At 38.1% G+C, this 288,358-nt stretch overlaps 1 protein-coding gene across 1 annotated transcript; it reads left to right on the top strand.

Annotated features, from left to right (window-relative positions):
- Window positions 1–102,584: 102,584 nt before the first annotated feature.
- Window positions 102,585–228,751, top strand: PLPPR5 (phospholipid phosphatase related 5). Its single transcript, XM_065884367.1, has 6 exons — window positions 102,585–102,912; window positions 143,508–143,640; window positions 149,456–149,706; window positions 199,848–200,024; window positions 209,054–209,173; window positions 228,008–228,751. The coding sequence occupies exons 1-6, from the start codon at window positions 102,676–102,678 to the stop codon at window positions 228,038–228,040; spliced, it is 951 nt and encodes a 316-aa protein (XP_065740439.1). The 5' UTR covers window positions 102,585–102,675; the 3' UTR covers window positions 228,041–228,751.
- The last annotated feature ends 59,607 nt before the right edge of the window (window positions 228,752–288,358 follow it).

Raw genomic sequence — 288,358 nt, 5'->3', positions numbered from 1 at the left:
TTTTTCTCTCTCTCTCCCAGAGGAGACATTTTTATCATCTCGTTTTATCCCTTCAGTCAAAGTAAACTTGGACAATAATTATGGGTGTGCTTTTTGAAGGATAAGCATTTTCTAATCTTTCTACTCTTGTCACAGCAGGAAATTGCTTATTGGTATCATGTATTTCTTTTAAAAGCGGATGATCTATTCAATAAGATAAATCTCGGCCATATGTTGGTAGCCTGAAAAAAATGCCATAAGCAGAAAATATATTGTGAAAATAAAGTGCTTACAAAATTGTCCAGGCTGTCATTATTTTATGCGTTTAGTAGAAGGTAAACATAAGATGCATATATGTTGTTCTTCTGGATCTTGAAGCGCACAATAATTTTACTTCTTACAACAATTTCTCTTTTCAACTACTGGAGAGTTTTCTCAGTGTGTTTTCTTAGACTATGAAAGAGGGAAGATTATCTTTTTGTTCCAAAGAGATACCTTAGATTGAATAATTCCTGGAAAGGAGGCATAGGGCCTTTATGGAGTGTGGGAGGGAGCTAGTGTTACAAGTCCCCAGTCACAGTGTGGGGTCCCCGGGTGAGTCCAGGGTAGGAAACGGCATCACACACACGCAGTCAATGCTTTGAGGCCACATGGACAACGGGACCGCCCCACAGTTACACTCTACCCGCATTTACTCATTCATTCTTTCAGCACCTGTGTATTGAGCACCTGCACCATTCTAGGTGCTGTTCTAGGCATTCACGACAAAGCACAGAGCAAGATAAAATTGTCTTCAAGAAGCTGTCATTCTAGTGGAAGAATACAAACACAAATAAATTGACAGTCACAAAATATATGGAATATTAGATAATGAGTATTATGGGACAAAAAGTAAAGCAGGAAAGGAGTATGGGCAGTATTAGGAGGGGTCTCTCTAGATATGGCGGTGTGTTGCATTTCAAAAATCAGTTTGACACTGAGTCTCAGAGTTCCTCTCTATTTTGTTATAGGATGCTGACAAAATGAGAGACACAGAGACCTGTGTTTCAAGACTAACTTCTTTTTCAATTTTTTGTTCACTTATCCTTCATTCAGCTTTTTAAATATATATATATATACATATATTCTTGATTGTGTAATGCTTCTCTTCACAACCCATTTAGAGTTTACTATCTTTCTTAGTGTGAAATCCAAAATTCTTACCACGGCCTACAAGATCACTACCTGATCTGGTCTGACCCTCCCTGTCTGGCATCATCACCTACCATTCCCCTTGTTCTCTCAGTTCCAGCCACCATGGCCTCTCTGCTACTCCTCAGACACACGAACTCTTATCTGAGGGCTTTTGCAGGGCTGCTCACTTTACCTTGGCAGTTCATCCTCCAGGTATCTAAATGCCTTGTTTTCTTAGTGTTGGTTTATAAAAATAAACAAAAAAAATTCTCAAATAAAAATGGAGAAACCTCAATTGCAATAGAGTCGAGAGGCCAGAAGGGGGAGCTCTCATACCTTACAACGATAGCAGAGCCCAAGAGCGAGAAGGAAGACTTCCTCTTTTGCCTGGCAAGAGCTCACCCAATGAGAGACTGTCACAACTCAGCCAATGAAAAGTCACTGTACTTTGAACTCTCAATTCTTACAATGGACTCCTCATTTACTGTACCTCTCCCAACTTCCTTTTCCCCTCTGGAAAATAGTTCTCCTCTCCTTGTCATGTAGGATTTGCTCATGGTTCACCATGGCTGCAGACCCCAAATTGCAGTTCTTTCCTGATCCCAAATAAACCCAGTGTTGCTGGCAATCTATTTGTTTAAGGTCAACAGGTTTTTCTTCAATATGACATCTTCAGAGAAGTCCTCCTTAAACCCCCTAACTAAAAAAAGCACCCCAACCCCCATCAATCTGTCCTCTTGCTGAACCTCAACTTTATTAATAAATAGAGACTGAGTATTTTCATCCTTAGATTGGATGGTCCATGTAGGACCTCTCAGTGTAGGTGACACTTAGGCTGAGAATCAAATGACAAAGCTAGATTCAGTCATGTGAAAATTAGGAGGAATGCCTTCTAGGCAAATTGATGTAAAAACTCTAAAGCGTGAGAAGTTTGAATTACTAAAAACATTAATGTGGCTGGAGCAAGGAGGATGAAGGGGAACAAGTTTTTAGATGAAGTTATGTGATACTGTGTTTTATAAGAATGACCAAAATATATTTCTCATATGTATTTGTTCTCTATCCATGGTTCCTGGTTCATACCTCCCCAAACCCTTGGAATTTCCTGAGTGATAAGAGCAACGTGAGCATCTTTTGTTAGAATATTTGGTCTTGTCCCCAGTTCCTGAAATCTGTCTCAGAGCCATAAATGTAAAATGGGTGTCTTGTTACTCATAACAATCCCCTGTTCACCACAACTGGGTTTAAGTTAATGAGGTGAATTTTGGAAAGCACCTAAGGAGCGGGGCTGGTTGCCAGGGGAACCAACCTAGAATAGAGGTGTGGAACTTTCAGTTCTAACCCCAGATTTCCTGCAGTGGGGAGGGGCTGGAGGCTGAATCAATTGCCAATGGCCAATGATTTAATCAATCATGCCTACGTAATGAAGTCTCCATAAAAACCCAAAGGACTGGGTTCGGGGAGCTTCTGGGTTGGTAAAAACATGGAGGTGCTGGGAAAATTGTCCTCCTGAAGAGGACATTGAAGCTCCATGGCCTTTCCCCATACCTTGCCCTATGCATCTCTTCCATCTGACTGTTCCTGAGTTGTATCTTTTTTTAATAAACTGGTGATCTAATAAGTAAAATGTTTCTCTGAGTTGTGTAAGAGCCACTCTAGCAAATTAACTGAACCCAAGGTAGGGGTCTTGGGAACCTCTGATTTATAGCCAGTTGGTCAGAAGTAAAAGTAACAATCCGGACTTGCAACTGGCATCTGAAGTTGGGGGCAGTCTTGTAGGACTGAACCCTTAACCTGTGGAATTGATGCATCTCCAGATAGTGTCAGAATTCAGTTGAATTTAGTTAAATTCTTGGACACCCTACTGGTGTTCTGTGGGAAACACGCCCCCCCCCCACCCCACACACACACTGAGGGTCCAGGAACCCAATTTAGGTTAGAAACATGGGCAAAAACCAAATCAAGTGAGAATTCTGGTTTACAATAAAGAGTTTAGGTGTTTTGTACATCTGATGGGAAGACATCATAGAATTTTAAGCAGGATAGTAGTATTTTAAAAAGATTACTTTGGTCACCACGTAGTGCCTTTTACAGAGATGACTTAAAACTGTAATGATTGTTATCAATGAACACTCCTGAGTACCATGAAGACCTTTGAGGGCCCTAATCTAATCTGTGTCATCAGGTAAAATTTCTGTTCTCAAGTGTCAGTTGAAGGAAGAGAATCTGAATAAAGAGCAGGAAGAGAAGATGGGTTTGGGGTGGAGAGAAGGTCATTGCATGCAAAGAAATGTGTGTGCAGCCCCTGAACAGGTGGAAGCTTGGTGCACTTGAGGATTGAGAGAAAGCCATCATAATTGGAGGGCAGAGATGCCTCACTAGAGGAGGAGAGTCAGGTAAAAGTCAGCCTAACAGGGGCTTATAAGCCATGTTAAGAGCACTGGAAAATCAATGAAGAATTTTAAACAGGGAATTTCATGATCAGATTCTCATGTCTTTTAAGGTCCTTCTGGCTCTTATGTATACAATAGGTTTAGGTGAGTGAGAATAGGGCAGTTTGGGTGGGTGTTGGAGGTTCTTATATTGCCAGAACCTATGGCCCTGTCTTATATGGATATTTTATATACACTAGGAGGCCAGAGGATAGAATGGAGTGGAATGCTGGTGGTGGGGATGTAGAGAAGTACATAAGTTCAAGATTACAGATGTATTCGATAGATAGATGGATACATTTTAAATAATCCAGACTTGGTGGTACATTACACGAAAGCTTGAGAAGATGGGAACATCAAAGAGGACTGCTAGGCCCCTGGTTTGTGCAATCAGAGGATGACGATGCCCTTCACTAAGATAGGGCATTTAGTCATATCATGATGTTTTCAATATGATATGTTGTCCTAGTCAGTTGTAAAGTGACCTGGTAAAGTCAAATAAAGGCTTAAAGACCATACTATATTAGCGGTATTACCTCATTTTTGAGGACTTTACGTTTTAGATACAGTTTTTGCATTTAAGCCAGGAGTATTCTCTATAAACTGAAACTTTTTTAAATACTGGTTGATTTTACATACTTATATGATATGTTTAGCAAGTTAATCTTGTAAATTTTTCTCACAAAGACATATTTAGCAATACATTCTTACCATGAAAATCTTCCTAGCTAATAATTATGATTGATGAAGACTAATTCTGTTTGCCTCAGTTCTAATCTTCTGTTTTCCCACTCTGTAAGTCATTTTTGTCCCTTGGAGAGCAAAGGGGGAATTTTATTCAATGGGTGGCACACATTTCCAGGTTTCTTACATTAATCTCCAGATAATGAAAATTTAAGCATGCCAAGATTGTTTCTTCCATCTCACTTTTTCACATTATTTCCTGATAGCAAGTCTTTTTTTTTTGAAAAGTAAAATTAACATAACACAAGACTAACCATTTTAAAGTGTAAAATTCAGTGGCATTTAGTATATTCACAATGTTGTGCAAACATCACCTCTATCAAGTTCAAAATCATTTCATCACCCCAAAAGAAATCCCCATAGGGATTAAGCAGTTACCCCTTGTTTCTTCTTCCTCCCAGCCTCTGGCATCCACTAATCTGCTTTCTTTCAATAACATGTTATTATTATTTTCTTAATTTACAAAGAAAAGATATTTATTATTATCTGTAAATTGTACACTACATATCTTTTATATCAGGAAAATATACATTATATATGCGTGTGTATCTATGTGTGTGTGTCTAGACACACACACATTTTTCTTTTCAGAGTGCCAACTGTTAAACACTTACAGGCACACCACTGGACATACAGCTTTTGCTCCGGAATGAGTAAGGAACAAGGAAATCTGACTAGAGAAATTTAGGCAAAACGATCCCTCAGAAGCCTGCATTCTTAGAATGACTTCTACCGTCACCTCTGCTCTTTTTTTTTCTAATAATAATAGTAATAATAACTTTTATAATAAAGACAATACAATTCTGAGCACTTAGTATGTGCAAAGCCCTTAGAATTATGACTAATTAATTCAATCCTTACAACTACCTGGAATTTTGGTATTATTATTATTAACTTATTTTTTAACATCTTTATTGGAGTATAATTGCTTTACAATGGTGTGTTAGTTTCGACTTTATAACAAAGTGAATCAGCTATACATATACACATGTCCCCATATCTCCTCCCTCTTGCGTCTCCCTCCCACCCTCCCTATCCCACCCCTCTAGGTGGTCGCAAAGCAACCAAGCTGATCTCCCTGTGCTGTGCGAATGCTTCCCACTAGCTATCTATTTTACATTTGGTAGTGTATATATGTTCATGCCACTCTCTCACTTCGTCCCAGCTTATCCTTCCCCTTCTCCGTCTCCTCAAGCCCATACTCTTACATCTGCGTCTTTATTCCTATCATGCCCCTAGGTTCTTCAGAACCTTTTTTTTTTTAGATTCCATATATATGAGTTAGCATACGGTATTTGTTTTTCTGTTTCTGACTTACTTCACTCTGTATGACAGACTCTAGGTCCATCCACCTCACTACAGATAACTCAATTTTGTTTCTTTTTATGGCTGAGTAATATTCCATTGTATATACGTGCCACATCTTCTTTATCCATTCATATGTTGATGGACACTTAGGCTGCTTCCATGTCCTGGCTATTGTAAATAGAGCTGCAATGAACATTGTGGTACATGACACTTTTTGAATTATGGTTTTCTCAGGGTATATGCCCAGTAGTGGGATTGCTGGGTCGTATGGTAGTTCTATTTTTAGTTTTTGAAGGAATCTCCATACTGTTCTCCATAGTGGCTGTATCAGTTTACATTCCCACCAAGAGTGCAAGAGGGTTCCCTTTTCTCCACACCCTCTCCAGCATTTATTGTTTGTAGATTCTTTGATGACTTCTGACTGGTGTGAAGTGCTACCTCATTGCAGTTTTGATTTACATTTCTCTAATGATTAGTGACGTTGAGCATCCTTTCATGTGTTTGTTGGCAATCTGTATATCTTCTTTGGAGAAATGTCTATTTAGGTCTTCTGCACATTTTTGGATTGGATTGCTTGTTTGTTTGTTTTGATATTGAGCTTCAGGAGCTGCTTGTAAATTTTGGAGATTAATCCTTTGTCAGTTGCTTCATTTGCAAATATTTTCTCCCATTCTGAGGGTTGTCTTTAGGTCTTGTTTATGGTTTCCTTTGCTGTGCAAAAGCTTTTGTTTCATCAGGTCCCATTTGTTTATTTTTGTTTTTATTTCTGTTTCTCTAGGAGGTGGGTCAAAAAGGATCTTGCTGTGATTTATGTCATAGAGTGTTCTGCCTATGTTTTCCTCTAAGAGTTTTATAGTGTCTGGCCTTACATTTAGGTCTCTAATCCATTTTGAGTTTATTTTTGTTTATGGTGTTAGGGAGTGTTCTAATTTCATTCTTTTACATGTAGCTGTCCAGTTTTCCCAGCACTACTTATTGAAGAGACTGTCCTTTCTCCATTGTATATCCTTGCCTCCTATGTCATAAATTAGTTGACCATAGGTGCATGGGTTTATCTCTGGGCTTTCTATCCTGTTCCATTGATCTATATGTCTGTTTTTGAGCCAGTACTATAGTGTCTTGATTACTGTAGCTTTGTAGTATAGTCTGAAGTCTGGGAGCCTGATTCCTCCTGCTCTGTGTTTCTTTCTCAAGATTGCTTTGGCTATTTTGGGTCTTTTGTGTTTCCATACAAATTGCGAAATTTTTTGTTCTATTTCTGTGAAAAATGCCATTGGTAGTTTGATAGGGATTGCATTGAATCTGTAGATTGCTTTGGGTAGTAGAGTCATTTTCACAATGTTGATTCTTCCAATCCAAGAACATCTATTTGTATCATTTTTAATTTCTTTCATCAGTGTCTTATAGTTTTCTGCATACAGGTCTTTTGTCTCCTTAAGTAGGTTTATTCCTAGGTATTTTATTCTTTTTGTTGCAGTGGTAAATGGGAGTGTTTCCTTAATTTCCCTTTCAGATTTTTCATCATTAGTGTATAGGAATGCCAGAGATTTCTGTGCATTAATTTTGTATCCTGCTACTTTACCACATTCATTGATTAGCTCTAGGAGTTTTCTGGTGGCATCATTAGGATTCTCTATGTATAGTATCATGTCATCTGCATACAGTAACAGCTTTACTTCTTCTCTTCTGATTTGGATTCCTTTTATTTCTTTTTCTTCTCTGATTGCTGTGGCTAAAACTTCCAAAACTATGTTGAATAGTATTGGTGACAGTGGACCACCTTGTCTTGTTCCTGATCTTAGAGAAAATGGTTTTAGTTTTTCACCATTGAGAGTGATGTTGGCTGTGGGTTAGTCATATATGGCCTTTATTATGTTGAGGTAAGTTCCCTCTATGCCTACTTTATGGAGGGTTATTATCATAAATTGGTGTTGAATTTTTTCAAAAGTTTTTTCTGCATCTATTGAGATGATCATACGGTTTTTCCCCTTCAGTTTGTAAATATGGTTTATTACATTGATTGATTTATGTATATTGAAGAATCCTTGCACTCCTGGGATAAACTCCACTTGATCATGGTGTATGATTCTTTTAATGTGCTGTTGGATTCTGTTTGCTAGTATTTTGTTGAGGATTTTTGCATCTGTGTTCATCAGTGATATTGGCCTGTAATTTTCTTTCTTTGTGACAACTTTGTCTGGTTTTGGTTTTCAGGTTGATGGTGGCCTTGTAGAATGTGTTTGGGAGTGTTCCCCCCTCTGCTACATTTTAGAAGAGTTTGAGAAGTATAGGTGTTAGCTCTTCTCTAAATGTTTGCTAGAATTCGCCTGTGAAGCCATCTGCTGCTGGGCTTTTGTTTGTTGGAAGATTTTTAATCACAGTCTCAATTTCAGTGCTTGTGATTGGTCTGTTTATATTTTCTATTTCTTCCTGGTTCAGTCTCAGAAGGTTGTGCATTTATAAGAATTTTTCTGTTTCTTTCAGGTTGCCCATTTTATCGGCATATAGTTGCTTGTAGTAATCTCTCATGATCCTTTGTATTTCTGCAGTGTCAGTTTTTTTAATTGTTCTCATTAACACAACTTTTAAATATAAAAATAGTATGTTTCTTCAGAATATACCTAACATTTCTTAATATGTTAATTTTGCTATATCAAATGTGAAAACCTCACCAGCATAAAATTAGTGTTAAGATCTAAGCTGAAATTTGTAATTGAATACACAAATTTATCTCCCAATTGTTTTAAATATTCAAAGTAATTCAATAAATATTAACTGATACCTTGTATATATTCATGATTGTAAGGATTAAAAATATATATAATATGTGATCCTTCCATTCAGGGAATTAATTTTAGTAAGTTTACTTTGAGTCATCATTCATCAGTATGATCAGTAGATCATAAGGAAAAGAAAAGTTGTAGAAGTTTCCATGATGGGAAAAGAGATTGAGATAGACCTTTAAAACACAGGGATTCAAATCGATGGCAAAAGAGGAAATACAACTCCAGACAAAGTGAAGAGTATGAGCAAAAATTAATCAGGGTGATGTAGAACACAGAGATATAAAGAACTTTCCTACAGCATCCTCCAATTACACCCTCCATCTCCAGTTTTTATTCAATGCTTTTCTTTTTCAAGAAAAGTACCTAGGGTTAAGTGGGAGAAAAGTGAGTAGGGTCAAGAGTCAGAAAATCAGGGCTTACTTATGGTTATGCTATGTACTGGATTAATATTTGCCAAATTATTAACCCCTATAAACTTCATTTTTCTTATTTGCAAAAGGGATCTTATAATAACACCTGATTTATAAGGCTGCCATTATAGAGCTTTCACCCAGTAGGAAAGTAGAGACAATGAAAAAAATGAACAAATACATATAAATCATGCTAAATGAAAAGGCCTGTCAGACAAAGGAGAGTAAAGGTGGTTTGGCTGGACAGAGCAGTGGAAGGAGTGTGCCTTTTTACATATATTGATCAGAGAGGGCCTCTGATAAAAATGGCATTTGAGCAAAGACTTGAATGACATGATAGACCAAGCCATGCAGTTTTCTAGGGGAAGAATGTTTCAGGCAAAGGAAGAGCAAATACAAAGATACTGAAGTAGGAGAACACTTGGTGTAATTGAATATTACTGTAAGGAAAACCAGATTAGCTGAAGTAGAAAGACCAAAGATTGAAAATAGTACCAGAGAGGAAGTTGACCTGAGGATGGGGGGACAGATAAAGGAGGGTTTTATCAGCTGTGGCAAGGATTTTGCATTTTACCATGAAAAATACAAAAAACCATCGGAAGGTTTTGAGAAGTGACTTAAAATGACATTTCTATGGAGACTAGATGCCAAGGGGTCATGAGTAGAAGTGAGGAAACCCATTGAAAGGTTATTGCTACAGTTTAGGTGAAATACAGTACTGCTCTATAAATTTTACTAGTAAACTGTAATATAAATATTTACTATTATATTTTCCATTTCCTCCATTCCAACCCAAGAAACTCATCTTAGCTCTGAACGCTTCCCCCTATTTCTTGCTACATCCAAGAAGAAAAGGGGAAGTGAGGGTTGGCTGACAAAATGTAATTCACATTAAAACAAACTTTTATGATCTACTTCTCATAATTATCCAGGCTCTGGTCTGTCTTACTTGATAATGAGGCACAGTTGTTACTGCTTGTAAATAACTGAGGTATCAGAAATCACAAGGAGGTATTTTGAAGTTTGCCTTTTTACTTCACAAATGCAAAGTTTTCTTTACCGTATAGAGGCAAGTAAGAAACATAATTTCTCCTGGCCCAGATTTCTTTTATGCATGCATCTGTAATGAAAAGAACCTTGCTTAGGGAGGGCTGTTACCTCAGAAAACTAGAAAAAAAGCTGGATTAAAGAACATTTTATTACAGACTTTATGAAAACATTACCAGTTTAATAAAAATATAATATAAGCCAATAATTTTAAAGTAGCATATTAGTACTTGCACTATATGGTCTTGATAGGCTATTGTTGTCGACGCAATCATAAGTACATAGTAGCCATAAGCTATTGTGCTATTGTGCTGATTAATGTATTCAAATTTCAAAGTATGACAACCTTTATAATTTGCTCCTTCTTCTTGACTGTAAATATTTATTTTACTGCTCAGTGTTTTGCAAAAGTGAACAATGAAAGGATTCTTTAGTTGTTTCTCTTTCTACCCTCAACATAAATCTGATTTAGTGCAAAAGCTTTGATCCAGGACTGGCTTAAATGCCACATATACCCAAACTCAGGATCATCTAAAGTCCCTGGTTTAGAGAATGCAGCAGTGAGGAATATTATTTCAGACACAGTTGAAAAAAAAACCTGCACATAGTTCGGTTGCGACAAAGCAAACAGTCACCTTATTTGCCCTTCATTTTAAAAGAAGCTGGTGATGATTTTAGAAGTGTTATTTTCCATAGCCACTCACCTCTCATTGGCATTCCTCCTGCCACCTCATCTTACAATATTCGCCTCCACCATACAGACGTCTGTGTTACAGGAACCACACTTCCATAAAAATGGCCATTTCCCAAATTTCTGTAAAATGACTCAGATACTGCCTGGTTTTCTGATTTTGTTGCCAAAATACTCTCATATCTCTACAAATTCCCTTTTGAAAAAAGTTTAGAGCTGCATGTATTCCATTTCTAGCTGTAGTTCTTGTCTAACAATTTTTTTTGAATAGACAATTATCGCTCCAGGTGCTCCACAGTATTTTCAGTAAATAAAACTATAGATTATATAAGTATAGATTTGGGGATGGGGGGAGTAAGGTTATATAAATAGGAATCAAGATAGAGTTAGAGATCAGTAGACGAATCAGTATAGGTGTGCAAATTTCTATTTCTCTATTTCCTGAGAAAAATTACCCTAGAAAACTAATCCATTTTCCAATAAACGAAGCACCCAAAACTTGATGAAAAACACAACTGAAAATACAGAATATATTTTCCATTCTTTGGAAGGCTTTATGAATAACAAAGGCCAATGCTATGTTAAATTATCTTCATGTGTATAACTTATGCATGTTATTGGATCTATTTGCTTGTCCTAAAGACTTCTGGGTAGGAAAAAAGTATAGGAGTAGAGTCCAAAGATGTGAGTTTAAGTTTAGTCAATTTAGTCATTGGTCAGTCATTTAAATTTTTATGGCTTCTTGGTTTTCTTTTATTTTTAAACATATATAAATTTAATACCTTATATGTATATTATATGATATAATACATATCATACATATTGTACATTATGTATTATTATATACATGTGATATATATATAATAGAATTGATATAAGTATTCAATGGATTACAAATGTAAATGCCATTGGAAACCAGCATTTATTATTTATTTATTTTTACCTTTTAAGAAAACTAACAAACGACCTCCAGAAAGGAAGAGCAGAATTATCAGAATTTAGGAGAACAAAAATGTTATACAAAGTCTTCTGGATTCAATTGTGTACTCTGTCTACAATTTATTTTACTTCTATCTAGCATTTTTCACTTAAAGTAAGCTTTCTTAAACTAAGGCTCTTTTTAAAAAAGAGCTCTATACATTGGTTGTGGACGGAAGAGGAAAGGTAAAAGGCAAGCCTCTTGGTGAACTATTGTTCACATTAGCTGCATCAGAAGCTGTGACACAGCTTGATATTTCCGGGTGTCATATATTATTGTTTGACCATTACTTCTTCCCCATACCCAAGACCTCTATGGAGGTAGAGGACGGTACTTCCTTGACCCCCAGATGTTGCCCTAGCCATGGTACTTGTTTTGTCCAATAGGTAAGAGTGAGAGGGTCCAGTTCCAAACTTAGTCCTTAATAGACAACAGCGCTCCCATTGGCATTTCTGGGAGCTTCTGATCTTCAGTATGAGAAGGATATGCCCCAGGTATTCACTGCGCCTCCTGTCTGGGCCCCAGAATGTGACACAGAAAGTACCGCACCTTGCCCAGCCTACCTGCAGATCTGTGAACAAGACACTAAATGGCTGTTGTTTCATGCTACTGATTTTGAGGGTGTTTGTTAGGTTGCATTATTATGATAAGAGCTAGTTGTCCTTACTACTAAGACTTACTGAGAAAACTTTTGGAGAATACGAGACCCAAATGTCTCTGCTACTCCTTCTCCCCAATCTAGTCTTTGGAAGAGCCCGCCCGAGGGAAATGCTGTTTCCAGAGCAGGGCACTAGTACCCAGATCATTTATCCAGTGGGGGTGGGGGTGGGGCAAGAGGCAGAGGGAACAAAGACCAAAGGATCTCAGTTTAGAATTTAAGATAGTTGAAATCCACCACATTGAGAAAAAAGTACCAGTCAACTCAGTTTAACCTTTGTGGGGAGGAATCAAGGGGTTGAAGCAAGAGGCTATTCATGTTTAGGGACAATCCTTCTTCCTTAACTAGAAAATTAGAGATGAAAGATACCCCCGACACACACACACACACACACACACACACACACACACACACACCCCAGACTTAACTGTTAAGCAGGGAAGTCAGCAGCTTCTCAGGAAGTCTTGCTTCTAACGGGGTTCAGGATTGCTACCCCAACATATGGCACCTCGGCATATCGAATACTTCAAGCTGAAGAAATTTGAGAAATGGCAGGTGCAGGGAGGATTTTTTTACCTTTTTCTGAAGCAGGTCATAAGATCCTCATGTGAGAGGTGTCCTTCCTATGCCCAGAGGAAAGGAGTATCCTCATCTCCAAAGACGGAGGGATGCAGAGGGAAATCTGAAGGAACGGGACTTGCTCGGTTTTCCCATTTACTGATACCTCTTTTTGTCCTATCCCATTTTTCCACGACTCTCCAATCTTCATCAAAGCTAGCAAAAAAATTCTCAGGTTTCCATAAGAAAAACATCAGAAAACCAACAGACAAAAAATTGAGGGACAAAATACCTGACCAGTCCTCCTCAAAACTTTCAAGGTATCAAAACCCAGGGATGTCTGAGAAATGTCACAGCCCAGAGGAGACTGGGACAGAAAAAGGATGTTAGGGGAAAACTAGGGAAATTCTAATAAAGTGGGGACTTTAGTTAATAATAATGTATCCATCTTGGTTCCTTAGTTGGATAAACATGTCGTACTAATGTACTAACGTGTTGGAAATAGGGGTATTGGGTCGGGGTCCACGGCACTCTGTACACTCTGTACAGATCTTTGCAACTTTTTTGTAACTCTAAGCTATTCTAAAATTAAGCGAGTACTAAACAGAGATAAGAATGTTTAAAAAAAATTCTCAGATTTCTTCATTTCCTTATGAAGTCCTTCCTGTTGCATAAAATTTATGTTAAATAAATTTGTAGACTTTTCTCTTGCCAAGAACTTAGAAGGGTAGAGAGAAAAGATATTTCTCCTCCCTTACACATCCATCTTTATAAAGCCAACCCGCTTCAAATTAAAATGCAGACCCTCTCCAGATCCTTCTAGTAGGCAGCAGAGATTTTACCCAGGAAGACTCTGAAATGAGTCATTACTGGATATTCATTAAACTGAATCCAAGTTAATGCTGTGCTCAAAGCCAAAAGTTTATTCTTTATTTATGTACTACTTCAAATTATGACTACCTTTTTGGTCCAATGTAGCAACAAAATTAAGATATTCCAATAATGACTAAAAACATCCTAGAGAGGCTGCAAAATTTCTGCTATGAACCTGGTCAAATTACCAAATTCCCAGGGAGAAACTTTAAATCTCCTTCTAAGTCCAAAGTTAAAGTCTAAACATGAATCCAAGGCTGGTATCAAATTCTCTTGTCTAATGAATAAAATGTTCGAAGAAATAAAAGCCTCAGATCCATCCTCAAAAATGTCTTATTCTGCTTAGGCTCAGCTGGGAAAGTTTTCCGTGTTGGGTGAAATTGCGGTTCCCACAGCAGAAGCATCCTAGGACAGTCCCTTAATGGAATGGGTGATTAAATAACTAAAGAGTTACTGATATTACTCTAAAGAAGCCCAAAGATTTTCTAGCTGTGCTAATATATCCTCAAGATTTAAAAGTGAGTGAGTTTCCAGTCCCTGAAGAAGCTCTTCAGGGCAGCATTATGACACAGGATCCCTTTTGTACTCAGCTTTGATCACAGCAATAGCAGAGTCTCAATGAGATCTGGATAAAGTTGGGGAGGGTGGATGAACAAAAATCTTGATTTTAGCCTTATCCTACACTAGTGGGCCAGAATCAATGACAGGTGAACTAAAAGTCATTTGGGAGAAATCTCCTAGAAAGAGGTTAATCTTGGCAGTTCTTGTCTCCAGGAAAATAAAAAATTTTCCTATGTGTAAAATCCTTTAACTTCCATTTTTCCTTTGAACACTGAGCTTCATGATGAATTGAGTGTGAGTTCCATCTACACACTGTATTTGCAGTCCTTTGCCATCTGGCTGTGGCTGCTGACTTTTGCCATGGACTTTCTTAGACATACGAAATTATCTCTTAGGAGGGTTTTCTCTTCATCTTTGCGTTTGGTCAAATGGAGAAATCCCCTCTGGATGTTTTTGAAACACGTGTCCCTAAGGGCTGAGAAGGGCCAATACCTCTGCCATATGCCTCACTAGATTATATAAAAGTTAGATTGGGGAAAACTAAAGCTGTGGTTAGAGCTTGCATAATTACAATTTGGGACCGATCAGGGACCACATGGCAGGATGTGACTCTGGAGCCTCTGGACCAGTCACACTAATCTAAGATTCATCCATGCACAGGGCCATGGATGTAGAATGGGATTTGGAGCAATTTTCTAATGCTACCCCTCTAGGCCTAGCACTGGCAGTTACAGCCAAAAATTCACTAGTTAACAGGGACATCAACTGTTTTGTAATTAAAAGTAGCAAATATAATGCTGCCTACCAATGCCTCAAAACTGTTGAATCCCACATCGGCCTCCCCTGTGATGCCAGGCCAAGCTGTTGTCAGGAACCTCAGGATCAAGCTGCAGCAGCCAAGGACCTAAGAGCCCTCCCTGCCTTTTGGTTAAGACCACTTGCCTGCAAACCCTCCTATAAGAGAAGCTACTCATTTATGGGCAAACCTGATATAACTTCCAGTGAGCCAGCAACGTCAGAATCCTGCCTGGCTTAGCTGCTTAATGTCTCCCAGCTCAGGGCTATTGGCTTAGATTGCAGCGGTTAATAGCCATGGAGACACTGGAAAAATATGGTGTGATATACACCAGTGTCACCTGCTTGGGTCAAAACCCCACCTGGTCAGCATTGAGTCAAGCATGAGCAAAGCTTGAAGATCCCCACTCTACCTACACCAGAAGTTTAAATTTTTTAAAGCTACATGCCAGACCTTTTTGCTCTTTCAGATTGTTGTCCGTGCGCCAAAACACTGCTTATTTATGAGACCACAGGTTTTCTACCACTAAACACCAACCACCCCCATCACCCCAAATTTGAAAGCCTCATCCCTCCAGTCACAAGGTCCAACCCAGACAACGGATGCCTGCTGGAGGGACTTAGTAATTACAAGTTTACTGCACGCTTGAGAGTAAACCAGAGACAAGCTTCCTACAGACACGCCAATCCCAGGAAGAAAGGAGAGAGAAACAGGCAGAGCTAAACCCTGTTGTTCCCACCAGCCCACTACTGATGGAGAGAAGGCGCTGAGAGGCTAGAGCGTCAGGGAACAGTCAGAAGGATGGAGGAGATGTATTACTCATCCTCAGAGTCAGGGTCCAAGGCTATTAACTTTTTTCCAAGCTTCTTTTATTTTAAAAACCACCTTCTCCTACTGACTTGAAGTGTCATTTCTTCAATTACTAAATTTACATTTATTCATGGGCCTGCAATTATCCATTCAATCACTACTCTCAAGCTAGTTAAATTACAAAAGTGTTAAATATTGTATTTTTAAATATTTAGTAGGGTTATTCTCCTCTCGTTCTTTTCCCCACATTGTTTTAATAGATATTAATATGTTAATTTTCCCAGATTAAAAAAATCATTTTGTGGTATTCTTTTTGAGATTACATTATAGATTTGGCATAGAATTCTAATACCATAATCAAACATTTTATACCATTTACTTATTAGTACTTTTTTCTTCAACTTCTAGGTTTTGAGCTCCAAAAGGACAAGGACCACTTATTTTTACTTCTGCATTTCATACAATAGTTTCTACATATGTTAAGTGATAGAAGCAAAGACATTTTCCAAATATATCGGGTTTTTTTACATCAATGCCTTTTTCCTTAAAAAAAATTATATCTTTTACTTAGATTCTCTTTCCCCACCTTCTCTGTCTGCCATATTCTGTTTATTCTTCCATACTCACCTTAAATGTAACCTCCTCTGGGAAGCCTGCACATATACCTGCCCAGGTAGAGTCTTAGTCTCTCCTCTGTGCTGCTGTATTACTACCTATAGGTCTGTGTCCCTCATTACATTTTACTGTATATGTATTTATCTCTGTTCCTAGAAACACCAAGTTAGGCTTCTTAACAGAGGGACTGTGATATTCTTGTTTCTTCACCTTGTACATTTCCTGATATATAACCTGGTTTTCAACATGTGTTATAAATGAATAAATGCAATAAATGCAAATTGCTTCTGCTTAATATTTATCACAATGGAAAGTAAATAAATACTTTATTGTGTAATTCATTACATACTCCATTTAAAAAAAATTTTATTGGAGTATAGGTGATTTACAATGTTGTGTTAGTTTCTGCTGTACAGCAAAATGAATCAGTTATACACATACATATATCCACATTTTTTAGATTCTTTTCCTATATAGGTCATTACAGAGTATTGAGTAGAGTTCCCTGTGCTATACAGCAGGTCCTTATTAGTTATCTATTTTATATATAGCAGTGTGTATATGTGTCTTCCCCATTAGATAGTAAGCTTCATGGTCAGAAACCATGTCAGTCTTGTTTAACACTGTCTCCTTAGGGTGTGGCACAGAATAGCTCATTAATAAGTACCTATTGAATAAATTGATATTATTTCCTATTGTAAGTTAATAATATTATTATTCATATTGTGATGAGACCATAGCAAATGTTCAAATTGAACTTTTGCATACAGAAATTGTATGGAGAAATACAAAAGATCAATAGACACTTCAGGAAAAGGAATAATATTGTCTTATGATGTTTTCAATATTTAAATTCCGTATTTTAAAAGTCATGAAAAAACTGTGACCACAGGAGATGTCCTTCAGCAAAGTAATATCTTTATTTTGCTCTAAGTCAAAATATGATGAGTAATCTACCCATAAAGCATTTATATGGTGCATATAAATAGGCTGTTAGCAATAGAAACAGCAGCCAACAGGTTTACCCTGTCAACAGCAACTTATTAACATGACAAATAGATAAAATAACATGTAAAATGAGCCACAATCCTGCTTCATTTTCATTTCAATGGTCACTCCAGAAGAAATTTTATTATCATGGCATTTAAGCGTTTCCTTATTGAATATTTACAGTTGTTTTTAATAAAGAAGTGTCTGCAGAGTCATCAAGAATTTTTTTTAAATGACAGTGGAATATATCTAGAGTGGCACCCTTTTGAAGGGAAAATAATTCTGAAAATATAGAAATTACAGGCTCTCCATGAACCTGACAGAAAAGATAGATGCCATTACTGAATAATGGACCCACCATGAGTCATTAGTAAGTCGCTGTTGTTAATATATTATGTATTCTACTTAATATATGATCATATACATTATGCTTGTGTGAATAACTGCAAGCATAGATCTTAATAGTAACCTCGCAGTAAACATTTAATTTAAAATAAATCTTTATAGATCCCATTACGAATCAATTTTAAAGCTTAATTGTACACCCTCTTTGGAAAACTTGGTTAAGATTATTAGTTCTAATAATAGCTAATATTTATTGAGAATTCACTATGCATCAGGCACTGTTCAAAGCAATCTATACATATCGCCTCATTATTTCATCTTTTTAATGACCTATGAAGTAGGTACTGTTATTATTACGATTTGATTAAAAAGGGATCTAAGGCTAACAGTGGTCAATGACAAGGCCTATGTTACCAAAGTCAGCAGTGACAGAGCTGGAACTTGAAATCCAGTTACAAATGCACAGTTTTGTCTGTGCAGTGGATTTTAACCACTGTGCTCTATTCTGTACAGCAAACTGGCAGTATAAGGAACAGATCTGGCTAAAATCTTGGTCAGGAGACTATTACAAATACATTTGAATTTGAATATATTTTGGCATGGCATCTCTTTACAGCTCTTTGCATTTCTGCATTTCTCATTACTCTCTATTGCCTGATTACCCCTCTTGGTGCAGTTAGTTGACCTCTCAGAAGACATTCGATTTTGAGATTCTTGTTTAATCACATCAAAGACATAGAATAGAATAGGAAATACTGAAGTCTGGGGGCAAAAATGAAAAGGCCTAGGATCAATAAGACTAGTTGAAGATCCAGCTAAAGTGTACCTCTAAGGTTCTAAATAACATCTGTGTCTGTGTTGGCATCTTTCTATCAACCTCTCCATTGGAATTGGATTTTAGTGCAGACCTCATTTAGCTTTGACATCAGGTATGTAGCAATGTTTATATGCAGATACTTCAATTTGGGATTACAGAAGATGGAACTGATTTAGAGGACACAGATCTTGCCCACAGGCATTTTATTATCTAGATTAGGAGACATCTGGTAGGAAGTAACTGAATAAAAGCACTCTAATAAGAAATGTGAGTATAATTTGAGATACAGAGATTTATAATAGAAAGAGCCCAGGCTTTGGTGTCAGAATGACCTGAATAAAAATCTCAGAGTTTCTATTTAATAACTCTCACCTTTGGAAAACACATTAACCATTCTGTTTTACTTTTGGCCTATCTAGGATGAGAGTGGCAGTGCATTCCTCCCTTTCTAGGAAGAGATTTTGGAGCTCTGAAATTAGTTCATTTAACTTTTTTGTACCTTAACTTTCTGATAGGTATAAAACCCATGATATTTCTACAGTTCACAGGTCTTTTCTTTTGAATTGTCCTTTCAGCTTTTAGGAACATGAAATGACTTTCATTTTTAATATTGTATTTTTCAGTTCTAGAATTGTCATTTGTAGTTTTGCACTGTTAATTTTTTGCTAAAATTTCCTATCTCATTATCCACCTTTTCTGCTAAACATGTTAACACGTTTATAAGTTATTTTAAAATTCTTGTCTGTTAATTCTAATCTCTGGAATACTTTTGGGTCTGTTTTTATTGACCATCTTTTCTTTTTTAAAATTAAAAAAAAAAAATTTTGGTTATGCCATGGTAGCATGTGGATCTTAGTTCCCCAACCAGGGATCGAACCCACACCCCCTGCAGTGGAAGTGCAGAGTCTTAATCACTGGACCACCAGGGAAGTCCCTGACCAGCCTTTCTTTTGAGGATAGGTCATGTTTTTGTGCTTCTTTGCCTGTCTTGTAATTTGTATTCTGGATATTGGTATAAAAGAATAATGGATACTGAAGTAAATGATATTTATTCCCATTAAAGGTCATGATCCTTCCTATAATTTATAGTTGAACTGATTCTAGAAGGGATTGAAGTTTGGTTTAATTTCAGAACACCACTGGTTCCAAATAATTTCAGAGTCCAGTTAGGACTCTCCTTTAAGCAGGACTTGGGATTTAAGCACCAATAAAAATCTTGAGATGTCTCACGGATTTACAGTCCTGCTTTTTAGGTCATCAGAAAGCTTTCACTGCACTCCAGCCCTACTCCCAGCTTTCATAATTTCAGCGATCTCTATCTGACCTCTTTTTCTTCTCTTAGCCCTTAGTGAGCTCTGCCATGCACACGCTATAGCCTCCATGAACTTTGTGGGATTTCTTTCAGCTCTCCTGCTATCTTCCCAGCCTTTGCCCTGTGTGCTGGTGAAGATCCCATAAAAGAATTTGCAGATGGGTGCAGACTTGTTCTACATCTGGAGGTCCTCAATATTCTAATCTGCCTTATCAACCTCTGTGAGACCTTTAAAAGTTTCTCCTTACTTTGCAACCTCACCATTTATGTTGGGCATGCATTTTCTCCCACCATGTTTCCAAAGGTGAACACAGCCGGCAACATAGGAGGACATTGTAAAGCTTTGAAATTTAATTCCATTAACTTTTTTGTGTACCTCACCTCTCTGTGGGGTATTATAAACTCTAATTTTTGCAGTCTATCCATCTTTTTAGTTGGTCCACTGGGAGCAATAATCTCTTGTGATTTTCTACATTCTAACAGAGTGAGGAAATCTTACCTTAACCATTCTCAGTCACTATTTTGTCATCTCTGAAAAGGGAAACTTCGTGAAGATTTAGGATAGCATGTGAAAATTACTTAGCATGATGCCTGACATTGGTAGGTGCTTGATAAATACTAATGTATCCTTTCTCCATTACGTTGGCTATCAAGGGATGTCCAGTAAAAAACAGCTGTGTGGGTTTTGCCGGAATAGCATTTGGAAGGGGTTAAGTTTTGAAGACAGAGCACAGATGGGCAGAAAGGAATAAGAAAAGCAAGTCTTTGTATGTCTTGTTTATTTCTTTCAACTAATATTTACAGAATGTTTACTTATTGACTGTGCTTATAAGGATTGTTCTTATGGAGACTTCTAAATCAAAGGTCATGTGCTCACCTATTAATTTTTTTAACCCTATTAATGTATCCACTACATTCTACAGAAACAAACATGGTTATTTGCACTTAGGGGTTTGTTTAAAAGGGAATGGGAGATGAAGTGGAAGTTGTGCAAACATAATGGATTCTGATGAAAGGAAAACTAAATTAAGGGGCAAAAGAAGTACAATGGGTAACAAATTAAAAGAGGAGGAAAACTCTTCCCGATCAAGGACAGCAGACCATGACTGAGAGTGTTTATGTCTCAAGGAAGGAAATTAATTTATCAACACCTCCTTGTTATATATCAGAAAAGAGCTATAGGTAGGTCATTGCTAGGATTCACACCTGGAAGAATGAATTGGATTACTGGGGGGTGGGGAAAAGATCAAAAAGGGAAGCTGCACTGTCAGTTACATTTAACCTTGCTAGAGTTTTCTCTGGATGGTTTGCATTTACTCAGACCAAAAAGAGTCATTTTGCTCAAACTGCTTTTCCCTCACCAGGAGAACCAGATGGGTTACCCCAATAGGAAAATGAAGTAAACCTTTACGTATTAAGAGATTGTTAATGAACAGAATAATTACATTTTGGGGGATGTGAATTTTCATATCTTCCAATTTCATCGTGAATACATGATTCATAGAAACAAAAGAAAGACAGGAAATTAAAGCCAAAAAAATCAAAGGAAAGAATAAGAAAAGAGTCTCTTGCACATTTTATTTGGGTCAGTAACAAGTTAAAACCTCAGTGAACTGAAATCCTGTGGGAGTGGAAGCAGGAGTGAATTTCTCCATTTGTGATCTTGACCTATCAGCTATTACATGAGGTTTCCCAGATGCTGGCAAAATCGGTCCTTGTTCTCTGGAAGCAGCAGCTGAGCTCTCATCATCCCCTCTACAGTTTCCTGCTTAATCTGGGAGAATATGATTAAAAAAAAAAATATATCTAACAAACCTTAAAGTCTCTATACTGGCCAGACTAAGAACTATACTGTGTCATCGGGCACAGCAGTCATTTTATATCCTTTCTCTCTTCCTTTCCTGTATCTGTGGAGGGAAATATTCCATCAGACGTCTGTATCTTTATGCAACTCTCTAAAACTGGGCATTAAGAGCCTCTTGATTATATGATTTTCTTTGCTGAATATCACACCATATATATATATATTTTTTTATTTATTTATTTATTTATTTATTTCACATATTATTCTTGCCATTCTGTTTATGGCAGTCAGTACTCTAGGAAACAAAAATACTTTCTGAGTGCTTAACTTATAAGTCACTGACCTTGCTATCTATTTCATAACTTACCCTCCTCAGTCTATTTGAAACCAAAACCACAGTACTGTGGGCTACATATCCTAACACTTAGCACATTGTATTTTAATTAGGAGATGTGATGGTGTAGTAAAAAGTACACGGGCCTTGTTATCAGCATACTAGCTCTAATACTAGCTGTTTGACATTGGGTGAGTTACTCTAAAATTCACTCCCTTTACTTGTGAAATGGGCATAATAATTAGAAGCTTTTTGTTGTACATTTTCAGCTCTTGTACATTTTCATGCAGTTAGTGCCAAGCAGAAGTAGATGGCACTAGACTGGCTACTTGAAGATTTTTTTTTTTTCTGTTTTTCTTGATTCAGATTCTTTCCCATATCAATTCATCAATTTCTAAGACTTTGGGGTCAAACAGAGCATGATAGTTGCACTAATCTTTCAGGATTCATGTGGTATATCCACTGTCTCTCTGATGTACACCTTTCTTATTTCTCAGATTGATTCTGGTTTAAAAACTTCAAAAGCCCCAATCTCTGGAATTTAGCAGGACAAAAGAGCCAATCTCTGTGGCCTGTGAGGCTTGACTGAGAGACATCTGAGAGGACATTATGCTTTATTTCCCAATTTAGGGTCTTTGGTGGATATTAAATAATCCCTGACGATAGCTGTGACTATTAGAAACCCAGAGGGAAGAAATGGTAAAATTTATCAATTTCCAAATGAACATGTAAAGGAGAACAAAACTCTTGCTACCTAAGGAATATATTTTTTTCTTAAACAAAGTTAAGTTGAAGGGAAAACTAAATAAAATAATCACAAATTCAAAAGCCCCCAAACTCTACACCTATAGAATTTGGTCTACCATTTCAGTGAAAAGGCTCTGAAAATCTGCCCTCTTCCCAGAGAATCTCAGTCTCTAGTGAAAATTTACCAATCAGATATCACATCCTGTTCATGCCAATATTGTCTGTCCTATTCAGTCCATCTTTAAATAGCACTTACAAAGGAAATGATAGGTGCTAACTAAGAGAGAAAGAGTTCTTAAAGGAAATCAGGACCCTGAAGGAACACAATTGGGCTTAAACAGCCACTACACCATACAAGTTTCAGTTTCACGAAGGAGGGACACAGTGTTCATAGGGAACGATATTGACAAAGAGACGCTTTAAAACACTCTCCTACTGTCTTAAATTTGGGCCCCTCACTCCTATGTAGTTCTAGTTTTCTAAAGAGTTAATTTTTTTGCCTTTGAGAGTATAGATCCCCAACAAGTCAATGGCCTCCTCTGCCTTACCTAAGTCTTGCATCTTACCACTCCAATAGCAAGGAAAAATGAATCCAGGACACACACACCAGAGGGAAAAGAAAGAACACTGACCCCCATATCTAAGGTGAGCTGTCCTAGGCTGTCCTCCCCAGGCCTTCTTATACCGGGCAGATGCAGTGACCCCAGTCCTGCAACACCTCACCAATTGTGAGTTTGAAAAACATCCTGTAAGTAAGCAATGGAAGGAGGTGTAAAGTAAGAGTAATGGTTGGCTAGACTTTCTTCCAAAAAGTAGCAACACTGACCCTACTTCTATACCAGCTCCAGGGAATGCCTACATCTAAAAAGAGTTTTGGGGCCTCAAGTTTAATCTATTTCTCCTTTAAAAAAATCTATAATATGTAGTACATCTCCATTTTCTATTCCACATTATCTATTTTATCTCCAATCTTTTTTATTTCTGTATTGCAGAGAAGCATATCAAAATTTCCTCTTAATCAATGAGTTGCCTTCCTGGAGCTTCAGTTCTGCAGTTTATAACCTCAACTGTGAACTTAAGTTGTTCATATTTCATCTTAAGTTTTGTAGTACTTTAAAGTTATTTCAGTCTACTTACATTTACTTAGAAATCATTCGTGAAATTCTCAATTATTTTTCAGCACTGATAGTGGTCCTTGACCAATTCTAATTGTGAGACTAAATAGTTGTGGTAGGTAATTACTTAAAATTTGTTGAGGACAAATTGATGTTATTCGTAAAAGTTACATATAATTTTAAGCATTTATGTGGACAAAAAGGGGTATTGTAACTTATGTATCTTGTTGCCTCAATATGATGTTTTTACAGTACAAAACTACTAAATGAGATGATAAAATCTCCCAGAATGTAAAGCACAAAGACAAAAGTATAAAATATATAAAAGAGAGTGATGAGACATGGAAAATCAAATAAAGTCAAACATACATTAAAAAGTATTTCCAGGGAAAGATAGGAGAGACATTAGTCAAAGAAATAATATGAGTTTTTACCAAAGTTAAGGAAAAAATAAGTCCTAAGATTAAGTGTCGAACAATATAAGTGAAAAAGGCCCACACTTAGGCATATACTCCTAAAGATTTTCAAACCAGGAACAGAGAGAAGATTCTAAAAGTTTACAAGAAGAGAAAAGAATAAAATTGACTATCTACACAGAAGTGAGAAATGAAATTACACCATGTTTTTCAATAACAAAGGCTGATAAAAGGCAACAGGATATATATACTTCATTGAAAGAGTTTCATAATATTAGAGAAATGAAACTTACACAAGAGTGAGCATAAAATCATAACACTAACTTAGCTAAGCATCAGCTTCAAGACAATGTTTTCAACTGAGTTCCTAATGAACAATTGACTTTACTGTTAATAGGTGAGAAATAAAATTCCGCTCATTTACTTGAGTATACTGGAGAGAATGTAGCCACACAGATAATACATGGACTGTAGCTCAGCCAGAAGATGAACACGCCCTCACCAAGAGCTCAGATCAAAAGGGAAAAGATCAAGAGTTGCTGCATCACAAGACCTATTCTCAGTTAAGTAAAAATCAGAATGTTGGGGCTTCCCTGGTGGCGCACTGGTTGGGGGTCCGCCTGCCGATGCAGGGGACACAGGTTCGTGCCCCGGTCCGGGAGGATCCCACACGCCACGGAGCGGCTGGGCCCGTGAGCCATGGTCGCTGAGCCTGCGCGTCCGGAGCCTGTGCTCCGCAACGGGAGAGGCCACAACAGTGAGAGGCCTGCGTACCACAAAAAAAAAAAAAAAAAATCAGAATGTTGGAGGAAAGCAAAGCTTTTCATAGATTTTCTGTGTGGAATTCATCACAAATGTGTAAGCAAAATCACAAAAGTTTTAATCGTCCCAAACCAAGGTGACATCCACCATATGATGGTTAGGGATGAGACTGATAGCACATAAGAAGAAGAGAAACAAGAAAGCCAGAGCACCTCCAAGTTTTGAGGATCCCAAGTAATCTGGGTAGAGTTTCCCTTAGAACTCTGAGTAATTTCATAGATGCCAAATAATTCATGCTTAAGATAATGTGTGATAAACTTATTAGTTCATAGTCTGTATGACTTGAAGAAACCTGGAAGAATATATACCAAAATGCTAATAAGAATTATCTTTAAACTGTAAGATTATGAATTATTTTCACTTTCTTCTTTACATGTATTTATAAAGAGAAGTAAATACTTTTATATTCAGAAAAAATAAAGCAACTTTTTCAATTGATAAAATAGAAATTAGAACCATTCTAATAATGGCAAAACTATGCTATATAAATTCAGGCTGCTATGATTAGTATACTGCTTAAAATAGCTAGAAGAGCTAAGACTTGTCCAGTTTAGTTCAAAAGATAGCTGAAGTGATCAGTAATAACATACAGTGCTTTTTTTTATCTTTACAAAGTGACGTAGCTAAGTTTATCTCGTAGTTTCTGTTCCTATTGAGAAAAAAAATGCTGTGGCAGCATGTATATTCAACCACAGTTCTGAAACGTACAGTAAGACTCTCTGAGTCACTGTAAAGTGCCCATTGTATACTGCTGGACGTTACCAACACTATTCCACTTTTTAGGTTGGGCTACTGAATTTATGCAAAGCCTAAAGACATGGCTAGAGTTTCCAACATGGTATTTGCTGAAAACCCAGGTTCGCAGATTCTGAATTAAGCTCTGCATAGAAAAAAAAAAAATTCATCTGTTTATTCAGACCGGGATGACTGGTCCCCCAACTTCTTCCATATGTAAATAGAAGTTTCAGAAGGGCATATTTCCCAGATTCCTAAGCACCTAGGTGTGGCCTTTTTATTGTGTTCTAGTCAATACTGAATTGATATGCACATTTCCTCTGTGGGAGAGGACACCTCCTTCTACTCCTTTCCTCCTTCCTGTTTCCTAGAAAGCAGACATAGTGGAAATGAGCCATACTGGACTATGTAGATGAGGAAAATGCCTGGATGACAGAGCAACGTGATAGAAGGAACCTGGATCTTCAACACCATGCAGCTGCCTTATCTGCCCCACACCATGTGCACCGGGACTATTACTTAAGTGGGAAATTCATTTTTGTTTTTTTAAGCTACTGTGATTTTAGTCCTCTATTACACATCTGAAAAGTATCCTAAATAAAGCAATTTCAAAACTGATGGGGTAACAAGGGAATTGCCTATTCGTAGGATGGTCAGTTTAGACACACATTCAAGGACTCACTACGAAATCAGTAGCTTTTATTTTTTTACATGCTGCTCCCTCATCTTCCAGAAAGCTGCCATATTCACCCATTATTTTAAAGTCTCACAAACCTCAATATTTAAAAGTAAAGATTAGAGCTTGACAAAGAGGAGATTTTTTTATATTCATGTGATTTTTTCCTCTCACTCTCTTTCTTCAAGAAAATGCATGTAAGCTACCAGTTAAATTACTGTGGGTTGGTGAAAAGATAACCTAACCAAATATTCCCTGAAATTATACACAACCCATTATGACAGTACCCTAGGGCACACAAGGTTCTTGGCATTATGGAAGATTTTAATATCATTTTGTGAAATTCTTCAATAGAAGCTGCAATTGATAATCAATGAAGTATTTTCTTGTAGAGGGTGAGTTCATATATATGCACTGCTTGAGGCACAAGGGGACAATTAATGTAAATCAATTAATACAGAATAAGGTATTAAAACAATATATAAATGGTAATAAAATGTAGAATCATATTGTGGGGATCTCTGGCAATAATAGAATAGCATTGGTGAAACTTAATTATATTAATTTTGCTTTAAAAAAATATGAATTTTTCTGCAGATACTTACATACTTTAAGGACGCGATAATATTACAAAAATAGCGATAATGTCCAGTCCCCTCTTAATTTTTGCACTAATGATAAATAGATGTAGCAAAGTTAAGCAAAATTTTTGATTATCTTTAAATCATTTCTAATGGAATGTGTTATGTGGTTTCAGGGATAGAAAATACAACAGATTTACCTTCCTAATTATGTTTTTCTGAGACTAATATTAACATTAATTAGCATTCCATTTGCACCTACCAGGAAAATTATTCTAGAATTTAAATTTGCTATAGTTAAGTCATATTCAAATTGAGTAGATTTTTTCCATGTATATTAAAATGTTTAAATTTCCCCTGAGTGGGGAAAAAACTTCCAAAATATATTACATTTGAATAATTCTTTCAACTTTTCAATCTGTTTTATAGCAATATAAAAATTTTTCCAAGATTATAAAGCTAGTAACAGTTCTTAAGATCCCTTCCAAAAAAGTCTAATTATCTTTTCTTACCCCAAAACTGCTACTTAGATACCAGTTAGTCCCAAATATATATAGCTAAATAATGATTGAATTTAAAGTAGCATATGAGACCCCACTCTAATACCTTGGTAGCTATTACCTAGTATATTAGCTTGCTAGAGCTGGGTGGCTCATATGACAGAAATTTATTTTCTCACACCTCTGGAGCCTAGAAGTCTGAGATTAAGGTGTTTGCAACGATTCTTCTCCCTGTGTCTTCACATGTTCTTTCTGTGTGTGTCTGTGTCCTAATCTCCTTTTCTTATAAGAATACCAGCCATATTGTATGAGGTTCTACCCTAATGACATTATTTTAACTTAATTACCTCCTTAAAGGACCTATCTCCAAAGATAGTCACATTCTGAGGTACTTGGAGATTAGGACTTCAACATAGGAAGTTGGAGAAACACTGCTCATAACACCTAGAAAATATAATCTCCTCTTTTTCCTATCACAAAGATCCCAATTATAGTTCCACAGACAGAGGTTACTATCCATCTGTTTGATTAGGAGCTGAGCTCTGTAGTACAAGGTCCCATATCCTGAGACCGTTTTGAGTGGACAGTACTTATTAAGTCTTCTTCATACACTTCATACACATGATATTTCATTTGATCTTCAAAACAAACTTGTGTGGTAGGTATTATTACTACACTCATAAAATAGATGAAAAAACTGAGGATCAACAGGACTAAATGGCTTGCACAATGTTACACAGTGACTGACAAATCCAGGACTCAAGCACAGTCCTCAGACCACACCACCTGCAAGGAATTAACTAACCAAATTCTTTCCTTCCCCCTTCCCTCCTTTTTCCCTTCTTGTCTTTTTCTTTTTTTAAATAAATTTATTTATTTATTTATTTATTTATGGCTGTGTTGGGTCCTCGTTTCTGCGCGAGAGCTTTCTCCAGTTGCGTTGAGCCGGGGCCACTCTTCATCGCGGTGCGCGGGCCTCTCACTATCGTGGTCTCTCCCGTTGTGGAGCATAGGCTCCAGATGCGCAGGCTCAGTAGTTGTGGGTCACGGGCCCAGTTGCTCCACGGCATGTGGGATCTTCCCAGACGAGGGCTCGAACCCGTGTCCCCTGCATTGGCAGGTGGATTCTTAACCACTGCGCTACCAGGGAAGCCCTCCCTTATTGTCTTTTAATTTTTTTTCCTTCCTTTTTGTTTTGGGTGCTCTATTTAATTTTTATTCAAATGCTATAAAATCAATGAGGATTGGTTTTTAAGATACATATGTAAATTTATATATTAATATTTATATATTTTAATATTATGTATAAAACCCCAAATACATAGAAGATATATTAAACCAAAAGAAATTGCTAATATTCAACGAGCTTTGACCTACAAAAGTGGCAATTTCCTACGACTCAGTCAAGAAAAAACACACCATAAACTTCCAGTTTCCTATATGCATCTCCCTTGAATTATTTCCCTTGAGATTTACTCCCCCTTCCATCTCTCATTGGACCCCATCCCAAACCCAGCTGTTTGTCAGCCAGTTGTTCCCTTCAAGATACCAATCTGGGAACAAAGTGGAAAGGTCAGGGCAGAAGACATGGCGATGTGTCTGTTGAAAAGTGAATAAGTGAGTGGATCATGAGCAAAACCTAAATAACCATTTCCAAGAACAGCTTCTTATAACTCTATTCCACTGAGAAGTTAAAATGAGTTGACGTTTACTGTTAGGTATTCCCTTCTCCAGGATAGATAATATATCTTTACAAAGAAACTAACCCCCAATCCCCCCCCAAAACAAACAACATACCACTCATGATCACTGTTGTTATCTAATACACACGTGTATCACTGTTAATACTTGTGGTAATTATCTATTAGTGTGTAAAAAATTACCCCAAAGTTTGGCGGCTCAAGACAACACACAGTTATTACGTTACAGCTTTTGGGGACAGGGAATCCAGAAGTGGTTTAGTTGGGTAGCTCTGGCTCAGGATCACTCTCATTGCTGCTGTCAGCACATGGCAGGAGCTGCAGTTACATGAAGGTTTGGCTGAGGATGGAAGATCCATTTCCAAGATGCCTTACTCACATGGCTATTGGCAGAAGGCCTCAGTTCCCCACTGACTTTTGGCAGGAGGCTAATGTTCCTGCCACGTGGGCCTCTCCTCACAGTATGGAGCTAACTGGCTCCAGACTCAGCAAGCTAAGAGCAAGCCAGCCAACAGGAGGACACAGTGCTTTTTATGACCAAATTTCTGAAGTCACCTGCCATCACTTCTGTTCTATTCCATTCACTAGAGGCAAGTCACTAAGTCCAGGGGAGGGAAATTAAGCTCCACCTATTGCAAGGAGGAGCCTCAATGAATTTGTGGACATGTTCTAAGCCTGCTACACTACATCTATGTCGTGCGTGCCAAGAAGCACTCAAGAAAGAGTCCGTGGCTCTCAAACAGTAATTCGAGATCGAACAGGAAATTTTGGGCCTTAGTCTTGAACATATATAATAGAATACATTAAACACTTCTGAAAAATAGTTTAACATAACTGAACATACCAGCAGAAAAGTTGTCTTGGCTTATTTAGAAGATCAAAACATTTTGATTCTAAAGCGTTGTGTTCATGTGTACAAAGGCCATTCCTTCCTGGTTAGCTCACCTGTTGCTTCATATTATAGTTCTACTCAGTGTCTGACTTTATTTAAATCCCAAATCATTGATAACGTGCACAGACTTCAAATAAATTTAACTGAAATGTATTGGTTTTATGATGAGTATGACAAATTAGCATATAAAAGTTATCAAAAGTTTGTCCTTACCTTTGCTCCTGGTTTCCAAGAGAGGGCACCAAGAGCTGAAGAATAACATCTTCATTTTGGAAGGAAGATTCTGGCAACTTATACCAAGATGGAAAAGGTTGAAAATGATGCTGGCAATATGCCATCGCTGAATTAATCATTATTTTCCCTCTAGTTTAATAAAGACCACATTTCCTTTTTCATCACTCAGTCACTGTACATATTAAATTTCATGAAAGGTTACATTATTTTATATTTAGAGAGGGAAGGGATAATGCTTGCAGCGTGCAGACATCTAAGGGCTACGTGACCCGCAGCTGAAGCAAGACCATGGCATCTAGCCATCTGCTTCTCTTTTCTGCATCTCTCTCTGTCTCTCTCCTTGTCTCATTCTCATCCTAAATTTTGGGGATCTCATATAATTTGTTTTTCATCATTGTCAATTTGGATTAGTCTTTTGTGGCAGAATTAATTCACAGACTTTTCTCCCAGGGCTTCTTTGAAGATTCTTTGCAAGAAAGCTCAGAACCCCCTCCTCCCTCTTCCACATGCCTTCAGCTCCCCCTCAAAGATGTCCCTCCCTGCACTGTCTTGCTGCTTGGATTTCCTAGCCTGACAAGGTGCTTTACTTGAGTGTGGTGCTGGCAAGAAAGCCCAAAGCCCAGGTCCCTTCTCTCGTGTCAGCTCCACCCATGGGAAAATGAAACATCCTTTCCCTGTCAAACAGTGGGTGTGCAGGCTACTTTTCAGTGACCCCTTGTCCCCAGCCTTACCATTTCTTGGCTAGTCTGTGCTGAAGGTATAGAGTAAAATTGAAAAACATGTGCACAGGGCTTCCCTGGTGGCGTAGTGGTTGAGAGTCCGCCTGCCAATACAGGGGACGTGGGTTCGTGCCCCGGTCCGCGAAGATCCCACATGCTTTGGAGCGGCTGGGCCCGTGAGCCATGGCCGCTGAGCCTGCGCGTCCAGAGCCTGTGCCCCGCAACGGGAGAGGCCACAACAGTGAGAGGCCCACGTACCACAAAAAAAAAAAGAAAAAAAGAAAAACATGTGCACATAAAAAAATAATTAGAATATATAATTGTTATCACATAGATTCCTTACCATTATCTTCAAAATTAAGCTATGTAGTTTATCTATCTATAGAGAGAGATGGATGATAGATAGATGGAAGTAAAATAAAATATTTAAAAATAAATTATATTAATGAAATTCAGTAAGATCACTGCATGTCATGAATCTCCAATAATTTAATCCATACAATGAAAACCTTATAAGCTAAGTGTAGCAGGAAGCAATCTTTGGTGAACAGGATGCTGCATGTAAGTAAAATTTTTGTAATTGTGAAACAATGCCTTTATTCCATGTAAACTTCCCTATCCATAATAATCTTCTCTTAAATTGTCGCATAACTTCTTGTATTTGTTACCATCACAGCTAAGCTACTACTGACATATTTTATATGAGTGTAAGCCAGTGGGACATTAGAAAGTGGGGCAGAATGCAGGAACAATTCTTCATTATGTATAGAACTGTCCTGGGTACAGAAGAACATGTAGCATCCCTGGTCCTTGCCTTTAAAGGTCAAGAGAGGGTCCAACTCATTATAATGACTTAATTCCCATTTACAATTTCCAAATATCTCCTGAAGTAAGGCATTCTACTGAAAACTACTGAACTATGGGGAGAGAGGGGAAGAGGTTGGAATGGTTTGGCTCCTTCAATAGGAGGTAGACCCCAACTGCTAACAGCATCTGAACTTAGAATATGGGACGTCACCTTTTGGGCCTGGTCATGATAGCACAACACAGGGAAAAAAGTCACACTTTATCACCATTTCAGCTTCATCTACAGATGAACATAGAAATTCAGATATTTCTTCTGTCTTTAATGAGTTGTTTACACACACATATTTTTGTATGTCATTCTCTAGTGGTAATTCTAAATAAATATTTAATTTAGACTCTAAGGTTTTGACTCTGTAAGATTTTGCCTCCTTGACTATCTGAAGGAACTGAAACTATTTACTTATACCTTCTCATAAGGATAATAAACAAAATACACTAGTTAATAATTCTGTATACACATTTTCACTGTTTGACTCATGTTTACCTAATCAGGTGGTTTTCACATTGAGAATATTTTATTTTGTAAATTTTCCAAGCCAAGTGGTGAGGATAATCGGGAATGTTCTTGGAATTTGAGCTCCTGATCAAAGTTCAGGACATCTTCCTCCTTCATCATGTTCCTTGGGTCAGGGGTACCTTGTCATGTTATTGACAAGTGTTTACTGACATGAGGTCATCTAAATAAATGTCTAATATTATGGTAGAATTGGGTAGGGGGGTGTCTTTCAGGCACAGAGCTGCAGTAGGAGGTGTGGCCATGGTGCCCAGTGAACTTCAATGCACTATTTCCATAGCCATAATGCCTATCTCTGGGACAGATATACTCTAACGTTAGATACCTGGTTATGCCTGCATCAGGGTGGAAGTGGAAATGTTTGATGATCTCTCTCAAGCCAGAGGTAGCATTTAAAAAAGAAGGATCCCTGTGGATGCTATGTGCAATACAAGTGAAAAAATATTGATGTTTCTGACATTCCAAACAATAACTCAGGATGCAAGATGTCAGTTCCTGTTAAAGACAAAGTTAGCTTTGTAATGAGAATTTATGGAGCTTCCAACAGAGCATATAGCCATGAACAAGCTGATTTCAAAATCATTTTTTCTTTCTCCTTATCCCAACAGACAAACATGTGTCCAAATCATCAAAGTCAAGAGTTCAGGAGCTACACAATTTTCCCCTGCTTCATCTTTGTAGAGGTAAGATTATTCTGAAAATTCGACCTTAGAATATGTATTAATCAAAAGAAATATGTTACCCCTTAAAAGTTACTCTATGTATCCTCCTCTGTAGACACTGAAGCTTTAACTATAGAAATCTGTAATGTCACAGGTGTATTTTCATCTGAAATGTTTCATGGTCATGGTGATTATGAACATGTGTTCCACATTTGTGTCACGTGCAAATGCCTTTCTAGATCTAGAGTTACAGTTTCATTACCCCATCAATGCATTTCCTTCTGTCTACCTCCACTTTCTGATATCTATCCCTCCCTCCACAAGCTATTCCTTATCCCAGGACGTGTCAGCTTTGTTCTGGAACTCCATGTGTTGACTTCACTTAGTTGATTAATATAGCTATAGCTGACCCTAAATTAGCCAGCAAGCCTTGAGGCTAATGTCATGCAGTTCAGGATCTTCTGTCTCACTTTCCGCATCATCACCACTTACTTATTTTGGCTTCCTCCACCTCATTTTTCTTTACTCACCTTCTTTTCCATCTCATGCTCTTCTTTCATTATATTTATCAAGGATTATAAGGAAGTTGGGTTGATGGGAAGTTAGGGTACATCTCCAAGATTTTTGCATCACACAGCCAATGAAAGAGTTCATGGGAGATTTAATGTCCATATGGATGAACTATTACTCACATTGGCCTTTTTAGATTGTGCGTGTATAAGAAACATACTCATAATGCATCAACTACGATGGAAAAGAGACACCCAACTGAAACCCGTTTGGCCAGCCCAAATTACTGCTATATATTTACTTTTTTATTAAGTACATGTACAACATTAGATATATCACAAATACATTTTACAGTGACCTCATCTTTATTATATGTATATTACTTCCATGTTATAATGAATATTAATTAAGCCAGAAACACTAAATGATAAGTGCTTCTTGCAATGACGGCTTTAATAAGATTATAGCTTAGTGCTCAGACATGACAATTGCTTTCTTGGAGTCAACATCCTATTTTTATGACTGCAATGCAGTTTTCTCTTATCCTTCTAAAAATGATTCATGCCAATCATATGTCTTGGGAGGCAAAGGTATAAAGATATTAGAGGAAGGAAAATGATGAAATAAACTGGCAAACAGGTTTTCAGTGTTTCAAACTTTCCAATTATTTAAAAATATGCTTTAAAACTCTAGAACTACAAGAGGTAAAGCTCCTTTAAGAAACTAGGTTTTGTAAAAAAATATCCAGTAAATACACAAAGTAAGCTGAAAGTAACTATGTTTAGAATTTATGACAGAGAACTTTAGCCTTAGTGTCAGCAATATTTACATAAAGATAAATAAACTGATGAATAATGGATGAGAGCAAATGCTTTCTTTACAGTTGGGTAAAAGATATACATCATGCTAATTCTACCAATTTTTCTTTCATGATCTGGAAAAGAAATAGCATGGATGGCAATAGGAAGAATTTAACTCAGTCAGACTACAAGTTAAACAAGTAGAAGTTCCTGGGTAGCTAAATAAGGCTGGCAATGGCAGGCACAGACCGTAGTTTTTCGCTATTTAAAGTTTTCCAAATTAGGTGGAGCATGAGAACTGGAGCACCGAAGGATAAATGACAACTTCTAATGCCTAATCACGTTGCTCTTGAAACTGAAACAGTACTGGTGTTTGGGGAGCAATGGATGTTCTTTAGAAGGATTCTAAGAACTGAAAAAATGCTTTAGGGTGAGTTGGGGACAGTTGCTAAATTACCTGTGGAGTCAGTCCAGGAAAATAGACAGCTAATAGTTGAGATGGAAGGAGTAAGGCAGGAATGGTGACTAGTTGTTTTAAGTTAATTTTAAATACTATTTTAACTGATGTTAATATATGAACAGAGATTGTTAGTCTATCAATTTACTTTAAGTGATGTTAACTTGTGCCTCAGTTGAGTAAACTAGAGATTAGATTAAAAAACGTTTGGAATAGCATCCATTAGTCTACTTAACTATTCATAGCTAAGGAAGAAAAAGTCAGGCATGGTCCTCCTTCTCCACTATTTCATCACCCAATATTTAATTGGACAGTCAGAATATAAAAAGATACTCTGATCTGGTTTCCTTGACCCTCCTTTGGATAGCTCCACTCCCGTGCTTTCACAGACATGGACGCAGTTTTCATGCTCCATGTGCTTTGTTTCTGCTACCTTGATGTCTCTCAAAGTAGTGAGACCAAACCACCTCTACCTGCTTGACCAACCACTTCACCCCGCTATTTTCTTCCCAGACAGCATTTAAAGTTTTTCTTTAAAGTAGAAATTACTTTCATTTTCTTTCTGATTTTAAATTAAGAAATATGAAGTTTTAAAAAATGGATATTACAGTAAAGTTTTTTAAATTCCATTTATTCATTTCTGTTTACTGAATGCCTTATATGAAGCAAGCATTGTTTTCAGCTCTGGGGATACAGAGGTGATAAAAATAGATAATATCTCTTTCCTCATGGGTGTCACATTCCAATGAGCTGGGAAAACAAGTAACACATAAGTGAGTAGAATATTTAGAGAATCAGTTGCGGATAAGTGCTCTGGGGAAAAAGAAAGCAGGGAATGAGGATGGGGTCAGCTGATGCCAGGCAGCCTCAATTTTCCTTATAATGTTGCCACTCATAAATAATTCTGTTAATATTTTAGCATATAACTTACCATAAAGTTTCTTTTTAAAATTCATTTTATTTTTTTATCTATAAACGTATTCACATAGTTTAAAAGGTTAAAAAGCATTAAATGGTTATAACAAAAAATCGCAGTATACTAATTCTGTGTCTCCCCCTCCCGCAAAGTAACTTTTTAATCTGTTTCACCAAATAATATGTGTAAACTGCTGTCTTGATTCATAAATTTTAAACATCATCTATTGACTTGCCTTTAAAGGAATGAAGACTTTATATCTTTTACATTCCCTACTCCTTTCTCTCCATTCCATTCTACTATAACTGATGTATCAGAGTTTCTGGCACAAATCTGTACACAACATTTTCATTATGATTGTGGCTTTCTAGATTCTATTAAAGTAATGGACTATTGGTTCATTTCCTTTCTTTTATAACTTCACTTTCCTTGGAGTTAATAATGGCTTCATTATCTTATTTGCTTAGTTTTCCTTAAATCTCTGATTAACTCTTGACACACAATTTAATCTCTCTATTACAAATGTCTTACTACAATTTTCTACATGATCGAAGCTATCAGATAATCTACTAGTTACTGTTCCCTCTTAATCCCTCTAGGTACCTTTCATTCTTGTTTGAAACTGGTCTATCTGCTCTCTAGGCCTCGTCCACAACAGTTGTCTTGAGGTTTCCTTTGCCACCATCTTGGGGATTATCTTTCTTTCCATCTCCTGTGTTGTATTGCCTGTTCACTGCATCCTAGGTCTCCTGTTCTTAGTTTTTTCTCCTGTTTTAGTGGAGAAAATCTTCCAATAGATTCTCAAAAAAGTTAGTTTTCTATTGCTTCTGTAACAAATCACTACAAATGTAGTGGCTTAAAACAATACAAATGTATTATCTTGCAGTCTGTATATTACAGATGGCACTGGGCTAAAACCAGGTATGGACAGGGTTGCATTCCTTTCTAGAGGTCTGAGGGTGAATCTTTGTTCTAGTTTCTAGCGGCTGCCTGCACTCCTTGGCTCCCCATTTTAAAGCCAGCAATGGCGGGTTCTCACACTGCATCACTCTGACCTCCTCTTCTGCCTCCTTCTTCTACTTTTAAGGACCTTTGTGATTACACTGGGCCCATCTGGATAATCTCCCTATTTTAAGGTTAGCTGATTAGTCAACTTTACTTCATCTGCAACCTTAGTTTCCCTTTGCTATGTAAGGTAACACATTAACAGGTTCCAGGGATTAGGACATGAACATCTTTGGGGGATCTATTGTTCTGCCTACCTCAGGATAGATAGGAAACACATATTAGTCTTTGTTGTACATGGACATCTGATTTAAAGATCGGTTGGATACAGGATTCTATGTTTAAAATGATTCTATTCATAATTTATAAAGTATTATTTCACTCTCCTGTAGCTTGCAAATTTCTCTTCAATTCAGATGACATTCTGAATCTCAAGAAGCCTTAAGGAACTTGTTTTGACTGGTATTACAAAATTATATAATCATGTACCTTAGTTTGTATATTTTTTATTTACTGTTTGGGCATTTGGGCAGGGTCCTTCCACTTTAAAGACAAATATCCTTCAGTTCATATATTTTTTTCTAATTACTTGCATTTATTGATTTCCTCCTCATCATTTTTTCTATTTTCTGTATCAGGAGCTCCTGTGGTTTGGTTATTGGACTTGAATAACATACATATTTGAGATAGAAGAGGTATCATACACACATGTAGATAAAAGAAGAAAAAGAGGAGTTATGTTTATATTAAATTATGTAAAAATTAAATAAAATATATAAATATAAATATATATATGTATATATATATATATATATATATATATATAGAGAGAGAGAGAGAGAGAGAGAGAGAGAGAGAGAGAGAGGATTCAACCAACCAGGACCATGTAGTACTGAAATACTCTTGAAAAATATTTGCATATAAGTGGGCCCATGCAGTTCAAATCTGCAGTATATATACATACTGTATCTATCTATCTATCTATATATATATATATAAAATTTCTGTGATTTTTTATTCACCTCTTTATCTTATTTTCTGAGAGATTTCCTTGATATTATCTTTGAACATTCTCACAGAATTTGTAAAAAAAAAAAGCTATAAAATATTTAATTTATAAGAACTGAACTCTGTCTTAGTCATCCTTTTTTGTCTCATTTTCTTCATACATTTTTTCTTTGTAAAGAATGATTTATTTGAAGTTGTCTTCTGCTTCCTGCATTGCCTTTGCTTGCTCTTAATTCCTTTTCTTTCTTGGTGTTTTTTTCTGGCCTCTCTCTTCCATATTCTTCTCAATAGTTAGTAATAATCAAATTTCCATTTCTTATCAGAATAAGACATAAAAAGTTGATTGGAAATTTTTCATGTAGAGGTCATATTTATTGATAATTGTGTTAGGGCACAAGTACTACTCAAACTCTACCCAACCCAACGTGGTGAAAAATTTTGAGATGCCCAAGATATAGAAGTCACTGTATTTCTTACACATAAAAGTCTCTAGTGGGCAGGTTGTTTATAATTATAATATGATACTTTAAATATGATCAGATACATGTGAAAATTGTGTGAAAGTGGACTGTGAGGCCTTTATGAAAAGGTCTTCCTTAAAGGTGCATAGTAACTATTCTGGAAAGAGAAGAAGAAAGATCATTCTAGCTTAACAAACAACAATCCAAGTGGTTTATTACAGCCACTATGGAGAACAGTATGGAGGTTCCTTAAAAAACTAAAAATAGAACTACCATATGATCTTGCAATCCCACTCCTGGGCATATACCCAGAGAAAACCATAATTCAAAAAGATACATGCACCCTAATGTTCATAACAGCACTATTTACAATAGCCAAGACATGGAAGTAACGTAAGTGTCCATCAACAAACGAATGGATGGATAAAGAAGATGTGGTATACACACACACACACACACACACACACACACACACACACAATGGAATATTACTCAGCCATAAAAAGAATGAATTAATGCCATTTGCAGCAACACGGATGGACCTAGAGATTATCATACTAAGTGAAGTAAGCCAGACAGAGAAAGACAAATATCATATTTCTCTTATATGTGGAATCTAAAAAAATATGATACAAATGAACTTACATACAAAACAGAAATAGACCCATAGACATAGAAAACAAATTTATGGTTATTAAAGGCGAAAGGAGGGAGGGGATAAATTAGGAATTGGGGATTAACATATACACACTACTATATATAAAATAGATAACCATCAAGGACCTACTATATAGCACAGAGAACTGTATGTATAGTGATATATATATATATGCATATATGTATCACTTTGCTATATACCTGAAACTAACTATAACTGTAAATCAACTACACTTCAAAAAAAAATCCTGTTGGGGAAGAGTGGATCTTAAAATTTGATAGACTATGCAACTCCAGCTTTAATGGATTTTCATTTCCAGTCTGAAAGACAACAGGAATGAATATGGATTTTTTTAATGAAAGAAACTTTATGAGTAAGTGAGTTTTAAAAAATTAAACTGGTGGTGGTTTTCCAAATGGCTTTCTTTTTAAAAACGAAGGCTTGGAGAAGGAAAGGAGACCACACTGGAAGATATTTTATTAATCAGGCTTTTGTGGTGATAAAATTCTGAACTATTAAGTGGCATTGAGTATGAAGAGGAAGTGACAACCTAAGATGTTGTTTCTAAGAGAAGCATCAATATTCACTCAATGATTAAATATGAAAAGGGAAGAGAGAAGTTAAACATAACTCAAAAAGTTCAGGCCTAGGGGGCAAGTTTTAAGTAATTTGTGTGGTGAGAAATATTTTCTGTATAAGCCCTGAGTGTTTTCTGCTTAAAATTTTACTCATTCTCTATTTTGAGAACTATCTCTTTATTTTCTTCATTATTTTTTTTTTTTTTTTTTTTTTTTTGGCGGCACGCGGGCCTCTCACGGTTGTGGCCTCTCCCATTGCAGAGCACAGGCTCCAGACGTGCAGGCTCAGCGGCCATGGCTCATGGGCCCAGCCGCTCCGCGGCATGTGGGATCCTCCTGGACTGGGGCAAGAACCCGTGTCCCCTGCATCAGCAGGCGGACTCTCAACCATTGCACCACCAGGGAAGCCCTATTTTCTTCAATTTTATAACCAAGCCTCTGGCTCTTTCTGGAAAAGCATCATCTTTCAAAAACAACTTTTTAATTAATTACTTAACACTTTGTACGTCCTTATGAATGAAATGCCATGTGCTTTTTTTTTCTTTTCTGGAATTTAGAATTTATCATGTGGTAGTGATCTGAATATTACAGCACAGACTAATGAGAACTGAGAAATGTATTTTTTATAAGTTTTTACTTGATAAACATCCATCTTTCTTTCTGTTTCAACATGGATAAAGTTGATAAATAATATTAATTTTTTGAACCTGACAAAGTTTCTCTCCTTGACCAAACTCTACTCAGGTTCCCTTGAGCTCTTTTTCAGCTAGGCTTGACTTTTTACTTGGTGTTCTTCTCCGCACTGTTCAGTTTTAACCAGTTTCCCTCATCCTCCATATCTGATCACCCTCGATATACAAGCAGGTTCCTCATCCTCTACTGTCTCCCAAGTGGCCTCTGATCACCCTGGCTTGCTTTCAGCAAGAATCCTGTTGGATGGGTTCAGCCAGAACCTCCCATTGCAGTGATTCCTATACCTATTGTGATACAACCCCCTTGAATAAAACGTCCTCCTTACCCTCTTCAACAAGTATCGTGAATAATTTTTTTCTTTAACAAGTCTTATGCCCAAGTTTCATCAGCCCCACATAATTTATATCTGTGGAATGAGCAAATGACTGTAGCTAAATGTCATGGAGACTGTAGATTAATGGATGATCATCACCTCCACAATCACCCAACAGCAACAATGAAGATGACCAGGACACCTACTAACGCCTGGTACTGTGTTTGGTTCTAGGGGTACAGGCAGATATAAGACCTTTCCATGGCAAGTCAAAGATTACAATTATTTGGAAGGAAAAATATATGCCAAAATGGCAAATAACTACTTAGGTCAATATTTCATTTCATGGCTTATATTAAATCCCCATCTTCTCTTTAAAATTAAGCTTTAACTAAAATTGTCTCCATAAGTCTGCCAGGGAAACCTTTTATATCTTTAATCCTTCAAAACTGTCAGGACAGAGGAATGTGAAAGCAAAATAAATAAGGAAATGGGCAACATTGCCAATAGACTACTTTTATGTATTTGAATTTGTCTTATATTTACACAACTTACTAGGTAACAAGAATGAATACTATCTCAAAAATTCATCATGAAAAGTAGATAATGTTTTCTATTCTAATTTACCATAGAATAACAGGATATTTATCTCATTCATATTCCATCTGACGCATTTAAACTCAGTTGGCTCTCAAAAATTTTTGTGACTCCTGCTGATTCTTCACCTCTCCCTTTCATGTTTCCTTTTATCTTTTGAGAAGCACCTTTTTAAAAAGTTACTTCTAAAGGAACAAAGAGCAGTGTTGTTGCAGTACACACTACTCTTCTCATCAGACTATTTCGATTGCTTTGGTAACCTGGTAATTTACATTCACTCCCTTCAGGTAGCATTCGGACCCCACAAAACATCTTCCCCAGCAGGCTTATTGCTTTTTCATTCCTATGGAGTCTTGTGCTGAGACAACTTCAGACACAGGCCTTCCATCCAGTCACAGCTCCTCACTCAGTAACACTCTGCTGTGATTCTTACATCCATTGCAAGATGGTTTGATGGTTGAGACTGCCAACTTTCTACAGAAATAATAAGAAAGGTTTAGAGGAGTTGGCCTTTTAACTCTCTATAAGAATTGGTCAATTAAAAGCAACTATAAAAAACACCTTCCAAACAAAAGCTTTTCTTCATACTGTGAAAGGCATTATGGTGTACCTTATAAAATCTGCTTCACCAAAAAAAGGTAATCTGTCAAACCCTGTATAAGCAGCTGTAGGTATACATTCTCATGGATGCTTCTTTTTTCTCACTTGGCTCATTTTTTTTTTTTTTTTTTTTTTTTGCGGTACGCGGGCCTCTCACTGTTGTGGCCTCTTCCATTGCAGAGCACAGGGTCCGGACGCGCAGGCCCAGCGGCCATGGCTCACGGGCCCAGCCGCTCCGCGGCATGTGGGATCTTCCCGGACCGGGGCATGAACCCCTGTCCCCTGCATCGGCAGGCGGACTCTCAACCACTGCGCCACCAGGGAAGCCCCTTGGCTCATTTTTAAGCAGGAAAAAAAAATAACTGTACTTTAACTGAGGCTACTAAATACTGATAAAAATGATGATGAACTGGCAGTGTGATAGAGAGAAAGTCCACTCAGCTGAGATGCTTATGATTCCTGAGAAGCCTAGGAGTACTTGGTGCAGAATGTTTTGTTTAGCGAATAATCATATTTTGGAGTCAGATCCTTAGATTCAAATTTATCTCTTAATAAAAATGAAAGTTTTGGAAGTGACTTTAACTTTTCTCTGAGACTCAGTTGCCACATCTGTAAAACGGAAATAATTCAAGTGGATTGTTCACAGGATCGTTGCTAGGAATAAATAAATCATTTACATAATGTATTTAGCACTACACCTAGTACATATTTGTTCTCAATAATACAAGTTGTTAATGTGTATCTATTCTACAAGGGTCTATTGTGCTGTTTATACATCCTAGTCCTTTTTGAGTATCCCAAACTGAGTATTCCTGCACTCAAGGACTGTACAATTTAATATAAGTGATAACCTCACAGTCAAGTCATTTAAACTAGCAGAACCTATAGTGACGAGCCTAGGAAGCCATACTTTCTTTCTGTAATTTCCTCTTTTGACCAGTTGATATTTGATTCAAGGTGATTCTGTCAGTTCATGACATTGGAGATTTGGAATTGATTTTTAAGAGATACAAATTAGTCTCTGAAAATTGCCTGAATCGAGGACAAGCATATCCAAGAATTATGGAAATCGTGGTCAAGTATGTCCAAAGCAAATCAGAGAAATTTGATATGCCAGGAAAGAAAGACTGAGAATATAGTGGCCTTGCTTTCTGGTAGCTTTCCAGTTTCTGATTCCATTTCTTTGTGAAAGCAAGCTGCACTTTCTGCTTATCGGTTACATTTAAAAATCTATATCTTAATAATTAATTTTCCTTTTGGCTTAAGTTTGTATGATTTGAGTTCTATTGCTTAAAACCAAAGTGCTTTAACTAAGACCTAGGATTTGATAGGAGCAAGTGAACTGATATTTAAAGATCTGGAAACAAAGTCACATCTGATGAAGGATTTATTGTCAGTTATAGCAACAAGAGGAGCAATAAAAAGAAAAGACTGAAAGCCGACTGAAAACTGAGCAGGAGTGGTGCATACCCAGGGTCCAAACCTAATTGTGTTGAATGTGTTACTGCTTCCTCAGCAGACTTTTATTCTCAACCATTCCTCTATGAAAATCTGAGCCCAGGGTACCTTTAAGAAAGTCACTGTAGGACTTCTAACAATAGTAATTGTTAAAACCCATGGATACTATAATTTGCAAATAATATTTAGTATTACTTTGCTAATGATAGAAACACCTGCCCCAATATTGTGTGTCCTAGCAATGCCTAGAATAGTGTTCTAATGTATTTTTTGCATGAAATACAGTCGTGAATACATATTAATTACTTAATAAAATACGTACTTTGCATAATTAATATACTGTTTCAATGAAATGTTTGATTCAATATACGGCAGTAGTTAATAATAATGATATACACTAATTAACCAAATTAAAATATGTAAATTATCTTCTGGTATTCTGTAGTTGTCAGTTCACGTCATGGATTTGAGACTAAGTTTTGTTAATTAAAAAATAATAAACCTAAATAAACTATAGGTTATTTTGAGATTTAGCAAGGAAATTTCTTCAGTAATAAAGCCAATTTTATATAAACATATCTTTTATTCTGACTCATGTGTTGTTTGAGTGTCAGAAGTACTCACTCCTCATACTGCAACTTAATTTCTGGTAATCACTGGCTCCAAAGGAGCAGAAATCCCAATTTAGTTCTCTAGACATGAGTTGAATGAGAACCCCCAAATTTGTACCTGGAACCTTAAAAATTAGGAAAATATGTCAAAGGCTTTACCATGTAACAATTTCTTTTCCAAAAAAGGATTTTGTCCTTTTAGAAGTATTTGGGGATGTATTTACTACCTTAAAAATACATATTCTATTTCTTTTAAAATGCTTGCTCAGGGTTTTGCATCAGATTAAGATGGAAGGACAAGAACTGTATTTACACTCCCACCAGAAAAAACTTAAGAAGTAGACATAATATATCAAACAACAGTTTGCAGATATTAGATATTAGGCAGTGCAGGGAAATGATCATGAGACAGGGGAACAATTAATGTAGTCCTGTGATTGCCGGAGAGAGTTTCCAGGCCACAGATCAGGGAGGAGGAGCAGAGCCCAGGATTTTCCCTGAGTTGAGGTTATAAAGTGGGGAGTCTAGGAGCAGAGTATTGGTAAGAAAAGAGCGGGAGAGAGAGAGAGAGAGGGAGAGAGAAAGTGAATGATAAACAAGTAGTTGCATATCCATATAACCTAAGGTTCCTCAGCAATAATAAACTATAAATGCAGCAACAGAGGTGAATCTCAGTTATGAGAAGCGGAAGAAGTCACACCTCCCCAAAAAGGCTATATTCTTTATGATTTTATTTATATATATATTTCTAGAATATGAAAAATAATATATAGTGAAATAATATATAGGACATCAGCCCTTGCCTAAGCATGGGAGAGAGAAGTGACAAGGGGAAGAAGTGATGCATAAAGGGCATGAGAAAACTTTGAGCTCGTGGATTTTTTCATTATCTTGATTATGGTGATGGTTTCGTGGGTAATAAACTCACCAAATTACATATTTAAAATACGTGCAGTATATGGTAGGTATTTATGTATATGCAATACATTGTATATATGCAGTCAAATTTATCAATTTTACCTAATAAAACTGAAAAGTGATTTCAAAAAGCACAAAAAGCCTTTTAAAATATGAGTATTTTAGCATTTTAAAATTTTCGAGTAAAGAAAATCAATCTAGGCCAATTTACATGAAAACACCTATACACAGTCTTGAATGTCCTTAGATGGAATGAAAATGAATTATGTCATTAATTATATATCAGTATTGTTTCAGGATAATAATTATTCTAGGCCTAAATTATCATAATGTTCATCACTTAAATCTGTGTTCCTTGCTTCTTTATTCATTTTTCTATAAAATACATTATTTTTAACTGAAAACTGATCCAAATAGCTGATTGGATAAAGGCAAAAATATATTTTATTAATATGCCACCTATTGATGAGATTATCCACTTAGATATTAGCTATTATAGGCAAAATCTTCCTTTGTCTTTTTTTAATCAGACAAATTTAAATAAGTTACTTAACTTTATAAATATTGATGAATGGAGAAACAAAACATGGTCCATCTCCTTATCATTTCCCATTAAAAAACTTTTGTAGGAACTACATAGCACTCAGCTTGATACTGTGAACAGGGCCATCACCATGGGGGATAGTTCTGTTTCAGATCTTTAATTGATAAAGTGTCCTGAATCCATACAGTGGAATACTACTCAGCCATAAAAACTATTGACATATACAATAACATGGATAAGTCTCAAAGACATTGTGTTAAGTGAGTAAGTCAGTCTCAGTAGATACCATACAGTATGATTCCATTTATATGGCATTCAAAAAAAGGCTGGGTACCAGACATTGAAGGAGGTAGGATGAGGGAGGGTCTGACTACAAAGGGTCAGCAGGTGGGAAATCTTTGGGATGTTGGAATTGTTCTGTATCTTATTTGTGTTTTCAGAAACCTTTCTTTTAAAGTTCTCATGTTCTCCTTTAATTTATTTTTGGGTGGCAGTGTGCCAACTAAAATCTCAACTTCTTAGCCTTGGTGTCCTTGAAGCTATGGATAGCCATGTAACATAGTTATGGTTAATGATGTAGAAATATGGTACCAGGTGGGAGGCATAGAAAACTATTCTCACATAATAAAATATTAACTAGACTAATCTTGTGTGCACCTTTTTGCCCATCACTTTTCCCCATTACTCTTGCCTTCAATGCAGATGACATGAATGAAGGTGTGGCAGCCATCTGTGACCAAGGGTTATACACTATAAAAAAAAAGAAGAAGATAAATAAAGTTCTACTGTTATCAATCAATGAGTTTGAAAAAATGCTGACTTTTTATTGCTCAATTTATGATTTAAGATAATCATTTTTCAAGTTAATAAACTGTACTTAGTTAACAAACAACCTTGCCTTCATATTGGTAGCATGAAAATTCTAGTGATCTGTTATAAAAAAGTTCCCCCTTGAATTTCTCTGCAACTTTTCATAGTGATCATTAAATCTACTGTGATATTTTATCAACATGTTCAGAGTTTGCCTTTTGTGGATAATACAAACGTTGCACTCTATCAACCTGTCAATGTATTTGGCTTTCGGAGCTCTTACTCAAAGAGATTCATTCCATGTTATCTTGAGGTGGTAGCAACTTGTAAAAGGTTATCTGTGGGGAAAGATTTTTCTCCTAATGCTAATCTCTTACAATGAAGTGGTTATCAAAAAGATGGAGTAAAAGGAAAACTCATAGTCGATAAATAACAAAATGTGAAATATGATGTAAATACACATACACATATAATATGTGTCTATATCTATAGCTGTATCATACAGATAAATGTGGGACACTGTATAGAGGATGGAGGTATTCCCTACAGACATTAAGAAATCTAAGACTTCCTGTTCTTATATTTGGGACAGTACTATGATTTCAAATAATTAATAAAAATACAATGAAGCATTTGCTAGTGTAAAACATAGCTCAATCTCTTCAACAAGGAGAGAAATAAATCTTGTTAAATAAAATTGTCTAAAGAGTGCTACGTAGCTACTTCTGCACACTGTTGAAAGCAATAAGAATCTCGATGGTAGTTATCGGCTGGGGTCACCCCAATGTATATCTATGACATCAAACCCACTTTCTTGGGGAAAAATAAGCATTTTACTAAATAGGTACTTTAACATAGAATGGAAAATGAATTTCAACCATCTCACCACCAGTCTATTGGTAGTGGCTGCCTGAAGCATTGCGGTGAGAAGAAAGCTGAAGTAAAAATTGGATTCAACATGAAAGAACAAGATTCTTGATTACCAGTGTCTGCACTGGTTCGCAGGTGAATTGAAGTCTCAAGTACCGTGCACATGCCAGCCCTGGACTGGATTTTAAAAGATAAAGGGATTCATATACAAATATCTGATCCCTCCTTAAGGAACTGATCAAAATCCTCAATTAAAGGAGTTATTTTTAGTCTGAATTTCTTTTCTTTTAGGTTCTCTTTATGCTTTTTTGTGTGTAACCCCTGTCACCATTTCCTATGTAGACTTGCACTGGAATAAAATATTCTGGCATAAGATACCTTACTACTTCTGGCAGACAATTTTTGTTCTCAGCTTCTGTATTTGCTGCTTCTTATAATAGAATTTTTTTTCCATATTTTTGTCTTCCTAGTATCTGATCTCCTTTCCTGTGCAGTATGAATTTCCCACTTCCTATGCTGTGTGAACTCCCTAGGCTGTGTGTACAAGTCTTGTTCTTTATGGGAGATGGAGCCTGTTTCCCATTTTAGAAGGTTAAGTGACTAGATGCTCATTACGCCAGACTCTTGTAGCATGGGTATATATAATTGACCTAGGCTCAGACAGTCAAGTACTATAGGCATTCAGACGGGAGCTAGTGACTGATAGAAGTGGATATAAAGATTGTGATAGAAGCAGATATGGAGATTGTGATAGTGGCAGCAGTATAAATAGTATGTTTCCAAAAGCAGCTGTGTCAGTAGTTCCAGTGGCAGCATCCAGTGTCCAGTGCAGGTCTTCAGGGCAGTGGTGGCTGTAATGCATGCTGTAGCACCTAGCGACCAGGGGCAGCAGCGGTGGTGTCTTTACTAGACCTGCCCTGTGATAGGATTCAGGCGAGGGTTCTTGCTACTGCCTAGCTTCCTTTGCTTCTGCACAAGTCTATTTCTCCAGCCTTACCAAAAGTTCTGTGGAAAATCCAATATATTTTCAATAAGTGCTTTTTCTGTGTAAATGAATCAGAATAGGTTTCTCTTGGTTGCAGCTAAGATCACTGACTAACAGATTTGTGAGAGCCTTTATGAGTGATAAAACTAGGTAAGTTTTGCTTCTCCCCACTTTGCTCTGTAGATGCTAGCTAGCTTTGTTACTTGATAAACCTCAAAAAGGGTTTTTCTGTCTCCCTGTTGAAATTTGCGCCTTTATATAAGCTCTCTATATAGGTTATATGCTGTGGTTTCTGCTGCACTGAAGCAATGGGGCTGATAAATTTTGTACCTTTTGACAAAAGGCATAACTTCACTTAAGTCGGAGCCAAAAGTAGAAAATTCATCTTCAGAAACATGGATACCATAACTGTTTTGTCATCGTTTCTAATGATGACAACAATATATTCCAAATTCAACCAATTCTCACATCTCTACTCCAACATTGTCACCATTATTTCTCCACAGATGACTCCAGAGCTGAATAACTGGTCCCCGGTTTGTCTCCTGCCCATCCTACCCATCTCCCACATGCACAGGTTATCTTCTAGATAAAACTTTTAATGGCATCTCAGCATGACTTAGGGAAAACAATCCAGAATCTTCACCATGGTTTACAAAGATCTACATTCTTTTGCTTTTGGCTACATCTCTGACTTCATTTCCTATTGCTTTCCATCTTGCCACACTGGCCTTTTTGCTGTTCCTTTACCAAGCCAGCAGTGCTCCTATTTCAGGGCCTTTGCACTTGCCGTTCTCTCTGACTTGAGGATTCCTTTCTCAGACACTCACATAACTCATCCACTTACTTAGTTCGGATCTCTGTTACAACACCATCTCCACAGAAAGGACTTTACTTGCTATTCTTTCTAAACGACCACACTTGTCACTCTTTGACCCCTATTCTACTTTATTTTCTCCTCATAATTCTTATTACTATCTGACATTATACAATCTTGTTGTTTGTTTTTTTGTTCTACTCCCCACCCCCATTAAAGTGAGCTTCATGGGAGGCAGAGATTCTAACATACTTTTTTTCACGGCTATATGGCAAGTGCCTGGTAGAGTGCCTGACACACAGTATTAAATAGAGGGATGAACTGGAACAGTTCAGAGCTGGGTGTTGGGTAAGTGTAGAAAAGTGTTGTATAGACTCTGACTTCCTTCCTACTATTGCAGCAATTTGTTTCATTGGAGCTGGACCCAAACATAAAATCTCTGAGAGAAGTGTAAGCCTAGCACCTAACCAACTCTAAAATGTCTGTGTATGAGTTTGACTACATAAATTAATTGGTGACAAAACCACTTAATAAACATAATATATTTAAATAATGATCAAATGATTAAATAAGTAAGTGACCAAATATAACTGGACAGTCAACTTGGAATCCTTGCAAACATTAGGAAATGTCTTGGGTGGCCTCATTCCTAAATTCTATATTTTTTTCCAGAAGTTTTAATTTCATATTTGTATCACTGGCTTAATAAATTTTCTTGAGGCTTTATGTTAAATTGGAGCAGCATGCACAATTTAAATTATCTGTTAAGTTATAGTTATTATTTGGTTGGTATTTGTGGCTTTTACAGAAATTCAGCTAAGCAATTCTTTTGTCGTCATTTATCATGAGTGTCCAGGTAAATGTTATTTACTCCATTCCGAGAATATGGAGTTATCTGGTGCTTGCTTCAAGTCAATTAAATTCAGAGCACGGTGCTAGGAAATGTGGAGATTCTCTAAATAAAATGACATATTTCCTGTCTCCAAAGAGTCTGGCAGTTCTAAAACTAGTACAAATTGGGAATCTTTCTGGGTATGACACTTGGTCTGTTTCCAGCTGAGTCAGTCTTCGTCTTAGTTTCCCCAACTAAAAAATAAAGCTAGGGCTTCCCTGGTGGCGCAGTGGTTGAGAGTCCGCCTGCCGATGCGGGGGACACGGGTTCGTGCCCCGGTCGGGGAAGATCCCACATGCCACGAAGCGGCTGGGCCCGTGAGCCATGGCCGCTGAGCCTGCGCGTCCGGAGCCTGTGCTCCGCAACGGGAGAGGCCACAGCGGTGAGAGGCCCGTGTACCGCAAAACAAAACAAAACAAAACAAAACAAAACAAAATAAAAATAAAGCTAATAATATCACTGACAGGAAAAAATAGTGGAGAACAGCGAGGTAAAGTTTAGAGTTTGAACTTACCAGTAAGGTACAAGTTAGGTCAATACATTCTAGAATGTTTTAGTTGTGTGAAACAACAAAAAAAGAAATCAGATTCTCTTCTAATATCTATTAGCGCTAGATGACCTATTAGAGCTGGAATTCTAACAATTCTAACAAAACAACAAATCTAATGTTTTCAAACTTTAAAAAATTGGAATTATTTTGCAATGAAATCTTAAGCTGAGCCATAAGTGCTTAAAGTTGTTAAAAGTGGAACTATATAGGTGTGCACTGCTTAATTAGAATTTGACGTCTCTGAGACCAACCTCCTGGGAAGCTGTCACACAGATACAACAGTCTGACAGGTTTTTTTTTTTTTTTTAATGGAATGACATTGGTGTTTTTTTTTTTTAATTTAATTATTTATTTATTTATTTTTGGTTGTGTTGGGTCTTCGTTTCTGTGCGAGGGCTTTCTCTAGTTGCGGAGAGCAGGGGCCACTCTTCATCGCAGTGCGTGGGCCTCTCACTGTCACGGCCTTCTCTTGTTGCGGAGCACAGGCTCCAGATACGCAGGCTCAGTAGCTGTGGCGCACGGGCTTAGCTGCTCCGCGGCATGTGGGACCTTCCCAGACCAGGGCTCGAACCCATGTCCCCTGCATTGGCAGGTAGATTCTCAACTACTGCACCACCAGGGAAGCCCAGTCTGACAGTTTTATGGTCACCTGCACTAATTCAGATACAGTCTTCCCTTTGGCACCATTAGGCAGAGATTACCTATTTCCAGGACAGCAATATAAGCTGTCCCAACACAAAGAGATAAGAGGAGGGAATCGAGCCGCCTTAGATATAAGAGCTTGATTCTTCATCTCAGCAATTTCCTCTCGATATTTTGAACTTATCACCAGCCTTCCTTAATTCATGGTGTCTCATCCCTTTATCTGTGCTGCTTCCTGAAAAATTAGGAACCTAACTCTTGTCCCAGATATGATTTTCTGTCCCCACATTGTGTGTGTGTGCATGAACACGCACACGCACACACACAATCTGATCCCATTCAAGTTGGTGGTCACAACCCAAAGCTGACTTGCTCCTATCTGTTCTACAAGGACAGTGTTGGCAGAGAACTTGCAGATCTTGTTCACCATTGTATCCCAAACACCTATCACAGTGCCTGTAATCATATATGCCTGCATTTATTTATTCACCACTTAGTTAAACACTTGCATGCTTTCTCTACATCTGACACTGTCTTTAACACATAGAAACAATGCTGAGAGAATTTGCTCCTGCCTTCCTGGATCTTGCCATCCTATGTATGGTTGGTAATCTATAAATAATTTTTCAGTTAATGAAAACAGTTTCCTTCCGGCAAATAAAGAAGCAGTCATGATTGGACAATAAACAAACAAAGAAACAAACAAGTTTTTAGAGCAGGTTTAGGTTCACAGCCAAATCGAGAAGAAAGTAGGAGAGTTCCCATGTACTCCTTGCTCCTCCAACCCCACAGCTTCACCCACTAGCAACATCTGGCACTAGAGTGGTACAGGTGTTAACAATTGATGAGTCTGCATTGCCACATAATTACCACCCCAAGTCCACAGCCTACATCAGGGTTCACTCCTAATGTTGTATATTCTATGGGTGTGGACAAATGCCTAATGACATGTATCTGCCATTTTCGTATCTTACAGCATAATTTCACTGCTCTCAGAATCTGGCTAGACTTTTAAAATTCTATTTTAGGATTTACAGAAATTAGATTGAGTAGCATCGTCCTTCAGATTTTTTGATCAAAAGTTCTGGCTTAGGGCTTCCCTGGTGGCGCAGTGGTTGAGAGTCCGCCTGCCGATGCAGGGGATGAGGGTTCGCGCCCCGGTGTGGGAAGATCCCACATGCCGTGGAGCGGCTGGGCCCGTGAGCCATGGCTGCTGAGCCTGCGCATCCGGAGCCTGTGCTCCGCAACGGGAGAGGCCACAACAGTGAGAGGCCCGCGTACCGCAAAAAAAAAAAAAAAAAAAAAAAGTTCTGGCTTAGATGATATTTGATTTTCTGAGGAACCAGCCCATTCCGGCTGAAACATGTGTTCAGATCAGGTGATCTCACAAACATGTAAAGGATCTGGCTTCTCATCCTCTCATAGCAAAGTAGTTTCTAGAGAAGTTTTCCAAATGAGGCAGTATATGGAATGACAGAAAAAAGTCTCTGCCTTTATCATCACTAGGCATGGACATCACTTTGATAGTCTTTTGTTTAACTTTTTTTTTTCTTCAGTTGGCTTCAGGAGCTTCAGTTGGTTGATCTCATTTTCAGAAACCCACACAATCTAGAGGGACTTCTTTATAAATTAGGAATTGTCTGGCATGGACTCCTCTCCAGTCATGACCCAGCCATTAGGCCAAACGGGACTGCCACTCAGACTTGCCTTTGCACTTGACTGCTCACAGGTGGGCTCTAGACTCAGCGCTTAGAGAGTCTCAGACGTCAGAAAACAGGATCAGCTGAGCACCAAGTGGTTCCTGAGGCATCAAACACAATTTGAAAGTCATATTTCTAATTCCCTCATTTTCAGAGAATGAAACAGAGACTCACAGGGGTGAAGTTACCTACTTGCTTCAGATCAAATAGCTGAGTAGAGGCAACGGTTATGCTAGAACAGAGGGATGTGGAACACTTATTCCAAAATTATTTCTACTGCTCTATATTAGTGATGTATTTTCTGATGTACTGATTTTCATCAGTCAAAACCAACTAATCATAAACCAAGATTTAATAGAATTGCATAAAGATGATATTCCTGATTTAGTAAAACATTTTGTAGTGAGATGAATCAAAATTTTCCCATTGAGGAAACAGTTCTCTGAAAGCAGACATGATATTTGTGTACCTGGGAATATTACCGTGTCTCAGAAATGCTCAAGGTTTTTTTTTTTTTTTTTTTGATGACACTACTCTTTCCTTCCTGAATTCCATGCATGGGGCACCAGCAGCCATTTACAGGGCCTTGGATTTCTTTAAGCTATTATTTTCCTCATCATTTAAGCTTAAGTATAAATCTGACCAACACAACTCAGCAACTACTGAAATCAGAAGGGAAGAATGTCTTAAGCAGGTGAAATCCCCAGGAATCTCAGGCAAGTCAGATAAAATTATTCCGTTGGAAGCTGGCCCTGGTATGAGAATAGCCACCAACACCCCAGGGAGAATTGCATGCCATCTTTAGTGAGAAGACACGATAAAACATTAGTTTCTTCCTTCAAAAAAATTATCACATTTAACTCCTTTGAGAAGAGTGCAAGAGTTCACCATTACTTCCATCTGATTATAGAAGTGTAGATTTTTTTTTTGAAATATACAGAAGCTGACAAATTCATTGAGCCAAGGGCTATAGCATCCCTCAGGGTTTCACTTGAGTACTCATAACAGATGGCTGTCTAGACTGTTTTTGAATACTCCAAGGACAAAATTCCAGTTTTAATTATGAAAATCATTTATATAATATATTAATATGCTTGCACATGATTTTCCTACTTTACATAGCAATAGTGAGGATGAAATGAGATAATACATGCAAAATGTTAAACACAGAGGCTGGAATATTATAGGGTTTAATACAATTTATTTTCATTTCCTTTTCTGTCACCAAATATAAACAAAATATAAATTCCATACACCTGAAACTAACATAACATTGTAAATCAACTTTACTTCAATAAAAGCTTTTAAGCTAACAGTAAGCTAACTGCAAATGCATTTTTTTTCTAATACACTATAAGCCCTTAGAGCAGACACCATCCTATTTCTGTACTCTCCCTGTCTAGTTCTGTGCATTGCTGAAGAGTAGGAAATGAAGGAAGAAGGGTGGGGAGGAAGGAAGGAAGGAAGGAAGGAAGGAAAATAAACAGGAAGGGAGAGGGTAGGGAATAGGAATCATCAAACAGGCTTATATTTCTCCAGTAATTCCCTACCACTTTCAGGATAGAAAGACATGCAACTCCTTAGCTTGGTTTACAAGACAGTTCTGGCTTGGCCCTGGCAGCCACTGTAACCTCTATAAACACAGTTCATGTTCAGCTTCAGTCAAGCCCAGTTAGTAGCATTTCCTCAAATACACGCTACAATCACAGCCCCCAACTTTTGCATATGCTACACTTCTAACTTGAACATGTCCTCTCTTGATTTCTGTCCCCTTAGAGCCTAGCTAACTTCTCCTCACCTTTTAAGCCTCAGCTAATGCATTTCATATAATCACAGTAAGTAAATTTTTTTCATCCTTTTCCTTTCTATTGCCTCCCATTTCAAAAAGACACTTTGTCACTTTGTCTTTTTCAAATATTCATACATGATAGCATATTTGCTTTCTCAGAATGTACCCCAAATATTTTTTTGCTTCCCATTCTGTCCATTTTATGTGCACCAAATCCACGTATAAGTTTCTTTATCCATAACATGTGCAATCCTCTTCCCCCCTAAATGTCACTTGTTCCCACCTATTCTTTCCCTGCTATGCACTCAGGAACCAGTGCTACACCTTAAGTAGATGATCTCTCTTGGACTCTGGGACTCTGGAATATTCTGTAGGAGAGTTCGGTATTTTTTTTACACCAGTCCTACTTTAAAACATTAAACTTTTTGTTTTATAGAATTGGAGGTTTATATGCAATTGTCAGAAACAGTACCGAGAGACGCCTAATACCCTTCACCTAGTTTCCTCCAAATGTAACGTCTTTGAAAGCTCCAGTACAACATCACAACCAGGATTTTACTATCAATATAGTCAAGATACAGAACAGTTTCATCACCACAAGGATTCCCCGAGTTGCCCTTTATATTACAAGCACCTCCATTTCCCCAACACTGTCTTTGACAGGTGGCAACCACTAATCTGTTCTTCATTTCTATAATTTTGTCATTTCAAGAATGTCATAGAAATGAGATCATACAGTATGTGACTTATTAGTATTGGGTTTTTTCACCCAGCCTAATTCCCTGAAGAGTCATCCAGGTTGTTTTATATATCAATAATTCATTCCTTTATGTCACTGGCTAGTATTCCATGATATGGGCATACTACAGTTTGTTTATCCGGTCACCCGTTGAAGGACATCTAGGGTATAGTTTTTGGAATTGTAAGTTTGGTTCATGTTTGTTTAGTACCCATTTCTCCAACAAGGACATAAGGACCATGAGGACAGAGGTTATTACTCCATTATTTATACCTAAAGGTACACTTAGCAGTATTACATTGCTTGGCACACAGTACGTACTTAACACATATTTTTGAATAAATAAGAGGCAGAATCTTGTCTTCAATTTATGTCCAACTGAGGATAGTTATACACAAAAAACTAGGTATTCTGAGTAGTTTATGATCCCCCTTTTCTACCACATAAGGTTGTATCTTGCAAATATATCAAAGATTGGAAGGGAGCAATCCAGTCGCCCAGTTCCACCATTCCTTGGGCCTGGTGAGCACTGTTGCACCATGTCTCCTCTGGGTCTCTCTGCTCTAACTGCAGCTGACAACCTCTGAGAGCTCTACCCCTTCAGCCCCATCTCCCTGAAGCCCCTCAAGGCTTTCAGTTATTTACTGAGCACCTCCTTTGTGCCAGGCACTGTGTTTAGAGCTTGAGGAAAAGCAGTAGACAAGATGAAAAGACAGAGTCTTAGCTTTTATGCACTCCATATTTTATTAATGAAGACAGACAATAAATATGAAAAACAGAAATTAACAAGATTTCAGATAGTGATAAATACTGTGAAAAAAATAAGACAAAGTGACATGGTAAAAATATGCTGGTGGACTGGGGCAGGATGGAGCTGCATTTAACCAATGGATTAGAGATGGTCTTTCCAAGGAGGTAAGATTTGAATTGAGGTATGAATCCATAAAGGAACCCAGCATATGAAGGTCCAGGAAGAAAGGGCATTTCAGTCAGAGCAAATAACTAGTGAAAAGATAGGAAAAAAGTACGTATGTTTGGGGAGCAGATGGAAGGGCATTTTGATGATAAACAATGAAGTTGAGGAAGCAGGCAGAGACCAGATCATTCAAGACCATTCAGTACTTGCTGGACATTGGGAATTTATTCTGAGGATGAGGAGAAGCCACAGGAGGGGGTTAAAACAAGAGAGTGACGTAATTAGATTTTTATTTTAAAAGATCACTCTGGCCATGACGTGGAGAATAGTTTAAAGGGAAGCAGGAACAGAAGGAAACCAGTTATAACGCTGTCTTCATAGTCTAGGCAAAAGGTGATGGCAACGTGGTAAAGAGGAAAGAACAGAAGAGGTTTATTATAGTTTGGAGGTCACGCTGGTGTTCCTAGACCCCCTCATTACCACCCTCTCTCCTATAAGGGCACCACTATGCTGACTTTTAACAGCATAGATAGTTAAGTGTTTTTTGTTTTGTTTTGTAATCTACACACTCTTTTGTGTCTTTTCACTCTCGTTTTTCCTATTGTTGCATACAGTTGTAGTTTAATTTTCACTGCTGCATATTATTCCATTATGTGAACCTAACAAAGTTAATTTAGCATTTTCCTGTCAGTGAACATGTGAGTAATTTCCCACATTTGGGAATATTACTAGCAGTGCGACTATGAGCATTCTAGTGTGTGATATTTGGAGACATGGAGTAGAATTGCTAAGTTAGGAGACATGCATATGTTTGGCTTTAGAGGATAGTACCAGTTTTCCAAAGTAATTACACAGATTTACACTCCCATTAGCACTTACTGACAATTCCTTTACTTGGTATTTTATGTATTTTCCTTTGAACCACTTTGGTGGGTGTAAGAGGCATCAATTTCTATTTTATTTGATATATTTATTTTGCATGCTCATTTTCCAAATCTCTTCTTAAATCTTTGACTTGTACTCTCTTTTCATTTCTTTTATGTTCAGATACCACATTCCAAAGTCAAATACCTTTCCTTTAGTTGATAATGCTGCCAAGTGAAAGAGAGCACTTGCTTTCACACTTACACCTTCATATGCCTTCTTATCATTGAAATACAAAAATATTTAATTTTCAGCAATCTCACATTGTCTGACAGTAACCATAGACCCTAATCATTATTTTGCAGATTGATGAGAGGAATTTCATCAATAGATGGTTTCAAAGTCCCTTGTATCTTCAATTGTTATTTTATTTAAATAATTTTCATCCTCCATTCTCTTTGTGATCCTCTTTTTCCCTTCGACCAAACTTTACTTGTTTCTCCCTCAGTGGTGTTTGTTCCCCCTTTTGCCATCCATTTTCACCTAGCTTAGGATCCCAAAGCAACACTTAGGTACTTATTCCACTTTGATAAGAAGTTATATTTTATATATGAACTTAATTTCCCAGAAATTTTAAAAGTTATTTTACTTAGAAAAAGGTTATGGAAAGACATTATTTTTTTCCTAGAAGCTACTTTTTTAAAAAATTTATTATTTTTTTATTGAGGTATGGTTGATTTACAATAATATATGTTTCAGGTGTACAACATAATAATTCACAATTTTTAAAGATTATACTCTATTTATAGTTATTATAAAACATTGGCTATATTCCTTATGCTGTACAATATATTCTTGTAGCTTATTTATTTTATACATAGCAGTTTGTACCTCTTAATATCCTATCCCTTATCTTGCCCCTACCCCTTGCCCTCTCCTCACTGGTAACCACTAGCTTTTTCTCTATATCTGTGCTGGTTTCTTGCTTTGTTATATTCACTAGCTTGTTTTATTTTTTAGATTCCATATATAAGTGATAACATACAGTATTTGCCTTTCTGTCTGGCTTATTTCAGTAAGCATAATATCCTCTAAGTCCATGACAGTTATTTTTAAATGGCTTGAAAAAGAGAAGTCTTCAATACCCAAAGAAACTCAAGACTATTTTCATACATGTGGTAGAATTATGACCAACATTCTCCTAAAGCAGCTTAAGAATTAAACCAGTCCTTATACACAGTGGCCAATCAAAGTGATTAATGTTTCTGAGACTGCTAATCACGGCACTATGTCAAAAGGCCAATTAGTTCAGCTGACGGTTATGCTATTGGACCTGCAGCTGTACTTGTGGGAATAGCCATTGACTCAGCAAATAAAGAGCAATAAGAATTTCCTAGTAAACCAATTTAACTCCCATGTATATGTGTCTATATAAAAATATGTTTCATGTGATATTGCTAGCCGTTAATGAGGTATTGAGGTGCTGTCTCCTGAGTCCCCTTAAGCTACGTGATTCTATGTTCTGTTTCTATAGAATTATAAACCATGTAGCAGGAAGCTCACATTAAGCTACTACCTTTGTGCTGCCCGATGCTGGGATTCAGGCATAGTTAGATAAGTTGTAGAATAGATCTGCCAGAGTTTCTTAGTGACTGAGAAGCTTTCTGGAAAAGAATATAAACTGTGTTCATTGCTGAACTTCAAGCATATCTGATCATGCCTGATGAACTGATGAGTTGGCTTCAAAGAAGCCTAACTGTGAGTAAGAGATTAGAAACTATATATAGAGAGTTGATTCCAAAGAAGAAGAAAGCAGGCAAATGGCTTAGATCCAGTAACAAAGATTTTAGTCATCAGAGGAGGAGGGACTCAGTACAAGTCTTGGTTGATGCATGATTTCATTCTAGGCTTAGCTTCAAGGACCTATAAATTAAAATAGAAAGACTTCTTTGGCTGAATGCTGTAAGACTTCGTGACACAGGCAACATTAATTTCCACCATTGTAGTAAAAATTTGTTTAAAAATATTCAGAGGGAAGTAAGACTGCTCCCACATCCTTTCATGGACCACACAGACCTTTGTTGTAACTAAGGGCTCAGAGTGGACACTCAGAGGTCTTGGGAACCCAGGAAAGCAGCAGGAAAGACTCTCACCACCACTGTAGCTGTGTGGTGATCATCCGCCTCTGCATTCTTGAGAATGGTGACTTTTGCGTCAGTGGAGCATTACATAGAGCATACAGCGTCAACAGAGCAGCATGGATGCTGTATGTTAGGTCTTCTTCCTAACAATTTGTAAGACACTTCCTGGAGAATCTCCTACTTATTTGTGGCCAGGTGTGTTGACTTGGAAGTACGGAAGGACGTGATGCAATGCTAGGAGAAGAAATTTTGCAAAGGTTGGATTTTCCTATATTGAGTAGGTCAAGGCCAGAGCGAGGATAATTTAATAATTTACAATAGGATAACAGTTTAAAATTTTTCTCTAAAATTGAGATTTTCCCCTGAAAAACTCTAAACACCCATCCATATAGGCACCCATTTATACATTTTAAACATATTCAGTGACTGCGTTTATTTCTCCCCCTCTGAAACCAGAAATGGAAAAAATCATTTGTCAGTTTGGTTGGGTTTATTATAAAATTTCTGTCATTTTTCAGTTCTTTATCTTGTCTTAATCTTAGTTTCTTTATTCTTTCTTAGTTCCCTATCTCTCTTTGATTAAGTTTTGAAAATTATTCTTAGATCCATGAAGTAGCTATATCAATAAAATTATATCAATAAAAATGGACATATTTTTGTTGTAAAAATTGTTGGTTATTAATTGCTCACCGTCCTTTCCTCCTGGTTCTAGCTAACTGAGAAACAGAATTGAGGGGATAAATAAGGAACACAATTAAGTATTGATACCAATTTTATTGATAGAGTGGGATTGAGAACCCAGTCTGGATCTGAGGCCAGAATGGCACTTCCTGTGGCCCCTCCTGAATCGAGTCTCCTCGGTCCCACGGAAGTATTCACTCATTCACAGGCAGAGTCGCTAGGTTAGAGAGAACAGAGGGCAAGCTGGGCTCACCAGGACACTTTTCAGTTTGGTGACCACACGGGTGGGAGTGCAAGGTGGTCAGGCCCTCAGCACTTGAGAATTGGTGGATGATTGGGATTGCGGGGTGGTGATTACTTAACAATGCAGCAGTATTTCAACAAAGTGACACTGCCTCACAGTAAGTGTGGCTCACAGATGTTAAGCTCCCCTAGATCTCACCAATCAGATATTTTACCTCTGCTCCTATGTGTGGAATATGTGACGTACCATGCTCTCTCCAAGGAGAAAAGGAGAAGGAAGTCAGGGAATGAGTTCTCTTCCCCAATACTCCCAAACTTTGTGCTTATTTAATTGTGTGTGTTTAATAACCAAGCCTATGGTCGTCCAGGGTTGTGACTCTACCTCTTCAGAGGAGGAATTAGCAGAGTATTAGAGGTGCCCCATGGCCCACCACTGCCCCTCTGGGCCTCCTTCTGGGTCAATAGTGAACAGTTCAGCTTTTGAACTCAGAAAGTTCTGACAAAGCTTAGAATAAGCCATTGATTGATGTAACTCACAGGGTACAATGTACTCATGGCCAAAAACTCATTCCCTGTTCAAGTTCTAACCTCAAATTATGCCCCACTACATTGTCAAATGCTTCTTATTAGAAACTATACAAAAAGTCCATATAAAAGCAAAAGTAGCGCCAATAATACAGTTTAACTTCAAACTATATCACACACTTGCACAACATGAAATTCTTCTCAGTATTGTATTCCTAGAGAGAAATGAAAGACCAGAAGCAAAATCTGATTCAAGTTAATGAAACTTCCAGGAAATCAAAAGTCCAAAATCTTGCCTCTTCAATGTTTTTCTTTCTATTTTCAGCAAGAAGGATTTCAATCACATGCAATCAGGGTCCTTTTAGGAGCAGGCTGGCCTTTTCCTATGGGAATAGGTATAGCCTCTCCAACAACTTCAAAATTTAATGACTCCAATTTTAATTCACACTCACGTGTGATGTGTTATCAGACAAAGAATCCAGGGTCTATAGGACATGTAAGATGATTTCAGCTGCAGCCTTCGCTCATACAATTTGAAAGAGACAAAATAATTTCAATCTTCCCACAGCAGTTATCCCCATACATAATATCATGTCACAGTGCAACCGTCAGCACTGAACCGTAGCAGGAAAAAAAAAAAAAATAGAGTAGATTCGATTTGTCTTGCCAGAATGCCTGAGAGTCTAGGCCAGTTTATTTTGAGTCCTTACACCATGAACTTAAATTCAGTTATGAGAATGCTTCCATTAAGAGGTTCATGATGACACTGTTTCTCACATTTCATATATTCCTACCTTTTCCAAAAATTACAAATTTGCTGTGATAGCCTCTTCAGCCTCCAGGCCTTATTTGAAGCTTTCATCTTTCACTTTATGTTCATTTCACAACTTTTCACTTCCATATCTCCCTTGAGTCGTACTCTTCCAGCATGATTCTGGCATGTGGATGCTGAGGAGTGAGTATGCCGCCTGGGGATACCACCTCCCCTCCTCCTTGAGAGCTGGGTACCCTACATTTTAAAAGAGCCAACACTCCAGAGTTCATTGCATCACATTCTCTACAATGTCAATCTTCTGCTCTGTGTTTGGATTTCTTCAACCTCAGAAATATCGAAAGGCATTTTTAGCAGCGTGTCATCTTCTGTTGCAGCCTCTTCTTTTGGAATTCCTTGGGCCTAAGAATCCTGTGTCTTAGTGGGATCTTTCCCTCACCTTCATGTTTGCCTCAGCTGGAGATTTTCCTTCAGTATATTATTGACTGAAAGTTGCCATTGATTTTTCCAATGTTTGTGCCCTTTGTGGATTAACAGAGGATAAACATATCTTTCCTGTGTGCACTTTGTCCAATTCTGCATTCCTGGAGTGTTAGAGTTGGTAGAAGTTGAATCCCTTATGTTTCTTCCAAGCATCCCAAACACTGCTTCCTGCTGTCTCTTTTTCTCACAGGTTTCCATTTGCCTTCAGGGTTCTATTTCTCTCTGTTGTTCCCCTGCTTTTTCAGTGAGAACCAGCTGAGCTTTTAAAATTTTACTCACTTCTTAAATGACTGTCTTTCCTTCTCTAAAGCAACAACCATAATATTAATTATAGCAACCTAACCTTCATTGAGTACTTATGGGGGGCCAGATCCTAAGCCAAGGGTTTAAAGGTAGGCATGTTTATTTCCTAGTTACCAATGACTATTTTAAGGATTCATGAGGTGAAGATATCTCCTGAAGTTTACAAAATTAGGGTTAAACTAAAAGAGAGAGAGAAAACGAGAGAGAGAAGAGAGGTGAATTACCTACTATCCACATTTAAATAGGATACATCTATCCGTAAAAAAGTTCCTCACCTCACCAGCCAGTTAAATCACTTCTCCTCCAATAGAGAAGAGCAAATGAAGGGTCAGAGATAGTATCAGAAAATACGTACTGCTGTGCTGGAGAAAGGCAATGCTTTCTTGTGGTCACGGGTCCAAAGTCCCTAACTGAGTTGCTGTAGAGACTAAGTGATTTCATATAAGTTACTCTCATTAATAAAATCAGTAAGTGCTGCTCCTTTCTCAAGAATGTTACAAAATCTTCTTCCTTCTACAGAGTTAAGGAAAAAGGGAATAATTGTGTTCTCCAGTAATGTCCAGTTCAGGACCCTCAGCCAAGGATGTGATTCTCACAATCACAGTGGAAGGAGAACTTGTTGATTCATTCACATCGTATTTCTCCCTGTCTTACAGAATGGAAGAAGAGCATGCCTATTAATACGTAACTTGTGGTGATTATGCCCCTTGTATGGTTTATAATAATGGTGTTTGATCATTTACTCACAGTGTTATATATAAACTTTAAGGATATTTTTCCTAAAAAATAGCTTGGTTGGTTTTTTAAAAGTATAAATATAAAGCATGTCATTGCAAATATTTTATATAATACTTATACAGGGAAAAGAAAATGAGAATCACTGGTTACTCCACTTCCAAGAGGCATGACTGTTAACATTGTCATGGGAACCTCTCAGGGATTTTTCTGTTCATGTGAACACACATACCTTAAAATTATAAAGTGGGGCATCCAATATACTAGTGCCCACTAATGTGTTAGAATGTATTTTTTTCCCTTAATAATATATCATTGGTGGAGGGGGATCAAGATCGCAGAGTAGGAAGACCCTGAGCTCAACTCAGGGAACCCACAAACACATCAAAGCTACAATTACATATATGGCAACTCTCACTGAGAATTACCTGAAGACTAGTAGAACAGCTCTTCTACAACCAAGTTTATGAGGAAAGAACCACACAGAGTCTGGTAGGGTGGAAGGAGGATTAATCTAGTTGGGACCCACACCCGTAAGCGGGGACCCAGAAGAGAAGGGGGATTTCACAGGCTTGGGGATCCTCCCTAAGAAGTGAGAGAGATACAAGCCCCATATTAGGCATCCCAGCCATGGGTCTGACACTGGGAAGATGAGCCCCCATGACTAGTTTGAAAACTAGTGGGCTTACCTGAGGGCTATAAGAAACAGAACCTCCACTCTTGAAGAGCACACGCATGGACTAGCTTGTTCCCAGTCCCGGTGCAGAGGCAGCAGATTGAAAGCTGCCTGATGTTCCAGCTGGCCTTCCAAAACCACCCCAGTACACCCTCCAAAGCCACATCAGCTTCCTGCTCGTCCATCTTGCTCCGACACTGCTCCCTGCTAAGGTGGAGACCACCATCGTTTGCACCAAGGAAAAGTGAAGCCAGCTCAGGAGAGCTGCTCCAGCACCTTGGGCCCCACATGTGCCCCCAACCAAAGAGAGACTGCCATGGCTACCAGGAGAAGCCCAACTCCTTCAGGGCTCCTGTTCCAGCCCCTTGGGCTCCAGCCTTACCCTCTGAGAGCAAGGCAACAGCCATTGATCCTGGGAAAAGCCCCAGAATTCACAGGGCTTTGGTTCTAGTCCCTCCAACTTGCCAGGCTTACCTCTCACCAAGGCAGCAGCTACCAGTGCATCCCAGGAGAAGACACAGCCCTTGCTCACTTCAGATTCAGCTCTCCCACCAAAGCCACGGGGCACAGGCAGACTGCATAGGGGTGCTCCCAAACAAGGACTCCTGACTGTCCTAACACGGCTAAAGTCCACCATGGCAATTGGTAACAAAGGTATGACTACTTAATTGTGCACTCAGTGTAGATAGTTGCAAATGAGTCCCAAGTTTACACCCACATATGCCTTACATCCGATAACTGATGTAATCTTTCTTTGAAAACACCTTCCTGCCACCCTCTCCAACAATGCTGGGGAGCAGGAAAAATATAATTTAGTTTAATCCAGTAACTTACATCGATCCAATAACTTAAACTTTTTTTTTAGATAATAGTCTTACTCAAGCAAATTCTCCATCTTCCAGATTCTCTGTCCTTGCCCTGATATGTCCAAGATGGTCTCAAGTTGTAAGATGTAAAGGGCTACATAACCCATGGTGATTGAGAGGATGGGAGGGACAGGTCTGCACACAGGTCCCTGTATGCCCTGCTGGCATACTGTGCTAATGTCTGTGATTGGGGAATTTGTTGCATCTTCTTTGGTTTGATCAGGACCCAGAGATCCTCCGCTCTTGACTCAATCTCTCATTCACTTACAAGCGCTAAAATGTCCTATGTGTGGCTGCAGGGTTCTGTACTTGGTTGTGCTCGGCTATGGTACATTTAATCTCTGCCAGACCTCTATGGAACCTCTGGGAGGTACCGTAGCTGGATGCCCAACTACTTCTACATCTCCACATCAACTTCGCTCTGAGGACATGTGGTACCTTCCAGGTCTTTTTCATGGCACATAAGAGTTAAGTGCCTTAGGAGTTTTACCTAAGACTTTCATTCTGCCTAAAGACTCCAGGAGAGCAGGAGGGATGCTCTCTGTAGCTGTGTTCTCTTCAAGGTAGACTTATTTAGACAGTTCTTGATCCAGGGCTCAGTGCCAGCTGATACATCTCTCCATCTTACTTTTAATGTTTCCTGTTTAGTGTGGCAGACACGTATGTATACATGTCAGGTATAATACAAACCTTATATTCCCAGCTTGTGTCAAAAATATTTTTCATAGTCATTGGTAACTTTCCATTTAAAAATCGACCTAGCTTAGTGAGGTATGTAGGATAGATGATCTTAAGCCACAGCTCATAAAGCAGATCTACCACCAACAAGTAGCTATAAAAACATTTGATTGAGGCTCTTGGGCAGGTTGATACAAACAAGCATTATAAAGACATATCCTTTGGCAGTTGTCTGGGTCAGCATTATAATGTAAAGTTGTTGCCAGTACTCTTTATCTTCTCAAGTCATTTGCGATTTTAGAGATGCCCAGTTTGCACTAAGGCATAATGAACCCCATGAGATTTTAACGTTGTTGGCCCAGTTTTAAAATGTGGTTAACTGAGTGGTTAATGTAGGATGAATTCTTAGGACTGCATTAGGCCAATCAGTCTAATTAGGTTGCATGCCCGTTGGGCATGGACTGTGAGTGCTTGACTAAGTTTTTCGTTAAGATTTAGCACATTTTGTCTCAATAAATTTCTTTTGCACTAAACCTCACAAAGTGGTTTGCAAATCATCACTTAAATATTATAAAAATACAAACACATGATTTATAGAACTAATACTTTCACTCAGTTTGAAAGCTGGCCTCTGATTTTATGAAAGTACTTTAGTACTGTTACATAACTTTTTTCCCAAAACAGTAAAGGGAAAAATCTGGTGATACATGTGTGCATTAGATACGTGTTAGGCTACTGGACTCCTGTAGGATTCTATAATTCTATGTCAATATAAAGGAATCTTTAAAAACTTCTCTGTCTTATTTCCACCCAAAATTTCTAGACTGATTTATTAGTTGTTCAGTTATTTAATCAGTAGCTCAAGATATCTTAGGAGTTTCCACGTTTTCAATAGGCTAAACTGATATGAACACTGGTCTATGTAAATATGACTTTTTACTTCACTGGTAGCTAACTTTAAAGACTTTATGAGAATCAACCTTTTTCTACTGTCCACAGCTGTATGTATTATATATGTATGTACACAGAGCTAAAATATTTTCAAGAGAAACTTTCTAATCATATGCCCATATCATGGTATTTAGACTATAAGATTCATGAGGGCACATCCAAGTCTTTTTCACCTTTGTTTTACAACAGAGTCTGGCACACAGTAAGGACGCAACCAAATATGAATAAATAAGTACCTATTGAAACCTCCTGGCAATAAGAGACACCCAGTCATATGTTCATGAGATACCACCTTGGGAAAGAGATAGAACGGTGACTCTAGGGGACTCTGCTTATAAAGATTCAGGAGATTCATAAAAACTTCAGTAAGGAAGAAACTCATTCAAGATGGTAAGATCCATGTAGGCAAATATTTCCCTACAAATAACATACCCATATCTTACTTTGGTTTCATAGAGTCCATAAGATTCGTATGAGGTGCACAAAAGAGAAAATAAGTTCAACATCTTATGAACATTTTATAGTATCAGAGATTCCTAGTTAAGAAGAATCTTAGAGGTCATCCGTCTAAGTTTCCACCAAAAATTAGAGATTCTCTTCTCAGCCATAGTAATCATCCAGCTCAAATCCTTCCACTAATAGGAAACATGTGCTTTGTAATTATATACTTATGTGCTTGTAATCCAAACTAAACAGATTTAGATCCTAAGGAAATGAGTGGGCTTGAAGAAAATGACCATACATGTAGGACAGAAGAGTCCAGATATAATGAAGAAACTTTACCTAATTAGAAATAAAGCCTATATCTAGATCAAAGGGAAACATTATACTTCAAAAGCCAGGATTAATGAAAGAGACCAAACCTATACATATATTGGAGAAATTGTGATTTCAAGGATAAAGCATCTTTCGGGCTATACTAGAACTGCTAATTGACACCCCTGACCCAATATCATTTCTCATCTTCTTTTGTAATAAGGGTATTTTAACAGAGCTACCTAAAATAAGCATTCCTTTTCCCAGACTCCCTTGCATCTTAGTGTGGCTATGTACCACATTCTGTTCCAAAGGATGTGAGCAGAATTTGTGTATGTAGCTTCTAAGTCATGTCCTTAGTAGGAAGAGGTATATCTGCCCCTATGCCCCCATTCCCTTTCCAGCTGGCTGAGATGTGAACATGGTGGTGAGCCATCTTCCATGTGGATGAGAACAACTTCCTAGAAATGGCAGAACGGCAGGATGAAAGGACCTGCATGTTTGCCTTGATTGCTTATGCTTGGACTATTACAAAGGAGAGAAATAAACTTACTTCTAACTTATCTGAGTTCCTTTTATTTTAGGTCCTTACGTAATACACAGCCTTCCAGGTGGACAAATTGCAAAGTATCAGGATCTAAGTAATACAGATATAAGTGTGTTTAAGTGATATATAATAAACTTAAGCATCATACAAAAGATACAATACTTTCTCTTCTGGAGCTGATGAAATATTTTCAAATATTATGTTAGGTCAACAAAAACTCATTAAACTATAAAAAGCAAAAGTTGTACAGATGATTTTCTTTGATCAAGAAAATAATAACACAAAGGGTAAGGAGATAATTATCAAAAACATTTGACTACTTAGAAAATTTTAAAATGTATCCTTTAGGTCAAAGAAGAAATTAAAGTTGCAATTATAGCTATTTAGAAAATAATGACAAGAAGCTTCTATTAAAGCTTATGAGCTATGACCTCAGAGCTGTGATTGTGGTCTCTGGATGTTATTTTCTGCCAAAAGGAACCAGAACTCACTGAAGACGGCTGATTCCAGTTCTGGGTCAGGAAATGTACACATGTACAATATGAGTCCAGAACATTTTTCATAACAGAAAGTAAGAAAGTTTTCATGGTATACTGGGTTCATGTCAAAATGACTCCAGAACAAACGTGAAAAGACTTCCACTGGACAAAGGTGAGTATCTTGAAAAACAATAATATGTGCTCTGGGTTGAAATACATCAAATATGTTTAAATCTATGAGTTTATAAGGGTAAGTGCTTTCCCCACTCCACCCAAGCAAATTAAAAAAAAAAACAAATCCTTGGATAACTATGAAGGTACTAGGAAACAAACTCACTGTTTTGAAAAATGTAAAAAAGAAAGTAATCAATTATTTATCTTGTCCTTCACATAAGATCTACAGCTCAGAAAAAAACAAATAATTGATGAGTGAATATTTCTCCTTATGGAAATTTTTTTTTTTTTTTTGCGGTACGCCGGCCTCTCACTTTTGTGGCCTCTCCCGTTGCGGAGCAGAGGCTCCGGACGCATAGGTTCAGTGGCCATGGCTCACGGGCCTAGCCGCTCTGCGACATGTGGGATCTTCCCGGACCAGGGCACGAACCCGTGTCCCCTACATCGGCAGGCGGACTCTCAACCACTGCGCCACCAGGGAAGCCCTCCTTATGGAAATTTTGAAGCTAATAAATGTAAAAGGAATGATAAAAGTGAAAATCACTATTCTGCAACCCTAATGCAAATCTAATGTAAACAATCCAGGCAATGATCAACAATGGCTGCTAATATGACAAAAAGACAATCAACATTATGTGTTTCTTGATGGAAGTATTATACATAATTCCACCTTTGATTGAAATCAAATCTGCTCTGATAATGACCAGTTTACAGGGAAATAAGGGACAAAAAATATGATAAATGATACCTAAGGAAAATAACCATCAAAATCCAGTCTTGGGAAACTATAGAATAATAGAAGAAAAAGTCAGGTTTCTTTAATAAAAAGATGGAGAGAGAGAGAGAGAGAGAGAGATTTGTAGAGCATAAGATACTTAAAAGACATATCAAGTTATATAAGAATGCTAATATTTTAGAGGTACTTATAGATGAAATGATATGATGTCTAAGATTTTCTTCAAAATAATCCAATGGTGAAAGATCTAGCTGAAGACCTATAAATAAAAGAAGACTGGTCATCAGTTGATATATTTGCAGCTGGGTAATAGACCCACATGGGAGTTTATTACACTGTCTTACTTCTGTATACGTTTAAAATTTTCTAAAATTAATAAATTAAAAAATTATGGAAAAAAGCATTTCTCAGAGAAAATATAATTTTAGTCTTGGATCTCTTCATTATTAAAGAAGATATAAACTAGCAATTCAGCTCAAGAACTTTAAAAAGAATGACAAAGCAAACTCAAGGAATATAAAGTAAATTAAAAAATTAAAACATATTAAAAATTTCAGAAGCATAATGTCTTCTATGTCATAAATATTCTTCAGTACATCAATTGATTCCTAATTTCCTGTGTGAGGGCATTTAAATCAAGCAGTCTTAAAATCTAGCTTAATAACAAAAAGTCCTTCTAATGGAATTCCATCAGAATAGCCTCCCTTGTCTTCATCTAACAGATGTAGAATATGTAGACTTATGAGTCCTGGTGTCACAGAATCAATAAAAGTGATGGAAATGATTTCTTTTAAAACAGCATTAGAATACTGGTCTGTTTCTGGGACTTCATATGTATAATCTTAGGACTGTTGACTCTCCTTTGACTTGAACTCTTGCCAATATTCCAAGTGATAAACCCTTAAAGAGTCCCAAATCACTATCAACACATCAAATTCCTTAAGAAGGAGATTTCTAGTCATGCCATCTATAGTTGACTATATTGTCTTCCTCCTACAGATTGCTGTCACCTGGTGCCTACCTTTACTACTTCTATAGAGGGCACAAATGTCTGGAAGACAAGCTTTTCATATGATAATTTCTTCTACTCAGTCAAAATAGATTCTAAAATCAAAATCATTATACAAACATCAGAGATTATAGACTCTTCCATTTAAAAGGGATGCTGGCATTGAGCTGGTTAAGTTTCTGATGTTGAAAGTCATTTTATAACACACTCTGTAAGTAAACAGTAAATATCTAGCCACAGTTTATATCTTTTCAATATTTGTAATCATTTCTTTTTCCCTAAATTGTTCTCCCTAAATTTGCAATAGCTCATGTAAGCATTATGAGCTGCATAATTGGCAATAGCTCATATAGGCATTATTTTACCTATCTATGTAACTATTTGCTTAAGAATTTATGCGATATTGAGAAAATACTTTATTTCTCTGAGGCTGAATTTCTTCATAGATATGAAGAAATTCTATATACTGAATAGTAACACCGTATATTGATGTTGTACAAATTAAATAACAATGTAAACGTTCAACATAGTGCCTGACTTATGAAATATACATTGTATAACTTAGATTTCTCTGGACAAATACAAAAGGACAAACATTTAAGCTCCAAAGTATATTCCTTATGAGTTGTATATTACTATGCTGTTACAGTGGTGACACTATGATATTTGGGCAATAATTCTTGTGTGTTTTAGTCATGACATTCTTTCCACACCATTTAGAAGAAATTTTTAGAGAAAATCATTTATAAAGAAATACAATTTACATTTTTTCTCACAACTTAATGGCAAAAAATTATGAACTATAAGCACCTAATAGAAAAAAAAGTCATGCAAAGAACATTAAAATGAAGCTATTGATGGTGGCTTATTCATGAGCTATTGGTTATGCTGATTTAATTACCCATGGTTATAAAATTTTAGAACAAAAAAAAAAAAATTGAGGACACCCAGTGCAATCCTGGTCATCTCATCTTCTGTACTTGGGAGCATTATTCATCTTTTTAAAGGAAATATAGATCCTAATAAATCAAAACCAAATGTATTCTTCCTTTGTTAAATCTCTTAGGGATATAAATTTGACAAGTTTTGAAAATTTAGGAGGGAACCTTTTGCTTTCTATATCCCTTTAATTCCTTTAATGGAATAGGGTGAGGGTAGAGGGGTGGGGCAAGGAGAGATGAATAATGATATAATTTTGATTTATTATAAGGCATAAGCTAATATTATTTCTGTCCTCCACAGTATCAGATAGAGAAAGTAAAGAAAGCACTTATTTTCAAAAATGAAGTAGAAGAAAAACAAGCACACTGAAATTTATTTTTGATTATATGGTTGCTAAATCAATCTTATTTTCCATTGATTTATTTTGTTTCCTTCAGAGAAATCTATATATTAAAATCTTGCCCAAACAGATAAAGATTTTTTTTTTGCCTTTGTCAATTTTAGTTTCGTTCTTAAATTTGGCACAGGTTTTTCAAACCCAGAAAAACGTTTGAGTTATAGGTGTATAAGAGGTACAACCAAAAGAGTTTCTGTCATCAAAGTTCATGATTTTTTCGTGTGTTACATAAGACAGCAGGCAAAGGTCACCAAAACCTGGTCCCTTCTGAAGGTATAGTTTTCTCCCCTTTCCCTCCTTTTCACTACCACTTATCCCTCCCCACTCCATTAAAATAGCTCTACATAATATACAGACTAATAAGACCCCATTATTTGATAATCTGTGTTATTCTTTACCCACTTAAGACTTATTTTTCCATAATTTTCTTCTATTTGGAGAGACCGTTCAAACATTTTGGCTACTCAAAGCCTATATAAACTCAGGATCCACCTCAAACCCGTTTCCTGCCAAGAAACCATCTTTGATTTCTCTAGTATCTGGAATTAGTATCTCTCCAGTGTAATTACTTGTGAACCCCCCAACCCTGATTAAATTCAATTAACGGACTTTTGCTCTTGCTCCAAGCATCTGAACTTGGTCAGAAGAAAGACAGCAATGCTGATCGATATAATTTTAAATTCATCTACACTGACCTCAAGTTACAAGCAATTCTATCACATTTCCTCACTTCATTAACTTTCTTAGTCTCTTAGGTAAAGGTTTCACATTTTCTCTCTCTCTTAAAACTCCAATACCCCATCCTTCTCCCATTTGATTTCCTTGATTTTTTTGTCATTGAGAAAATATGGGCAACACATGCTCTTCCTACCAAATTTACTAATTTACTTGCATCTGTACTCATACCATCAGTCTTTATTTCCATGACAATGGTAAACTAATGGTACCTCTATATCTGAACAAACTCTTCCTTTGTGCACAAAATTCCATTCCTCTCACTCACCCTAGGGCATTATTCCTGCAGTTGATCCTTTCTCTCCTGCATTGCCATTTTTAATCCTCTTTTATTGGATAATTTTTATCAGCATAAAAACAGTTACAATATCTTCCATGTTAAGAAAAAAAAACCTTTCTTCACCCCACTTCCCCTCCCAGCTACTACTCTAATTTTCTGTCCCTCTTTACAGCAAAAGTTCTCAAATGAGTTGTCCACCCTCACACTCTCCATTTGTCCTTTTATTCTCTCTTGAATCCAAGAGATTCATCAGAAAATCAGTTGGCTTTACCTTCCAAAGACATCCAAATTCCAACAACTTTTCACCACCTTCACCCTCTTCTAAAGAACCATCATTTCTCACCTGAACTAGCGCTTCAGCCTCCCAACTAGTCTTCCTGCTCCCATAAGTGTCCCCACCCCTGCACTCTGAGTGATACTCTTAAAACATAAGTTAGTTAGATCACGATACTCTTCTGCCCAAAACCCACTAAGGATTTTGCATCAAACTCAGAATTAAATTCAAATCTGCAGCATGGTCGGCAAAGCTCCCATGATCTTGCCCTCCACTAACTCTATGATGTCATTTGCTGCTAATTTCTCATTCTGACCTCACCTCATCTCAATCATTCTGCTCCAGCCACAGTGTCCTACTTGGAGATCCTTGAGCACACCGGGCACACTCCTGCCTCAGACATTGGTACTTGCTGTTCCCTCGCCTGAGAAGCTTTCCTCCCCCCACATACCCACACATTTGCCTCTCACTTCCTTTAGTCTCTGCTCCAATGCCACTTCTTAACAGAGAGGCCTCACTTAAACACTCTGTATTATGTCTCTACCTTTCTCCCTCTGCATTATTTTTCTGCATAGCATTTATCAGTACCTAAATATTACATAGGTATTTGTTGAGCAACAGCTTTTCCTGCTAGAATATAATCTACATGAGAGATTTTTTTTTCCACTTCTCTATTTCCAGCATCCAGACTGTATCTTTCAAGTAACTGCTCTCAATAAATATTTGTTGGCTAAATAGTAATATCACATGTTTTATCTTCCTTTATGTTATTTATTATAACTTGTTTGCACTGTATGTAATACATATGTATCTTCTGGTCCATATACATAATATATTTTCTTCAGAGCAACCAATGATGTCAACAATACATCTGTGTTTTGCGGACATTATTTGTTTTAACTCTTATAACAATTCTGAGATTAGGGTTATATTATCCTTATTTTACAGATTTGGAAATGAATCTAAAGAGATTAAAACTGTTGAACATAGTTACCATTCACAAACCTCATTCCTGACACCCCCAAATAAAGGCTCTCCCTGTTACTTTACATTTGAACTTGCTTTTCTAACATTTAGTCCAAACTATGCTATTTGTTGGAAATTTAATTAAGTTAACAGCTCAAACGTAAGCATCATTTATACACCTTTGAAACCTGGATCTATAGAAATGGCAGTTGAATTAACTACTTGACAAGAACTATTTTCCCATTTGCCTTTACTTTCCTCTACGTTCATTAATGAAAGCACACTTAAATACCATGAAATAATGGAGTTGCCTAAATGATTGGGCATGAAAAGCTGGAAAAACACACTGTTTCTGCTCAGTGAGATATTGAAATTTTTATTTTTAGAAATATTTCTGGAGAGAGTAAAGCTTGATGAAGTATATGAAAACTTGAACTGAAATGTTTTATTTATTGACGTAAATTTTTTAAACAATCCAAGCTTTAACTTTTTTTTCATATTTAATCATTTTTATGCCACTAATTTTCTATGACTTTCTACTCATGCACCCATATTCCCTCCCCGAGGCCTTTATATTTCTAATTCTTACACATATAATAAAGGTTGGAACAAACTGATGAGAAAAAAAGTAGAATTCTGCCTTACAAGATCTTTTCTATAATTTTCTAGATGTGCATCCCTTGCTTTCAAATTAGCTACGGTTCAGGAAATGATGCTGCTAAAAACTCCAACGTGAATGTATGAAGATCCAGACATGAAAGAAGCTGGACTTTACATAGAGAATCTTTCCTCACTGACGTCCCTCTCCCTGCCTTGTTCATTTCTGCGTGGGGTTATGCCATCCACCCAGGGGCACAATGTCTATTTCCACAATGCATGGAAATCACCCTGGGTGTCTCTTTTCCCTCTCTATGCTTTCTGTCCCCATATTAAATCCATCACTGAATCTTATTGACTTTACTTCTAAATAACTCTCTAATCCACGAACTTCTCTCCCTACTTATTGTCACAACCCTGGTCTAATTCTCTGGCTTATGGCAACTGGTTTCATACGGTCTTCCAGCTTTCAAACCTTTTTTGATAAACAGCCACTGTGATTTATTTTAAACACAAATCAATTCTTATCTGTGTAAAACCTTTCAATGTCTTCCCATTGCATTTAGGAAAAAATTCATCTCCTTCCCATAAATTATAATGTTCTTTATGCTTTAGCCCAGCTAATACCACTCTCTCTCTCCCTACCTACCATCCAGTGTTTATAACTTCACTGGAACTTTTTCTGGTGGTCATCCAACCACCTAGAATGCTCTTTTCCAGACCATGCAAGGCTGGATTCTTCTGACTTTCAGGTCTCAGTTTAAATGACTCTTCTTCAGAGAGGCTCTCCCTGACCACCCAAAGTAAAGTAATTGTTCTCATTGTATTCTCTGTCAAACAATTTTATTCATTTTCTCTGTAATACTTTTTGCATTCACAATGACATATTTACTTGTTGATTGTATGTGTCTCTCATTACACTGTAGACTTCATGGGAACAGAAACAACGTCTATATTGCTCTCCAGTATACACCCAGGGCCTTGCACAGTGCCCAGCATGTGGTAGTTGCTCAATAGATAACTGATGACTGACTGACTGACTGAATGAATCGATGAAAAACTGAATAAATTGTTTGATTAACTTGGTAAACCAAAATTATTGGGTTCAGATTCTATCACAAGATGTTCAAGCCAAATAAGCTTAATTATAGATAAAATTAAAACATATGTATATATATAACTTTTGAAAATTGTAAAGCACAATAGAATTGAAAGAATCATTCAACAAAAATATATACTCTTTGTTCAAGCTGATATTTATAATTATAGACTAAATACTGGCTCCTTAAAAAAGCATAAATAAAATCATTATTCCATAAATATTATACAGTAGTGCTTTACATTTTTAATAGTATAGGAGTAAATTTGCCTTTGTGGAAACATCAATTTTATCAACAAAGCATTAATTGGCAATCAAACTATAAATGTTGGGCTCCTGAATTAAAAGTGAAGGCGTATCTGACTCAACACTGCGAGTGCTTTATTCTCACAATGTCGCTCATGAAAGCATCTCCTTGTGTCTGTGCCTCGTTCCTCTCCACAGGGCTACGATTTATTTATGTTGTAGCATTGCTTTGGGAAAAGGACACCGCACTGCCCACTTCTGTTGCCTCAAACTCTGGCTTATTCAAATCAGCTTATGCAAATAGATGCCTGAGAGCAGTCTTCTCTCAGTCTCCACCAACTCAGCAGGCATATGTGGATCTTTGTTTAGGTCAATGCATGCCATATATGCGTCCACATGGCATGAAAAATATATTTCTTAAAGGAAAATTCTTAGTATAAAAATTTAAGCTAAAATCACAGAATATAAAATGATGTGGGAGAGAAAGTGTAGTAAATTTGACTACAGGCGTGATATGTAAAGTTATATTATAATCCAAGAAAATTCATTACAGCAGAGATGAGAAAACATTGCCTTATCATCTATTCACTTTCCCAGAATACTGCTGAATTCTGGGAAGAACAAGTGGAAAATAATAACAGTTAAATATTCTGAAGCCTTAATTTTTCTAAGCACTTTATGTACATCAAGTAGTTCATGCCCCACAAAAGTTCAGTGAGGTAGGTAGTATTATTCATTGTGTTTGACAGATAAGTAAACATGACACGTAAATATTAGGTAACTTATACAAAGTCATGCAGCTAGTAAGTGGTATGGATAAGATTTGAGTCTAAAGCCCACATTCTTTTATTGTTTGTTTGTTTTTTTGCGGTACACGGGCCTCTCACTGTTGTGGCCTCTCCCGTTGCAGAGCACAGGCTCCAGACGCGCAGGCTCAGTGGCCATGGCTCACGGGCCTAGCTGCTCCGCGGCATGTGGGATCTTCCCGGACCGGGGCACGAACCCGTGTCCCCTGCATCGGCAGGTGGACTCTCAACCACTGTGCCACCAGGGAAGCCCTAAAGCCCACATTCTTAAATACTGTTCAATACTGCCTCTGATAAATAAGTTACATTCCAATACATTCTTAAAGAACCTACAGATCAGTAAAAGGGAAAGACATGTGCCTAAACAAAGGATTAGTCCTTTTACATAATTAATATTTATAATTTCCAGAATATTTTTACAATATTATTACATTAATTCGTATAGGTAAACAATTAGCGTAATACTTGGCATATAGTATATGCTTGAAAAATGTTCTTCTTCACTGGATCCTCACCGCTACTCTGTGAGGTAGCAGAGAGTAGATGTCAACGTGAGGAAAGCTATTCATGATTATGAATTAACCATGAAATTCTGGTGACATATTCCGCCAGAGTTTATTTCTCACTCAAGCAAAGTGCCATGTTGGTCAGCAAGGGCTCTGCTTCAAGCATGGATCAGAGGCAGTAAAATCTTTGACCACGGTTACCAGTCCTAAACCTCAATCCAACTCCCTCCACCTCAACACATGGCTACTTGGGAAGGCACAGAATGAGGTCAAATGTTGATAGCTCCCTCCATCTCAACACAAGTCATTTCTTTTCTTTTTTATTGTGGTATAGTTGCCATACAATATTAAGCAAGTTTCAGATGTACTACATAGTGATTCACAATTTTCAAAGGCTGCACTCCATTTATAGTTATTATAAGACATTGGCTATATTCCCTGTGCTGTACAATATATCCTTGTATTGACAGCTTATTTATTTTATACATAGTAGTTTGTACCTATTAATCCCCTACCTCTAACTTGCCTCTACTCCTTCCCTCTCCCCACTGGTAACCACTAGTTTGTTCTCTATATCTGTGAGTCTGTTTCTTTTAGGTTATTCAATAGTTTGTTTTATTTTTTCAACACAAGTCATTTCTGCTGCTTACATTTTCCTAATCAGAAGCAGTTATACGACCTGAATGCAAATCCAAAAGAAGTTGGGAAATGTTGTTTTTCTATGGGCCTGTAAAAAGAAAATCATGTAATAAACAAAAAGACTAGTACTGCTACTAGTACTAGTATTCCTCTTTGTCAGAGCAGTATAGTGAGGTACATGAAGGTATAGTGACCTACCCTTGACCATTCAGTCAGTACACATTGAAATGAAACAGCCTTTCTGCATTTTAAATTAGTAGTCATTATGCTAAGTATCATAACCAAAGAGTTAAATCTTATGAAGAAAATAGTTATTTCAGTTGAGAGTTATTGAAAGCCTTCATAGAAGAAATACCATTGAAACTGTTATTAAAGGTAGATAGGATTTGTGTACAGAGAGATGGGATAAGGGAATCCTAGGCAAAGCTACATAAGCAGAGTAGAAGTAAAGTAGTAGAAAGTATATATAGGAACTAACTCAATTTGACCAAATCAGGATAATTATTTTAATGGGCATAAAATTATCCTGCTAAGTGAAAAATTTCACCTTGGTCTGATTGATACAAAAATCTAAGTGCTTAGTTGATATGGACATTAAGACAACTTATTATTTCATGGTTTGATCACCTTTGCTCCTTTTATTGTTAACCCAGACATAGCCTTGGGTTCCAAAATGTACATATGTTACCTGAAAACTCATAATTTATTTAAAGTTTGCTAGTGGTAAAATGCTTCAAAATATTCCCCCGATTTCAAGTATGGTCATTAATGACTGGTATATACTTGAAAAAAACAATCTAAAAAGCCATTAATATAGAAACATTAAATTTAAACAAAACTAGCACTCATTCATTCATTTATTTATTCATTTGGCATTTACCTTTCAAGGATTTATGTTCTAGGCAAAATACTTGATGCAGGTTAGACATGATTGAGATAGGTCACTCACATTCTTTTAAATAGTATAGACCAGTGCACTTCACATAGAATTAGAATAAACAGGATTTGCAATAACAAAGATATGCTTTGTAAGTATTTGTATTTTTTTCCCTTTTTGAAACTCAAATGCAATAATTAAATTAAGTTGGGCACAAATACTGACATACAAAATGGAAGAATTTTTTAAATCATGCCTGTCAGGATTTAACCTAAGTAAAGCAGAGGATCAGTTTTTTCTCTTTCTGTGTATATTACCCAGAACAAAGGGGAGATTCTGAAGCTTTGGCAGTGGACTTGGAAAAGAAGCATACAACATCTCCCTAGGCAAAGTCCTAAAAAGATTTAAACTGTGTGCTTCTGTGAAACATGCTATACGTGATATTATTAGGCTGAAGTAGTAGAAAACAATAAAAATAATACAGCTTTTCATTTGTGTTCGTCTTGAAAATTAGGCAAAGAGGATTCACTCAAGAACAGATTAGTTACATAAAACATGACACATGTACCCAGTTAGAGGGCACCTCCTTGTTTAGATTCTTTGGTCTCTGTGGTTACAGAAGGCTGGGCCAGATGAAGATGGACTTGCCTCATCTTTCTCATAAAGTGAAGGGGTGACAGGCAGATAGCGGCCCACAGCCTTACCACGTGCTGGGGTGTCAGGAAAGAATAGATTGAGTATCAAGGATGACAAAATATCATCAAAATGTTCCATACAAAATTAAAAATAATTATTTCAGGATTTTGGGCACAAGAAGGTAATAGATAGATTTTGATACAAACTATAGTGTGCTATAATTTAAAACCAACTATACATTATAGAAGGCACTCTAGGATTAAAGGAAGTTCCCACAGCAAATAAAAATAAATAATGTAAATGTTCTCTGGGGTTACATTTTTGCAGCTTTATTATTTCGTGGAAACTTCTGATGTGGGAAACCATATTATTCACTGGAGATAGATAGTGATATATGCAATCGACACAGGGTAGAATATTTCAAGTAGAGCTTCAAGGTTTAATTAGAAAAGGCAGGTTAGTGACCCATAAACCTAAGAAAGAGATTCCAGTATTTCTGTCTTAAAAAAAATCAACAAACATACAATCAATAGACTGTTCTTATGGAGCCTTTGATGTAAACGATGAGGGATATATAAAAGAGAATGAGAAAACTTTATGCCTGCTTTGAGAGGACAAAATATCCCATGATGAGCACTGTTGTTTGTCAATTTTAAGAACCCTACGAGAAGAGGAGGACTGGAGACTAATATGCAATAATCAGAGAGTGATATAAGTTGGGATAGAATGAAGAACTAAATTGTTGGTTTTCACTCATCTTATTATAGAGTTTTGGAGAAAAGGGCTATCTGCAAATACTAGGTTAGACAGAAAAACATCCAGAGAAAAGTGAGCCTTGAGTTGAAGCTTAAGTGAAGGGAAGAAAAGATATTGAAAAGAAGAGGGTAGAGAATTCCATGACAGGGAACTGTATGAACCTAGGATATAGAAAGGTGATAAAACTTGGAAGTTGACATCAGGGCAGAGTTGGAAGTTGCTTGAGATAACTTAAGGAGGATCAGACAATGATAAAAATCATGGAATTGATATGTTCAGCAGAGAATTCATTGAAAGTCATTTTTTAAAAAGTGTGATGTGATAATTACGCTCAGTGTCTTCTGAAGAATAGCCTGGAAAGATTAAAAAAGATGAACAGAAAGTTGAGATGTGATGTCAGGGAGACCACAGATTGTACTAATTAAAGCATGAGATGATAAGGGGCCAGGAATACTCTATGTTATATAAAGAGCAACAGATGATCTTCCTTGATTATTAAAATTAACCCATCCACAGTGATACTCCCTAATCCTCTTCACGCACTGCTTTTTCTTAGCTTTCCTAACCATTTTATTTTTATTTATTGTCTCTCTCATCTCTACAATAGGTAATCTTTTTTGTTTTGTTTTGTTTTTTCAGTGTTGTATTTCCACAGCCTAGAACAGGGCTGGACACATGATACGTGCTCAATAAATTTTTTTTGATAAATCAATGAGTAAATATTGCAAAAATCCTGAAGAAAGTGATCCTTAGGAGCAGACTGAATATAAAGAATGCCTACTCCTGGGCATATATCTGGAGAAAACTATAATTTGAAAAGGTACATGCACTGCAATGTTCACTGCAGCACTATTTACAATAGCCAAGACCCAAGTATCCCTCAACAGATGAATGTATAAAGAAGATACGGTGTGTGTGTGTGTGTATATATATATATATATATATATGTGTGTGTGTGTGTGTGTGTGTGTGTGTGTGTGTGTGTGTGTGTAAGGCAGACAGAGAAAGACAAATATCATATGATATGGCTTATATGTGGAATCTAAAACAATGATACAAATGAACTTATTTACAAAACAGAAATAGACCTACAAATATAGAAAACAAATTTATGGTCACAAAAGCGGAAAAGGGGAGAGGGATAAATTAGTTTGGATTGACCTATATTCACTACTATATATAAAATAGATAACCAACAAGGACCTAATGTATAGTACAGGGAGCTATATGTAATATTTTGCAATAACCTGCAAGGGAAAATAATCTGAAAAAATATATATAACTGAATCACTTTGCTGTACACTTGAAACTAACAACATTGTAAATCAACTATACTTCAATTATAAATGAATAAATAAATAAATAATAAATAAAATAATGAGGAGTAAGATAAAACTAAAATAATGATTCCAGAGAATACAACGTAGAATATTTTTTAAGTGATGGGAACAATTGAAGAGTTTTTATTCAATGGGGGTAGTTTGGAATTAGTTTTAGGTTGGAATCTAACATTAGTAAAGTTTTATTTGGTTAGTATTTTCTTCCCACACTTAACACAGTACCTACAAAGTTGGTGTTCTATAAATTCATTTTGAAAGAATACATTCTATATTGAGTTTAAGGATTAGTGAATGTGCTCTGTTTGGAGTTGGAAAGGTAGGTCTGAAGAGCAGGGAAAAATAGGAAAGGTAGATATGAAAAGTTTCAGCATAGAAGCTGGACGATCTGGTGTGGCAAAGGAATTTTCAGAGGTTGGAAATGCATAAGTGTTTTCATGTGTTCATGCAACTAATTTTGTGAAAGAAAGGTTACTCTCATTTGGTTAAAAACTTGTTTTAGCAAATTTAGAAATTAATTTGAGAAATTTGCAACCTGGAGGCAGAGCATACAAGCACTAAACTTTGGAATTAATTTTACGCATAGGTGTCTTTTATTCATTAAGTAAATTTCTGAAAAGTTATATGCAAATCAAATAAGGGCAAATCTAATAACATTGACTCACATTAGAAGAGCTATTTTATATGCATTTCTGATTGATTTGCAATTGGCAGTCCTTCATAACACCTTCATCCTCTCTTTGCCCTTCAAGATTCTGTCAATTAGTTGATGAACTGTCAGCATTTAAATTCTTCAGGAGCTTTACTATTTAAAGGATGCCTGTAGTGAATGCTTTAGTTGTATGAGAAAATCATATTGGGATATATTGAGTTTTATAGAGAGTAAGGAACATGTACTATGACACCTCAGAAAAGTTTTAGTATCATAAGTACACACAAAGCATGGAATGAAATAATAGTTGTTTAAAACACAACAAATGTTGATGCAAGTTAGTTTGTTGAAGTTAGTTTGTTGTTTGTCCCCTTTAAGGGAATATATATAATGCTTTCAATCAGTGCGAGAATTTGACCAGCTATTAAGGTCTCTGAATTCAAATTTTCCAAGACTGGGGACTTGATATGAAAACTCGAAAATGCCATTGATTTGCTTCTATTTCATTCTCTTTTGTCTTAAGACAAGCTTAATATTTTTACTTTGGGGATATTTTAATTATGTGTGTCTGTGTGGATAAGTGTGCCTCCAGTATATAATCTGTACATACACATAAATAATTAGTCAACTTACTTTTTTCCCCTTCTCCTTGGAACATCTGTTTGTGAATAATTTGAGTCCACTTGAACCAATTAACATCTTCAAGAAAATATTTTGTACACCAATTACATGCAAATGTTGGGGAAACAAATTTGAATAAATTTTGAACCTGACTCAAAGAGTTCTGAAATCCATGATCCAAAGATCTCCCAAGGAACCCAGAGAGCAGGGGTCCTCGTCCAATTGTCCTTTTTGGACCCCACGGCACTAATGAAAGCTGTGCAGTCCATAGTTGAAAATAACGTGTCCTCTGATCTGAAGATAGTCAGATTTATTGCATTACGTATTAATATAGTTACCCCTTCTCCCTATCTTCTGATAAAGATACAACAGTATGAGTAACAAGCCAGTGAGGCCTCAGGCACCGACTCTTTTCTGATGTAAACCTCTTCCAAAACAAACACACTTATCTTCTTCCTCACCACTCTCAGCTATTCTCCTTTTCTCACCAAAATGTATGATTTTGATGCTGATGGTCTGAATTTCCTTCCCTAGGCATTCCTGCTAAAGATACAGGCAGAACCAGCATGATCATCACACTATAATACTGTTCTTAATCTTTCCGAAGATTAAATAATGACTGGGAATGAGAGTAAATTATAAAGGAAAATACAATTGTGTAATTCTCATATGTGAACATACTCTGAGTATTATTGAAGATAGACTAAAATATGTTGCGGTTACACCCCTCCCCCCAAAAAAAATCCTTTAAAATCTCAGTGGCTTTCAGCGACAAAAGGTTTGGATTTTTTTGTTTGTTTTGTCTTCCTTATTCCTGCAACATATTCATCTCAGGTCAGTGGTGAGCTCTGTTCCTTTTTGTCTTTGTGGGGTGGGGCGTACAAGCCAATATGGTTTCATGTCGATGGCAAACAACTGTGTCTTCCAAAGACTTCCAGCTGGAAGCGGCCCGCTCAACTTACCTTCACAATGCTTTGACCAAAGTATGTCACATGTCTATGCCCAACCTCAAGGGGATGGAGAGCGCTGTCTCATCAGGTGCCTGGAAGGAGGAAAATTACAAATCACAAGTGCTCTTAAAACTAGCTCACCCTGAACTGAATAAGCAATGTGTGTATATACTTTTTTTTAAAATATAAATTTTCAGTTTAAACCAGTTCAAAAGCATTTTGGAAAGAATAAACCACTACATAAGTATACGTACTATTATTATTAACATATTTTAGGCAACATATGATCATTAGAATGGAGAATTTGGTAATTATAATAAATGACTAGTTTTAAAGTGTCCTTCGCTTTTTTCCCCCCCATTCATAGAGTATTTATTGAGTACCTCTGATTTTCCTGGTACTGAGCACATAGGAATAAGTGAGACATATAGCCTCCTATCAAGGAAATTACAATCCAGTAGAAAAGAGTCACTAGTAAATCAACAATAATGACAGATTACATTAAATGTGATGACAGAAACAAATAAGTGATGTAAAGAGAAATTTCATAAAGTGATGTCAGGATGACTCTGCTTGCCCAGGTAGATTGCCAAGAGTAGGTGACTTTGAGATGAGTCTTAAATACTGAATAGAGATTATTATAGAATGGATAAGAAAGGTCTGGACAAGCACAGACATGAGAGTTTATATAATGGTGAGAAACTGCAAGGACTTCCGAGGCTAGAGAATAGATTTATGAGGGCAAGGGGTCCACAAAGCAAAGTATAAGTTGAGAGATGTAGACAGATACATTTGTGTCATGCTAAAAATTTTTCAACGTTTCTGAAAGATAGTGGTGAAACAGTAGACTTTGCCTTAGAAAGAACATTCTCTTGGTAGGTGAACAGATCTTCATTACCTTGTATAATACCTAGTATATAATCGGCAGTCAACAAACAATGCTGACAGAATGAGTGAGTGAATGGTGGCATGTAGGCCTCACTGCAATACATTAACCAATTTTTGGAAATTTTTGGAAATATCATACATTCAAAATGTTGGTAATGTTTATGACAAGTATTTCTGAATAAAGACTCAGAAATGCAACTATTAATTTATTCATTTCCAGATTTTCTAAATTCATTCCTGTAACAGATTTTGCTTCTATGCAAAGCACTACATTAAGTGCTATGAGAAGCGAAGGTACTGACATATAGATTTATTTTTTCCTGCAAGGACTATAGAGTCCAACAGCAAAAAGAATAAGACCCATGCTCAAATAATTGCTTCAATGTGGTATATGGTGAAAGGAATAAAAGAAAAACAGATTGGTGCTTACTCTAGGCCAGTGGTTGTAAATGCTTTCTGGAAGAGGTTATCATTCAGGCTGGCCTTTGACAGATTTATTATAGACTTTTAGAGATAGTCAAGTTAGAAGTAAATAAACAGCAATGCCTATTTCGAACAATCTGATCCATTTTGTTTTTATTGTTGTTATTTATGTTAATCCGTCGAAATTATGAGTCAGACTAATTTTTAACTATGCAGCTGATTCAAGTCAGTGAGATACCCCTGAATTTATCTTGCATACAAGTTAGCTCTCAATGCACCAGCTACTCATATTTAGTTACCTTTCCTGACTTGTGGAACAAATATTGACGGTTTGTTTTTGTCACCAATATTTCCAGAAAATTAAAATTTATCAGCCTTTCAAACCATTTTCCAATTTTATCCTTTGGGAAAAAGGTGGTAATGGAATGATTAAGTACATATGCAGATTTTACAGGAAATACATTATATTTTATAACCTGATAAAATGCTTGTTGATAAAATGCTTTCATTATATTATTTTATTTCATAAATTTATTAATCATTAGAGTATTTGTTATGTTCCAGAAAACGTACCAAATGATTAATAATACCAGATTCATTAAGCCTATTGATTTACCAAGCATTCAACTATTTGCTTGGCACACCTTATTAATTTAATCCTCAAAATGATGATACAAGTATTGTTATTCTCATTTTACAAATGAGAAAATTTAAGCGTAGAGAGTAATCTGCCAAATGTCACATAAACAATATGTGGGGATCCAAGATTCAAACCCAGATCTGTCTTTTCCAAATCATACTCTTAATTTCTATACAGATTGAGGAAATAGTGAAAAAAAAATCTGACTCATCCTAATGTCCACCCAGGATAACTGACATATACAGAAACCACAATACTGTAACAGAAGTGCTGAAATGGGGACTGGAAGTTCTAAAAGGCAGAGTCTGTCTTTTCCCTTTTGGAATCCCAATGCCTCACCTTGTTCATTGGTGTATAGTAGTTGCTTAGGATACATTTGTTGAATGAACAAATGAATAAATAACTACAAAGAGATAAAAGGAGAAATTGGAGCGTCAGGAGACTTTTTTTTTGCATAAGAGGAAATTGAGAGGTTAAATATCTGCCCCAAACAAAACATCTATTCTAATCAAAATTAGGCTTGAGCCCAGACCATCTAACTCTATTCTTTTCCATGGTACCACAGCTGCAGGAAGATAGCATACAGACACAGATGACACTTGTCCTTTATTAAGATGACAATATCCTTGAACTCAGGTGTCGCTCTGTATTTACTGTAAAGCTCCAGTGTGTTATTGTATGCATGGGGTGGAGGGTTATGTAGTGATGAGAGCATGAGCTCTCAGGCAGGTATGAGCAGGTTCAGATTTAGGCTCTGCCCTTTATCTCAGGTAAGTTGCTTAACCTCACTAAACCTCAGTGTGATCATTTATAAAATGGACATGTTGTGCCCGATCCATAGAACTGTGAGGATTGAATGTGAAAACTCGAGAAACGTGCTTAGCACAGTGTCTAATGCACAGTTCAAAAGACCTGGCTGTTATTTTGTATCATCAGATGTATTTGCTTAGTAGGACTGCTGCAGCAAAGCACCCAAAACTAGGTAACTTGAAACAATAGAAATTTATTGTCTCACAGTTTTGGAGCCTACAGCTCTGAAGTCAAGGTGTTGGCAAGGCCATGCTCTCTCTGATGGATCCAGGGGAGAATCCTTCCTTGCCTCTTCTAGCACCTGGTGTTTGATGGCAAGCCTTGAGGAATGTATTACTCATTGTTTAGCTTGAGGATGTATTACTCCAGTTACATGGCTGTCTTCTCCTCAGGTGTCTTTACATCATCTTCCCCCTGCACGTGTCTCTCTGTGTCCAAATTTCCCCTTTTTATAAGGATACCAGTCATACTGGATTAAAGCCCACTCTAATGACTTCATCTTAACTTGATTACCTCTGTAAAGATGCTATTTCTAAATTAGGTACTTGGGATTAGGATGTCAACATATCATTTTGGGGAGACAAAACTCCACCTTTAATACCAGGCATCTACTTTTAACACCGCTCCTTAAAGGAGCCATGTAACTTCAAATCTCCCAACCCAGAAGAGCTGTATAGAAAGCACTTTTCTGAGAACGTTCTCTTGTGCGTCCTACTTTTCTGTACCTAGCTTCTCAGCTATCTCCTGACAGCCTCAATTGAGAGTTGCCTCTTGGGTCTGGTTTAGATGTCACTCCTGGTCTAATTAGGGGAGTCTCTTGCTGAACCTGCAACCTCTGTCCCCAGTGGCCCCTGAGTTCTGTTCTTCTCGCATCAGTACTGCCTTTGGTGGTGAGACTGCCTCCCTTGGAGGCCAACCTTGTCCTTATTTTACCTTCATTCATCCTCTATTGACATAGATGATAGTAGTAACTGCTCATATTTATTGAAAGCTCTAATGAGCTAGGAGTTATATCAAACATTCGACAGGCATTGCCTCATTCAATCCCCACAACAGCCACATAAAGGTTACAGATGAGGAATCCAAGGTTCAGAGAGGAGGTTAACTTGCTCCAAATTGCACAGCTAGGAAAAGACAAAGCTAGAATGTAAGCCGAAATGTGTTTAACACAAAAGATTGGTTCTTAACTATACAGTCTCTGCCCTAAAGGAGCACAGAATATAGTAGAAAAATGAGACCACAAAATCAGTAACTATAGAAAGTAAAATGAATGGAATAAGAGATAAACATAAAAAACTGTGTGGACACCCATCAAGGGTCTTAATCCCCATGGCAGTTATCAGGGAAGGCTGCTGAAGGATTATAATTCAGTAGGCATACATGGAAGCATGTGTCATGGGCAGAAACAGGTAAAAGAAGAGGGACCAGGAAGGGCTTGTATAGCATACAGAGGTCTGCAGTCTTAAAAGATGGTAGAGGGATGGAGAGCATACCAAGAGGAGATGGCATTAAAGATTCTTATTTAAGCAAGGAAGTGACATGATTTGTTCACATGTTGGGAGATTCATTCTGAAAGGAATGTGGAGAAGAGATCTGACAGGCACACATTGAGAGGTAGGGCATGTCTATTTCATGAAACAGATAAGAAACCATGAGGCTAAGATGGTGGCTGAAGGAATGGAAGAGAGAGAGGATTTCAGAGAGCAGGTCTAATCTATCGCACTTGGACCTGACTTAATGTGTGCAAGAGACAGTAAACAATGAAATAACTTCCAAGGTTCCAGTGTGATACTTGATGGGTGCAAAGCATTGCTTTTCACTGGAATAGGGAATGAGAAGGGAAATCAGGTGTGGATAAGATGGGAGGCAGTCATGGCTTTAATTCTGAATTTGTTGAGTGTGAGGTACATGAGGTTATGTAAGTGAAGGAATTTCAGAACTGGAAAAAGAAGTACAGATATGAAACCAAAGAGATTAAGTACAAATCTTGTATTCCTGACTTTGAATTGAAATGTCAGTATGAGCTCATGGTGCGTCTTCTCTAAAAGAAAAAGTTAGCTCTATCCATTGAAAAGACCTAGAAATGAAGACCAACCTGGTAGCAATAGACAAACACTTATTGATCAGATTTTGGTCTGTAAATACCATTTTCCCCTAACAGGAACCAAACTATTTTGGAAAAATAGCTGGTTCTAGGTCTGGGGAAAAACATGTACAAGTTGATTCTGGAACACCTTATCATACCAAAAGCAAGGAAACTACCTATCCAAAAGACCCCGGAAATCATTTTGAAGACACTGTCTGGCCAAAAATAGGATAACCAGAGTATCAATAAGATTAACAACCTAATGGTTTGAAACACATCAAACACTTAAATCCATAAGTTTGTAATTTTATATATATAAACTTTTCTGAATGTTTGAAATGTTTCTTAATAATAATGCAAAAAAAATAGGCAGCTAGTACAATGCCTTGCACAATAAAAGACATAAGTTGGACTTCTTTTTATTATCACAGCCTGAAAGTAGCTAGCACCTTTCTATAACTCACTTTATTCATGTTTTCATGTTAAAAAGTTTATTTTCCATTGATAAAAACTTGCTAATTCAAGGGAAACTGTTGAATTATCTTATTCCTCTTGGTTCTCATTTTTTAAAAGGGAACAAATGAAAATCGATAATTAGTAAACTTGTTTTTCTCAGCTTCAAGTTACCTGAAGAAAATCACTGCAACATAATAATTTTATATGTAACCAATCTTGCCATGGACCACATTGCTTTTGTCTTTTGTGTTTAATACAAAACTGCTTTACTCCACATTTTGAAATGTTTTCATCTTTCTCATAAAAAGAGGGAGGCACATAACATATTACTGATTTTCACTAACAAGTGCTAGACCATGTGAAAAACCTCATGGGGTTAATTTTCTGTTTTTTGTTTTTCCCATGCTAGGCTGATTGAATGTGTCCCATGACTTAGTTCAACCTCAAAACATGGCACTGGATCAATCAGTAGGTTTGACACAACTTCAGCTGCTCTGATATAGGATTCATTAAAAAGGAGTCATATTCATGAGATATTTTAGCTGATAAAAGAGAAAAATAAAAGTGTTTGTGTCCTTGCTACTTTTTCCCAAGGGGAAAGGGAAGAAAGGGGTGTTGGTGGGATAAAAAAGAGTCAAGGGAGTGGGGGCCATGTTTCTTGGATGCAGGAATCTTAAGGTCTGCCTTTTGACTTCAAGATTAAGCTTTGTTCCCATGGTAGTATGGGTTTCCAGATTGGGATGTCCAGGTCCCTTCATATAAATATATTCTTCTAAACCTCTGCTTTTTTCAATTGGGTTACTGTGTTCTATTTTAGTACACTTCTCACTCTATAATCTAAAAGAGAGACTTTGATACCGGAGCTAAATTAAAGAGACCTTGCTTGTTTTTACATAAAGTGAGAGCCATCAACCTTCTTGAGAACATCATGTTTTGATTGATAGATTTTCTCACTGGCTCTTTTCTCTCAACTTCCCCTTGGTAGAGGACCTCATCAACTTCCCTATTCTGTTTTGTTTTCCATCCATCTCAGTGAAGGAAGATGGCTCCATGAAGGCTGACCCTATTGCCCATCTCACCTTCTCACTCTTTTCTGTCTCTTTCAAAATCAAAAACAAGCTCTTCCCCTCCGGCTTCCTTATTCACTCATACTTCTATTGGTTCTCAGCCATCAAATGTGTGCACTGATTGTTCCTTTCTTGGGAAAACAGAACAAAAAAGTTTTTACCTTGTGACCTCCTCCAGCCACTATTCTATTCCCCTCACATTACTGATTCTTAAACTACAAGAACAAATAATCTGGACCCAATGCCTCTGTTTCCTTACTGCCTTCTGAATCCTGGCTTCCTCTTGACCATTTCATGTCAAATAAAATTGTACATGTGACCAGGTACCTAATCACTGCATTTAGTGGCTCAGACTCTGTCCTCATGTCCCACATCTGCATGACAGATTTGATCTGTGTTCCTCACACATCCTTTGTGAACTCTCCCTCCAAGATCTACTTGACACTGGGAAATCCTTGATATCTTCAAACATTTTCAACCATTAATTCTCTGTTGCACTGGCTGCTCTATTTTTCTTTACTCGTATACTTTTCTTTCTAAAACTTTCCAGAATATTGGGCCTGTAGGAGGATAATATACAGTATCACTTGATTCTACTGCATAATTTTGAACCAAGTGAAAAACTGAACATGGGAGATCAGCAATTGGATATTAACTGTTTCTATAGATCCACGGCCAAAAAGGGATGCTAATATTCTTTGTCTCTCCACTTATCCTAAGCTCAGAGCTTGAAGGAATCTATTCAAGGAAACAAATTGGCTCTGCAGGGCAGACATACTTACGCAGAATTGTTGCTTCCCACAAAAAGGGGGAAATGAATCTCCAGATCTTTCAGGCTTTAAATAGATAAGATTTACCCAGTGGAAAAATGTGAACCAGTGAATGTCACTGCACTCCCAGTCAGATAAATCACTGCTCCCTCTTGGGGAGAAGTGATTAAGACACATCATGAGTGTTACTCTAGTGCAGGTTTTTCCATAAGGAAATACGGAACTATATATACACACAGTGTGAGGTATTCTTCATTCTTATGTTAATCATCATCTTTATGTAGATAATTCTGTCTCTGAGTTTGATGTATGCCTAACTTTACAATGTGAAACTTACTCACCCGCCTCTACCCCATGTTCTTCTCCATTATAGCCAATGGCAATACCACTCCCAGTCATCCAGACAAAAAACTTTGGCATCATCTTTAATTCATGAGTCTCCTTTCTTCCTGTTGCTTTTCTTTCAAAATGTCTCTCGTACTCATCCTTTCTCTTCAATTTGTACATCTACCACTCTCTTCTACTCCTTATTTATCATCCATGCATTCAACAACTACTTATTAAGTACATACCAGGTGCTAGGAAATGTTTTAGGCAGTGGAGATATAACAGAAGGGTAAACCATGGATTCAGCCCTCATGGGGCTGAGAAGAGCACACAAAGGTTTTTATCCATCTCCTTTTGATTCAGTTATCAGAACATACAACATCTGCTAAAGCTGAAGCCCACAGTCTTTGAAATTTTTCTTTCATTGCACTCCCAGTCTACACATCATTAGTACAATTCAGATGGAAATCCTGAAGAGATGCAATATTGCTAACAGACTGCACTTTCCCAGAAAATTTGACCTCCCAAATTTGATTTATTTAACATATTTGCATTTTAATGCATTTTTCTGAAAGGGTAATCTCATCAAGATGGGCTGCTGTGGTTTTACTGAGTAATTCACAATTTTCAGCTCATTTATATGTATTTATTAATGTGCAGTATGAATATTTGCACAATGCACAGGCACATATGGATTGTGTCCACCAGAAATGCACATTTAAAAATTTCAAAGGCTGAGCATTTGGTATCTTGGTTACCTTACAGATGTTCCTCCTCTAGCTTAATATACTCCATTGAGTCAGTCCCCCAGTTTTAAGGTTAATAATAAGTAACACTTCTGTGGTACCCTACAATTTATAGTATACCCTTTTCTCATACATTAACTCATTTAATAACATGTCTGACATCTTGGGGAAGCTCAATAACCTCTTGAAGCTACAGAGGGACCATTTAAAGGGCCAGTTCTCCTCCAGCCTCTGTCACTAACCTTCAGTGATGCAAGTTCCTAAGTCAATCCTGACTAAGCTGTTACATTTAGTTGTGGCACATGGACATGGTCAGTGGATGTGGCCAGAGAAATTCTGACATGACCAGATTAAATTCTGGCACTCTCTCCTTCCACCAGCCCCAGCCTCCTTTCAACTCCATTTTCTAGGCTCAGTTGCCACAAATGTGTTTTTTTCCAATGTCTCTTTCCTAGTTCTCTAGCTCTTCATGGGAATTGGTATGCTTTTCCTTAATCATTGGGACAGGGTGCCTATTTCTGCCAGCTGCTGCCATGAGAAGGAACTCTGGCAGAAGAACCCTATCTACATTCTTCTCAGATATTGGATGGGATGTTTACATTAATACGCTGAATTCTTGTCTGAAATGTTCACAATATTCCTTAGGACATATATATGTGTATATATATATATATATATATATATATATATGAATATATATTCCAAAAGACTGTTGCAGGTACATATCAGTCTTCATTATTTCTAAACATCATATTTTATCATCTTTCAAATACAGCTAAGTCATAATTTATACCTTTCTGTATGGGATTAAAAACTCTCACAAAACATGTCACCTTTATGTGTAAGAACAAAACTATAAAGATATCAAAAGTTTTATTAGTATGATGATGTCTTTCTTATAATTTTCCACACTTTAAATATTTCCTTTTTAATTTTTTATTGATGTTTTGTGTACAGTTCAATGAATTATAACCTATGTATATTTCAGATAATTGTCACAACAATTGGGATGCAGAACAGCTCCATCACCCAAAGAACTCCCTTGTGCTATTTCTTTACAGTCACCCACACATCCACTCCTAGCCTGTGGCAACCACTGATCGGTACTCTATCACTGTAGATGTGTCTTTTCCAGAATGACATAAAAATCAAATTGTACAGTATATAACCTTTTGAAACTGGCTTCCTTCACTCAGCATAAAGCCTCTGAGGTTCACCCAAGTTATGGAGTTTTATTCCTTTCTATTGTTGTGTAGTATTCCTTAATATGGATATACCACAGCTTGTTAATCTATTCAAGTATATCTTTTAATATATTTATATTAAATATAAATGGTATTTGTAGAATTGGTACAACATATTAAAAACTGTCAATATGATGCAATAGAAATTTCTTGGGAACCGGCCAGATCTAGGTTCAAACACCAGTTCTGCTACTTATTAATCATGGGCAGTAGGAAAGTATCTCTGAGATTCAGATTTGGCAAAGTGGGAGGTAATGGTACTTAATATTGCAGGGTTCTAGAATTAACTACATACAATTGAAACATGTGAAGTGTCTGGCACATAGTAAATAGTCAAACGTGTCTGTATTACCTCCCATCTGCCACTAAGTTAAGGTAGCATAGTATATATTTTTAGAAATTTTTGTCTTCCTGATTTTCAGGTGTGGAAACTCATAATATTGACCTTATCGTAATGGATCCAATAAGGTCATAATATTGACCTTATTGTAATGTTTTGTGAGCAGATGGGAGGTAATCTATTCTTACTATGCCTGTACAGACCTTTGCAGAGCATAAATTCTTAATAAACATGTCTCTAAACAAATGCATACCACTAGTTTGCATGCTTTTCTAGTACAAGGTTATCTTATGGAATAATTTTCTAGAGGACTGGAATCTGGTAAACTTGTTTTGAGCAGCACCAGCAGAACTGGGGGCCCATGTAGTCTGATGAGATATATAACAGAATATATATATATATATATATATATATATTTTTTTTTTTTTTTTTTTTTTTTGCGGTATGCGGGCCTCTCACTGCTGTGGCCTCTCCCGTTGCGGAGCACAGGCTCCGGACGTGCAGGCTCAGCGGCCATGGCTCATGGGCCCAGCCGCTCCACGGCATGTGGGATCTTCCCAGACCGGGGCACGAACCCGTGTCCCCTGCATCGGCAGGCCGACTCTCAACCACTGTGCCACCAGGGAAGCCCAAGATGCATATTTTATCTGCTCCTCATCATGCAGTCATACATAGCCAGGTGGAGAGAAGGGGGCAATATTTAAATACAAAGGAGGCTTGGGTGATTCAGAGAGCATTGGTAAAGCCCTCTGATGAAGCTGATTTCTAAGCACTCTTATCTCACCTGATACTGGACTCCATTACCTGTCAGTAATTGATTTGTTGCAATTCCTGGAGCGTAGCATTTGGCTTCCTTATCAATATGAGCAAGAAGCAGCAATTAAATTTCTGACCCAAAGGTAAAAAATATGTGTGTGCTTAGCCCAGACTCCCCATATTATATTCATTTTATACTTCCGGCTGTACAACTGAGTAAGACTGTCCTTCAGACACCAACATTTATCGTCTGAAAATCATGTTGAGGAGGGTTTCAGAGCAGTTGTATTGCCAAGTAAATAGTTAAAGTTATGTACCATTGAATCAATTTTAACTCATGTTTTCTGACTTTTACAATGAGGTAATAAAAATTTACTTGGTCTCAAACTTAACTTTAAAGAGTTCAACTGGAAATCCATCAGACTGGGAGGCACAGACATCATTAAACATTGAGTAAATATGACTTATTTTTTCCTAACGTTACAATTTATGAAATAATCACCTGGATATTTCAGCAATCAAGCTTATTTGTGTTGATCTTGTATAGGTTGATCCACTTGCAGTTGCCAATTTCATATGGTTCAACCTAATGAAGCATTCTAATATATTGAATTGGGAGAGCAGTGGGATGCTCTTACGGACTGCATTATGCGCTCTCACCACTAATATGTTGAAGCTCTAACCTCCAATGTGACTGTATTTGGAGTTAGGGCCTCTAAAAGGGAGATAACTAAGGTTAAATGAGGTCATAAGGCTGGGACCCTAATCTGCTAGGATTGGTGTCTTTGTGAGAAGAGTTAGAGCTACCTCTTCATGCGAGGGCAGAGGAAAGGCCACATGAAGATACAGTGAGAAGGCACTGTCTACAAACCAGATAGAGCGGTTTCACAAAAAACCAACCCTGATGGCACCTTGATCTTGAACTTCCGGCCTCCAGAAATGTAAAAACAAAAATTTCTGTTTTTTAAAGCCACCCAGTCTATGGTATTTTGTTATGGCCACCCAGGCAGACTGATATAGGTATCAATTCCCAATCCTCCCAAAATTTTCACCTCTGGTTCAGTAGCTAAGTTGTTATCCAATATTAAAAGGACATAGGGCATCTACTCCTCAAGCCTATGGTCTAATTTACAGGTCCACTAAACACTAAAATGAAAACTCTGTGTTCTGTCAGAGCAGCTTATGTTTATGCTCCTGTAGAATTACAAATAGGTATCTTGATTAGTAAAAACCTGATTTACTCAAACTGGACTCCACATAGACTGGGACCCTCAATTAAGTGGTAGTATTCTGCATACTACTTTTTGGAAGACTGATGTTGTCATCTCTCTTCAGTAAATGGAGTGGGGGGAGTGTAGTTTTAAGAATCAGAGATTCTTAGAACTATTTTAGCATACAGTAGTCACTCAATAAATAGTATTGTGGTTTCAAATAAATAAAAATATATTTCAGGCATTTTTTTTGCAAAATGTCCAGAGTTTATCCTACCATCAGCACTTACAAAAATCAATCTCCTACATCTAGAATCACTACAATAATAAACAGTAAGAGCTGAGCTTCAAAATGATGACCCCTATGTCAGATCATCAAAGAAAAATGTAGTACATTCAGCACAATTTGATTACTAATTTAAGAGTTCTGACAAAGAACGTTAGAGGGTTTCTATTAATAAAAGCAGTAGTTCCCCAGGATACCCTATTTCATGAGCCTTTCTAAAGTTAATTAAGATTTTACTATTCATGTTCTTCTATTTTTATTGGCGATCTGTATGAGACAAAAGAAGTATTAAAGCAAGTCATCAGTAAGTGGAAAACAAGGTAAAATATTTTATCCTTATCAAGTACATTAAAGGCCCCATTACACATTGAAGCATTGATTATAATAACTTAATTGATAAATAATGAAATATGATTAATCACACCTGATTTAATAACAAAGGGTGATAATCACAAGAGTAACAAAACAATATGCACAGTGATGTTTCTCTTCCAAATACTTCCCCCACTTTCCTTCAAAGTGATGCAATCTATAAATACTTATACTTTAATGGCAATTTTTCTGCTACTTACTAGCTTCCAATTCAGCAAGTAAGACATTATTTCTTTACTTGACCAAAAAATTACTTTCCATGCTTATAGGTGTAAACTTGTAGGTGGAAAAAGCTCAGTAATTTATGAACACACTCAAGAATGATGAAATTTAGGGCAGAAATTCATCATGCCAGAAGCCTTTGTGCTCTCACTAAAATAGCATTCCAAAAATCATCTGATTTTTTTTTTTTTTTTCGGTATGCGGGCCTCTCACTGTTGTGGCCTCTCCTGTTGGAGAGCACAGGCTCCGGACGCGCAGACTCAACGGCCACGGCTCACGGGCCCAGCCGCTCCGCGGCATGTGGGATCTTCGCGGACCGGGGCACGAACCCGTGTCCCCTGCATCGGCAGGCGGACGCTCAACCACTGCGCCACCAGGGAAGCCCCAAAATCATCTGATTTTAAGCTAATAGTGCTAATAGTTGATCATGGTCCGTGTGTGAACATAAGGAACCATTCTGAGTGTCTAATTTCTGTTGTATCTTTGCTTCGATCATTACCTAGTACATTGGAGAACAACCAAACAAACGCTGATTGGCATTCACAAGCTGTATCTTTGACAAAGGACCTGCAGCTGTCAACAGCATAGTTGGCGCCACATGCTCCATATCGCTGCTAAAGAAACTGTTTCTCAAAGTGTTAGCAGGATTTGTGATTTTGTTTAGTAGGATGGTTCTCATTTATCATAGCTCACATGACGACTTTCAGGTGTCTTCAAGTAACATGAAGTTACAAAGACAGTTCAGCAGAATTTTATGCAGGCACTGTTCCAAATGGATCAATAAAAGTTTTGCTGATCCAGCAGTGGCAGGATTAATTATACCAGAAGAGTAACAATAACCGTAATGATCACTTATTGTGGTGAATGGCCAAGGTTCTGTATCACGTCTTAGTGAAGTAGGCAACATTATCCTCATTTTAGGACACTACAGAAATTAAAATGACTTGGGCCAAGGTCCCTCAGTTATAAATCTACAGAGTAAAGATATGAAGTCAGTTCTGTAATCCCCAGTCCTCAGGCTTACCCATCATACTTAGCTGACACACTCTTATGTTCTTATCCTTAACAATTGTTTAAAGGTATTCTTAGGGAAATCGAATATTTTGAAACTTCCCCTGATGTTATGGATCCATAGATTTATACTTAACAAAATAATTTTTTTTTATCATTGAAACATATGGTAAACAATTCCATATTCACAGACATGGCAACAGAGCAGGAAGCAATTAATCTGAGCTTTGGGGAACTGAAACTCAGTGCTGGGGAGAAAATCCAGGACCCACTCAGATGAGGTATTCTCTCCTCCTAATTAGAATGCGTTCTAATGTAGATTTGTCCAGTGCTTTAATATTTATGAAACATTTTATAAATATGTCATTCGATGTCTTTGTAAAGATTCACTAACCCAGTTTTACAGATGAGCAGACTAGATTCAGAGAGGCTAAGTGATTGTCACGGCCACACAGCTTAAGTAGTAGCAGCATGTCCCAATTAACTTTTGCTAACTTAATAATTTAAATTTTTAATTTTAATATAGGATAATAACAATAATTTTAAAAGATAGCATGCTAGTTAAATTTTTCTGTTCTTTCCCTGCTTTAATATTTAATAAATTTGGGTTCTTTTACCTGGTCAATCAATTTCACACCTATACCTTCAGTGAAATATAACTAGGTTTTCTAATAAAATATGTGCTTCGTTTGTGATAACTGTTTTGAAAGTGAAAATTTAAAATACTGGAAATATAGAAGAACAGAATAGCTGTAATACAGTCACAGAGTAAGGCACTTTAAAGATATCTTAGTGGTTCTAGAGGAAGATAAGTACCACTTATTTAGGTCAGAAGCATCTGGCCTTTGAGATAAACATCCCATTACAGCTGGAACCTCAAAGGCAGACATACAAATTACTATTCTAACTGTTTTTCTTTCCTGTTTTCTTGAGAAAGCAGTTACCTCCTAAATCAAGCACTGAAAATCAACCTGTGAGGATGCAGTATGCTATGACACCCAAAATAAAGAGGTCAAAGGTGTAATCCCAAATGCTCCTATCTCTCTTTAGTTTTCGTAGGAGGATATTGTCTCTTTGAGTTTGTATGAATGTGTTTAAGTACAACATTTCTTTAGTTAACCAGCCCTACATCTTATTTCTTATTCAAGCTTCAGGGGTGTTCTCTATATCAAATTGTTTGGAAGTTAGTAAATTAGTGCAATTGTTCATTTTCTAGATCCAGGTCAATAAAGATCTGTTGAGATATTGTCTTTTGCAGCTCAATATGTATTAGAATGAATTACTTATTCTGAACACAGCTATCTGGCCTATATAAAGCCTTTTTTCCCCAAACCTATTCCCATGAGATCTTCTACCAATATATGTTAATATTTAACGTTCCTCATTAGTACAAAGTCCTGTAACTTGTCACACATGTGAATCTCCTTAAACATCTCTAGTGTAGGTTCAGCATTATGAACACGGATTTTTGTTGTTGTTTTTAAAAGAAGGACTCTATTCTTCTTTTGGAGAGCTTCCCTAGTCCATTTATGTAAAGCCTTCTAAATTCATACCTTACCATCTCATCTATGAACTGAAAGTAACGTTATTTATCTCACCATCTCAGCTATGCATAGAAAGTAATGTTATTTATCTCTGTTTTTGCACATGGAATGAGAAAATTTCAGGAAAATGCCTGGGTTTACCTCTCAGTTACCTGAAACACATGGAAACCATTGTTTATAATTCCATATCTCCTTTGGTCCTTGGAAATGCTCAGGTATCTCTGCCAAAAACATTCTGTCTATAAACTAATGAGGTCCAAAGCCCTGAACCTGAGCAGAGAATCTCAATCTGGCTCTCGGTATTCATAGATTTGTTGTACGGAACCCAACTGGTCATAATCCTGAGGAGCCAGGTCCGTCTCCTGTTCCGTTTTAGCAGGCACATTAGGTTCTCAAATTTAAAGAAGAAGAATACATTCAGTCATCTAGCTATCCACAAATATTCAATGCTTGGCTTCCCAAGGATTATTCAAATGGTCTTTGCACTTGCTACCAACCTAAAGGTCCCCTCCACCTTGCCTTTTTGTACATTTGTCTTCTATCTATAGAAGAAAAGTTATAAACCATACAGACAAGGACTACATCTTTCTATGCCAGTCTAGCACCTTAACTAGTTCTTACTGGAGCATGAGTATTGGGGTGGGTAGATGGGAGGTATTGGAACTGATAAATGATTCCCCCAAGATCTGTCCCAGTATTCATGTTTTATAGGTGGAGAAACATGGTGGGATGGAGTGGGTGTTAAGTCATGCACAGATAAATGCAATATGAATCACTGGAAGTTGGAAAATAAAAGAGTTATAAATACTGCACTTTTGACCTACATTACTCACTTTGGTAGGAGCTGACATGGGGAGAATTTGGACAGGACAGTGTTTTGTTAAGAAAGACTGACGGCTACAATACATTTGAAAGCACAATGATATGCCTAAGAATTAAATTAAATTAAGAATTTGGGCAAGATTAAATATGAGTAGTGCTTTTTTAAATCTAGAAACAGATAGTTACATTAAGAATTGAGGCAGGGGCTTCCCTGGTGGCGCAGTGGTTGGGAGTCTGCCTGCCGATGCAGGGGACACGGGTTCGTGCCCTGGTCCGGGAGGATCCCACATGCCGCGGAGCGGCTGGGCCCGTGAGCCATGGCCGCTGAGCCTGCGCGTCCGGAGCCTGTGCTCCGCAACGGAAGAGGCCACAACAGTGAGAGGCCCGCGTACCACAAAAAAAAAAAAAAAAAAAAAAAAGAATTGAGGCAGGGTTCCAAAGGATTCTTTGAAGTTGAAAAACGTATTTTGGAAAAGAATTAGCTTACATGATTCACAGGAAAATAAAATGAAGAAACGCCCTAAATAAGTACCTTCTTTGGTACTTACTTGGTACAAAGCCCAGAGGTAAGAAAATTAGTTCATTCTGTCCCCAAAGAAGCTCAGGCTCAGGAAAGTAAAGTAACCAGCCCAAAGGCATACTGCTCATGCTCTTTCATCCACCTCACACCATTTCTATGTATAGCCAAGCTGTTCAAATATTCAGGGAAGTTTAATTTAATGTTGGTATCTTTATAATGTGAGTTAAGATTATTAACCTTAAATTTCAGCATTGGATGGTTAGTCAACCATGAGTCGGTCAACAACACTTTTTGACCATCTGAAATGAACAAATCATGGGGATATTGAGAATTCTGAAGGAAAATAATATCTTAGTCTTGAGGTGGATACCATCTGAAAGAGAAGACAGAATGTGCACAAATCTACAGAAAAATATATACAGAAATATGGATACACCCAGAATCATTTTTCGTTTTTGTTTTTCTTTGTGGTACGCGGGCCTCTCACTGTTGTGGCCTCTCCCGTTGCGGAGCACAGGCTCCGGACGCGCAGGCTCAGCGGCCATGGCTCACAGGCCCAGCCGCTCCGCGGCACGTGGGATCTTCCTGGACCGGGGTATGAACCCGTGTCCCCTGCATCGGCAGGCGGACTCTCAACCACTGCGCCACCAGGGAAGCCCCAGAATCATTTTGTAAGCAATAAAAGGAGAAGGAAGTGACTGGTGATGGGTGTTAAAATGACCTGGGTTAAGGCAGGCTAGATACATGTATGACTAAAGGTTAAACTTTATAGAATTTAAACACAGTGTGCCAGACATAATGAAATGAGCATCAATAATCCTCATAACAACTTGTAAAGTAGTTACGAGTATCATCCCTATTTTACCGGTGATGAAACCAAGGCAGGAAGAGGTTAAGCATTTTGCCCAGGTTCCCAGAACTGGTAAATGGTGGGGCTGAGATTTGAACTGAGGCAGTACCAGAGTCGTTGCTCTAACATTGCCCTGTGTGCCAAATAAGTATACAGGCTAGGTTTATCTGGGGACATAAAGATTGGGATTCCCTAACCTTGATGTAAATTTTATACGTGAAAACACTTCCCTGTTGTTCTTAGAGGAGTAAGTTCCTTAATTCATTCAAAGATTAAATATCTACAGTATACCATACACTGCTCATGCTGGGGACAGAGCAGTGAACAGAACAGACGAGGACCCGGCTTTGTTACACGAGCAGTACTGGGCACACATAACACCGGAACAGTGCATTACAGTGCATTTTAATTTCAAAAGTAATGCACGTTTTCATCAGTTTGAATACATTACCTTCATTAGACTCTCCTTAATCCAAAGTTACATTTTAAAACTATCCTTTTAAATTAACACCATTCTTCCAAAGATTCTATTAAACAGGATTTAGAACCAGATTTGCAGTTTAAACACCCTTACAGTCTTAGAATGATTTTCTGACTGTAGCACTAGACCATGTATCTTTGTAGTAGTTATATTTTCATCGTATGATAAGTCTTGCTTGTCTATTTAGGAACAGTTTGCTCCCACTGCCCCAAATTGCTTATTACTTAGGTTTTTCGGTGTTGTTTTCCTGGTAAGCACTAAGTAATTAGTTATTAAATGATGTCTGTAATAACATGGAGGGTAAAATAATTCTACATTAAAGAAAGTCACACTGCCATTATTATCTCATCCCTAAACCACCAATCACTTGCCAAATTTAAAAGGCCTTTTTTAGCTTAAAAGTGTTTTTTCCTGATGATAAAGGCCCACCTCTAAAAATCATCAGGCTACAACCCATTAACATGAATATTCTACAAATCTCCTAAGGTAATTCCACGTTGTAATGAGAAGGGCAGGGCTCTAGGAGTATTTTCATCACCTCGCCTTGCATACAGGCTTCCTACCTGCTCTCCGGAGTGAAAGGTAAGCAGTGTCAGGTTCCACTAAGCTCCACCCCTCCCTAAGCCCCCTCAGTCGGCTGCCTAATCTTGCAGGCAGGGACCCATATGGCATCACGAAACAGGCTCCTTACATACATGCAGTTGCACAGCTACTTACATACCCACGCACACGCGTGCCTGCCCAACGTATGGGTGTGTTTTGTATGCCTGTGGTGTGAGCCCTCTGTCTCCCTCTCCTTTCACTTGACCCCTGGGGAATCCCGGCAGTACCTGGGAGCTCAGGGAATAGCCAGGTGAGGCAAAAGGCCCTTTTCCCTTCCCTAGGGGCTGCCACTGCTGGGTCCCAGGAATCTGCAGTGCCTCGTCTCACAAGCAGCTAATAAAGGGAAATTGAGAAGATGAGCCAGAGGAGACTACGTGAACGAGGAAGGGGCCGTTGTACAAGACATGATGCTTCGGGAACTCCCGAGCTACGATTTCTGTTTTTACATACAAAGCCCTAGGAAGCTGGAGGGGGAAGCAAAAAAACTCATAATCTAAAATCCTCTGGGATGATGTTTCTCATTGCGCCTAGAAACTCGCGCTGGGCGTGTGTCCTGCACGGGGTTAAGGAATCCAAAGAGGCGCCGGCTGAAAGTCGCTGCGCGGAATCGACACTTGGCGCTTTACGGGGTTGCGCTCCGAAGACGCGTCCGCGCACCATTTTCCCAGGCGTTGCGCGGGTTTCCTAAAACACCCAGCTGCTGCCTCAGAAGGGAGTTTCTAGAAGCTCCTTCTCTACTGCCTCCCCTCCCCCCCTTTTGGTTTTTACCCCTGTGAGGAGCTTCGCCTGCTCCACTGCGTCCGCCCTCCGAGGGGTACAGGTGCCGCTGTCCCAGCCGCCGCCGCCCGGTCCGCCCCTCCTCCGGGCGGGCCTGGGGGCTCGGCCCCGCGCAGCTGCATAGCGAACGGTGTCTCTCCTGGCCGCGACCCGCCGCCCGGGACTCCCCGCCCTCCCGCGCGACCCCGCGCCCGGGCGGGCGGTGCTTGCGGCGGGCAGGGGGCGGGGAGGGGAGCGGGGGTTCGTCTGGGGGTAGCCACCTCCTCCGCAGCCAGCCGGCGCCTCGAAACCCGGACCTGCCTCCGCCTCTTCCTCTGGCGGCTCCATCCTGCCGCCCGCGCCTCGTCTTCCCGCCGCCCCCGCCGCCGCGCCCCCGGTGGCTGCCTCGGCGGACCCGGGAGGGGGCCCGTCCGCCGCCCGCTCGGCTCGGCCCGGCCCGGGAGGCGTGCATGCCCCGGCTGCCCGCGGCGCTCACCAGCAGCATGCTCTATTTCCAGATGGTGATCATGGCAGGGACGGTGATGCTGGCGTACTACTTCGAATACACGGACACGTTCACTGTGAACGTGCAGGGCTTCTTCTGCCACGACAGCGCCTACCGCAAGCCCTACCCGGGCCCGGAGGACAGCAGCGCCGTGCCCCCCGTGCTCCTCTACTCGCTGGCCGCCGGGGTCCCCGTGCTCGTGGTAAGCCCGGGGGTGCCCGCCCTCGCCCCGACTGCCCTTTTCCGCCCCTCGCCTTCAGGGTTGAGGCCCCGCTGAGGTCGGGGCGCGGCAGCCTTTGCCTTCTAAGTTCCTCCAAGTTGACGGCAGCCCCTTCCCCAGAGGACATTCTTCTAGGGCGCGTCGGTATGGGTCCGAAGGAAGCCCCCAACTCTCCCCACCTGCCGCCCCCAAACCCCCGCTACCCCCCGCGGTGGCTGCAACTTAGCGTGACACGGAGGGGGATGGGAGGGAAGGGGGCTGTAGACGGTAATGGGTGGGAGTCGGGGCTGGGAAGGAGGTGAGTTATCCGGCTGAATCTTGACTTCATCTACGCTGTGGCCTTGCTCCGCTGGCTGCCACCTCTCACATTGCGACTGGAAGACGAGCAGCAGCGGGGCCAGCGGGAGGGAGACGGCGATCAACTGCTGGGGTGTGGAAGGGACTTCTGCTTCCAGAGTCGGGGCGCAAATTCCCTTTTTACCGCCTCCTTCCCTTTCGAAAGGAAGTGCCAATTAGACTAAGCTGACCAGGGAACAAATATCTAAAAAAGAACATGAGACCCCTCCTAAATGAAGAGGCTCCAGTAGCAGTGCTTGCTGAAAAGCAGGAGCTGTGCCTAAATTACAGGATTTATTTAAACGCTCTTCCATTCCCTGGGCGGCTTAAGTCCTTCTCTCATAGAGCTTTTCTGAGAATGCCTTTTGGATTGTGTGTGTATCTATACGGGCACATGCACGTACATATATACACAGATATACATATGTAATTATTAGAATGATAATCGTATAATAATTTACGTATGTGAATGTGGTGCAAAGTTATAGGTAGGAGAATTGGTGGTGTTTTTCAGAAAATAGTTATTATGGTTCCTTTAATACTGTCAAAGTATTGGAGGTTCCCTTCTTGTGGTACAGCTCATCTTGTCTCTCTCTCTCTCTCTTTCTCTCTCAGCAGATAACTAATAAGAAATTAAAAATGAAGAGGGAAAGGAAAGGGACTTTTTTTCCCCAGTGGTTGAATGTGTAAATTGCAATAATGAATGTTAAGAATATGTTTTATCTGTTAGGTTTGGATATTCATGTTTTCTTTGATTTTAGAGGAAATGAGTTAATAATTTACAAAATAATGAAAAGTTCCTAACACACATAATGGAATTCCACAAACCAAAGAACTTGTTGATAACTTCAAAGTAACTTTATCACAGGTACTGTGATAGTTGATGTCAAATACGGCTCCAAGAATACTGTTTTGAAAAGTGTTAGACCTTGCACCAGAAAATGTTTTGGTTTTTTTCAGTTGTAATTTGCTAAAATGTATCAGAAACCCCAAATCCAGCTTCATGTTTGTGTTCTCTCTCCTCTATTTGGAAAGCTGTAAGAGAAAAAAATAAATTGGTCATTCTTGGGCCCTTTTGCTTTCTGCAGATGTTGAGTTTCCAGACACATGTTTTATAGGAGACTGAATAGCTCAGGGATTTTTCAAGGATTTTTTTTTTTTTTTCTTTTAAGAAAAAAGCCTGTCACTTTCAGGACACTGGTTTGGGTACAGCCATAATCAGTAATGTCTGTAACTCATCCCTTGGTGATTACAATTCTGTGGCTTATTTAAATGAGATAGCACTTTTCAGATCCTAACCATCCATCCATGGTGGCAGGTGCCATTTAGAGACATAACATAGTTTCCCAAAGAATTTGATTGTTCTCCACTTAGGGGGAACCACAGAGGGGAAAGGGAATTAATTAGTCATTATTGAGCACCTGCTTTGTGCTGGGCACTGAATAGTCATGGCCACATATACTTCTCAGAGCATCCCTTCCAGGAGATAGTCTCTCCAGTTGACATTTGAGGACCCTGAGGATCAGATAATAAACTAGAAGCACCTGAAAACAAAAATGGTGGGTGTGGTGTTTGATGTCTGTGAGACTGATGCCAAATGCCATACTGCTTGTCCTACTTCCAAAAAACATGTTCTCTGAAAGAAGATGAGAAAGGCTGCTTGGGTGGGGATCTAGAATATTCTTGAGAGATTTTAAAAGGGAGGATCCAACTTGATTTCCATGTTTCGATTTTCAGTTCATTAGTTACAAGAGAGAGAATTTGGGAGTCAGTCTGAAGAGAAGGAAATGTTGGATATTCAGGCTAGCTGTGCTGCTGGCCTTTGCTTCTGCTTCTGCTCTTCCCAATATTACACTCTCATAATGTGAAAGTTTGGGAACAGTAATGGCAGCCCTGCTTTTGCATTCTTCTCAAGAACACTGGCTTAGCACAGTCACTTTGCATGAAAACAATATTATTAATAATAATGTTAGTAGCACCCATCATTTGTTGGGTTATATACCCTATACCTATCTAATACTTGCATTATCTATGAAAGCAGTTATTATTACTGTCACCTACCCTTGGCAAAACTGAGGTTTAGGAAGGTTAAGTAACTTGCCCGAGGACCAAGGCTAAAAACATTACACCCAGAATTTTAACCCTACTGTGTCACGCTCCCAAACCTGTGCCTTTCTATTACAATATGCAAATTCAGCTTACTCATAAATCATTCTTCTAAATAAATGCCTCAAATGGTCTCTTTCCCCATCTTTTACATTTCTTGGACTGTAGTGGTACAGATTCTTCATTATATATATTTTTAATCTTCAAAACTCATTCTAATCCTTAAAGTTAATTTTGAAAAGTAGCTCTCCTCACTGCCACAATCTGTGGTTTTGTTTCAAATTTGCCAAATTTATTTATCTAAAAATTAAAAGGAAAATATTCTTTAAATTTTATCACTTTTATATAGTGTTGACTTGGGGCACATGTTTGGAGTCTGACAAGTTTGGATTCAGATTCAAAGTGCATCCTGCTGTTATGGTAAGAGTTGGGGATTCTGCTTGCTGTGTAACCTTGAACAACTAATTTATAGCTCCTTAATCCTTAATTTTCTAAGTCACAGGATTTTGAATATTAAATGAGATATAATATATAAATATCATCCTTTGCCCATAGTTGATACTCCATAAGAGATCACTATTTCATTAACACTATTAGTAAAATAGTAATTCAGTAAATGCTTATTGAATTCCTGTGTTGCAAGCACCATATCAGCCAGAGTAGTGGTTATAAAGGTAATTTCAGAAGTAAACCATGGTCACTAATCCTTAAGAGTTTACAGTAATTTGGGAAATTAGGTAATCATACCAAAAGTCATAATGTAAATCACCATAATAAAAGTGTTTATGTACATATTTACGTATATATATATACTGCAAAGACCTCTGGTGGTTCAAAGAGGACAAGATCATTTTTATTTGGAGAGGAGAAGAAAGGCTTCATGAAGAAAAGGGTGGCTTTTGAGATGTGACTTGAAGGAGAGGTTGTAATGGAGTTTGAGTCAGGACATCACAGAAGGCAGCAGTGTGAACATGAGTGACTGCTTGGTAGCAGAAAATGCAGTCTGTACTCTTGAAACAGTGATTGGTCTGTCTTGTTTCTAAGAGTGGTGTGTGGGGAATGCAGGGGTATATGGCAGAAGAGGAAGACTAGGGTCTCATTGCTGAGTCCTGGAATGTCAGGCTGAGTTTTTCTCCATTTATTGGGAATTGAGTAGGGACTTGTCTGATAGGTGGTGTTTTAGGACATTTTGGGGACAGTAGTGTAGGGCTCTTCTATTATTAAAATATCTGTGTAAGATAATTTTACACTCTTCATCCCCGAGTCATTTTTGTGTTGTGAAATATTATTATTTTAATTGTGTTTTCAGAAAACACCTGTAATTTGGGCTCATTTACAAAGATGACATGGTTTATAAACTCTTTGAAAACAGGTACTGTTCAGTTTGATCTGTATGCACTCACCAAAGCACTACCTACAGAATTTACAGATATAAATTTAATTAGTGATCTTTGTTTTTCATTGATTAAAAGACCTGGTGATGACAATGGTTTCTGCCCCCCAGATTTGGATACAGTGGCCACTAGCCCCTATTGTACCTTAGATCTCTGAGCAACACAGATGATTTGAAGGAGACAAAGCTAGACCATCCCTCTTCATAGAGTCAGAATCAAGACAGAGAAGACCAGGACTGAGGGTTAGGGAGCATCTCTGATTGTTTATGCCTGCATCCCCAGGAAGCTCCCTCTGGGTTCCGAGACTGAGGCATGGGAGCTACCAAGGATGTTGCATCACTAAATGTGGTGGAAGTAGATGGTGACAGAAAGGCATCTTATATCCAGAGGTCCATCTTGTTAAATCAAAGCCTAAAGCTCTCCCATAGACCTCTCCTTCCTTGAACCTTGCCTTGGGTACCCACTACTATCTCCACCCATGTCCACTCCTGGAATCCTATGAGTATAAAATGAGTTGACATTTAAGTATCAGAGTAGTGCCCAGCTGAATATGTGTTAGCTACTGTTAGTCCTCCCAAGTTTGGGATAATTCATCAAGACAACCTATTTGGGCTTCCCCAGTGGCGCAGTGGTTAAGAATCTGCCCGCCAATGCAGGGGACACGGGTTCGAGCCCTGGTCTGGGAAGATCCCACATGCCGCAGAGCAGCTAAGCCCGTGAGCCACAGTTACTGAGCCTGCGTGTCTGGAGCCTGTGCTCCGCAATGAGAGAGGCCCACGCACCGCGATGAAGAGTGGCCCCCACTCGCCACAACTAGAGAAAGCCCTCGCACAGAAACGAAGACCCAACACAGCCAAAAATAAATAAATGAAATTAAAAAAAAAAAAAGACAACCTATTTAAGGCACCTAGCAAAATACCTTTGTTAGTGGGTTCCAGGGCTGATAAAATATTTGAGGTGAATAGAAGCCACCTAGTTCAATCCATCACCCACAAAAATTGGGGAGTCTGAATAGCAAGAACACTAAAACTCAATTAGAACTCTGTTCTTCCAGTCAAGTCAGTTATTTCTGCCTTTGACGACTCCTCCATTTCTTCAGCGGGCTAACACTAGCTAATATTTCCTATGTACCAGATGCTGTGTAATGTACATTTAATGTGTTACTTCATTTAATGCTCACCACGATAGTACTGTCTTTAAACATAGGCACTATCATTAAGCCCACTTTACAAATGAGAAATAGGATGTTTAGTGAGATTAGATGTCAGACTTGTATCAATTTTTTTCAGTCCATTAGTATAATTAATCTTCACAATAAACTTACGAAGGAGACTTGGATGTAAAAAGGTGAGATGACCAGTCCAGAGTCCCACAATGACGGTGCTAGAATCGTTAGAGCCTGTGCATTTAGTTCTTTTGTTATGTACCTTTATCCTTACACATTAAACAAATCTTTAAAGATATTTAGTCATAGGGATTCAATACTAGAAGGGTCAAATTTTTCTCAAAACTTTTATCTTCAATTTCATTTTTTTCTGGTTTGATGGGAAACTTTGTGTTCTAGTGTAGACAGTGGTTTCAATGTGTAGTGTAGGAAATTGTTTTGTTTCCTATTAAGCTTGAAATGTTATGGAGAGGTTGGTGGCAGTGGGAGGGATTCAGAGATATTTCTGTTGTTCTGATCTGCAGCCACGTTTCTTATCTCTGTGGCACACATTAGCACAATGCTTCAGGCACCTGCTTTTCTGTGGAACCACCCTCTGGTTCTAGATCTGCAAACTGCAGTGCACGGAGAGCTGAGAGGACCTCTGTTTCTAAGACATGTTTCTTAAAATGGGACCTAGCACTAGATTTGTGGGGGGGGGGGGGCAGTGAACACACTGAAATTGTATTACAAAATACCGTATGTACATATGTATGTATGTGTGTGTATATGTACGCATTTTTCTAGTAAGAGCCTCCATGGCTTTATCGGATTGTCAGAAATGCCTAAGATTCCTAAAAGTTAAGACGTACTTTTTGAGGATTTATGGATCTGTTTAAACTCCTCCTTAGGTCTCTTAGGCCCTTGCTTTACTTAGATATTCTCATTCATATTCATTCATTCATGTTCACCCTCCCTCTTTCCCTTCTCCTCCCTGCATTCCTTTGATGGTCTCTCTTTTTTCATTTATCCCCTTCCCTCTGCATACTGATTAGGAGATTGTGATGGGGGTAAGGGGAAGCAAAGGCCCAGGAACCTGAAAACCAGCTTGTGTTTCCTTTCCCTTCCTTTTCCCTGCCTCTCCCCCTCCCTTCTGCCTCTTCTCCTCCCACGCCCCTTCTTCCTTTTCCTCTCCCCTTCTCCCCCTCTATCCCCTGTCACTCATCATCCCTGTTGCTTCTCTGCACCAGTTACCTTATCTGAAAAATGTTGGCTTATTTCTTCCTGCCTTTCCTACCTTTTGGAACTGTTCTTGAGACTCAAATGGATGTAAATGCACCTTGGAGACAATAAGTCACTTCATGCATATGAGGAAAACATAATGTGAGCAGATTACATGGGTGTAGCTGCTTGGTCATTGGAGATGGTTAGACTGCTTATAGCATGGCTTTGCCAGCCGAATACACTTACTCTGTGGAGCAGGAAAACGGAAAAAGGTTTTATACTTCTTTTCTTATTTTCTTGTAGAAAGGAGAGCAAAAATAAAAAGACAACAGTATGAAATGGCCTTACTAATTATTACAGACTATTACTCCAATACTCAATGCTGTTTTTCAAAATGTTTCAATAAGCTCTTACTGTCAAGATTATTATAAAGAATCATCCCATTTATTTGTGTAATTTGAAAGAAATAATGTTTCCAGGGAGGAGTGTTGATGCCATCTGTTAAGTGTGCATTGTATCATATTCATTTTTAAATTTGTACTGTACCCAAAAGTCATTATTTGTAAAAGTTTGGAATGATGATAATGCACCTACTATGTGCTAGGCACAGTGCTATTACTTGACTTGTATAATGAGGGAGGCATATTCACTGCCCTTCCAGAGTTCAAACACTATGCATGAAATTATATCTCCAAGCCTCAGCTTTCTTGTCTGCAAATTGAGATGATACTTAACATTATCTTTTAAGAATTAAACATAAGCATGCATTAAGTGATAGCTGCTCTTTTAACATAAATGCCAGTAACATTTATTGGTGCTACGCAGCAAAAGGACATCAGGTGTCCTTAATCATTTCTGTTGAATGGATGTGGTAAACCATTTACTCTTCATATTAACTATTCCAGGTACTATGTGTGGTAACTAACACATCTAGGGAGCTTACACAATTCCTCCACTGGGTAAATGCCACATCTAGGATCTGAATCTATTACTTCAAATCCAATGCTCCCTTGGCTAACTGCCATTGCCCACTAATTTGATTCATAGCCTGAATGGTGGCGTTCCTAGAAGGTAGAGCAGAGTTTAAGCATATTGATTATGTATCGTTGTGCTCTTTACAGCGTCTTTATGCTTGTAAATGTATAGGCTCAGTTACAACCAGACATGAAAAGGGGAATTTAAAATCTGTGTGTAATATGTGTATGTATAGCTGATTAAGTTTGCTGCACTAACACAACATTGTAAATTAACTATACTCCAGTAAAAATTTTAAAAATAATATAAAATCTGTGTTCAAAGACAAAACTTCATTGGTTCCTAAAACCAGTGGAATAGCCAGTAGAACTTGCTTCTCCCAGCTCAGCATTCCCATCCATACAGTTCGAGGAGGCAAGTTCTGATGTCAGAGATCTTAACCTAGGAAGAAGAAGAGCTTTTAAACAGACTTTGGAAAATCATAAGACTATCGTTTTGATGGGAAATACTGTAAAATATGTGAAATGGAGTTCTATATTCAGTACTATTTAAACTGTTTCTGAGAATGCCAGTTTTCACTCAGCTGGCTGCTTACTTTTTTAGTCTTATTATGACAGATGTAGTTTGAGAACCACTGTCAGTAAAATCACCATTTTTTGGGGTAAAAACAGAATCCTAGAGATTCTTTTTCCAGTTCAGGTGCATTTAAAACTTTACAGACAGTCTTGGTGGACGTTTCTCACTGAGAGAACATGTGTGAGTGGAAGCGTGTGTGTGTGTGTATGGGTTTTTGGTGTTTAATACATTTGTAATTTTTTGTATGAACTCACTTTTATCTCCCTTGCTTCTAACCTTTATAGTGCTCTCCCACCCTTCCCCTCAGGAAAAAGAATATTTCTGAAACATTCTGCTATATCCTTTCAGACCTAGCACCAACGCCTCTAAGTAGATCCCTTTTCCCATATGAGGTAGCTGCATTCTCCACTATGATTCCTTTGTGGCTTTAGCACATTATGGCATTAAAATAATCTTATATTGTGCTTTATGTTGTATTTAATTTTATTCATGTTTCTATCACTAGACTTGAGCATCTCAAAATCGGGGTTTTGTAATCTGACTCATCATGCCCAACTCTTTGGTTATTTTTGGTGAATAAATTATCCAGGGACTAATCGAAGTTTGTGATGATGAGGTTATAATGACCAAATTCTTCTGAGCACACAGTTACTTAATAACCATTCATTAAAATAGGCAAAATATTCCATACAGCCTATTCTGTAAGTTTAATGAACTGGCAGCTCTCTGTCCTTTGATGCGTTTTAAGTGTATAAACCCTGTATAAAAGGTTCAGCATAGCCAAGGTGTGATTCTGTGTCCTCAGACTGACATGCTTCAAGCAGAAACCTTCCTATCCATTGAGAACAAGTCACTGGGATATGGGTTACAGGCCTCCCTGGAGTCTTATACCCTGATCATTCAAGGGTAGGAAGTATCTCCAAACTACTTTAGTCAGTCCAGTCCAATAGCTTGAATTTCACCAATTAAGAGTCCATTTTAGCACTTACCATGCTAACTAAAAGTCACAACTTTCATCAGTAAAAAATCATTTTATACCTACAATGCTAATTTAGTTGTTAATTAACATATGATAGCAAAAAGACTTACAGCAGCCTCTTTGGAGTGTGACCTTTCTGATAAAATGCTTGTGACTGTCGGACTTCCTCTCTCCCTCGCTTCCTCATTCTTTCTTTTCCTGAGCAAATATTTGTTGAGTACCTTCCATGTGTAGCATACCCTGAAAATAAGGCTTACAGAAGTTACCTGACTTGCTCCAAATCCCCAAACCAGAATTAGAGCCGATCTTCCCCTTTTCCAAATCTTTCAAAGCAGTGTCAGGAAGTAAAACACTCATGAAATCATGGGGCGATTAAATACAAATGTAGTCCTGACGTATCTGCATATTACCAAAATAACTTACGGCATTTCTTCTCTAAGGATTTGTGTTGATATAACCAGCCCTGCTATGTTGAGGAAATTGTGTATTGTGTTTCTAGCATAATGATCCCTTTTTTGAAAGGGTGCTGTCAGTAGTGCCAGCAGAAACTGTACTTTTCTATCGAGATTTTTTAATCAAGATTTCAGATTTAGCTTTTTCTCACACTGGGGTGCACAGAAGCACTCTTGACACTGAGAAGCATCTTGTATTTCCAGAGATCTCATCAAAGCAGAATGCCATGTTCTCCCAAACAGAAAAATTGAGCAGTCTTGGATAAAGGCAGTGCACCTGGGGCCTCATCTTGTAATTTAAAATGAGCTCCTGACATTTCCAGTCAAAAAACAAAACACTATCTTTGGGTTGGTGGCAATGACCTCTTCCTTCACACGTGCCTTTCCAGTGTGGGGTTTACTCAGTTACTAAAATGAATGAAGAGACTTAGTCAAAACTACGTGACAACCCTTTTGGTCTTTCACAAAGAGACCTTTGTTTCTTCTTCTTGCTGGCTTCATCACATGGTTCCTTGGGGGGTCTCCTTTTCCTTTTTCCTGGGGCTCAGTCTAGAATACAGATAGAGGAATCCAGTAGACACTTTATTCAAGCCACACTGTCAGGCTTTTTCTTCCACTCCATTTTTGGAAAAGATTTGTGAATCCACTGTGAGAGAGATTATGCTGCTTTGTAGCTGGGACTTTTTAGTCATGAAAGAGGCCTTAGAGATCATTTAGTTTCATCTCTTAATTTCCAAATGAATGGCCAGAGAGATTAAATGACTTGCCCAAGGCCATGCGGCTAATGAGAAATTACACCAATTGCTGACATATATGGGCACTTGGTATATATACATCAGTCCTTGTTGTACTTTACACATATTAACTAATTTCATCCTCACAGCATTGGAGGTAGGCACTATTGTTATCTCAATTTACAGATGAGAACACTGAGGCACAGGAAGATTAAGCAACTAGCCCATGACCCCACAGCAAGGAAGTGACATGCCTGGGCAGAATGTCTCCATATGAGCTTTTAATAACACAGAGATGGTTCTTTTCTCCAGTACCAATTTTTTTGTCGTCTCCTGGAGAGGTTAAGGCCGCCTGCAGCAAATTGTTCTGCATAGCAATATTAGTTGGGAGATAGAGATGAAGAGGATGTGATTATTATGATAGCTTTTTCCTTATGACACTATAGTGCTGATTGAAAACATTTTCCTGAATATTGTATTTACAATTAGCAGTTAATCTGTGATAGTGAAGACCTAGTAACAGATAAGGAAAAAGAGCATTTAATTCCCAAATCACTTGGTTCTATGATGCCTTCTTTTATGTTGCTGACATCAAATCCTTTCAGACAAAAAGTAAAACTACATTTGAAACTTGCCACAAGTGGATATAACGAAAACCTAACCATTTTTAATACGCAGACCTTTAAGTTCTTTTTTTTTTAATTTAAAACTGAGGGAATATAATTAGGGAGTTGATTACACAGGTGATGGGAAAGTTGAGAAGCTGAACAGGAAATGGTGAGGCCACCCAGAGTTTATGCAATAGCAGAAAGCCACTACTACAACTGCCAGGGCTGGAGAGACAAAGGAAGGAGATGGGGTCAGCAGAGCTTGGGGCAGAAGTTGGAACCTAAGATGATGTGTTTCACAGGAGCTAAAAGTATGGAGGAGAGCTCTTGTTAGAGGTGTTGCCTGAGGAGGGAGGAAGGAAGTGGTGAAGAAATACCGATTTTGCCTTCCTCTGCCTTTCAATCTCCCATCCATACCTCCCAGACTTTAAGTTCTTTTAATGTGATTTTTACGTAACACAGTAAAATTATCACACTACATATAATTGATATATAGCCTATCTACTGCATTCAAGACATAGTTATTACATTTGGCATACTAGTTTGGCATAAGTTTGGCAACTAGTTAGAGGCATGGAAAAACTATTGGTATAAATATATTTCAGAGAAAAGGATAGACAATTATATATTTATATGTTTTGAAGTCTTCTCTTTTTTTTGAAGGAACTTAGAGACATTCTCAAAACTTGGTTCAATCTTGTGGTGCCATTTCCTGCGAGACAGCAGTGACCTGAGAAAGTGCAGCTCTCTGCTTTCTGTAATTCTCTCTGCTGTTTGTTTCCATCTATTAAATGATCTCTATTCTTTAATCTGGGCAACTTCAATCATACCTCTTTCATAATTCTTTCCTTGATGTGTCTAGTCAATATTAATCTATCTTTCCTATAAACTCCTTTTTTTTTTTTTAATATAAGTCTTTCCCCTTATATACTTTCCATAAAACAGGAGTTGTTGCAGGTGTGAGATGGGGAGCTGGAGAGAAAGCAAGACAAAAGAAAAGGATCAGGGCTTCCCTGGTGGCGCAGTGATTGAGAGTTCACCTGCTGATGCAGGGGACACAGGTTCGTGCCCCGGTCCGGGAAGATCCCACGTGCCGTGGAGCGGCTGGGCCCGTGAGCCATGGCCGCTGAGCCTGCGCGTCCGGAGCCTGTGCTCCGCAGTGGGAGAGGCCGCGGCAGTGGGAGGCCCACGTACCGCAAAAAAAAAAAAAAAAAAAGGATCAGTAGCAATAATGTACTCTTTTATGGAAATAGTGAATGCAGAGAATTGGTAATAAATTTTGTATTCGCAGGTTTCATGATTATCTGAAATTAAAATAAATAAGTAAAAGGAGCAGTGACTCACTGGACTCACAGGCAGGTGACCTGAGCTGACCTCCTTGCTCTGCTGCTTTCAACCTTTGAGACCTTGAGAAAGTCAAGTAGCTCTCCCGCCACTGTATCATTAGATAATTGGTTTGAAAGTGTTTGAACCTCACCCAGGGCAGAAAACTGGCCCCCGGAGCAGCTCTTTCTGTGCATGAAACAAGTCTGACTATTAGGACGCTCTATATTACAATGAAAGTCTGTCTCCCTGTCTTCTGCTCAGTGGTCTCTCTCACCTTTTGAAGCCATCTGGAACCACCTAGATGGTTTCTCTCTGAATCTTCCTTTCTTGAGACTTAAAGTCTTCATCTTGACATAGCATGGATTTGAGTCCATTTTACCCTTTTGGCCACTCACATCTGACTTTGCTTCGGATGTCCTGTGTTTTTAAGGTGTGGCACCAGCACTGAATGTTGTGTCTCAGGTGTACTTTCACCCCTCGCAAATAGAGCAGGAATTTTGCATACAAAATTTTTTCTTGATACATTAGCCTTGGGATCAATATCCAGTCACCGTGGTTAGTTATCTCATCTGTAAAGGGAGTAGCTTAAACTTTTCGTCAAGTAGGCAGAAGTACTGTATGATGATGTACACTGTTCTGCTCCCATGGCCACAACAGACGTTGCTAAGAGACGGTGGCATTTTCTCACCAGCTGAGACTGATCTGGGCTTTCAGTCCTTAAGACAGAACTCCAGGCAACCTCTTGTAACTGTATTTGCCCTCTTGGAATCAAATGACTATTAAAATGCTTCAATTGTGTGTAGCATGTACAATGTAGTATACTGCATGGCTACGCATTATAGTTAATTACATTTAAATACTATGGCCGTCAGAAGATTATAAATGCTTATAGAACAGCAAATATGTCTCGTATATCTTTGACTCTTGCTCATCACATAATGCCTAATAGAGTGCCTTTCAAATAGCAGATATAAGTAATTATTTGTGTATTTTAGAAGAGAATTAGAGAAGCATAAATTAAAATTATTTATAATTTTACCCGTTCACAGATACTTAAATCGTAAAGTCTAAATTATTTTTCCAAAACCCATCTTTAATATTTTACTTTATTTGCCAGTGATCCCTGATTTCAAATATTTTCCCCATGTACACTCACTTCATTTTTTTCATTTACTTAAAGTTATGTAGAATGTAGTTCAAAATAAATCTTATTTACTTGATATGAAGAATATTTCAAACACCTATCATTTTGTTTTAAGAATCTTTAACATCATCAAGTTTTGCTTCTGTAACCACTACTTCATTTCCCCATGTCTTTAATTGTCTGTTGCACATACTTTTGTAACTTAAATTGTCACTACTTAAGCTTTTATGTAGCACATGTTCTTTCTTCATCAACTGTGACATTTTCTTTATTTCAATACTTTATTTTATTTTTCTCAAAACAAATTGGTTGATTTAAAGAGCATATCATCTTCCATTCTGTTTTGTAAATTAAACCACCAGTACATTTTATGTGTGAAATTTGCACGTATGGTAAATTGGAAAACTTTTTTGGTGTTCTGAAGGAGAATTCAGATGGCTGGCAGGGTTTCTAAATGAGATGAGTCATGATTTTATTGTCACTCAGGGTCTCTGAATCATACTGTATACATTTTCATTAGTAACCATAGATTAACAGTTGAAACATTTGACTCAATACATGGAACTATTTTTGAGGAGAGTTTCTTTCCTTGGAGAGTGATAAAAATTAGTGGTGCTTTAGAGAATGACATTAATAAGTAAAGAAAGATTCAGTGCTGCTGGGGCGGGCAAATCACTTACAACTTCAATTAACTTCAGGAGGAACCAGGAAAATGAAATTAGGATTTTACTGTTTATGGATACTTTTCATTGAAATTCAGGATTTCCCAATTAGAGCAAAATATCAAACAAGTGCAAATTAGTTCCTCCCTGAATCAAACGGGTGCACATGAAATGGTCTCGCAACAATCACATTAAAGCACAATGACCTGGTATTCAGTAATTCATTTCTTCATGTATTCTTGAGAAAACATTTACCAGTCCTCCCCGGACAAGGCTTGGTGTGTGTAAGCGATTCTACACATTCAAATGGAAGAAAGGATTCCTGTCCTCAAGGAACTCAGTCCCATGTGTGTGCAGAGTTAAAATATACCAATCGTGATAACTGACAGTGAGTGGGCTAGGGTGAGGGAAAGCGAAGAAGGGAATGAAAGAGAGTTCTGAGAGCAGGTGATGTTAGCTAGTCAGGGACGTGACGCAAGGGTGTTCCAAGCAAAGAACAAACACAAAGTCATTTAGGCTGGAGAAACCTTCTTGTTTGAAGAAACTCCAAGAATGTCTGGAATGGAAAGGTGTCTAACACAGAGGCAATTAGGTTCAGAACGTAAGGATGTTTAGTAAAAAGTACATTACAGTAATATTCAGAGTTTGAAGTCCAGATTCCCTTATCTGCTTGAAGAGGTAAACCTGTGATACACAGTCTAACCTCTTAGGCTCACTTGATCTGTCTGCAAAATGGGACATCTAAATCCACCTGTCTTACAAAGTAAGTTTATTTCTGTGACTGATTTTTATTTAGTAAACTAAAGGAGAAACATTAGAATACTTTTCAGAGTTTTACGGCAATATTCATCACATGGGTCTTGGCTGGCAAGTGTGTTCCAGAGTACTTATATTTTCCTTGTTTTAAATAAACATACCATTGTGAAATAAACTGTTAGATAGCTACTGAGAAGTTAACCCCCCTGACACATATATTACATGATTTTAAATCAGTATTTGCAACATGGACAATGCTAAAACATCCATATTTGTATAATTATGAAAGCTTATGTTAGTATGCACATTTAAAATTTAAATTGGTTAGGATATTTTTGTTACTATTGCTGTGTTTTGCTTCTATAATTAGGTCATTTTGACTTGCATTTTATAAATTACATAACAGGTGTGCTCACCTGTGTAGTAAATGTCTTCAGTCTTCTCATTTTAAATTGGTTACTAAAGTGAAAAATATGCATCTACATGTTGCTCTAGAAATGTGAGGACATAAGCGTGCAGTTCTTTTAGAAAGCACGGGTTAAAATTTATGTGTAATGGAACTGTCTCATTCTTGGTAGGTGAAACTCAGATTTTCCAGTTTATGGCATTAAGGATTAAATGTGCTTGGTTTTCTTGCAAGATGCTCTATCCTTCTAAATTTAGTCATCTAATTAAGATTTCCATTCATGGGGAATGACTTTAAAGAGCACATAAGACAGGCTTTTACACAAACAGGCTTTGATTGGATTAATTGGATTTGCATAAATTTTATGAGGTGAGTGTGCTAGTGTCTCAGCTTCATCTGCTTGGAAGAGAGAACTTAAAGGGATTTGTAAAGAGGAAACACATTAAAGGTTGCAAAGGAAGCACGCAGAAGCAGTCAGGTTAATGGCATGGCGAGAACAAAGCAGCGCTTTGGCAATGTATAAGCTGGCCAAGTCTGGAAAAGCTGGGCATAGGACAAAAGAGATGGGAGGTTCAGAAAGACCACAAGATTTTGGTGTGTGTGTGTGTTTGTTTTTGTTTTTGTTTCCCCAAAAGAAAAGGGATCTAAAGCAGCCCTGATGCCTGATATGGGTTTGACTACAGAGGCTGGGGGAGCTGGTGGTACATTTAGGACTGAGATAGTCAAGGCAAGGATGGCAGCTTGGATTGTAGGCAGGCAGGCTTCTTGCAGGCAGTTCTAACAGAGGGTCGCTTGGTCATTAGAGACCCGTGCTGATCCAGGCTTACCGAAAAGATGGCATTCTGGAACTGGGACGCTGAGAAGTAGGACAGAGCAGGGCAGCACCAGGGAAGCAAAGAGGTGGTGAAGTGGAGCAAGGCACATGTGCGTGAGACAAGGCAGGCTGGTCAGAATAGGCAAGTCCAGAGGAGACAAAGGACAGAACAGGCTGCTGAGACAAGGTCTCAGGCACACAGCCCGGGGCACTGGGGCTTGGCAGCCCAAATTAGGATCTCCAGCAGTGGAGACCAGGAACCCTTCCCAGCAGGCAGCGATCAGAGGCTCAGAAGTTGATTCTGAGCCGAGGCTCAACAGCAGATGTGAGGTAATAGAATTCAGAAAGCCTTGATATGGAACCAAACTTCAGACCTTCCAGCTGCTAGTGAACAAGTGATCTGCAGAACATTGATTCTGGCATTCACGTATTAAATAGTAACAATGAGACATCAACAATAGCAACCTCATCACCCCTTACATTTGCATAAAACGCTATCCTTCACAGAATGGTTCACAACAATCATGTGACATGGATAGTCTAATCACTTAGAGGTGATAAAACCCAGGCTCAGAAAATTAATATTTTCTCACAGTCATGCAGTCAAAACAGTGGCAGAGTTTAGATTAGAACCTGTCCCTGGTGTGTTTAAAAAACCTTTGTTTTTTGGTTTTTTTAAACATCTTTATTGGGGTATAATTGCTTTACAATTGTGTGTTAGTTTCTGCTTTATAACAAAGTGAATCAGTTATACATATACATATGTTCCCATATCTCTTCCCTCTTGCATCTCCCTCCCTCCCACCCTCCCTATCCCACCCCTCCATGTGGTCACAAAGCACCAAGCTGATGCTTTGCAGAAAGTAAAGAAAAGGGCAGCTGGTATGAGGATAAATGAGAAGGGCTTTCCTGACCTCGGGAAGTTCACAATCTAGTCAAGGATCCAGGCTCATGCAGAAATAACCTTAACGTTTCAAAAACTCATCCCTTTACTAGAAGAGCAACTGGGGCTTGGGAAGCATTCAGCCACTGTGTGATGTCTGAATGAATATCGAGTGAACTGTGGTAGCCCAGTGAAGAGAATAATCAGTTTGAACTCAGGCTATAAAGAAGGCTTCTCTGAGAACAGGGCATTTTAGCTACTAAGGACAGGATGCCTCCGTGAGGGACATGCTTGTTTGGATTTGGATGGAAGGGAAAGAGAACTAGTATTTATTGAGGTAGATTTAGATTAGACATACCTGGGCTTGGATCCCGGATCTACTACTAAATCAGTGTAATGTGGGGCCGGTAACCCAACCTCATTGACTCTCAGTTTTCTTATAGCACATGCTCATTGTACAGAAGCTAGTGCCTTGGAACATGTTAATTTGGTGGTGGGGGGTGTAAGTTAATTTTCTCAAAGGTTCTGTCATTTTGTATTATCACCCTTTTGCAAAAGAAGAAACTGAGACTCAAAAAATGTTAAGTAACTTGCATGAAGTTAAGCAATTTGAAACTAGAAGATCTTCCTGGCTCCAAAACCCATTCTTTTTTTTTTTTTTTTTGCGGTACGCGGGCCTCTCACTGCTGTGGCCTCTTCCGTTGTGGAGCACCGGCTCCGGACGCCGCGCAGGCTCAGCGGCCATGACTCACGGGCCCAGCCGCTCCGCGGCATGTGGGATCTTCCCGGACCGGGGCACGAACCCGTGTTCCCTGCATCGGCAGGTGGACTCTCAACCACTGCGCCACCAGGGAAGCCCTCAAAACCCATTCTTTTTCCAGCACCCTCCAGTGACATGCAAGGGATGTATTGAGGGGCTCCAGGGGGAGCTTTGAAAAGAGGGAGTGAGCTTCTTTCATTTAGTCCATTTGATTGTATTAGGGAGTTTGTAGAAGGAGAGAGTTAGAACCAAGAGAAGAGAGCAGTAATTTATGTGCAATTGAAACAATTCCAAATGCAACGATAACTATCACTGATGGAGAAAAGAGGTTTAGAGGATAGGGTAAAAATTCCATATGAAAATCAGACAGCTAAAATGCCTATTGAAATTGTAGCCCTTATAAAGTAAGATGAGGTGGGTTTAAAGGTGTAAACATATTCAGTGAGTGAATCAAGACAATATTGAGTTGAACTAAACAACCAGCAGAACTTATGTCTCATGGGTATTTTGAATTAGGAGAAAACAGCTTAACTGAAGAATATTAAATAGGATGGAGGTGAAAAAAAAAGGGGGGTATTAGTCTCTTCCCAGAGTATGATCTGGGATCATCTCTTTGTGTTTAACTGTCTTTTTATATCTCCTTTTGTCAATTCTGCTTTTCCCAAATTATTCTTGATTGATGCAGGATCCCAGATAAGTAGATACGATAAAAATGTAAATGTGAGGGCTTGTGGATTCTCATAGTACCATAAAGAAGGAAGCTGTCTTGCTACTGGGTATGTGATATGAACAAAGATTTTTTAGTATGTTGAAGTATTGGCAAAGGCATAAATTATGAGCCACACAGATTGTCTGTATGTGAATATGTGGATGGATGGGTGATGAAACATTGACACCGGGGCATGGCTATGGTGTCAGGTCCACAAGTGTCTCAGTGAGGTCCTACCATTGTTATAGCTAAGATCATTCATTCAGGTAGCAGGTATTCAGTTTGTGATTCAACTGAGCCAAGCTTCTTTTCATTCTTCCTATATCTCTCTTCCTTCCTCCCTCTCTTCCTCCTTTCCTCTCTTTCTTCCTTCCTTTTTTCAGCAAACATTCATATTTTGCCTTCTCTGTGCCAGGAACTGGGCAAAGTTCTGATAGTAGATAAATAAAGGAGTCAGGAATCGTAGTTGAGACTCAACCATTGTAGACCTTAGAGGAATTAAAACTCATTCCTGCTTTTCTCCTTTGGCTTTTGGCAGACAAAAGTTTGGAACTGTCAAAAGATTTTACAACTTTTGTCTAAAGTTACATTCATGATCTATAGCATAGCTATAACACCAGAGGTAGTTTTGCATGAGCATTTTGAGAGAGTTACATTCTTACTATTCCACTGTCTCCTTTTCATCTTTGTTATCTTTGGTTACTGGCTTATTTAATAGGTACTTTCCAAAAGCTCTGTCTACTGTAGTTTAAGTATGTAATATATATGATGTGAATGTTCTGTAAGAGCCTCCTCTATGGAAGAGGCCAGTTTCTGACCAGAGTATAAGCCATCGCTCCCTAGCAAATATCCACACGTATTAGCCACTCATAGGGGAACTGGATTAAAAACATACCAGGAAAAAGGTATACTTAAATAATGCCAAGATGAGGAACTAGATAAGGGGAGGAGCTGGTTCACTTAGAAGCGTTTATTGAGTTTGCTGCATTTAAATAGATGGTATCTATAAAAAGGTTACTTAAGAATCCTAGTTGATTGGCAAAAATTCATAGTCAAGTAAAGCCAAGTTAGAAATTCTAGATACATTAGCACATGTCTATAGAAACAATAATAACATTGCTTTCAGGAAGGAAGATAGGAAAAAATAAACAACAACAAGGTACAAATTGTGTGAGTTGATTCCTCTCTGATCTGTTTGTTGTTTTAGTTAGACCATGTAGGAATAATGGATGGTGAATTGATTGTTGCAGGTTAGACCTCAGATGTGATTGACACGTCAGAGCTGCATCTAATTCAGGAACATGAGAAATGTCAGGACAGTTGATTAAAATAACCATCCAATACAGTAGAGTTTCATGTGTATTTATTTAATCCATCCTCAAATGTATGCTCAGTTGTTTGGTAGAGTGTCTATCATAGAGCACTTTATCTTTTGAAGACCAAAACACTGTAATAAAGAGACATGATGAAAAGTTTCCTAAAAGCTCTCCTCATATTTAGTTTTATATTTCTGCCTTAATCAATCAGATGTGCACACTAAGTAAATGCCTAAAAATCTATATCCTCGATACACTGGCAGCTCTTCCCTCTGCTCTGGCTCCTCTGAAAACCCAGGGCCTCCCGAGCCATCTGCAATTATGATGGACCAGGGGATGTAAAAATAGAATGTAGCCCTGTGATGTCTAATAGAAATACAATACAAACCATATTTTACAATTTTCTAGTAGCAACTTTTTTAATTAAAAAAATTAAAAAGAAAACAGGTGAAATTAATTTTAATAATATATGTATTACTTAACCCTGTATATCTAAAATATTATTTCACCAGGTAATCAATATAAAAATTTATTAAAAAGTTATTTTCCATTGCTTTTTGTACTAAGTCTTTGAAATTCAGTGTGTGTTTTACACTTACAGCACGTCTCAGTTTGGACCAGCCACCTTATGAGTGCTTAATAGCCAAGTAAGTGCCCAGGGCTGTTGACAACTGTATTGGACAGGACATTTTTTTCTTGTTATCTTAAAGAAACTTAGTGGTTTCCTAGCCTATTCTTCCTCTGCTTTTAGGGGATACTTTTGAATTGATATATACCTTTTTTTTTTTTTTTTTTTTTGTGGTACGCGGGCCTCTCACGGTTGTGGTCTCTCCCGTTACGGAGCACAGGCTCCGGACGCGCAGGCTCAGTGGCCATGGCTCACGGGCCCACCGCTCCGCGGCATGTGGGATCTTCCCGGACCTGAGCACGAACCCGTGTCCTCTGTATCAGCAGGCGGACTCTCAACCACTGCGCCACCAGGGAAGCCCGATACATACCATTTTGAGTTGTGCTTCAGAAGACACACCTGAGTAGATTTTTAAAGACGTGTTCTCAAATTAACAAAGACTTGGTTTACTGTAACTGTTTCAAATATGATTTTTAAAACACTTTTTAAAATAAAATACTCTTTTTCATCAAGGTTAAGAAATAGAGAAAGATGTGAAAATATTAAAACACTTCTGAATCTTAAACTTGGATCTGGACATATTACAGATTTCCCTTCCATGAATCTTGCTGTAGGAGGAAAAAATTCATTGCTGTGTGTGGATTCTCCCCCAGTCACCTCTTCCTTTTGCCAGTTCTTTGTATATGGTGAAGTATGTGGAGAAAGGTTATTCAAGGCATCGTTAAGACATTCTTGCTTTTTTTTAAATAATAGGATTTTTTCTTATCATCAGCACACATGGTGGCAGCAAGTGCCCTAAAGACTGCAGTTCTGTCATATGTATCTTTTCTTTCTTTGTTTCATTCATTCATTCATTCGTTCATACAACACTTAGTGCCAGACCACCTGCTGGGCATGGAGGTTAAACAATGAAAAGGCTCTCACAACGTAGTGGGAAAATTGTGTAAAAAAAACTACAAATATTAACATATGATGTCCTTCACTACCCTCAAGAGGACATATTACTTAATCTTTGTTGGTGTGATAGAGTTTGGGCCCAGATGTCTTGGAAATGGGGAAGTGTTTCTCTTTTCCTTTACTTTTATTGAAGTGCTAATTATGTTAATGTTCCTGGGTTCCAGCCCATCCTTTCTCCAAGCAAATACCCCTATCCAGAGAAGCTTATGTTCATGTTTGTGCTCAATTATTAGAGCCATCGAATCAGTCTGCATAGATATCAAAAGAAGTGAATACTATTTGAAATTACACTGGGTTATATTGGTACTTTTACAAGTATTGCCACCAAAATCTCATTGTTGACAACTTTATTCATACTGCAAATACTGGCAAAAAATATACTGTTGCAGCGTTCAGTTCATCTGTGTGTGTGGATCGGAGCTTCTCACTGGTTCCTGTACATCTCCAAGTACATGAATCACATGCCATGATTTTTGTTAATGGAGGGGCACATTGCAGAGTGCCAATTTACAAGTGTTCCCACTTGCCAGGATGCTCTTTGCAAAGATGAGATTGGATACAAACACCTAATGCCGTGTATCAGGACAGGTGAGGCAGAGAGCCCTTCTGTGACCCAGTGGAAGAGCTGGGGCATGGGAACAATTGAAGAATGGACACAGAAGGGTAGACTACCCCAAGGGTGCTCGGGGCATCTGGTCTTGCAGCAGGACATGAGCTATGGAAAGAGGACTTAGAGAAGATAGGAATTGTAGGAAAGTCTGCATCAGGGAGACCTATAGGGAGTAGTGGCGTGTTCTGGTATTGGGCAGAACACATCTCCCAGGAATCTAGGAGCTGGTGGGTGTGGGGACAACCTGTTGCTAAGTTAGAGAACAGGGCTTTAGCCACCATGTAGGGTTAAGCAGAAGAACTCCACTGCTTGGAAGACGGAGGGGGACAGAAAGTCTCATCCACAGCGGCACTGGGGTGCTAAATAGGTGACCAAGGCAGAGACTCAGGAACTGGGCTCATCCAGCAAAAATCAGGCACAAAGTAGAAATTGCATTTCAGGAACAAGGCATAAATCTCATTATCAAATATAGGCGGAAGTGTTCAACCTCAGTTAGCAGTAGAGGCTTGATATTGAATCACAGAGCCTGTGCTATAGATGTGTAGTTCTCTCCTGCCTAAAGTCTGAGTTTTCAGAGATCAGGGAGAGCTCAGCTTAAACTTTGGGGACAAAGGGGAAAGAAATATACTCAAGTGACCCTGGTTTTGTGAAGAGGGTGGGGGAGGGGAGGTACAGAGCTAAGAATGAGCTAGGATGAAACACTGTCATCCATTTCAGAGTCCCACCTTCAACTCCTCACCAAATTGATTTCATTATTTAAATTGAACCCACTGTCAGGTCATTTACGATTAGACTGTTTGGGGAATTGCTCTGTTGATTCAGCTAACAAGGTTTTGTGAAAGGCAAAGGCAACGTGAAAAAGTTTTCTGCTTTCATCACCACCAAACCCTTTCTTGGAGGTCACCACCACCAGCCTTCTTGTTTGGACGTTAAATTCCTCCACTTCTTTGCAACACCGGACACAGCTGATCAAGGACCCCCACCCCCCTGACATTATCTCCTCTCCTGGTTCCCTTGATGTGATCATTTTCTTCCATCTCACTGACACTCCTGCTCTGTGTCCTTTGTTGCTCCTCTCTTTGTTTCCCACTCCCCAGTCGTAGGTGATCTCAAAAGGTACCCTTAAGGTTTTCTTTCCTCTGCTCTCCTCTCCTCATGATTTGCATGTGCCCCTTCGCTTCCCCACTGCTCTAAGCCTGGCTCATTACCTGGAAGGATTACTGCAACAGCTAACTTAACCTGGCTTTTCACCCCTTTCTGTAGTCTCTTCTGCTTCCAGATTGATTTTCCTGAAGCACAGGTCTGATCGCACTACTCCCCTGCCCAGAAATGTTATAGCCTCCGACTGTGAACAAAATTAAGTACCAGCTTCTCACTTAGATCTCAAGGCATTTACATCATGGTCCTAAGATAATCTCCCATTAGGCCCCCATATCTAGTCTGCATTCCAGACAGATTGGCCCACTTACTGTTTCTCAAGGGTATCCTATACTTTCCCTCCTCTGAGACTTTATTTATATTCTCCTTTTGCCCTGTAACTGTGGTAACCACATGTCTTGGTTTGTCTGGATCAGTCCCGGTTTATTCCTATTGTCTCGATAATAGTATTACTCAGCTCCCATTTCACCCTCAAGTGTAGTAATTTGAATGATAGATTATATGGTCACCCTACCGATAAAGCTCTTTTTCCTGTTCCTTCTCTCTGTCTTATTCCTCAGTCTGCACTCTATTTAACTTTGCTTGTGGTAAACATAGCCCTATCCTTTTAAGCCATGTGCCATATTAAAAAAAAAAAAACTAACTTTCATGAGATTTACTTTCTCACTCTCCACCCTACCATCACCAATTTAATGTATTCCCTTCCTATTTTCAGCCCCTACATTTGCCAACATGGTATTGTAGTTATTTGTTTTTAAATGTAGTTATTTGTATATTTTAAATCCTTCATAGTAACTTACAAGTTCAAGACCTTATTCTTTGTATTGATTAGATTACTTTCATTTGTAAATAACAGAAAACTCTGACTTAACCATTTAACAATAAGGAAAATTTATTGTATCACATAACAGAGGGTGCCAAGTTAGGATGGCTCAAAAATGACTAATTTAGTATCTGAACAGTGGATTAAAAATCCAGGTTGCTCCTTTTATTAAATGCTTTTTCAACATCCTTGGAAATGATTGTATGTTTTAATATTTAAATTTAGTAAATTGTGTTACTAGACTATTATCACTGCATTCCTGAATGTAATCAATCTGTTTCTCATTGTATATTGTTCATACTGCATGGATGAAATAATTTTGGTAATGCTTATTTATGAGGCGTACATTAATATTTGTAGATAAGTGGTTTTAAAAAATCATTGAATTATTTTTTTTAAAAAAAGATCCAGGTTTCTCTTCTCTTTCCATTCTGATATACTATGCGTCTACTCTAATCTTGCTACCTCCGCTCACAATTGCCCAGTGGCCAGCCTTGTTCTAGAAATCACATGCAAATGTGATGATGTCTAGAAGAAGATTTCTTCTGTGAGTCTCTAAGCAAGAATCCCTGTTACAGAAGCACCCATTCCCAGCAGAAGTCACCTCATCCCTCCTTGGGCAGAATTTCATTACATGCCCAGCCTAAACTAGTCACAGATGAGGCTGTCAGGACTTGACAAATCATTCATCCCCTGAGGTTGAGGTGGCCCTGATTCCCTTGAAGGTCGTGGCCATTAGGGAAGGTTGAGCAGAGCAAAATCAAGGCTCTGTGAGGAAGAGGGATAGTTACCACTAGTTAGGCAAGCAACAGTATCTGCTTCATATAAGTTTGGGTTCAATCAATGTTTATTAAATAAGGTTTTAGTTTTATTTCAAGATATGAAGAATTTTAATTCACTTGAATATTCTAATGCTGTAATGAATTATAAATACTGATCTTAAATAAACCTTTAAAATGATCAGTACTGCACATAGCAGGTTCATTTCAACACTGTTTTGCTTAAGTTCATATGGAGAGATTAGAATTAAGACTTTGAAAGAAAACTTGATTGAGATTTTAATAGCTATCTAAAACTGCTGGCCAGAACACTGTGCTCAGAACTGCTCATTAAGTAGAATTATTTCCTGTTGCTTTTTGAGGGAATGTTTTTCTGAGTATTTGAGCGCTATATTCATAGGATTCAAATACTCATAGGATATCAACTCTCTGTTAACAGATTTACCTTTTGGCACTGAATTGCAGAATTCTCAAAATGCCTGCCAACTATGAAATGTAATCAACAATAGGTCAAAACATTATGATTTTGAAATGTCCTGCAGCATCAAGAGGAGTTGGAAAGAGAGGCTGCTGAACGAGAATCCTCTTCTCATACTCACGAGAGGACTCTTGTTCTTTCCACCCAGGGTCTTTTCAAGCCCAACACCTCCCAAGATCCTCTGTGGGTAAATCAGTGGTGGAAGCCAGAGAATTTGGAGCAGTTCTTGTGTTCCTTGCACAGTAGTTGGTACTGTACTCTGTAAATGGGGGCTCGTTCAACCTTCTGAAGTGTTGTCACCAGTCTGCCACACAGATGGTCCCAGTGAGGAGACCCTAGGGAGCCAGTACCCTCTGGGTCAACAGGAGATGGAGCCAGCACTATTAACCTGAAAATATTCCATGCAATAAAAGGGATCAGAAAGACTCGTTTTATTTCTGAATGAAACAAAGGACAGAACAGAGGAAAACTGCTTCTAAACCTTTCATTGGATATTGCTGCTCAGAATTCTGGACCTTGGTGCCAGAGGGCTTCGGGCTGGCATTTTATGTTTTCAGAAACCCTCTTGTTAAGTGTTGAGATGTAATGACTCTAAATATTTTGACAGCCTGCAGTAGGACTCAGGAGAGAGGCAGAATCTAAGATTATGCCTGGCTTGGATATTTGAACAAGTTTTCTGAAGGGTAAAGGGTCTGGATAAGATCGAATTCCTCCCAAGTGTAAAAGTCAGGGATTCTTATCTAAGGGCAGCCTATTTGCATGTATGTTCAAATATATGTCAAAGTTAATCTGAATCTCAGCGGGGAATGGTGGTAGGAAAATAGCATAGAAACTGAGTAAGCTGTGTATGGAAGAGATAGTGGACTTCAAAGTCAGACTTTTTTTCCCTTAATAACTTGAATGAATAGAAACATTTTTACATCAGTCCTGTAAGCTTCTACTGTTCTATTAAACTCCTGCAAATAGATATATAGTCATTATTCTTTTGAGAAATAATATGAATATATAATTTTTATTCAAAGTTTTTAAAATAACTTCCTGCTAATATTATCTGAACAACCCACCAAACTGCACCATCACCAGTACTTCAAATGACATTTCGGGGTAACAGGCTGATTCTAAAAATAAGATGCAGGAGGCTGGGAAGACATTGCAGAAATTAATATTCCCAGCCCCACTGCACTCTGCCTACCCATACAGACTGTACTCTTCGTTTGAATGCACTTAACTGTTCATTAGAACATCTTATCTGTAAGCCTCATCTAGCTTTTTTTTTTAAAAAACAGATTCCAGTATTTGTACTTTATTCAGAAAAGCTAATTGAGGGAAATTGTATTCATAAGTGCTGAAGTTCAGGTGAAAAACTTTGCTAGACTTTTCTTCCTAAAATCAAGCTAAATAATAAAAAATATTACAATGTCAAGTTTGACATTGAGTGATAAAGTAGGTTAATATGGATTTTATAAAGCACTTTGACTACATACCTGCAAAAATCTTTAATGATGAATATAATACTAAAATTGGAGTTACACTGCCTAGATTTGAATCTCAGGTCTGCCATTAGCTATGAGACCTTAGGAAAATTACTAAACCTTTTTGTGCCACAGTTTCCTTATCTGTAAAAAGGGATAATAATACCTAGGGTAGGGTAGGGTAGTTGTGAGGACCATGTCAAATTGATATACGTAAAGTGTTTAGAACAGCACCTGGTCCATGGTAAGTGCTATATATCGCTTTTTAAGATGACAACAAAGAGGGTGTATTTATGAATTTATATAATAAATATGTATGTGTCATAAGCTTAAATTAAGGGCATTTGGGATAAATAATCAGTTTTCTAAAATGCATTTCCTCTTATATATTGGAAAACCTTACATTGGCTTGCTTAATAAATTCAGTTGAATCAGAACTGTTAGGGTTTCACATTTAAGTTCTAATTGTACCTTTTCCTAATAAGCTGGGAGCAATAAGCTGGAAAGTTACACGTATACCAAGTACAAGTGAGCCCAGACTGCAAAATGAGCTTATGTTCCAAGATTCATCTCATTCATTTATTTTTGGGTTTCAATCATGCTAGTCTTTGTACATTCTCATCAGAATTTTTAATGACTTGGTAAAGTAGAAGCATTTCCTGCGTAATCAACATTTATTTTTCCTGAGAAAGTATTTTAAAAATAAAGTCCTTCAAACGTCTAGTCTTTTTTTTTTTTTTCAGTAAAAATGAATGGCCTTAAAAGACATTTGTCCTGGCAGTCTATTTAAAGATGAGAGAAATGAAAGCCAAGAAAACCAGAAGAAGATGCCCTCAAGGGAAAGATCTGTATGATGAATTTGAAATTGCAGAGAATACTATTTCTGCTTTCCCAGGCAGAGCTGTCACCTCAAAAGCCTATTTTCATGAAAGGAGAGTGTTACTCAGAGTATCAGAGTTTAGTCTGTTGAATGCATATTCCCTTAATGCGGGTAAGGCACTTGAAGGTGACCACTAATCATTCAGTCCTGTTGTACAACAGAAACTTGTATTTTGGTCCAGGAGAAATCTTAACCAAAGAGCAGTGTAGATTCTTCGAACTAGCAAAAAAAAAAATTACTGTCCACTAAAGACAGTAATGAAGAGTTACTACATTGGCTCAGGTCCTGAGATTTTTCTCCCCAGATTCAGTTGCCAGCAGGCATTCCAAGGAAGTCCAGTAAGGGAACATATAATTCATCTGTACTATAGAGAAGAAATGTCATTCTTTCTTAGCCATCGATTGAAAAGGTCAGGTAAATCCCACTATCCTTCCCTGGGTGCTTTTCTGCTACACAGATACATCTCAAAACACTACTTAAAAACCTCTTTATTTCCCACCTGTGTCATTTTTCAGAGTAATATTTTTCTCTCTCGTGTGACTTATTACTTGGTCTCTTTTGTTTTAGACATTCTTCTCTCCTCTTCCTAATAACTAGGGAAGTGGTGAATGAGTTCATCATTGCTTTATAAAGTTAGCATTTCTCAGCTTTACTTTTTCTAAAGAGCCCTAATTCTTTTATCCGATTATCATAAATAGCTATACTAGCTAATCCTTCCTAAATGTGAATTTTTCTCTTCTTAAAAAAAAAAAAAGACTTTGCTTTTACTTACTCTGCCTAGTGTTTCTGGGATACAACTCTACCAGGATTGTCCCTAGAAGATAAATTGCTAAGATCAAATCAATTTCGGAAAGTTAACAGTTTTCTTTAACAGATTGTCATGCTTTGGGTTATGTAGGAAAGCTAATTGGGAGGAAATTGCACTTTTAAATGCAGAAAGTTCAGGCAAGAAAGCTTTAGCTACCAGACTTTTCTTCCTAAAATAAAGCAAGATAATACAACTTTACAATGTCAAGTTGAACTCCAGAACTGGACTGCATGGAGCTGAGTGGGTCCTGACTTCCTGACTTATTACCTGAATGACCTTGGATAAGTCAGATAACCTCTCTGCACCTTAGTGTCCTCATCCATAAAATGGAGACAGTAGAATAATACCATCATAGGGTAGCTGGAAATTATGAATCTTGATGTGCTAATGTTCACTGTGAGTCTCCAGGAGGGGTTAGAGTTTGCAGCTTTCAGTTGATTTTTTTTTGATCTAGGAGTCTCCTCCCAACCTCCCTAAAAAGAAAACCCAAACAAACAAGAAAAAAAAGATTACTTTACAACCTGTTGAACTTAGTTTTAGAAGCACTGACATAGGGACATTTAATTACTGCTTGTGCTTCAAAGGCTCATTTCTAAAAACTCTGCTATCTCCAGGTCCCAAGGAATAAATTTTCTCATGTTGCTTTTTTATTGTTGATAAGAACAGGGGAAATTAATTCAAACATGTATTTTAGAAGAGCTTGAAAGCAAGCTAATAACCTGTATACTAGTTTTTATTAATTATAAGCTAGCTCTTTTGAGGAATGGCAGGTACACTATAACTGTAATGGCCTACAGATTTGTGAACATGCAGAATTTGACCCTATATGTTAAAAATTTTAAAAAACACTACAAGTATGCAGAATGAATTTATATTACAGTGCTCTTATAATTCATTTTTCTCATAGCTTATGTTCGCTACATTTATGTGAATGGTTGGGCAAAGTATGGATATCATGTAAAGTTTAATTAGCAGCTATTATTTTAAATAGGAAGGAAGTTTTTTTTAATGGTTTTCACAAGCGTCTAGTCATTAAAAAAAAACAAACAAGAATGAGCATAGCATGTAAATCTGTGCCTTGTTAGGCAGACTGTGTTTCCCTTTACTGCGTCCTCATGCTGCTCTCCCAACCCCCCAACACAACACACCTATGCACCCCAAGGTTAGTGGCAGGAATTTCATACTATTCCAACTTATCAAACCACTTTATTATGCTATTCCAGGCATCCCAGATTCCCTTACCACAAACACTAACCCATCACAGATCTGAGCTGGACAGATTCTTCAAGGTCATCTAATGATAGCTAAAATGTGCAGAGTGCTTACTCTGTGCTAGCTCCTGTTCTGAGAATTTTGTAACAGTTAACTCATTTAATCTTTACCACAGCCCATGATGCATTATTTCTATTATCTGTTTTTTAATAGATGAAGTCACTGAGGCAAGGAGAAGTTACGTGACTTATCTAAGGTCATTCAGCTAAGAAGAGGTAAAGGCAGGACTCAATTCCAGGCAGTCAGGTTCTCGAGCCCATATTCACTGTACTGCCTTGGAGACACAGGCATGCCTTTCCCGGGCTTGGAGCAAATATTCCAGGTAGTATTTCTCCATCCTCTGCTCTCTGGTCCTCAGGCCCTAGAGAGTTAATACTGACCACACTGCTTAGACTGGATCCCTTTCTGCAAGGGTGTTTGCTCACTCGCATACTCAAGTCCTCGGTCAGCACTAACTCCTTATCTCACCCCTTCTTTGTTCATTCGCTAGTATTACTTGTGTATGTGACCGTAGTGGCAGGGAAGTTGGATGTTTCTCCGACGTCCTCCTGCATTTCAGCCGTAGTGGGAAGTGCGGTGAGTAGACTCTGAGCCAGAGAATGAGTATGACCTGCTGGGGTGCTGAGCATTAGGTGACCTGTCAGGGTGCTTCATCTCTCCAAGTCTCATGTAAAACATCTGGAAAGTGAGAGCATTGGATTTCTTTTTATTTTAGGCTTCATTTAACCTCTTCTACAATCCCACCCTTCACTACAATGCCTAGAATAGCTCTTTGCAAAGTACAAGTACCTAATATTTGTTCAAATAAATATCTAGAAACCCCTTTTATAAAATGTCCCTGACAAATTTAAAACGTGGTAATCAGGAGTTTTAGACTCCTTGAAATAGCCTGTAGAGAGCTTGAGGGCTTATTAAAACACTGACGGCTGGAACCCGTGCCCAGAGTTGCCGAGTCAGTAGGACTGGGGTGAGGCCTGAGTTGCATTTCCATCAAGTTCCCAGATGCTGCTGATGCTGCTTGTGTGGGGACCGTATCTGGGAATCACCGCCCATCGAGCACTCTCAAAAAAAAAAAAAAAATATCCCTTTCCTCTGGTTTCGCAATTAAAAATGATTTAATAAGATTGTCTCATCCATTGGGTGGTTTGACAGCTTTCATGTGTCTCTTATCCCCTGCTATCTGCATTTTAACAGGAGTCTCTTTTTAAAGACTACAAACCTTATTTCACAGGAACAAATCTAGTTCTTGGCCTCCTAGCCTTCTATCTAAGCTACCTTTGTCCCACTGTTGCACTAAATCTGTCCTCTCCCTAAGGTATTAGGGCCTCCTTGTTGTCACACACCCACATCTTAACCACTGCTCTTAACATGTAAAGATTAAGAGCATAGGCTCAGGAGGTGGGCTGTCTTGGGTTGAGAGGTTGGTTCCTCACTCTATATCCAATCCTGGACACTTTCTCTGTGCTTCATCCTCTTCATCTGTAACTGGATTTCAATAACAGTGCCTACCTCATAGGGTTGTTTTAAATATTAAATTGGTAAATATTTGCAAAGCACTGAGAATAGTCCCTAAAACATCACACATGCTATGTGTTTTTGAAATCTTTTTTCCCCCACCTTTATTGAGATATAATTGAAATAGAACATTGTGTAAGTTTAAGGTATACAGCGTGTTGGTTTGATACATTTTGTATTGCAAAATGATCACCACTATAGCCCTAGCTGACACCTCCAACCCATCACATGATTACACATTTTTGTGTGTGTGGTGAGAATATTTAAGATCTACTCTTTCAGCACGCTTCAAGTATATAATACAGTATTTTTTAGCAATAATCACCATGCTGTACGTTAGACCCCCAGAAGATGTTAATCTTATAACTGGAAGTTTGTGCCCTTTGACCAGTATCTCTCCATTTCCCCAACCTCCCAGTCCCTGGTAACCAAACCACCATTCTACTCTCTGTTTCTATGAGTTTGACTTTCTTTTTTTCTTTTCTTTAGATTTCATATATAAGTGATACCATGCAGTATTTGTCTTCCTCTTTCTGATTTATTTCACTTAGCATAATGCACTCGGGGTTCATAAAGGTGTCACAAACTAGGATTTCCTTCTTTCTCATGGTTGAACTCCATTCTGTATACACACACACACACACACACACACACAACACATCTTCTCTATCAGTTCATCTATAACTGGACACTAAGGTTGTTTCCATGTCTTAGATATTGTGAATAATGCCACACTGAACAGAGGAGTGCAGGTTAACTTCTATATCCTGATTTCAGTTCCTTTGGATAAATACCCCTCAGAAGTGGGATTGCTGATTATATGGTAGTTCTATTTTTAATTTTTTGAGAAACCTCCATACTGTTTTCCATAGTAGTTGTGCCACTTTGCATTTCCACCAACAGTGCACAAGGGTTCCCTTTTCTCCACACCCTCTCATACACTTGCTATCTCATATTTTTGATGATAGCCATTCTCACAAGTGTGAGATGATATCTCATTGTAGTTTTGCTTTACATTCCCTGATAATTAGTGATATGGAGCATCTTTTCATGTACCTGTTGGCATTTGTAAATCTTCTTTGGAAAACTGTCTATTCAGTTCCTTTGCCTACTTTTTAATTGGGTTGACTTTTTTGCTGTTGAGATGTGTGAGTTCTTTATATGTTTTGAATATTAACCCCTTATCAGATGCGTGATTTGCATATATTTTCTCCCATTCCATAGGTTGCATTTTCATTTTGTTGAATGTTTCTTTTGCTGTGCAGAAGCTTTAAGTTAGCTTTTATTATATGTTAAATGTTTCCCAAATTTACCTCTCAGGGTAAATTACCTTCATGATTTCTATCATGGCTGCATATCCCCTCAACTATCATTTATTTTTTCTTTAAATCAATCTACTTTGCTAACAAGTTATTATAAAAGAAAACTTGTATTATTACTGTAAATGGAACACCAGTATCACTTGATAAATAGAGGGTAACCATAAATTAAATACAGTGAAAACCAGTGTTCTTTTATTATAGCCAGTTATTTTCTGCTGAGTACTCGGAGCCTGAGACTTACTCCCTTTTTATGAAAAACAGGTAAATTAGCAAGTTCTAGCTGCTGTAACAAATAAACTGCCACATTTCACTGGCTTCATACACTAGAGTTTTTCACTTACGTAACAGTCTAGCGCAGGGCTGCTGATTCAGGGACCTCCTTCCGTCTTGTGGCACCAACAACTGAGGGACCCAGAAATCTCTCTGCGTCCAGTTAACAGATGCAGGGAGAGAACATGGAGAAGTCACCTGACTTTTTGCCTTTTTGGTCTGAAACTACCATAGGTAATTCGTCCTTTGGTGTAAATCACCTAGAGGTGGGTGTGCAGGGAATGTTGGTCCAAGCTAGGTAGCCACTTCCCACAGCTACTTTATCGTATGAAAGTGAGGATACAAGTTTTTGGTGGTCAAATTATGAAACATAAACAGGTTATATAGCAAGACACAGCCATAGTTTCTGAATTGCTGGCAGGGATTGTGCAACTACTTCTTCACTAACTATATTACTATTTTAGTTCAATTAATTCACCTCTCTCCTAACCTCAATTTCACTCAGAAACTGTTCCAAGAAGTTAACAACTGCCTTACTTAGAGAGAGTGAAATCCATATATACACAGAAGAAACCTGTTTCTCTGTATCATGACACAAAATTAATGAGATAGTAGCCAGTGTAGCTTTTTACCTCTTAGTATAGCTTAGAACTTTCCTTGGCTAGATGGGAAATGAGCTCTGTCTCTATATATGTCTGTATAATAACCAAGAATGAAAAATGTGGTTGATAAGAACTTACATATAAACCCAGTACCCTCCTACATTTTAAAACTTAACTGTGTGCCATCACTAAAATTTTATGATTTAAAGTTGTTATTATCATTTGACATATATTTGAAATGTGTGAGACACATGCCCAGTACCACCACACTGATTACATGACTTCTGCTGCTGTAGTACAATCTGAAATATTTTTCCTGTGCTAATTTCAAACCAATGAAGCATGGATATGTTTGAGTGACCACCAGTTGAAGGGGAGAGGAATTTCTAATTGGGTTTTTATAGGTGAAAACTAAAGCTACTTGGAATTTGACATTTGATGAAAGTCTACCATGATGTTATCATCCTGGAAAAAACTTACTTCTGTATTTTGTCATGAAGAAGTAGGGATAATAGAGGGTCAGCCCCTGGAAGCTGAGGTATGAGAGCAACATTATGTGCTCATAACAGAGAAATTTATACTTAGTGATTTATGATCCATACCTGTATTTTTGTAGGTTGCTTTCATTAGCCACGTGGAGCTTTTTACTCACTGGCGAACATAGTAAAAGATAAGAAACAGAACTGGATACCAGATCTGGGTTCAAAGATGAGATGGAGGCATTGGTGGGTCATTTAGGAAGGGGGACTGTATAGGCCCAGCTCGATAAGCAAGGTAGGGTTCAAGCAGCTTCATAATGTCAACACTGAGTTCAGTAAAGCATGATGGAGTGACTCAGAGGGTGGTGTATCATAGGGAGCATATAGTACTTCATTTTGGTTGGTCAGTGGACTGTAGGGCTTCCATTTACAGGCTGGGTGAGGTTCAGGAGCACAACTGTTTCCTCCAAGGAGGTAGACTGTCAGGGTGCAGTGGGGAGGGGACTGTGACTCAAGGAACAGCACAGTTGCTCAGACACAGCTCTGTGGAGCAGTGACAGCCCTTCACTATCAGCTCCTGAGCCCTTGGTGGGCATCTTATCACATTCCAGATATATTGTCATGGACCACGAATGATAGCAACCTTCCAGGGAGGTTGCTTGAGGGCTTCCAATGGAACTGGGGGAACAGGGCCCTTCCCCTCTCTTAGCAGGGGAGGCGTGATGGTGGGATGAGGTTAGTGAGCCCAGGTGAGGGGAGCTGGAAGGCAGATGCAAGGAATGAAGTAAGGGTTGACTGCTGTGTTCTTACTGTGCCAGCCTACACCCCCTCTACCAGTAGAGTCTCTTTTTTTTTTTTCTTTTATTTCCCAGTGAATGGGGAGCTTTTGCTGAGGTGGGGGAGGAATACCCCCAACGAACTGCTGGCCCATGGGAAGCGGGTTGATTCTCCCTGCCAGAGCCACAGGTGTCCTTCCCGATGTTCTACTCCTTTCTCATTCTCTGTAGCCTGCTGCAGCCTGTGGCAGGCAGGAGGAGGGGCCGTGCTTCCTCTTGGTGGGTCACAGTTAACACTGTTCATCATCTCAGCTCTCTCTGGAAACGGCTTCCATTTATAAGTTCACAGAGAAAGGGAATTTTATCAAGGAAAACTACAAAGCTTTTAGCATCTCCATCTATGGCTTCCATGCCCTTGTCCTGTCATGTTTCCCTGTCTCCCACTCCCAGGACAGAAAGCAAGCAATTATGATCTTTCCCCGAGGGCTGCTTTGGGAATCTACTGAAAATGGCAGCCAATGACTCCAGATTAAGAACTCCTTCTTGACAATGGTGAGAAATGACCAAAGCACCAGGTCCTCAGTTACACGTCAGAACCTAATGCCTGCAGTAGAAATATGAAGAAATTTTACTGGAAAGAGAACCTCAAAATAATAACGGCAGAGTTAAAAAGGGTGGTGTGAAACTTTCTTGGTCTTTGTGGGAAGACTGGTGTGTGTGTCAAAAGGATCAGGAAAGTCTTTTTCTATACTCAGTTCTCTTATATCTGGAGATTCCAGGAGTTATAAAAGTGCTTTGTGCCCCAGCACCTTTCCCTTAAAACCGTAGAAATGCTAGGAGTATGGTGGAACTCCAGGATGTAACCTGAGCATTGAGGACCGACAGTGGGGATCAGGGGGCTGACCTGGCTTAACCTGGGAAAAATTAGAGGAAAAGCTTACACATTCCTAGGTAAAGGCTGTGGTCAAAATAGCTCTAAATTTGGATTCAGATTCTGGTTGTGCCAGTAACAACCATGTTTGGCTTCTTTATTTCTCTCTGGGTTGGTGTCCTTATCTATTCAGGGCAGATTGAGCTCAATTTCATTCATTCATGCAGCCATTCATATTTATTGCCGATCACTGTGTTTTAATATGGAAATATAAAGATAACATTATACAATCCCTGTCTCAGAGAAGCTCTCAATTAAGTGGAGGAGACAGATGTTACTGATACTTGTAAAAGCATGCGTAAAGTACCATAATAAATATACAAAGTGCTTTTGGAACACAGAGAGGGAGGGAGGGATGGGTTGTACCAGGAGTAGAGTTGCAGTAGAGTACGCAGTATGTAAATCATATCTTAAGAACAGAACTGCCTACCATTGCCTATCATAAGTGCGGACCAAGTATACAAGCCAGAATGTATGGGAATGCCTGGTATGTTGGGGAATGAAAATGTTTAGCTGTGACTAGAACATAGCATGTCTGGAGGCTTGTAAGGGAAGCTGAAAAAGATGGGTTTAGGTTCACCTGTAAACAGTCTCTTACAACAATTCCTGTTACTCCATTGGCTATGAAGACACACTGGAAATTGTAAACAGGAAGTTTGGATTGCACACAATTTGAGCAGGGAAAATGCAAGCACAGAGGTGAGTTCTGAGAATATAAGAGCAATACAAGAATATTAAAATATAAGAGCAATAGAAGTTAGCAGTTGATAGAGAGAGGCAGAGGAGGGAAATGAAGGTTTCAGCATGGTGTGTAAGGGTGTGAGAGTTTTAGCCTGTGTGTCCAAGTTGGACAGGAGGTTTAGGGTGGGAGACTGGAATTCACTTTGGATGGGAAGGCTTTGAGGCTTCAGTATGTAGGTCTGAGCATGTTGAGATGTTGCTATTTGATAGGTGGTTGGAGACCTGCATCTGGAGCTCAGGGGAGAGAGAAATATTTAGGACTTGTTACAGTAGCAGGGGTTGATAAAGCCTTAGGAGGAATGAAATCCTCTAGGGAGGGCTTCTGACAGGTCAAGAGAAAAAGAACCTGATAAAATCAGGGAACATAGAATTTAGGTCTGCAGTTCACTGACCAGAGCCTCTACCTCCAAGGCAAACTCAGTCCACTTTAGCCTTATGTTCAGGTCAAGTTGAGAGCTACAAGGAGAAAGGCTATCTCCTTTCCTCTCCTAATACTGTCTTCCCCATAGGGCTTCCATCCAAATCCTCTACATCTGTCTAAGAACTATCCTTCCTTGAATCATAGTAAGAATCACCGCCTGTCTTTCTTTGATGCCATGTTAATTTGTGTTCTTCTAGAAGCAGGTACCAAATGTGATTAGATATATACCATATATTTATCAAGGGAAACACTTGTAAAAGCTAAAAGTTGCAGGGTGGTAAACTAGAGAAGGCAAGGAGAACCTTCAGACTATGATGGAGGGCTGACCCCTGTGAAGGAGACGGGGAAGGAAGGAGGATTGGGTAGGAAGCACCTCAGAGTACAGCACAGCTCCAAGAAAGGCCAGAATCATGGGGAGTCTTTATCCCTCATCTTAGAGGAATAGACTCACCTGAATCCCCCCACCATGCCTAGCCATTGCCAGGAGGAGCCTACAGGAAGTGTGGCCTCAGCAGGGACTCAGTATTTGATCCAGAGGAGTGACAACTGGGAACATCAGACCAAAAGCCTGCCCAGAGCAGGAGATCCTAGTGGCACATTTCATGGCCACCATAGATGGCCTCAGTGACTCAGTGACACTTCCTAAATGTTCTACTGGCACTTATTGCCCAAACCGTCAAAACTCAGCATTTACAGCCTTGCACCATTATTAATTATCTCACCTTGTGTCTGCCCAACTAGATTATAAACCCTTCCTTAAACATCAGTGCAGTGTCCTTAACTCAGAGGCATCTAGGTATTCGTCGTAATAAGAATTGTGTTATTTTCATTACTTGAATTTATCTGAGAGGTGTAGCAATGGGAGTTTTGACTTAGGAAGTTGGGATGAGGGAAGTTAAGAAAGAATATGATTTGGATGAGGTGTTCCACAGATGTTACAGTGAGGGAGGGAGAACTAGAGCATGGGAAGCAGACGTACCCACTGAAGGAAAGCAGACACTAGGGCCTAGGCACATGAATTTGATGAGATGAAGTCCAGGTAGGCAGACAGAAGCCAGTATCCAGAGAACATGGTAGAAAGTGCTAATCGAAGGGCAAGAACTAGCACGGAGGAGGTCCAGCAAGATATAATGGATGGGAGTTTGAAGTAGACATCACGGCAACTCGCTTTTTTTGAGAACTAACCTTTCTACCCACCAGGCAGTTTTCATACACCATATCACACCTTCTTAACCTTGGTTAATTGGACCGAAGAGACACCTGTCTCAAGCTGAACCTTCTGGGAATTTTGATTCAGGGTTCAGTAAATCTAATTAGTCGAATTTTCCTTGAACTGAGCTGACATGTTGAAGCAGGGCTTTTGGAGACTGCTGGAGCCCTTGTGTACACTAGGAGGCAGGAGAAGCGGCTGCAGAAAGACAAGAATGAGTCAGGCATTCAGAGACAAGCTGAGATGAGAGACAGCACGACTCCAGAGAAGAAGAATGAGACTGAGAGAGTCGTTGCCTGGACTCCTGAGAAATTTCCATCCCTCAACCTAATCCTGTGCCCTTTCACAGTAGGTTCTGAGATAACCCACCAACCTTAGAATAAATTCCCTATTCTTCTTAATCCAGTTTGAGTGGGATTCTTTTAGTAGCAGCCAAATAATATTGACTGAGACAGTGTTTTGACAGATATGCTCAAGACACAAACAGGGAGCTCAGAAACATGCAATTTGCAGGGATACAGACAAGCGAGAGGTTAGCATTAGGAAAACTGGGAAGAGTATCCCGGACAAAGCAGCTTTTAGTCTGGTAAGTAAAAGGGTAACCAAGTCAGAGACTAAACATACAGGATCTGCTTAGAGGAACTAGGGTAGAGGGTAGAGCCTTCCTCACAAGAACAAGGCAGAAAAAGGTGGTTATTAGGTGTCAGGTAAAAGGTCAGAGGCAGACTAAGATCTTCTGATCTATTGAGGATGGGACTCATTCATGCATTCAGTAAGAATTCTTGGGTATCTACTACAGTCTAGGGGGTTTAGTGTGTTAACAGACTGAGTTGTGGGTTCAGTGTACTGTGGGGTGGAGCCAACCCGGGAGTGGAGACCCCATGATACCTGCTGTGGGGAAGAGAAGGCTCAGAGGGCAGAATCGGGGGGCATCAGTCAGCTCATGATGTGAAGTGGATGATAGAATGTTAGAATTTGGAACGTTCTGGGGTAAAACAGACCTGGACAAAGTTGGAACTGAGAACTCAGAAAGTAACTTCTTTCAAGGAGCAGCAGAGAGGAAGGTAGGGTGAGGAAGGAAAGAGTGATTCAGAATGGGAGATAAGAAGGTGTCAGGCACACAGCTTGTCTATTTGTCAGTTTCTCCTAGGACCCTGGTGGCAGCTGATGAACCCATAAAAAAATACCTGTTGTGCCTGTTCATGCTGACCTGCTCGACTTTGCCAAAGTTAAAAAGTTCAGGAGGATTTGGAAAGCTATAGACTCTAGCCTTTCCTAATTCAATTCCACCTTACCAGATAGGCAAGGCTAGATTCCTTTAAAGTAATTCAGCTCAACATCTTTGGTTAAACTTTGAACCCTCACATACTGGGAAGAAGAAATATAGTAGAGGAAAAGGAGGTAGAAGGAAGGATAAAAATTAAGAGATGCCTCATAATCTGTTGCACATATTGGGATAAAATTAGTCTCCTGTGATCTCCTTCTCTACCTCCCACTCATAATTTTGAATATCTGGTAATCGTAGGTATATCTTTTCACAAAGACCCCAAAATCACTTCTCCAGTGGATGTCAGGGACTCCCTATATAGTGCGTTATTTAACCTTGATAAGATGACCTAAAAACTAACCTAAACAATGACAAATTAGGAGACATGCTATTGGCTCCAGTTTCTTTTCTCATAATCTTATTTCTAGTGTGGTTGTGGTGTTAAATAGAGTCAGAAGATCTAGGGCTGAGTCAGAAATTTCTGCTTGGCTTCTGACTGGCCTTATGGGGAGCAAATTATTTAACCTCCTCAAGCTTTCATTTCCTCATCTGTAAAATGGTATTATGACATATGACACTTGTTCTAATACCCTGATGGGTGATTTTAAAGACCATGTATAAAAACTAATGAAATGGTACAAACACCAGTGGAAGGTAGCCAGGTCCTTTCATAAATCACATAGTTGAGTAAAGAATCTGTATCAGAACCTAATTTTTCTCCTCACTAGCTCTGTGGCCTTTGACAATTCATTTGAGTTCCAAGTCTTGTTTTTTTTTCCCTTGTCAAAGAGGTATGATAATATTCTCTGTTTCATGTAGTTTTTATGACGATTAAAATGACATATGTATACTAAAGTATAAAGAATATATTAGTGATTACAATTCTTAATAATGTCCCAGAATAGAATAATGATACTATTTTGATTATATTTTCTTGTTATAAAAGTATTAATATAATTTTATATTAGTATATTTATATTAGATCCTTTCAAGATTCTTTTTTTTTTAAATAAAAGCATTCTTTTTTTAAAAAAATATTTATTTAGTTAGTTAGTTATTTTTTATTTGTTTGCACCGGGTCTTCGTTGCGGCGTATGGGATCTTTAGTTGCGGCATGCGGGATCTTTTAGTTGCAGCCTGCGGGCTCTTAGTTGAAGCATGTGGGATCTAGTTCCTTGACCAGGGATCGAACCTGGGCCCGCTGCATTGGGAGTGTGGAGTCTTAACTGCTGGACGACCAGGGAAGTCCCAAGATTATTTTCATTGAGATTTGTTCTGATATGCAGAGTCAAATTTAAATGAGACATAATCACTTAAAAATGAAACTTGAAATTCAATTACAGATAAAAAATGAGTGCATCCTTAAAGCAAAGATCTTTCATATATTTCACTTCTAATGAAGTCTTTTAGAAAGCAAAACTGTTATAGTTTGTTTTTATTCATAATTTATCAGTTTAATACTTTTTGAATTGAGGGAAATACGGGTTTTATATATATAGGGATAAGGTTATAATAAAAGGGTCTGGGACTTCCCTGGTGGCGCAGTGGTTGGGAGTCCGCCTGCCTATGCAGGGGACACGGGTTCGTGCCCCGGTCCAGGAAGATCCCACATGCCGCGGAGCGGCTGGGCCCGTGAGCCATGGCCACTGAGCCTGCGCGTCCAGAGCCTGTGCTCCGCAACGGGAGAGACCCGCATACCACAAAAAAAAAAAAAAAAAAAAAAAAGGGTCTGGTTACCCAAATATGGTTCAGGTTTATATTGAGATTATTACCACTCAAAGGAAGTCCTCTTTTTGCATTTTTTAAAAATTAAAATATTCTACATTTATACTGGTTAAATTCTAATGTTCTTTAATCTTTTATTTCCTTGGAAGATAATAGTTGGAGAAACTGCTGTGTTTTGCCTACAACTGGCCACAAGGGATTTTGAAAACCAGGAGAAAACTATTTTAACTGGAGACTGTTGCTATATAAACCCACTGGTGAGGAGAACTGTGCGATTTCTTGGTATGTGTTCATTGAATTGTTTTTATTGTTGCTGAAACAATGTTTATGTATAAGCCAACCTTTAAAATGACCAGCATATTAACTGTATTCGAATATTAGATTATATTTTCTTTGAAATGTTTCAATTTGGTTTTTAAAAATAAATACTGCATACTATTTTCTCTCCTGTTTTGCAAAACTCCATTTCGTGGTGTCATTTCCATATTATTTTAAGAAAAACAAATCCCACCAAACTTGGATATTTAAATTCTAAAAGAAACTAAAAATTACGTAATTTAAAGAAATGATTTACTATGTTTATTAAATTTCAGAAACAACGCTTAGCTAGAAATGATAATCTAGGTTGGTTATCGAACATCATGAAGGACAAGCAAAATAGCTGGACAAATAAAAGAAATGCTGTATTTGTTAATTATCATAAGTAGCACTCCATGAACTACTTCTGGGGTGTTTTTTTTTTTTTTTACAAAAAAATGGTACAAAAACCATTTTTTACAAAAATTGGTGATTTTATTAGGGGACAAGATTTACTGATCCTTTAAATCTCAAATTCTAGCACTAATGATATGAACATTGACGAATTACTGAAAATCATCTCAATTCAAAAGACACGTGGCCAAGACAGGTTTTCTTTAACTGAAACAATAAAACTTAATATAGATTATTATTTCCTGGCTTTATCAAATAAGAAAAAGTGCATCTATATATACTAAATAACATTTAAGATAAATTCTGATCAGTATTAAGATTACAGATACTGTAACCCTTCGATATATTTCTCATATTGATGGGAACAAGATGAAGACTTTGGAGATATGCATAGCTCACCTAATCTATATATAAACCCACTAAAGACTAATCAAATGTCATCATGCCTTTAAATCTCTCTGGAGCCGAAAGGTCTTCATATCTAAGACTGTTCATTTTATTGCCGTCAACTTATACATCCCCACAGCGCTCATTTATACAGTTGAAGGGATAGCTTTTATATGAAACTTTTAAAGTTATAAAGTTTTTCACATGCATCAATACTGTGTTCTTGACCCATTTAATCTTTGCATGAGAAACATTTAATAACAAAATAAACAATAATATACTCAGAGCTAAAGTATTTTGATGAAGTTGAACCTTCCTAAATATTGTTAAATTATATTATGCCTACTTAAGTAAAATATTTTTATTCATTTACGCACATATTTCTAAAGAATATACAGGCATACCTCCAAGATATTTGAGCTCAGTTCTAGACCACTACGATAAAGCGAATATGGCAATAAAGCAAGTCACATGAAGTTTTTGGTTTCCCAGTGCATATAGAAGTTACGTGTACACTCTATTGTAGTCTGTTAAGTGTGCAATAGCATTATGTCTTAAAAAAATACATACCTTAATTAAAAATACTTTTAAAAATTAAAATCACTAAAAAATGCTAATCATCACCTGAGCCTTTAATGAGTTGTGATCTTTTTGCTGGTGGAGGGTCTTGCCTCAACATTGACGGCTGCTGACTGATCAGGGTGGTAGCATCTGAAGGTTGGGGTGGCTGTGGAAACTTCTTAAAATAGGACAACAATGAAGTTAGCCACAGTGATTGAGTCTTCCTTTTACGAACGATTTCTTTGTAGCATGCAATGCTGTTTGATAGCTTTTTACCCATGGTAGAGCTTCTTTAGAAATGGTAGTCAATCCTCTCAAACCTTGCTGCTGCTTTATCAACTAAGTTTATGAAAGATTCTAAATCCTTTGTTGTCATTTCAACAGTCTTCACAGCACCTTCACCAGGATTAGATTCCATCTCAAGAAACCACTTTCTTTCCTCATCCACAGAAGCAAATCCTCATCCATTCAAGTTTTATCATGAGATTGCAGTGATTCAGTCACATCTTCAAGCTTCACTTCTATTTCTAATTCTTTTCCTATTTCTACCACATCTTCAGTGACCTCCTCCACTGAAGTCTTGAACCCCTCCAAGTCATCCATGAGGATTGAATCACCTTCTTTCAAGCTCCTGTTTAATGTTAATATTTTGACCTCTTCCCATGAATCATGAATGTTCTTAATGGCATCTAGAATGGTGAATCCTCTCCAGAAGGTTTTCAGTTAACTTTGCCCAGATCCATCAGAGGAACCCCTATCTATGGCAGCTACAGACTTATGAAATGTATTTCTTAAATAGTGAGACTTGAAAATCTGAATTACTCCTCATGACCTGCAGAATGAATGTTGTGTCAGCAGGCATGAAAACAACATTAATCTCATTGTACATCTCCATCAGAGCTCTTGGGTGGCCAGGTGCGTTGTCAATGAGCAGTAATATTTTGAAAGGAATTTTTTTTTTCTGAGCAGTAGGTCTCAACAGTGGGCTTAAAATATTTAGTAAATCATGTTGTAAACAGATAATGCTGTCATCCAGGCTTTGCTGTTCCATTTATTGAGAAAAGGCAGAGTATATTTAGCATAACTCTTAAGGGCCCTAGGCTTTACAGAATAGTAGGTGAGCATTGGCTTCACCTTAAAATCACCAGCTGCATAAGCCCCAAGGAAGAGAGTCAGCCTGTCTTTTGAAGCTTTAGAGCCAGGCATTTTCTTCTCCTTAGATCTGAAAGTCCTTGATGGCATCCTCTTCCAATAGCAGGTTGTTTTGTCTACATTGAAAATTTGTTGTTTAGTGTAGATACCTTCAGTAATGATCTTAGCTAGATCTTCTGGATAGCTTGCTGCAACTTCTATATCAACAGTTGCTGCTTCACTTTCTACTTTCCTGATATGGAGATGACTTATTTCCTTAAACCTCATGAATCATCCCCTGCTAGCTTCAAACTTTTCTTCTGTAGCTTCCTCACCTCTCTTAACTTTTTTTTTTTTTTTTTTTTGCGGTACGTGGACCTCTCACTGTTGTGGCCTCTCCCGTTGCGGAGCACAGGCTCTGGACGCGCAGGCTCAGCGGCCATGGCTCACAGGCCCAGCCGCTCCGCGGCATGTGGGATCCTCCCGGACCAGGGCACGAACCCGTGTCCCATGCATCGGCAGGCGGACTCTTAATCACTGCGCCACCAGGGAAGACCTCTCTCAACTTTTATAGAATTGAAGAGAGTTAGGGCCTTGCTCTGGATTAGGCTTTGGTTTAAGGGAATATTATGGCTGGTTTGATCTTCTATCCAGACCACTAAAACTTGCTCCATATCAGCAGTAAGGCTGTTCCGCTTTCTTATCATCCTTTAAGAACTTTTCCTTTGCGTTTGCAACTTGGCTGACTGTTTAGCACAAGAGACTTAGCTTTCAGCCTATCTCAGCTTTCAACTAAGCTTCATCATTTCTAGCTTTTGATTAAGAGATGTGTGACTCTTCCTTTCACTCGTACACTTAGAGGCTATTGAAGGATTTTTAATGGCTAATTTCAATAATGTTGTGTCTTAGGGAATAGGGGGTCCTGAGGAGAGGGAGAGAAATATAGGGGAATGGCTGGTTGGTGGAGCAGTCAGTGTACACACATTTATCAGTTAAATTCACTGCCTTGTATGGGTGCAGTTGTGCTGCCCCAAAACAATTACCATAGTAACATCAAAGATCGCTGTTCACAGATCACCAATAACAAATATAATCATAATGAAAAACTTTGAAATATTGGGAGAATTTCTGAAATGTGACATAGACACACAGAGTGAGCAAATGTTATTGGAAAAATGGTGCCAATAGTGTTGCTCAACACAGGGTTGCCACAAACCTTCCATTTGTAAAAAAAATGCACTCTCTGCGAAGCCCAATAAAGCGAACCTCAGTAAAACGAAGTCCGCCTGAATGGCACACAGTAAAGTGTGCTTTTAAGTCTCTGCATGTTTCTTACTTCTTATATGATTTTATAAAATATTTAGGAGTGCTTGGTTTGTTTCTTGTTTCCTTGTTTATCATGATTTGGATGTTTCTAGTTTGTTATAATAAAATGGAAGCTTGTGCGCAAAGCATTACTGCATAATAAGACATCACTCTTCATAGCGACTTTATTCTGGAGGTCAGCACAGTGGATACACTCGTGAGATCTCACTTTAATAAGTATCTTTGTAGTTAACTTCAATATTGGCCTTGGGCCTGATGCACTATTTTAATTCTAAAGCACATTTGGGAACTTTACAAGTATCAAGAGACATTTCCACATCCTTATCACACATTCCTCTGTATTTTAAACAGGAAAACTTATTGTACCAGATAAAAAGAATGGTTTGGTTAAATAAAATGAGTACTTCTTAGCCTAGGTTTCAAGATAAAAGAGGTGAAGACTTGCCATTTATATTGCCATGCTAGACCATGAGATTTGGAAAGAGATAGTATATGCAGTAACATTTTATTGAGCTTTGTTCTTTTCCATTTCTCTGCTTATGCCAGATTTCTGATTTAAGTATCATTTACTTGTATGGCTCATGGAATACTGGTAAGATGTAAAGAAAGCTTTTCATTGCTTCCTTGTAAGTTTTTTCAATAGAGAACTAAGGTCTTTGGTTCATGGTGGTTTGTATGCACATAGAGTTTTGCTATGTGCAGGTTTGGTTGCAAGAACCTTGCATAATGTTACATAATATTTGGAAAATGAAAAGGATAGTCATGTATCTAATCCTGGAAAATTATTTGATCCTGGTGAGTTGCAACACAACTGCCAATAATTATATAAAGGCTTAGGAAACAAACAATCCAGAAATATATGACAAAGAAAAAAAAGCATCTAATTATCATAATAGAATTTTATGACTTTTTAATGAGCCGACTGTTTGGGAAGTATTATTTTGGCATAGTTTTAAAATGTCCTGATGGATTTTATTACCCAAAATTATAAAAGAACGGATTTCTTTACATCAATACCACATCCTTGCGGATTGTATCTGTAAGTTTGTTGACAATGCTGCCAAAGAATTTATTTTGCCTATCCTATCTAAGTAGAAAGATAAGTTTTGGCAATAATGACCAATGACATTGAATTTAGAAACTATTTTTGGTATTTGAGTAAATTGGCGTGTTCCTTACAAAAGGGGAAAAATTTATGTACTTAATTTTATACCTTCAGGTAAACAAAGTAAATAAATTTTACTACTGTGAAGATAATTTAAACATTATAATCTAATTGCTTTATTATTTACTAAATTGTCCCAAATTTGATAAATTGAAACTCAAGCCATAAAAGATAAGGCGGGACTTAGCTGTTATATGACTTTAAAAAATGTGTTTCTGATGGCGATATAGAGATTAATCTGAAAACATTCTGCTTTACTTAAGATTTTCCATGATATTTAAATGAAGACTGATGGCATTGGATTTTGCTGCTAATTGGCACCTCCAGCTGAGTTAATATCAGTTTGAATGAGCTTAAGAGGCATAATCAAAGGGAGATGAGTGCTCTGCTTAATGTTAGTAAGATTAAAAAAAAAATTCAAAAATAGGGAAAAAATAAAGATTACTAACATTAGCAGAAGGTGATAGACTGAACCCTCTCAAGGGAAACACATCTCCATTTAAAAAATCTCATTATCCAAACACAGCCTTAGAATATATTTTCTTCTTTTATCATATGTCTTATAAACCTGCCGTGCATAAAAATGTAGCCAGTGGTAGACAGCTCAATATGTTAAATAATTTAACACTCCCACTACTTCAGAAAGCAAAGGGAGGAGCTGGAGGGAGTGAAATGGAAGGAACTGTATATATATATATATATATATATGTATGTATGTAGGAACTATATTATAGTTTCTAAAATATTTCCATCTTGGTGTATTGTAAATTGAACCACAATAAACCAAAAAGTTAAATGGTGTGTTTTCTTCCTCAGGAATTTATACGTTTGGACTGTTTGCTACAGACATCTTTGTAAATGCCGGACAAGTAGTTACAGGAAATCTGGCTCCACATTTTCTCGCCCTGTGTAAACCCAACTACACGGCACTTGGGTGTCAGCAGTATACGCAGTTCATCAGTGGGGAAGAGGCCTGCACGGGCAACCCGGATCTCATCATGAGAGCAAGGAAAACATTTCCATCCAAAGAAGCGGCTCTCAGTGTCTATGCAGCTATGTATCTGACAGTAAGTAAGAATTAGAAACCATTCTTAGTTTGTCTTTCTGGTAATTCTCCCAAAGCAGAAATTATTTCTCCCTGCCATAATGGAAGTCACAGTAACAGCTTTCTGCAGGACATTTAATTTATTTTTAATGATAGCTGTTTGTACTGTGAATAAAATTAAGTCAGTTGACTCTCGTGAGATTATGTGTGGGTATTTGGTTGTATTAAAAAATATAGCCATTAGCATTTCCATTTGAGAATATGTTTGTCTTTATTATTAAATAGGGCTTAATGGAAACAAATTTGTCCTATAGCAGTTGCCATAAACTTGTAATAGTGCAAGTAAGAGAACTACCCAGGCCTCTTAGCCACCTACTCAAGTTCTAATGTTCTCTGGTAAAGGTGGGGAAAGAGGCACTCTTTTTCCAGAAAGTTCTTTTGTTATTGGTAACTATATCATCTTAATATCTCAATGAGTGTTTTAATATTTTCTCATAGAACTAACCAAAATGCCCTTAAAAATCATATATATTTTCTTTATTCTTGAGTATTTGCCATCATTTTAGTGGTAGGAGCCAGGCCCTAAGTGCTGCTATCTTAGGACATTTAGGTGGAAGTAAGTGGTCAAAGCTGAATGCATTAATGACAGGCAGGAGTACAAAGAAGGGCAGCCTTGGCAGGCAGCTCTTGACCCCAGTATTTATATCCATCAGTCTTTCCCTCTATCACCAGAATGTGCCTTGCCAGCTATAAGGTTGAACTCCCAAAAGTGTGCTTTGAAGGCTTTTCCATAGGTAAAATAAAAAGTGCAGAAAATTTTTCCTTTCGGAGTTCTCCTGTCCAACAATGCCAATAACTACTTCTGATTTCAGCTCATTGATGAGACCTCAGGACCAATTTGAAAACAAATTTGATAATTTCTGATTACTTGACAAAACGCAGAATTATTTTTACCTTCAACGAGCTATTTGATTATGGAAATGTTTCTAACGCTCCTGATGCAATCTTGTCACTTTATCTCTAAAAGAGAGAATATCTGCTGTGACACCTCTACTTGAGATTGGAAATAAAGGTTACTAAAGAAAGGACAATTTAAGAGAGGAACTATGGCATCATACATAACATTCACAATGGCACGGTAATTTTGGAGGTCATAAGGGTGTGTGCATTTTTTTTGTTGTTGTTTGTTTGTTTTTGCGGTACGTGGGCCTCCCACTGCCGCGGCCTCTCCCACTGCGGAGCACAGGCTCCGGACACACAGGCTCAGCGGCCATGGCTCATGGGCCCAGCCGCTCCGCGGCACGTGGCATCCTCCCGGACCGGGGCACGAACCCGTGTCCCCTGCATCGGCAGGCAGACTCCCAGCCACTGTGCCACCAGGGAAGCCCAGGGTGTGTGCATTTTAACATTTTAAAAGTTTTTAATCCAAGCTAATCTACCACTCACTACCTGGACTTTTTTTTTTTTTAATTTAATTTAATTTTTTTTTTAATGTACAGCAGGTTCTTATTAGTCATCCATTTTATACACATCAGTGTATACATGTCAATCCCAATCTCCCAATTCATCCCACCACCACGCCCACCCCCCGCCGCTTTCCCCCCTTGGTGTCCATACGTTTGTTCTCTACATCTGTGTCTCTGTTTCTGCCCTGCAAACCGGTTCATCTGTACCATTTTCCTAGGTCCTGCATTAGTATATGATATTTGTTTTTCTCTTTCTGACTTGCTTCACTCCGTATGACAGTCTCTAGATCCATACACGTGTCTACAAATGACCCACTTTCATTCCGTTTTATGGCTGAGTAATATTCCATTGTACATATGTACCACATTGTCTTTATCCATTTGTCTGTGGGCATTTAGGTTGCTTCCATGACCGGGCTATTGTAAATAGTGCTGCAGGGAACATTGGGGTGCATATGTCTTTTTGAATTATGGTTTTCTCTGGGTATATGCCCAGTAGTGGGATTGCTGGGTCATATGGTAATTGTATTTTTAGTTTTTTAAGGAACTTCCATACTGTTCCCCATAGTGGCTCTATCAACTTACATTCCCTCCAACAGTGCAAGAGGGTTCCCTTTTCTCCACACCCTCTCCAGCATTTGTTGCTTGTAGATTTTCTGATGATGCCCATTCTAACTGGTGTGAGGTGATACATCATTGTAGTTTTGATTGGCACTTCTCTAATAATTATTGATGTTGAACAGCTTTTCGTGTGCTCCTTGGCCATCTGTATGTCCTCTTTGGAGAAATGTCTATTTATGTCTTCTGCCCATTTTTTGATTGGATTGTTTGTTTTTTTAATATTGAGCTGCATGTGCTGTTTATATATTTTGGAGATTAATCCTTTGTTGATTCATTTGCAAATATTTTCTCACATTCTGAGCATTGTCTTTTTGTCTTGTTTATGGTTTCCTTTGCTGTGAAAAAGCTTTTAAGTATCATTAGGTTCCATTTGTTTATTTTTGTTTTATTTCTATTACTTTAGGAGGTGGATCAAAAAAGATATTGCTGTGATTTATGTCAAAGAGTGTTCTTCCTGTGTTTCCCTCCAAGAGTTTTATAGTGTCTGGTCTTACATTTAGGTCTCTAATCCATTTTGAGTTTATTTTTGTGTATAGTGTGAGGGAGTGTTGTAATTTCATTCTTTTACATGTACCTGTCTAGTTTTCCCAGCACCACTTGTTGAAGAGACCGTCTTTTCTCCGTTGTATATCCTTGCGTCCTTTGTCATAGATTAGTTGACATAGGTGCATGGGTTCATCTCCGCACTTTCTATCCGGTTCCACTGATCTATATTTCTATTTTTGTGCCAGTACCGTATTGTCTTGATTACTGTAGCTTTGTAGTATAGTCTCAAGTCAGGGAGTCTGATTCCTCCACCTCTGTTTTTTCTCTCAGGGCTGCTTTGGCTATTTGGGGTCTTTTGTGTCTCCATACAAATTTTAAGACTTTCTATTCTACTTCTGTAAAAATGCCACTGGTAAGTTCATAGGGATTGAATTGAATCTGTAGATTGCTTTGGGTAGTATAATCATTTTCACAATATTGATTCTTCCAATCCAAGAACATGGTATATCTCTCCATCTGTTGGTATCATCTTTAATGTCTTTCATCAGTGTCTTATAGTTTTCTGCATACAGGTCTTTTGTCTCCCTAGGTAGGTTTATTCCTAGGTATTTTATTATTTTTGTTGCAGTGGTAAATGGGAGTGTTTCCTTAATTTCTCTTTCAGATTTTTCATCATTAGTGTATAGAAAAGCAAGATATTTCTGTGCGTTAATTTTGTATCCTGCAACTTTACCAAATTCATTGATTAGCTCTAGTAGTTTTCTGGTGGCATTTTTAGGGTTCTCTATGTATAGTATCATGTCATCTGCAAAAAGTGACAGGTTTACTTCTTCTTTTCTAATTTGTATTCCTTTTATTGTTTTTTCTTCTCTGATTGCCGTGGCCAGGACTTCCAAAGCTATGTTGAATAATCGTGGTGAGACATCCTTGTCTTGTTCCTGATCTTAGAGGAAATGCTTTCAGTTTTTCACCATTGAGAATGATGTTTGCTGTGGGTTTGTTATATATGGCCTTTATTATGTTGAGGTAGGTTCCCTCTCTGCCCACTTTCTGAAGAGTTATTATCATAAATGGGTGTTGAATTTTGTCAAAATATTTTTCTGCATCTATTGAGGTGATCAGATGGTTTTCATTCTTCAATTTGGTAATATGGTGTATCACATTGATTGATTTGTGTATATTGAAGAATCCTTGCATCCCTGGGATAAATCCCACTTGATCATTGTGTATGATTCTTTTATGTGTTGTTGGATTCTGTTTGCTAGTATTTTGTTGAGGATTTTTGCATCTATATTCATCAGTGATATTGGTCTGTAATTTTCTTCTTTTGTAGTAGCTTTGTCTGGTTTTGGTATCAGGGTGGTCGTGGCGTCATAGAATGAGTTTGGGAGTGTTCTTTCCTCTGCAATTTTATGGAAGAGTTTGAGAAGGATGGGTGTTAGCTCTTCTCTAAATGTTTAATAGAATTCACCCGTGAAGCCATCTGGTCCTGGACTTTTGTTTGTTGGAAGATTTTTAATCACTGTTTCAGTTTCATTACTTATGATTGGTCTGTTCATATTTTCTATTTCTTCCTGGTTCAGTCTTGGAAGGTTATACCTTTCTAAGAATTTGTCTGTTTCTTCCAGGTTGTCCATTTTATTGGCATAGAGTCACTTGTAGTAGTTTCAGGGTGGTTTGTATTTCTGCAGTGTGTGTTGTAACTTCTCCTTTTTCATTTCTAATTTTATTGGTTTGAGTCTTCTCCCTCTTTTTCTTGTTGCATCTGGCTAATGGTTTCTCAATTTTGTTTATCTTCTCAAAGAACCAGCTTTTAGGTGTATTGATCTTTGCTATTGTTTTCTTTGTTTCCGTTTCATTTATTTCTGCTCTGATATTTATGATTTCTTTCCTTCTGCTAACTTTGGGTTTTGTTTGTTCTTCATTCTCTAGTTCCTTTAGGTGTAAGGTTAGATTGTTTATTTGAGATTTTTCTTGTTTATTGAGGTAGGCTTGCATTACTATAAACTTCCCTCTTAGAACTGCTTTTGCTGCATCCCATAGGTTTTGGATCATTGTGTTTTCATTGTAATTTGTCTCTAGGTATTTTTTGATTTCCTCTGATTTCTTCAGTGATCTCTTGGTTATTTAGTAATGTATTGTTTAGTCTCCATGTGTTTTGTGTTTTTTAACTTTTTTTCCCTGTAATTGATTTCTAATCTCATTGTGTTGTGGTCAGAAAACATGATTGATATGATTTCAATTTTCTTAAATTTAGTGCGGTTTGATTTGTGACCCAAGATGCGATCTATCCTGGAGAATGTTCCATGAAGAAAGTGTAATCTGCTCTTTTTGGGTGGAATGTCCTATAAATATCAATTAAATCTAGCTGGTCTATTGTGTCATTTATAGCTTGTGTTTCCTTATTAATTTTCTTTTTCGATGATCTGTCCATTGGTGTAAATGAGGTGTTAAAGTCCCCCACTATTATTGTGTTACTATCAATTTCCTCTTTTATAGCTGTTAGCAGTTGCCTTATGTATTGAGGTGCTCCTGTGTTGGGTGCATATATATTTATAATTGTTATATCTTCTTGGATTGATCCCTTGATCATTATGTAGTGTCCTTCCTTGTCTCTTGTAACATTCTTTATTTTAAAGTCTATTTTATCTGATATGAGTATTGCTACTCCAGCTTTCTTTTGATTTCCATTTGCATGGAATATCTTTTTCCATCCCCTCACTTTCAGTCTGTATGTGTCCCTAGGTCTGAAGTGGGTCTCTTGTAAACAGCATATATATGGGTTTAGTTTCTGTATTCATTCAGCCAGCCTGTGTCTTTTTGTTGGAGCATTTAATCCATTCATGTTTAAGGTAATTATCACTATGTATGTTCCTATGACCATTTTCTTAATTGTTCTGGGTTTTTTTGTAGGTCCTATTCTGCTCTTGTGTTTCCCACTTAGAGAAGTTCCTTTAGCATTTGTTGGAGAGCTCATTTGGTGGTGCTGAATTCTCTTAGCTTTTGCTTGTCGGTAAAGCTTTTGATTTCTCTGTCAAATCTGAATGAGATCCTTGCTGGGTAGAGTAATCTTGGTTGTAGGTTTTTCCCTTCGATCACTTTAAATATGTCCTGCCACTCCCTTCTGGCTTGTAGAGTTTCTGCTGAGAAATCAGCTGTTAACCTTATGGGAGTTCCCTTGTATGTTATTTGTCATTTTTCCCTTGTTGCTTTCAATAATTTTTCTTTCTTTTTAATTTTTGTCAGTTAGATTACTATGTGTCTTGGCCTATTTCTCCTTGGGTTTATCCTGCCTGGGACTCTCTGTGCTTCCTGGACTTGGCTAACTATTTCCTTTCCCGTGTCAAGGAAGTTTTCATCTATAATCTCGTCAAATATTTTCTCGGGTCCTTTCTCTCTGTCTTCTCCTTCTGGGACCCCTATAATGCAAATGTTGTTGCGTTTAATGTTGTCTCAGCGGTCTCTTAGGCTGTCTTCATTTATTTTTATTATTTTTTCTTTATTCTGTTCCACAGCAGTGAATTCCACCATTCTGTCTTCCAGGTCACTTATCCGTTCTTCTGCCTCAGTTATTCTGCTATTGATTCCTTCTAGTGTATTTTTCATTTCAATTATTGTATTGTTCATCTCTGTTTGTTCTTTAATTCTTCTAGGTGTTTGTTCTTTAATTCTTCTAGGTCTTTGTTAAACACTTTTTGTATCTTCTCAATATTTGTCTCCATTCTTTTTCTGAGGTCCTGGATCATCTTCACTATCATTATTCTGAATTGTTTTTCTGGAAGGTTGCCTATCTCCACTTCATTTGGTTGTTTTTCTGAGATCTTATCTTGTTCCTCCATCTGATACATCCGCCCTCTTCCTTTTCATCTTGTCTATCTTTCTGTGAATGTGGTTTTTGTTCCACAGGCTGCAGGATTGAGGCTATCTAAGAGGCTTGTGCAAGTTTCCTGATGGGAAGGGCTGGTGGTGGGTAGAGCTGGGTGTTGCTCTGGTGGGCAGAACTAAGTAAAACTTTAATCTGCTTGTCTGCTGATGGGTGGGGCTGGGTTCCCTCCCTTTTGGTTGTTTGGCCTGAGGCAGCCCAGCACTGGAGCCTATCCTGCTCTTTGGTGGGGCTAATGGCCGACTCTGGGAGGGCTCACGCCAAGGAGTACTTCCCAGAACTTCTGCTGCCAGTGTCCTTGTCCTCATGGTGCGACACAGCCACCCCCGCCTCTGCAGGAGACCCTCCAACACTGGAAGGTAGGTCTGGTTCAGTCTCCTATGGGGTCACTGCTTCTTCTCCTGGGTCCCGATGCACACACTACTTTGTGTGTGCCCTCCAAGAGTGGAGTCTCTGTTTTCCCCAGTCCTGTCAAAGTCCTGCAATCAAATCCCGGTAGCCTTCAAGGTCTGATTCTCTAGGAATTCTTCCTCCCGTTGCCGGACCCCCAGGTTGTGAAGCCTGACGTGGGCTCAGAACCTTCACTCCAGTGAGTGGACTTCTGTGGTAAAAGTGTTCTCCAGTTTGTGAGTCGCCCACCCAGTGGTTATGGGATTTGATTTTATTGTGATTACACCTCTCCTGCCATCTCATTGTGGCTTCTCCTTTGTCTTTGGATGTGGGGTATCTTTTTTGGTGAGTTCCAGTGTCTTCCTGTCGATGACTGTTCAGCAGTTAGTTGTGATTACGGTGCTCTAGCAAGAGGGAGTGAGAGCACGTCCTTCTACTCTGCCATCTTGAACCAATCTCCGCTTTGTTACTTTTCACTACCTGGACTTTTAAAAAAAATCCCATCAAGAAAATTTTTATAGTTAAGGATCAAATCCCATCCTATCCATTTTCTCTTCTGACTTCTGCACAATTTTCCAGTTACAGTTTCCTTCTTACGCTCACTCTGCTCCCAACTGTGTTCCTCTAATGTCTCCTGATTTCCGCTACACACTTGAAGGTGCTTCTAGACTTCATATGAAATCTTCTAAGCCATGCGTATTCTTTCCTATTCACTAAATTGGTTGACTGCATGTTCCACCTCTCCTAGAATATGGAACATTCAGCCTTAATATGAAGATTTAAAACTTGAGTGAATCAGGAGCCATAAAATACTTTTCAATCATTGTCATCACACCTAAATCTGATGTTTGTATTTGTATCTGGGTATGAGTTGTAAATGTATCTGCATATATACATGTGATCAAGCCAATGACTTTAGACAAAGTTTAGAATACTCTCTGACCCCAAATACTGTGACATGGTTATCTTAGCACTGATATAGATGTTAGATTTTACTGTGTAATCAGAGTGTGCCAATGGTGGTGAATGTGTTAGTATAGTGAGATACTTGGTCTTTTTATTCTGCCAGAATGGTGTGTCTGCTGGCATTTGTTTTAGCAACTTCTTGTATTTTTTTTTTTTTAGCAACTTACCTAAAGGCATTTATTTAAACTGCTTCTGAATTATAAGCCATACTGTTCTAATCTGTAATAAACCTTTGGAGATGTTTTAATAATAATTATTACTATGATTAGCAAACATTTATTGAGCATTTGCTATATGCCAGGCATGAGTGCTCTACTTTTACTAATTTATTTAATACATTACTAGTTCTTATTTATATGTTTTAAAATTTGTTCTTTATTTATCATTATTATTATTGTAATAACTGATTATTTGTATTAATTTATTGAATTCTCATAACAACTTCATGAAGTATATACTATTATTATGCACATTTTACAGATGAGGACACTCAGAAGGTGAAGTAACTTGCCCGGATCCATAGAACCACACTTTTTCCTGGCTACAATGATTCTAAATGTTCCAGAGAGGGAATCATTAAATCCTATTAGCCCTAATATGTGTGTGGTTAGCTGAGTTCCCTCCTGGTCCTACATAATTTCAGCATACATAAAGTTAAAACCAAAGGTTCAGTTGGTAGATATGTTTAGAGAAAAAAAAATTAATAACACTCCAGCATTCGGAATTCTTCTATCGTTAAACAGTGATTCAGACTAAAAGTCAGCATTCCTGCTTGTAATTACATTGAAGGGTACTGCTGTCTTTTTAACAATAGATTCTGTTCTTTGCTAACTGCTTTTCTCTCTTCTCCACCACCCCTTTGTGTGTGTAAGTGTGGGCGGCTGCCATGGCAACTCTGAATATAACTCCTACTGCAGATGGAGGGAGTAGTCAGGATTTGCTGTTCTGTTTGAACCTGTACATATATTTCTTCCCAGCTTCACTGGAGACACCTTGGGGAAACTATATAAGAGAAATGTTGGGGTGTTTCAAATTAATACAGTCTCATGAAACACTTGCCAGAATTTTGACGTGTAGGTAAATAGGGGAAGACAGCCATATACTCAATATTCTCTGTGGAAATAGGCTTATTGCTATATTTAGGGAGAGAGATTTGTTTAATGTGGTGAAGGTGTTATAAATGTATGTAAACACATAAATAAAAATAAATGAGCCCTAGGAGGAACTATGTGAATAAGAACTGAAGAATATTTTCCTGCTGCTTCTCTTTGTGCATTAGTAAATAAAATTAAGGAACTTGAACTCTCCCTTAGCATCTGACTTTAATTAAGTCTTTGGAGATAATTTGATCACAGAGTTGTTCTCTTTTGCTTTACTGAGAACTTTCAGGAAAAAAGAAAATCCTATGCCTAATTTTGCAAATGCTGTCGGTTTCCCAGGAAAAAATTCTAACGGTTATTTAACCCTCAACCATTAAATTTATAATTCAGTGTTAAGTTGCATTAGAATAATATTTAAATTAGCTATGTGGTATTTCTTTTCATATAAAATGGATAAAGCTTTGTTTGATTAAAGTCAAATGAACTCCAGAGTTGAGAATGAGACATAATATTTGGTGACTTTCCAGTTAACCTCATAAACCATTGAAACAAAAAGTCGTAGAATGGTCTCTTTAGGTCACTTCCAATTCTGGCCTTAGATTTTCTGAAAATCTTTTTTAAAAAAGGGAAGGGTCAGCTACATTTATTGAATATTAGTCTTTTCCCACTGTCTGTTGCCACGTAAAAAACCACCCTTAACCTCAGAACAAGAACTTATTATCCTCAGGACTCTGTAGGCTGACCTGTGGTTTTCTTGGTAGTCAATCCTCTTTGCTTCTCTCGTGGGTCGCATTCAGCTGACCAGTCAGCTGGGGGTGGACTGAGCTGGGACAGCCCCAATAGCTGGGCTCTGTCATTCTCAAGAGGCCTTTCTCACAGGTTGTTTTCCCTGACAGAATCTTAGAGCAGCCTACCAAAAGGGCAGAGGTCCAAGCTGTAAGGCATCTTGAGGCATAGGCTCCAAAACTTGTTCAACATCCCCATCTCTGTATTCTCTTGATCCAAGCACATCACAAGGCCAGCCCAGATTGATGGGGATGGAGAAACAGTCTCCACCTAGAGATGGGAGGCACAGCAAAGTCAGAGTATAAAGAGCTGAATATGCTGGGAAAGGAGGAATTTGTGGACATTAAACAATTTACTACAGTCTTTTCCCAGAATATTAGTGGAAAGCTCTAAAGTATCATTTTCTTCTCTTCTTCCTCCTCGTTGTTGGCAGATCATTCGTATCATCCTACTGTCACTTCCCACATGGCCATCTTTTATAATAAGCTCACAAGGTCCCAGGTGCAGCAATGGCTGCTTGCAGGCTGCCAAGACCAGAGTTAAATAAACACAGCCCACCGGTGTGTCTACCCCTCCTTTTGTGATGTTTTACCTACTTCTGCACAGGGCACGAGCAGGGCTTCATTCCGGGGTACAGGAATTTGGCGGAGCATGCCTATTACTTGCAGCAGTTGGCTCCATGAGACTGACTGGTCGGGGACTGTGTTTGGAGAAGAAGGATTGGGGTGGGTTAAAAGAAAAGCTCTGGGCTGCCTTCACAAATTGGTCTTCACTGGCTGCCCTCAGAAAGCCATTCCTCTAAATCTTCTCTGCTCAGGAGTAATTTAACACTGAAATGTATAAGGTCCCTGTGCTCTAGATTTCAAATGAGCAAATTTTATTCTACTAGATAATATATCAAAAAGTATTTACTGAGCACCCACTCATAATGTGGCTGCTGTGCTATTACTTGACTACCTGTGCCACAACCACTGATATTAGCCGACTGACTGACGGTTCTGCTGTCAGCCTTCAGCTATGTGTTATTGGTAACAGGTGGGGAAGGTACGAAAGGTATCGGCAAAGTACCCATGGGGTTCCAGTATTTTCACTACCATAGATCCCTTTTAGAGTTTACCTTTCCCCTCCCCCCCACTCCTCCATGAACTCCATGTCTTTAAGTTTTCTATTAACACTTTCCCATCTCAGCTTAGGCCCAGATATTAAATAATGGTCCATAATAATAAAACTATAATATGCTGCTTTGAAACTGAACAATAGTTATTAAAACTGCACACATACAATTATTAAATAACAAGCAGTAAATGGTTAAAGACACATGGATACTCTACCTCTTCACCTTAATTTTACCTGGCTTCTGTAAGTGACACTTATATCTGGGTATTCGGTGATTGACCTGTGGCTTTGTAGTGGCATCTGGTTTTCTGGTCACATCACAAAAATTCCTGTGCGTTCCACGACATATCAGAACCACTCAGCAGCATGAGATCACCAGTGTCGCCACCTGACTTAATATAGTTCCAGCCAAAAGCAAAGAGTTACTGACATTTTAGTTAGTGCGTGTGGGCTTGTTATGGGTAAATATACTGTTCTGTTAGGTTCGTTGAAATATTGAAAAATATGTCGTGGCATTCCATTAATACATCTGGGGTTTCTTAGGTGTCAGCAAACTCCAGCTTGGGGATTGCTGGCAGCACTTGCACATTCTAATTAGGAAAAGGGGACTTAACTATCATTGGGCAATATAATATAAGATAGCCTGGGCTGCATTATGACTTTTGTAGGCCCTAGGCACTTACATGTGCCTTCATAGGCCCCTTCTGCCATTAAAAAAAAATGACCTCGTTACTATAAAAACAAATTTGTAAATAATATACGTTCAACATTTTCTTTAATATTCACTTTTTCCTTCTGATTTTAAAAGATATTAAGACAGTTTCATGGGTCCCTAGAAGTATCATGGGCCCTAGAAGTATCACTGTGCCTACGGGAGAAGTTTGTCCTGAGGATGGTACATAATAAAGCTCTAAGTGAAATATGATTGTTAGTGTAGCAGGTAATGACAGTGGGAGCCACTGAGTGTCCAGGAGGGAAGAGATCACTTCTGACAAGCACCTTGGGGAGAGCTTCAGAAGTAAGTGGTACTTGGAATGGGTCTTGGAGATGAATATGATTTGAATAGGTAAAGAAGAGGCATTCCAGGTAAGGGGACAGGGAGAGCAAAGGCCAGGAGCAAGAAACAGCAGACACAATTAGGATGGACTAAGGTGGGGAAGCTCACGTTAGGAGTATATGGTGTGTGTGTGTGTTGTGGGGGGGAATTGTGAGGTTTAAGGATTAGCAGGAATAAATAAATCAGAAAGACCTTGTAAACCAATCTGAGGCCATATGCTTGAATTAATAAGCAATACAGAGTAAAATAACGTTACAGAAGCAGTTCTTTAGAATGATTTTATTTACTTCAATTTCATTAAGTATATTTTGAGTACTTAGAATGCATCCAGCCTGTACATACTGATATCAACTCCTCCTGAAGTTTAAAATGGCCTGATAGAGAGTAAAGAGGGAATTAAAAAGGAAAGAAGCTAAAAGCTTAGGGAATATTTTAAGGTTGTCAATCTCAGACATGAAACGATAGGGATTTAAATTCAGCTGGTTTCCTTATGATTGAAAGCCCTAGTGCTGATGACACCAGAGTCAGATGATATGAAATGTATAGGTTCAAGCAGCTGAGGGATCCCTAAGCGTTTTCTCTTAAAGCACAGGAATAGGAGTCAGACCTAGACCTAGAGCCAATGCTCTGATGTGCACCTCAGGGTTTATACACCACCACCAGCTTACTTAGATGCTATGGCTCAATGGAGCCAAATCCCTGGGCCCAGTTTTTGTATTTCGTACTGTTTCTGTATTCCATCTTCCTGTTCCCCAGCTTCCGTTTGTTAAAAAGTAACTGCCTAGCATCATACTAAGTACTCTCTATGCCTTAATCTTCACAATGGCTGGAATGAGTTTGGCTATCTTCATTTTAAAGGTAACAAAGCTGAGGATACAAGAGGCTAATTAACGTGATTAAAGGTATTCAGCTAGTTTTTGTTAGAGCTGGGACTGTGACCCAGGTCGGTGTGACTCCAAAGCCAGTATTTGGTCTCTTATATCACACTACCTCCTGAGATGTGCCCCAGTGAACAGAAGGCAGCTACATTCTGAGTTATCTTCAGAGTCCAGTACCTTACATATAGTAGGTGAAGAAAACTACTTAGTTGATTTTAATTGAAATGTTCCACAATATGAATTAGGAAGGTTGTCCAAAAAGTATGCATTCCATAATTTCCTGTCTTGTGTCCTATTTTCCAGGCAGCCGGGTAGCTCAAACACTAAAAGTTACCCAAATGGTCATTATTACTGGACTTTAATTGTACTTTGATTTTAAGCGAATACGTATTTTATTCTTATGAACCTTAATTTTGAATATCTGTGTTCTGCACATTGTTTGAGATGTTAAAAGAACTTCAGTTGCTTTTAAAATGACAATTTCTAAGTTATCTTTAACTTCTTTACAATGTACAATAATTGGCGACGTAATAACCTACCTACCACTGGCCATGCTTAATGCTGATTAGATCTCTGTGGTAGGCAATATTACTTTGATGTTATGGGCCAGAACTGTATTCATAAGCGTGGAATGTGTCTTCCCAAGGCTCCAGTGTGCTAACCACCTCTTGTTTATCTTGCCTGATCAGAATGATGTCTTGGATGTAAGGATCAGTATGGTGGTCTGTGAGATGTTCAGAATGTCCACCTCACTTCAGACTATGATGTGGCAAAGAGTAGGAGAGTTAACATAACACTGACATAAACTGTGATGTAAGGAGTTGCTCGTTCCATGTGAATGTGAACCGTTTCTCATCCTCTTTCTTGAATGAGATAGAAAAGAACACATTTAACAAATCAATGGTCACCACTACTTGGCTGAAGATTCAGTAGTCTACATTCATTCTCCAGGATCTGTCCAGACTGGTGAATTAAATGGAGACGAGGAGACCTACCACCCCTGCATTCTTAAGATCCTAATCGGTGGCATTAAATCTTTACCATCTTCCCTTTCCTAGTGCAATATTATTTTTTATTTATTATCTTGGCAGGACTGGGAGAATATAGTTTCATAAGCTTCCAATTGAATTACCCAATACTCCAACAGCCCAGGGGAAAATGACCACTAGGTGTGCTCTCAGACCTAGTAAATCCACTGTGAGCCAGACTTTGGCCTGGACTCATTTATTTAGTCCCTATGTGACCCTACTCTACCATGAGGCCATGATGATGTTAATTCAGGTGTCCAGGTAACAATGTCCATTGGGATCCTATGTCCAATAGTCCTCAAAATATCTGGATATTCTCTTTTCCCTAGTGTAGTCACCTGAATGAATGGTCACAGGTCCTTTTGGGCCAGGGCTGGGAAAATCATTACAATGTATACTTTCTATAGTTTTGCAGGTCCTTCCCTCTGGAGACCAGCTGCCTCTTCAGTCAATGAGTTTGATTCAGGTCTGGTAACTGCACAAAGGAGTAAAAGTTTTCATTGCAGCATCCACTCTCAGCTCTGCATTCTTGCTTTCTTGTGATTATATATTAAGTAGTCTCATTGGCTCCCCATCTGTTTTGCCCCTAGGGAAGGCTATGAGCTATAAATCATCTTTGAAACTTGCTGCTGGTCAAGTCTGCTTGGCTGTCACTCAGGCCTTCTGCATTATTATGATAATTAGGCACTCCCTCCCACCCCACCCCTCTTCTGATGGTTAAGCACCCGTAAGGATTAATTGGCTTCTCTTTCGTCAGGCTCCTCATCATCTGCGTAGATATCAAGGAACCCAGCTCTGTGATAGGCTCTCCTACCATCAACCCTGGCCTGCACCGGAGAAGCGCCACTGAACTTCTGTATCACGCTGGTGCCCCTCTCACTTAGCACACTCCTGATGCCTCAAGGAATTGCTGTCTCCTAGGTCCTCCCATGGTACACAATACTCTGGTGCGCCTTTGAGATCATGCTGTATGTCCATTCCAGCAACACCCACTTCTCTGAGACTTTTCATTTGTTCCCCCACCAACTGCCAAGGCAGTTCAGGCATGTCAGCTTCATTAAGAGAAAGCAACCATTTGCTCTAGGCTTTCAGGAGCCAGCCCAGCAAGGTGCTTGTACTGTCCCCTGGGGCCTTGCAAGAGTGTTAAATCCTACATCCCCAGGGAAAGTGTCCTGGTGTCAACAAATACTCCCTTACTGTTTCGGTTTCATCTTCCTTGATAAAGCCCCCTCAAAATCCAGCCCCGTAGGTCTGTCCTGGCTCCAGCCAGTGTGTACTGGCTAATTCTTGCAGCTCTTTGGGGGTGAAATCTATCTGCTTCTCATCAGGTTCATCACATCCTGGGCAACTGAGTCCTAGTTATTTGCCTGGCATCCAGGAGCGGAGGTGGGGGCAGATCATGAGGGCTCCCCTGGTGCACTGGGGGACAGAGGCTTCTCATTCCGCCACAATCATGCGTCCTGGCATGGGTGGACTGGGGGAGTACCAGCACTTTGTAGGTAGAGGTGGGCCGCGTCTGAAGGCCCCGAGGGTTTAGAGGAGTCTTCGTGAACCAAAGTCTTCAGGCACATCCAGCCAGATGTCCCCTTCCTTTGTGTTAAGGTCTTAGATTTTCCAAACCAGGGTCCTGACCTTGGCACAATAGACCTGCCTTAGCTGAGCACTCAGTCATCTTTGAAGACCCCCTGACTCTTAGCTAGTAAGTCATAAATTAGGCCTTCAGCTTTTTCTACCCTCACACTGCAGAATAAACAGCCTCTTTCTAAGTTACCAAAGAGGCTCTCTGGCCGACACACTCAGTTTTCATTTGTTTGTTAACTACCCTCAGCTTTTCATTTTCTCTCTGTAGGACACCAACACGACTTAATAAGAGTCGGCCAGTTTTATTATCCCTGAAGGCAGCGTTTCCCCGATTTCTCAACTGCCTGGATCATCAGCCTGGTTAGCATCTTCCTCCCACCTAGTGTGACCAACTATCAGACTTCAGACTTTCAGTGGTAAAATCGGGACAGTTTGTGTAAACCAGGATGAATTGGTTACACTACTCCTACCGGAGCATTCTCCCAAGCCACTACTGATGGCTTTTAGCAATTGCATTGCTATCTGGCAGACTGTCTGTGCCTCACACACCACATAGAATTGGGTCCCTATTTCCGGCCAGGATTTGTTCCCAAACCCTGTCTTACCACGTGCTTTCTTAGACCAGCCCTGGTACCAACTCCATTAGTTAGGATCCTCCAAGAAGTGGACAAGATTTATTGGCAGCTTGGAGGGGAGGCAGTCCTTTCAAAAGTTAGAGGAAAGTAGCAAGGTTGGGTAGGGAGAGTCTCAGCCAGTCTTGAGCAGAGGTGGTCCATTAGAAGAGCCCCACATTGGGCATAAATGGTCAAGCCTTAGGTCCCCTGCCATCCTCAGTCGCTGATGGGGGTCTGGCCAGGAAGATTGTGGCCTCTTTTCAGACACTGTGGAGAATCCAATTGCTTTACAGGTGGAGATTCTCAGCTCACTGCTCTCCTAACAGCAGAAGAGCTTGATCTTTTCTGAGGGGAGATCAGAGCAACTTACCTCTGTGGCTGCCACACAGCTTTCATCTAGTTCTAACTCAGAGAGGATCTAATAAGATAAGGGCTTAGTAGTGTGACGTATTATCTTCTGTGATCCTCCCTGTGTCAAATATATTTGCCTTTGAATTGCCTTAATGTATAGGAAAAAAATGATAACACCGTAATTTCAGTCATCAAGCTCCTCCTAAACTGACGATATAGTTTAAATCCAGATTTCCTGTCACATCCTCCACTGTATTACAAAAGACATCACCTTTTCCTATGAACACAGTCTGCTTTGAGCCTTTCGTTTGTTTACGCCATTTAAAGAAACTCTTGGAAGAACAAAGGACTTCAAATAACAAATAGAAATTCTTTTATAATAATATAGAAATTTAGAGTATAAAAATAATTATTAGTGAGCGCTCACTGTGCGAGCGTTTTACATACAGTTTATTTACTGCTTCCTTTCCTTCCTCAAACATATTAATCAGGCCTCTTTCTATATATAGGGATGTGTGCCATTAGCTATGTACAATGGAGGGAAATATGATTTCCTTAGACATGCTAAAATTTCCACCACCAAAAAATAAAACCAGCAATCACACAGAAACCATCCATTAATTTGAACTACCATCCCATTTCTGAAAGAAGCTTCTAGAAAGACTAGTTTATACTTCCTCACCTTCTAAACTAGTTACAATATGGGTTTTGTCCTTCTCCACCCCCCCATACACTCTACCTAAACTACTCTTCAGATTTCATCCACCAGAGGTCTTAATCAGAAGCCTCTTCAGATCCTTGTCTTTCTGACCATTTCAACATCACTGAGACTCCTGATCACCCCCTCCTATCTGAACTTTTCTCTTTTTTTAACCTTTGAGAACATTTTATTTTCCAAATTGGTTTTCTGTCTCATTAAGTGCTTTACTGCAATGTCAGAAAACCACCTACCAGCATTTACCAGGTTTCTGTTCTTGACCTCCTTTTCTTCCCTCTGTTATCCCTCCTAAGGGTGATCTCATTCATCGCCATTTCCAAGTCTTTTGAAGTGAACCCTCAAACTCCTTCCCTGGCCCTATCCTCTCTCCTGAACTCCAGAGTTTATTCCTAACTTGAGCATAAATATGTTGTGTTTCATCGGCTCCTTAAACTCAGCATTTCAAAAATGAAAATCATGACCTTGCCATTGCTCCAAACTAGCTACTGCTTTTGTATCTTCTGATTTGATTATTGGCATTCCTACCCTCCCAAGTGAAACCTGTGTCTTCCTCAACTCCTCCTACTTCCACACCCCCACGTCAGATGTCTGATTAATTATGTTGGTTCCACATGTGAAATCTCTCAAATCCAGACTCTTCTTCTCCACCCTGCCCCCCACACTTCTGCTTGAACATGGGTCCTTTAAATCACTTGCCTTGACTATTGCAGGAGCCTCCCAAAAAAGTTTCCTAAGAAAGTTCTTCACTTACCCCATCCCATTTTACCCTGTGCCACTAGAGTAACACTCCTAAAGCATGAGTGTAAGCAAGTCTGTCTTTGCACAAAAGCTTTTCATAGTCTCCCCTCACCAACCCCTCAAGGGTCACACTCCTACACGTGATATACGAGAGCCTCTTTGTCCTGTCTTCCCTTCTGCTATAGACTGAATTGTGTCCCCTGCAATATTGCAGCCCTGACTTCCAATTGATGGCATTTGGAAGTGGGACCTTTGGGGGTTAATTAGGTTTAGATGAGGTCCTTATGATGGGATTAGTGCCTTTATAAGAAAAAACATCAGAGAGCTTGCTCTTTCTCTCAGCCATGTGAGGACACCAAAATAAGGCAGCTCTCTGTAAACCAGGAAGAATACTTTCAGCAGAACCCAACCATACTGGTCCCTGATCTCACACTTCCAGCCTTCAGAGCTGTGAGAAAATAAATATGTTGTTTAAGTCATCCAGTCTGTGGTATTTTATTATGGCAGCTTGAGCTAAGACACCTCCCTAAGTTCATAACACCCTCTTTCATGAGCTCAGTTCCCAGGTCACGTGAACTCAGTTCACACTAGATCATCACCGCAGTTACTGACCACAGTATTTTTTTCCACTTTAATACTTTTACTTTTGCTGTTCTCTCTCAACCTACAGTATCTGCAGTACCTCCTACCTCCATGTTCACCTAATCAAAATTCTAGTCACCTTTTCATGTATCAGCCAAAGTTCTCTACTACACATAATAGAAAGTGAATCTGGCTGATTTAGCCCAAATGAGGTGAAAGGACCGGCTGAAAAACTAGGTTCAGGGAATGAGCAGGAACCTATGGAACCTGAGCAGCCAGAACTCAGCCAGAATCTGACCACAAGAAGGGCTTGGTGAGGATACACTGCTGTGACCACAGGACCCGTTCACCACATTGCCACCCTCTTGCCATGCCTCTACGAGCACGGCTTCCACTGCTGCTCCTGGTGGAATGAATATTTCACTTTATCCGCTTCTCTGTGTCACTTGCAGGCTTGCAGGTACATCTGATTGACTGAGTGTGGGTCACGTGCCAGCAGCTGGCTTGCCAGGGGCTTTGAGGAAGGCACTGTCCAGCTCTTGTTGGCTTTAGTGGTGGGATAGAGTCTGTGCTTCCCATATGGGAGGTGTACTGTAAGGAAGGGGGTTCAAACATTTTGTAGTAAAAAGAAACACGCTCTTTACCTTTATAACCTAGAGCAAGGTTGATCTCCTTTTTGAAGTTTAGTCACGTCTTTTTAATTGAAATTACTCTACCCGTCTTCAGTGGCACACCTAGCCTATTTGACACCAAAGCACATCATTCTTTAGCATCCCTTCCTTTAAATGGAAAAATTACTTTCAGTAATAGTTATATGATAACAGTAATAATCATTATTTTATTGATTCAATTTTTCAGGTTTAAGATAAACAAATAAGAATGTTTTAATTTTAAAGGCATTAAAATTTGGTAAAGTGTTTCATGTGTGAACTAAAGTCTGCACTTACCCAATAAAAACACTATTCTCTGCTTTTCCATTATTTTATGATTTTATTATGCTGAAGTATCTTATTATTTCATTACATCATTTCATTAAGTTAAACATAAAAACTCCAAGTAGTCACATAGATTGGCAGAATCAAAATAATTCAAGGTCTTTTTCTTCATCTTTACAGTTACTAAGCTTCATTTTTTTTCCCCTCTCAAATCTACTGTTTAAATGTGGCACCGTAGGGGTTTGAGACACTCCATGACCAAAGTGTGCTTGAATGGTTCCCAACCTTTACAGACTTACTCTCCAGATGAGTATGTGTGGCTGAGTCCACATGCCAGAAGTCGAAAGTATAGCTGGGAGTTCAAATTAACTTCCATGTACAATACAATATTTATTAGAAATTATGTAGTCAAAATGTGCTGATTTGAAGATCATATATATATATATATATATATATATATATAAACACTCATCAGTAACAGCATCAATTATTTCAGCTTAAACCAATGTTCCACTTACTATTGCTCCTTAACAAACCATCCCAGACTTGGAATAAAACAATTTACTGTGCTCACAGATTCTGTAGGTCAGATATTTAAAAAAGATGCAGCATGGCTGTCTTGTCTCTTCTACATGATGTTTTTGGCCTCAGTTGACAAGACTCAAAGGCTGGCTCCAAGGGCGCCTTGATATCTAGGGCATGGAATCATCTGAAGGATTGTTCATTCAGATGCTGCATCAGGGCTGGGAGGACTTGAAGACTAGGGCTACTTATATATGACTTTTCCATAGGTCTTGGCTTCCTCAGAGCATGGCTGCCCCAGATGGTCAGGTTTCCTACAAGACTCCAAGCACGAGTGTTCCAGTGAACAAAGCAGAAGTTCATTGGCTTTTATGAGTTCATAGTGTCACACCTGCTGCATTTTGTTGTTTACAAGCAAGTCATAAGACTGCCCAGATTCAAAGGGAGGAGAATTTGACTTCACCACTTAATGAGGGAATGGCAAGGGAGCAAGGGGATGGCGGGACTGTTGCAGCCATCTTTGAAGAATACAATCTGCCACAACCAACAAAAGATCCTGGGGGGCAGAAGTCCCTATTCACTGACATTGTTTAGAATTGCCTGGCAATTATAGAAAGCAGTTAGACAGTTGGTTTTATTATTGTATTCCCTTTATTGCCTACACCTGGGGCAGACTGCTGTTCCCACTCTGCCCTTAGTATGCCACTGCTCATGTTCTGATCTGGGAAGGCCTTGGTAAATCAACACTTAAAAAGGGTAAAGGTTCTCCCAGTTGTTTTATTATTTATGTATTTCTGCCTCCAGTAGATTATAAATTCACTGAGGTTAGAGACCATTTCTTTATAGCCACCACAATGCCAGCAGTAGCATGAGTATAATACAGACTAGAAACGTATGTTGATTGGTTCAAACAACTACACCCTATCTTAAATGCTCATTATTTTTAACTATGAAGTTTAAATAGATGTTTTCCCCTTGCCCCCTAATAAATCTATAATCTCTAATTATAGTGATCTAGAAAATGATACTCAGAGGTTGTTCCTATACAAAGCACTGGATTGATTCTTCTGAATAAACAGGTCAAATTCCTTTTTTTTTTTTAAGTTTAATTTTTATTTCATTTGTTGGTACAGACTCTTTTTTCTAACATCTTTATTGGAGTATAATTGCTTTACAATGGTGTGTTAGTTTCTGCTTTATAACAAAGTGAATCAGCTATACATATACATATGTCCCCATATCTCTTCCCTCTTGCGTCTTCCTCCCTCCCACCCTCCCTATCCCACCCCTGTAGATGGACACAAAGCACTGGGCTGATCTCCCTGTGCTAGGCTGCTGCTTCCCAGTAGCTATCTATTTTACATTTGGTAGTGTATATATGTCCATGCCACTCTCTCACTTAGTCCCAGCTTACCCTTCCCCCTCCCCATGTCCTCAAGTCCATTCTCTATTAGGTCTGCGTCTTTATTCCCATCCTGCCCCTAGGGTCTTCATGACCATTTTTTTTTTTTTTTTTTTTTAGATTCCATATATATGTGTTAGCATACTGTATTTGTTTTTCTCTTTCTGACTTACTTCAGACAAGACTCTAGGTCTTGTAAGACAGACTCTAGGTCCATCCACCTCACCTCACAAATAACTCAATTTTGTTTCTTTATATGGCTGAGTAATATTCCATTGTATATATGTGCCACATCTTCTTTATCCATTCATCTGTCAATGGACACTTAGGATGCTTCCATGTCCTACCTATTGTAAATAGAGCTGCAGTGAACATTGTGGTACATGACTCTTTGAATTATGGTTTTCTCACAGTATATGCCCAGTAGTGGGATTGCTGGGTCGTATGGTAGTTCTACTGTTAGTTATTTAAGGAGCCTCCATACTGTTCTCCATAGTGGCTGTATCAATTTACATTCCCACCAACAGTGCCAGAGGATTCCCTTTTCTCCACACCCTCTCCAGCATTTATTGTCTGTAGATTTTTTGATGATGGCCATTCTGACTGGTGTGAGATATCTCATTGTAGTTTTTCTTTTTTTTTTTTTTTTTGCGGTGCAAGGGCCTCTCACTGTTGTGGCCTCTCCCGTTGCGGAGCACAGGCTCCGGATGTGCAGGCTCAGCGGCCATGGCTCACGGGCCTAGCCGCTCCACGGCATGTGGGATCTTCCTGGACCGGGGCACGAACCCATGACCCCTGCATCAGCAGGTGGACTCTCAACCACTGCGCCACCAGGGAAGCCCCTCACTGTGGTTTTGATTTGCATTTCCCTGATGATTAATGATGTTGAGCGTTCCTTCATGTGTTTGTTGGCAGTCTGTATATCTTCTTTGGAGAAATGTCTATTTAGGTCTTCTGCCCATTTTTGGATTGGGTTGTTTGTTTTTTTGATATTGAGCTGCATGAACAGCTTGTTAATTTTGGAGATTAATCCTTTGTCAGTTGCTTCATTTGCAAATATTTTCGCCCATTCTGAGGGTTGTCTTTTCGTCTTGTTTATGGTTTCCTTTGCTGTGCAAAAGCTTTTAAGTTTCATTAGGTTCCATTTTTAAATTTTTCTTTAATTTCCATTTCTCTAGGAGGTGGGTCAAAAAGAATCTTGCTGTGATTTATGTCATAGAGTGTTCTGCCTATGTTTTCCTCTAAGAGTCTGACCTTACATTAGGTCTTTAATCCATTTTGAGTTTATTTTTGTGTATGGTGTTAGGGAGTGTTCTAATTTCCTTCTTTCACATGTACCTGTCCAGTTTTCCCAGCACCACTTATTGAAGAGGCTGCCTTTTCTCCATTGTATATTCTTGCCTCCATTATGAAAAAAGTGGTGACCATATGTGCGTGGGTTTATCTCTGGGCTTTCTATCCAGTTCCTATGGTCTACAGTTCTGTTTTTTTTTTTTTTTTTTTGCTGTATGCGGGCCTCTAACTGTTGTGTCCTCTCCCATTGCGGAGCACAGGCTCTGGACACGCAGGCTCAGCGGCCATGGCTCACGGGCCCAGCTGCTCCGCGGCATGTGGGATCTTCCCGGACGGAGGCACGAACCCGTGTCCCCTGCATCGGCAGGCGGACTCAACCACTGCACCACCAGGGAAGCTCTACAGTTCTGTTTTTGTGCCAGTACCATACTGTCTTGATTACTGTAGCTTTGTAGTGTAGTCTGAATTCAGGGAGCCTGATTCCTCGAGCTCCGTTTTTCTTTCCCAAGATTGCTTTGGCTATTCGGAGTCTTTTGTGTTTCCATACAAATTGTGAAATTTCTTGTTCTAGTTCTGTGAAAAATGTCAGTGGTAGCTTGATAGAGATTGCATTCAATTTGGAGATTGCTTTGTGTAGTATAGTCGTTTTCACAATGTTGATTCTTCCAATCCAAGAACATGGTATATCGCTCCATCTGTTTATATCATCTTTAATTTCTTTCATCACTGTTTTATACTTTTCTGCATACAGGTGTTTTGTCTCCTTAGGTAAGTTTATTCCTAGGTATTTTATTCTTATTGTTGCAATGGAAAATGGGAGTGTTTCTTTAATTTCTCTTTCAGATTTTTCATCATTAGTGTATAGGAATGAAAGAGATTTCTGTGCATTAATTTTGTATCCTGCTACTTTACCGCATTTATTGATTAGCTCTAGTAGTTTTCTGGTAGCATCTTTAGGATTCTCTATGTATAGTATCACGTCATCTGCAAACAGTGAGAGCTTTATTTCTTCTTTTCTGATTTGTATTCCTTTTACTGTTTTCTCTTCTCTGATTGCTATGGCTAAAATTTCCAAGACTATATTGAATAATGGTGGTGAGAGTGGGAAACCTTGTCTTGTTCCTGATCTTCGTGGAAATGGTTTCAGTTTTTCACCATTGAGGACGATGTTGGCTGTGGGTATGTCATATATGACCTTTATTATGTTGAGGTAAGTTCCCTCTATGCCTACTTTCTGGAGGGTTTTTACCATAAATGGGTGTTGAATTTTGTCGGAAGCTTTCTGTGCATCTATTAAGATGGTCATGTGGTTTATATTCTTCACTTTGTTAATATGGTGTGTCACATTGATTGATTTGCATACATTGAAGGATCCTTGCATTCCTGGGATAAACCCCACTTGATCATCGTGTATGTCCATTTAATGTGCTGTTGGATTCTGTTTGCTACTATTTTGTTGAGGATTTTTGCATCTGTGTTCATCAGTGATATTAGCCTGTAGTTTTCTTTCCTTGTGACATCTTTGTCTGGTTTTGGTATCAGGGTGATGGTGGCCTTGTAGAATGAGTTTGGGAGTGTTCCTCCCTCTGCTGTATTTTGGAAGTGTTTGAGATGGAGAGGTGTGAGCTCTTCTCTAAATGTTTGATAGAATTCGCCTGTGAAGCCATCTGGTCCTGAGCTTTTGTTTGTTGGAAGATTTTTAATCACAGTTTCAACTTCAGTGCTTGTGATTGGTCTGTTTATATTTTCTGTTTCTTCCTGGTTCTGTCTTAGAAGGTTGTGCTTTTCTAAGAATTTGTCCATTTCTTCCAGGTTGTCCACTTTATTGGCATATAGTTGCTTGTAGTAATCTCTCATGATCCTTTGTATTTCTGCAGTGTCAGTTGTTAATCCTCCTTTTCATTTCTAATTCTATTGATTTGAGTCTTCTCCCTTTTTTTCTTGATGAGTCTGGCTAATGATTTATCAATTTTGTTTATCTTTTCAAAGAACCAGCTTTTAGTTTTCTTGATCTTTGCTATTGTGTCCTTCATTTCTTTTTCATTTATTTCTGATCTGATCTTTATGATTTCTTTCCTTCTGCTAACTTTGGGGTTTTTTGTTCTTCTTTCTCTAATTGCTTTAGGTGTAAGGTTAGGTTGTTTATTTGAGCTGTTTCTTGTTTGTTAAGGTAGGATTGTATTGCTATAAACTTCCGTTTTAGAGCTTCTTTTGCTGCATCACGTAAGTTTTGGGTTGTCATGTTTTCATTGTCATTTGTTTGTAGGTATTTTTTGATTTCCTCTTTGATTTTTTCAGTGATCTCTTCGTTATTAAGTACTGTGTTGTTTAACCTCCATGTGTTTGTGTACTTTTTTTCCTGTAATTGATATCTAGTCTCATAGTGTTTTGGTCAGAAAATATACTTTATATGATTTCAATTTTCTTAAATTTACCAAGGCTTGATATGTGGCCCAAGTCATAATCTATCCTGTGGAATGTTCCATGAGCACTTGAAAGGAAGTGTATTCTGTCATTTTTAGATGGGATGTCCTATAAATATCAACTAAGTCTATCTGGTCTATTGTGTTATTTAAACCTTGTGTTTCCTTATTTATTTTCATTTTGGATGATCTGTCCATTGGTGAAAGTGAGGTGTTAAAGTCCCCTGCTATGACTGTGTTACTGTTGATTTCCCCTTTTATGGCTGTTAGTATTTGCCTTATGTATTGAGGTGCTCCTATGTTGGGTGCATAAATATTTACAGTTGTTTTATCTTCTTCTTAGATTGATCCCTTGATCATTATATAGTGCCCTTCTTTGTCTCTTGTAATAGTCTTTGTCTTAAAGTCTATTTTGTCTGATATCAGAATTGCTACTCCAACTCTCTTTTGATTTCCATTTGCATGGAATGTCTTTCTCCATCCCCTCACTTTCAGTCTGTATGTGTCCCTAGGTCTGAAGTGGGTCTCTTGTATACAGCATATATACAGGTCTTATTTTTGTATCCGTTCAGCCAGTCTATATCTTTTGGTTGGAGCATTTAATCCATTTACATTTAAGGTAGTTATCGATATGTACGTTCCTTTTAGCATTTTCTTAATTGTTTTGGGTTTTCTATTGTAGGTCTTTTCCTTCTCTTGGGTTTCCTGCCTAGAGAAGTTCCTTTAGCATTTGTTGTAAAGCTGGTTTGGTGGTGCTGAATTCTCCTAGCTTTTGCTTGTCTGTAAATGTTTTAATTTCTCTGTTGAATAAGAATGAGATCCTTGCTGGCTAGGGTAATCTTGGTTGTAGGTTTATCCCTTTCATCACTTTAAATATGTCCTGCCACTCCCTTCTGGCTTGCAGAGTTTCTGCTGAGAGATCAGCTGTTAACCTTATGGGGATTCCCTTGTTTGTTATTTGTTGCTTTACCCTTGATGCTTTTAATACTTTTTCTTTGTATTTAATTTTTGATAGTTTGATTAATACATGTCTTGGCATGTTTCTCCTTGGATTTATCCTGTATGAGACTCTCTGTGCTTCCTGGCCTTTATTACTATTTCCTTTCCCATATATGGGAAGTTTTCAACTGTAATCTCTTCAGATATTTTCTCAGTCTCTTTCTTTTTCTCTTCTTCTTCTGGGACCCCTATAATTCGAATGTTGGTATGTTTAATGTTGTCCCAGAGGTCTCTGAGACTTTCCTCAATTCTTTTCATTCTTTTTTCTTCATTCTACTCTGCAGTTATTATTTCCACTATTTTATCTTCCAGGTCACCTATCCCTTCTTCTGCCTCAGTTATTCTGCTATTGATCTCTTCTAGAGAATTTTCAATATCATTTATTGTGCTGTTCATCATTGTTTGCTCTTTATTTCTTCTAGGTCCTTGTTAAAGAGTTCTTATATTTTCTCCATTCTATTTCCAAGTTGTTGGATCATCTTTACTATCATTATTCTGAATTCTTTTTCAGGTAGCCTGCCTATTTCCTCTTCATTTGTTAGGTCTGGTGGGTTTTTCCTTGCTCCTTCATCTGCTATGTGTTTCTCTGTCTTCTCATTTTGCTAAACTTACTCTGTTTGGGGGTCTCATTTTCTCAGGCTGCAGGTTCGTAGTTTCTGTTTTTTTTGGTGTCTGTCCCCCAGTGGCTAAGATTGGTTCAGTGGGTTGTGTAGGATTCCTGGTGGAGGGGACTAGTGCCTGTGTTCTGGTGGATGAGGCTGGATCTTGTCTTTCTGGTGAGCAGGTCCACGTCTGATGGTGTGTTTTGGGGTGTTTTCGGATTTATTATGATTTTAGGCAGCCTCTCTGCTAATGGCTGGGGTTGTGTTCCTGTCTTGCTAGTTGTTTGGCATAGGGTGTCCAGCACTGTAGCTTGTTGGTCATTGAGTGGAGTGGGTCTTGGTGTTGAGATGGAGATTTCTGGGAGATTTTTGCCGTTTGATATTACGTGGGGCTGGGACGTCTCTGTTGGACCAATGTCCTGAACTCAGCTCTCCCACCTCACAGGCACAGGCCTGACGCCTGGCCGGAGCACCAAGACCCTGTCATCCACACAGCTCAGAATAAAAGGGAGAAAGATAGAAAGAAAGAAAGCAAAAAGGAAAATAAAATAAAGTAATATAGAATAAAGTTATTAAAATTAAAAAATAATTATTAAAAATAAACAAAAATTTTAAAAGTATTAAAAAAAACGAAAGAAGTGCAACCAAATCAAAAAACAAATCCACCAATGATAAGCACTAAAATCTACAGTTTAGAAAAAACAAAAACGAAACAAAACAAAAAACAGAGAGACAGAAACCTAGGACAAATGGTAAAAGCAAAGCTATACAGACAAAAATCACACACAGAAGCATACGCATACAAACTCACAAAAAGAGAAAAAGGAAAAAAAAATTATATATCGTTGCTCCCAAAGTTCACCTCCTCAATTTGGGATGATTTGTTGTCTATTCATGTATTCCACAGACGCAGGGTACATCAAGTTGATTGTGGAGATTTAATCCACTGCTTCTGAGGCTGCTGGGAGAGATTTCCCTTTCTCTTCTTTGTTCTCACAACTCCTGGGGTTCAGCTTTGGATTTGGCTCCGCTTCTGCTTGTAGGTCCCCTGAGGACATCTGTTCTTGGCTCAGACAGGATGGGGTTAAAGTAGCAGCTGATTCGGGGTCTCTGGCTCACTCAGGCCGGAGGGAGGAGGGGTACGGAATGAGGGGCAAGCCTGCGGCCGCAGAGGCCATGACGATGTTGCACCGGCCTGAGGTGCTCTGTGTGTTCCCCCGGGGAAGTTGTCCCTGGACCACTGGACCCTGGCAGTGGCGGCCTGCACAGGCTCCTGGGAGTGGAGGTGTGGGTAGTGACCTGTGCTTGCACACAGACTTCTTGGTGGCTACAGCAGCAGCCCTAGCATCTCATGCCCATCTCTGGGGTCTGCACTGATAGCCATGGCTCGTGCCCATCTCTGGAGCTCATTTAGGCAGAGCTCTTAATCCCCTCACCTCATGCACCCTGAAACAAAGAGGCAAGAAAAAGCCTCTTGCTTCTTTGGCAGTTACAGACCTTTTCCCGGGCTCTCTCCCGGCCAGCTATGGCGCACTAGCCCCCTTCAGAGTGTGTTCACGCAGCCAACCCCAGTCCTCTCCCTGGGATCTGACCTCCGAAGCCCGAGCCTCAGCTCCGAGCCCCAACCCGTCCCGGCGGGTGAGCAGACAAGCGTCTCGGGCTGGTGAGTGCTGGTCGGCACCTATCCTCTGTGCGGGAATCTCTCTGCTTTGCCCTCTGCACCCCAGTTTCTACACTCTCCTCCATGGCTCCGAAGCTTCCCCCTGCCACCACCTGCAGTCTCCACCCGCGAAGTGGCTTCCTAGTGTGTGGAGACCTTTCCTCTTTCACAGCTCCCTGCCAGAGGTGCAGGTCCCGTCCCTATTCTTTTGTCTCTGTTTATTCTTTTTTCTTTTGCCCTACCCAGGTACATGGGGAGTTTCTTGCCTTTTGGGAGGTCTGAGGTCTTCTGCCAGCGTTCAGTAGGTGTTCTGTAGGAGTTGTTCTACATGTAGATGTATTTCTGATATATTTGTGGGGAGGAAGGTGATCTCCATGTCTTACTCTTCCGCCATCTTGAAGCTCCTCCTAATTTCTTAAATAAATTATTTACACTTTCTATGGCACTTTTATTAGAGCCAAGAGAGGGCATACACCTTGGCGTTTATATATTTCCCCCAAAGGCCCTCCCGTGGAGTCTCTTTGTCACTCTCATCTCAACTGAGTAAGCCTTTAATCAATCTCGTAATTGGACATGGTGCCTGCAGTGGGTCCATGCACATCCTGAGGGTGGGGAGGTCCTTTTTACACCCTTCAGTGATCCTAGTTACTTGTCACTGCCTGGGGATGTGAAAGCAGCTGAGTTGGATTCACAGGGATGCTGGCTGGTAGGGTCCCTGTCCGCAGCTGAGCTGTGACTGGTGATGACCACAGCCTCAGCACCCGGTACAGCACTCCCTTGGACCCTTCAGCAGTCAGCTTTACAATTCTTCTTATACACTCAAAAAAGCGCTAAAACTTAAGGCCCTTTTGACTCTTACTTTCCCTAAAAAGGGGTCCAACATATTTGTGTGAATAGCTGAATAATAAGTGACATGCTTTTACTGTGTGCGCCAGTACTATGCTAAGTGCTTTCCATAGATTAGCTTGTTCAGTCCTCACACTTGTAAGCCATGGATATATTATAATTCCCAAATTAAAGATGAAAAAACTGAGACTCAGAGAAATTTAATAACTTGCCCAGAGTCACACAGCCGGTGTATGCTGGAGCCAGAGTCTGAATCCAGAATGCTCCCCAAGTGTATTTTCTGAGCCACTCCCTTGCACTTCCTCCCCGGTACAGCCAGTAAACTAAGGTGCACACCTGGAGTGCTGACAGTGTAGAATTCCATCCAGGTCCCTTACCTGGGGCCCTTTGTTCTGGGTGGCTAATGTCTCTGTAGTTTCCCAGGAGCGTAGTTTTGACTCCCATGTGCCAATGGTATAATACGGTGTTTCAGCCTGGTTGGTTTCTTAGGGTGAGCCAGAAATCACAGTGCACTTACCAGAATGCTAAAGATAGCCACTGCACGTAAATCAGGCATACTTCTTACACTTAAGTGTTCTTAATGGCCCCAGTGTGCTCATATATTCACAGCTATTAGGTTTAACTAACTTACGGTGACACCCACTAATTCACTTGGGCCATTTTTAACATAGAATCACAGGGTCTTTTAAACTCATTCTGTAATTCATTTTCTTTATTCCATAAAGTTTTCTTAGTGGGTATTTTCATTTCATGAAGGTCTATGGTATTAAGATGATAGCTTTGGGGTTATTTACAAATATAATTAAAATAGGGAAAATTAAATAGTAAAGTTGAACAGGCATTGGAGGTATTACTTCAGCATGAAAAACTTCTCTTCATCCCACCTACAAACATGGCTTAGGCCCTCATCGTAGCATGCCTGGATTACCAATAAAATTTTCCTAATAGCCTCTCCTCCTGCCCATTGTAATCCATTTATTCTTCACGTAGTTTTCCAAGTGACTCTCTAAAATGGAAATCATAACATGCAGGGCCAGTTTCATTGGGTGTGTAACCTGTGCTGTCACACGGGGGCCCATGCTCAGGAGGGCCCCGTGGTTGGTTTTGATGCTCTGCTCTTGACATTCCTAATGATTTTTCCACAAGAGGTCTCGCGTTTTCACTTTGCACTGGACCCTGCAATTTAAATAACCAGTCCTGGTAACATATAACCATGTAATCCTCTCATCACACTTCCTCATGAATGATCTAGAAGCCCCTCTTTGAATTTCCTAAGAATTCATGAAATATGATTTAGAAACATCTGGATTTTCTGTAAACTTCCTTATTTTGCAATTCTATAATTCTATGACTGTAAAATGCTTTACAAATATAAATACTAAGGGACGTCAAAGATCTCATATTTACACAAGCACCTTCCAAACTGATCCAGTGCGCATAAAACTAAGACGGCAGTAGTTTTTGTTCATTTGTGTTGGTTTCTCTGCTTGCTTGCTTTATCACACTGTTGACTTGTATAGACTTCATGGTCACACAATTCCCAAGATTCTTCTTTAGCAGTGACCTTTGTCTTTTCCTTTAAACTCACAGGTCTAGATTCAGTTTTTCAGTAATATGCAATGCCATCAGTTATCTTAGTGTCTGACAAGAAATGTCTAAAAGGGCTCAAAGTAAAATAATCTTGATTCACTATATTTTTATATGAATTTGCAGCACTTGTACCACATTTTAAAGAAGAAATTTAGATTTAAACAATGAAACAATTATTAGTTGGTTTATTTCCAAAACACTGACAATAACAATTGATTCAGTTATGTATTCATTAATTTATCAAAAAAATATTGCTCACCTATGATGTTCTAAGGATTCAAAGACAAAGGCATTCAGCCCTTAATCTCATGGTGCTTAATACTTAGATGTAGCTGGGAGGGGGAGGGTTCTGTTAATTTGCTAGGGCTGCCGTAATAAAATTGCACAGACTGGGTGGCTTAAACAACAGGAACTGATTTTATCACAGTTTGCAGGCTATAAGTCCAAGATTAAGGTGCTGTCAGGGTTGATGTCTGGTGCTGTCTCTCTCCTTGAGTTCCAGTCTGGTATTTTAACTTATTTGTTGAAACTTTACCTGATGGCAAGCATGTCTTACATGGAGTTTTGGTACCTAGCTCAGCCTTCAAAAGCCTGTTTAACTCATTAATGTTATATACTTAATGGATATTACTAATAATGCTATAGGACTACCATGAAGTACAATGTTTCCATGATGAAACAGGTAGAATGTTTTGATTCTTGGTGAATGTGTGAACATAATTGTGTGTTTAGGTAGGAATATAGATTTCCTCACTGGAACCTTCTGTTGAGGCCTGGGACTAATTATGCTTTACTCCTCATTCACCTTACTTTCTACCCCCACTGACCTGCACTCAGTTCACACTCATCCACATGAATGCACGTACACACACACACACACACACACACACACACACATCCAGTTAACCACCACATCTTACCAGTTCAACTCCCTAAATATTTAATTAATCTGTTCTTAATTACAGCCATTACTCCAGTTCAGGTTATGACGGTCCAACACCTAGAACCCCTTCAGCCAAAGTGATATTTTAAAACTCAGATCTTGTCCTATCATCTCCTGATGTCCCTTTAATGGCTTTCCATTTTCCTTTTAATAAAAATCCAAACTCCTTCACCTGACACACAAAGCCTTTGTGTTTTTTTGTGGTTTATTTTTCTTTTTAAAGCCATTTTTATTTCTTTGTTGTTGTGAACGAACATATGCTAATTTTTTTAATGAAGTGTAGTAGATTTATAATATTTAGTTTCAGGGGTACAGCATAGTGATTCAATATTTTTACAGGTTATATACTCCATTAAAAGTCATTATAAGATGATGGCTGTAATTCCCTGTGCTATACAGTATATCCTTGTTGCTTATTACATAGTCATTTGTATCTCTTAATCCCATATACCTATCTTGCCCCTCCCCATTTCCCTCTCCCCACTGGTAACCACTAGTTAGTTTTCTGTATCTGTGAGTCTGTTTCTGTCTCACTATATACATTTGTTTGTTTTATGTTTTAGATTCCACATATAAGAGATATCATACAGTATTTGTCTTTCTCTGGCTTATTTCACTAAGCATGATATCCTCTAGGTCCATCAACATACAGAGCCTTTGGAAACATGATCCCTGTCGCTCCAGACTGATTTCCCGCCACTCCCCTCTCTGCGGTCACCTCCCAGCACTCGCCCACACCCCACCAACCAAACCTTCAGTCTGACACACTGATTTTCAGTTCTTCCAGTTTCTCCTTTTTGCATGCTCTCACCTCTGCTTGAAGAACCCCTCAAGCCATGCCCTCCTCCAAGACAGAGGTAGAGGCTACTGCATATGGCATGGTGGTGGTCAGAGCATGGACTTGGCACCTAACTGCTTGAATTTGGAGCCCTGCTTCATCACTATTAACCATAAGTCCATGGGCTACTTAACCTTAACCTAAGTCTTAACCTTTCTGTATCTTAGTTACCTCTGCTCTTAAGTACCAAAGTCATGGAATTATTTGGATTACATGATTGACACAAGTACTGCATGTAGTACAGTCCTTGACAATAGTAAGCATTCAGGTGATCTTAACTTTTATTGTGATTAATTAGTTATTGAGAGTGAGCCACACACCGTGTTAGCCACTGAGGTGACAAAGAGGAAAGGATATTTCTATCCCTCATAAGCTAGCAAAGAAGAAAAAAATACATTGTTTCAATACAAAAATGATGTCTTTTCATAATTGTTATGAACAAAATGCCTAGTAGCAAAACGAGAACGAGTTCACCACAACAGCTGGACCAGAGACTGGGAATGTGATTTGAGGTGCAGAGCAGGCATCAAGGAGAGAGGGATCTTTTAACATCTAGCCACTCATGTGCCCCAAGCCTAGAGCTTCTTGAGGTACGGGATGAAAGCTGGTGGGGATCATGGGAGAAGAGAGGCCACTCATAGGGTTCATCCTGTCCATTTAATCCTTCTTCTTGAGGAGGAGTGAGGTGAGAGTTGGAGATCGGATGGGGGCACAATGGAAATGAATCTAGGCGGCTTTTAGTTGAATGAAAATTGAGGGGTGGGAGGAGAGAAGTGTCAAGACATGAGATGGGGGAAAAAAAGGCACCTCCTAAGACCCTTGGGACCATAGAGGAAAACTTATCCCCCTTTGATTTAGCCACAGATGAGGGTTAGCAATGAGGTCAGCAATATCCTAAAAGCACACTCTCAGATTTTAAGATATCCCTTGAAATCTCACACTGTTATATTTAATATTTATTATTTGTGTGAAATGGGTAAAGTACTTTGTTGCTAGTTGCAAACATATATATACTGTCTTTTATTATATACTCCCAGTAACTATGAGACTCTGTGTGGGGTTGGGGGAGGCCAGGGGAGCATGCCTTCTCTTCACACATTTCTTTTCCTTATTGCATTATTACATTTTCTTTTTAAGTCTTATGAGTCTTTTCCTATTATTGTATAATTTAAGAGAGTATCTCAAGATCTGTACTCCAGTTCTTAGTCTTTAATTTTTTATAATTCATATGATATATAGATTATTATACATAGTGCATATCATACAGCAATTGTGTATTTGGATAATCACTTATCCATTAATTATAGCTTCTTTCCTTAGCTAAAGAAAATCTGAGAAACATTGTGAGTCCTAAGATTTAACCACAAATTTAAACAGTTTTGAGGATTTGTCAGAGATATTTGAGATGTGCTTTTACCATTTTTACCACTAACTTCTTATCCCTGATTTTTTTATTTTTCTTTTTCTTTTTTGTGGTACGCGGGCCTCTCACTGTTGTGGCCTCTCCCGTTGTGGAGCACAGGCTCCAGACACGCAGGCTCAGTGGCCATGGCTCATGGGCCTAGCCGCTCCGCGGCATGTGGGATCTTCCCGGACCAGGGCACGAACCCGTGTCCCCTGCATCGTCAGGCAGACTCTCAACCACTGCGCCACCAGGGAAGCCCCTTATCCCTGATATTAAACTTAAATTTCTTATTTGCATATTTTAATAGTTTAGTAGGTTCTACTTTCTTCATTTGCCTTTAAGTTAAACCAAAACTAATTCCTCAATTCATCCAACAGTCTAGTGCACGTTTTGTTGTATTTAAAGGTCTCTAGGTTGGTCTTTGACATATTAATTTCACTTTCTTACTTACCAGTTAGAGAATTTTAAATCTTAGAGATGATGGAGTTCTCACAATCACAGGAATCAAATTCCTTTTGCTTGCATGTAACTCCTCACATGTCACATAGCTTTCTTTTCCTTGTATCCCAATCAGAAATAAGACAGAAGCCTATCTTTATCTAAATATACCTTACTATTTTATCTGGTGAATGGAAACAGCTGTTAGATGATGGAAATGTTTTTATAGATGACAGAGAAAATGTCAAGTAAAGGAATTTTTGTTCTTCTGGCTGATGGACGAAGTGCCGTGTGTACAATATATTTATCATGGGGGTCATACTGGAGAGAAATGGTCTCCATGTAAAACCAGCCACGGCTGCATTACAAGGATAAAGTAAATGTGTCAGTGATGAAGGGGTTGCTATTCACAGCCAAACCATCAGTCGGCCATTGTGCTGGGGGCAGCTGAGTCACTGAGCATATTCTGATCCTAACTGTGTGTACCAGCTGGTCCTGAACACTGAGCTTGTTGTTAATTTACATCACATTTGTGACTCCCTAGCGTTACCCATTCAGGGACATCAACTACATACTAAATTCTGTGTCTGTGATTATGTGATCTTTTGTTAGGGACCCATTAAGTATATTGTAAAGAAAATGGATGGCCACCCTTGGTTTTTCAAATGCAATATGTTTAAGGACCTTTATTCCCATGCACATAAGTTAGGCGATTCAATTTATTATTTCTCCCAGCAAATGTAGTTTTAATCCAAATATATCATTTTAATCCTTTAGGTTTTTTCCTGGCACAGAGCAAACAAAAATCTTCATGGTGCCTTGTGACAGTAATAAAACTTACACTCCTTGTAAGATAACTGTGCTAAATCCTACAGACTGTTATTGTCATTTTCATTTAAAAACTGATCTAACTAAGATTCAGAGAAGTTAAGTAATCTGTCTAAGGTCACAGAAATAATCAGTGGTAGACTGACATTTTAGCCCACGTTACTAAACTCCCAAAGTTCAGCTTTTCCTCCTGGTTTACACTGACTAAATAAGGAATCCACCAAGTATTTAAAAGGTATCGGGGGGACCTTCAAGTTGACGGAGGAGTAAGACGTGGAGATCACCTTCCTCCCCAGAAATACATCTACTTGTGGAACAACTCCTACAGAACACCTACTGAATGCTGGCAGAAGACCTCAGACTTCCCAAAAGGCAAGAAAATCCCCACATACCTGGGTAGGACAAAAGAAGAAGAAAAAACGGAGACAAAAGAATAGGGACAGGACATGCATCTCTGGCAGGGAGCTGTGAAGGAGGAAAAGTTTCTGCCCACTAGGAAGCCCCTCCACTGGTGGAAACGGGGCGTGGGCAGGGGGGATGCTTTGGAGCCACAGAGGAGAGCGCAGCGACAGGGGTGCAGAGGGCAAAGCGGAGAGATTCCCACACAGAGGTTCGGTGCCAACCAGCACTTACTAGCCTCAGAGGCTTGTCTGCTCACCCGCTGGGACAGATGGGGGCTGGGATCTGAGGCTTGGGCTTCGCAGGTCAGACCCCAGGGAGAGGACTGGGGTTGGCTGCGTGAACACAGCCTGAAGGGAGCTACTGCGCCACAGCTAGCCGGGAGGGAGTCCGGGAAAAAGTCTGGAGCTGCCAAAGAAGCAAGAGACCATTGTTTCTGGGTTCTCTAGGAGAGGGGATTCAGAGCACCACCTAAGTGAGCTCCAGAGACAGGCGCGAGCCATGGCTATCAGCTCAGATACAAGAAACGGGCATGAGATGCTAAGGCTGCTGCTACAGCCACCAAGAAGCCTATGTGCAAGCACAGGTCACTATCCACATCTCCCCTCCCAGGAGCCTGTGCAGCCTGCCACTTACAGGGTCCCGTGATCCAGAGATAACTTCCCTGGGAGAGCACACGTCGCGTCTCAGGCTGGTGCAAACTCACGCTGGCCTCTGCTGCCGCAGGCTCGCCCCGCATACCAGTTATAACTACTGTACCCCTTCCTCCCCCTGGCATGAGTGAGCCAGAGCCCCCTAATAAGCCACTGTTTTAACGCCGTCCTGTCTGGGCGGGAACAGAAGCCTAAGGGCAGCCTACACACAGAGGTGGGGCCAAAACCAAAGCTGAACCCCAGGAGCTGTGCGAACAAAGAAGGGAAAGAGAAATCTCTCCATGTAGACTCAGGAGCAGCGGATTAAATCCCCACAATTCCTTTTTTTTTTTTTTTGGTGGTACGCGGGCCTCTCACTGTTGTGACCTCTCCCATTGCGGAGCACAGGCTCCGGACGCACAGGCTCAGCGGCCATGGCTCACGGGCCTAGCTGCTCTGCGGCATGTGGGATCTTCCCGGACCGGGTCACGAACCCGTGTCCGCTGCATCGTCAGGCAGACTCTCAACCACTGCGCCACCAGGGAAGCCCCACAATTACTTTTTTATTTTACTAATTTAATTTTTTTTTAATTTTAATTATTTTATTTAATTTATTTATTTTTCTTTCTTTTTTTTCTCCCTTTTCTTCTGACCCATGTGGCCAACAGGGTCTTGGTGCTCCACCCTAGTGTCAGGCCTGAGCCTCTGAGGTGGGAGAGGCCAAGTTCAGGACATTGGACTGCCAGAGACCTCCCGGCCCCACGTAATATCAATCGGCGAGAGCTCTCCCAGAGATCTCCATCTTAATGCTAAGGACCACCTCCACCTAAAGGCCAGCAACTCCAGTGCTCGATGGTCCATGCCAAACAACTAGCAAGACAGGAACACAACCCCACCCATTAGCAGAGAGGCTGCCTAAAATCATAATAAGATCACAGACACACCAAAACACACCACCAGAAGGACAAGATACAACCCCACCCACAAGAACACAGGCACCAGTGCTCTCCACCAGGAAGCCTCCACAAGCCACTGAACCAACCTTACCCACTGGGGGCAGACAACAAAAACAATGGGAACTACAAACCTGTAGCCTGAGAAAAGGAGACCCCGAACACAGTAAGTTAAGCAAAATGAGAAGACAGAAAAATATGCAGTAGATGAAGGAGCAAGATAAAATCCCACCAGACCAAACGAATGCAGAGGAAATAGACAGTCTACCTGAAAAAGAATTCAGAGTAATGATAGTAAGGATGACCCGAAATCATGGAAACAGAATGGAGAAAATACAAGAAACATTTAACAGGGACCTAGAAGAACTAAAGAGCAAACAAACAATGATGAACAACACAATAAATGAAATTAAAAATTCTCTAGAAGGAATCAATAGCAGAATAACTGAGGCAGAAGAACAGATAAGTGACCTGGAAGATAAAATAGTGGAAATAACTACTGCAGAGCAGAATAAAGAAAAAAGAATGAAAAGAATTGAGGACAGTCTAGAGACCTCTGGGACAACATTAAACATACCAACATTCGAATTATAGGGGTCCCAGAAGAAAGAGAGAAAAAGAAAGGGTCTGAGAAAATATTTCAAGAGATTATAGTTGCAAATTTCCCTAACGTGGGACAGAAATAGTCAATCAAGTCCAGGAAGCACAGAGAGTCCCATACAGTTAAATCCAAGGAGAAACACACCAAGACACATATTAATCAAACTATCAAAAATTAAATACAAAGAAAAAATATTAAAAGCAGCAAGGGAAAAGCAACAAAAAACATAAAAGGGAATCCCCATAAGGTTAACAGCTGATCTTTCAGCAGAAACTCTACAAGCCAGAAGGGAGTGGCAGGACATATTTAAAGTGATGAAAGGGAAAAACCTACAACCAAGATTACTCTACCCAGCAAGGATCTCATTCATATTCGACAGAGAAATTAAAACCTTTACAGATAAGCAAAAGCTAAGAGAATTCAGCACCACCAAACCAGCTTTACAACAAATGCTAAAGGAACTTCTAGGCAGGAAACCCAAGAAAAGGAAAAGACCTGCAATAACAAACCCAAAACAGTGAAGAAAATGGTAGTAGGAACATATGTATCGATAATTACCTTAAATGTGAATAGATTAAATGCTCCAACCAAAAGACATAGACTGGCTGAATGGATACAAAACAAGACCTGTATATATGTTGTCTACAAGAGACCCACTTCAGACCTAGGGACAAATACAGCTGAAAGTGAGGCGATGGAAAAAGATATTCCATGCAAATGGAAATCAAAAGAAAGCTGGAATAGCAATTCACATATCAGACAAAATAGACTTTAAAGTAAAGAGTATTACAGGAGTCAAAGAAGGGCACTACATAATGATCAATGGATCAATCCAAGAAGTAGATACAATAATTGTAAATATTTATGCACCCAACATAGGAGCACCTCAATACATAAGGCAAATGCTAACAGCCATGAAAGGGAAAATTGACAGTAACACAATCATAGTAGGGTACTTTAACACTCCACTTTCACCAATGTACAGATCATCCAAAATGAAAATAAATAAGGAAATACAAGCTTTAAATGACACGATAGACCAGATAGATTTAATTGATATTTTTAGGACATCCCATCTAAAAACAACAGAATACACTTTCTTCTCAAGTGCTCATGGAACATTCTCCAGGATAGATCATAACTTGGGCCACAAATCAAGCCTTGGTATATTTAAGAAAATTGAAATCATATCAAGTATCTTTTCTGACCACAACGCTATGAGACTAGATATCAATTAGAGGAAAAAAAAACTGTAAAAAATATAAACCCGTGGAGGCTAAACAGTATGCTACTGAATAACCAAGAGATCACTGAAGATACCAAAGAGGGAATCAAATACCTAGACACAAATGACAATGAACACAAGATGACACAAAATCGATGGGATGCAGCAAAAGCAGTTCTAAGACGGAAGTTTATAGCAATACAATCCTACCTCAAGAAAAAAGAAAAATCTCAAATAAACAACCTTACCTTACACCTCAAGCAATTAGAGAAAGAAGAACACAGAAACCCCAAAGTTAGCAGAAGGAAAGAAATCATGAAGATCAGATCTGAAATAAATGAAAAAGAAATGAAGGAAACAATAGTAAAGAGCAATAAAACTAAAAGCTGGTTCTTTGAGAAGATAAACAAAATTGAGAAACCACTAGCCAGACTCATCAAGAAAAAAAGGGAGAAGACTCAAATCAACAGAATTAGAAATGAAAAAGGAGAAGTAACAACTGACCCTACAGAAATACAAAGAATCATGAAGGATGACTACAAGCAACTATAGGCCCATAAAATGGACAGCCTGGAAGAAATGGACAAGTTCTTAGAAAAGCACAACCTTCTGCAACTGAACCAGGAAGAAATAGAAAATATAGAGACCAATCACAAGCAGTGAAATTGAAACTGTGATTAAAAATCTTCCAACAAACAAAAGCCCAGGATAAGGCGGCTTCACAGGCTATTTCTATCAAACATTTAGAAAAGAGCTAGCACCTCTCCTTCTCAATCTCTTCCAAAATATAGCAGAAGGAGGAACACTCCCAAACTCATTCTACGAGGCCATCATCACCCTGATACCAAAACCAGACAAAGATGTCTCAAAAAGAGAAAACTGCAGGCCAATATCACTGATGAACATAGATGCAAAAATCCTCAACAAAATACTAGCAAACAGAATCCAACAGCACACTTAAAGGTTTATACACCATGATCAAGTGGGGTTTATCCCAGGAATGCAAGGATTCTTTAATATACGCAAATCAATCAATGTGATACACCATATTAACAAATTGAAGCATAAAAACCATCTGATCATCTCAATAGATGCAGAAAAATCTTTTGACAAATTTCAACACCCATTTATGATAAAAACTCTCCAGAAAGTAGGCATAGGGGAATTAGCATAATAAAGGCCATATATGACAAACCCACAGCCAACATTGTTCTTACTGGTGAAAAACTGAAACCATTTCCTCTGAGATAGGAACAAGACAAGGTTGCCCACACTCACCACTGTTATTCAACATAGTTTTGGAAGTTTTAGTCACAGCAATCAGAGAAGAAAAAGAAATAAAAGGAATCCAAATTGGAAAAGAAGAAGTAAAGCTGTCACTGTTTGCAGATGTACATGTACTGTACAGAGAGAATCCTAAAGATACTACCAGAAAACTACTAGAGCTAATCAATGAATGTGGTAAAATAGCAGGATACAAAATTAATGCACAGAAATCTCTTGCATTCCTATACACTAATGTTGAAAAATCTGAAAGAGAAATTAAGGAAACACTTCCATTTACCATTGCAACAAAAATAATAAAATGCCTAGGAATAAACCTACCTAAGGGGACAAAGTCCTGTATGCAGAAAACTATAAGACACTGATGAAAGAAACTAAAGATGATACAAACAGATGGAGAGATATACCATGTTCTTGGATTGGAAGAATCAAGATTGTGAACATGACTATACTACCCAAAGCAACCTACAGATTCAATGCAATCCCTATCAAACTACCACTGGCATTTTTCACAGAACTAGAACAAAAAATTTCACAGTTTGTATGGAAACAAAAAAGACCCTGAATAACCAAAGCAATCTTGAGAAAGAAAAAAACAGAGCTGGAGGAGTCCGGCTCCCAGACTTCAGACTATACTACAAAGCTACAGTAATCAAGACACTATGGTACTGGCACAAAAACAGAAATATAGATCAGTAGAACAGGATAGAAAGCCTAGAGATAAACCCATGCACGTATGGTCACCTTATCTTTGATAAAGGAGGCAAGAATATACAATGGAGAAAAGACAGCCTCTTCAATAAGTGGTGCTGGGAAAACTGCACAGCTACATGTGAAAGAATGAAATTAGAGCACTTCCTAACACCATACACAAAATAAACTCAAAATGGATTAAAGACCTAAATGTAAGGCCAGACACTATCAAACTCTTAGAGGAAAACATAGGAAGAATACTCTTTGACATAAATCACAGCAAGAACCTTTTTGACCTACCTCCTAGAGAAATGGAAATAAAAACAAAAATAAACAAATGGGACCTAATGAAACTTAAAAGCTTTTGCACAGCAAAGGAAACCATAAACAAAGTGAAAAGATAACCCTCAGAATTGGCGAAAATATTTGCAAATGAAGCAAGTGACAAAGGATTAATCTCGACAATATACAAGCAGCTCATGCAGCTCAATATCAAAAAACACATTCAACCCAATCCAAAAATGGGCAGAAGAGCTAAATAGACATTTCTCTAAAGAAGATATACAGATTCCCAATAAACACATGAAAGGATGGTCCACATCACTAATCATTAGAGAAATGCAAATCAAAACTACTATAAGGTATCACCTCACACTGGTCAGAATGGCCATCTTCAACAAATCTATAAACAATAAATGCTGGAGAGGATGTGGAGAAAAGGGAACCCTCTTGCACTGCTTGTTGGGAAGGTAAATTTATACAACCACTATGGAGAACAGTATGGAGGTTCCTTAAAAAACTAAAAATAGAACTACCATAGGACCCAGCAATCCCACTTCTGGGCATATACCCTGAGAAAACCATAATTCAAAAAGAGTCATGTACCACAATGTTCATTGCAGCACTATTTACAATAGCCAGGAAATGGAAGCAACCTTTATGTCCGACAGATGAATGGATAAAGATGTGGCACATATATACAATGGAATATTACTCAGCCATAAAAAGAAATGAAATTGAGTTATTTGTAGTGAGTTGGATGGACCTAGAGTCTGTCATACAGAGTGGAATAAGTCAGAAAAAGAAAAACAAATACTGTATGCTAACACATATATATGGAACCAAAAAAAAAAGTGGTTCTGATGAACCTAGGGGCAGGACAGGAATAAAGGCACAGACGTAGAGAATGGGCTTGAGGACACAGGGAGGGGGAAGGGTAAGCTGTGACAAAGTGAGAAAGTAGCATTGACCTATATACACTACCAAATGTAAAATAGATAGCTAGTGGGAAGCAGCTACATAGCACAGGGAGATCAGCTCAGTGCTTTGTGACCACCTAGAGGGGTGGGATAGGGAGGGTGGGAGGGAGATGCAAGATGGAGGGGATATGGGGATATATGTATATGTTTAGCTGATTCACTTTGTTATACAGCAGAAACTAACACAACATTGTAAAGCAATCATACTCCAATAAGATGTTAAAAAAATAAAATATCAATAAAATACAAAACAATTGATTAACTTTTAGAAGCAAAATGTTTTTTAAAAAGCTGTTTTAGGGCTTCCCTGGTGGCGCAGTGGTTGAGAGTCCGCCTGCCGATGCAGCGGACGCGGGTTCGTGCCCCGGTCTGGGAAGATCCCACATGCCGTGGAGCAGCTGGGCCCGTGAGCCATGGCCGCTGAGCCTGCGCGTCCGGAGCCTATGCTCCGCAATGGGAGAGACCCGCGTACCGCAAAAAAAAAAAAAAAAAAAAAAAGCTGTGTTAATAATCAGAACCTGAAAAAATAGACTGTGATAGTTTAACTCTGAAAATTAAAGATAATTCCATAAAATCATTTTATTACTTTATGTGCTGCTTAAAATAGTAATATATTAATAGATGTAAAAGTTAGATATAGTTAAAAGATATAGCTAACTATTGTCTTACAGAACACGAGTGCCCTAAAAAATGGTTTTAGGTTCAGTACACAACTCCAACCAATACAATAAATAAAAATAATAAAATAGCAATAAATGCTGAAATAGGAACAATATTTGTGAATATTAACTGATATATTTTTCATTTCCCTTGAATCATATGCTCTTGTCTATGTCTACAATATCTAGTAGAAATATAAAATGAACCACATATATGATTATTAATTTTCGAAGTCATATATTTCAAAAGCAAAAACAAAGGTTCAAGTTTTAAAATATATTTTATTTAACCAAGTATGTCTAAATTTTAACATTTCAATATGTGTCAATATAAAAATTATTAATGAGATATTTTGCATTCCCTTTTTTGCAAAGTTTTCAAAATCCAGTGTCTATTTGTCTTTTGCAATTCATCTCAGTTCTGATACTACATTTCCATCTCAAGTATTTGATCTCTATTTAGGTTTCATAAAATTTACAGTGTAAAAGTAGAAACACATACCCAGTTTGTTCCAAACATATTTAAAAGTTTTCTAATAATCAAAGCAAGTACCAGTTTTAAAAACTGAAATTAACTAATATTAAAAATGCAGTCCCTTGCTCCCACTGTCTATGTTTCCAGTGCTCAGTAGCTCTAGCTAGTAGCTACCATATTGGGCAACGTAGCTCTAGGATTTCTCATCTGTTATTCAGTGTCTCAGAGAAGGACATGCCATAAGAGAAGGGCCAACATCTATCTCCTCGTTTCCCTGTCCGCTAGCTTCTGGCAGCCCCACTCTACTCTCTGCTTGTATGGGGTTGCCTATTTTAGACTGCACATATAAGCAAGATCTTGCAGTATTTGTCTTTCCTCGCCTGGCATATTTCACTTAGCATAATGTCCTGCAGGTTGATCCGTGTTGTCTCAAATGGCAGGACTTCCTTCTTTTTTAATCCTGAATAGTATTATATCTGTACATACCACACAGATATAATGTATAGCAATGTAACTACACTGTATTGTGTACTTGAAATTTGCTAAGAGAGTAGGTAGATCTTAAATGTACACATACACACAAAATGGTAACTATGTGAGGTAATGGTTACATTAAATTAGCTTGATTATGGTGATCACAATGTACACATATATAAAAACAGCAAGTTGCGTACCTTAAGTATATCGATTTTTTAAATTTGTCAATTATACCTCAGTAAAACTGGAAAAAGAAAAAGAGAGATGGGCCAGTACCAATTAGAAAAGGAAGACAATGTTTGGCTTCAGTAGTCAAATCTCTCTTTGTCAAAAGAGAACAGGAATTTCTAAATTCCAAAGCTACCTTTACATTTGAAGATCTGTGTATTTTATTACAAGGTAATAATAAAGAGTACACAGGATATAGTATAAACAGGGTGGTACCACCAACATATAGGAGGGGAAGGTGGCAGACTTTCTTTCTCCCTCATTCTGTTCCTCTTCAGTGCAGGATGGATGCCCATGATGAAGTTTAGGTCAGTTAGGGGAAAAAAAAGTAGCTGCATGCTCTATACAATCTAGGTTTAGTACATAAAATCTATGGCTTCAATATACCACTGTTTATTGTGCTTCTCCAACACAGCCCTGAAAGGTCTGAATTATGTGGACACAAATCTGGTACAAAGTCCATGGTCTTTCTACCACTGCATTACCTCTCATCACAATTCTCTTACATACCCTATCAAATACATTTACATTGCAGTTTGGCAAATTTATGATCATGGATAAGTATGGATATAATAATAAGACTTTCAGGACACTGCACACCTGGCTTAATAAATGTACACTCCAAATTTTGTTCAATGTCTCTGTACCAATTTGCAAATAAATCTCCATTGGAGTGCCATGGAATTCTACCCTTGACACTGCCTTGTTATTGGTGGTCTGTATGGTGCTAAGAAGAAGCTGAGAGAAAGGGGACTAATTTGATAGATGTCAACCTCAAAGGTCAAAAGGGTTTTAACAAGGTGGAATGCTATTTTGAAAACAATTAAGAAATTTGATTTTTAAAAAATAATCCCAGGAATCCAAGATAAGAAGAACTTGGTGGGACATCAGTCCATGTGAGGACTACAAACAATATGACCAGTAGTAATGCTATGTGGTTATTAAAAAAACAAAACCAAAAAAACCTATTGCTTCTTAGGATATATGAATCAAAGTAGTCAAAACCTGGAAATCAGTTTAAAGAATCCATCCTAACCTGATTATGAATTGTAGATTCATGAGTAAGACTATAGGGTGCAATCCGAATAAACCCACACATTATGGTCAATTAATCTGTGACAAAGAAGGCAAGAATATACAATGGAGGAAAGACAGTCTCTTCAATACGTAGTGCTGGGAAAACTGGACGGCTACCATTCTCTAACACCAAACTCAAAATGGATTAAAGACCTAAATGTAAGACTGGATACTATAAAACTCCTAGAGGAAAACATAGGCAGAACACTCTTTGACATAAATCACAGCAATATTTTTTTGGAGCAGTCTCCTAGAGTGATGGAAATAAATACCAAAATAAACAAATGGGACCTAATTAAACTTAAAAGCTTTTGCACAGCAAAGGAAACCATAAACAAAATGAAAAGACAGCCTAAGGAATGGGAGAAAATATTTACAAACGATGCTACAGACAAGGGACTAACTTCCAAAATACGCAAGCAGCTCATACAGCTTAATATCAAAAAAAAAAAACAACCCAATCATTTTATACATAAGGAGTTCAAGGCTTAGATAGGTTGAATAACTTGCTTAAGTAAGTGACAGAGCCAGGACTCAAACCCAAATCTCATTGGTTCCAGAGCAGGTAATCTAATCACTATGCCACAGTTATCCCTGATGGATCATTTTTACAAATTCCAGTCCATTCATTCATTCACGCATGAAGCAGATATTGATTGATTATCATAGTTTTCTTTTGACACCATGACAAAATACCACAAACTTAGGGACTTAAAACAACCCAAGGTTATTATCCTAGAGTTCCATAGATCTGAAGTCCAGCATGGTCTCACTGGGCTAAAATCAAGGTTTCAGCCTGGCTGCATCCCTTCAAGAGGCTCTAGGGAGAATTCATTCCCTGCCTTTTCCAGCTCCCAGAGGCTATCTGAATTCCTTGGTTGGTTGCTCCCTTTCTCCATCATCAAAGACGGCAGCAAAGCATCTTCAGATCTCTCTGACTACAGTTAGGGAAGGTTATCCACTTTTAAAGACTCATGTGATTTGGTGACATATTCACAAGTTCCTAGGATTAGAGCCTCGGCATTGTTAGGGGGCTAATATTCTTTCTATCACAGGTGCCTACCCTGTACCAGGTTTTGATCCAGGCAATATGAGATAGACAAGGAGGAGAAAGACAATAGCAATTAAACACATGCATATGCAAGACAATTTCTGATAGCGATGTGTATTTTCTGACAATAAAAGAGTTCAAAAATTCACTTTTCCCCAAGCATGCCATTCATGCATTCATTAATTCAACATTTTTGAATACCTACTACATAAAAGGAGTTCTATGCATTTCAGGTAGAATGGTGAATGGACAGAGGTTTTATTCTAATGGAATATTCTCGTGGAGGCAACAGATATACCTACACAGAAATGGGGAACATGATTTTAAATAGTGACAAATGCTATGAAGAAAATACTCCATACTCTTTCTCTTGTGCCTTTGCATTTTTCATTTATTCGTTCTTTTATTTAGTAAGTCTAGTAAGTCTTTTGAATGCTTACTGTGTTTCAGGCTTACAGTACAGACTCCAGATTTGCCTTCTGTGTCCTCACTGTAGTGAAGGGAACAACCCAAATGAGTATAAACCACACACTGTGGTAAGTGTTCTGGGAGAGGACGACGCAGGTGCTTGGGGAGCACATAGCAGGGTTACGGATGCTCTCCCTGGGTCTAGGACACCTTTTACCCCCATTTCCCCTTTGCCGGGAACTCATACTCATCCTTCTGGATCTAACCTAGATGCCTCCTCTTTGAATAATAGTTTCAGGTGTATAGTAAGTAATTAACAAACACAAACATTTGTGTTTTTATTTTATAATAGTATTGTTTTAAAATTGTACAGTGCTTTCTCATTTACCCAAGAGATAGATTAATATTCTCACAAGTGAGTCCATTCACTTTACTACATGGGCATTGAGATTATATTTTATTAAAAGCAAACAAGTAAGCAAAACCCCTTTATATGTGTGTCAATTATTGTATATATTGTATAAGCAAGGAAAAAAATGTGTAGAAGAATATACACCTCGCTGTTAGTAGGTAGCAAATGACTGGTTTTAACTTTCTGCATCTTGGGGCTAATAGATATTCATGGGATTGACGAATAAGAACTGCCTAATAATGGCTAAATGGCTTGGCCTATGAGGTAGTGAGCATTCACTGACCCTTGAGGACTGAGCAGATACCATCCTGCTCAGATTATACACCCTTCTGTTTGTGTTTTATTTTAGCTACATTTTGACATCTGGTTAACCTAGATGGTTTCATAAGTGAATTAAAAACCAAGAGAGCATAAATAATCAATTCCTGTCCTGTGTCAAACTTGCTTAATAGATTCTCATGCTATAATTTCCTCTTCTGCAAATTAGGTATAATAGACCTCCTGTAAGGATAACACAATTAGACTGGTTAAAAGGCACTTACATTCATAAGCACCAAAAAGTTTCTTAGTACATATAAGTGCAAACTCAAATTTTTCTTTTGTGACATCTATGTCAACTGATTATGGTACAGAAAAATCTGTGCATTATAAAGCACTACAGTGACCCACTTTAAAGTTGAAATTATTTGAATAAATGTCGTCCTTCTCCCATAACACTTAAAATTCAATTATCTTCTATTCTGGTTCTGGACATTAAGTGGGGATCTGGTGGGGGAAGAGCCAAATCCCAGGCTATTCCTAATATAAAAGCCTTTTCATGAGTTTGCATAGTGGCCAGACTGTGTCTTGGGACCCTTTATAAACAATGCTTAAGTCATAGAGCATCTTAGGAATAAACTCAAATTCAAGAGACACTTCAGAGGATTGTAGCCCAAGGTCACAGATTACTATAGGCCTACACAATTTGGATAAGTTAGGGCTGAGCTCTATCTGTTATGGCCTCTGGGGTTGAAGGAGAAGGCAAATGTTTTCCAAAGCCATACAGATTCTATAGGAGATTTTCCACACAAACCACATATATACTACTTCCTACTTTTTCCTAATAGTAGAGTATAGATGTAGCCTCACTGCTGTGTACTATGGTGGCCTTTTTTCCCTTATTTTTAATTTCATTTCCCTTGCATTCACTGATACTTAGCTTATGCCATTTTCTCTAGGCAAGAAATCAGTCAAGAAAGAAACGAAGGTTAAAGGCACCAAAGTGCTTTACCCCTACTTTCCATTGACATCTCTCCTTCTCAAAAGTGCCACCCCCAATAGTTAAGTTGTATATTCTTCATAGTAAGCTTTGTCTTGAGTCAATTTTTTCATCTATAAAATGAAGGTAATGATGATTTCTTACTAATATGGTTATTTTGAGGATTTAATAAGTAAAGTAAAATGCTTAGAACATTGCCTTGAACAGCTATCGCTCATTAAATCATAGCTATAATAAGTATTAGCGGTATTAATACTATTCAGTTATCATTTCACATTCATTTTGTTTTAATAAGGATAGGATGTCTTTAGCGTTCTGACAGATGTGAAGAAATGCAAAGGTAAGAAGTTAGTAATCAGCCGCATAGCTGTGTTACAGAAAATCCCACAAGCAGCTCAAATTTCACTCCCTGTTTATATGCACGAGTCAAATAAGGAATTACTCTATTAGGTGCGTCACTGGACACCTGAAGTGGTGTGATATTCTTGCCTTGTTACTCATGTGGGCAAAACTCTTTAATATATTCTCTCAGAATGGCAAAAGCACCATTTTCTCTTTCTCATCTCCTCCTATTTCCCTCTCATGTGTACTTATTCTTCTTAACTGAGATTATTTAGCTCTTTCAAGCACAGGCTTAGAATACACAGACATAGCTCTGAAGGTCATAGGCCCAAAATGGAGATAATCCAGCTTTTTTTTTCCGTAGAGTATCGGGACCAGGGATAGATTGCAAAGAGCTAGAACTTGGCTAGGTAGAAGCCTTGTATCACATGAACTGTTTAAATATTCATACAGTGTGTACTGGCAGCTAACAGGGCTGCAAACTTGCCCAGAAAAAAAAAAAAAAAAGAGAAAAGATAATTACTGAATTTCATAGCATTCTAAAATGGCTGCCATGAACTAAAAGCATAAGTGCTGATTTTGGTTTAATCTCTTAGGCAAATGTATTTTTTATTCAACTGAGGACAATAGGCAAGTGGTTATATGCATTTCTAAGTATTTTTCTGATTATATTATCAGTATCAGATTCTGACATTAATATCATAAAAACTGATTGCACTGTCAAAGCCATCTCTTTAATAGTTACTTTACTAGTGACTTGAAATAATAACTGACACATTTCCTTCACAGTCAACAGATTCACTTATATAGGAACACATGGTTTAAGTTATGAGCAATGAGCTATAGAATAAATCAGATTGGGGGAAAGACTGGGTTTTTTGAGCATGATGGCTCACAACTTGAAGGCATTTCATTCTGTGCAATCAGCTGACACTTAATTGTTCTTCATTAGGATATGTAAAGATGCCAAAAATGTAGGCGTTTACTAATTGTTTTGTTTTGGCTTTAGCTGATACGGTTCCCCCGTCATCGTTAATTTATTTTTGTTGTCCTAATGCTGGTTGATAAAATTTGGTTAAAACAAAGTAATTTCACAATTTCAGGTAACAGCATAAAAGCAAACCTTGGCACTGTATTGAACTTTAAATTCTTTTTTCAAAGTAGTATCTGTTTAGTGGAAATCCACTCCATTTTGTTTTTTATAACTATACTCACAACTTCTAATTTTTATAAAGTATGCATCCTCTCCATATGGTATACAAAAATGTAAACATTAAAAACATTCATTCATCAGTTTTCCCCTTCTAATAGTATTGATCTAAAATGTAAATTCAGATAAAACAAGAATAAGTACATTAAAAGTTAAAAAAAAGTCACTTGGAATGTCTGCACTCAGTATCTTAGATAATTACTAGTACATAAGAATTGGCCATTAGTCAATATAAGGTAAGTAAAATGAACTAATCACTACTTTTAAACTCTACTTTTAAGAAATTCTTTCAAAAAATTCATAAACTTCAGTTAATTATTTGAACTATATAGGCATATCTATGTCAATAAATATATACATGTACAGACACATATATGAGGTGTATATCAAGGAAATACGTTCATGGAAAGTCATGTTTTTCATTTACTATTTCAGATGTACATTACCAACACAATCAAAGCCAAAGGAACAAGACTTGCTAAGCCCGTTCTATGCCTGGGCTTAATGTGTTTGGCCTTTCTTACTGGGCTCAACAGAGTAGCAGAATATCGAAATCATTGGTCCGATGTGATAGCAGGCTTTCTGGTTGGAATATCTATAGCAGTATTTCTGGTAAGTACAAATTTCTTTAAATATAATTTGTTTCTTAATCAACGTGTATAACCACCTATTAGAAAATACAGGTGTGAATCACTGGGTTTAGTTGTCAAAAGGTGGTATAGCAAATAGAAATATTTATGCTTTAAGTCATTCGTTTCTTCCTGCTCTCTCATTTATTCTGCCCAAAGTCAGGTTTGGGGGTGAAGAAAACACATTGGGTTGACCAAAATGTTCGTTCGGGTTTTTCGTAACATCTTACGGGAAACCTGAACGAACTTTTTGGCCAACCCAATATATTCTACATTTAAAGGTGAACAAAATATTTTCATGTAAAATGGAACGGGGCTAAAAACACTCATGCCTCCCCAGATGGTTTTTAAAACTGGGTTGTTTGAATATTTTAAGAGTTTCCTCATGGCACTTTGCATCCTGGAGTATGTAGACCATCCCAAAGTGCCCTGGTGCCTCTGCGCAGTACTCTTAGTGAGCCGCCAAGTCTCAGCACCTGATAACAGGTGAACCTCACTTGTGAGATGAACCGGTTCCCTGCAGTGACTAAAAACCCAGGGATAGTTTCCAAGACAACGTCGCGCAAATCAGATTTTGGCAAGGAGTGAAGAGCATACGTAGTGACTTCTGATGAAGTCATCTCTACTCTTATGATAAAATCCCCTTGGAATATGTCTATAGGTTTTAGTTGTTGGAAAATAGAAAATTCAGTCTGGCTGGAGAATTAATCAATCCATTATAAGTATGGATATTTTACCCAAATGGAAAAAATGTGTAGACTACTGTATAAATCAAAACATATTTTTGCATTGACACATTATAAGAAACACTTTATTTTAATTTTAGTTATATTTAAATTGTTTCTCCAGAGTAACTTTCCTTCTTCAGTTTATTTTCACTAGTTCATAAGCAGTAAGCAAAAACTTATATGAACCTTTCTTCTACCAAAGCTTTGGGCACTATCTATGTGTCGGGCATTTTAGGAGGTTATTTCTTCTAGAACTTCCAGCGGTAAAGTGGTGACTATCCCCTGATCCCTCTCTAGACCCTGTGCTGCTTTTCTTGCTGATGTCACTCCCTCTGATGTCCAAAGTCCTGAGAGACTTAGGCTCACCCCCCTCTGTTTCCCAGAGATATCCTGTAGCCTCAGGAAAACTGGGGCCCACCCACGCTTGGGCCAAAACCTTTCCCTTGCTGTCACTTATCACAATTGAAACAGGTTAACTTTTTATAAAACAGAACAAAACAAAAAGCATCTTACATAAATCCTAAGAAAATAATCATAGGCAGGGCAAAGAGCATACCAAAAGTCAAAGTTTTAAAACACTGCTGTCAGATGTAACTGCGTTTCAGCTCTGCGAGTCCAGAACATCTTTGCTAGCATCTCATCAGGCTTCGTCTTATCCTCCTGTGGCTGTTACGATCTTCCCTTTACTGCCAGTGAATGTCGTGACCCCCTGCGTTGTGAAATCTAGAGCCCTCGTGTCTTCCCTGTCGCGTCCTTTTCTGAGAACCATGTGGTGAATGATGAGTTGGGCTCTAGATACCCCTTGGGTTCAAGACCCTCCTACTGCACATATGTAGAACATTCCACAGGCCCCTTCAGACATTCCCATGCACCCAGGAAGATGACCTTATAAAAAGGTCATGTGAAAACGCTTTAACCACGTAACGGCTAAATAAGCTTTTATACGTTCATTCCCAACTGTTTATGAATGTGAGTGCCTACAGGTGCCAGGCAAGGTGTCAAGAACTGGGGCTGCAAGGAGGCTCAGATAAACATGACCTGTCTGCTGTGGGAATCTGTTTCCGGGGTCAGGGAGGAATAGTCGGGCTATTCCCTCAAACGTTCCCTCCCTCTCTTCCTTCGTGAAACAAACATTTACCGAGACCCTATTCTAGTCCAGGCACTGTGCTTGGTGCTGGGAATAAATACACGAAAAAGATACAATCCAGGTACTCAAGTAGATCGCGGTCAGGTGGAACAAGATGGACACAAAGTGTTCTATAGAGGGTAAATGTAATGGTAGAGGTACAGATACTCAAGACATCTACCCTGTTGGGATTAGGGACAAATCAAAAAGAGGAGATAATTTATAAACTTGAAAGGTTTGTAAAGCAGGTAGGTCTAGCCTGGGGCATAAGGAATGAGGGGCAAAGAGCACAGAGCACAGAGGCAGTATGAAATGCTTCATAAAATAAGTATGTATGAAGCCTCTCCTATAGTCTAGGCCCAAGGTGCCATGTGCATCTGAGAGAACATGGCACCCGGAAATGGTACCAGACATCCAGCGTGAGTGACGAGAAAGGGGAGTGGAAGAGCACACAAGGGAATACCCTGAAAGATCTTGTATGTTATGACAATAACATAGACTTGTTTAAAAACGTAGGTGATTTGGGAGCCTCTGTCAGGGTCCAAGTGAGTTGAAACAGAGAAAAACAGCCTGGTTGAATCTGAATCCCAGCTTCTTTATCTACTCCGTTTGTGCCATTAAGCAACCTTCAGTTTCTTCCTCTTTAAAGGAGGCTATAAACAGCCTCCTTAAAGGATCATTATAAGGATTTATAAAGGTTAAACAAAATGATGTGTATATTTAGTGCATAGCCACATGGATGACTGAAGTAATTTCTGTAAGTGAGAGTTTGTTTCCTGTCAGTCCTTTTACTTTCTGATAAGATTTGTGCTTTGGGGTAAATATGTTTTCTGGAAAATAAAATTCCAGGTGAAGATAGAGGAGACAAGTTATGCAGAACCAGGGAAATAAGATGGCACAAATTGGGCCTCTGAGGGCACAGAGAGAGGGGAGGCTATCGGGAGGTATTTGGGAGGTGGAATGTTTTGGAGCTTGATGGAACATTGGAGATGATGAGGGTGAAGCAGGCAGCAATCTATGATGATTCTCGGATTTCTCATTTGGGCAACTAAGTAGAATATTTATTTCAAGCAGCGACTACAGCTCTGGCTTACGATATGCTGGGGTGTTTCCAGTGATCCTTCAGTGTGTGCAGATCACTAAAATTATTCCAAAATAAAATTAACAGTAACCTACTCCAAGACTCTGCACGTCGGTTGAAGGCATTCACATCCCCCATCACCCACACCTGGTGTCTAGCGTTTGCCTTTGACCCACTCTCCTCCTTCACCCCCACACCCAGTGATTGATCTAGTTCCAGTTCATTTCCACCACAGAGTCTTTCTCCCATGTTGTATTTCTGCACTGTTCTGACCATAGCCTCTCGATTTTAGAGATCAAAACTTCTTACCTCTATTATATCAACGGGTTCCTAGCTGCCTGCTCACTTCAGACTCTCCTCCAAATACCTCACATTCTGCTTCATACACATGATACCGTAATTCATTGCCAATAACAAAGCAAAACAAACAAACTCTCTTTCCTGCTGCATTAAATCAGACACTTCCATTGAACTTCTGGGATCCTCCATAGTCTGGCTTCACTCTTCCCGGCCAAGTTTATGTTTCCCTCGTTGCAGTGGAACTCCTGCACTTGGAATCCAGTCAGTTTTCTTCCTGTCTTACACAGACAGGCTCTGTCCGGCCTGTGCGTTGCCTCAGCTGGAACACCCACTCCTCTGTATAGTTTAGAGAGCAAAACAGGAGTGGGAGTCAGACAAACCTAGGTTGAATCCTTCTGTTGCCACTTTTTCTTTCTGCCACTTTTGCTGGATGTGTGACATCATACAAGTCACTTAGCCCCTCATCATCCCTAAAATAGTGAGGCCTCCCCTGAACTGTATTTAAAGTGATTACCCCTCCCCAAGGACTCCTTTTCTCATTTCCTATTCACTTTTCTCCACTGTGTAATTCAACTTTTAATATACCACATATAATATTTTTGGTTTTGTTTCTTGCTATCAAACCCACTGGAATGTAAGCCACTCACAGAGAAGGTGTTTATTTGTTTTCATCACTGTGTATTCTCAGTATTGGGTCTGGTACATAGGAGGTTCTCAGGAAATATTTGATGAATGAATGAATGAACTGTTTTATTTACTTTCCAGAGCTCTTTTGAGGGTTAAGGGAAATCACATATATAATAAAGGCAGTCGAGTGTGTGGTACAGAGAAGGCTCTAGGTATCATGGTCTTCACCTTTGATGACTGTATTCAAATCCTTTATGCACTTGAGATTTTTCTTAGACAAATCTCAGCTTCCCCAGGAAGTGTCCCTGATTACATGGTTCTCCCATTTTCCCTGAATTTCCACTGCACTTGAAGTCAGTCCTGTTACAGTCTAACAAGTAATTACCTTCTGTAGTAAATTTATTATTCTTATCTCACGTGCCTTTTCTTCAAAGTTAGAGAACACAATCCCCAAGCTTAGGAAAATACAAAGCAAAAACTAGTTGAACAATAGGTGTAGATTGACTAATATTGTTTTATAAAAATGTGTGCCTCAAAGCACTTACAACAAAGATGCATATTAGTGTCCAGCAGAAAAGTTCAAGTTTACTGAGCCAAAGCAAAAGCTTGTCGGGTTGACATATGTGATATCATAATAATAAAAATAGGAACTATTTGAATACTCTTTACTATATTAACTCAATTAATCCTCATAACAACATGTTGAGGTGTAATTATTATTGTCCTCAGTTTTCAGATAAGAGAAACAGGTCTCGTTATATTAAGTAACTTGCCTGGACTCACAAAGTTAGTAAATGAAAGAGCCCGGAATTAAGCCCCAGGCCTGTTTGACCCCAAAGCCCATGCACGTAGCCCCATACAACAGAGATGTTTTTTTTGCCACAAGCAAGAGAGAAAATGATCACAGATGGATCAGATTAATTTATTATCACTACCAGATAAAGGAAACAAAAATCTATGTGTAACGGTGACTCAGGAGTGTCATTTTTTGGAAGAGAGGGTAGAATTACACTCATGGAAACCACTAATGTAAAAATAGAATATTTCAAAAGAAAATCACTTTAAATTGTACAGGAACGTTAGAAAATTTGAGAATTTCTAGGCTGGATACATACATGCTCATTCATTAATCTGTTTATTCACGGTGGCACTGAGAATACAATAGTGATCAGAAAAAAAAAACATGTCTGCTACCATGGAGCTGACAACCTTGAAAGAGAATCACATCAACCAAAACACTATGCTAACAGATGTATAATTTCATATAGAGATAGGTGCTTGGATGAAAAGAGTCACAGGTCCTTGCCAGCAAACAAACAAACAAAAACAGCCTGGGGTCAAGGAAGACTAGTAAGGAAGTGGAGGGGAGATGGTGATACCACAGATGAGTAAGATATGGTGCCCAAAGACAGTGGAGATGAGTATTCCGAGCAAAAGGCAGTGAAAGGGAGCAGAAGGTGTTTAGATAACCAAGAAGGAAGGTTGAAAGGTGGGCCAGAGTTTACACTTGAAGAGAAATGAGAAGCCAAGCCACAAAGTGGTTTTAAGAAGGTTGACATGATACAATTTGCATTTTGGAAAGACCATTCTCACTTCTTTGTAGGAAGGGATCAGAGGGAGGCAAGATTGGATTTAGGGAGACTTTAGAAAGCCATGTAGGAATTCAGGCAAGCGGTGGTGATTGCTTAGTCGATGGAGTCGGTGTCGGAGATAGAACAAAGTAGATATAAGAAATCAAAATCTTTAGGAAGGAAAATTGAGCAAATTGAGCGAATGGTTGAGTATAAGAGGTGTCCAAGTTTTCAGCCTCGTGCAACTGCATTAGGTGAACGGGAATGTGAGGGGTATTGCCTTTCCCTGAGAGTCCAGAAAAAGATCAAGTTTTGGAGTAGGGCCAGGAGATGGGCGCATCTTGGGTTTTATTTTGAATATTTGTTGGATTTTTCATACCTTTGCCAAACAAAGAAATGGAGCTAACTTGCTAATCTATTGCAAACTCTTCACTTTCAAATTGAGAAGACTGAGACCTAGAGGACTGTTCAAGAACTTACAGACTCAGGATCAAAAAAACAGATCAATTGCTTTTCTTTGAGTATTTTTCTAATAGGATATCAGTTTCATGCTTGTGAACGTTACAAGACTTACTAAATATTTGAATATGATTCTAGGGAAGATTTGGTAATTTCCTTCCTTATGATTTAAATAATAACAGTAATGAAGAGTAATCATTATGTTAATAGATGCTTTAATGAATATCTACTCTGTGTTAGGCATTTAAATATTTCACATGTGAATTCTTAGCTGCTTCAATGGGGTGTTGTCCTGACCCTCAGTTAAGGTAAAGAGATAACTGATAATACCTTTCAAAGAGTTTTCCAAACCTAAATAGCGTTAAAAGCAATTAAACTAATTTCAGTAGCCCATATTAACTCTAGATGAATGTTTCTTCATCTAGTGACTTCCTTTTGTCTATGTACATAGTTATTTTAGCAAATTTTAATTCAGAAGAATTTGTAGCAGTTTTTCATCTGCCGATTTTCCATTAATTTATAATATTAATGAAAAGGGAAATGTGCATGTGTGTGTATATATGTCATGAAATGGGTATGAAACTGCTGTTTGTTATGTTGTTGTTGGCTAAAATTCTTGATTATATTCTTTGTGCTCTTGGCAGTAGTCAGTTGGCAAACTACAGCCCATAGGCAAAATTTGGCCTGCTGCTTATATTTTTTAAACTTTTTATTTTATACTGGAATATAGTTGATTAACAATGTTGTGATAGTTTCAGGTGTACAGCAAAGTGATTCAGTTATACATATGCATGTATCTATTCTTTTTCAAATTCTTTTCCCAATTAGGTTGTTACAGATTATTGAGCAGAGTTCCCTGTTCTATACAGTAGGTCCTTGTTGGTTATCCATTTTAAATATAGCCGCGTGATAAGCTGTATTGGGACACTGATATGCCTATTCCTATATGAATTGCCTCTGGCTGCTTTCACGCCAAAATGGCAGAGCTGAGTACTTGCTGCAGAGATTGTATGCCTGCAAAATCAAAAATATATACTATCTGCCCATTACAGGCACAACACTATCTATTAGTCCTTTGCAGGGTCAACATTTGATAGGATTATCAAGTACCCATCTCTAAGCCTTTGCCATCCCTTACTTTAAACATCTTGATGGCAGTGATGAAGCTGAGGTATCAAATAATCAGGCTTTGATCTATGCTTCTGATCTGTAATTATTCAAGGAAGTGGAAGGATAATAAGTATATAGCAATTCGCAAGGAAATTTTTTTTCTGAGATAAAGTCTCAGAGTATGTGTTATTTTGTAGATTTGAAAATTTTATTTAAAAACTGGAGAGTAACCAAGATCTAATTGGCCTTTGAAAATATTCAGTAATGAGCCCTACTAAAGGAAAGGCTTTCCAATGGAGGATTTGTGAAAAATATACAGTGTAAATTTATACTTGTATATTAAGTATTTATTTTTTTAAATGAATGTTAGGTTATAAACTGCAAGTAAGTTCTATATTTTGGTTTGATTATAGAATATAAAACCCAGAAAAAGAAGACTCAAGAATAGCTTACCCATTAGTTCAATATAAGCAAATAATAACAAATAATTTTCCTGAATTGTTTAAATCACTATTACTTTTTTTTTTTACATCTTTATTGGAGTATAATTGCTTTACAATGGGGTGTTAGTTTCTGCTTTATAACAAAGTGAATCAGTTATACATATACATATGTTCCCATATCTCTTCCCTCTTGCATCTCCCTCCCTCCCACCCTCCCTATCCCACCCCTCCAGGCGGTCACAAAGCACGAGCTGATCTCCCTGTGCTATGTGGCCACTTCCCACTAGCCATCTACCTTACGTTCGGTAGTGTATATATGTCCATGCCTCTCTCTCACTTTGTCACAGCTTACCCTTCCCCCTCCCCATATCCTCAAGTCCATTCTCTAGTAGGTCTGTGTCTTTATTCCTGTCTTAGTCAGAAAGAGAAAGACAAATACCATATGCTAACACATATATATGGAATTTAAGAAAAAAAAATGTCATGAAGAACCTAGGGGTAAGACAGGAATAAATCACTATTTCTTAAAGTTTGACTCACCTACATCAGAAGCTTCAGGAATGCCTTTTTTTTTTTTGGCTGTACGCGGGCCTCTCACTGTTGTGGCCTCTCCTGTTGCGGAGCACAGGCTCCGGATGCGCAGGCTCAGCGGCCATGGCTCAGGGGCCCAGCCGCTCCGCGGCACGTGGGATCTTCCCGGACCGGGGAACGAACCCGTGTCCCCTGCATCGGCAGGCAGACTCTCAACCACTGCGCCACCAGGGAAGACCAGGAATGCCTTTTAAAAGTGGCAACTCCTAGGCCTTATCCTTCATCTGTGAAATCAGAATTTTTAGGAGAGGGCTTCGGAATGTGCATTTTTAAAAGTGCCAGAACTTTATTTTATGCACACTAGAATATGAGAACTTCTGGTTTAATTCAAATTCTGTCACTTATGGGATATAAGTGAGATATAAGTGGCATAATTGAAACAAGGGCCAGTTTCCTTTATGTAGAAGTTCTTCTATTTCAGTGGTAGCAGTAGTAAGCTATTGTCGAAATGCCAAATATATGTGGGATACAATAATAGTCAATAAATTAGATTAATTAAAGGATGCTACTAAATTAGAAAGTGCCAATTGTAGAAGGTTTATTATGAGTGTAATGATCTTAAAGCAATGGGAAATAATTAGCATTTATTAGCCACGATAGGAAAGGTTAGGTTGCTATGAATTTTTAGCCACAATAAGGAAAGGTTAGGTTGCTATGAATTTTTATAGGGTTATGATCTTATTTTTGGATTGATTTGAGCATTGACTATAAGCTAATTTAATGAAAATTTTGGAATAATAAAATTGTCATTATTAACTGAGCTACATATTAATTGATGAATGTTCTTGAACATGCTTGCACTGGATTAACCACTAAAATTTACACAAAATAAACCTGGATGTAAAGTTATAGACATGTAATATTTAAGTAATTCCAATACTTTATTACTGTGATTAGATTTATCAGGCTATCCACAAGGGTCATAGTTATAAGGAGCATGGCTTTGCTTTAACTGTATTTTTTCCCAAAATTTTAGGTCGTGTGTGTGGTAAATAATTTCAAAGGAAGACAACCAGAAAATGAGCATATACACACAGATAATCTGGCACAGATGCCAATGATCAGCATTCCTCGAGTAGAAAGTCCTTTGGAAAAGGTAACATCTGTACAGGTGATTCATAATTTAAATTCTAAATGTGATTGTTAGAGCAAATGAATAATTACTCTTGAGAGTTCCTACACAGTCATTTTTGATTTACTAAAACAAGCTCAGAGTCTAATGTGGTATTTAGCAAGAATTTAGTCACTGAATACAACATCTTAGAAAAATGCATGTCACGTGGAAAATATTTCTTCAAATCCCTCACGCTAAATGCTGAGTCTGTACATGGGATGCGTTCTGTAAGTTGCCATAGCTTCAAGATAGGAATGTTGTACAGTGGTCCCATACATGGGCAAAATAATAGTTTTACTTGAGAATATAAGCATTTTTTCATAGCATATATTCCATTTCTTCCATGCCTCACTTATATGAGAAACTGCTTAGTGTAACAACTGGCACATAATCAGGACTCGGTAAATATTTGTTGAACCTCAGTGTATAAAGTTCTGGCAGCAGGGAATCACCAGTCATGCTCTTCTGCTCAGGGGGGGAACTGGGGGTCAGCTTGGGCTGAAGGGAGCCTGACTAGGTAGCACTTTGAATGGCAGGTCAAGGCCTCATTGGGCATAGCAATGAACAGAGAAGCAGGTAGATAACAATAACTTTTCTTGAGACTTTAAATGACTGCTCAGAGGGTTACTAATGGCTTCTCCTCAGCCCTGTCCACGTCCAGATCTTGATCAATATCTTAAATGAAGAGTTCAGTTACATGCTAATTGGCGGTTTAGATGGTCTGAGTCTGTGAGGGATAATTAATACATTGGATGAAAGAATAAAAATTCTTGGAAGAGTACAACAAAGATACAACTAACAATTAACTAGAAATAAAGGAAGTGTTTTGTATTTGGACTTTTTAAAAAAGTTCCTGTAGGGTAGGGTATGTCTAGGTTAAGTGCACAAATGAAAAAGGCTCAGAGAGTATAGAAGTCTACCATTCAACTTGGGTGAACAGCATGATATGTCTTCCAGAAGTTAATATGGTTTTAAGTCCCACTTAGGGAAAATGATATGCTGAATGAGGGGTTTGACGGTTTGCTTTGTTCAGACCAACTTGGTGTACTGTGTACTGCCCTTGGCAACATGGTTTAAAGGTGAATATTGATAAAATAGAAAAGTTGACAATAAATATTTGTTAAGTGAGCAAATAGATGTGTCTAAGATGGTGAGTGGACTCAAAATCGTGGATTATAAGAGACTGGAAGGAACAAAAATGGTTAGTTTATAGGAAGAGAAAACTCAAGAAAGAAGCAATATCTTCCCATAAATATCTGAAGTACTGCTGTATGGCAGAGGGATGCGATTTGTTCTGTGGGGCCTCAGAGATCACAATTAGGATGAAAGAAATGAAAGTGTAGAAAGATAAATAATGTCTGGTAAATAGTAACAACTTTCTGAAAGTAGAATTCCCACCTTAAAAGCAATGAAATTTCTTTTTACTATAGGGATTCAAGAATAGCTAAATAATCACTTATCCATGATACTGCGGAAGGAATTCAAGCATTTAGATGAGGATAGAGACACTAGATGATGATGATGATGATGATGGTAATAAAATAGCAATGGGCATTTAGTGATCATTCAGAATGTGTCAAATACTATGCTGATTGCTTCCACAAAAACACTTCTGTGCTCTACAAGTAGAATTTTGTTCTTTACAACAATTTTTAAAGCTGAGTATTATTAGTGGCAAAGACTGCTAATAGTTGACCAGTATTCCTTCTCCCCTTCTTCCTTTTAGTTACTGAAATTTCCCACTCCAATTTTAGCTACACTCACAGCTGCCCAGCTGTAGTCTTTTTCCCAGCTTCCCTTGCAGTTAGGTGTGACCATGCAACCAAGTTTAGACCAATACAATGTGAGCAGAAGGGTAGGTGCAACAACCTCTGGGTCATCTCTATGAAAACTCTTGTCCTGGACATTCTGTACTCCTTCTCGCCAAATGGAAAAGGTAAATGACTGGAATAGTCTTTAAGTTTTAAAGACGACCTCCTCTCCTTGACAGCGTAGGTTCTGGATGAGCTCATGGAGCAGTCCACATACGTACCCTAGATGGTTCTGAAAAACAAATAAATTTCTTTTCTCTTTGAGTCATTGGATTGTTTTCATCTTTTTTCTACAGTGGTTTAGTTGATGCCCTCTTATAATAAATTTCCTCATTATACAGTTAAGAAAACTGAACTTCCAAGCAGTTAAGCAGTTTGCAAATGTCCATATCACTGATAAACAGCAAAGAAAAATTATACAACATAGTAATCCAAGACACATGCCTATGTGATAAAATATATAAGTGAATAATACATATAAAATTCAATCTTGTTTAATTTTAAATTAAATATAGAAAACAGTAGAATTTAGGAAGAGATCTTAAACATACTTTGAAGAAAATGGTCAGGGTAAAAAATAGAGTCTTTATTTTATATAGCGCTCAATATATTAACTTGAACAAAAATCACAGTCTTCTGCTTTTTAACATATTTATTTGCATAACGGTTCTTTAGTGGTCTACTAGCATTGCCAGATATTCTTATATACCATTACATCATTATGTATATTAAGTTATTAAAATATTTCTGTTCTTGATTTTATGCAAATTCATTTTTATTTATAGTGACTTTTAAGATGTTAGATGGTGAAAGCAAAAATATTCTATTAGAATCCATAGATTGCAAGAGATCCGTGTTTATTAACTTCTTTCTTTCATTAATATTTTTGTTTATGACAAATTCATGTGCCTTGTCTTCACTCCAGTAGTTAGGCAATAAAGATGATTGGAATCTAATTTGATTCTCCCCTTCACACACCTAGCACATTTACGCTCACCCCGCTGAGCTCCAACTTCCCTCTCCGCTCTCTCCATCCCTGTCTGCAAGGCAGAACGCTGTCTGCGCAGTTTGTGGTCTGCTGCCCTCACTCACATAGACCACAGGAAGAGCATGGGTCTCAGGAGTTTCCGCCAGGAGCTCTGCGGGTGAGAGGACATGTATTTGAGCTCATCAGCCAGAAAGGGAAGAAGACCATCACTTCAGGGAAGCCCACAGTAGCTTTCTCTTCTTTCTGTGATAAGGAATGTTTGGAGTAAATATATTGCTTTTCATCATAGTTCACAGTGGGAAACAAGTGAATGCAAATCGCTCCCCAGTAAGTTGATCTTAATAACCGATAGTTGGAGAATGACATTAAATCCTTAAAGCTGGCCCTCTGAGGAGAGAAAGAAGGCCCAGTGTTAAAGTGTGGTCCACAGGCATGGCCTAGTGTTTTAGCATTATTATGCCAAACTGTCATTTTCTGGTTGTCAGTTTTACATGGAGAAGGCAAAGGGTTTCTTTTGGAAGTTATGTACTTATATAACCTCATGTTCAAAGTACATGTTTGATAGATGGTACACTACAGAGTAATTACAGCATGCAAACGTTCTTGCTTATAAAATGCCAGCAATTTTCCCCTTAATTATAGGGAGTTTGTCATATAGTTAATTACCACAGTTTGAGGAAAAGTCATGATTTTTCTGAAGGCTAAATAAATCTGAACATTCATTACATTTGGTTTTATGAAAAGAATTAATCATCTGTGGAAAGTAGCCCATCATATCTCAATGCCCACTTATTTAAGTTATCAGTAACTTTATTACAGCCGTTTGTAATATCAAATCATGAAAGATCTAAGTGTATATCTGTAGTGAATTATTAAATCAGTTGTGATACATTCCTACAATGGGATCCAGTACATTATAGTGTGGTACTTCTGCTTACAGTTTCTAGAGGTAGACTAGCTGGCAGTTATGGACAATTTTGATCTTGGGCAGCTTACCTAAATGCTCTGTGACTCAGTTTTCTCCTTCATAGAATGATTCATAGAATGATAGTCGTAAGAGTTCAATAAGATAATAGTCAAGCATTTTAGAGCAGTGTCTGGCACCTCTGAAGCCCTTAATCATTACGAATTATAATTATTATTACTATTCCACAGTTAAAATGGATGAGGTAAATCAAGATGTGGAAAGTTTTCTAGTATGTTGTAAAATTTTTGTAAGTTGATATGTATAAAATGTGTCTGTGTATGATGAAGCCAGGTGTGCAAAACACCACACAAGATATTTCTCTCTAGTAGGAAAGAAAAGAGCATACAGATGAGAGAGAGAAGGGGGCAGGGTACCTACAGACACCAGTCTGAGAGCAACTGCCGTAGTGGACCTGATTCTCTCTCTCCTGTCTCTGTCTTCCTCCCTTTCCTCCCTTCCCTCCCTCCCTTCCTTCCTTCCTTTCTTCCTTTTCTCTCTCATTTTCTCTTTATCTTCCTGTAATGAGGCTATATTCATGAAAAATTGTGTAACTAAAATAATTATAGTGTTTTAAAATTATTCAGTTTTCTTCAGCTGCTCTCTGAGGAGGTCTTGGTTATGCTTCCTCGTATTGACTGTTGATATGTTCTGATTGAGCAGTCCCTTGGAAAAATTTCCCTGGAATAATTTAAATTCCTGTGCCCCTTCCTTATGACTCCCACAAACCTTTTGAGAGTGTTTGGTTTATTTTTCTCTGCCAAATTAGGCACGGAGACCTTGGTTGTAGCTCACATGCCTTTATGCATCACGCCCAGGGTCCAGCTGTCCTTGGCACACCTGCAGTCATCTCCATTTCAGGTCCTATCTGTCCTGGGGCCCTGACACAAGCTGTGTGTAGGTGCCTCTCATTTGCAGGAGCCACAAAATCCCACTGACCGAAGGCCCCAGGGAGCCAAGTCGCACCACTCCTCCCTTTCAAACTTATCCTTTTCTGGCTCCTGCCCTCAAGGGCCCATGCATCCCAAACAGAATCTTCAGGGGGTGCTGGCTTCAGGAGGTCTCCAAAAACACAAAGACACCATTAATTACTCTCGGGAGTCCAAAAACCAAAAGTCTGCCTCTCCTACTAGGAAATGAAGATGGAAACATTTACATATTCATTAGCTTTACTCTCCTATATTAGCAAGAGCAAAGTAGGAGTTAATATCTTAATAGCTGTGTCACAGAGAGAAAACAAGATAGAGTAAAATTATAGGCATTTCTACTAGATATAGTGTAAATAGATCCAGTTTGATGGATGTCACCAAAGGACAATTGAAATTTTTCTTTGCCAGTAAAGTTCAATGTTGCAGAAGTGGCTAAAATCCTATACGATCCCAGTAATACCTCCAAAATTTCAAAGAGTGAGGACAAGAGATAAGAATGACCTTTAAGAGAACGAGAAGACTTATTTAGAGCACAATTCAGCACCTTGGACCAACACCATGTTGAAGCAGGGTTAGCAGATAGGCAAGTACACACCAAAAGAAAGCCTTCAGGCAAGAAGCTTTCCTCTGATCAGGCTTCTCATTAATATGGGCGCGTGCCAGATGAAAGAACCCTTTCCTGAACTGAATGGGTACCATAAAATGGGTAAAAAAATAAAAATAAATAAGCTGCCTCCAAGGACTACGCCATCTTTCTGTAGTAGAGTTTAAGCTGAACAGAATAGCAGTCCTGATATTTCAGCAGCCATAGCAATAGTTTCATTATAGCTTCTATATAGTTTCATATAGAAATAAAGTGACCTTCCTGGAAATGTCCATGGCCTCAGCTTCTTCTCCCACTCCTGTCAGGCTGGTAAATCATCAAAATGACATTATAAAACTACATTCTCCAGCTCTTCAGCTTAAGATCTAGGTGAAGGATTCCCTGACTATTCAAGAAAACAATTCAGGGGTCTTTGAATCTTCTCCCACTCAGTTTAGGAAGATAAACTGAGTTAAATCTATTCTGATTCAAGTATAAATAATCAGGACAATTACTTAAATCCTTTAAAATGATTTCATGACACAGAAGAGAGACATATTTTAAGAGATAGAATACGTTTTTGAGGGAAAAAAGATTACAAGATAATTAAATTCATTGTAGATAATATCTGCTTTCTACTGTCAAGAAATTAAAGAAAATATGTGAAATGAGAGATGAAAGATAGCTGGAACAATTAGGAAACTAATGTAAGAAAAGAATGTCATGGCAAGATTAAAACCAATACTAGAAACCATAAAGAACAAAATCCACAATGGAGAGAGTGAAATCAGTTATGTTAAGGACAGGTTTCAGAATTCATAGTACAAGAACAAGAGAATAGAATTGATCTGAGTAAAAATAATAGATATGAAGGATATACCACAGAAATGTAACATGTGAATCACTGTAGATGCTAAAGAGGACAAATGAAGCTATAGCAATATTCAGAGAAATACTATAAGTAAACTTTCCTTCCAAATAAATATCTGAATCTTTAGGCTCCAAGGGTTAACAGGATACAAGGGAAAATTAAAATATATACCAGAATTTAGATATTTCTCAGTGAAATTTTCAAATTTCAATACTGAAGAAAGAATTCTATAAATATTGTGGTAGATGGTATTTTTGTTCCCAATTATTAACTACCCTCTTCTATATGCAGAGTATCCTTCCTGCTCCAGTTATTTTGGACTTGATCAATAACATGTGAGTGAACCTGATAGATAACCCATCAACCAGAAACTTGTAGAGCCATCATGAGCTTCTGCCCACCCTGTTGCTCTTGAGCCTTCTTCCAGGAGAAGGCTGTGTTCCAGATACGGGCTGTTCTGACAGCCTGAGTCCCAGAATGGGAAGTCATGGGAAGCAGACCAACACCCAACCTGTAGCTTGGGGCAGATCCGTAGAACCTGACCACCAACATGTAGTATGAGGAGGTATATACACACATTTGTTGTTGGAAGCCAACTGAGCTTTTGAGGTTAAAATACAGTGTGCCTACTGAAAACTAATACACACAAAACTAATATACCACCCAAGACTAACAGCATGTTAGTCTCAGACTTCTCCCTCTATAGGATTAGATGCCAGAATAAAATGGAGTAATGTCTTCCGAGTTTCCATGAAAAAGGTGGTGACATACGAATTCTATTCCCACCCAAAAGGTCATTTAAGTGTTAAGATAATCATAAAGCACCACATGCGTAAGAATTCAGGAACTATATTACTCATGAAAGAAGATATTTGCTCGTACCAGAAGATATTTACCAGTTAACTGAGCAAAACACCAATATCTAGAGCTCTCAAATTGAGAAGAGTCATATTATGAATGAGTTGGCAGGAAAAATGGAAACCATTTAAATATAGACTTAATTAGAATTGACTGTGGTAAATGCAGTGACAGAAACAGGGCAAAATTATAAAATTCATTTAGAGAGAAGATCTATAACAAAATAAATTAATACAGCAATGACAAAATGAGACAAATCTTAGATAATGCTAATAAAATTGTCAAAGTATGATAATTTGTAGATTTTATAAAGGAGGGACTCAATATTACTGCTTCATTCTTGCGTTACTGACTAGAAAAATTTAGGTTCAAGCATTTTTTAAAATAAAATTTATCAAGAGTAGTTTAAACAGTTTTAAAAGTCCAATGACGAAGTGTAAGATGTAAACTACACACTTGCCAATGGGTTAATGTCTGTAATGTATAAAACATCCGAATTGAAAACTGGGCAAAGTTCATGAATAAGCACATCATTAGAGATCAAATGCAAATGAAAAAGAAGTATATGGAAAAGTACTCTCTGTCATGTTTGATGAAAATTTGTGAAGGGTCTTTTACGCAACACTGTGAAGTTGTTTCTTACCCTGTAAGCAAAGGGGAGCCATGAAGGAGTGTAAGGAAGGAAATGGCGTGTTCAGAATGGAGAATAAATTGAAGGAGAGCAACACTGCAGCAAAACAAAATCAAACAAAAACCAATCTGAGAGGCTGTTGTAAAAATCCAGATAAATGATAAAGATGACATGGACTAGACCTCAATACAGCCATGTTGTGCCATATTGACTGACCAGGCATCATTTGGCAAAGTCTCTCTTGGTGGGGTGCTGATTCTGGTCAGAGGAGTTGTATTACTCTATTCAGGCTGCTATAACAAAATACTATAGACTGGTGGCTTATAAATAACAGAAACTTATTTCTCACCATCCTGGAGGCTAGGATGTCTAAGATCAAGGCACTGGCAGATTCAGTCTCTGGTGAGGGCTCACTTCCTGGTTCATAGATGGCCATCTTCTCCCTGTGTCTTCACATGGCAGCAGGGGTGAGGGAGTTCTCTAGGGTCTTTATAAGAATACTTATCCCATTCATAAAAGACTCCGCCCTTATGAGCTAATCACTTCCCAAAAGCCCCATTTCCTGATATCATGTTGGGGATTAGGTTTCAACATATGAATTTGGGGGCACACAAGCATTCGGTCTATATGCAGGGGTTATCTAACCATACCAGTACTTTACAGTGAAAAAGGGCTAACTGCTGACCAGGGTGTCACTAAGAAAACTATCCCTCCACCCTACCCACCTCAAGAAACCTGCTGACCTTCCATCTTTGGAGTTTTCCTGTCCTCTCTTCAGACATTTCTCTTGGCCATAACTAACAGAAAAGGAGCACCTTGACTTCCTTCCTTCCAGGGGTCCTCCTGGGTCAAGCTTCATTCATCCCAGAAACAAAACACTAAATGCTTTTGTTTTTTCCCTCTTGCCCTCTGCTTGTTCTCTCTCTAAGGCAGAAAGCTGCTGTTCAGATTTGCATAGGTAATCACATACACGTGATGTGTGCTTATGCATTATCAATTTTAACTGGTGCCAAACAGCAGATCTAAAGAAAGGGACACTCACTATCTAGCAAGGGAGCAAAAATATTTAAAAATAAATGTAAGGATAGATGGGATTTGATAGAAAATGGAATATTTCCAATAAATCTGAGAGGAGTTGATAATCTGCATAGTTTTATTAGGGCAAATAGAACAGGCCACTGTAGCCACTTATGGCTGGCTCATTGGAGATCACTTTGAGAACTCACTTAGTGGATAGGGCCAGGTATAGGCAATGCTTTTTGCGAAAAAATATTTTTTTTCCATCTAAGCCTAAGCATCATTTTTTCTTAGGTTTATGTGACCTAATCATTTAAACCAAAGGTAATTCCCTCTTGCCAACAACAAGAAAGGGAAGGTAATGCTAGGAATAATTTACAAGATTACAGCTTTGTACATCGGGTCAGGGACTTTCCACTAACCTGTACTACCCAAGAAGCTTCGTTGTATGAAAGCACTTCCTGATTAACAGAAGCATCACCTGAGTGAAAGTGGTAACCAGTGATAACAGTTTGAAAAATCTAGAAATGGCATAAGGAATGTGTACTAATACAGATAGAAATTACCATGTTTTGTTTAATTCCCATGGCAACTGCGAAGGAAAACTATATGGATAGGAAAATTCTAAGAGAATTCACGGTGACCCAGGAAAGCCCATGCATTGACATTTACATTGACTGTTTTGCAGATTATAAAATCACAGAAATCAAGGTGAAGCCTGAGCTGAAATTTAGGCAGAGTGGGGGTGGGGGTGGAGGTTGGAGAGACAAGCTTCTGCAGCTGGCAGTCCTGAGTCTGAAGCTTGGTTTGTCTACATTAGAACTGGGCGGGGTTAGACAAATTATTCCTCTTCTCCTTTTCCAAAAAGGTTGATATAATAATGTTTTCCTTATGGAGTAATTGTTGGGCTTAACAGATCCCAAATGAACTTCTTGGCACATGGTAGGTGCTTAACACAAGTTAGTTCCCTCCTGTAACAATAATGATTCCCTTAATAGGATTTTCATTTTATTGCAGGATAGGATACCCTTATAGGTATATTTCACGGATTTAAAAATGTATACAGATCGTCTATGTCATACATAGCACATGTGGCAGAAAATCTTATAGTATAAAATGTTGCATACATTAGTGTCATAGCAACAGCAAAACAATCCTGTGGTTTCTTGCCAAGACGAATATGATTATACGCGGTGCTCTCTGTGATAAATTCTTTTGAGGTTTCAAAATGTTGTGCTTGAATAACAATGGCAATCTGTTTAAGATTCAGTTCCTTTTCTATAATGCAAATCTTTGTTTAACAGAGCTACTGAGCTGTAATGTAAATGTTACATAGGACCTGTCAAAACAACTGTATTAGTGATCAGATACTGGAAGAGTTAGTGGAACAAAATATCTTTATATTTTAGGCCTTTTTTCTCAATCTAAGCTTTGAGCACTTATGAAAAATATTTGAAGTGAATCAATGTTTACATGCCGTACTCTGTTCTCATTTGTTAAATTCAATATTGCTTAAAAAAGGCAATTGAAAATGGAAGCTTAAAAATTCCAACCAGGCATCAACGTTTTAGGTTAGAAAAATTAGCATATACTGATATTACTTTGCCATATGTCATTTTTCCTATTTGTACTTACATATATTCATTATTTATTTTTCCACACTATTTATAAATCATAATATACTATACAAAGAATAAAAGCCAGATTTTTTTGTTCAGTCATATCTAGCAGGCCTTTTATAAAAGCGTCTTTTCAGTACATTACTTTTGAATATAAACAAGCTCTCTCATCTCATTTTATGAATAAATATAGAGTTGATGACTGCATTTTTAAATTATATGATTCGTGCAGTCATTAGTTAAGGACAGAATAAGACAATGATGGATTTAAAAAATCATTCTCAGTGCACACATCGTTAGTTACACATGGAAAACTTCCACCCATTCATCCCCCTCTTCTCTCAGATTGGTTCCCTTTTGGTAGACTGTCCTAGAGATGCTTTTGAAGCTATGGCAGCCTTCAAAATCAGTCCAGAGCACCATGACACTATGAACATTTTTGGTAGAGAAAATACAGTTTTATTTGACTAAAACTAGGAAAATAAACAATGACCCCATTCCCAGTCTTATGAAACAACCACATTTAGTTTTTGTTGTTTGTCGTTTCTGTTAAAGGAGCAACAAGTAACTTATGTACATTATTTAAAATTTGAAAATCTGGGTAAGCAAAACAGTAATGAATAGGAAATATCCATATCCTACCACAGTAATGACTGGACATATATTCTTAAAATAGCCTTCGAGACCCCATGAGTATGTGTCTGAGTTTGTGTGTGGTACGGGACCTCCCTGGATGCTCCCTTCTGTAGCCAGCTTTTGCCCATGTAACAGTATATCATGAGTATGCTCCAGATCAATGAATATATCATCATATCAAGCATAACTGTAAAAGCTAATCTTCAGTGAGAACCTAATATGTGTCCAGAATTACGCAAAGAACATCACACATAAAATGCCATTTTAGTTTTTACAGAAATCATTTGAGTGTAGCTTGTTATTCCGATTTTACAGAGAAGGAGACTTAAAGAGGTTAAGTAATTTGCCCAAGGTCACATAACCTGCATTCTGAAATTGGAATACAGAACTGTTTTTTCCATTTTTTATTTATATTCCATGTGTATCACTGCAGAGCTCCAGATCATAATCACTGTGCTGTACACATAGAATTACAATATAGAATTACATTGAAAAGCTTTAATCCATATAAGTTAATCATTACCTTTGTTAGGCAGAGGATTGCTTCCACTTCCAATTTCCCACAATTATAAATACTAGGGTAAACATCTCTAAAATAGATATATTTGTAAGTTCAATTAATAACTTATTTAAGATGTATTTATAGAAGTGGAAATGCTGGAAAAAAAGAGGATGAGTACTCTTAAGGTTTTCGGTTTGATTCACATCAAACCAAGAACGGAGAATATTGTTCTTAACAATCTTCACCAATCTTATAGGTCAAAAATAAATGAAGTACCTCATTTTAATTTGCATCTTTTGAATACCTTCCTGTACATTTATTTTGTATTTCCGTTTTTGTGACTGAAACAAATATTGAAACAATAGTTCAATAACTGACAGATTCTAGTCATCACTTGGCCCTAGGACTTAATTCATAGAGTGGCTTAATACTCCTTTTATTAATTGGGGTTTATTAAAGGCATAATTTACATCCTATAAAATTCCCTTTTTAGCATATAGTTTTATGAGTTTTGACAAATGCCTACCATCATGTAATGATAACCACAATCAAGTTATAGAACATTTCTATCACCCTAAAATGGTAGCCAACCCCTCCCTTAGCCCCCAACCCCTGGCAACCACTATCTTTTTTCTGTTCCTATAGTTTTACCTTTTCCAGGATGTCATATAAATGGATTCATATAGTATGTAGCCTTTTGAGTCTTCTTTCACCTTGCATAATGCATTTGAAATTCATTCATGTTGTTACCTGTTTTCTTTTTTTCCTTTTTTATTGCTGAGTGGTATTCTGTTGTATAGGATGTACCATCGTTTTTTAAAATCCATTTACCAGTTGAAGGATATTTGGGCTGTTTCCAGTTTTTCCAAATTATGAATAAAGCTGATATAAAAATTCATGCACAGGTTTTTGTGAAAATGTATATTTTTCAGTCTCTTGGATAAATACCTAGGAATGGGATTGTTGGTTTGTATGGTAAATATATTCAATATTTTACCTTTACAAAATGTTTCTGAAGTATCTGTGTCATGCCTAATGGCCCTTATGGGTTTGAATGGTTCTGAAATTACTCTTGATGTAGCTCATCCAGATTTTTATTGACTGGTACCTCTTTCTGAAAATAGGCAAGTTTTTAAATAAAGAGTTCTAATCAGCTCCTGGTTATACAAGAACTTATCATGCACTTGATTCATTACCCACATCCTCTGATTCTTCTCTGTCAAGTAGCATTGGGCTGCTTATTTAGCAAATATAATGCTTTTTTAAAAAGTTAAAGAGAAATTAAATAAGAAGCCATTAGTTAGATTAAAATACTAGTGTAAAAGAAGGCATGAGTACAATTTATGGGTGAGTTACCTTTTTTACCATCATTTGTTATGTATAGTAAAATTGTATTTGTTACTAGGTTTGTAATATATGAAACATGTAACAAACATCAAATAAGCAGCACTATGGTACCTTTCCCAGGACTCATGAGTTTACAGTCTCATGAGGCTGTACTTTTATAGATTTTATAAATAATTTTATAAGCAAATTCAGAACAGGGTGATGATAGCTATGCTAGAGGAGCACATAAACGGGGACCCATCCAAACTTAGCGATGCTTACAACATCCTCTAAGTAGAGATCTGAAGGACTGGTGGCCATGGGAGAAGGAGAGAAAAATATTCCAGATAGAGGAACGAGCTTGCACCAAGGTTTTATTTGGCAAGTGAGGTAAGAGCACTGGGTCAAGAGACTTGAGGATGCCATTAAAGAGAGTTCAAATGGGGTCCAGAATGAATGTAATAGAAATAGAATTGAAAAGAAGCAAGATGAGCTGGAGCAGATGCACAATTATTGGTTGGGAAATTTCTAAAATGGCCAAAGAAACTTTGTAGTATGAGGGAGGTAGGCCAGGAGGTACATTGGGTTGATGGTTGAGAACATAGTTGTGAATATGGGCTAAAAGTATGTTAGACAGGTCATTAGAGTTAGGGAAGTTAAGAAACTTTAGATAGAGTCCAGGGATACCCACATCCACTAAGGACCATAAACACATTAGTATTAATAGACTTACTTGGAGTTTCATGTCGGTGCATTGGGAAACATTGAGTTACAGTGAAACCCAAGAGTTTATTACACATCTTCTCAATACCTTATGCCCCGTGAAGTTCTAAGCAAGGGAAATAATGTGCAGCTGTTCCCAGAAGTATTTAAACACAGAGATTTTTTTTTTTTTTTTTTTTGGAGAACCATTCAGGATTACTGCTTTTTTAGGCAATGCTCTTTTTACCAGATAAATAATATTTTAAGAATTGATTGTATATACCTGGCAGTGCTCACATTGCTAACTAATCACTTTTCTGTACCTTTTGGCAGTGGTTCTCAGACTGGTGTAAAAGGAAATTCCTGCGAAGAAACAAAACTCTGAACTAATATAAAACTCTGAATTGAAACAGAACCACTATAAAAAAAAGAAATAGTTCCCCAAAAGTCATCTTTCCTGAGAGAACTCTGGTTCTATCACGTTTATCTTTTATGTCTTCACATCCCCAACTTTTTAAAACAAGAAATTGCTTTGATGAACTTTACAATGTTTTGTAGTCTCGTTTGAAGTTCTCTAATAATTTCTTCTAATATGGACCTAACATCATTTCTCTTTTCTAAAATACTCACCAAGTTCACAACCTACCAGGAGGAAAACAATGTGACAAAGTAGAGTCTAAGAGCACACACTTCATATGCTACTGCTTTTCTTCCTTCTCTCTTCTCCTACCCATTTTGCCTTCATCAAGAGACACAGTGAAGGAAGGAAGGAAGCAAATGCAAAATAAAGATAGCCAATATTTGGGAGTATGACATCCATCCACCTTCCCCTGATAAAATGTAGGCTGTGTCTGTAATAATTGTTGATTATTATAGGACCATGATTCCTTATCCTAAATCATTAGTGCTAGGTGTTTTTCAGGATTAAAATATTTTATATTTTAGGGGAAAGTACTGTGTATTCTGTTACACAAGCAGAATCTTGGGCATCACTTTGTAATCAAAGATGGATATTTCCACAGCATAACAGAGTACAAATTGCCTCACAGCTATTCAGGTTTGTTTTTTACCACCAAATGAATTTGTACCAATTTTACCAGAAACATTTGGGTTTTAAAGTTTGTTTGGATATTAGAATTGTAGACTATAGCATTGTGAAATTCCAATCAATTATAAAAATCTTCTTGACTTCATTCTCTCTCCTTTTCTTTCTTTTCTTTTACTTTTTTATCTTGTTTCTCTGGCTTTTACAGACAACTATCGATATAATGATATGTTTGAGTAGAGACAAGGACCTTTGTTCATATCATCTCATTTAATCTTAATAAAAATCTATTCGAATAGGTATTATTATTTCCATTTCACAAATGAGAAAGCTAAGTCTCTGAAAGGTTAAATTGCTTGTGAAAATTTCAGTTGGTACGGAGCCCACCTTCAAACACTTGACATTCACACTACCTGACTCCAGAGTCCACTGTGCCACCCAGCTTCCTTACCAATAGAGCTGAGTACACAAATCATTGAGTTAGCCATCATATGCACAGATCCCATTTTATCCTTAAGTTTAGCATCAAAGCTGATTGCTGATAACCTCCTGTTAAAAAACAAAAGCTGTTTATAATCATCCAGAAAGAACAGAACTGGAACAACATTTAACCTCAGCATTTGGTGCAGCAATATAACAGCATAGAACTTTAAATAGACTAGCACTTTATCCAAGTAAGTCAGTCAATATTTAAATAAACACTGAAATAATATATAAAACACATTTTGTAGGTGTCCCAAATCCAACCTATTGAGAATGGTCAAGAAGAAAATTCACAGGGAAGGTCCTTTAAAGGCTGTCTTGCAAGGCTCTTCAGCTGGATAACGGGAATCAGCCACTGTGAACACCTTCAATTAAGGCAATAAACGTATGTGCGCTAGAGCGCACTGGTGTTGGAGTTGGTTGCAAAGCTAAGGCAAATACAGAAACCGTGTCCTCTTGTGCAGGTTTCCATTACAACGAAAAGGGATTTAGATACCAGGTTGTTTGGGTTGTTATTGTTATTTTTATTCAATATAAAATTTTGTATATATTTATTCAAATATATTTTGTTTTTTCACTGATTTTTTTCACTCATTAATGGGAAATTAGCGTTCTTCAATGAAATAGCCCTTAATAGTAGTGACTATTTTTTGTTTTCTTACCTGAGGTACTCATTTTGCATCTCCCTCTGTATTCTCAAAGAGAAATGGCGGGTGGCAGATCTTGTCAGGTGGCAAGTCATCACCAAATTTTCATGTCATGAGTAAATGACAATTTTGTTTTAAGTAACTTTTTAAAATTCCAAAGCATAATTTATACAACTGGGGGTATAGAATAAATAGGAAAACAGAAATTTTCACATAGAACTTAAGGCTTCAAAAATTGATATGCTAGAGACTTAGAGTATATCAAATTTAAGAATCCAAAACTACTTTTCAGAAACAAGCGCTTGTTTTTCCATGGGACCTCTGCACTCAAGGACTGGATTCAGTATTTTGCTCACTGATTTGCTGTGGACTTGAATGAACACTTTCTAATGGATGTAGCATATTCTAATCTTCAACTCTTTGGACACAAGCTTTGTTATCTCCACTCTAATCCTCTGTATGTATAATTGCACTGATGATTTATATGACCACTTTCTTCTTGTGACTCTGAATTAAGCTTCTATGCATGAGTTTTTGGTATGCCTGCTGAGTGTTTGCACTATCATCTACTAATAAGATTTAGTAGTGCATATTAAGAATTCAGCTGGATTAAAAGGGAAAAATCCTTGTCACCTAGTTTGCTTCATAGGGAGTCCATTCCTCAAGACAGGTGATCTGAAAATATTAAGTGCAATTCTGTTTTTTTAAATATTACTGAGAAAAATGCTGATGAAGTGAGCAATGTCATAACTTCCTGCATAGGAATTATACCATTTGAATATTTCAAATCATGCATTTACATGCATGTAATTGTTATAATATAGAATCATAGAGTCTTCTAGATGGTAAGGACTTTAAGTAATTAGTTTGCCTTTTCTCAAGATTCTTTCAGGGAAAAACTGCTCCTGTGCTAGACGAGAATTCATCTTATTTCTTAAAGCATACTGAGATATAAGGTCCATCCCTTTCAGTCTGTGGTGTGGGTTTATTTGCTCTTAGTGAAATTAATAAACAGATGGCCCCTGTGCTCTCTGTATACTCCTTTAATGTACTTGGAAACTGTTATTAAATTTCCCCTTTATTTTCTCTTCCTTTTGCATAGTCACTTTGTTATTTATTTTCCTCTGTTTACCTAATGACCATCTTTAAATGATTAGCCCCAAGTAGAACCCTTCTAATTCCAGTCAAATAGGAAAAATCAACTCAGAGATTAGAACTTAATTGTGATGTGAAAGTGAAAGGGTACTAATTGGAAAAAGCAGGCATTTCCCCAGAGCCCTGGGATCTAAAAGTGGAGTCAGTCTGGAAACAAACTGTTTACCCTTGAAGTTTAACCTGGTAATGACTTAGCATAAAGAAAGGGGTAATATCATTCAGAATTTATGGGCAGTGAAAGGAAGATCTAGTGGTCACCAAAACGTGCTTTTATTTTATTTATTTTTTATTTTTTTATTTTTTTGCGGTACGCGGGCCTCTCACTGTTGTGGCCTCTCCCGTTGCGGAGCACAGGCTCCGGACGCGCAGGCTCAGCGGCCATGGCTCACGGGCCCAGCAGCTCCGCGGCATGTGGGATCTTCCCAGACCGGGGCACGAACCCGTGTCCCCTGCATCGGCAGGTGGACTCTCAACCACTGCGCCACCAGGGAAGCCCTCTCCTTTGTTTTAATCGCCTTTCCTTTCTTTTCACTGTCACGTCTTCACCCTTTCCCTACCCTCCATTTGCCGCTGACTGATCAATCTTCAATTTATATCTTAACATCTTTCCAGAAATTACTATGTGCTAGGTCCTGTCCAGAGGAGTGCACTCCTGTCAGTTTTGTACTGAAACACTGTATATCAAATTGTTCACAGATTTCAAGTCCCCATGGGGCCACTGGAAATAAAACTATGATGTACTGTTTCCACAGTTCTTACGGCTTTTACTCAGTCATAGTGCATTATATAACTCTGACAAATATTTTTTGTCCTAAAGTCATGCTTGTGCTTTTGGAAGGAAAACTCAAGAAAACTTAGAGATGAACTGTTGAATTTGCCAACATTTTCATCATGCATTTTTTTAAATGGGCAATTAAAGTATCTAAGGTCTTGGCAAGCAGTTAGTAAAAGGGTCTGCATGCTCTGCTCACTACTGATTCTTACTGATACTGTTTTTCTCTAGGCTTAAGTGGGTCGCACCTAGAAAATAATGCCTTAAGCTGTGGTTAGTAATCTCCTTCTAGTTGCAGTTAATATGCCTCAATTCAGTGAAAATGAATTTTAATTTATTCACATACATTCAGAAAATGTTTCAGCTATTTAAAACACCTTAACCTGAAAAGAGCTACACATACACGGAAGAAATCTCATGGCGTGCATTCATTACGTGAAATTCTATTTAGGATGTCTTTGACTTATAAAGAGTCCAAGCTACTATGAAAAACATTCCAAACAGGTAATTTGATGGTAAAACCCTTCCATAATGCTGCTGTTATTGGTTGGGGCTGTCACTTAAGTTAGCTCTTGACATGACCTATATGTGGCATGATTAATTATGTCATGTCGATTTTCCACTGCAGTATTTCAGCAGCCATGGTATGGCCTGTTGCATGTCTGAAACCATTTAAATATTAGCCATTCCGCAGGGTTCCTTTGTACACAATTCAGTTGCTTAAACAAACAACAACAACAAAAAATTTTAAACCTCCTTAAAGAATTTTCTGGTTGAGGTAAACAACAGAGATTGCAGTCTGTAGTCTGGATTCATGCATCAAAAATGAAGTGTTTAAAGGAGATCTTTGTCAACTAGCAAATGCCATTTCAGTCTGAACATTTCACCACTCCTTCTATGCCATCTGTCTCACAGGGAGCAATTAGTCTGAAACTTCAACATGCAGCATTAAAATTCCATTAACACTGAACAGAATATTAACATGCCTGGCATTGCCATTTTTATCTCTCCAAATTTCAGTGTTAATTTTGAATAAGGCAGGTATAACATTTTACTCTATTTGATTAATTAATAATATTGAATAAAATATATAATTAGCAGCCAAATTTATGTAATAATATGTACAACTCATTTGAATAATGCTGTATGCTTTTGCAGTTTAAACACACCTGGGCTACAGTTTTATATGAGGCTAATGATTATTTGTAAAAGCACTGAATCTTTTACAAAGCCAGTTTTTCCAGGGCTCTGACTTTGTAATTCTTTTCTTTTTGCAGAACCACATCACTGCCTTCGCAGAAGTCACATGATATTGAAGCAGATGGTCTTTCACTGCATTGGACATCGTCCCTTTTCACCATCCATTCATAACACCCAGAGTGTGTTTGATGACGAAAACGTTTATCAAGTTGTCTAATCATTTTTATAATTTAAAAATCAGTGTCAACTTATCTGTTTCCCCCACTAGACTGTGAGCTCCTCAAGGGCAGGACTGTGTCTTTCTTCTCTGTCTCCCCAGCACCTATAACAAAGCCTCACACAGAGTAGGTTCAATAAAAAATGATGACCAATGAACAAAAATTAATTCTGAAATAAAACATTCACTTCAGTTTCTCACAGAATCACTGAGACCATGTGAAAAGAAACCTCTACGCGAGTCGTATTTGTGTAAGAAGTCCCTCTATTTTGAGCTAGTCAAGCTTTTTAATTTTTCATGTATCTTCTATTCGGCAGCACACCATGTTTCATTTGAAGTGGACTTTGAAAGTCATGGGGGTTTTTATTTCATTATTCAGCATGACTTATTTCCATTCTAACAGATTTCAGTGTGTGAAATTACTTTACTTTTAGAAAGTATGTTCTGTACTAAAATAATGTTTGCACATAATATTATGCTATATTTCACTTAAAATACCATTCATACTATAAATTCTAAGACTGGTGCTTCTGCTTTTGAAGGGGAAAATGCCAATTTTTACTGTAATAAGTAATGTATCATAATTAAAAATTATTTATTTGGATTTTTGTTCCCGACAGTTGTGGTTTAATTGTTGACTTGTAGTTTTTGAATTCAGGCAGTGTTTAGGAGAGTCAAAGTGACTAAATCCTTAACAATGATACCTATTTATTGAGCATTTTTCCACTGATAATTGTCTCAAGAGTGGTCTAAGGCTCCATTCTCTTACTAGTCAAGTTTCCAGATAATTTAAATAGCAAAGAACCACACCCTGACAGCGCAGTTTAAATTATATAAAAGTAAGAAATGTAGTTAATGTATTTTACTTTGCGTATGTGTAGTACGTTATAGTTTACAAAGTACATTTTCATTTATTAGTTCATTTAATCTTCACAGTAACCCTGGGTAAACATTAAGAGTTTGGCTTTAGTGTTACAGATGAGAAAAATAAAGACAACGCAGGTTAAATAATGTGCCCAATTCCATACAACTAGTAAGAGGCAGTTAAAGTTTAAATTTAGATTTTCTGACCCTAGTAGTCTTTTTAAATATGCCACAGCTGCCATATCATTTTGGACACATCGAGGCCTTTCAGAGGTCAACGGAGTCTGGGCAACTATCTGCACTTCAAAAAATGAAGACATGCCAAAATAAAGTTATAAAAGTTATGCTGTATTTTAAACATTTGTGTTTTAAGAACGAACACTTTTCAAAGCACAACAATATACTAGCCAATTTATAATCCTATTTTAAAATAACGTCAAGAGTCTAGATGTGAGGTCTTTTGTAAAGTCAAAACCTAAATCAGATGTCTCTCCTGCAACCCTCACCCCCATGCCCTAACCCCACCCCTCAGGAGAGGCCCTGAGGGACTTCCCTTACACTGAGCATGTGGAATTAGGATGAAAATCATAATATAAGGAAAATAAATTGGACTCTGAGAAAACCATGCAATGTACTGCTCAACAATAACTTTGTGATTTTCAAAGCTACGCAGAGTAGCTTTGTCTTATATGAGAAGTGGTTAATTGACTGAGAAGATTCTTCCCAACCTTGATAGAGCTAAAGGAAATAAACTTTTAATTTTCTCTGTGATTTTAACAGAAATCAGAAAACAAATATAACCAAAGACTTGTCCATTACTCCCAAATTAGATGTTACTTACTCTTTTTCATCACCATGGGAGTTAAAGCACTTTTAGTAGGGCCAGAAAAAAAAACAAACAAACAGAAAATTCACGTTTCTGCCTTTCAGACTTCTCTAGAAAATTCAGTTCCGGTAGAAATTTAGAACACTAAAAAAGCTTGGAATGCCTTTGACCCTCATTAAAGACTTTTTAGGCAATAACAGTGATGGGGAATTCACTTACTGGCAATGAAAGTGGAGGGAATGATCATAATATCTTAGGAGGCAGGATTACAAGTAAGACTTAAAGAGATCTGTTCTCTTGGTTCTAGCATCAGTCTTCAAGGAATCAATTAGTCACATTTTTCTTGTTGGAAGCCTTAGCTATATATTATATATAAATGTATCTTTGTACCTGGTTAAACCTGGTCTGAATGCAGGAGTTATAAATTCCTCAGAAATCCACATTTAAACCAGGATCAGAGTAAGGTCATCTGTCATATTTAAATGTCATGGACCCAAGATTGTGCAGTGAATGATCCTGCCATGAGGGAAATTCAGAAAGATAAAAAGGATACACATGCATAAGGCAAAAAGTCAGCAAAGAGCCCTTAACCATGATGCTGTTACTGAGAATAATGATAAAACTCATTTAAGAAAATATTCATTTGTAAATATGTACATAGGTAGTCTAGTGAAAGCAGGCAAACACATGTCTTTCTGATAAAAACATCTTTTTATTCTAGTTACTTGGGGCCCAGGTCAGTATAAATTGGTCAGCCTGAAAATTTCAGTAGTCTCTGTTTGCATGGCAGAAATTCTGCACATGTTTTATCTGATTCCTAAGATTATCTAAAAGGATCTTTTATGTTAAAAGAGAGGTGAAACTTCTTTGACAGACTTTGTCTATTCCACTTCTAACTGGGCCTCTCTTTTCTCAGGATCTATCCTAGCCAAATATCTCAGTTCCACTTACCATACAGTTTCCTTTGTGAAAGAGCAGTAGGGGAGGAAATAATTCTCTGCTGTGTATTGTATTTTTCAAATAAAATTTAAAAACTAAATTAAAAAAAATAAGTTTGATTTTTTTTCCCCAGGTATTAATTCTTTCTTGGGGGTAGAGGAATAAAGAATGCTGGCTATCCTGATGGAAGTCAGATTGCCAGAGCGACTGGAGAATGTTTGGAAGGGGATCATAGTGGTTCAGATTGGACCAGTTCTTTGGGCAGCTAAAAGACCCTCTGCATCCCATGGGCCATCCTGGGATCTCACCAACTTCCTTATTTACAAATCACAACTCCCTGGAGACAATATGGGATACTGAGCAGGTACACAATCTACTACATAATCTGCCGCCTATGTATGAGCAAGATGCTAAAGACTAGTTGTAAATGACCTTGTGATGCCGAAAGCTCGGCTTCTCTGTACACAGTTGCTGAATCAAATCTTGGAGACAGAGTTTTGGGTGAAGTAGAAAAGAGTAGCTTTATTACTTTGCCAGGCAAAGGGGACACAGTGGGCTCCTGCCTCGAAAAATTATGTGCCCCCCCTTGGAGAAGATAGAAGTTTTGTTTGTTTTGTTTTATTTTGCGGTACGTGGGTCCCTCACTGTTGTTGCCTCTCCCGTTGTGGAGCACAGGCTCCGGCCGCGCAGGCTCAGCGGCCATGGCTCACGAGCCCAGCTTCTCCGCAGCATATGGGATCTTCCTGGACCAGGGCACGAACCCGTGTCCCCTGCATCGGCAGGCAGACTCGCAACCACTGCGCTACCAGGGAAGCCCAATGAGAAGTTTTATAGTAATTATTCAAAAAGGGTGTGATCAGCTCATGGATATTCTTCTAATGGGTTCGTGGGTAGGTAAGTAGGAGTCAGCATCATCAACCTTCAGGTCCAACTGGTCTGGGGTCTACATGCTTGTGTGCAGCATGCCATCGTTAATCCTTAACTTCTCCCACCTGGAGGGGGTTTCAGTATCTGCAAAATAGTTCAAAGATATTGTTGTGTGTATCCGTTAATGGGGAAACAGGACCTTGCCCCAAGGCTGCTCGACTGTTTGTTTCTCCCTGGTCTCGCATCCCCTCCCTTCGCTAATTAACAACTGCTTGGATCTACCCATTGGAACTCAGGGAAGGTCATGGAGGCTGAATGAAGGCTGTTTCCTGTCATCAAAGAAACGGGGGACACAGAAACGTTTTGTGCCTAGGAGCCCCACGGGACCATGCTCAGTATCACTTGTTCCTGCCTCTAGGGTACCATTTATTAACTTTTTATTTTATACTCTAAAAAGTTTCCCTGGACATATACCAAATGGTTCTATTTACACCTTACAAACATTGATCTCACATTTGGCAGGCATGGTCTTTCTAATGAGTTTTGTGAGTTATGATTCTTTAAAAATATCAATTAAGGAAATTTATTCCAGATTTTAAATGAATGATTCTCTCCCAAGAAGTAAAAATAAAAGTATTCAAATTCTTCTTTCCTGTCTCCTTCACTTTAGATCATAGTTGGTTCTTGGTCTGATAGAGCCTCAGGACATGATCAAGGTGTAGTAAAAATTAAATTTGCTCTCACCACCCCAAGATTGTGAGCCATGAATGGATTATAGGATCTAAATTCTAAACTCACACTGCCATTTTCAAATCTGTGGACTTGCTCACAAGGACCTCCAGACAAAAAGAAATACAGATGAGTGGGCATGAAACCACCTCCAACAATCAGACAAAAACTGAAAGTTTACGTCTCAAAGATGCCAATATTAACGAGGGTGATTCTTACGCCATCCTTTGGCCTGTTGACCTTCATATTACTGCATTTATAAATTCATTTCCATTTTCATTTTGCACTGAAATACTATCACTTGTAGAAAAGGGGAAAAAGTTTTTTTCTTCCCAGGAGGAAAACAAGAGGTGCATTTTAAAATTGATATTTAAAAAAGGTGTATTTTAAAATTGAGGAAAAGAGGTGTATTTTAAATTTGATATTTAAAAAAGAAAAAGAAAAACCTTTCCAAAATATTGATACATTTTGAGTATTAATCAGATTTCCCTAGAGATATTGTTCTTACTCAAAAAGGCCTTTAGGCCTTCACTCATTCAGCAAATATTATAGAGAGATTCTGTACACCAGATAATTTGCAGTGTGTCGACTAAACAGTGGTTAGAAAGAGAGACATGGTCCCTACTCCTCCAGGATGGATAGATCAGCAGCTCTGACGCTGATGGTGCCCTAAGAGGTCTGTTTAAAGTTAAGGTGGTAGAATTGGCTTGGAGTTTACCAGCTACCTACTCTTGGGACTAAGCAAAAGACATTTTTATAGATTACAGCAACAGCTAAAGTTAATTTTAAAAACCTTTGCCTCTATAAATGACTCTGTACTATTTATTGCTGAGCTTTAAAAAATGTCAAATGCCATAATAATAAGCAAATACTATTCTCACAAATCTATGGTTTAGCCGAGCCATTTTTCTAGTCTGAGCTGGGTTCATTCATGCATCCGTGACCAGGTTGACAGCTCTGTTGATCTTGGCTGGGCGTTCTCCAATGTATGGGGATCATCTGGATGCAGGCTAATCTAGGATGGCTTCGCTTGGGACAACTGAAATTTTCTCTGCATGGTCTCTCCTTCAGACTAGCTAAGCTGCTTCACATAGGGGCCAAGTTAGAGCAGAAACATGCAAGGCTCTGGCACATTATCAATTTCATCTCATTCAGTTGAGATGGGCCAAGGCAAGTCCCAAGGCCAGCCATTTCCCAAGGAGTGAGGGAGGAGCTGCAAAGGCACACTGCAGAGGGATGGACACAAAGATGGGTGGAGAACAAGGGCCATTTGTGCATTCAATCTACCATAGACTTCCTGCAGCTAGACCTTAAAAATGTTCAAGCAGAGCCTAACTGAACTGAGTTCCTCAATGTGCTGAGCACGGATTTATTCTGATAAGCATGAGAAACTCACAAATGACAATAGAGAGCAAGCTCATTGTATCTGACCCAGAATGCACCTCCCCAATCTCCAGCCAAACCCCCAAAATGCCTTTGAAATAAACTGACTAGAGAACTGTCCACCCGGTACTTAACTGAGAGCCATGGGGAGCTTGCTGAAACCCTCCTAGATTCTCCCAGAAAGCCTTCCTAGCTCTTCTCCTGTAGGCACATAAGAAAGAGAGAGAAGGAGAAAAAACATCTGAGCAAAAAGAGTAGGGAAGAGATTGAAGCAAAAGAATAAAACCTGAAAAAAAGAAAGAGACTAATTGAAATATAAGACCATGTTCTGATACATTAATTGTGTGCTTGCATGTGTGCGTGTGTGTGCGTGCGCACGCTTGCTTTGTACAACTCTGATGTTTAAAACTTGTTACCATGGTGCTATGGACTTAATATTCATGCCCCCCCCAAATTCATACATTGAAACCTGAATCCCCAACGTGATGGTATTTGGAGATGGAGACTTCGGGAAGTAATTAGATCACAAGGGTGGAGCCCTCTTGATGTTAGTGGCCTTATAAGAGAGCTTGCTCCGTTTCTTGCTGCTCTCCACCATGTGCGGATATGAGAAGACAGCTGTCCACAAACCAGGAAGATGGCTCTCCTCAGATACCAGGTCTGCAGGCACCTTGATCTTGGACTTCACAGCCTCTAGGCTAGTGAGAAATAACTAGACCTCAGATACCAGGTCTGCTGTTACCCAGTCTACGGTATTCTGTTATAGCAGCCCAAACTATATAAGACACATGGTTCAAGTAAATAACACCACATCGCCAACAACAGTGTTCAAATTATATTTACTGTGGTGTAACTGAGTATTTGCACAAAGTACCATGTTTCTGCTAACTCTTCAGTTCATAAATTACTAGGTAAATAACACCTGCACATAATGATCGGTGACCAATCATATCACTTTTTTGAAGTCTGTCAGTGTTCACTGCACGTGTGTTATTCTGTTCACACACAGACAGCAAAGCATGCAGTTGTGTTGACCCCTTATCTCCCAGTGACAAATCCATGGGACATTTTCAAAAATGCATAATTAAAAGGGGAAACTGGCCAATAAAGACAGAAGGGCAGTAAAGAAGAAAAGGTGATAATGCTGAAAAGGAAATTCAAATCAAACATAAATGGCATAAAAGAAGATATAGCTGACCATGGGAATGTTGAGTGCAGCCAGAGAAATTGAGTAAAAGTGAGTTTATTGACAAAAATAAAGAATGAGATTGTGATGAAAATGAAGGTATCCCAGAGAAGTGATTCTGACCAAAAACATCGCATTAAAGGAACTCTTGGAGATATTTTCACAACATTGAAAGTTCAAAGGATAAATTATTGGTAAACTTAGAAAGGAGTATGACAATTAGCCAAGGTAGAGAGAAAATAACCACTCTATGCAGTAAGTTATATGACAGGAAGAAAGCAGCAAGCACTGTTCAGGCTGCTATGGATAAATTTTTTACAAAGAAATAAAAGATTTAATTCAAAATGTTTCCATCATTTTAAATTACAGTGTACTAAATAAATATTAGTTTTGCTAATTTTTTCACTTCCCTACATATTTAAAATTGACAGTAAGGGAGCTTTTAATGTTTTGACCAAGAAATAAAGGGAGCAGATTAACTGTAATATTCCCCATCGTTTATTAAGACCTTTTTGCATTGGTTCAGTTTGCATGGTCATTTTATGTTTTATGGTCCCACACTACTGTGCAAAGACTGCCTATCTATCTATCTGTCTGTCTATGTGTATATATACACACACACATATAGCTACAACTGTCTATATAGAGAGACCTGTATATAAACACAGAGAAAGAGATATATCTAAAATCCCTAATATATATATAACACAAAGTTTTCTTTTTAAAAGAAATGTTATTTATACTTTATTAATACATAAGAACTTTGTAATCTCATAATTGTTCATTATTAGGTCTCTTTTTTTAACTTTTTTACTTTTCTTATTGAAGTATAGTTGATTTACAACATAGTGTTAGTTTCAGGGGTACAGCATAGTGATTCAGTTATGCATATACATATGTGTATATAAATACATATATATTCTTTTTCAGAATCTTTTCCCTTATAGGTTATTACACAATATTGAGTATAGTTCCCTGTGCTATAAGTAGGTCTTTGTTGGTTATATGTTTTATATATGGTAGTGTGTATAAATTAATAGCAATCTCCTAATTTATCCCTCCCCCACCCCCTTTCCCCTTAGATTTCTTTTTATTGTGATTATAGAGATCCAATGGGAAAGGGAGTCACTTATTTTTATATGATCAAATTAAGAAATACTGGTCACATCAGTGGATAGAAACGCATTTGTATTAGAGTGCTATCTCAGCTATTCAGACTCCTCAGTAGAAGGTGTAGAAGAGAGACCAAGAAAAGTGATTTTTTTTCCAAATAACTCAAGCTTGATAATTTAGGTAATTTTTCTAGATTATATTGTGCACATTCTAGCTCACATACGTAATTTAACCCACCCAGCATTTTCCCACCCAGCCTTTTGAACATGAATCATTTTTGTTGCTCTAATAAAGTAAAGCTCTTGGGAGTTATAAAGAGCTATGTAGAGGACTTTGTTCCCTTGATCTAAAGAAGTTAAGAAGTTATGATTCTTGATATTTTTTTCCTATTCACCTTCTTATGGCTTTCTCTGCACTCTGCTGTTAATTCTCATTATTTCTTGAATTTATCTCTCTTAGCAACCTTCTCACCCATTTTCATTTTGCTATTGTATTGTCATCTCAGGCTGCCATAACAGAATACCACAGGCTGGGTGGCTTAAACCACAGAAATTTATATTCTCACAGTTCTGGAGCCTGGAAGTTCAAGATCAAGGTGCCAGCAAGACTGGTGTCTGGTGAGGCCTCTCTTCCTGGGTTGTAGACAGCTGCCTTCTCACTGTGTCTTCATATGGCCTTCCCTTCGTGCACACATAGGGAAAGAGGGAGATCTGATATCTCTTCCTCTTCTCACAAAGACATCAGTTCTATCAGGTTAGGCCCCACTCTTATGACCTCATTTAACCTTAATTATCTCCCCAAAGATCCTATCTCCAAATACAGTCACATTGGAGATTAGGGTTTCAACATATGAATTTTGGGCAGAACACAATTTAGGTCCTAACAGCTATCCACTGCCTTAAAATTTCATCTCCTGCAGCTGTGTCCTACAGAAGAACTGAAGAATGCCAACAGAACACAGATAATCATAGTGCTATTATATGTAAAATTAAGTCCATTAGGCTAAAGTGGACTCAACTCTCTTATGAAATAAAATGTGAGGGCTTTTTTCACTATTGTTACTCTGACTTATTTGCTGTGCCACCAATCATCAAAAGTGAGGCCATGATTATATATGTGATGTAGATAAGTACATCTTAAATTAGGGTATTTTTTTTCTCACTGCTAAAAGTGAAGAAGTATAACATGAGATTTCTGGATGTTATCCTAAGTCATAATCTGTAAGAACTCAGATGTCAGATCATCATGTTTGCTCTCTTAGAAAATTCTTTTAGCATATGGTTCAATATTAATACATTTTTATTATAAATGAAATTTCAACTTTTGAGAACATAAATTGCAATGACTGAAAGTAAAACTTCAATGCTACGAAAATTTCAAGCTTTCTTGGCTAGCTTGCTTTACCTGTGATATGGTGCTTTGTGCTAGGAAATCAACTTGTATGTTATACCAGATAAGCCAAATGATATAGACTTGGTATTTTTTAAATGGGAAATTCATTATACATATGGTAACAATATCTGGGATCACATCCCTACCATTTTAGATGCCTTTATATTTATTCTGAATACTTGGTCCTAATTTTGAAATGCTAAAGACATATGGACATAACAGCTGGACCACCATCAATTGAGACTAACACTGTTCACTTTGACAATATATATTTTACAAAGATAATATTGCAATTTCTCATCTCCCATTGTTTTTCATTATTGCTGGCTCTTTCTAATTCAACAGATTTCCAGGAACATTGTAAGGATATCAGAAGCAATAGTAAGGAAAATTATCTTCAATCCAGGTTAATCTAGATGTAGTCATAGAATTGTTATACACTATTTATACCCTTACATAAGCTCACGGTATTTATTTTTGAATTGTGTCCCCCTAAAATTAATATGTTGAAGTCCTAGCCCCAAGCATATCAGAATGTGACTTTATTTGGAAATAGAGTAGTTGTAGATATCATTAGTTAAGATGAGGTCAAACTGGAGTAGAATGGATCCCCAATCCAATAAGACTGGTGTCCTTATAGGAAGGGGAAATTTGGAAACGGCCAAACACACATAGGGAGAATGCTATGTTAAGATGAAAGCAGAGAGCTAAACCAACTATACTTCAATAAAAAGAAAAACAAGATAAAAGCAGAGACTGAGGTGATGCTTCTGCTTGCCAGGGAACTCCAAAAACTGCCAGCAAACAGACAGAAGCTGGCGAGAGGAATGGAACAAATTCTTCCTCACAGCCTTCAGAAGGAACCAACTTTGCAGACATCTTGATTTCAGATTTCTAGCCCCCAGAACTGTAAAACAATAAATTGTTCTTGTTTATGCCACCCAGTTTGTAGTACACAGCCGTAACAAAATAATACACCTATTTACTATCTATAGTACTCTGGGATAGTGGAAAAGACACAGGCAGAACCAGGTTTGAATCTTGGCCTCTCCACTGCCAGCCCTGTGATTCAGACCACACTATTTATACATACTAAACTCTGCATTAGTTAGGTTACACTAGATTTTACTACAGTAACAGTCAGCCCTCAAATATCAGCCCAAAGTAATTATTGTTTATTTCCTGTTTACACAGTATATCTACCAAGGATTACTTGGAGGCTTTAATCTATTTCATAGCCCTCCTAAATTTGAGACCTAGGCTGGCAGAGAAGACACTATTTGGAACTTAGGCATTAACTCTGGCAGAGGGGAAGAAAAAACAGTGATGAGTGTGCCTGGCTCTTAAACAGTCTACCCCACTAAGACATACATTACTTCTGCTCACCTTTCATTGACCAAAGCAGACAGACCATGCTTGACCATATTTTAATGCAACAAAGTGTATCCAGAAAGGACAAGCCAGCACCATATATCTCTAAACAGTCTTAATGGCAAGCCAATAGAAGTGACATGATTATGAACTGAGACTAATTAATTAAACCTTTCATATTTTCATTCAACAATGTTTATACAGACTCTACTGTGTGTCAAGTACTATCCCAGATAATAACACACAAGACAAAACCCCTCTGTCCAGCGAGTTTTCATTTTATTGGAGGAATTGGTAAAATAAAGAAGAATGTAAATGTGTAATATAATTTCAGATATTTATAAGTGTTACAAAAGAAAGTGAAGCAGATGAGGGCTATTGAGAAACACTGGAGTGGGGAGACAGTGCTAGGGTCAATATTTTAGGCAATGAGTATAAATTTCCTAGCATGGTGCATAGCAATTGTAGGCACCCAGAAAATGTTTCTTTTCTTTCCCCAACACCCTAGATCATTAGCATCAACAACAGAGGACAAAGTGAATTTTGTGCCTATTAAATTATACAACATAGAAAAAAAGATTAAAATGCCTAATTCTGGCAAGGATGTAATATAACTGATACAAGCATATATTTCTGCTGGCAGTGTAAATCCCTTTGGAGAGCAATTTGGCAATATGTTTCATGATCCACTAAAATGCTCATAACCCTGACTCAATAATTTCATTCCTGTGAATCTGTCTCCAAAAGTAATATAATTTAATAATCACAAAGATGATTGTTGCAGTATTATTTGTGATATAAAAAACAACCTGAATATATAGCAATAGGGGAATGCTTAGATGGATTATGGCTTAGCAACTATATAGAATATTATGTAGTCATTAAAATGATAATTATGCACATTGTGTAAGCAACAGGAAAAATGTTTATGATATAATTTTAAGTTAAAAAGGATGCAAATTATACCCTGTAATTACTGTGATGTAAAAATCATATATGTAAATGCATAAGATTAAAGAGAACAGAGAAAAGTGAAGTCTAGAATGAGCAAATTCTTAGCAGTTAAAAAATATATTTCAGTCACTGTGTTACCTTTATCAAATGTTTAACAAGCACTTTCACAGTAGTATTGTTTATGTAATTGTTACTGAGTCCAGGCTTGTACTGCTTGCTGTGCCACAGGCCAATAAATCGAGAGAGGAGTTGCTGGGACAAGGAATAGAGACTTCGTTTGGAAAGCCAGCAGGCCAAGAAGATGGTGGACTAGTGTCCCAAAGAACCATCTTCCCTGAGTTAGAATTCAGGCTTCTATTATACTAAAAGGGGAGGGGGTAAAGTTCTGCTTCCAGTCAGACTCTGGAAGGGATGTGTTAATTTCTTCCTTACTGCTGTCATTCACAGATGAGCCTGGTCAGGAGGCTTCCTGTGAGCTAAACAAAGGTATTTTAGCTTAATATTCATTTCATTGGAGACAGTGTTCCCAGAGATGGGTCATTATGTATAACTTAAGCTTATAGGCCACATCCCTTTAGCAATTAACTTGTAGCAAAAGCAATAGAATACAAAGGGTAAAGTAATTTGTTCTTCCCTCTTATATAATGAATTCAAAATTATAATTAAAAGGGCCATGGAGAACAATGCCTCCGCACTCCATGGATCTAATCTTGAATGAAATCCTAACACGTATGTGCTCTAATCTGACCAAATGTTATCCTTTCCTAATTTATAATCCTAAAATTAGCATTTTTATTATTTCTATATTACATTACTATTGTAAATGATGTCCTATATATTAAACAAATATAATTCTTAAGTTTGGTGAATGATGCAATCACCCAGAGCTTATTTTTAATACATTACAATAAAATGTGGATTTTAAATTTTAAGATATTTGAGATCTTAATTGTTGAAGTTTGGGGGGGAAAGAAATGTCTATTGCTTAAAAGCAGATTATTAACTAAGGCCAGTAGTTCTCTAACAGGAGGTCAATTTTGTCCCCAGAGAATGTTTGACAATGTTTAGAGAAATGGTCACAACTTGGGGGAGGGGAGTGTGCTACTGGCATCCAGGGACTAGAGACCAGGGATATGGATAAACATTCTACTATGTACAGGACAGCTCCCACAACAAAGAATTATCTGGCCCAAAATGTCATTAGTGCCCAGGTTGAGAAACCCTGGGGTAAGCAGTGAGAAGAATACAAGCTGAACAGTACAGAAACCCAACTTTTAGTTTTATTTCCACTGCTAAAAGAATGACCTTGAGCTAGCTACTTAAACTCAATCCCTCAATTTACTTATTTGTAAAAAGGAGATGAATAATTTTTTTAACATCTTTATTGGGGTATAATTGCTTTACAATGGGGTGTTAGTTTCTGCTTTATAACAAAGTGAATCAGTTATACATATACATATGTTCCCATACCTTTTCCCTCTTGCATCTCCCTCCCTCCCACCCTCCCTATCCCACCCCTCCAGGTGGTCACAAAGCACCAGAGCTGATATCCCTGTGCTATGTGGCTGCTTCCCACTAGCTATCTACCTTACATTTGGTAGTGTATATATGTCCATGCCTCTCAAAAGGAGATGAATAATATTTATCCTATCTCATGGGATGGTTCTGAGAGTAAAATGGGAGACATAATGTGACTGTGCTCTGAGGAGCTAAAATGTACCATATAAATGTTACCATCTCATGTATTTGAAATATCTCTTAAAGTTGATTACCAAAAAGAAGAAGAAAAAATGAAGGTAGAAACAATTATTCAATAGTTTATGAGTAATTGCTTCTAACATTTTTTATATAAATTTATTTATTTATTTACTTTTGGTTGTGTTGGGTCTTCATTGTTGCACGTGGGCTTTCTGTAGCTGTGGTGAGCAGGGGCTACTCTTTGTTGTGGTGCGCGGGCTTCTCACTGTGGTTGCTTCTCTTGTTGCGGAGCACAGGCTCTAGGCGTGCGGGCTTCGGTAGTTGTGGCGCATGGGCTCAGTTGCTCCGTGGCATGTGGGATCTTGCTGGACCAGGGCTCGAACCCGTGCCCCCTGCATTGGCAGGCGAATTCTTAACAACTGTGCCACCAGGGAAGTCCCGCTTTTGACATTTTTAATCTGTTGTGTTTCCCTGGAAAATATTGATGAAAACCATGATAAAATATTGCTACCTTACTGATATTTTCCAGATAGAATAATCTAGCTTCCTTAATCAATTGTCTGCCCTGTCCTGTGTCTTGAATTTCTTCATTCATTGTCATTGGATCCTTGCCTTTAGATACAAACATTCCCAGGATCCTTTGGATGGTCACCATCCAGGCTCCACCTCAAGCTACCACTTTCCCTCTACCATTTTTTTACTTGTTACCGAAAATTTCTTATCTCCCATTCACTCCACTGCCAACTGGCATATAACCCATGCATGTCTTCATTGCAACGGCTCAAATTAATCTAAACTTCCCTCTGACTTCACAGCAGCTAAAGAGACTGGCTTAGAAGCAATGACACCCCAATAGCAACAAGCACACTCAGTGCCTACATCTTGGTTTTAATATCATTCTTCAGTGAGAGGAAGCAGGGCATCTCAGAAAAATGGCTGATTCTAGGACTGGGGCAGGAAAGATGAGCCTGGGACATCATCTTGTAGTGCCGGAAAGAAAGGAAATGATCACACACACACAGAGTGATGGGGGTGTGTTGAAGAAAAACAGGGGTCTACTAAAAGAGCTCCCAGTGACCAAAGCTGGAACAATTTGTGCAATCAAATAAATAAAGTAGCATTGGATTATAACCCAAAGTACAAAATAAACACCAATGATCCCATGTTTATATAAATAAATGATTGAATAAGTACATGGGAGAGAATAGACAAATCTGGGCAGCGTAAGTGTTAATAATTTAGGTAGATACTTAGCTCTCAGGCAGATGGAACATAACTCCCTACTCTTTAAGTGGGGACTGAGCTTGGTGACTTCCATTCAAAGAGTCAGTATGTAAAGAGAGGAAAAGGAATGATTTCACAGTGAAGAAACCTGTCAATTACTACTTCAGCCAGGTGATCAAAATTAATATCAATAGTCATAAATCATGTTTATAGTATGTATCCTTGATATAATGTGATGAGAATGGCACTTTACCTCTATGAACTTCCCAAAACCCATAAACCCAGTCTAACTATGAGAAAAATATCAAACAAATCTCCACTGAGAGACATTCTACAAAATACCTGATCAGTACTCTCAAAGCTATCAAGATCATCCAGAACGAGGCAAGTCTGAAACATAATCACAGACAAGTGGAGTCTAAGGAGATATGACAAGTAAATGCAATATGATATCCTGGATGGGATCCAGAACAGAACAAGGACATTAGGTAAAAACTGAGAAAATTAGAATAAAGTATGGACTTTAGTTAATAATGAAAGACTATTGGTTCATTAACTGTGAAAATTGTGCCATAGAAATGTAAGATGCTAATAATAGGCAAAACGGGCTGTGGGTATATAGGAATTCTCTTGTACCATCTTCACAAAGTTTCCATAAACCTAAATATTTTGAAATAAAGTTTACTTTAAAATAATGCTTATTGAAAAAAAAACAACTGTTGTCAAGATTAGTCAGTGCATCTTCTTTTTGCCGAACTACCTGAAAGTCACAGTCAGAGACAGACACAGAGAAAGTCCACATTCTTTACTATCAAGACTTCAACTTCATCTATTGGCTGTTACTAGTTTTTCATAAATATGCCTAACATCTACTTGGCAGCCTCTTTATAAATATTGTTTATATATTAATTAAGAGCTAGAGATATTTGATGACAAAGAGGAATACAGAAGAGAAATAAGCCTCATGCTTCTTTAAAAGATCAGAACTACTGGGTGGGCTGTAATGGGATAGATCTGACTGAAGGATGGGGCTGGGAGGTAGCAGGCATGGTGGCCAGTGCTGGTCCTAAATGGAAGGCCAATCTGGTAGGTAATAATACAATACCTGAAAATAGCAGGGGAATAGAAAACAAGAGGTAATGCAGTATGTTAGTCTGTCTCAGAAGAGCCCAGAGTGGAGCAACACATATTGAAGAGCACAGAATAGTGTCCAAGTTGTTAGTGCAGATCCAACAGGCAGTTGCCATTGAATATATCTACCAGCAGGGCATTGGTTCAGAAACCACTGAGCTGGGTGCGGTAGTGGGGCTGAGCCTCTGACGTTCTTCTCCTCCCCACTGCCCTGCCTCCAAAGAAAAATATAAAGGCAAACCTCAGTCCTGATGTGATCAGAGTATAAAATAGACTTGTCATCACAACAGGCATGAAAACATGAGGATCAAATAAGGGTCTGATTACCAGTGGAAATAGAAGATTAAGATCAGACATTGGGATGAAGCAGAAACCTAGGTTTATTTAACAAACGCTTAGAGAGCATCTATATGTCAGGCTATCCTAAAGCGCTTCAGAAGTGTTAATTCATTGGTTCCTCATAAGAGAAGACAACTTTTTGTTATCATTTATCCTCTATACCTATGACAGTACATAGTTCCTAAAAGACCCTTACGAAATGTTTTTTGAAAGGAAGAAAAGAAAGAAGCAAGGGAGAGGAAGGGAGAAAAGGCGGGAAAGAGGGGAAGGAGGAAGGAGTGGATCGCTACTCCTAAAAGTCTATGTTGAATCCACTTAAATATCTCTTGTCTAGATCTAGATTGGTTTTAGGGAACGGAAAGGAGCAGAGAATATAGGTGGCGGGGTTGGAGGGAGAATAAGAAGGTTAAACTATCTTTGAGGAGGGGATGGAGAAGATAATAACCATAAAAAGGCTAACATTTATTGATCTCTCACTATGTGCCAGGACTGTGCATGTACAAGCCCATGTGATCCCTACAAATCACCTTTATCATTAATATTATTATCCCTCATTTTACATATAAGGAAAGTATAACACTTATAGTTAATAACTTACTCGAGGTGACACAGATAACAAGGTATAAAACTGAAACTCAGACCCAAGTTAGATTCTCTGCTCTTAGCCACTAGGCTAAAAGCAGACAGAGCCTGACAAAAGTAGATCAAAAAGTGGTCCCCCTTTTTTGTGTGTGTGGTACGCGGGCCTCTCACTGTTGTGGCCTCTCCCATTGCGGAACACAGGCTCCGGACGCGCAGGCTCAGCGGCCATGGCTCACGGGCTCAGCCACTCCACGGCATGTGGGATCCTCCCGGACTGGGGCACGAACCCGTGTCCTCTGCATCGGCAGGCGGTCTCTCAACCACTGCGCCACCAGGGAAGCCTGTGTACCCCTTTTTTAAGAGATCAATGCGGTGCTCATTTTAAGCAATCAAGTCTGCCTATCAGTGTAAGAAGCACATTCTACAGAGTCAATATAGTCAGCATTTGTGAAAACAAGTCAGAAACTGGTGTACAGGGACAAGAGGAGGGGAGCTTTGGAGGGTGGAGAGAGTAATATAAAAAGCCTTGGCATTTACATCGCATAAATCAATATCTGCTTTAAAATCTTGCTGATGACTGTGAAAGGCAGAGGATATTAAATAAACTGTGATGTAAGTCAGATATATGCCACAGCCTGGAAGTAAAATAGTCTAAACAAAAAGTCAATTTATATGGCAGGAATTTTGAAAACCATTCAAACACCATGCATAGTTGTACAGAAATTATTCAAATTTTCTCTTTTTTTTTTTGGTTTTCAACTAATGCCATCACCTGGAAGGGGGAAGACCTTTTTACTAGTTAAATATTAACTAATCCCAAACTGACAAAATCAAAATACCACATAATATAACACGAACCAAAACCAAAAACCAAGAACCAAAAGTGTCTTCACTTTTAGGCACTTTGTTCAAAGTGCTCCATTTTCAAGGGTCTTAGAGACACACTGAGAGCAGAGTCATGAAGCTCAGGAGATGACCTGTGTCCTGACTTCTTGTATCCTTATCTTTGACCTTCACCCTTTCCCAATCTTTGTTTTAGTCCCATAGCAGAGTGGAATTGTGCTGTCTCAGAATCTGGTCTCTGACTGGAAATGTCAAATTAGTTTCCAATCAATATTAAAAATTGCTGCCTGGGTTGCTCAGTTAAGACTGATAGTGAAGTTGCTTCCAGGCTTCCAGTGGGAAAGAGTCCAGTGATCGATCAGCAATGTCTGGCACGATTGCTGAGGGGCGAATTGCAGGGAAATGTGCCTTATTTGGCACCTGTGGCCCCTTGAGGCTTCTATTTCTAGCACGCCTTAATAGGACTATATTCGTGTGATTTCCATCCACCTACACGGATAACAGTGGATGGGTTAACCAACCCTCCAGCCTAGAGACTTAGGCATGGAATGGGGGATCGTCTCAAGGCTGTAGAAGGAACCAAATTTCAACACAGCTCCTCGCAGCCCTGGGCTGCCAGATCTCACTCCCATTTGCTCCTCTCCATGTGATAAGCCCACTCCAAGATCTACCAAGAGTGTCCCGGACATTGGCCTGGGAACTTGCCTGGCTCTTGCTATTCTTGCCCTAAACAAACAAACCAAAACATTCCTAAAGGTAGCATTATGCTAAATCACTCCTGGTCCATTTTGCCATTCCGTATCTCCCAAACTCCCATTTTTCATGGCAAGTATTGCTAATCCGTCGCTGAATTTGCTCTCCCTGAGACTGTATGCAGCTTCAGAAGCAGCTTAACTCTGCAACCTAGAGTGAACATGGAAGGAGCAATCCACTCAGGGCTAGGAATCAGGGGGATCTGTCTCCCCCCCAACCAAAGGAACAAGAATCTGTGAGAGGGCTTCCCTGGTGGCGCAGTGGTTGAGAGTCCGCCTGCCGATGCAGGGGACACGGGTTCGTGCCCTGGTCCGGGAAGATCCCACATGCCGCGGAGTGGCTGGGCCCGTGAGCCATGGCCGCTGAGCCTGCACGTCTGGAGCCTGTGCTCCGCAACGGGAGAGGCCACAACAGTGAGAGGCCCGCGTACCGCAAAAAAAAAAAAAAAAAATCTCTGAGAACTGTGATTTACTCTAATGATGTTGTGTCTGCTCTGGAAGGGGAAAATTTGTTTCTAGAGCCAGAGTATCAAAGCCAGTATATCCTGAATATAGACAAATATATATATATTTATTTATATATTTTAATATATTTATATATACTTATATATATATTTGTATATATATTCAGTATATCCTGAATATAGCCAGGGCTGAATATAGACAAAATTCTGAAGGAGACTAAATTAAGGTTTTCTTTTAGTGAAGTATAGTTGATTTACAGTGTTTCAGGTGTACAACCAAGTGATGCAGATATATATATATATATATATATATATATACATATATTTTTTCAGATTCTTTTCCATTATACATTACTACAAAATATTGAATATAGTTCCATGTGCTATACAGTAGGTCCTTGTTCTTTAGTTTATATATATTTTATATATAGTAGTGTGTATCTGTTAATCCCAAACTCCTAATTTACCCCTTCTGACCCTTTTCCCTTTGGTAACCATAAGTTTCTTTTCTACATCTGTGAGTCTATTTCTGTTTTGTAAACAAATTATTTGTATCATTTTTTTAGATTCCATATATAAGTGATAGACTAAATTGAGTTTTAAGCTTCCTACCACATGTCCCTCTTTTAATTTCTTCACAATCCAGCCTGCCTGGAGTCCCTTACCACGGTTCCCCCTCCCTGCCAAAATTCTTTTTCCCTCTAATGACTTCTTCCACCTCAAATGGTAATTCACTGCCTCATTCCTTCAAAACTAAGCTCTCAGCTTGAGTACATCTTAAGTATTTAAGAGATGCTGGCAGCCTGATTAGAGAGGGAAAAATGTCAAGAAAAAGTGCCCATTAGATGAAAGGAGTTCTTCCCAATAGGTAATAAAATATACTGAATCTTGTGACATAGCGCATACTGTGGCTGCTTGGATGAAACTTACATGTAATGGGTATGAAATAGTTAAATAGCAAGTCCCAGCTAGGTGGCACTGTGTTTTAAGTAAATAATTTAAAACCCAACTACAATAAACCTGCTGGGAAGTTTGCAGAAAATGGCTTCCAAATAGTAAGGGGCAATTAATTAAGCTATAGGGCACCATAAAAACAAATGAAGTTTTATGGGCATGAGGTTGCCAGATTTGGCAAACTAAAATACAGATGCCCAGCTACCTTTGAGTCTGAGACAGACAATGGATAATTTTTAGTATAAGTATCCCCAATGCAATATTTGGGACACACTTATACTAAAAAATTATTCACTGTTCATCTGAGATTCTAAGTTAACTGGGCATCCTGTATTTCATCTGGCAACTCTATATGGATATTTACTATATGTCTGGCACAGTATTAAGTGTTACACATACACTTTCCTGTCTCTTGTTCTTACATTCAGATCACCAGTCCCTGGCTATCCAACTCCCAAGTTTCTCGGTAAATCTTCAGAGTGTATTTCACACATGCTACCAGTCAGTTACTCTATTACACAATATCACTTCTGTCTTTTTTTTTCTCTGTCTCTCTGCTTTCCTCTTTTGCCAGGATAGTCTGTCTACAACATCATGCAGTAATGCTGGATATTGCCACCACAGCATCTTCTGGGTACCATACTGCTCTTTAGGTGGCTCTGGCATCACCAGACATCTCTATGTCCCTATGGACACCTGTGCTTCTTCAGTCTATTACCACCATTCCCTCTGGGCACCACTTATTTTCCAGGCACTACAGCAGCCTCTGCTAAGGAGTGCCACATCTTCCAGGAACTATCTCATCCACTCGACTTTTCGACTCTTTCCATGGGGATTGCCATCTCATGAGAGGTGTGTTGCCACTGAAGCTAAAGCACTAAAGCCAGCTGTGTTCTCTATAGAAATAGACAGAATTCTCAAGATGTGTTAGATTTTTACTTTCTCATGTGGACCCCCAAAAACTTTTGCTTGTGTTCCAATATCTTAAAGGGTTTTAAATGAAAGTAAATAGCACTTATAACTTTTTACTTCCAGCTCACCCTGTCCTGTCACCAAAGAGTACCTTAATTCCACATATTCCACAGTAGTCAGACATGAATTGGATAGGGGACTGAATTTGACGTGCACCTGCTCTGTGCTCAGAAACCTGTCTCTTCTACGTAGAAGGTGTTGGTTGCTGGATGAAGCTTGTTTACTTATTCCTTTCTCCTAGGAAGTTCCACAATCCTTCAGAAATGACCCCAACAGATTAATATTTTATCCATGATTATATTTAATCCTTATACAACCCAGTGAAAGAGATGTTATTTTCCCTATTTTACAGTAAGTGATTTAGAACCACATAGAACTTACAGACAGGAGAAATGCACCTCAGTCATAATCATCTGCCACTCTCTTCCTTGTTGGCCTTGTCTCTGCCTCGAGAACATGTCAAGAGCCTTCTTGCCTTTACATTTTCTGTGTCTACTGTCCAGAAAATGACAACCCCAGGCTGACTCCTCATAATTCGGTTTTAATTCAAATGTCACTCTTCAGAGAGTCCTTCCCTGACCTGCCTTTCTATAGCGACTTTCACAGCCATGCCACTTTCCATTCCAATAATGCTTTTATTCATCATAGCTCTTATCAAAATGCAAAATCATGTATTTGTTTACTATTATTATTTATCTATTATCTGTCTTCCCACTGGAATTTAAGGTCTAAGAAAGAAGGAACCTTGAACCTGCTTTATCCCCAGGAGCTAAATAAATATTTGCTGAAAGAATAAATGAATCTAAAACCCAAACCTTTGATAGTACCCTAGTAGTTAAAGCCAGAGATAGTTGTAAAATCCTATTCTCTTTAGCTACTGAGAATATTTTAGAAGATGTTTCATAAATATAAATACATAAACATGCACACATATTTTACAGAAGATGTTAATGAAGACCAAAGAATCTGGTGTTATACTCCAATGCTGAAGAGAAAGAAAAGGACAATGGGAAAGGTGGCTTTTTTGACTCAAAATAAAATTTGGCCACTTGATAATTTTTCCTTAGATAGGTCTTCATTAGAAAATCTCTTTAATCTAATACAATTGAGAGCCTCCTTCTAGGTGTCAGCCTTCATGCTGAAGATATTTCTGGAAACATTTTATTATATTTTTTCAAAATGAACAATCCCAACTCCTTTAGCCTTCCTTAGGGGTCTTATTGGATCCAGTTATGAAATACTCTAGCCCTTGAGTCTTCACTTGCAACTTAAATCAGGGACTGCACACTCAAATGCCCACAGGGCCAGAGAGATAATAAAAATGAATGATCGCTGGTCTTTCTGTGAATATGTTTACATTGTATAAATGCGGGTGCATGCCCAGATACAGGGTTGGTGGCGGCAACATGCAGCTCCTGACAAATGTTGCTGTTGACCCTGAGCCTCTGGATCTTCTAATATTTCAAGAGAAGCCAGAAATCTGGATTTTTATGAGAAAATTGCTCATTTTAGTTTATAAACCACTTTAGGGCTACATAAGTATGTCTGTGCACCCAATGAAACATGCTGGCAGTTGGTTCAACACTCTAAGCTATTGATTCTCTCTGGGTACTCCACTTAGACACAGGCAGCCTTTGGCTCTCCAAGACTTTGACCATCTGTGTTCGGATACGTTATTCTACCAGACTGTGTGGAGCAAGCAACGTGTCATCGGGCACCCTTGATTAATAGAGATTACAGTCTTTTCTTCTAGCTCATGTAAACACCTTAGGCAGTATTGACAGCACTGAATATTAAAATAACCTTGTCTTTCTTCTGGGTCATATATTAATTTTTTAAATTGGGGTTTTCTATGTTTATTCTTTATTACAGATCTCCTTGCTTTCTTTCTAGGTTGCTGGCATTTGATATAACTCAGTCACATCATCAAATAATAATGATTCTCAATTGCCTAATGTGTGGAGTGTTTTTTTTTTTTTCCTTCAGGGCTTTTCCTTAGCTAGTAATCTAATGTATTGTGTTTAATTTGGTTCATTCTCTGTACTCAAACAGCATGCTATATATTCCATACCCGAACTATTGATTAGACATTAAAATTAACTCATAAATTCAGCCCTTCCTCTTCACCAAATCAATTCCTATCAGTTTAGTTTCGCTTTTTCCATTACAATGGGTTTCCAACTGTTTCCTGAACTCCAGTCTCATCCCCATGTTTCCAATCATGCACACTGCTACCTGAATAAATATTCTAAGACCATGGTTTTACCATAATCAGATAAATATTCATAGCTAATTATCTATAAGTCTATGCATCAGAGCATTCAATATTATCAGATCCTAATATATATTTAAAATGTCATCTTTTGGTTTTCTCACAAACTAACATTTGGTCCCAATTCTGCAGTGACCACTTGCTTTCAACCCTCTCTGACTTTGCCATGTTCACATTGTGTACATGGTATGGAAATGGCACATCCTTGATCATCCTATTCTGCTCTCCAGACCCATTGTACCTTTCAGACTCTGATCAAACATCGGCTCTATTTGATAATTTTCTCTACAACCCCAGGTAGTAAATCCCTGCCTTGTCTGTGCTATATACCTTTAATACAGCATACAACACACATTTCTAAATTTGAGGGTTTTTTCTCACATTTTTCTGGGATCATAAGGTGGACAGGAACCATGTGTTGTTCACTTACATAGGTCCACTACTCAAGAACTGACACTAAAAAATTGTGGCCATTCATTAAAATATTTCAATCTAAATAAATGAATTATTGCAATACTCTTTAGCAACATAGCACAATGGCTAAGAGCTAGGATTGGGGAAATGAAAAGACTTGAGTTCAAATTCCAGATGTAACATTTATAAGCGAGGTAATTTTAAGTAAGTCAAATCAACTGTTTTGCCCTGCTTGAAAGATGCCATTAAGAAAATGAAGGGACAATCCAGGGACTGAGAAAAAATACTTGAAACATACATTTAAGACAAAGGACTTACATGCAAAATACAAAAGGACGCCTTAGAGTTCAATATAATACAAAGACAAACAAACCAATTAAATATGGGCAAAAGATTTGAACAGGCAGTTCACACAAGAATATATATGAATTGCAAATAAGTATGGGTAGAAAGGTCTTATTAGGTGTTATTAAAATGCAAATTAAAAACACAATGAGATACCACTACACACCCATTAAAATGGCTAAAATGATAAAATAATTAAAAGTCTGACCATATCATATGCTGCTGGGTATGTGGAGTAAGTAAAACTCTCATTCATCAGTGCTGAGAATATAAAATGTCACCATGACTTCAGTACAGGTCTTGGCAGTTTTGTAAAAAAGTTAAAATGCATTCACTATACACCCAGCAATTCCATTCCTAGCTATTTACCCAAGAAAAATAAAAATGTATGTCCATTCCAGTATTTGTACATGAATATTCATAGAAGTTTTGTTTGTAATAGCCAAAAATTGGATACAATCTAAAGGTTTATCAGCAATTAAATAAACAAATTGTGGTAGAGCCATACAATGGAAAATAACTCAGGAATTAAAAAAAGGAAAGAATTATTGACAGATGCAGCAATATAAATAAATCAGAAAATCATTATGCTCAGTGAAAGAAGCCAAGTAGAAATAGTACACTTTATTATTTCATTTATATAAACTTCTAGAAAATGCAAACTAATCTATAGTGACAGAAAGTAAATCAGTGGTTTCTTGGGGATAGGAGATGATGAGGGATGGATATCAAAGGGACACGAGGAAACTTTTGGATATGATGGATACATTCACTTTATTGTGATGGTGGTTTCACAAGGGTATGCATATGTTAAAACGTATCAAGTTGTACATATTCTACCTATGTACTTGTTTTATACTTCAATTTTATGTTAATAAAGTTGTAAAAAAAAGAATAACCATCATTAGCTACTAAATATAAAAAATTAATGCTGATAAACTTAAAAGAACTGACAGAAGAAATTATTCTCAAATTACTTCTTATTTTTTTAGTTATTTTCCTCTCCAATTACTTAAGGCAAATTGAGACAGAGATGGCTAGCTGTGCCAACCAGAAAGAATTAATGACATAATATGCAAAATAGCTAATAGACTGGCACAATATCTTCCACAAGTGAAGACCTTTAACATAATACATGCATTGGATTATTCTTTTGGTCATGATAGATTTTCTACAGATCTCATGCAAAACCAACTGACTATAACTATGATGGTCAAAATGATGTCTGTGGTCAGGCAACCAATGAAAATAAACTAATCAGCCCTATAGAGGAACTACAGGTAGCTCTGTGTTATAAACCACTTAGCTATCCAGCCCTCTGGCCATAAATTCTGGGGGAGACCAATCCACATATTAAACTTGTGAAAATTACCACTAGACATGTGTTTGATTGAGAGATAGAGAGAGGGGGACAGAGATAGTGACAGAAAACAGGAGAGAGAGAATACAATTTACTATCCTATAGGAAAAAAGATGGAGAAAACCAAGTCTACCGCTTCATTCAAAGAATACATTCCACAGAGAGTATATGTGGATCTGATGTTTCTTTAGTCAGCATCAGTCTCTTCTCCTAGTATAAGCACTAAATGTGATCTAGTGCTTAAAGATACAAGTTTTGCTTTAATATAGCCAACTTCTTCACCTGGTGCTCAAAGAAGCTGGCCATCTATCTGTTGAACTTTCTGAAAGGTGGTATGTAAATCTCTGTTCCAAGTAGTTTTCAGTGATAAGTTGGGGTAAATGCAGTAGTTGTCTTATATGTCAACTTTAGAACTTACCCTCTAAAAACACACAACGCCATCACCACCACAACCACCACCATTACTACCACTATCAGCACTTAAAAACGTGATTTCACTGTATTAATTATTCATAATATCTGCAGCACATTTTCCTAAGACTGAAAAGTGTGTGCTATTTCAATTTTTTTCCATAGGGAAAATACTCTGCTGAAAATGTTTTAAAATAATAAAATTATGGTTCAGTTCCTGACTGAGAAGTTAGTATTAGACTTACCCTTATGTAATAAAAAACTGTTAATACTGGAGAAAAAAAAATTGTAACTGTTTTCAAATGTTGAAAAATGGACAGTACAAGGCTGTGATCCTTGACAGAAGGGAAGCTCATGAGGTAAATTTTCCATTCATGCTGGTTTTCTGCCTGGGAGAGATTTCCAAATTATTTCTCAGAAGATTAAACAAGCAAAAGGAGCTATATGGCTGGATATAGGAAAAGGTAAGTGGGTAAAAGAAATGAATGTTAGACTTTGGGGATTTTAAGACATCTGGAATTGTTAGGGCAGGACCCTGGAGAGAGGAAACGACTGAAAATAAGTCTGAGAAATTAGCATAAATATTCACCTCATGTTGTTAGCTAAATTCTAAGTTGTGCATGTGTGGGACATGAATATGTGAGGATAGGCCAAAAAGAGCTGCTGGGGGACTAAGAAGTGGACAGAGGTTTCCAAGTCCTCACAGTTCTGGGGAAATATTGGCATCCCCACCCAGCCACATGGAGAGACCTCGACGAATGACTTGAGCATCCAGATGAGAATTTAGAAAGCCAGTGCCTTAGGAGTTAGAACTGCAGCCTAAGATCCTTACTCTTGTAACATGCTAAAACCAAGAGCAAATGAGATCAAAGTAACCTGCCAAAAATTTAACTATTCATCAGGAGGAAATCCCCTCTTTAGAGGAAAATGATGTAATCCAGAAGCTCTCCAATTATCATTCACAATGTTCAGCATATAATAAAATTACTAGATATGGAAGAAGATGAGACAAGAGACCTATCTCAACAGAAAGTTGTCTGATAGAAGACCCATAAATAATTCAAAGGCTGGAATTAGCAGTGAGGGACTTAAAAGAGCTATTATCAGCATGTTAAATAATTTAGTGGAAAATATGGACAAAAGGTATGAACAGATGGAGAATTTTAGCAAAAAGTTGAAACTCTAGAAAAAGATCAAATGAAAATTTTAGGACTGAAAAGAAAATCTGTCTGAAACAAATAATTTATTGAGATGCTTAAACAGACTTGAAAAAAGCAGAAAAATTTTTAGTAATCTCAAATTCAGATCATAGGAGTTATTTAATCTGACATACAGAGAAGAAAAATGAAAGAATAAAAAATGCAGGCCAAAGTTTCCATTATCACCTGAGCTAATGTCAAACAGTTGAAGATACATGCAACTAGCATACAAGAGTGAAGAGAGAAAATGGAACAAATTACAAAATATTTGAAAAGATAGTGACCAAACATTTTTCAAATTTGATTAAAATTATTAATCCACAGAAGAAAAAAATTCAGCAAATTCCAAGAGAATGAATAAATATAAAGACCACACTGAGGCACATAAAAGTGAAAATTGAAGCATACCAAAGACAAAGAGAAAAATCTTAAAACCAGTAAGGGGCAAAACACACATTAGCAGTAGAATAATAAAAATGATGGCTGTCTTCTCATTAGAAAGAAGTGGAAGCCAAGAGAGCATGTAATGACTTTTTTAACATTTAGAAAAGAAAATCCTTTTAATTCAGAATCATATGTCCAATAAAAAATGTCTATCCAAAACGAAGCAAAACGAAGCAAAATGTCTATCCAAAATGAAGCAAAACGAAGACATTTCAGACAAATAAGTGTTTAGTAAGTTCAACAGTGGGAAACCCACACTACAGAAGTACAAAGGAGGTTCTCAGGTTGAAGAGAAATGTTTCCAGATAGAAGTCTGGACCTGTAGTAATGAAGAACACTGAAGGTGACAAATATGAGGGCAAATATAAAAAATTATTTTGGGGGCTTCCCTGGTGGCGCAGTGGTTGGGAGTCCGCCTGCCGATGCAGGGGACACGGGTTTGTGCCCCGGTCCGGGAGGATCCCACATGCTGCGGAGCGGCTGGGCCTGTGGGCCACGGCCACTGGACCTGCATGTCCGGAGCTTGTGCTCCGCAATGGGAGAGGCCACAGCGGTGAGAGGCCTGCGTACCGCAGAAAGAAAACAAAAACAAAACAAAACAAAAATTATTTTTTAAATTTCCCTTCAAAATAACAAAGAACATATGGAACATATGCAAAGCAAAGAGCGAGACAGTAAGCTTAGACACAATCATATCAGTAATTACAATAAACCTAAGCAGACTAAACCACTCTATTTAAAAGACAGTGATTGCCAGAACCAACTAAATGCTATTTACAAGGGATCTATTTTAAATATAAGGACACATATACATTGAAAGAAAAAGGACAGGAAATTATATAGCATGCAAACACTAATTTTTTAAAAAGGCAGTGTGGCTATATAGATATTAGACAAAGCAGATGTGCTTTATGGTTCAAAGATCGGATTTTTAACAGAGATTAAGAGGGAGAATTCTTAATGACAAAAAGTGTCAATTCATTAGGAAGTTATAATGACTTAAATATATTTAACCAAATAACACATTTTCAAAATGCTTGGAAAAATGGAGAAAAAAGGAAAAGAAATACAATAGGTAAGTCCACAAATAACACTTGGATATTTTCATACTTTTTCCTCAGTAATTTATAGTGGGAACTGGCACAAAATTCAGTAAACATATAGAAGATTAGAAGAACACTATTAACCAGCTTTACCTAAATAACATTTGTAGTGCACTATGCCGAACAACTGCAGAAACTACATTGCTTTCAAGTGTACATGGGACATTGACTAAAACAGACCATATGCTTGGCAGTAAAAATGAGTCTTAATAAATTTAAAAGATAGAGCTCACACAGAGCATGTCTCTTTAACACAATGGAATTAAAAGTAGAAATCAATTTAGAAAAGTGGAAAATCTTCTAATAAATAAAAATTGAATAACACACTTCTAAATAACCTATGGATCAAAGAATAAGTTGTAATGGAAATTAGAAAATATTTTGCGTCCCTCTGCTGTGAAGAATAGACAAGGGGGAGAGGGCAAGGAAAGAAAAAAGGAGACCAGTTTGGTGGTTATTACATTTATCCAGGTGAGAGATGAAGGCATAGACGAGTGTGGTAATAGAGTGTCAGAATCCATCAGATTCTGAATATGATTGAAGTTACACACAATAGGATTTGCGGATAAGTAAATATGAAGTTTGAAAAAAAAACAGAGAAGTCAAGAAGGATTGATCTGAAAATTTTGGCAAAAAGATGGAGCTGCCATTAACTAAAATGAAGAAAATTAAAAGAGAAACAGGTTTTGAGGAGAAATAGTATGAACTGAGTTGTGACCACAGAGATTTATTATCTATTCAAGAGATGTGCTGTAGACTGTTGGATATATGAGTCTGTTATTCACGGGAGAGATTGGAGGTGGGATATACATTTTATATATACCTGATTATATATATTTATATGTATAATTTATACCTGAAATAAATTCAACAGTCTATACTTACAGAGTAAGACTTATCCTTGAGGCTCTCCGACATTAAGTGGCCAGGGAGATGAGAAAGAAAGAGTCATCAAAGGAAACTGAGGGGTAGCAGGCAAAGCAAGATTTTGATGCTCTGGAAACCCAGTGAAAGTGTTTCAAGGAGAAAAGAATGATCAAATCTACCAACTTCTACGTGTAGGTTAAGTTAAGATGAGAGCTGTAGATGGACGCTTTGTTTAGAACAAGCAAGTCAGCTGATGACCTGGAGACTAGCTGTAGTGGAATGGTGGGAGTGAAAGCCTGACTAGAGTGAGCCTGACTAGAGTGAATTCAGTACAGAGAGTAAACCACTGCGCAGAGACAACTATTTTCAGTAGGGCTTTTCTCAGACAAGAAAAAAAAAAAATAGAATAATGACTGAAAGGGAAGTTGGGTTAAGAGATGAATTTTTAAGAAGGAAGAAAGGATAGCATTTTTGTATACCAATGAAGAAAATCTGATAAAAAGAAAATCACTATCAACTTGGACATAAAAGGAGAGAATTGGTTGAATGAGCAAAAGGTGATGGTATCTAGCACAAATGAGAGAGGCTGGACTTACCTCAGAGCACAAGCAATTCTTCTATTGTAATATGAGGAAATACAGAGCATATATAAATGGCAAGAACTTGACAGATCCTTTTCTGATTGCTTCTTCAGAGAGGTGAGGAAGGTGTTAGAGATTAGAAGTGTGAAGGAAGAAGTATAAAGTAGTCATTTACGAGAAATGGAAAATTAATCGAGCAAAAAATATAGTATTACTGTTGAGAAATGTTAAAAGCCCAATTAAAGTTATTGATTGTGGGCTTAAGTGAGACCAGTCATCGTGGTTACTTGCTTTCCCCCAGACATTTTCACCTGAGCAGGTACAGGGATAAGGTAGGCAGAGATTTAGATTTAACCAGGATTGGGGTTTTGCCAAATAAATATAAAAAAGGTAAAGGCATCTTCAAAGAAATGATTATACTGATTGACAATGGAATTTCAGGAAGGAAGGACATAAGAATAAGTAAAGAGGTGGTAGAATCAATGGATTTTAACTCTGAAAGTGGGATTGAAACAGTAATCAGAGCAATAGTATGAGTGAGCAGAAGAGCTAAGAGTGAGCAGAAGAGCTAAGAGACAGGATACTTGGGTTTAAGTTACGAAGGGATTTCAGTATTGGTACTAGCAGTGGAAATGGTGTATGAGATAGTTTAGGAGAAAAACGTCATCACTGGAGGAGGGCAGCTAAACTGAGATTTTAGGGGTTTGGAAAAATGGTGTAAGTGAATATTGAAATCATCCACTGTTATGACAGGAGTAGTGCTGGAGAGAGCGACAGTCAGCACGGATCTAACTTCTTCAAGGAATAAGGAGGTGTTGGTTTGGCAGAGGGGTTAGTAGATGGGCTGCATTGGGTGCTTTCTGTTGGTTTAGAGAGGAAAGAGAAGGGTCCATAAGGACCAGTAGGAGCAAGCAGGATTCCTGTCTCACCTCTAGTACCTGAGGTATTACAGGCGCAGGAGAGAAGACAGTCCCCAAAAGAGACTCACTGGAAAGAATTGTCTTCAGAAGAGATTCTGGTTTCAAATTTGTTCTTAATGGCAGAACTATCCTGTTATCCAGAAATAGCCTAGGAGAGAGTGGCTGTCGCTAAATCTGCTTTTCTGGCTGCTGAAGTGTCTGCTCTATCTTGACACTTCCTTTGGTGCTACAAGAAAGTGTTACTGCTGCATCTCTGGCAGTCTCAAGCAACCCCCAAACCGCTGACAACGTTGAAGATCTCACGCCTATTGATGATAAAATTAGTTTCCACGTGATGAGACAGAGGTTTTTCTCTCTTTCGTTTTCTCTCTCTCTCTCTCTCTCTCTCCTCCTTCCTCCCCATATTCCCCTCACTTCTCCTTCTCTCTGCCTTTTAGAGGAGGAAGATAAATGAAGAGATGATGAGATAGTTTAAAGCTCATTTGGCTACTGTTAGAAGCAGAAGGTAGTAAAACTATACTGTCAGAAAACACTAAATATAAAAGCAAAGCATGTAATTTGTTAATACTCTGTAGCACACTAAGTGGGATGTGGCAGATCCTGAAGTCAACCAAAGAGTGTTCTGAGAGGTAAAACTTTCAAGCTGGGAAAATGTCAGAAGACTATATTAAAGAAGAAAAACTGTCGATGGCCAGATGCTCATCTCTCTCAGAATTCTACATACATTTCTTCTTTTCAGATTGGTTTTTCAGCAGAGGAAAACTGTTCTTAGGAGTTAACGTGCTAGACTATTAGACAACAGTCAGGAATTGATTCCTAACGTTTATCTGATGAAATGAAGTGAAATAACTTGTAGTGGATTGTACAGTAAATTTTCTTTTCTAACGTGGCTTGGATTAGAGATAAGATCCTTGAAATTCAAGTCACAATATTGGCATTCCAACATTGATGCTGCTATATGCCCGACCTCTTACTGGTGTCTGAGAAAAAGCTCATCATTTTCTTGATTCATCTTGGGAGACTATATATATAGCTGATTTAATAAAGAGACCTACTTCAGTCTCACAGGTGGTTAACATTTAATCACAGCAAGAGAACATTCACTTGTGTACACCTATTTAGTACATAGGTACCACCTACGTGGTAGCCAAGCTCCAAGAAGGTCTCAAAGATCCTTCCCTCCTGGTATTTCTGCCCTTGTGTAGTCCCCTCCCACAATGATTCACGGCTGGCCTGGGTGGCCAATTAGACAGTGCGGAACTTACAGTGTGTGCTTCCAAAGGGAGTTCATAAAACACTGCGGGTTTTCACCTTGCTCTTCCTTGGATTACTCTCTCTAGAGGAAGTCAACTGCCATGTCAGAACACTCAACAAGTCTATTTAGAAATCCATTTGGTGGCGAACTGAAGCCTGCCTCCAATAGCCAGCACCAGCTTGCCATCTGTGTCTGTGAGTGTCCTTGGGACCTTGGAAGCAGCTGCTGCAGCCCAGTGAAATCTGAAGATGACTGCAGCACCAGAGGACATCTGAAACCTTAAGAAAGTACCTGAGCCAGACCACGCAGCTAAGCCACTACTGTATTCCTGACCCATAGAAACTGTGTGAGATAATACATCTTGTTGTTTTAAGTAGCAATTGTTTTTCTGTATGCAAGCAGAAGCTTTATTCATTGATCAAGGAATGGGGAAAGAAGGGCTTGTACTCTAAAAACACCTTCTCCCCGAAAGGAGGGGAATAACGGGAATTTTTTTTAAAGACTTTTTTTGTTTTATGTGGACCATTTTTAAAGTCTTTATTGAATTTGTTACAATATTGCTTCTGTTTTATGTTTTGTTTTTTTTGCCCATGAGGCATGTGGGATCTTAGCTTCCTGACCAAGGATCAAACCCGCACTGCCTGCATTGGAAGGTGAAGTCTTAACCACTGGACCACAAGGGAAGTCTGGGGGAATTTTTTAGTTGAAGTATAGTTGATTTACAATGTTGTGCTAGTTTCAGTTGTACAGCAAAGTGATTCAGTTACACATATGTATATATATTTTTTTTTCAGATTCATTTCCCTTATAGGTTATTTCAAAATATTGTGTATAGTTCCCTGCACTATACAGTATGTCTTTATTGGTTATCTGTTTTATATATAGTAGTGTGTTTATGTTAATCTAAGCAGCAAATTGTGAAGTTATTTGTTACACAGCAACTAGAGCTATCTAATACAACCTGATCAAGATATCTAATACAACCGGATCAAGATACCTAATACAAGTTATAAATTCATCACTTATAATCCCAGAAAACAGTGACTCCAATGCTACTAAAAGCAATAGTTCAAAAAAAGAAAAGGTTTTGGATATCATGGTAAACAGAATGGCCTCTCAAAGATGTCCATTGGACTAAAGAGGTTCAAATCTCCAGACCCTGTGAATTTGTTTCCTTACATGACAAAAAAAGAGTACAGATGTGATTAAATTAAGAATCTTAAAATGAGGAGGTTTATCCTGGGTTATCCAAGTGGGCCCAATATAATCACAAGGGAGCTTATGAGGCAGAGGAGGGAGAGTCAAATGAGATGTAGGAGATAATGACAGTGGAAACAAGAGGTTGGAGTGTGACAAGGAAGAGACCATGATCCAAAGAATGCAAGCAGATTCTAGAAGCTGAAAAAGGAAAATGATTCCCCAGTGACACCTTCAGAAGGAACACAGCCCTGGTGACACTTTAATATTATTCTTCTGACCCTCCAGATTTATAAGAGTATAAATTTGTGTTGTTTTAAGCCACTAAATTGGTGATAATTTGTTACAGCAGCAAGAGGAAACTAAAACAGTAAACTAATATTGTGCCATGGGAATGAAAAAAAAAAGAAGTCAAAACAATAGTTGGTTTCACTACTTTATCTTACAAAAGCCTCTCTGAGCCTAGTGTAAGCACACCAAGCTTCTACTCTGAACAAACGCACTCCTAAGGTTGCAATCCACAAAATGAAGGAATTCAAATGACTTATCATTTAACTAAGAAACGCTTTTGATGATGCCAGTCCTCCCACACTTTCACAGAAAGCAAATGAGGTTTCCAGCACAAGTTCCATAAACGTTTGTTGACAATGATACAGAGAAAAATTTACCAAAAGCATTCCTGGCAATAAAGCAAATTTGAGGATCTTTGGGTACTTGTTCTTTCCGTAAGTGGACTTTATGCACTCTGACTTATGACACTGATTTTTTTAGTAATAATAACAAACCTGATACTTTTACAAAATGCTTCACGTATATGTCTCAGGTGATCCTCACAACACCACTGGGAGGTGGATGAGACTATTTTTTTTTTATACATGAAGAGGCTAAGTTTCAGCAAGATTGACTTCTCAAATATCATCCAACTATAAATGACAGAGCAGCAACAGAAAATCCCTTATTTAATTATGAATACTGTGTATCCACATGCTTCTTCATCTTATGCTGTGTTTTTTCTAGCTTAAATTAAACAATATGTTCTTAGAAAAAGAACTGGATATAATATTTATCATTCTAACTTTTCCTTTTGACAAATACATGTTGAGCATCTCTAAATTTCAGGCATCAGATCTACAGCAGAGAAAAGGATGTAATCCTTAGCCTCAGGAAGTTCATTGTGTAGTGGAAGAGACACATTAGTGGGTTGGCATTTACCCTTAAACTGGTGGGGGCTGTTATAGGGGTAAGTACTGTGTCAGGGGGGCAGAGAGCATGAGACACTAATGTGGAATTGGGGACATCAAGGAGAATTTCTCAAAGGTGGTAACTCAAATTTTCAGCCGCAGCTAAGAAAATTAGCCTGGTAAATGAAGATGGGAGTAGGGGAAGATGTTCCAAAAAGAAGAACAAATGCAAGCTGGGAACCAGTTTCCAAGAATGTTCCAGTTCTGCAGAACTTCTCTGCCCCCCACATTGGATAACACACCTGTCGCTCAGTAGATGCTACCCAGATGCCAACAGAATAGTTCTGAGTCTCACTGGTCCAGGTGGCCATCTGAGTAGAAAGATGACTTTCTTTTTTCTAATTTTTCTTTTCTCAAGAAATTGGCAGATGTTCTTGATATGGAAATGTTATATTGTGTACTTCATATCTTAAAGGGCTGTTGCCTAATTTCTTCTAGGAGAACTCCTAAGCCACACTTATCTTTTCAGACTGTGCATTGATTCCTGTTAGCTCTTGTCCATAAGGATCTCCTTCCCTGAATCCTGCCAGTTTCCCTGCACTGGAAAGAGCAGATGTGGTAAAAACGTTTTAGAAGGCCGTTGGTATATCATTTTGCAAATTCCTTAACTTCAGAAGTATAGGCCTAGAGTGTATAAAGCATTTTAATAGCTTAGAAATGCAAAATTAATGCAAAGCAATGTTATGTTGAATAACAATTAATTTGCTTACAGTGTTGTATGTTATGTCATTTAATACACAGCCAGAAATAATTCACTGAAGGTCGTGCTGGGGACATAAAAAAAACAATCAATAGTTTTTCTAACATCCAAATTTTATCCCCAGGTGGAATAAATTCATTTATTAAATACAGCTGAAGTGTTTACTTATTGCACAGGGTATGAAAAATGGGAGATATATGTATTCTTTTAGCTACTTAAAATATGGGATTAAAATGTTAAAATAATTTATCAAGAAAATTCATAAGGAGTCCAGTAGGATACAGCAGAAGGAACTTTGGACTAGGCAGGTACAAGTGAGACCACATGCCATTAGAGCAGGGACCTTATCTGTTTTGTTTATTGCTTACTCTCCCCCCAGCCCCACAAAGCAGTTCCTGGCACCCCGTAGATGTTTAGTGGTCATGGGCTCATTAAGTAAATGCATGAATATCTGTTATGGTTTGAATTGTGTCCTCCCAAGATCTGTATGTTGAAGTCCTAACTCCAAGTGCTTCAGAATGTGACCTATTTGGACATAGGGTCTTTAGAAAGGTAATCAAATTAAAATGAGGGTGGGCTCTAATTCAATATGATTAAAGTCCTTATAAAAAGAGGAAATTAGGAGATAGATATGCACATAGGGAGAACACCATGTGAAGATAAAGGCAAAGATTAAGGTGAGGCTTCTACAAGCCAAGGCATGTCAAAATTGCCAGCCAACGAATAGAAGCTGGGTGAGAGACATGGAAACAATTCTCTCTCACAACCCTCAGAAGGAACCAACCATGCTGACACCTTAATCTCAGATTTATAGCCTCCAGGACTGTGAGACAATACGTTTCTGAGATTTAAGCCACCCAGTTGTTTAAGCCCTAGCAAACTAATAAAATATCTTTCTAGTTAAGTCTTCCATATCTAAGTTACAGGCTTTCTTGATTTTAAAGTTCCACTGTGACTTGCTTATATTCTTCAGTTGTGGTTATATCAGCATTTGGCTATCTAACCACTCTGTAAAATAGTAAATAAACTTACTTTCTTTGGATTTCACATACCATAAAACTGTGCACAGGGCAAGTGCTTGAGAGATGCTTAAGTGCACAAAAGCTATAAAATAGTCTTACCTCTTCTGTTATTACCTTTTACATATGCTTGTTGGAGAGTTAGATGAGATGATTCATGCAAAATACAAAGATGGCCCAGAGAAAGCCCTCAATAAATGAAATTTGAAAAGATTTAGTATAGTATAGTATAAAGTTTAGTATAAAATTTTATACTATACTTTAGTATAGTCTAGTATAGTATAAAGTTTAGTATAAAAAATATGTTTTGAAATTAGATATATGGGTTTAAAATTTTACTGTGTGACCTTGAGCAAGCTTTATGATTTCTCTGTGTCCATGGAGAGGTTACATTTTTTCATATTCCCTTGTAATGGTTTTGTAATATGATGTTAATATGATTATGATAATGAATGAAAATCTCTCGGCACAGTGATGCCCACATAGCAAGAACTCAGTAAGAGATAGTTTCATTGCTACTCATTGAATATGAAAACACTGTGCTAGACACTGAGTGGGAGTTGGAAATAGAAGTTTCAAAAATAAACAAGCCAGTTTTACTTCTTTGTAAATTCATAGAAGCATATAAAACTATTATAGTTAGGAAATGTTCACTGCTGTAAAAAATAAATCACCAAATTTCCATGAGTAACCTCAATAGAGGTTCATTTCCTATTCATGCAAAAGTCCAAGGTGGCTGTTCTTGTTTGGTAAATGTGACATTCCTTTATGCAGTGATTCAGAGAACCAGGTTCCTTCTCCTGTCGTCCTGGATTCCCTTAGGACTTCTGTGTTGTCGTCCTGCAGCCAGCAGAAGGGGAAAGTGAGAGAATGTGAGAGATATTGGAGAAGGCGTAACTGCTTTTAAAAAAACCTGGGTCTAAAAGTGACCTCCCACTTCAGTTCCCATTCCACTGATGAAAATCATTTAACCTGGTTGCAAAACGTCTAGGAAATGTAGTCTCTGGCTCAGTAAAACTCCCAGCAACAACTCATGCTATGAAAATGGAAGATATAGCTTAGCTATATCTGTCACAGACATATAGCTATACACAATGACAGAATGGAGTGAGCCCAGAATGGAGAAGAGATATAGAGTATAGTCTGGGTGTGAAACCAGCTATTCTCAAGGCTCCTAATTAGAACTCTGGAGTTCTGAGCCACTTTTAAATCCACGGTCTCTTGTATAATCAACAGTAGAAAATCCTACTTGGTGGTAGAGGCAAGAGAGAAATAAAAGTGAGGGGAATACTATTAAACCCTATTTCAGGAATGTGATAAAAATTATAGAATTCCAGAGTGGTATTCTAAAGAAAGAATTTAAGCTTATAGTTGAAGATTTTTGACATAATTTATTTCTGCTCACCCCGGAAGTTTGAGGCTATAAATGAGACAGAATATAATTACTCAGTGCAACCATTTTTCAATAATACATATGAATCCCTATGTGTGTTGGGTCTGATCTTACCAGATATGACTGAGTTTTCATTATCTTTCTGAATAAAGATCATTAAAACAAAGGTAGCATTCAGTTAGCAGCACTTAGCTTTTCAGAATACCTTTTCCCAAAACTAGCTAGGTCAGCAGTACTACTATACATATCTTTGTTGCACAATAAGAGACTCCAAATTCCAGTGCTGAGAATGCCATTCATTGAGATGCAATGCATGGTGTGCCAATATATTACAAACCTTCCAGTTTGTTACAGCATTTTCTAAGAACTAATGAACCCAAGCAAATGGCTTATGGCTGGTCTCAGGATGGGAAAAAAAATGTTATCCAAAGGGAAATGTGCACCAACCGACATTAATTTATCTGTGAGCCAGCTCTTCCATATTAAAGGGAGTCAACAGAAAATGCTTTGCTTAGAGGACTTAGATTTGGATTCAATTTGAAAATAATTCATTTATCTTACTAAAAATTATGTCACAGCAGAAGGGTAGAGTTTACTCTTATTTCATGAGTAAATTTTTTAAATTACATAATTTAACATATAAAGTTGTTTCTTTTTAAATATCCTTAACAAGTGATGAAATCACAGTGTGGCATACACTTGTTAGGGCTGAAGTGTTTTCTCACGTGTATTCTTTAAAATGTTATTTTTTTGAGTAATGATTTTAAAAAGGATGTCTAATTTTATGAGCAATATTAAGGCTAGGGGTCAAATTATACTCAAAGAACACATGAAACTTCTGTGTGGTAATGGTAGGCCTCCTTAATATATGTATGTTCTAAAGCTATCTAAATATTCCATCAAATTTCATCAAAGAAAAATATGAGCCCTATAATTTAGTACAAAAAGGTAGCTAGTAATACATGAGAATTAGCATATCAAAATAATTAAAATGAGAAAGTTGCTTATTAGAGATAATGTTTTATAAGTTGCATCAAATGGCTAGCTCTTCTATTTGTTAGGTCAAAAGAGATAATTCCAATTTGTTTAATGCTCTTTGTCTCTGATGCAACTAAAGGCTTATGTATTTAGGAAGATACAGGTTCAGGCAATAGAGCAGGAACTTATCTAAATGGGCCTGGACATTTAGTGAAAGGCTACCATATCCATGGCAGGGAAAAGAAGACCTTTTATCAACAGGGAAAATCGACATGATGGTTAAATGACAAGGAGGAAAACTTAAGGTCTGAGAATGATTCCTCTGTCCAGTAATAAAAGGGGATACAAAATACACAAAAGCTATTATCACCATCATGAGAGCTTTAACTGGTAATTTATCCCAAGAGTTCCAAATATTCAAAATATTTTCTTCCTGGGGTTTAGTAACCAAAAGTAATACAAAAAATGAATCTAATAGTTCATGGTCATCACACTTCATAGTACTGACTTTCCAAATTGTTTTAATATTTTATAACAGAAGAGTTCAATGGAAAAGGGATTGATTGATGATCTGGAGACATAGGATGTGTGACTTCAGAAAAAACTGTATGCACTCTTGGCCTCCATGACCTAAGAGGTAAAACAAAGGCTTTAAGTTGAATTACTCTTATCTTTTTTTCGCTCCAGTATTCTGAGCCACTTTATTTCGTTATTCTAATGCTGAGCCTTCCAGTTCAATGACATAAAGAGGGAAGTGGCACCTCATTCATGCTAGGGTTGGTCCCAGCCACCTGAGGTTTTCCAGAGACACCACATTTATGGACCAGAAATGAAGAGAAGAAAAATCAACTGGTAGCAAAGTAATCACAAAAGCAGGGCCTTTTAAAAGCATATGGTGAGGAGCTTCAAGATGGCAGAAGAGTAAGATGCGGAGATCAACTTCCTCCCCACATATACATCAGAAATACATCTACATGTGGAACTGTTCCTATAGAACACCTACTGAACACTGGCAGAAGACCTCAGACCTCCCAAAAGGCAAGAAACTCTCCATGTACCTGGGTAGGGCCAAAGAAAAAAGAAAAAACAGAGACAAAATGATAGGGATGGGACCTGCACCAGTGGGAGGGAGCTGTGAAGGAGGAAATGTTTCCACACACTAGGAAGCCCCTTCACTGGCAGAGACGAGGAGTGGTGGGGGGAAGCTTTGGAGTCACGGAGGAGATCGCAGCAACAGGGGTGCAGGGAGCAAAGCGGAGAGATTCCCGCAGAGAGGACCAGGGCCGACCAGCACTCACCAGCCCTATAGGCTTGTCCGCTCACCCGCCGGGGTGGGCGGGGGCTGAGAGCAGAGGCTTGGGCTTTGGTCAGAGCGCAGGGAGATGACTGGCAGCATGAACACAGCCTGAAGGGGTTAGTGCACCACGGCTAGCCGGGAGGGAGTCCTGGAGAAGAGACAAGAGACTTTTTCTTGCCTCTTGTTTCCTGGTGCGCGAGGAGAAGGGATTCAAAGCACCGCTTAAAGGAGCTCAAGAGACGGGCATGAGCCGCGGCTATCAGTGCGGACCCCAAAGACGGGCATGAGACGCGAAGGCTGCTGCTGTCGCCACCAAAAAGCCCGTGTGCAAGCACAGGTCACTATCCACACCTCCCCTCCTGGGAGGCTGTGCAGCCTACCACCGCCAGGGTCCAGTGATCCAGGGACAACTTCCCCGGGAGAACACACGGTGCCTCAGGCTGTTGTAATGTCACACTGGCCTCTGCCGCCGCAGGCTCGCCCCGCACCCGTACCCCTCCCTCCCCCTGACCTGAGTGAGCCAGAGTCCCAGAATCAGCTGCTTCTTTAACCTCGTAGTGTCTGAGCGAAGAACAGACGCCCTCAGGCGACCAACACGCAGAGGCGGGGCCAAATCCAAAGCTGAACCCTGGGAGCTGTGGGAAGAAAGAATAGAAAGGGAAATTTCTCCCAGCAGCCTCAGGAGCAGTGGATTAAATCTCCACATTCAACTTGATGTACCCTGCATCTGTGGAATACCTGAATAGACAATGAATCATCCCAAATTGAGGAGGTGGACTTTGGGAGCAAGATATATTATTTTCCCCCCTTTTTCTCTTTTTGTGAGTGTGTATGTGTATGCTTCTGTGTGTGATTTTGTCTGTATAGCTTTGCTTTCATCATTTGTCCTAGGGTTCTGTCCATCCATTTTTGTTTTTCTTCTTTTTAAAATTGTTTTCTGAATAATTATTTTTTATTTTAATAACGTTATTTTACTTTATTTTATTTTATCTTCTTTCTTTCTTTCTTTCTTTCTTTCTTTCTTTCTTTCTTTCTGTCTTTCTTTCCTTCTATTTTTTTCTCCCTTTTATTCTAAACTGTGTGGATGAAAGGCTCTTGGTGCTCCAGCCAGACATCAGGGATGTGCCTCTGAGGTGGGAGAGCTAAGCTCAAGACACTGGTCCACAAGAGAGCTCCCAGCTCCACATAATATCAAACAGCGAAAATCTCCCAGAGATCTTGATCTCAGTGCCAAGACCCAGTTTCACTCAAAAACCAGTAAGCTACAGTGCTGAACACCCTATGCCAAACAAATAGCAAGACAGGAATACAGCCCCATCCATTAGCAGAGAGGCTGCCTAAAATCCTAATAAGTCCACAGAAACCCCAAAACACACCACCAGATGTGGACCTGCCCACCAGAAAGACAATATCCAGCCTCATCCACCAGAACACAGGCACTAGTCCCCTCCAACAGGAAGCCTACACAACCCAGTGAACCAAACTTAGCCACTGGGGACAGACACCAAAAACAACAGAAACTACGAACCTGCAGCATGCAAAAGGAGAACACAGAAAAACACAGAGCAGGTGAAGGAGCAAGGTAAAAACCCACCAGAACTAATAAGTGAAGAGGAAATAGGCAGTCTACCTGAAAAAGAATTCAGAATAATGATCGTAAAGATGATCCAAAATCTTGGAAATAGAATAGAGAAAATAAAAGAAACGTTTAACAAGAACCTCAAAGAACTAAAGAGCAAACAAACAATGATGAACAACACAATAAATGAAATTTAAAATTCTCTAGAAGGGATCAATAGCAGAATAACTGAGGTAGAAGAACGGATAAGTGACCTGGAAGATAAAATAGTGGAAATAACTACTGCAGAGCAGAATAAAGAAAAAAGAATGAAAAGAACTGAGGACAGTCTCAGAGACCTCTGGGACAACATTAAATGCACCAACATTCGAATTATAGGGATCCCAGAAGAAGAAGAGAAAAAGAAAGAGACTGAGAAAATATTTGAAGAGATTATAATTGAAAACTTCCCTAATATGGGAAAGAAAATAGTTAATCAAATCCAGGAAGCAGAGAGAGTCCTACACAGGATAAATCCAAGGAGAAACACACCAAGAAACATATTAATCAAACTATCAAAAATTAATTACAAAGAAAACATATTAAAAGCAGCAAGGGAAAAACAGCAAATAACACACAAGGGAATCTCCATAAGGTTAACAGCTGATCTTTCAGCAGAAACTCTGCAAGCCAGAAGGGACTGGCAGGACATATCTAAAGTGATGAAGGAGAAAAACGTACAACCAAGATTACTCTACTCATCAAGGATCTCATTCAGATTTGACGTTGAAGAAATTAAACCCTTGACAGACAAGCAAAAGCTGAGAGAGTTCAGCACCACCAAACCAGCTTTACAAAAAATGCTAAAGGAACTTCTCTAGGCAGGAAACACAAGAGAAGGAAAAGACCTACAATAACAAACCCAAAATAAGAAAATGGTAATAGGAATATACATATCCATAATTACCTTAAATGTAAATAGATTAAATGTTCCCACCAAAAGACACACACTTGCTGAATGGATACAAAAACAAGACTCATATATATGCTGTCTACAAGAGACCCACTTCAGACCTAGGGACACATAAAGACTGAAAGTGAGGGGATGGAAAAAGATATTCCATGCAAATGGAAATCAAAAGGAAGCTGGAGTAGCAATACACATATCAGACAAAATAGACTTTAAAATAAAGACTATTACAAGAGACAAAGAAAGATACTACCTGATGATCAAGGGATTGATCCAAGCAGAAGATATAACAATTATAAATATTTATGCACCCAACATAGGAGCACCTCAATACATAAGGAAAATACTAACAGCCATAAAAGGGGAAATCAACAGGAACACAATCATAGTAGGGGACTTTAACACCCCACATTCACCAATGGACAGATCATCCAAAATGAAAATAAATAAGGAAACACAAGCTTTAAATGATACATTACACAAGCTGGACTTAGTTGATATTTATAGGACATTCCATCCAAAACAACAGAATACACATTCTTCTCAAGTGCTCATAGAACATTCACCAGGATATATCCTATCTTGGGTCACAAATCAAGCCTTGGTAAATTTAAGAAAATTGAAATCATATCAAGTATCTTTTCCAACCACAAAGCTATGAGACTAGATATCAATTACAGGAAAAGATCTGTAAAAAATACAAACACATGGAGGCTAAACAATACACTACTTAATAACCAAGAGAACACTGAAGAAATCAAAGAGGAAATCAAAAACCACCTACAAACAAATGAAAATGGAGACATGATGACTCAAAACCTATGGGATGCAGCAAAAGCAGTTCTAAGAGGGAAGTTTATAACAATACAATCCTACCTTAAGAAATAGGAAACATCTCAAATAAACAACCTAACCTTGCACCTAAAGCAATTAGAGAAAGGAGAACAAAAAAACGCTAAAGTTAGCAGAAGGAAAGAAATCATAAAGATAAGATCTGAAATAAAGGAAAAAGAAATGAAGGAAGCAGTAGCAAAGATCAATAAAACTAAAAGCTGGTTCTTTGAGAAGATAAACAAAATTGATAAACCATTAGCTAGAGTCATCAAGAAAAAAAGGGAGAAGACTCAAAACAATAGAATTAGAAATGAAAAAGGAGAAGTAACAACTGACACTGCAGAAATACAAAGGATCATGAGAGATTACTACAAGAAACTCTATGCCGATAAATTGGACAACATGGAAGAAATGGACAAATTCTTAGAAATGCACAAACTGCCGAGACTGAACCAGGAAGAAATAGAAAATATGAACAGACCAATCACAGGCACTGAAATTGAAACTGTGATTAAAAATCTTCCAACAAACAAAAGCCCAGCAGCAGATGGCTTCACAGGTGAATTCTATCAAACATTTAGAGAAGAGCTAACACCTATCCTTCTCAAACTCTTCCAAAATATAGCAGAGGGAGGAACACTCCCAAACTCATTCTATGAGGCCACCATCACCCTGACACCAAACCCAGACAAAGATGTCACAAAGAAAGAAAACTACAGGCCAATATCACTGATGAACATAGATGTAAAAATACTCAACAAAATACTAGCAAACAGAATCCAACAGCACATGAAAAAGATCATACACCATGATCAAGTGGGGTTTATTCCAGGAATGCAAGGATTCTTCAATATACTCAAATCAATCAATGTGATACACTATATTAACAAATTGAAGGAGAAAAACCATATGATCATCTCAATAGATGCAGAGAAAGCTTTCGACAGAATTCAACACCAATTAATGATAAAAACCCTCGAGAAAGTAGGCATAGAGGGAACTTTCCTCAACATAATAAAGGCCATATATGACAAACCCACAGCCATCATCCTCAATGGTGAAAAACTGAAACCATTTTCACTAATATCAGGAGCAAGACATGGTTGCCCACTCTCACCACTCTTATTCAACATAGTTTTGGAAGTTATAGCCACAGCAATCAGAGAAGAAAAAGAAATAAAAGGAATCCAATTGGAAAAGAAGAAGTCAAGCTGTCACTGTTTGCAGATGATATGTTACCATACATAGAGAATCCTAAAGATGTTATCAGAAAACTACTAGAGCTAATCAACGAATTTGGTAAAGTAGCAGGATACAAAGTTAATGCACAGAAATCTCTGGCATTCCTATACACTAATGATGAAAAATCTGAAAGGGAAATTAAGAAAACACTCCCATTTACCACTGCAACAAAAAGAATTAAATATCTAGGAATAAACCTACCTAAGGAGACAAATGACCTGTATGCAGAAAATTATAAGACACTGATGAAAGAAATTAAAGATGATACAGATAGATGGAGAGATATACCATGTTCTTGGATTGGAAGAATTAACATTGTGAAAATGACTCTACTACCCAAAGCAATCTACGGAATCAATGCAATCTCTATCAAACTACCACTGGCATTTTTCACAGAACTAGAACAAAAAATTTCACAATTTGTATGGAACCACAAAAGACCCTGAATAGCCAAAGAAATGTTGAGAACAAAAAATGGAGCTGGAGGAATCAGGCTCCCTGAATTCAGACTATACTACAAAGCTACAGTCATCAAGACTGTATGGTGTTGGCACAAAAACAGAAATATAGATCAATGGAACAGGATAGAAAGCCCAGAGATAAACCCACACATATATGGTCACCTTATCTTTGATAAAGGAGGCAGGAATATACAATGGAGAAAACAGAGCCTCTTCAATAAGTGGTGCTGGGAAAACTGCACAGGTACATGTAAAAGTATGAAATTAGAACACACCCTAACACCATACATAAAAATAAACTCAAAATGAATTAAAGACCTAAATGTAAGGCCAGATACTCTAAACTCTTAGAGGAAACCATAGGCAGAACACTCTATGACATAAATCACAGCAATCTCCTTTTTGATCCACCTCCTAGAGAAATGGAAATAAAAACAAAAATAAACAAATGAGCCCTAATGAAACTTAAAAGCTTTTGCACAGCAAAGGATACCAAAAACAAGACCAAAAGACAACCCTCAGAATGGGAGAAAATATTTGCAAATGAAACAACTGACAAAGGATTAATCTCCAAAATTTACAAGCAGTTCATGCAGCTCAATATCAATAAAACAGCCCAATCCAAAAATGGGCAGGAGACCTAAATAGACGTTTCTCCAAAGAAGATATACAAATTGCCAACAAACACATGAAAGAATGTTCAACATCATTAATCATTAGAGAAATGCAAATCAAAACTACAATGAGATATCATCTCACACTGGTCAGAATGGCCATCATCAAAAAATCTACAAATGGGCTTCCCTGGTGGCGCAGTGGTTGGGAATCTGCCTGCTGATGCAGGAGACACGGGTTCATGCCCCAGTCTGGGAAGATCCCACATGCCGCAGAGCGGCTGGGCCCATGAGCCATGGCTGCTGATCCTGTGCGTCTGGAGCCTGTGCTCCGCAACGGTAGAGACCACAATAGTGAGAGGCCTGCGTACCCCCCCCCAAAAGAAAAAATTCATTGAAATAATCTACAAACAATAAATGCTGGAGAGGGTGTGGAGAAAAGGGAACACTCTTGCACTGTTGGTGGGAATGTAAATTGATACAGCCACTATGGAGAACAGTATGGAGGTTCCTTAAAAATCTAAAAATAGAACTACCATACGACCCAACAATCCCACTACTGGGTATATACCCTGAGAAAACCATAACTCAAAAAGAGTCATATATCAAAGTGTTCATTGCAGTTCTATTTACAATAGCCAAGACATGGAAACAAGTGTCCATCAACAGATGAATGGATAAAGAAGATGTGGCACATATATACAATGGAATATTACTCAGCCATAAAAATAAACGAAATTGAGTTATTTGTAGTGAGGTGGATGGACCTAGAATCTGTCATACAGAGTGAAGTAAGTCAGAAAGAGAAAAACAAATACCATACGCTAAGACATATATATGGAATTTAGGGGAAAAAAAAGGTCATGAAGAACCTAGGGGCAAGACGGGAGTAAAGGCACAAACCTACTAGAGAATGGACTTGAGGATATGGGGAGGGGGAAGGGTAAGCTGTGAGAAAGTGGGGGGGGAAGGGTAAGCTGTGACAATGTGAGAGAGTGTCATGGACATATATACACTACCAAACATAATATAGATAGCTAGTGGGAAGCAGCTGCATAACAGAAGGAGATTAGCTCGGTGCTTTGTGACCACCTTAGAGGGGTGGGATAGGGAGGGTGGGAGGGAGGAAGATGCAAGAGGGAAGAGATATGGGAACGTATGTATATGTATAACTGATTCACTTTGGTATAAAGCAGAAACTAACACACCATTGTAAAGCAATTATACTCCAATAAAGATGTTAAAAAAAACAATTTGAATTCTTTGTCAGGCAATTCATAAATATCCATTTCTTCAGGGTCAGTTAATAAAAAAATATTATTTTCCTTTAAAAAAATTTTAAAAAGAAAAAGAAAAAAATAAATGAAAGCATATGGTACCTGAAATACAACTTAAAAAGTGGGCAGAGCAGCAAGATGATATTATTGTACATAGCCGCTAGTCCCATATATCATTCTGTGGTTTGGATTCAAGAGAGACTTTTTAGATCAGAGCAAGTAAAATTAACCTAATGTTGAGAGGAAACCACTTATTACTGAGAACAGATGATGTTTTACAGAGCTGATTGATTGGCTTATATGACGTCTCATTTATTTTTGCACACAAGCATAAAGTAACAATTTTCCTACATATTTCCAGTGTATAAGCCATTAGTTTACAACTATATCAGGAGACCTGTTTAAAAAATTATTCTGAGAATAACTGAGGTGATATCAATTTTTTTTGCACGCTCGAGTAATATGGTTTTATATTTACCGAATGCATTATGTCAGAACCAAGAGAACTGAACAACTAAATTGTTATTCTATTACAAAATTCAGCATGAATGAAGGAATCCAAAAGCTCTTAAATAAGCATTTTCCCAGGCCTCATTCCTAAATCAGTGGTGAATTTCAAGATATAGACTAAGCTTATAGATCCCATCCCCTTTCCCAATTCAACATGTTTTAAGAGGCTGAAGCAAATAAATTGAATGAAAACTACATATCTGTAGCATTCATCGTCTCTACTGGCACTCAGCCCATGTCCAGTTATGAGATGAAATGGATTTTTGCAGAGCCAAAAATAAAATTTGCTCAGCTTTTTCTCTTAAGCTTGACTGGTAGGCACTAAATGATTGGGCCCTTTGTCCAATCATAGGCATCCTTAGTGATCACCAGCCCTGCCTCAGAGCTAGATTCTTTCCTGCAAAAGAGCCTTGATATCCCTTTCTAGTTCATGGAACTAGAGTCTTGCCATTCCAGTTTAGGCAACTGCTTGCTCCCTAGAAAAAGGAATTAAAGGTGACTAATGAATGAATTCATCATGAGTGTATATATGAATGAATAAAAAAGAATCTCCCTCAAGTCCTCTGAACTTAAGAATGCTTAATAATTCTATGTTTTTTACTTAATCCTGCTCTTATATAAATGAACTAAAAAGTAATTTATACCTCCATCCCTAAGAAGTTGTTGAATCAAAAAGGACATATTTGTGTTAATTCCTTCCAAATCCTGACCACACATCTCCTACTACTGAATTGATAGGGATATTGATTAGGTAAAACTATTAAGAGAGATTATATGAATACAAACAACAATGATCTCAATTTCTACATAAAATTTAAATCTCTCAAAAGTACTGTCCACTCAGGTTAGAATGTGCTGAATCTCAATAGATCTCAACTCTTCGTGTCAAAACAAAACAAAAAAATTTTTTATTAATTTATTTGCTTTTCATCTGTGGCTGTTTTTAAAAACTGAATGGAAATTCTTTGACACAGCTCCTGTGGAGGATTGTGCTCTGTGTCATCTCTCCTTGAATCTGGGTGAGATTGTGCTTCATTTGTAACTAGTAGAATGCAGAAGTGACTCTGCATGACATCCAAGGCTGAATCAGAAAAGGTAACACAGCTTCTGTCATGTTCACTGGTACACTCGTGCTTGGAGATTTGAGCAGCCATATAAAAAGTCCTATTACCTTTAGACCACTATGCTGGAGAGGCCACTGTAGACTCGCTGGCTGACAGCCCGGTGGGGTCCCAGCAAATAGTCAGCAATTCACTTTCATATGAGTGAGCCGTATTGGACATCAAGCCCAGGCAATCCCTCAGGTGATTGCAATCCCAGCCCGGATCTAACTGCAACCACATCAGACACCCCAAGCAAGAACTGCCCAGATGAGTCGTCCTCAAATTCATGACCCACAAAATTATGACCAAAAAGAAAATGGTTGTTTTAATACAGAAATTTTTAGGGTAGTTTGTTATGTAGCATTTGTAACCAGAGACATCTTTTCCTGAAAAGATTTAAGGCAATTTACAAAGATATAAAGACAATAGGTGGGATATATTAACAGTTTTTTCATCATGCCCTGCTTTTCTTTCTTGGATTTAATCTTCATATAACTTTTGGAAATTTGAATGAAAAGATTTTGCTTGTCACGAATATCAATAAAGTAATATATAATATATATTACATATATAATATATAACTTACCAAAATGTATTTATTGCCTAATTTGTCTGCATATTTTTTGGACAACAAATGTAAAGATATATTCTTTTAAATTATGATCTTCATATTAATCTTTTATTTTAACTGGGTTAAAATTTATATACAGTGATTTATATATAAAATTTGATGAGGATATGACAAATGAGACATCCATATAACAAGAGGCCAATGATGATGGTAACTTGGAGTGATGGTAACTTCACTCCAGGAAGTTACCTTTGCCCACTTCTGGTCACAGCCTACCCACCATAGGTAAACACTATTTTGATTTCTGTTATCATATAGATTAATTTTGCCTGTTCAAGAACTTCTGTAGTGGAATCATACCGTCTGTTTTACTGTAGCTAGATAGTATGTTTTCTCAGTAGAGGTGATACCTTGGTTATTACAGTAGTGTGTGGCACTCCAGAAAAGTTTTACCTGACAAGGTTTTATCACTTAAAATTACTTAAGATCTACAGTAAACTTTTTAAAGTCATACAGCCTGAGTCTTCCAAATTTATTCTTTTCCAAGATTCTTTTGGCTACTCTAAGTCCTTTTTATTTTCATATAAAATTTAGAATATCTCAAATTCTATAAAGAATAATTTGGGGATTTTGTTTGGAGTTATAGTGAATCAGTGGATCAGCTGGGAGACCTTCTAAACAGTATCAAGTCTTTTATTCCGTGAACACAATATCTTTCCATCTAAGTCTTTAATTTCTCACAGCAATGTTTTGTAGTTTCCAGTGTATAAAATTTGCATTACTTTCATTAAGATTATTCCTATGTATTCTTTGTTGTTAGATACTATTGCAGATGGTGTTTTTACATTTCATTTTCTAATTAATTACTGCTAGTATATAGAAATAAAATGTATTTTTGTAAATTGACTCCACTTTTTGTTCTAGTCAGTGTGTGTGTTTGGGTATGTGTATGCACGTGTGCATGTGTGTGTGTCTAAAATACAGTTTAGGATTGTCTATATAATCAATCATACTGCCTGTGAATAAAGATAGCACTGCTGATTCCTTTTTAATTTTTATGGTTGTATTTCTTTTTCGAGGCTTTTTGTTGGCTAAGGACCCCCAGTATATGAAAGTGCATTTTCCTGATTTTGAGGGAAAATAATTTTCTAGTTCTCCATTAAGTATAATATTAGTTGTAGAGTTTCCATAGATGTCCTTTACCAGATTAAGAAAATTTCTTTCTATCACTAGCTTGCAGGGAATGTTTTAAAAATCATGAATAGGTGTTGAATTTTTCAAAATTATTATTCTGTATCTATTGAAATGATTATAAGGTATTTCCCATTTGTTCTGTTAATATGGTAAAATACACTAATAAGTTTTTTAATGTAATCTAACCTTGCATTCCTGGAATAAAACTCACTTTTTTGTAATGTATTACCTCTTATAAATATTGTTGGATTTAATTTCTAATATTGATAAGAAATTTTGTACATATTTCTAATGGAGAAAGTTATAGTAGTTAACCATAAATTATTTATGTTAGTTCTTTAATTTCCAAATATTTAGGGGATTTTCTAGATGCCTTACCATTACTGATTTTAATTTAATTCTATGGAAGTCAAAAAAAACACAGCCTGTTTAAGATTTAAATCACTTGAATTTTTTTTTAACATCTTTATTGGAGTATAATTGCTTTACAATGGTGTGTTAGTTTCTGCTTTATAACAAAGTGAATCAGCTATACATATACCTATATCGCCATATCTCCTCCCTCTTGCATCTCCCTCCCACCCTCCCTATCCCACCCCTCTAGGTGGTCACAAAGCACCGAGCTGATCTCCCTGTGCTATGAGGCTGCTTCCCACTAGCTATCTGTTTTACATTTGGTAGTGTATGTATGTAAATGCTACTCTCACTTTGTCCCAGCTTCCCCTTCCCCTTCCCCGTGTCCTCAAGTCCATTCTCTACGTCTGTGTCTTTGTTCCTATCCTGCCCTTAGGTTCATCAGAACCAGTTTTTTTTTTTTTTTTTTGGATTCCATATGTATGTGTTAGCATACGGTATTTGGTTTTCTCTTTCTGACTTACTTCACTCTGTATGACAGACTCTAGATCCATCCACCTCACTACAAATAACTCAATTTCATTTCTTTTTATGGCTAATATTCCATTGTACATATGTGCCACATCTTCTTTATCTATTCATCTGTCAGACACCTAGGTTGCTTCCATGTCCTGGCTATTGTAAATAGAGCTGCAATGAACACTGTGGTACTTGACTCTTTTTGAATTATGGTTTTCTCAGGGTATATGCCCAGTAGTGGGATTGCTGGGTCATACGGTGTTCTATTGAAACTTATTTATACTTATTTTATGGTCTATTTTGGTGAATAGTCTATGTGCATTAGAAAAGAGTTGGTCTCCTGCAGTTGTTGCTATAATGTTCTATAAATATTAATTGGGCCCTGTTGCTCAAGTCTTCTATAATCTCACTGAATTTTTTAGTCTACTTGCTCATCAGTTATTGTTAAGAAGTCTCCATCTGTAATTGTGGATTTGTCTATTTCTCATTTCAGTTTCATCAGATTTTGTTTCATGTGTTTTGAAGTCTTATTAGGTGCTCTGAACTCCCAGTCCTTCAGACCAAAAACTTGCAGTCATCTGGGCTAATAACGTTATCTAATTCCACACGTCCAAAGTGTCAATTCTGTTTGTTCTAACTTCAAAATATATCCAGAATCCGATTATTTCTCAATGCCTTCACTGTTATAATTGTGGTCTAAATCACAATATCTCTCAATTGGATCACTGTAAAGCCTTCTGTTGGACCTTCAATTTCTGTCTTGGCCACCTTACCATCTTTTCTATACACAGTAATCCTTTTAAAATGAAAATCAGACCTTGTCACACTCCTACTCAAAATACTCCATTGGATTTCCATCTTTCTTATATAAAATCCAAATTCTGTACAATGACCTACAAGTCCTACATGATCTGTTCCCCCTTCCTACCTCATCTATCACCTTTGCCCTCACTAAATCAGCTTTCACAGCCATCTTACTGTTCCTAGAGTGCAGCAGGCACACTCTTGCCTCAAAGCTTTTGCATTTGCTTTTCTTTCTCTCCAGAAAGCTCCATTCAAAAATAGCGTCTCCCTCCCCACCTCTCTCCTCAAACTCATCTCCTTCAGGTCTTTGCTTAAATTCTATTCTATTTAAAATAGCAATATCTATCTCCTTTCCTATTCCTCTCCTTTGCTTTTGATTTTTTGCTTGTTTTCCATTTAATTTATCACCATCTTCAATATTCTATTTGTTTTTTATTTGTCTCTATCACCAGAATGTAAATACAATGAGGACAGATATTTTTGTGGTATTCACTATTGCATGTTTAGCAATTAAAAGAATGCTTTGCACATAACAAGCATTCAATAAATATCTATCAAATAAACAAACATACTTTTTTTTCTTATAGCACGGTGACTCTCAATCTGGTTCCACATAGAATCATTTGGGGACCTTTGTAATAATATTGTTTACCATCCTAAATCTGACTCTTGAGGGGTGTGGCCAGGGTATGGGTAAGATTTAAAACCTTCTCAGGTGATTCTGATATGTAGTAAGGGGTGAAACTACTTACCTAACATGATGCCTCATCCATGTTAATTATTAAGTGGACAAATTAAATATTAACCTGAGTCTATGCACTGGATCTCCCAGTGAACTTATTTAGAAAGAATCTGAACCTCAATTTCTCTATAAAATAAGATCATTATATCCCTTCTACCTGAAAGTGTTACATAAATTTTAAAAATGCTTTTTAAATTGTAAGGCATTCCCAAAAGGCAAGGTTTTTTAATTAACTGTTATTTTATTTCTTGAATGAATTTGAACTGGGTGTCACAGAGACCAAGATTCTACTCTTGGTTCTCTGGCTATGTGATTTTGGACAAATCATTCACTTCTCTTCACTGGAAAAAGTAAGAAGATTGGATTTGAAGACAGACTTACAACGTCCTTCTGATTTGGATACTTTATGATTCTATAATATATCAGTTGAATATTTCAGCATTCTATTCTTACTTCTCTCAGTTTGGTTGACAAGATTTCATTTAGAATTTTCTGACACATGTCTATGAAGTCCATACTGGCTCAGAGAGCATACCACATTGAGCAAAACCAAACAACAGCAACAAGAAAAAAGGTGGCTATAAAGGGGAACAAAGCCCAGTTACAAACTGTCAAGTTGGTATGCATGGTGTTACTAAAATCCTATGTATTTTAAAATGTCTGAGGCTTTTCAGTATAATGTGCTTTTCTCAAGTCATGTAAAAATACACTGCTCCTGTACATAAATTACACCAAATATTTGTTTTACCCGATGGTATTTCCTTACAAGGAGATCCAATTAGAAGCTGAGAAACATTTGCTCTCATTGATTTCCAGGTCCACAAATTCAGGTGGAACTCAATTTTGATTAGCAAAGGTCAGAATTTTTGAATACTGGTTGTTGTCAACAGAACATATCCCTTGCCATGTCCTCATTCTCTGAGGGAAAATGTCAGATAGTGTCTGGCTAATACACTTCTCACCTAGAATCAGGACACATCTTTTATAAACTGCCATGATTCATGATTCTCAGTTAAAAAATAACACTGAATTTTTATCCAGATTTTTACTTGCAACTCATCCTCTCATTTGATCTTGGAAGATAATTTAATGATAGCTTTTTATAGCTATGGGTTTTAGTCTCCACGTTGGCAAATTCAAGGTCCCAGCTGATCATATATGTACCTTCTAAATATATTAATGCACACTTGTATTTTTTAATCCTTTGATTTATTTCTGGTCTTTCCTAATCTTAACTCTTTCACACTCATAAGCATTAGCATTTATGATATTCCAATCAAGCTTTTGCACAAGAGAAACAATTTTAATAAATACTCCTAAGTTTTTCACAATATTTAATGATTTTTGGCTGATAATAAAAATAAATGCACTTTTATTTTAAAAAAAGAATTGAGAACACAGAAGATATACAGAAAAAAGTGGACAAAAATTGCGTAAAACAATTCCACAGAGATTAACTAACAGTATTATGTTGCAAATTTCAACCTTTTTTTTTCAAGTGAAATATTTTATTGTAAATAGCTCCTCATAGGTCAACCTTTTCTTTAACACAAAAACAAATGTTTATTTTCAACAAGTTCACAGTTTTCTTTTTTTTTTAAATTGAGGTATAATTTACATACAATGAAATACACAATTTTAAGTCTGCAGTCTGTTGAGTTTTTTTTTTTCTGCTGAGTTTTAATAAATGTATTATATGCTTGTAATCACTACCCCCAAGCATGATGCAGAATATTTCCATCACCCTAGATAATACCTTCCTACCCTTTTCCAGTAAAGCCACTCCCATCCTCAAATGTAACCACTGCTTTTTTTTTTCTGGCCACTCTGCATGGCATGTGGGGTCTGAGTTCCTTGACCAGGGATTGAACCTGTGCCCGCTGCAGTGGGAGCACAGAGTCTTAATCACTGAACACCAGGGAAGTCCCATAATTTTTATCACCAGAGCTTAGTACTTAGTACGTGTCTAATTTTTTTAGTTATTTAGTATGGGTTAAGTGACTTTGGCCAAGTCATCAAAACCTTTACTTTTCTAAGTGTCTTCATTCATTATAAAAAGAAGAAGGAGGAAGAAGGGGAGGGGAAGGGGGAGGAGAAGAAGAAAAAAGGACTTGAAGATAAGGTCTCTCCCAGTTTAAAGACCATGTATCTATAATACACCACTTGAATATTTCAGCATTATATTCTTACTTGCCTCCATTTGATTGGTAAGACCTCATATAGAATTTTCTGACACACACCTGTAGAATCCTTTTGTGTCTGACTTCATTCAATCAACACAATATTTTGAGATTCATTCACCCAAAATGTGGAGAGTACCAGTAGTTCATTCCTTTTTATTGGTGTGCTGTATTACACGTTTTGAATATACCACAGTTTATCCATTTTTCTATAAATTGCTATTTGGATTGTTTCTAGTTTCTTTAATATTATGAATAGCACTGCCATGAGTATTTGTATACTTGATTTTTTGTAGACATGTTTTGATTTCTCTTGGAAAAATATCTAGAAATGAAATTTCTAGTTCATAAGGTAGGTGTTTGTTTAATTTTATAAGAAGTGGCCAAACTTTTTCTCAAGTGGTAGTGTTAGTTTATCTACCACCAGTGATGTGTGAGAGTTTCAGTTGTTCCACATATTTGCCAACATCTGCTATTGTCAATCATTTTTATTTTAGACATTCTAATGTGTGTGTATTGTATCTGATTTTCATTTTAATTTACATTACCTTAGGGGTAATGATATTTAGCATGTTTTCACGTGCATATTTGTCATTCCCATAACTTATTTTTGTAAAGGCTCTGTTCAAGTTTTTCATTCACTCTTTGTTGATTTCTTAGTCTTTTTATTATTGAATTGTAAAAGTTCTTTATATATGCTGGATACTGACACTATGTCAGATAGAATATTTCCTCTCAATCTCAAGGCTATCTTTCATTTTCTAAATAGTGACTGTATAGAGCAGAAGTCTTTAATTTTATAAAAGCAAATTAGTGAGTTTTGGAGCATAAAAAAATCTTTGCATCAAAGTCATGAACAAATTATCTAATATACTCTTCTTGAAGTTGTATAGATTTTGCTTTTATGTTTGGGTATATGATACATTCTCAATTAATTTTTGTGGATGGTGTGAAATATGGGTCAAGGTCAATTTTTTCCTTATTTATATCTAGTTGTTCCAACAATATTTGTTGTAAAGACTATCCTTCCCCAATGAATTACCTTGGCACCTTTGTAAATAACCATATATGAGCGGGTCTGTTTCTGAAATCTCTTTGCTGTCACATTCATTATTTTAATTGTTTATTTACTTATATACTTATTTGTTTTATTTTATCATTAAACTAATACTACAATGATGTTATTACTATCTTTTTATGGGAAGTCTTGAAATCAAAGAGCATATGTCCTCCAACTTCATTTTTGATTTTTAAGATTGTTTTGGTTTAGGGTCTATGCATTTTCATACAAATTTTAGGAGCCCATAGTCTGTTTGTTCTTTAAAAAATCCTGCTTTGAGTTTAAGCGTTTGGCATTGAATCTGTAGATCAATTTAAGAATAACTGACAACTTAACCATATTAAGTCTTCTAATCCATGGTTATGATAAATGTATTATTCCATTCATTTAAATTTTCTTTAATGTCTCTTGGCAATGTTTTGTAGTTTTCATTGTAGAGATCTTGAAGATTTTTAAATTAACTTTATTCCTAATAAGTTATACTTTTTGGTAGCGTTGAAAATGCATTGCTTGATTTTATTTTATAATTCATTTGTACTAAGTACAAGACTCTAACTGATTTTATACTGACCTTGTTAAATTCACTTATTTTACTGTAAATACTTTATACAATTGGATCTTGCTTTTATATCCAGTCTAATTATCTGTGCTTATTAAGTGAAGTGTTTGCTCCATTTCCATACAATGTGACTTTATATTTAGAAACTGCTGATATTTGTTTTCTATTTGTCCCCTCACTTCTCTTTTTCTTCCTATTTTCCTGACTTTTTTGTTATTGTAAATAGACTTTGTAAATTTCATTTTATTCTCTTCACTCTATTGGCTTTTTAACCATACTCATTTTTTTTCAGTGGTTGTTCTAAGGATTTCAGTAGATATCCTTAACATATTATAACCTAATATTGTAGCAGTTCATTTACAATGTAAGAACTTTAAGAGTATAATTTCTTTTAACCTCTCTCATTTTAGTGCTACTCTCACCACATATTTTACATCTGTATATGTTATAAACCCATAATGTATTATTATTTTTGCATTTAACTGCTTTTAAAAGATGTACAAAACTAAAGAATATTAGTCTTTCAAATTTACCCCTTCTGGTACTCTCCACTCATTCCTGTGGCTCCAGATTTCCACCTGGTGTCATTTGCTTCAGTCTAAAGAATTTCCTTTGGCATTTGTTGTATTGTGGGTCTGCTAGTGACAAATTCTTATAGCTTTTGTTATTTTGCCTTCGTTTTTTTTTTTTTTTTTTTTTTTTGCGGTACACGGGCCTCTCACTGCTGTGGCCTCTCCTGTTGCGAAGCACAGGCTCCGGAAGCACAGGCTCAGCATCCATGGCTCACTCACGGGCCCAGCTGCTCTGCGGCATGTGGGATCTTCCCAGACTGGGGCATGAACCCGTGTCCCCTGCATCGGCAGGCAGACTCTCAACCACTGCGCCACCAGGGAAGCCCTTGCCTTCGTTTTTGAAATACATTTTCACTGGATATAGAATTCTAAGTTGACAGATTTGGTTTTTTTTCATTCCCATCTTTTTAATGATATTATCTCATTGTCTTCTAGTCTCTACTGCTTCTGATGAAAATTCAGCCTTTTCCCCTTCAGGTTGTTTTTAATTTTTTCTCTTTCTTTGCTTTTTAGCAATTTGACTTTGAAGTGTTTAAATGTAGCTTTATTTTTGTATTTATCTCAGCTTCCTGATTTTTTAGATTTTTTTTTAAATAATCAAATTTGTACATTTGTTACCTAGTATTTTCTACTTCAACTATTTTTCCTGTTCCTTTCTTTCTGTCCATTCTTTCTGGACTACAAGTACATGATGAAGCTTGATGCTGTCCACGGGTCATTGAGGCTCCTTTCATTTTTCTATATTTTTTCTGTCTGTCTTCACTTTAATGATTTATATTGATCTGTCTACAGGTCTACTGATACTTTGGTCTGCATTTTCTTTCATTGTGTTGTTAATTCCAGCCAATGGATTTTTAAAAACTTTAGATGTTAGATTTTTTAAATCCTGAGATTTTCTTTTACTTCTTTTTTCATAGCTCTGTCTCTTCTGATATTTTCCATTTCTTCACTAATTGTGCTTTTTTGGTAAATTCTTTAAGACATTTATCATAGTTATTTTAAAGTCCCTGTATGCTAATTTCAACATCTATAGGTTTATGTCTATTGACAGACTTTGTCTTAATTATGTGTTGTTTTTCTGGTTTTTTTTATGTTTACATTTTTTGTTTTTGTTTTTTTGTTTTGTTTTTCTGTACGCAGGCCTCTCACGGTTGTGGCCTCTCCCATTGTGGAGCACAGGCTCCGGAAGCGCAGGCTCAGCGGCCATGGCTCATGGGCCCAGCAGCTCCATGGCATGTGGGATCTTCCCGGACCGGGGCACAAACCCATGTCCCCTGCATCAGCAGGCGGACTCTCAACCACTGTGCCACAGGGAAGCCCCATGTTTACATTTTCTAAAATTTTAGATTGGACACTGTAGATGATGATACTTGTGAAGCTTGTGAGTTCGGTTATACAACTATTTGTTAAACAAATAGTTTTGAGATTTGTCTGAGAATGCAGTTAAATTATTGCCAGATTACCTTGATCAAATGGAGGCTCACTTTATACTTTATTAAGGAGGAACTATTTTAGTTTTGCCTTTAATCCTATGATGAATCCCTTAATTCTGGTCATGTTCTTTTCTTCTAGCCCATGGCCTCTCCAGCATTTCACTGGAAATCCCAAGGTGTTTTACAAGAATGCCAGGAAACCAGGCACAGTTTAGCAGGTTGAATCTGACTCAAGGTCTCTGAGGAGATAGCTGTTGGCCAGAGCTGAGGTGTCTTCTGAAGATTCAGCTGGGTGGGTTCAAATGGGTGGGGACACCCATTTCCAAACTCACTTACATGGTATTTTCAGAGCTTCATTCCCTGTCACATGGACCTCTTCATTGAGCTGCCTCACCACATGGCAGCTGGCTTCCCCCAAGGTCAGGGACTCAAGTGGGGGTCTGAAAGAGAGCCAAGCCCCAATACAGAAGTCCCAGTCTTTTTATCACTTGATTTTGGAAATGACATCCCATCATTTCTGCCATATTCTATCTTTACAAATGAGTCAATTAATCCAGGCCATACTTCAGGATAAGAGGGAGTAAATACCAGGAAGTGGGAATCTTTTGGGGCCATCTTAATGGTTGCCTACTACACCATATAAGCTTTTATAATTAGTAAAATATATAGTAACATTTTGTCACTGAGTACCCATTTTTAGTTTGTTGGTCTCAGACATCCTTATCCTCACAATAATCCTATTAGGATGGCAAAACTAGTTTTAGAGAAGAGAAAAATCAAGACACAAGGAGCTTAAGTGAATTGCCATTTGAAATCACAACTTTGATCTTCTAAATTCTTTACTGTAGAATCAAAGAGTGCACATTCAGCGGTCAACTCCTGCTCCTTTTTCAGATCTCAGTTTAATTTTCTCCAGAAAGATTCCTCAATTCTCCAAGACTAAATTTGGTATACACTTCAGGTATTATTTAGGCCTTTGCTGTTGTATTTGTATTTAGCATCCTTAGCATGTATTTGTAGTTGTACTCGTCTGTATAGTACATTACTGTACTATAATGCAAGCTCTTTGAGGGCAGATATGGTGCCTTACTCATGGTGGCATGCCCATTTTTTTTCTAGCAATCTACAGGAAAATACCTACCTCAGGTTAAAAAACAATTGATTTCCTTTTTTTTTTTTTTTTTTAAGCAAAGAGGAGACTTTAATTTAAAGAGGGGAAGTTGAGCAGAGACTGGAGGAGAAACGGAAGTGGCTCTAGGTCCATCCCATGCTTTGCAGGTCCCACACAGAGGAGGAAGCTCCAGAAATATTGATTTATAAATGCCCCAGAGAGCATTCTATTTATTTTTAATATAAAAATAAAAGTTATATTGATGTTTTATGAGAGAGGGAAAAATAAGAAACAACCAATCAGAGATATAAAAAGAAGGAAGAGAAAGGTAGGAAAAATAAAGAAGAAAGACAATTCTTTCCTTTGTAACATTCATTACCAGATTTGCTCGCTCACTGGCCTAAGAATTAGTCTTAAAATATATCTCCAAAATGAAATGGAAATAAAAATGTTAGGGACAGGTTGCACATTAGCAGGGCAGTGAATCTCTGCTCTGTGGTTTCTCCTCAGTTCCTGGGCCTTTCTGCTGGGTAATTTGAGAAGCCGTGACAGTCATCATTGGATACTCTAAGAAGGTCATTTTTTGACAGTCAGTCATTAATTTTCTGACTTACGTAACTTGGTTTTTTTTTCTTCTAAATTTGGAGATGATGATTCTTTGGTGTACTTTGGCTTTTCACTCATTAGATTCTCCAGGATTGCCAGGGAGGATTGTAGAAAGTCTTTTGAATGACATTTCAGCACTTTTTCTGAGCATTGAAGAATATTGTTGCCGGGGCTTTTGGAGGATGGATTATTTTCTTGGCAGGTAGTGTGGCCTCCACAGGGCTCATTAGGCTTCCTGTTGGGAAGATCTAAAGTGCACAGTTGAATACTGTCATAAAAAAGGAAGTAGTTTGGGTCTAATTCCTAATGGAGCTGCAAAGACTACAGCTCCTTTTTGATCTCTGAATTCCAAAGTAAG

The sequence above is a fragment of the Phocoena phocoena genome, chromosome 1, assembly GCF_963924675.1.
Source record: "Phocoena phocoena chromosome 1, mPhoPho1.1, whole genome shotgun sequence".
NCBI lineage: Eukaryota > Metazoa > Chordata > Mammalia > Artiodactyla > Phocoenidae > Phocoena > Phocoena phocoena.
Note: the sequence above shows the minus strand (reverse complement) of the source record. Positions and strands in the feature narration are given on the sequence as shown.

What these genes read in the sequence shown, in the direction of transcription:
- PLPPR5 (XM_065884367.1), top strand. Translation starts at nt 102,676, where the DNA reads ATGCCCCGGCTGCCCGCGGCGCTCACCAGCAGCATGCTCTATTTCCAG. An exon ending in CCGGGGTCCCCGTGCTCGTG is followed by an intron (nt 102,913 to 143,507) that starts GTAAGCCCGGGG and finishes TTTCCTTGGAAG; the next exon opens with ATAATAGTTGGAGAAACTGC. An exon ending in GAGAACTGTGCGATTTCTTG is followed by an intron (nt 143,641 to 149,455) that starts GTATGTGTTCAT and finishes TTTCTTCCTCAG; the next exon opens with GAATTTATACGTTTGGACTG.